General features: G+C 41.9%; 2 protein-coding genes and 1 pseudogene across 4 annotated transcripts; 1 reads left to right on the top strand and 2 right to left on the bottom strand.

The window, feature by feature from the left end:
• Positions 1-49178: 49178 nt before the first annotated feature.
• On the top strand, positions 49179-186734 carry adamts3 (ADAM metallopeptidase with thrombospondin type 1 motif, 3). 2 transcript variants are annotated; one of them, XM_084945450.1, is made up of 24 exons: positions 49179-49574; positions 49951-49972; positions 60002-60435; positions 81108-81264; positions 109332-109525; positions 121533-121616; positions 121982-122138; positions 128463-128568; positions 135558-135701; positions 137998-138130; positions 143505-143618; positions 144257-144402; positions 145843-146018; positions 147856-147989; positions 148751-148874; positions 151670-151726; positions 152637-152720; positions 153189-153269; positions 156630-156793; positions 169710-169866; positions 170993-171125; positions 177693-177900; positions 179820-179937; positions 182821-186734. In XM_084945450.1, the coding sequence occupies exons 1-24, from the start codon at positions 49521-49523 to the stop codon at positions 183288-183290; spliced, it is 3651 nt and encodes a 1216-aa protein (XP_084801576.1). In that variant the 5' UTR covers positions 49179-49520; the 3' UTR covers positions 183291-186734. The 2 variants fall into 2 exon arrangements, with proteins under 2 accessions (XP_084801576.1, XP_084801575.1); XM_084945449.1 differs by lacking the exons at positions 151670-151726; positions 152637-152720.
• Positions 186735-212002: 25268 nt separating this feature from the next.
• On the bottom strand, positions 212003-244388 carry npffr2a (neuropeptide FF receptor 2a). Of its 2 annotated transcripts, none has more exons than XM_084945950.1 (4): positions 244154-244388; positions 234352-234686; positions 227410-227509; positions 212003-222459 (listed from the first exon to the last, which is right to left on the bottom strand). In XM_084945950.1, the coding sequence occupies exons 2-4, from the start codon at positions 234677-234679 to the stop codon at positions 221607-221609; spliced, it is 1281 nt and encodes a 426-aa protein (XP_084802076.1). In that variant the 5' UTR covers positions 234680-234686; positions 244154-244388; the 3' UTR covers positions 212003-221606. The 2 variants fall into 2 exon arrangements, with proteins under 2 accessions (XP_084802076.1, XP_084802077.1); XM_084945951.1 differs by lacking the exon at positions 244154-244388 and adding an exon at positions 239538-239870.
• Positions 244389-248665: 4277 nt separating this feature from the next.
• LOC146376755 (uncharacterized) lies at positions 248666-250771 on the bottom strand (annotated as a pseudogene).
• Positions 250772-272046: the final 21275 nt, after the last annotated feature.

Raw genomic sequence — 272046 nt, 5'->3', positions numbered from 1 at the left:
ATTTTATAAATACGTTCAACTCCCACGTAGGGATGGGTACCGGTATCGTTCTGACATAAACGGTAGTAACCAGACCGAAAAGCAGCGCACATTTCGGTGCTTTATTTTTTCCTGAGCTGTGATACACTTTAGATTCTAGCCAATCATTTTACGTTTCCGAGGATAGTAGGCGGGTCCAGGTACGTCCGTTCTTTTAGAGCAGAGCTACAGATTAAAAACGCCCAAGGCGAAGCGGTCAAAGTCTGGCTGTACTTCACAGCAAAAGATGCAAACTCAGCAGCCTGCAACAAGTGCTTTAAGCTGATACTGTGATACTGTCAAAGGAGGTAACACATGGAATCTGATGAAACACCTGGCGACGCATAGTGTTTTTTTAAAAGCCGAGAAATGCGCTGTATTTGATAGCTTGCTGCGAGACCTCACATCGAGCACATCTACTGCGGGTGTGGTGCCTGTTATCGGTCCCGGAGTTAGCAACATCCCCCAAAAACCCGAAGAGGAGAGTCCTGGCCCCTAGCCCTGCCAGTGTAGCAGAAATGATGAGGATGATGATGCAGCAGCAGCCGTTCTTCTCTACGTGAGTAGCTTAATGTTGTTCGTGGTTAGCCTACGTTATTACATTAATGCATGTGAGGTGAACTAGCAAACACCGTCGTAGCTACATGCGGCTGTCTTCTTGTTTGATGGCAGATGCTCCCTTCACCCTGGCCAAAAAGGCTAAAATGACCAAAGAAAAAGTGGAAAACATCTGAACATGAGAGGTTTTTGGACCAATTTTGTGTTCTCCATTCTTTAAGCACCGGCACCGATAAAACCTAAACGATACCCATCCCTACTCCCACGTGATTAGGAATGTTTCAGAAGATTTTTATTTCAAAGCTTTAATGCTGACAGGACGTACTCTGCACAAATAAAAGAAAAACCTCAAAATGTTTGCTTGTTTTTCAAAATTGCTTCAATTTATGTCACTTTGAGCTCCCAGCCTGATGGAAGGCAGGGTCCAGCAGCTGCCCCACGTCCGTTTAGCCTGAGAGGTCAAAGGCATCAGCAGTAAATAGAAAAATACTTTAAAATACAACAGGAGTGTTTTTGGGCTGTGGCTGTGAGGGCTTAGCAGTAAACAGCTAATAGAAAACTGTATCTACAGTATTACATGAACGTCTCAGTGCGCGTTCCTTCAGAAAGCTCCTCCCTGTTTTTCTTTTTCTTTTTTGAGCTTTTGCTGCATTTTGTTATTTGTTGGTGTTTTCATAGGTTAGAATGCGTTTGACCTCTCAGGGCCACCGTAACCATACCGTACACAGATATGGAAACCTCATGTAGGAAAAATTAGGTTGACACCATCACAAAATTTGGATATGTTAACAAAATATTTATTAAAATCTGACCTTACTAAGCCACACCCCCTTTGGTGATGTCACATAAAGTTGTTACAGAAATGACTTTAAATGTTATTGTAGTGATGTAGTCAACAGGTGATCGCACAGGCCGCCTGGTTGGAGGATTGCTTTGACAGCCTGGTGAAGGTTTGCAGACAGATTACCTGTCTGAGTCCGCCTGCACCGATGAGCGCAACTCACCTGTGATGGACTTGGTTCATTCCTATATGGTTATATGCATGTGTCATTTTACAGTTAATCTATGATTTACTACCATAGGCAACTTTGTCACTGTTTGTGCAACAATCCCCATTTGCTTCTGTCTGTGCATGTGCTGTAGACGGCTGACTTGTTGCTAACTTTACTCCATCAGTAGCTTTGGGGACAGAAACTGACTGCGAGTGGTTGCAGGTGGTCCCGTCTCTGAAGCAATCACTTCAAAGCAACGAGAGTTCTGTGAAATCTTTGCACAAAGTTGCAATAAATTTGGCCGTGCCACATCTATCACAGTATTTTATATTCCTCGTACACATGTTAAGCTTATAAAAGCTGCTAATCCTGTCAGTTTGGTTGTAACAGGCTACAGATAAAAGCCGCTGGGTGCACTCTTTTACACTCATATACATTAGGAGACTTTTCCGGTCACAATATTAAATCTGCCTTGAAGGTGAAAATAGGAAAAAGTGCTGAACTCTGATTAAAATCATACTGAAGTGAACAAAACCAAAATCAGGTTCCAAAAACAGCCCCGTCTTGTATTGAGGATGTCCCTCGATCGGAGCCCCTGCAGCTGTCTGTCTGCTCTTCCCGGAGCTTCGTGCTGTATTTGATGGCAGCGCTGCTGTACTGTGCAGCTCAGACACTGGAGGGCAGACGATGAGCCGCCGTGCTACGCAGCTGGCTGGACGGCACATCAAAACAGCCCTGCTTTTTGTATCCCTGCCATTTTAAACAGAGCTTCACTAAGCCAATTCCCCCTGAAGAATGACCATCCATCGCCCTTTTTATCTGCCTCTTTGAAGTGCGGAGCTGTTGGGATAGTCTTGAGCCCAGGAAGAGAGGGGCAATTTGGATGTTAATCCTCGTCTGAGCACCAGAGATGTCAGCTGGAAAAAGTCAGGTGCTGGTGTAATTCCTGCTATTCCTCTGTAGCTTTTGTCTGAGGCTCCACCATCATCACATTCTCCAAGCAGCACATGCAGGTCCCTCCAAACCGAATCAAGGAATTTTCCTTCCTAATGACTCGTCCATAGCGATCTGAAAAGGCCAGGTGCTCTCTATTATCAGAGTCCAGCTTTTCTGGCGTTGCAGCACGTTTGCATTCAGGGCGGGAAACGGGACCGTCCATTCTAACGCTTGCACAACTTAAAAGGACGAGCGGGAAAGGGCTTTGTCTCCCTCCGGATTCCGAGGTTCACTATCAGTTTAACGCATGATCGAGGAAAAGGCTCGTTTTCCTTTGCAGTGCTGAAACCTTTTAATCTCAAAGGCTGTATCTCAGATGGGAGGACAACTAGGGCGGCATGCAAAGGTTAGAGGTACACACGGAAATCTTGGAGGCCAGGTCACGTTAACCGGTTTTTCTATTGATTTATTTGGAAATATCTATATCTGAAAGTGCATTTTCATTTTTTTAGTAGATGAAATGTGAGCGTAAAAGCTGGCGGCCGGCAGCAGATCCTCACAGTTGTTATACATCTGCTCACATTTAATCGTCTCGATTATGTGTGTCCGTGTCTTTTTGCCACGGCTCTGTGTGGCGATCTCACAAACATCAGCTGGTAACGAGCTTCTCTGCCAATCCCGAGACATCATCAGGAGTTCATAACTTCAGCAGGACCTCAGGGTCAACATGGCGTCTCTCTCAAATGTCTGCGTCAGACAGGGAAGCTTCTGATTTGAGCTTAAGAGCTTCACTTTAGCAAAGTGAAGTCGTGAAGATGAGCTGGAAACAGGAAGGAGTTTTATGAAAGGCAGGATCAGAGCGACCAAGCACACCTCGGTGAGATCAGTACATCAGGATTTATTCACTAGACATGGCAGCATTTCACTGCAGATGATGGAGAAATGGAGGATGTATGGAAGATTTATAGAGCTTCTTTCAAAAATATCTGAAAACTCAAGGACTGTGGTCACGTCAAAACTTCTGAAGCCTGCCTTTGTAAACCCGACGAAGCCTTTTGAGTCCAGCAAAGAGTCCTAGTCCTCATTTAGAAATTTCAGCCTGTTCTTTCTTTTATATTTCCAGCTCCGCTGATATACTGTTTAGAAACCACAAATGAATCCACTGGAGGAAAAATTGCCAGAGGAGCAAGTGAAGAGATGAGAGATGAAGTTTCAGTCTCCAGCTGCCAAAAAGTCTGACAGCTGCAACGAAGGTTTGATGAACTTCTCAGCCCACAGAAATCTTCACAAAATGAACTTTAGCTGAATATTTATTGGAACAAAGGAGATCCTTTTATTTTCAGATCACAATCCTCGGCTCTCAGATCTGGAGTCGACCCTTCGTTACTTTCTGACAGACTGCAGAAGAACTCCTCATTACGTCAAAGTTTAAATGAACTCCATCTGGTTGTCAGTTTGACTCTGACTGGAAATCCTTTCTCTCTCCTGAACTGAGATCACCCTCTCGTCAGCGGCTCCGTGTGCACTGAGCGCTCGACTGACCCGACAGGCTCTGCGTGTCTCAGATTTGATGAACGACTGATGACATTTGTGAAGCTGGAGGGTTCGTGAAGGTGTGCGGAGCAGCACATTTTAGAGATTTATTTCTAAACACTGGCTTCGTGTCAGAAACCAGACTGAATCATGCGGCTCCTTCCAGTGTGGAGGAAGAGCAGCTCTGCTCCGAGTCACTCCCGAACCTCCGAGGGAGAATCCAGACACCCCGGTGAGGACGCCTGTGTCTGCAGTGTTTTTCTGGCACTGCCAGCAGCTCGTGGCCACAGGTGAGGGGAAGAATGCAGATCGATCAATAAATCGAAGGCTTTGCTTTCTCGCACAACAGAAAAAGCTCCGAAAGTTGTCGATGTCAGACAGGAAGTGTGACTGACAAAGCTAAAGTGTTGGGTTCATGGCAGAGCTGTAACCTGGTATTTGGTCCTAACTGTCCCCGTAGAAAAGACCAACAGCTGATCAACCAGGTCTTTATATTTTTATACAGGCTAACCTACCATCCTGTTATATAAAAGTTCATCCATTATCTTCCCAAATCACCTCTTCATGAGTTAGAAGAACAGCTTGCAAACTTCAGAGGGGCAAAAGAATAAACTACAAGTTTACAGTAACTTAATTTCTAGCTACAGCAAGGAATTACTGTACAGTCATGACAAAGAACGTTTCTGTGAAAAACAAAGTCCACCCATAAGCAGCACCGAGGTACTGATAATCAGCAGGTGTTATAGAGGTGTGCGATGGTGCCTGAGTGCTACATCCTAGACTCCAAAGGCCTAATAATGAGTACGGCTTCTTCTCTCTAAGCCTGGCTTAGGCTGGCACAGTAGCATCTGAACAAACTACAAGTGTGTACAAACAAATCTGCCAGTCATCAATATTTCATAACTGGATTTGTTTGGTGTTGCATGTCCCACCGGGAGGAAGCAGACCCAGGACACACTGGAGAGATTATATCTCTCGGCTGGCCTGGGAACGCCTTGGTGTTCCCCCAGATAAGATGGAGGAGGTGGCTGGGGAGAGGGAGGTCTGGGCTTCTCTGCTTGGGCTGCTGCCCCCGCGACCCGGCCCCGGATAACCAGAAGAGGGATGGACGTATTTGTTTGTAGTTTAGAAGCAGCTCAGACTGAAAATGTAAAAACATGTCTTTAAACTGATTATTATTATTATCGTTGTCTGCCTTACTTTTTGAATACTGTTATTAAATTATTAATTATTGATTCAGTTTCTTCAGCCAGACCGTCTCTGTGCAGCAGGACGGCATCGCTGCTCTCTCCCCTTCAGACTGAGGTAAACTTGTGTCCTCGTGTAGAGAAACGAGGCCGTGAGGATAGTGCGCAGACAGCATGAGCCTGTGGACAGGAAATGAGTCTGATTCACTGACTGCACACAGTAAGAGTGGAACTGGTCCATGTGTTTGTTGTAATTATTGTAAGACCACGTCAGTGAATGAGGCCCAATGTGCTTTGCACAGATGAGACCAGAGATGAGACGTTTGGTTGTAATGAACAGTGACACCTTTGGATAAATCCCAGCACCACCCCGTCATACCAGCTGTAAAGCACGGCGGTGGAGCGGTGATGATTTAGACAGAGTGCTGTGGACAATAACAGGCTAATTCACTTCTCTGGGGAAGGAAACCTGAGAACATGGAGGAAACCCACCCAGCACAGAGCTAGAAACCCACTTATTTACTACAGCTTTAAGCTCGGTCTGATATGTAAAGGTATTGTGACGTTTGCCCCATAATGATGGAGATAAATGGGCTGTTTTAGTTCTGCACGGCTGCTCTGACTCACAACTGCACTGGCTTAAAATTCCCACTGTGCCAAAAGCCGATAAGCTGCGTGCTGCAAAGCTGAATTAGTTTCCTATTATCACTAATTGTTGTTAATGAATTGGTCTGTCATGTTGTCCAATGCAGTGCATTAGTCACAGAATTCAGCCATTCTGTTATTCTATGATTAAATCAGACAGCCAGTCAGTCAAAGTTAATTTTTATTGGTGGGGAAATTTACTGATGGTAAAGAGTCCTGCAGCACAGTTACAGCTGGAAACGATCCTTCCTTGAGGGAATTCTCACAACAACAGTTGGGAAAATGTTTCAAGTTTTTACCACCGAAGAAGAAAAATGTTTTTGTCATTTAAAAAAACCCCAAGTGCTATGGAACAGTCGTGGGTAATTAAAACTAAAGTCCACTAACGAGACGAAATAATTTGATCCAACTGATGATGAGATAATGACACGTCGAGTCATTTGATGCTCACGTTCTGTGCAGGAGTTCGCCTGGCCTCACCTCAGCTTGGCAGGAGAGGATAGTGGAAATCCAGCCGCACTCAATCAGGTTTCAGTGTGACGGCTGCTCCTTTATGTCAACGCTGAACTTTAAAGTCTGTTATTTTTCTACAGTTTCTTCTTTGTTGACTTTGTTAATCAGTATCTGCCTGTTTTGTGTACTGCATTTGAATTAAAAAGAGTCTTTATTGCTATTCATGGAGATAACAAAGCAGCTGTAGAATGATTGGGCGTTGATGCCACCCACCGGTTTGAAGGACATCAGCACTTTCACTGCCACAGTGTCAGTCTTGTGTGGGAAGAGTGGCCATACTGGAACAAGAGGGCGGAGTGCTGAGTTATGATTTACGGATTGTGAGGTGTGTCACCCATAACGATACATATTTGCTGGTCTGTAAGCAGCAGTGTAATAAAATACTGGAATTTCACTCATCAAAGCTGAAGCACAAACGTCTTGGACATGCCATATACTTTCATATAAATATATAAAAAATGTTCCAAAAACAGAACTATGATGGAGAAGCCCAGTTCAGTGACTCGAGTAGCAGAGGTGAGTCCTTACAGACAGAAACCAGCCTGGGACACCGTCATTATGGATGACGTATAAAAGAATTAAGCTGCTGTTCATACTCAAAAGGGCCAAACTCTGTAATGCTGTGAGTCTACGGGGCCAGCCTCAGGTGGTCACTGGAGGAACTGCAGTCTCCGCCTTCAGGTGTCAGCTCAGAGGTTCCTGCTTGTGTTTACCAAGTGCATCAGTGTGGAAACAGAAGAATAAACCGAGGACACAAAGAGAGGTTTGTGGATTTGATGTCATTTCCAGCACGTCACTCCAAGGAAACACGCCTGTCTGCCACTGATATCCTGACTAACACTACACTCCTCACACTGAGCAAAAGATCCAGAATCTGGATCCAATGGGGTGTTTTTTTTTTTGTTTGTTTGTTTTTTGTCTGTAACATCCCAGCCAGTGAAATTATTGTAGATGTGCGACATTTGAACAAAGACTCAGCCTGACAGCTCTTTTTCGGGGAGGCTTAGAAAGGTCAGATCTGGTAGTTTCTTAACTAAACAATCTCCCTAAAGCAAACCGAACCAGTGAGACGTTGGTCTTGGTGACCTTCAGAAGTGCCACAGCGATGATTCAAAGGAAAAAGCTCAATTCCAGCTGAATATATAATTTCAGTAACTCACACAGATCTGCATCCATCAGAGCAGCCGTCTGTGGACAGCTAATATCAGAAGTGCATAGCAGAATGTCTTTACATGTCATTTGTGATGAACTGTATGAAAAAGCTTTTCATTTACTCAAACATGCCTAAAACAAACTAAAGTTTTCTGTTGGACCCAACAAAGTTTTAAGAGAAGAAGGAACAGTGTCCACAGTGTTATGCCAAACAGACTGAGCTGCCCCTGGATACTAGGAAATACTTTTGATAACAAATTCAAAAGTTTAAACCAAAAATAAAGTCAGAGCTTCTTAAGCCTTAAAGTCATTAAAAAATCTGTTTTTTCTCTCCCTCCTGAGACAAGACTGTCACAGGGTTCTTTAGATGTCCTCTGTTCGGATTTTATTTTGTTAAACACAAGTTTGTATCTTTTCAAATCCAATCAAGACAGATATTTCAATGAAGACATCTACTGTCTCTGTTTTGTGCTTCAGTATCTCCTCTTTAGTGTGTTTAACCAGGAAGTCTCTCACTGCACAGCGAGAATCCTGCATACTAGCATTAGTTTGTTTTTTAAAGATAATCAGTGTTACCATCAAACGTTTTACTCTTTACCATCCATCCATCCACACACACACCCATCCATCCATCCATCCATCTATCCATCCAACCACGCACCCATCCATCCATACACGCACCCATCCATCCATCCATCCATCCATCCATACACGCACCCATCCATCCATCCATCCATCCATCCATACACGCACCCATCCATCCATCCATCTATCCATCCAACCACGCACCCATCCATCCATCCATACACGCACCCATCCATCCATCCATCCATCCATCCATACACGCACCCATCCATCCATACACGCACCCTTCCATCCATCCATCTAACCACGCATCCATCCATCCATCTAACCACGCATCCATCCATCCATCCATCCATCTAACCACGCATCCATCCATCCATCCATCTAACCACGCATCCATCCATCCATCTAACCACGCATCCATCCATCCATCCATCCATCCATCTAACCACGCATCCATCCATCCAACCACGCATCCATCCATCCATCCATCTAACCACGCATCCATCCATCCATCCATCTAACTACGCACACATCCATCCATCCATCCATCCATACATACACGCACCCATCCATCCATACACGCACCCTTCCATCCATCCATCTAACCACGCATCCATCCATCCATCCATCCATCCATTTAACCACGCATCCATCCATCCAACCACGCATCCATCCATCCATCCATCTAACCACGCATCCATCCATCCATCCATCCAACCACGCATCCATCCATCCATCCATCTAACCACGCATCCATCCATCCATCCATCTAACTACGCACGCATCCATCCATCCATCCATCCATACATACACGCACCCATCCATCCATACACGCACCCTTCCATCCATCCATCTAACCACGCATCCATCCATCATCCATCTAACCACGCATCCATCCATCCATCTAACCACGCATCCATCCATCATCCATCTAACCACGCATCCATCCATCCATCTAACCACGCATCCATCCATCCATCTAACCACGCATCCATCCATCCATGCATCCATCCATCCATCCATCTAACCACGCATCCATCCATCCATCCATCCATCTAACCACGCATCCATCCATCCAACCACGCATCCATCCATCCATCTAACCACGCATCCATCCATCCATCCATCCATCTAACCACGCACGCGTCCATCCATCCATCCATCCATCTAACCACGCATCCATCCATACACGCATCCATCCATACACGCATCCATCCATCCATCCATCCAAGCCACACATCCATTCATTCCAAACTTGGAAATGAAAAGGTTGTAAAAAGCACCTACATGCACTTGGACAGACTTACAACCAGGGCACTGAAAAGTGTTTCATATCAAGGAATAAACACAACATCATATAGAAATGTGATAATATGAAAGCCTGAACCAAAGTGTTGTCACTATAAATCTAATCGTAATAAATATACCCTAAATCTCAAATTATCTCCACCACACAAAGATGTCCTGATGTTTGAGTACAAGTTGTGTTTATTGTGAAAGATTATGTCTGCGTTTCTTTTATTTCCCGTCTTTCTTTCTTTCTTCTTTGCATTATTTAGTCGTCTGTATTTTCAGTCCCACCTTTCAGCCTCACCTGCTGAATCCAGAGTCTGTTTAGTTCTTTGTGACCTAAGAGTAAAAATTCTTTCAGCTGTAACATGTGAAAAAGTTTCAAATATCTGTAAACCAAGTGTCACCCCCCACAGCTGAAACTAATGAAGCCACCAGAGAAGCTGGAAAAAGAAAAGGAAAAGCTTCAGATCCTCAGGGTGTTCCCAGGAGAGTCTCTGCAGGCTCCATGTTCAACTTTTAGGACATATCGCTGCATGCTGAAAGAAAAACAAGCTGAGCAGGAAGTGAAACCACAAACTGAGACCCCATTCATGCAGGAGCCTAAACTCACCAAGGACCTCAAGCTGTTTGATCGGTGGGACAGCACGCTCTTCTTTTGGCAGTATTACAGAGCAAACAAACACCAAGGTTGTTTCTCTACTTCAGGTGCTTGTGTCTGTTCCTCTGCAGAGACAAAAACTCATAGAGATGATTGAAACTATGATATATCGATATGTAGTATCGATGCTCATAGCTGTTCGCAGAAAAAAATCAGAGTGAAGAAAAAGGAGATTTGAGCTTTAGATTGGAGCAGCTGTAAAACTGATTTTGTTGACTATCTCAGCTTCACAAACATGAGAGGTGCTCACGTAAAGGTCAGAAGAGAGTGAACCAGAATGGACAAAAGAGACTTTCTGGAGAGTTGGGCATCAATAAGCTTTTCATCCCTATCAGCTGCATAGAAACGGCTGCAGTCACCGGGGTGGTTTAAGCTGAAATGGCAGCGATGGCAGGTGTTGTTCTTCTGTGATTCAGGCCTCGGCTGCCTTCTGTTGTTACTGACAAGGACACAGATTTCATTTTATGAACGAGCATTCGAAAGCGCTGCTGTACCTTCCCCTCCTTCCAGCATCAACGCAGAAAAAGCTTCATACAGCGAAATGTGACAACCTTCAGCAGCCGTCAGCCCACATCCATCCCTCCAGCACGGTGGGACTCGGCGGGTTAAACAATTTTGTCTGAAGGCTGTGACATTTAGCCGGGATAAAGGAGCAGCACAATAATGTCTCAACCTGGGAAATAAGCAGTGCTGATATTGCTGTGCATCACAGTCCCACAGTTCTTCTCACAGGTATCGTTTCGGTGTTTAACGCTGGTGACGTCACTCCTCACGGATCAGAATGGGAGCACGCTTTCTTTCCTGCAGTAAAGTGACTGAAAGGACTGAACAACAGCGAAAAAAAGAAATGATGCAGTGCAAACAGACCATATGAGGCAGGAAACACTGATGCACCAGAGATAACGCCAGCTTTGAAAAATGTAATCCACTCGATAATCTTTACAGTTCACTCTCTTTGTGTTCCCACGAAGCTGTTTGCTCTGTACTTGATAGTGTCTTTAATTTTTGTATTTGCACTCCAGTTTTTTAAAAGCCCCATTTATACTGTAAGGCTGCTTGTCACCACAGAAGAAGACTTCGGAGGGCCAATCAGCTAATCACTTGTCTCATTATAGACATACAGATTTATTTCTCACAGGACTCTCTGCAGTTCTTTGAAACTTACTTAGTTACTTTTTAAAAACATGCACAACCTGAATACATAATAAAGCAACAGACCTTTCAGCCCAATTCTATTTTTCTGCATAATCCATCATATAAAATTAAACCAAATGAAAATTCAATTTCTAATTTTAATCGCTGAACTTTATGCACATTGTATCAAGCAAACATTTAATTATATGCAACAGTCTCTGACTTATATTTTCTGCATATTCCAGCAAATAAAATAAAATAATGTTTTGTGTTTACACTCTTTCAAATAGATGCGAGTAAAACACAGCAAAAATAAATAAAGTCAAAGCTTCAGCAGCTCTGAGTCCTGTCACTCTTATGTCGCAAACAGAATCATGGTTTAGTAACACAGTAACGCAGCGTGCCTACGGGAAAGTAACAGTAATCTAATTACTTTTTTGCAATAGTAATTCCTTACTTGTTACTTGAAAAAGTAATCAGATTACAGTAACTTGTACTGCCCATCTCTGCTTTGGTCTCGTCCGTCTGAAGGACCTGAGAACAAACCTGAGACGGTTTGTTCAGACGCAGCTGTGCAAACTTCAGAGACGCTGTGATGTTCTTTGCAAACAGAAGACGACCTTTCCGAACACGCCATACTTTTTCTGATTTTACTGGCGTGAACTTTGGCGTTCATCATGCTAGCTGAAGCCTGGAGAGACGGAGGCGTAGCGGTTTTTTCCCTCTGAGCACTGAACGATCGAAGGCTGTGAGATTGTGTCAACACAAAACCGCCAACGTTTCTTCTCTTACAGAGGCGTCTGCATGAGTCGCCATGTCTGCTTTTTGTGTAAGTTAACTGTGATGCTTTAATAAAACTTTGATTTTGACTCGTGTGTTTGAGTCTGTTTTTGGCACCACAGTGCTACGATTGTCGGACGAAAGGAGAACAATAACGTCTTCATCATTCTGGGGCAAAGAAACCTCGTTGACCGTGTTGTCAGACTGAACAAATATATTTAGATTAAAATGTAAATTTATATGTTTAGGAATGAGTAAACAAATGATGCTGTGCTGACGTTTGTCATTTAATTAGACAGACTCTTGGAAAGTTGTTCACTGCAAGCTGAAGAACTCAAATCAACTACCTGTAGACAGGAAACTGAAGTAGAGCCCATAATAACACTCAGAGCTGCTCCAATAAAACACAGAGCGCTCGATGCAATATTCAATTAGTAAAAGAGCTAAAATGAGGCTCAGCGTTCAGTATTTTAATTGCATTTTGTAGGAACATTTTGTCCATATTTTTGGCAGCTCGTCACAGAATGGCATGTAAAGGATAAAATAAACTCTCTGAACAGCTTTGTCCTTTGTTTTCATTCATATTTCATGCTTGCTTGTGTAATTTTACCCTGTAGTTTATTTTTCCCCACGTAATTTAAAAAGTAGGACAGCACTCTTTATTTATGAACTATTTATTCATGCACTGCACGGCTGTTTTGGACAGGCACCATCCTCCTCACACCTAAGCAGATAAAAGCCTGCAGTATTATCTCTGATAAATTAGCAGCTCTGCTTTATTTTGTCAAACTTTGTCTTTGGATGTTATCATACAGTTTCCAGAGTGTCCTACGGGAACGACCAGTGACGCTAAACTGGGTCATTTTAGATGAAAGTCACATGATCCTCAAAATGGAAATAGTTGCATAGTGAGAGCTGTGCATCGATGTCACGATGTTTGACCTGCCATAGCTGATCAGCTGGGACTGCATCGTTTGCTGCTCATTATATTGATCACCAGGCATCTGTCTGCAGGTGGTGCACGATTTTTAACCACTAACAACAGCCGCCTGCTGATACACTCATTAACATTTATAACCCCTTCAGTTACTTCTTCATCTTAAAATATTGTGCAGGGAAATAAAAATCTGAACATCTGCTGAGCAGAGTTACTAGAATTTTCTAGTTTTTGGTTTTAAAGTTCATGTTGAATTAGTTTGTTTCACTTTAGGTTTCAGTGGCTTCACTGTTAGTGTTTTTGATGATAATTTGAGTGAGATTTAAGAAGTTGAGAACAGATGTTTCTATGGAAACAGCTGCATCCCAGTCACATACATGTGAAAGTCTCAATACACACAAATGCATCGTGGCCTCCTCGTGCTGGTTGTATTTCACTAAAGCTACAAAGAATAAAACCGACAACTAAAACATTTTTACTTTCATCGACTATTTTTTCCCTTTAAACAGAAAACAGGAAGAACGGGAACGCTGCTCTGCAGCAAAGCGAGTGGACGGACTGATTGAGAATATCTGGTGGCTGATATCTCACCTTGAAGAGAGCAGCGAGTTCAAATAGAGCTGCCAGGACAAAGAGGAGCAGAAAAAGGCCTGGCATGTGGGCATCTCTTCATTCCATCATTTGACCCTGATGTGCTCCGGAGGAATTCAACGTCTGAAAGAGAAGCGGGATTAGAGACGGCGGCCAAAGCAGGTGGCCGGCTGGTAAAAAGAGAAGATAGCGGCCTGTTGTCTCAGCAGTTGCACCTTCTGATAACATTTTCCCTGCAGCTGCTCCGTCTGGGCTTTGATGTAACGAAGTTTTACAGTTTGTCAACAGAGCGGCCGCAAATTCATCATGTCAAAAACTTGGGCCTTATTTATCAGATCTGTTAATATAATTTAGTCGTATAATCAATACCAAATGGTGCGCTTATACTCCATTCATAGAGGACGCTGAGCACGTAAACACACTTTGCACCTGTGACCTATGAACTCAACCTTCCATAGATTTATCACCACATGAAGCCAGCACAGACCAAATATGTTGCTATATAAGAATAAAACTGTAACAACAGTTTAAGTTAAAATACACACACACGTCGACTGCACAGTCCTTTGTGATATTGCACAGGATGTTCTGAGTGGTATCAGTGCACACGATGAGAGAGGTCAGCACTTTGATTAGATTTGGAGAGCTTTTGTGTAGTGTGGAGGTCCGGGCCCAACATAAGCACCAGGAGGCGATGGGACATGAACACATTATTTCTAAACACAAACACAAACTTTGGGAGTGTGCTGCAGCTGCAGAGATGGTGGGAAAACACAAAGGTCACCATGGAGACGTCAAACAGTCTAGCAAAAGCCAGCAGGAAACCAGGTGGTGTTGAAAGTCTCAGAGATGAAAGCAGTTCTATTTCAAAGTTTCAGAAATAATTACCTGTCAAACAACAACATCATTTTGTGACAAAGACACTTCAGCACCAGCACTGTTTGATGCAGGAATCAGAATACAATGTGCATGTGATTGAATAGTGACGCCACATCATGGACGCCTCACAGCATCCCGATAGAAAAACGGGGGGGTTTGATTCTTTTTTGGGGACTTTTCTACAACAGTTCTCTCACTTTTGTGTTGACCACACGGAGCAGTCGCCCGCTGAGAGCTTTTTCTTCTGTGTGACAAATGAAAAATGATTTTAGGGGGAGCCGTGAAATACATCAAAGCTGTTTTGTACACATAGCTTTGGTTGACTCGTTTTACATCGTTTTCCTGGCCAGACGTCACGCGTGTAATGAAAGACAGCGTGTTGTCTGGACATCAGTCATGGAAACATGAGATTTTTAGACCAGCTTAATCTGACACTGTGAGCAGCATTAGAGACAAATATCTCAGTCTGTCTTCATCATTGTCTTCATCTGTCATCATTTGCCTTCTGCTGCAAACTTAGACACTGCATCTCTGACTGTCCAAAATGTGAACATTGGCATCCTCGAATCCTCTGCCAATGTTCACATTTTGGACAGAGAGGACAGATGGTTTGAAAGAGGAGCAAAAGAAGCCATTTATGTCCACTGTGAGCGACCACCTTATAACAGAGGCGGGGCTTGCGACACCAACTCTCTGCCATCTATAATCCAGTTTTGAGATCCTTCCCAGACGCTTTAACGCCCACTCACATTCTGGGCCATCTGACCTCAGGAAATCACATGATAAGGTGGGGCCAGGTTTCACAATGAGCTCACCCGAAACCCTGGCTGATTGGGACCCACACCCGCTTTCACACCTTGGCTCGTGTGATTAGGTAGAGGATCAATAGAGGGTCCATTGTCCCTCTCGGTGGGTCACTCCCACAGAGCTTAAATCTGGGACTCCCCACCATTTGACCCTAGAACTGAAGAAGCTTCTCGGATGAGAGGTGAAACGTCTTCAAGCTACTTAAAGAAGTCCAGACGATTTTCTTTCCAAGCTCCTTAGACTACGATGACCTGGATGACTGAGAACCTTCACAGACGATCTTTCGTAGTGTTTTGCTCGAGTCTCAGCAGTGACAGGTTTACAGTGCAGCCACAGACTGAACGTCAGATGAAGCAGTGGAGAGTCTGGGGGCTAAAGAGCCGCTTTGTGTCACAATTTTTGGATTCATGTTGTGGTATGTGTCCACGAGCAGCCTGTAATTTGGTGCAATACTTCAGACATCTGTTTTCTTGTGCATTCCTGTCAGTTTTACTTCCTGTTTGTTAGTATTGCTTGTGTACTCTCCACAGCTTTTGTTCTTCATGTATTCCTGCTGTTGTCCCAGTGTGTTTTTATTTTCCCTTGAGCGTGACCTTCTGCCTGCTGCAAACTTATGAACTGCATCTCTGACTGAGCACCTGTTTACAGCCTGTCTTGTTTAAGCATCTGTGTGTTTAAAGCTAAAGAAACTGAATATAAACCAGCCATCGTTTGCTTGTCTGTTTGAACGGCTAACAGCGCGCTGCTTTAATACAAATGTAGTTTGGATTAAATGTTTTATACTGTTGAGCCGAAGAGGACGGCCATCATCGTCTACAGAATCATGAGGAGTGTGAGGGAGCGTACTGAGTGTTGTTAGAGAGAGAACCCTTCAACACTTCTAAGCTGCTCGATTAATAAATCTGAAGAGATTAACAGCCTTTAGCGCAGCCTCCTGTACACAGAGTCAAAAGTAATTTATTGGCAGCTGTGAAACAGGAAGGCCTGAAGAAAAGCATATCGTAAAGCAGAACGGCCACAAGCAGCGAGGCAGGTCTGACAGATTGTCGTATCGATCGAACAGGAAAAGGGGAAAAGCTCATTTCTTCCAACGTGAAATATGGTGCTGCATTTAAAGTGAAACGTGTCGCCATGTGAGGTGTCGCTGTGAGTCGCAATGTGTGAAATGAATTAATGAACAATCAGTCAGAGGAGGAAGAGCAGAGCCGTGCACAGCGGACGAGGAAGTAAAAGATGTGCTTCTTTTGTGCTTCGAGACATTTCCAATTCAAAAAGGTAAATAAGGGAACAGTTTGTTTTTGTGTGAAGCTGCAGAGTGATAAATGGTCTTCATTAAATTAGAGTGGGCAGCTGGGAGTCTGCCTGCTGAATCAAACTGAATGGAGGCAGAGGTGAAGCTCTATGAGCTCCGTGAATTCACTTACAGTTGGATGAAAGCTAAAAGGTGGCACAAGATGAATTAAACAGGTGCACCAACAGAAACCGGCCATAGAGATATTTATTCAAATCTGTTTCCTGTAACGTGTCTAGACCAGCATTGTGTTCTTGCATTGGGTGACAGTCTGTTAAGACACTGATGTTTTCATGCTGAAAGTCCAAAGTTTCTTCTTTTATTAGCCAATGCGGTCGATGACGCTCAGCATTAGGGCTGCACACGCAGCCAAAGAGCAGCAGCGGCAAACAGAAGCACTCGTGCTGTCGTTCACATGGCTGATCTAAGGCCAGTAGCCACACTTATTTTAATGGTCGTTTTGTTGACGCTGCTGCTCACCAGCCCCTTAGGTCGGGGGGGGACTCCAGGCCCAAGGGCCTGCAGGTCTTAGATCTCACCCTGGGTCAACACACCTGAATCAGAGGATGAGTTCATTACCAGGCCTCTGGAGAACTTCAAAATATGTTGAGGAGGTCATTTAGGCATTTGAATCAGCTGTGTTGGATCAAGGACACATCTAAAAGCTGCAGGACACCGGCCCTCGAGGCCTGGAGTTGGACACCCCTGCCTTAGGTACATCTGTTAACACAAACATCTAGCCGGCTAACTCAATGGCAGCGATGCACTGGGTGGTGAAGATGACCTGCTGAGGTTCAAACCCAACATCAGAAAACCGATGGAGGTCACTTTAAATATGATGTTGTCATTCAGTACAACCTGAAACTACTGTCTGAGCCCACTGAGTCACCAGGACTCTAACAGACACACAGCAGTCGCCCCCTGCTGGCTAATAAAGTCCTTCAGGTTTAAGTTCCTTAAAAGGCAGCTTCACTACAGAACTGGAACTTGAGGATTTTCTGTGCTGTCTGTCGTGATGAGTCAGGCACAGGATCTCAGTTTGAGATAGGAGTGTTCGCCTGAAGCTGGCTGCAAAAGTGAGAAAATCGCCATCGACTGAAGATAAAATCTGAACTTCAAAACTGGCACTGGGCTGGCTACAGGGTCGTCAGCTGGGAGCTGCCCTTCACTCCCTCTGTCAGTCTTTTATTTACAGTCTATGACTGTAGGACGTGAAGATAGACAATGGCTGTATCCCAGTTCAGGGTCTGCAGCCTTAAAGGCCGCATTTTAAGGCCGATTACGTCACAGCGACGCGACAAGGGCTGTCCCAATTCAAAGGCTGCTCGAAATGCGGCCCTCAAATGCGTCCTTCATTTCCCTGAATTTTAAGGACGTGGCGGTGTAGACTTCGTGGCCCAACATATCCCAGAATGCATAGCGCGGCGGTGGGTGTGGATAATTTTGCCGAAAAAAAACGGCGGATGAGGGGCGGCCGAAGAGTGAACTTTAAGTAAGTACTGAATATTATGTCACTTATTTATGTGCAAATGTTTACTAACGAAGAACATTAAAACATTCCTGTTGGCCACATGTCGGCAAAGTCATGTGACATTAGTGACGTTTGTACTAACTTGGTTTTAAAGCCTTTACTTTAAAACATACGCCGTTCAATAGCTGAGCTTAATCTTACCGAGAATGATCAAAGCTCATGTAGAAACAAACAAACAAATGAACAAAAGATTTTCTCCTTCATTTCTGTCAAACAAAGCTGTATGACACGTTTCCAGCTGTTAGTATCATGGTTGCTAGGCAACCTGGGCAGCGCGACGGAGGCTAGACCGTCCCATTTCACAAGCCTCGCACTTCCGGCCTTAGCGGTCTTTGAGAACGCGGCCCTTGTGGACCGTTAAGGCTGCAGACCCTGAATTGGGATACAGCCTTTAAATAAATGTATAAATGGCTGCATCCAGTTTCTGTCCTGGCTGTCTGAGAGTCCATCTGCAATAATTTAGTAAAAATCAAACTGTTTGTTCTCATCCTTGGGTGCGTTCAGATCACAGTACAGCACCCATGTTCTGTTTTTTATATTAAGTGAAAAATTGTTCCTTTTTTTGTAAAGCTACAGAATTCAGTCACCTTTATCCTCACTGAGAATTGTACTCTGGAAATATGACAAATTATAGTGCAATTGTATTTTTAGATGGCCAAGAGACTGTCACCCAGAAAAGTCTGAGTGCAGCATCCAAGACAGAACAACATGTTTAATCCATTTTTATCGCAGTCACAAAGCGATAAGTGGCTCTTTTGTGTTTGATAGCGGAGGCTGTGACACAGCAACTAGAAGGTCTCATTTTGGGAAGTAAATGGAAGCAGGTAGAGAGGTGTGCGCAGGCGGGGACAAGGTCCGTGCCACGGTCATTACCCAAAGACTTCACGAAACACCTGTGAAAGCTGAGGGACGAGAAGACTTCAGGGATTATATTTTTAAAGTGTTTTCAAAGTATTTTCTTTATATTTCACCCTGATTAAAGGTTTTTTCCCCTCTGTGCTCAAGCAGATACCAGATCAGCGCACACCCAGAAAAAAGCTAAAAGGACTTTCTGAAGCGTTCACAACAGATGAGCTGCTCATGAAAAAGGAGACAGAGGTGCATTTTGCAGCCTGCCCACACAAACCAAATATTCACCCGGCATGCAGGCAGACCATGAGCATTCCTGCAGTCCTCTGGGGTCTGCAGAAAGGAGAGCTTCACGGACATCACATGAGGACTGTGAAAGACGACTTTCTCAAAGCAAATTCTGCGGGAAAGTCTCATAACCATCGAGTGGGTTTATTTTGAAAGACATACTAGCTATAAATAAATCCATTAGGCTTAGAGCCCAAAATGCTTAGCGTGCAGTTATGAGTTAAAGGGGAAAAATGTTGTGTTCTAGGAGAGGGCTGAACTCTAAGATGACAGCCAGGCTGGGATCTGCGGGATCAGAGCAGAGCACTCTGAAAAATAGCACCAGTCTCTTGCATGTCACATGTTTTGCTCTGAGCCGTCAGAAAACCAGAAGCTTCGAGCCCAGAGGCTTCAGTTTGAAACCTGAGAAACAGCAGCAAGAAAGAATTTCTCTGCATTTTAAACTGTCAGACTGATGAAAGTCTGAAGCTTTAGCATCAGTGTCATTAAAGGGCGTAAATCAAATGTTATGTTTAAACACTTGTGTGGTTTAATTGCTTCATTCCTGCAAGTAAGACCTGAAATCCAGATCCAGCAGCTCAGGGCAAGATGCTTCCTGTGTCTGTGTCACAGTCGGCCGTGCAGAGTGTTGCTTGATGTTCCGAATGAGGCAGACGGAGCTGAACATAAAGTGAGTGTTTATTGCTGAATCAACAGAAAGTTCACACTGGTCAAAAAACAGAAAACTCCAAGTGCTGTGACGAAACACCGAGAGGAGCACAGCTACAGAGACTGAGATCATTTATACAAAAGGTAAGGAGGGGCGTGCGAGCAGGTGGGACACACAGCTGCAGACACTTAACCAAACGAGACAAGAAGGCGAACCTCAACAACACACGGAGAGCAACGCTTACCAAAATAAAAGAGGAAGAGACGCAGCAGAACAGAGGGCCACGACTAATGTGACACAAATGGACAAAAAAGACAAACACAGACAGAATATAAAGCTGACGTGGACGCACAAACCGAGAACACGTCCTGCTATGAAACCTGGAAATATCCAGAAACAGACCAGGAAATATAAAACTCAAAATAAATGACCCACAGAGAAAATCCCACAGACTCCATGGTCCCTGAATAGGCCTCAGCCCTCGTGTGACCATGGATTGCATTAGCAGAAGAATATGACCATCACCCTTGAGTGCACATGAACACTTCTGCTAGGTGGATCATAACCATGGAAAACAGTTTTCACTGTGCTGTCTTTATTTATTTAATTTTATTTACTGCATTAACTTTAAACCAGGGGTGGGGAACTCCAGGCCTCGGGGGCCGGTGTCCTGCAGGTTTTAGATCTCACACCTGAATCAGATGATGAGTTCATTCCCAGGCCTCTGGAGAACTTCGGGACATGTTGAGGAGGTCGTTTAGCCGTTTAAATCAGCTGTGATGGATCAAGGACACATCTAAGACCTGCAGGACACCGGCCCTCGAGACATTGCTATGGCAGGAACGGTTTTGCTTCCCTATTGTCTTGTTTTGTCTGATTGTCCCCACCTGTGTCCCATCCTCTCCTGTCGGTGTATTTAAGTCCTCAGTCTTCCCCTGTCTGTTGGGTCCTCCACGCTGCTGTGTGTCGTTCGATGGTGTAGCATTGCAAGTATCTTAGTTCTAGTTCATGTTTGGTTTGTTTCTTTAGTATTCATGCATTTTGTTTTTTTTTCCAGCAACAAACTGCCACCTTTAGTTAAGCGTTGTGTCTCCGAGTCCTGCGTTTAGGTCCGAGCCCGCCATTCAGAGCGCAACATGTGGCAGTTTCCTTGTGGTTTCTTCTCATTTTTATTGTTGTTATAAAGGAGAAGACTCACAGATGTGGTGAAATAGGACATGCGGAGGGTTGGTGTGACAGAGGAGGATGTTAGGGACGGGGGGAGCTGGAGACAGATGGTCTGTTGTTGTGACCCTTAAAGAGATCGGCTGACAGAGGGAAAAGAGAATAAACATGTTTTTGGTACGATGGATCTCTCTGGAGACGGCGATGCTCCTACAGTTAAACATATTCATGAATATTTTTCTCTTTAGGTGCAGGAATCGGTTGCACGTGTATTTTTTTTTTTAATTGTGTCAAACTAAGTCAGTTTAATTCACGCTGGAGTGTTTGCAGTAATGGCGTTCACAGCGGTGTGTTGCAGATTCAATTTAATTTCCATCCATCAAGTTTTTCATTCAAATAAGATCTAAAACAGCTACACTAAGGCTTGCTTGGTGTCAGAGCTGCTGTCGCTCTTTCATTTTAGTGACTTGATTTGATGACATAAACTACTCTGAATAATGATGTCTCCTCTCCATCTGCAGCAGCAGCCAGGAAGAACAAACAAGGAACGCTAAGACTCATTATTCTTTAATCAAAGATCGGAGCCAGAAGGGTTGTGGTGGTTACTCACACAAAAACAATCAAAATGCAAAATAACGAGCTAAAAACAAAAAAGGGGGAAGAGCAGTTAATATTGTAAAGCAGATATAATTTGAGAGACTGCACATAAACCATAACTGGGTCAGGTGTGCACTGACAACCCTCTGCTCTGAGTGTGGCAGCAAGATGATTAAAATACAACTTCTCAGTAAGAGCACTCCTGTACCCTCATTGCACAGCTTCACATAAAGCATGCACAGCCTTGGCAGTACATTTGCTCTTGTGATTCAGCAAAACATGCAAACTAACCAGATGCCAGCTAGCGTATTCCCACAGTTCACTAATATAATTCCCAGAGGAACCCACCCGAGGGATTAATAAAGTTTTATCTTATCTTATAGACTCTGTTATGAAAGAAAGTGAGCTCCGAGTTAGTTTCTGATCTGTTTCTTTCCCTTCAGTCTGTCCATCTCTCCGTGCTCGTCTGACCAAAAAGGGAAAAGTTTGAAACCTGCTTATGAGTGAAAACACGGTTTGAATGATTAAAAGGCTGTATGTTATTATAGATAGATATTATATATATCCATCCATCAAACCCATTTCTGTCTGTGACCATGTAGCCTTGGTCTCTGTAGCTGGGGTGAAAACACACCTATACCTCTGTCAGGTGGCTTCAGATGACTGAATTCACATCTTTAGCTGATCTTAACACATGAACTCCCCCTCAGTACTTTCCCATTACCAGTCTTTAGCTGACCTCCCTCTAAAGTCCATTTAATAACAGCTAAGGCAAGCAAGTGGACTTCCCACGTCCCGACTCCTGCTCTGCACAGACAGCACTACTCATCAAACCAAATATGATATGTCACTCTGGGCTAATGCACTATATTGCCAAAAGTATTCACTCACTCATCCAAATCACTGAATTGAGGTGGTCCAATCACACCTGTGGCTACAGGTGTATAAAATCAAGCACCTAGGAGTTTGTGAAAAAATTGAGCTCACTGAATTCCAGCATGATACAGTGGCAGGATGTCACCTGTGCAACATGTCCGGACCTGAAGCTTCCTCACTACTAAATATTCAACAGACAAATGTTAGGGGTATCATTACAAAGTGGAAGCGATTGGGAAGGACAGCAAATCAGCCAGTTAAATCAGGCTGGCCACAGTCAGGGTTAGCCCACAGTGCTAGCACAGGAGCTAATAACAGCTGATTTTCATGCCATGCAGCATCAGCTAATGGCTCAGAATATCCCATCCATGCCCTAACCCAGTAAACATTTATACTTCACAAACAAATCTTATGCAACTTGCATATCTCATGCAACTCATTCGCATTCCTGAGGCTGCAGCACTACTTTCCACCAGAGATAAGAGCCCTGCTTTAAAGATGTGCAGAGTGTGCATTAGCAGGCTGGATGTGTACTGGTGGCATAAGCCAGCCTTATCAGGCGGGGGACTGTGGTTTGTATCCTGTCTGCACCTTTGTGTTGTGCTCTTTTTCCCCTCCTACTGCTGTTTTGTTTAATTTTCACCGCCTTTTACTTTCTTTCACTCTCTCGAGTGAGGCACTAGAAACTTTGTTAGGATCATGGTTTGGTATAAGAAAATAAGCCCCTTCATAACAGCAACACTGCATAGTTGTTAGTGAGCGAACCATCTCACTCTCACAACCACATCAGGTGTAGCTCTCCCACAGAGGGTCCCACATTTTGATTGGCTCCAGAGTACCAAAGCCAACAGGTGGCTTCCACAGGGGAGCATTATTTTGTATGAAAGAAACATAAAGGAGTTATTTTAATGAGTGAATCTTTGTATGAAGCATCACTCTAAAGACCCAAAGCTGTGAAAGTATTTGTACTGTTTGCAGGTGGAGGTGGTGAGGCTGAGACTATCTGACCTGCTTTAGCTGCCTGACGTCCGGCTCCTCTACTTCATGCTGACTTCTTCAGTGTCTGATGCCTTCTCTGTTCTGTGTGGAGTCTTTGCAGCCACATGTGGAAACGTCACGGTGTATATGGACATTTTCTTTGATTAAAATAGTCCTGATAAACCTGACTGAGCCTCATGCGACATGCAGTCAAACCTCAGTGGCCCTCGCATTAACTAACACAACCCCAAATCTGGCTGATTTCCATTTTCAGGACCACAACTGCTTTTATTCAGCACAGTATGGAAGCGTTGAAGAAGTGATGTTACAGCAGGGAGCCAGCTCTAAGCTGGGATTAGTCTGATAGGACAAGATGTGCCGCCGAGCTCCCCTGAGAAAAACACTCTGTGTTAAATTACATTTTCAGTGTGAAATAAAGCATGCATATCAAAAGGCATTTTATTTAGTTATGGGCAATTTCTCAAATGGATCTTTATTACTCTTTGACTCTGCTGACGGAGGTTGAACCCAGCTTCAGAGGAATCACACTCACTGTTATTTCACACCATATTTAAACGCACAGTGTGACCTTTAGCCCCGCAGTCATTACTGGTCCCAACAAACCTTAGCCAAACTGGCCTTTTGTTCAAGGGTTTAGTTTAAAATCTGCTGGGACATACAGGAATGATGGGGAAGGGGAAGACGGGAGCTTGGACGCACCAATGACGGCATCTGTGGCCTTGTGATATGCAGCCAAACAAAAGTACTTTTGTTGCCTAAACCAACCAACCGCACAAAGGACTCTGGATCCAAACCAGCGTCTGTGGTGTGTGAGTCAGGTGCTTTATATGGTCTCCATCCACCCCGACCTCCTGATCAGCTCTGACACCAAACAGCAAACTTTTCTTTCTCAAACTCTTTCAAAAATACTTTTTATATAGTTTTACTGAATGGTGGAAACAAACCTGGAGACATATGATGGCGACTTTGTCTTGTTTTGTTAGGGTTATTTGGTTACTTCCTGTTTTACTTTGAAGGTTTGTTTTCTCGTGTGTTTTTAATTGCAGTTTCACTTCCTGCTTTTGTTCTTTCCCCTCATTTGTGATTGTCTGCTCAACACTTATCAGTGTTTAAATGTTCCAACCTGTATCTCAGCATTGAACCTTTTCCCATTTCTTGTGGATTCTTCTTTCAGTTTCTGTTATTTGTTAGATTTTTTGTTTCCAGCCTTTTGGTTCAGCGAGTAAAGGCCCACGTTTTGTGGTCTCTTTTCCCCCTTTGGCTCCTTTCTCAAAATACTTGCTGTCATTAAAGCATCAACATAAATGTGTATTTGGGCATCTGTAAAGTAATACTTTGACTGTGGATGTTACCCAATTCTGTCATTTCTCCGTTGAATCCAGTCCAATAAAGGCAGAAACTGGCTCCTTTTTTTAGCGTTACACCGACAGTCTCATTTCTGTATTTCTCCTGTCTGGCGGTAAGACTACCCATCAGCCCATGCAGTGGAGTAGGAGTGAAAAGTTCAAATATTGGACTTTCCTGTGAAGGGATGACTGCCCTGTGCCAACATCAGCACAAAGGGATCAGCGCAGCGAGCGAGCTCTCTGCAGCCAGCCTCCGTCGATGCGTTCTTCAGATGTAGGAGCAGCATCGGTGTGACGCTGTGATCCTCTGTGTACGCTCACTCGTACAAATCCATAAATCCTTGTCAGTGTTCCTGTTGTTGCCGTGAGTGTTTTGTTTTTCCTCTGTTTTTGGCATCATGTCCGACTCTGGCTCCTCACAGGTTTGGCTTCTTAATCCTCATTTTCAAAAGCAGAAACTGCTCCCCTTTCTTATGCAAGCCTGGAACAACTTGACGAATAGAGAGTCTAATCCAAACTGCTGCTAGTCACTCAAAGTTGAATATTTACAGAGGTATAAACCTGGCGCAGAAAGTAAGGACATTTGTGCTTGGTTGAACTTTTCTTTGTTGCAACAATGCTTTATGGCACTAAATCTTACCCTGTTTGAAAGCCTGTTTATTTCTCCTTAAATGGAGCCTTAGTTTTAAGGAAAACACATTTGTTGGTTGCAGCTACAGAGCTGAGTATGTGGGTTATGCCCATGAAAACTCTCTCCTCTGCCAATCAACTTATTTTGCTATTAACTCTTGTTTGGTGTCGTTAATGGATGATTGAAGTCTGAAGAAATGAGACATATTAGAAATTTAACAACTCGTTACTTTAACCAACAGGAGTCTCGTTTGCATGTGGCGGAGCCGTACACAGCCACAACATCCTGTCTCCTGCTGCTGCTGATCACCAGCCTGGTCACGCACGTGTGGGATGGCATCCTATTCTTCTACCAGCATTTCTCACAAGTGAGTCGGTCTGGTTGTGTTGGTCACACTGGCACGAACGGCACACCCACGCTGAGCCCACAAGTGTTAGACGGTTGAGGTCAGGACTGCAGGCGGGATATTCCATCCTCTCCTCTCCCGAACTCTGGCTTCTGATAAACCCGGCTCTGTGGGGGCGAGGGTCGTCGGCCCTTGAGTCCCAATGGTTGCAGAATCTCATCTTGATCTCTGTCTGCACTGAGATCAAGATGTTGCAAAACTGACTTGACAGTGAAAAGCAGTAATGACAGGCCTCGTAGCAGCCCTGTGAGAGCAGAGACTGGCTGTGTGCAGTCTGGTCTGGATTGTTTGGGTAGAGAGCCGTCAGCTATGTCATTCTGCAAATCTGTAGAAGACTGCCTGTGGTTCTTAAGTTCTGACAGGGTGAGGAAATCGACTTCTTGTGGTCTCATCTTCTCAGGACGCCCACTTCCCAGCCTGTTTCTGACGTCTCCTGTTTATAAAACTTGGCCTTCAAGTTGGAGCTGGTATTACGGCTTTCTCCAAATAATCCTGCAACTTGTTTTGCAGAACACCAGCTTGAAGTTGCCCTATGGCACAGGTGCCAAACTGTTTTATCAGCAGCTCAAAACAAGAGTCAATAGCAGAATAAGCTGTTTGGCATTGGCAGAGAAGATCTTGGAAGTTTTAATGGGAGCAACCCAAATATTTAACTCTGCTGCCCAACCAACAAATGCATTTTCACCACAAATGTGGCACCATGCAAGGGGAAATAAAAAGGTTTTCAGTGGTACGAGAGGTATTTACTGCCAAGAAGCATTTGTTTGGCCAAACACAGATTTCCTGACTTTTTGTGCTAAGTTTAGCTTAAAATCACAGCATGTCATGCAGGCTTTGTGCACACAAAGTAAAGCGAGTGAGGGCATTTTCCTCATCAGTAAGAAGTTAGACAGGAACAATCATGGATTAATCGTTTATGTCAGTTATGTTGGTCCTTACACTACAGGACACGTAAAACAACACGCCTGATTACTGCAAAGGAGGAGAGAATCAGAAAGAGCCTGATAGTTAAAGGTCCTGCAATAACTGCAGATCCAGGTCTTTATAGTAGGTAGTGATAATTTAGAAATAACCAGCTCTGAAACTCTATTAGTCAATAATTTCCCACGTTGCTCATTACTCTCGACTTGTTCCTTTAATTGAGTGTCACTAAACTTTGTCATGTTCTTTGCTGGTTTCTCCAGTATTAATTAATCGTTTTCTGTTCAATCCTAATATGTAAACTCAATAGATTCTTGCGTCCTACTTCAGGGTCACTTCACCATTACCTACTGTTTATGTGTCCCTTAAATACGATGCTTCATTTTCCTTTATTTTACTTGAATCATTATGTCCCTTAGGTTGAAAGTATATTTGGAGATTTGTTTTCATTCATTTTTTCATCCTTCTGAGAAAACCATCTATGATTTTTTTGCTAGCAGGCAATCCATTTACACCCCGACTTACGACATTCATTCGTTCCCGACGGTCTTTCGTAAGTTGAAAATTTTCGTAAGTCGAAGCACCCATCGCGCCTTTTGAGTGAGCGATAGGCTATAGGCTAATTGCTAACTGCAACAACAATACGTTGTTCAAGTGGAACAGCGAAGCGCAAGTTGTCACATGATTCGGAAGGCATTGTGGGCATTGTAGGCCTTCTGGGCTCAGCCAATCAGAGCCAGCGGATTTCGTATACCGGGCATTTTGCCGTAACACGGGCAGAAATATTGCCGTTAAGTGCCTTCGTAACTTGACTTTTTCAGTAAATGGGGTTTTCGTAAGTCGGGGTTCCACTGTATTCTTATTTTGAAGCTTCAGTCACTACTAACCAGTGAAGATGCACAGGTGTGCAACATAACCAGACTTTCTTTGCATTGGCTAGCTCGACAAAACCTAAAAACCCAGTCAGAGATAACAGGCATCACAATGGTAGCAACTTTGCTAACTTAGCTTTCTGTTTCAGATAAAAGGAGCATTTGTTGCATCGTTTGCTTCTTCTGCTCGGAGCTGGAGCTGCTTCACTCCATCACTGTTTGGTACAAATGAACTCATTTGTACCAAACAGTCAGAGTATTAGTACATGATTCACTCTAGGACGTCCTTGAGTTTGCACAAGTTATTTATTAACAACTAACAGGATGTGCAGCAGTCTGAGGACTAACAGGAAATTATTGGAGGAAATAAGGGTACAGTGTGTCCTTTCTCCTTCATACTAAACTTTCTTTCTTAAATCATGAAATAAACTAACAAAAAACATTTTCTTTGCAAGAAAACAAAACAAAAAAACAAAACAAAAAAAACCCCAAAAAATTCAACAGGAGGACACAAATTCAGATTTTTTGTCTACGTGTAAAAATGAATGTGAATCTATTTAAGATATTTGGGTGAATCGAGCACTTGCTCCTCTTTTAGGAGCTACTGACTCAGCCAGAGTCATCAGATGAGTCACAGGAAACATCAGCTAATTAGTACTGAAGGAGGTGAGTAATACCAAGGCAAGAGTCTTCCAGGGAAAATGGTTTGACCTTTACCAGCAGCGAGCTTTTATAGACTCTAATTTGAGGTTTGATCAAAAGTCAGATCTATGAAAATCCAAAAGGACCAGATTAAAATTTGAGCATCTTCTGTCCAGTATCATCGTCTCAGTCATGTTGGGAGAGGTTCGAGCCCTGCTGCTAGTTTTCCAAACAAGACTCCCAGAAGTCCCTCTCTGAACCGCTTCAATTGTGCACTCTGGGATTTCATCAGGAGCTTCAAGCCATCATCATCTCCTTCAGACTAACCCAGATTTAGTGGAGGTGATGACAGCTGGGCCTCCAGCTGCAATCGAGGGTTTTCGGCCATTTACAGAGGAAGAGTTCACAGTTTCCAAGCCTGAAAGCAGCGACGAGCGAAACCAGGAGCTTTTTTTTTTTCATTTGGAGGAATTTATCCAAATAAGAAAAAGTGTTTTTGGTGGTGGTTGGCTGAACTTTCAGAGGGAACAATATGAACTGTGGTGCACGCCAGCTCTCCATCTCATGCCAGTCCACAAACACAATCTCCACACAGGCTGCTCCCCAAAATCCGCTCCCTGCAACTATTCCCACTTCCTGGCAATGAAAATGAAGTCAAAGGTTTGCTGCTTGAGATCCTGCCCCCAACTCACCTGGAGCCTGATGCACTTAAAGAAATGACACCATCACTGGATATATGAGTAAATATTCAAATATTAATAGTTAATTTCAAGTCTAATTGAATGCAGTGTTACATAAATGTAACATAAATTTATATGAACACAGAAAATGAAGCAGGGTCTAATTTCAGGTGTGGCTTCATTTGCAGAATCAGCGCCAGCACGCAGCACGCAGCATCATCGTCACTGATGGCGTCCTGATTTCTTTGGGGTTTTATGGAGAGATTTGCATCCTTGTGCTATTTTGTTTATGGTCTTATTATGTTTCCTGGTGTTTTTGAGTCATTTTGTTATTGGTGAGCTTTAGTACTTCAGAGGGTTAGAAGGTCGTTAGGTCTCTTTTGTGTTCCCTTTCTGTTCCTCGAGTCTCTGTGGCTGTTCTTCTGCCCTTTGCATCAGGTTTGGACGTTTGAGTTTTCATCTCGGTGTTAGTTATTTCCTGTTTTATTTCGGTGGACGTTTTTCATCTTGTGCTTTGAATTTTGTTCCCATGTCTCATTATCCCTGAGTGGTTGGATTACTTTGGTACTTTTTAATGCTGCTTATACAGAATAACAGACTCCTTTTATGTTCTACTCGTGTTACTCTGTCTGCATCTGGGTCCAAGCTGACAATCCCAGGAGGTTCATATAGGGGGAGCGACTGGTTGGGTATCAGCGGGGGCTTGCTCACTGACCCTGTAACAGGTTAATGTGGCCGTGTCGCTCGAAACAAGCCAGTAATGAACTGTAATCACTAACAATCCTACACAGTGAGGAAAAACTGAAAGCATGAGCTGCACCGAGGTCGTCGGTGTCTCTCTGCCCTTTCCCACATACTTCCTGTCGTGTGTGCGATTACATGCAGTGTTTATGTATTAAAGTTGTGGCCTTTACTGTTTTTAGGACTTCATGACAGACCTTGTTTTGCATTTGCAGTTTTCCATTTACAGAATGAATAATAGCCCTGTTTCTCAGACATTATTAACATATGCATAAACACCGGCCTACGGTGCCCTGAGCCGGTTATATGTAAAAATGTTCCTTACTTTTACTGAATGGGTTGTTTGGATGGTTGCTCAGGGTGGGTTTTTCACTAAAAGGTCAACAGTGAGCAAATTGTCCTCTCAGTCAGATCCGCGAAGGCTGTCGTAACGGGACCTCACGTTCATTTTTAGATACAAAACATTCTGCACACAAGAAATGCACTTCCTGTTGAGATGTGTTAGCTTCAGAGTTGTTCAGAAACCATCACAGCTCGTGTCTACGCGCACACACTGACTTTTTAAAGCTGCACCAACACATGACTGGGGTGCTCTGTACTGGCACATGTACACGAACTCTTCATTTGTTTCTTTGTGCCACAGCTGTTAGTGTTTTAGTTTTGGTCCTACCTCTAAAATCCTCCTGCCAAAGTGTCAGCCAAATTTGATAAAAATCTGCTCAATGGGCCCAAGGAACAAGTTGTACCTGTTTAATTAAGTAACAGGTACTCAGCCTTTTCTTAAATGCAGAAAATCCTTCAAATGTTGTAGCAGAATGATTAAAATCTTAAACATAAATTAAATTTTGCTTTTCAAAACACAGTAATTTAATCCCAACAGTCCAAAAGTCTTGGTTTCATCGAACGTGAAAGGGCAGGTTTTCATGATGGTAGTGAGACCTGCTGTGATGACAGGACGCTGAGCTGGAGGCAGCAAAGGTGAAGATGTCAAGAGTTTTACTGGGAGTGACCAGAATGGACAGGTTTGAGGTGAGCACGTCAGAGAGACGCTCAGGTTGAGTGTTTGAGAAACACAGTTAGGCAGGCAAGGCTGTAAAGGTTTGGACATGAACAGAGGAGAGATACTGGATAGAGATTCGTGGACGTAGTGAAGAAGGACGATCGGTGTGACAGTGGTGAGATACTACTGTAGGGAAACAGCGGAGGCAGGTGATCGACTGTGGCAACGACTAAAGCAGGGGTGTCGAACTCCAGGCCTCGAGGGCCGGTGTCCTGCAAGTTTTAGATATCACCCTGGGTCAACACACCTGAATCAAGTGATCAGTTCATTACCAGGCCTCTGGAGAACTTCAAGAGATGTTGAGGAGGTCATTTAGCCATTTAAATCAGGTGTGATGGATCAAGGACGCATCTAAAACCTGCAGGACACCGGCCCTCGAGGCCTGGAGTTCGACACCTGTGGACTAAAGGCTGGAGCTGGGAGAAGTACTAGTAGTCTTTATTCCAACCAGAGATACAATGACTACACTTAAAAAAACCAAAAACATCCATCCATCCTCGTCCACTTGTGGTCCTGGAGCCTCTTTGCTGTCACGGGTGAGAGGCCGGGTTAAATCTCTAAAGCTGTAAGCAGAAGCAGAAAATATGAAACAGACTTCCTCAAATATCAACATGAGTTTAGCCTCCTCGTCAGAATCATCTGTAGACATGTGTTATACAGCAGGAGAGAATGCACAGCTCAGCAGCTTAAGGAAACGACTTATGCTTGGGTGGTAGTCTTTTTCATCGTCTGCTCACAAGGTGACGTGTAAAACTATCAGACGAGGCAACCTGACCTACTTCAAACTCCGTATGGGGGCTACTAATTCACCTCCCTTACAATTTGGGCACAGTTCATGGCTCTTCCTGCTGAGCCGCTTCTGGTAAAATGAGTCTCATGAAAGCCAGCGATGACGGGGGTGGGAGAGCGCCGCTCCGCTCTCATTATTCATCATTGTTTCAGCAGTTTGTGCGACACAGCAAGGAAGGGAAGGAAAAGAAAGAGCACCTATTGACAGTGGGAGGCGTGACCGTGTGTGTGTCCAGTAATCAGAAATAATCAGGAAATTAAATCCAACGACAGCTCACACACTGATGGAACAGAACAACAACAACTACATGGTGTAAAACCTAGAATTAGAATGACATGTTTCACAACAAAAAGGACAAATTGTAGATGCACAACAAGTAGAACCATAATGACCATGTCCTAATGGTCCACAGTCATGCTGCCATTCAAGCTGCATTTCTTGTATTTTGTGCCAGCAGGGGGAAGAAGAACTCCACAACAGACCCGCTTTTTTTTAATGACCTTTTCACGGCTGTGCTCCAGTTGTGTGCTTGTTTACTCATTCGCCCATTATATAGTGTTCACTATATTGTGGAGTCACCAGGGAATGAGTTGGATGCACCGTGAAATCATACGCTGGCCGCCTAATACAGCAAAACATCTGCACCGCATTTAACACCAGAGACGCAACGATGCTGCTGTTTTTGTGTAAATGCAACACAAATCTGTGTAACTTCACTTGGAAACACAACTATATCCGCCTACACAAACATGATGCAGGTGGCAGCAGTAACAGGATTATTATATATTAATCTTCTCTCACTGCAAAACAATAAACATGGTCAAGGACGCTGAGGAAAGACCTGCTCGTGTACCCGAGTACGCAGGTGCACCGGCGGGAGGAGAAACGAGGAGCATTATTGGTGAATGATTCAAAAGATGCTGAAATGAGCGCTGGGCTCGAAAAAGACAGCTTAGAAAATCACGTTAGCTCCATGTCTGATTGCTGTTGTTCTCTTCCAACAGACAGGCGGCTGTAATGCATGTTTTTACTGATGGACACACTATGAGCTTTTGTTGTCTCCAGCTAAATGCTCCACTTTCTGCATCCACAGGCTGAAAGCCTCATCTGATTGGTACTGGGCAGCTAACAAGCAGATCGTAAGTGAGGTTAGCATAAAATAAATGTGACTTTTTATTAAACCAGTGTATTAACAGAGGCTACAAATAAGAAAAGATTAAACAATATTCAAACATAGTTTGTGTGAATAAGATGTGTTATTCTTTGTAAACATTGTAAACAACAACAAACTATAAACTTGTTCACTTTGCAACAGATCTAGTCTTTAAAAAAGGAACAAACTGTTTTTTTTTTAACTTCCAGATGGCATTTTAGTTTCTTTTATTTCTCCATTTAGTCAAATTACAGGAGCAAATACTGGCCAGTTTGTTTCTTATAGTCTCGGCCTCAGTTAAAGGAAATCAGTTTCATCCACCTGTGTTAGTCCTCATTAGTGAGAGCTCCAACATGAACATGGTTTGAGCCCGAGGCTGCTCCTGAAAACTGCAGACTCTGAAAAATCAAAGAAGCCGGGAGTGAAGTAAAAACAGCAAAACCTGAAAGTGAGAGAGGTGAACAGCAAACAGGCTTTCTGATCTTTATGAATGCACATTAGCTTCATACTGTGTACAGAAATGATTTGAGAAATCTCATTTTTAAACAGGAAATAGTGGATCAAGACAATTCAGTTATTCCGATAACGAATTAGACCGAGTCCTGGAGTAAGCTTTATGATTCCTAAGACAACGAGGAATATTTATGGATACTGGGCTAAGCCGTGTCTGACAGCTTCGAGAGGCTCTTTCTGTAATTAAACTCAAACCCTGTCAAATGGTCTTTTTTCCCTCCAAACTTAAACTGATTGCTTTAGTTAAAGTAAAAACATTCACTGGCTATTGTTATTATAGGGGGCATGCATACAGCTGCGTATAATTAGAAGTAATTATAAGTGTTTCTGAAGAGCTTCCACTTTTGTTTGTCTTCACACAGAAAATACAATGTTTGCTTCTATAACTTTCAAAGAAACTGTCTGTAAAATGTATTTTTCTGATGATATGGATGCTTATGTCGTCCCATTTCCTTTTAATGGTTACCTTACTGTCTTTAATGGCAGCAAACTACAGTACAACAGTTAATAATACAGTACATAATGAACAGCGTGGTTTATCAGCTCTTCTTTTTTCAACACTTCCCATTTCTTCCCATTAACTCTTCATGCATGGCTTCTAATTTCGGAATCAGAAGATAAGAAGTTACAGGTTCAGTCTCAGTAGGACTACCTGTATAAATTAAGGTTAAATAAGAATAAAAAATGCTTATTTTAAATGGTAATTGACTGATTTTATGGTGGAAATGTGCACAGCTTCGTTAGCCTACCACCTGTAAGCAGCTTTGAAACACTTTCATGTTTCGTGTTGTGGATAAAAACTGAAATCCTCAAAATAAAGTGTACAAAGAAATGTTTCAGCACACAGCAGCCAGTTAGCCAATCAGTCTTGAGGCAACCCATTCTCTGCACCAATCAGAAGACACAATTCCATCTCCACATCAGAAACACAGCGCCACTTCACCACACGGCATACACCCCTTTACTACACTCTATATCATCACGGATGTGTAACCCGGCTTCCTGTCCAATAAATGAGTGAACGACAGAGACATGAGTGGAAGTGGGTTCTTTGGCTAACCCGCCTGTTCTTATCGGACAGCCCTGTTGGGATTGCAGATGCATAGAGTCAGCACCTTATCATCCTGGCATTCATGTTTCCAGAGGTCGAGTTCGTCTCTCTTAAAGTGACGTCCTCCACTACATAAAGTAATGTCTCCTTTGTTCAGTACTACTTCTCCCGAACGGTCCAACACGGTGCCACAGCAGCAAACCAGGAAATAACTACAAAATATACTGACTCATGTTCACAGACTCATAAATTCAACTTTTCCTGTCGATGACACACGATGTTGAAAATCTAAGACGGGAGATGAGAGACATCACAGGACTTTCCCACATGAAACAGTTTCCTGTTTCTTTTCCCATTATTTCTACACTCACTGTTTACTTTTGTTTTCATTTGCTGTGTGATTATTTAGGACAATCTTTGACTTGGTTACGTTTAGGACAAGATTGTGGTTTGAGTTTAAAATAGCTCTTTTAGCTTTAGTACTTGTTTACCTTCCACCACTATCGTGTCTATTCTTGATGTCACATTTGGTAAACTGAGACGCGCTGATGTCACTCTGGCATTGATGTGACCAGAATGTTCTCATGGAAACCCATTCCCGTCTCACACAGCCCCTACCGAGCCCGACAAGCATCATCTTCCTTTACAGAGGCTGCTGCTGGGGTGGAATCGAATGCTTAGCTGCTGAGGGTTGTTGAAATTCACAGACTGTCATAGTCTCTGCTGGCTGAGTTTCCTTAGAAACAGCAGAGGAATTGTGGGATCAAGGAATGCAGGACATCAGTGGTTGCCTTCCCATGTGCTGAGAGGTCCATTCATTACTTCTTTTAAAGGGGAAACGGCGAGACTATGTCAAGAAACCAAAAAAGATCTTTGTTTACAACTACATCACGATTTTATTTTGAAGGAAATATAATCATAGGGTTACTTTGCATAAATACCTGATTTTGTGGAAAACTGTCCACGAGCAGCTTTATTATTAGTATTAGTGTTATTGAGCTGTTTATAGTAAAGTTAGCAAGTGGCAGCTCTTGTTTAAGGGTTAATTACAAGCATTTAAATACATTTAATCAGTCTCTCCCTAACCTTAACCAAACTGACCTTAAACAGGCAGGAGGATGAAGGACTTGGAGATCTGAAGTGAGGAACCTGCGCTCTGTGCGCCAACCATCTGCCCCAACCTCCTCTTCAAAAACAGACTTTATTTTCTAAAAATGACCTGCAGGAGCCACGAGGCAGTCCACCTGTGTTCTCACATGGACTCGATATGTACATCCAGGAGAGAATGTAATTGGTTTAGAAACTTGTAGGATGCAGAACACGTCTTTTCCAGTCACTCACTGTGGAACAACTGCCTGCTTACACTGGTATGGTTAGGGACTACACAGGATTTAGGGAGCTGAAAGGAGTTTAATGTCCAGTCTGATATTTGCTTACTCTTATACAGCTTAATTGGTTAAAATGTGCGTGTGAAAAAACGGCATTAAAGAAAATATTTTAACAAGTTGTTTTGTTTAAGATGGAGGGAAAAAACTGAGTGGGAATGAGCAAAACAGACAAAATTAATAATTTCCAAAAGATTTTGCATGAATAAAGTTTGTGTTTGCTTCCTGTGAATCATAAGTAGGAGGGTGCAGCCGGAGAGCGCATAGCAAAACATGCATAAAAAGAAAACAAGGCGAAAATGAAAAGCTAATGACGGAAAAATGAAAGTGAGTCCACCGAGCCGAGACAGCGATCGGCTGCAGTTCTGATTTTGGACTCGTTGGAGCTAATTGGCTAATGCCTGCATTTAGAGATTCTTCCAGCATACAGTTGTTAGGAAATGAGAGTGCAGATGAAAATTGAGCTATTAGGCCAACAGCACCCTTTTAGAGGGATCTATAAGGAGAGCAAGGGAAACAAAAACAAGCGCATCAGGATGTTTCGCATCTGAGGAAAATACATCTTTTTTAGTTTTAGCAGGTTTTTAGTATCCAAGCATCGCTTTTTGGTACACTAAAGATCAAATTTAACAATATGCATATAAATAGAAGGACGGTTTGTGCACTAAAATGACTTTGAAATCTTCAGTTTATCTTAAAAGCAGCACTCCTGAACAGACGAGTGCATATTTAACCTCTAATCACTGCTTCTCAATTCACATGCAGATTTTGAACATACTAAATTCACCCCTGTGCCCCCAGTTTAATTGTCTTCTTCCTGTTTCCAAACTAACCTATTTAGCAGAGCTCATGCTTACGTGGGAGCTACAGAAAACAAAACACTGGGGAGGAGAGAGTGGGGGGGGGGCTCCCATTCACAATATGACAACCACGTTTTAAATTATGTCAAATCAGAGCACGCTCCTCCCTCTGCTGGAATGTCTCTTTTAGCACAGGGTCATTTTATTGCTCTAGCATCCTTGTGTTGTGACACTGGGGGGTAAAAACCGGTCCTGACCCCATGGAGGCATCTGCCTGCCTCACCAGCTAGATGCACATTGTGACTCTGGCATAACTTTGCTGTTTGACGTCACAAGTCATTGTGTTGGGGTGTTTTTGTGTCTCGGGACAAAAAGAGCAAAGAAAACAATTGAGATGCTTTCAGTGAAATGCCCCAGCTTGGTGCCTTTATAATGCAAGTGGGGGTTAGCTTTGCACACAAAGGGTGATAGTTGTTCTTTTAGAGAAGCTGACTTTAAAGCACATACCTACATCTTGTAATTATGTTAGCCGTTCCCCTCGGACTGGCCTTCCTGATGCCCCGTCCTCACAAGACGATTATTTCGACTGAGCAAAATTACAGAGCGACACGTTCGTTCTCTTAAACTGAGCACTGGTTGGCCAAACCCAAGACACGCGAAGGCTGTAATTAAAGATTTCTGAAACAATAGACTTAAACCATAAATATAATAATATGTTGTTTTTGTAAATATCTGACAAAATCACTTGTTCTTGTGAAAAGAAAAGTTGCTGAAAAATAAAACATAAACCCCACTTTCTCAAGTATTTAATGTAAGTAATCAATGTCATAAAAACATTCCAGAGCTTCTCAGACAAAAGAGCGAATGTTGTGTCAGCAAAATTGTTCCAGGATGAAAAAAAGCTCCTGGTGACAGATAAATATGAACTATGACCTGCATCCGTGCTGCATTATGATTAAAAGATGTACATAACACAGAACCAGTGGGACAGTCTTCCACGTTACACAACAAATCAGCAGAATACAACAATCAAAGAGCAAACAACTACAGACTGGATCCAGCTGAACACATATCAAAGCCACCGTCATATCTGTGTTGCTCCTGGAAAGACTGGAAGGTGTCTTGAATGTTTTTGGAAATATGTCCTGATGCTCAATCATCCAGTAAATCTCCAAAAGGTTGATTCTGTTCATCTGGACGTTTTCAGGGGGAGAAACGTTTCGTCATCATCCAGGTGACTTCTTCAGCATCAGCTCACTGCAGGTTTGATTAATGGTTTTGACAATTTGCATATTAATGATCAAGAAACTGACGTCCCAGCCCACGGTTCCTGCAGTAGTGCTGGTTTCAGTTATTGTGCAAATGTCCTGTTTATAAGATTGGGGAAACCTGCAGTCAGCTGAGACTGAAGACGTCACCTGGATGAGTGACGAAACGTTTCTCCCACCGAAAACATCCAGATGAACAGAATCAACTTTTCGGGCAGTTGGAACTTTCTTTCTCATCGAAGGACGGACTTGAAGTTGTTTGGAAATGGCCTACCACACTACACTTCCCGCTTCTCTGAGTCTTATTTCCTTGACTCTGTGTTTCCACACATCTGAACCCTCCAGACCAGCAAACTGCAGAAATCTTTGCTTTTATAGAGTCGCTCACGTTTGCTGATGATAAGTTACAGGTACACTGATTGGCACACCTGGCTGCTACTTTTGTGCATCTGCATTTTGGCTTAGTTTCTGTTAAAGACATAATGACACAGTGTAATGGTACGTGCTGTTTATCTGTCTGTTTACCTCGTTTTAAGATCTGCAAAAGACTTGTGATGGTCCCTGTGTCTGCCCGGTCCGCCCAGCGAGGCTACAAGTGTTTCTGTTTTGCTCTCTCTCTCTCTCTCTCTCTTGCATCATTCTGCCTGGGCGGAGCTCACCGCGGGCTCCCGCCTCTCGTCCACGCACATCAAACTAATCACTCACCTGTGGCTCTGAACTTCTTGTCCCGGCTTCATAAGTTTCTTCGAGCATTTCTTGTTGTGATCATCTCGTCTCTTTGTTTCTAGATTCCCCGGACCCGTGCTGTAACCCCTGTAACCTTGGAAACCTGCGCATACCTGCACCTGGTGACTTTAAATAGTGTTTAAATGTAATTCTCAGTCTGAGCTTGAGTCTGACCTGCTGGTCTAGATTATTTATGTCCTAATACATCAAACTGCAGGCTTAAAAACAGAGGGTGTGCTTCCTTTTTCACAAATATAATATTTATTAACTTGTAGTTGTTTTTTTTTAACTTCCTACTCCTGTGTAAGCTGAAGACGTCTGTTCGTCCAGCTGATTTACCATAAAATCTTACATGGGAATGACACAATAAAATCGTTCTATGCAACCTCTTGGGTAAAAAGTTTTATCACACTATTTGTACTAAAATCCAGTTTTTGACGCACGGGGCTGGTTTCAATTTGCTTCAGTTGGTTCGCTGCCAGTTGTTAGAGAAACGTATTTGTCTGGCTGTGTGGGTGCAGCGAGGACCAGATGTCGAACTGTGGGGCCAGAAGAAGGAAGCTGGAGGATCTGTGTCTCTGCAGCGGGTCAAGGATCAACAGGATGTTGATAAACTAACAAACCAGGAAACCTCGACTCCTTAGACAATCATTCTTGCGCTTCTTCCAACTTCTCTCATCTCTTCGTGGTTTCATTTTATTCTCCCTCCACTTGTTAGTCTAGTCTCTACACAACCCCATCACCTCGTTTCTATCACCTTTCTCTTCCACAGCAGTGAAGCCATGCGGCGTGCAGGCGTGCCAGTTAATCAGGTTTCCTTATCTGCAGGCAGCTCACCCACCGGCCAACAGAGCCAGGTCTGCAAGCCGTCATAGCAGACTCAGACACAAACAGGAGCAAAGCAACAACAGGTCGGTCATTTCTGCACTTTCTTATCTGACAATCCTTCAGCAGAATGAAGGCAAGGGAGGAGAGAAACAGGAGAGACAGAGTAAGGGGGGAAAATGAGAAGACTGTCTTGACACAGGCCGCTAATGGCCCTTTTGCTGTGCCCAATAAAAGCAGTGATATATGATCATGTGTCTTCCATGTGTGATGCAGACTAAAGCAGCAACTCAGGGCTCCATCAGTCTGACACTTCATTCTGTCACTCAGACCAACTGACGGGAAACTCCAAACTTGGAAATGAAATTGGTGGATTGTCTTGTTTTGGTTGTATACAGTGCGTAGCTGAATCTGAGGCTTGACAGAGCATTAGAGAAAACGAATGTTTTATTCAGGTCTAGATGTTTGTCAGGTCTATGGCTGAGATGGTGTCCATTTATAGACATCTATGTGTGAGCTCGATGTATGAGCTTTGATATAACTGAGTCATACAGCTGCCCCACTGCTTACAAAAACACTACATTTGAATATTTGCCTTTTATGTCTTGTGTTTCTCCTACAGATCTAAGATTGGATGAAGTCAGAACTTGAGAATGTCAGTGGTTTATTGTCAAGCATGCACAAAATTCAGAAACGCAGAGAGTGGAGTCCAAGTCTTCAATTTTGTAGAAATAAAATTGCAATTTCGAGGCATGTTAGAGATGCTTTAACACCAGCTCCTGAATGTGTTAATGTGACCTTTGGAAAGCAGCATCAAATTACCTAAAGCACATTTGTAAAAGTCATTTTTAATGGTTTCTGTGCTTTTTTATGTAACTCTATTATCTATTTACAATTTGCTTATCACACACACATCAGTAGCAGCAAAGATGAGCAATTTGGAGTTAAATCCTCCTCTCATGCCAGAGAGGTGGGGCGGGATCTCAAACCACCAATTATTTGACTAATAGATGGCCAGTGTCTGTGTGGAGTTATATATCCACTGGAAGAGATTATCAGAGTCCGAGTCTCCTCAAAACTGTCATCCTGCAGTCTGAGACACATTATTATTTTATTAGATCCACCTCACACAAACTGACATAGCATGAACCTGCTGTCGTTGCGGGGGCCTAAAGTCAGACTTGAACTCTTGGGATTCCACATAAAGTATATAAAAGAATATCCTGAAGGTTTCTCATCCTTTTAATATTTCTGTACTATGTCAAGGCAGATCTGTTCCCACTTGAAATGTGTCATAGTCATCTTTTGATGACAGAATTAAATATGCTGGCCTGCTGTCTGTTTGCTGTAATTTCTCAGAAATCTCTTGGCTGTGTGCTTATCTTAAAACTTGTGCTCTGTACATGTCAGTGACCAACAGTCCTGCAACTGGTTGCTAAAAATATGTATAAAGTGTTGTAATTGTTTTAATTGTCATAGCCAACAGCTATGAAAACACAAGTTGTTAGCTTAACACATTAAATAGCTAATGTTTTTCAGCCTCTGGTTTAGGTGCTGCAGACTGCATATAAAGGTTGTCTGCATGTCACATGCAAGGGCAGTTTGATCTCGTTTTATGTTTTGTCTATGAACAGCATCTATACTGGTGCCCCAGAGCAGGCACAACCTTTGATCAAATCACCTCTTTGTTCAAAACTGCCGATGTCAGTGAATTACAACTTAATCTGTCTTTCAGTGTTAAGACATTGAACATGTTCTGTCTGAACATGTTTCAAGTTTATACCCCAACCACTGGTAAACAGGAAGGTCAAAATGATATCACAGAACCAATCCTTTGGAATATTTTTCTCATTATGTACTTGCTGTCCAGTCGTACTCCTTTAACTCTGCAGTGGAGCTCTGGGTCACTGGGATGCATGGGAGGTGAAACATTTAGCCCAAGGATACCTCAGTAGCCGTGACTGAACGTACATTGACTGAAAGCATTTTGAGCCCGTTAACCTTTTCTGTTCCCTTTGCTAACACGGACTGCATCTGTTATTGAAATGCAACCCACCTCCATTTATCGAGGTTGCTGAGCTTGGAACTCTCAGGGTCGATGCTAATGCTATTATGGTAAAAAGTTAGATCTCAGAAGAACTGCAGCATCAGCAGGCTCCTTAAGCATTATTGTTTTAGTGCTTCCAATTTTCTTTTGTAAGCACTAAAACTTAAAAAAAAAAACTTTCGGATCCTTGGTCAGAGCCCTTGTGCTGCCCCACAGTGGGGGTTTAGCCTCATATTCCAGTGTGTATGGCATTTTGATTTTGAATTCAGCAGGCTTCTAGTTATCTGGCACCGCAAACAAATGTGGGCGGCTGTTTTGTCCCTGTAGCAGCAAAGCCGAATACAAACGATGCAAATGAAGAAAATGTTTGTTGCATATGGAAGACATTTGTCTTATAATGTGTGGTTAGGATTGTAAAAGAAAGGTAGTTTACCCAAACCAATGTCCTCACCTAAATATAACCAACTATTTTTCATTGCCTACAGCACCCTCAGTAAGAGTCGTGTCAGCGGGGATGCAGAATACGAGAACATCTGGTGATTCATGTAGACTTCAGCTAGTTCCTGGAAAAAATGTGCTTAGCAGGCAACTGAAATATGTGACTGCAGAGAGACAGAAGTTTTCAATAATTATAAATCATTAAAAATCAATGCATAATAGAATAAAATACATGTATAACCCTTTGACGGATTTTTTATACCACAGTGGAGTTTAATCTTTGAATATTTTACTTTATGTATACAAGGATTTGTATTAACAGCAGGTGTTAATACGCGTTACCTGCCTACTTGACATATTTTATTGTTATATTATTATAGAGCATATGTTCTTATTTTGTTCTATTGCTTTTTTTAACATTGTATGCTAACCAACAGCAGTAACAGCTTAATCTTTATTGTTATATTTTGATGAAATAGAGTAAATATTTCAAATTTCCTTGCTTTCTACATACTTTGTTAATAATAATAATAGATTGCATTTATATAGCGCTTTTTGGGGCCCTCAAAGCGCTTTACAATGCCACTATTCATTCACTCTTACATTCAAACACTGGTGGAGGCAGCTACGGTTGTAGCCACAGCTGCTCTGGGGCAGACTGACAGAAGCGAGGCTGCCATATCGCGCCATCGGCCCCTCTGGCCAACACCAGTAGGCGGTAGGTGAAGTGTCTTGCCCAAGGACACAACGACCGAGACTGTCCGAGCCGGGGATCGAACCGGCAACCTTCCAATTGCAAGACGAACTGCCAACTCTTGAGCCACGATCGCCCTGTTGTTTATCCCATGATAACTGTATAAGCATTCTTACATTTTTATCACATTAGACTTACACACTGATCACTTAATAGCAGGCATGAAAAGTTAAAATTCAATGTCCACTGTTTGTTTGATAGAGAGAGAATTTTTTTCTGTGCTGCATGAGGACAAACCAGCTAGAACACATCAACACAGGGCAGGTTACTGTGCATCATGTGTTATCACACATATTTATATCTTTAACACTGTATTTTTCACATATTTCTTTATGTAAGTTTTGTGTTTTAGTAGTTAGTTACCACAATGAATTCATGATGTAAATCCATAGTAAACTAGGCAAAATGAATAGCGTGTGTCCTTCCCCCACTCTTATCCTTGTATACAGTTTCTACTGCAGACACTGCACTCACTCAGAGATAAGAGTACATGTACAGTTATCCCACTGAGACTGATGTATTTACACAGACCAGACAACTGCATGCCATTGAGTCACATTTAGCTAATATTCAGCCAGGGAAAAGGCAACCACTAAAGCCTTTTCTTTTTACCTTGGTCACATAATGTTGGATGAAATAACATTAAGATTGCAATTACAATTAATTTCTTGTTCATGGTTATTATTACATTTTGTAGCCTAATCTGACATTATTTAGCACATCCAGAGTCTCAGAATCCGTTGCTGGATCATCCACTAATAGGGTGATTTGTGTACTGATAACACACAGTCTTGTTTTTCAGTATTTTACCTTTCAAAAATGCATCTGAAACGTCTGTGCTGTTATAGCCGGTGCAGTTAGCGTATGTTGCTAACCTCCAGAAACAATCACTGTAATGACACGGTCTATTGGAGTGAATAGAGATCGACGAGCTCTAACAACCCGCCTCCCAATCTTTTTGTGTTCATTGATAGTCATCATTATCAGGCAAAATGGTACGCTGGAGCACTACTGTTCATGTTCGCACTTGATGCTAGAAGGAGTACCTGGTTCACTGAAATGTGACAAGGAGCTCTGAGCAAGTGTCAGCATGTGATGAGCTCAGAGAGAGAACGTGTTGACTTCACAGTCTCACTGCCTGGTGATGGGGACACGGAGACTAGAGGGGTACAAAAGGAAGCAGTTTGCTTGTTGCACATTGCTTTGTCGGTGATGGTTGCCGTCTAGTGAGCATTCCAGTCTCCGGTTGCCTAGGTAACCCTTTAATGTAGTTACCAGTCTGCTCTATGCCAGTCAGTGGTATACCCTCCTCTGACTCAGGACGCATCGACTTCACAGTTTTTCTGCATCTGTGGCCCCTGCGCTGCTAGTTCATTCCTTTGCTTCCACTTTTTATCTGTGTTTCAGAAATTGTTGTAAGCTCTTAACAAACTGTTAAATTTGAGTATTTTTTTTAGGAAATAAAAGCCTATATCACTTAGGAGGTTAATCATTTCAAGGCCCCTCAGATTCATCTGGTGAACTTCTAGAGGTGACGTGAACCTTGGGTTGGGAACCTCTGGATTTAACTGCAAGTTCAAACTACGTAAAACTCGAGCATCTTTACCACCTACATCAGTCTACCACCAATGAAGCATTTAGAAACAATTAGAACGTTCTAGAAAGTCTACAGTTACTTTTACTCAAGAACAGACTCTGGATACTTACAGTAACATTTGCTGCATAAAAACACATCTTCGAGCTCCACAGTGTTACATTGTTACATTTGGGTTGTAATTTGCAGAATGTTGGAGTTCTAATAGTACAGGCCATGCTGATGTTAAAGCTAATCAATATTTATATTTGTATAAATCTAACGGTTATCTTACAAATTTGGGCTTCCTATCAGTGCCTACTTGGTAAGTTGATATTCGACTGAGACATTTAGGCTAATGTGTTCCTCTTAAAGTGCAATCCACTCCAATCCATTATTACTGATAAGCTTTTTTTTTTTTTTTTTTTACCATCATTTGATTCTGAAATAGTTGTATAAAAATCCCAAACAAATTAAAGCAGAAGTACAGAAAACAATCATGTGGTACCAATAGGAGCAAAGTGACTGACAAAAAATTAGAATGAGAGACATAAGAAAAAACATACCTGCGTGTCCATGTGAACCCCAGTCAGTAGGATGAGGATTAAAGGCAGATTAAAGTTCATATTATTGCAGTTTTATTGGTGCACCCCCTACCCAGATAATGAATGCAGTGCTGTGTCTTTTATAGCAGAGCTTTTATAGGGGAACTGTGCTTTTCTCAGAAATACCTTTGTCATAATGCTGGGATATTTTAAGACTAACAGATGCAGCATCATAGCCACATGCACAAACTAGATAAAATAAAAACCTTTTATTTTCCCAAAAACACATTTTATTCATTAGTGTGGAAATTTCACAACAATTTTCTTCTCATGACTCCCAGCTTGCTCTCAGGAGCTGTCACAGTTCTTTCTTTCTGTTTCCCGTCTCTGTCATCATCACATTTAGCGTCAGTCTTCATGTCTGAGTTGATATTTAGTCTTTCAGTGTTTCTTTGTTTCACTTTGAAGGCTTTCTCGTTTCTCTTGTCGTGGCTTTACTTTGTAGCTGTGCCACATGTCATATCTAACAGACTCTTTAAATGAGACCCTGAGCCAGCGATGCCTTATTTAGTTAAATGCTGCTCCCTCAGCTCCTCATGTCTCTACCTCACCTCCTCTGCCCTCATCATTAGTGGTAGGGACTAAAATTGGAGGTGAGGAGCTGAGAGGAAGAGTTGAGGATGTGCAGTTTGAGAAATGAGGAAGAGCGTTGTTCTTTGGACTTTTTGGATTGGCCAATAAAACCTTGTTTGGTTTGTTAACTTTAATCTTCCTACATTTGGTTGGTCACTCCATCTCAATCAAAAACACAGACGTTCTAACAGTTGGTTACCTCTTCTGTGTCTTGATCTTTTGTCCAACCATGTGTTTAATGTTAGGAAAATAGGGGAGTATTATTCTTTCTGGTGGTACAATCAGTTTGAACACACTGTACCTGGGTGTGGGGGCCTCGTCTCAGGAGTTACAAGACTGGCTAAAGTTAGACATGATCTGTTATATTAATTAATGCTGACTTCTTATTTACTGCCAACAAAACTCACTTGAGTTGTGAATCATACAAAGAAGAAAGATTATAATCCTTCTTTGGTGAAATTTGCTCACAGCTCATGTCAGGTCAAATGGGGGAATTATGACACTATATGTGTGTATACTTATTGCAGTTTGCAACTACACAGAATGAAGCTTTAACCTATGCAGATGGGTTCTCCAATCACATGTAGGTCCACGCAGATGCTGAATGTTGATAGGTTAAACAATTACCCAGAACAGGAAAGGTGGTAAGGGACTAACAATGGAGTTCACCATGTAGAACAGGGGTGTCGAACTCCAGACCTCGGGGGCCGGTGTCCTGCAGGTTTTAGATCTCACCCTGGGTCAACACACCTGAATCAAATGATTAGTTCATTACCAGGCTTCTGGAGAACTTCAAGACATGTTGAGGAGGTATTTTAGCCATTTAAATCAGCTGTGTTGGATCAAGGACACATCCAAGTGGACACTTTTCACTCTAATGCTCTGTTTTGCTTCAGCTCTTTGTATGTTCAAACTTCAGTCTTCTCTGAAAGAACAGCACAAGCTGACCAGTTGTTTGTGAGACTGCCCCCTGGTGACAGTAAGCAGTTACAGCACTTGTCAGTGATGGTGTGGAAAATAAAGCATTTTGGACATTTCACACTAGAACAGTGGTTCTTAACCTTGTTGGAGGTACCGAACCCCACCAGTTTCATATGCGCATTCACTGAACCCCTCTTTAGTGAAAAATAAAATGTGATTTTTTTCAAATTCAAGACATAGATATGTTTTTTACTGGTGCACAAAATGAGCCATGCATGTGACGGCGGAGGCTCTGCTGAACCCCTAAAATCCGACTCAATGAACCCCTAGGGTTCGATCGAACCCAGGTTAAGAACCACTGCACTAGAACCATTTACATACTCATGTGATTTTGTGAAACTTTTTTAGTTTTTAGAAATTCTAACAGACTCCATTTTTTCATAAAAATGTGGAGTCTTCTTCACACACAAAGGAGAATTGCATGCTTCACCTAGGCAGTATCATTAGGAGGCATAACATACACTTTCACTGCTATGCAGATGACACCCACCTTTATCTATCCATGAAGCCAGATAACACACACCGATTAGTTAAACTGCAGGAATGTCTTAACCTCCTAGGACCTGGCGTCCACATATGTGGACAACACATTTTGGGATGTCTAGACCAAAATACTAAATTTTGCTCTACAAGTGCCTGATATCCACTTAAAAGGACATTTTACTGCTACTGTTCTATCGAAATTTAAAACGAATGTCCTCTTATGTGGATCTCATTTTTCTCAGAAACAAAAATGGTAAATGGCCTGTATTTGTATGGCGCTTTACTTAGTCCCGAAGGACCCCAAAGCACTTTACACTACATTCAGTCATTCGCCCATTCACACACACACTGGTGATGGCAGCTACATTGTAGCCACAGCTGCCCTGGGGCGCACTGACAGAGGCGAGGCTGCAGGACACTGATGCCACCGGGCCCTCTGACCACCACCAAATCAGGTTATAGACACTATAAATGCAGCTGTAGCTTCAACGAAAACTGAAAAGTGAAGCCAGCTAAAGTCCTTAAACCTGTGGACTCTGTTAATAACCACTAGGAGGCAATAACTATGGATGCAAAAAGATTTCCAGTCCTATGGCAGTGCACAGGAAAAATGGCCCTGAGCCCTGATGAGTTTATGGGCTCAGTCACTCATTCTGGGTCACATTAAATAAAACTTAATTTCATTTTGTGTCCATTTTGATTATTCTGCTTTTTAGAATGGAAAACCATTATTTTCAGAACAGTAAGATCATTTCAAGGCTCCATATCCAGACTTCACTAACCAGCAGGTGTGATCCCTCTGGCTGTATTTGTCCAAGGTCCAGTCTCTACTTGGCTGTCCACTGAGTTGTGTTACTCTGCATCCCTGTTCTGTGGAGCCCCACTCACCAATGTTAATCTCATACTGCCCAATATCTTTGCACATAAGAAATGTAGTTTTATTATACAGTACTTGCCACTTGCATATTAAACCTACAGAAACTGCTTCTCCATGCAAACCCATGCCATGAAGCTGCTGATGCAGAGTTTGTGTGCTGAGGTTTATGCCAGAGGATGTACTGTGTTTAGCAACAGCAAGAAGGTCGTTGGTTCAAATCCAGTCTGGAGCCTTTCTGTGTGGAGTGTGTATGTTCTCCCAGTATCTACGCGGGTTCTCTCTGGATAATCCAGCTTCCTCCTAAAACGTGCACGGTGTCAGGTTAATACGTGACTTCAAATTGAACATAGATGCGAATGGTTGTTTTTCCCCTTGTGTTGACTCTGATGCAGACGTGTCCAGGATGCCTCTACCCTGTCACAGCCAGGAGAAAATGGATGGAGGTTTGGAATTCTGCAGGTATCAAATCAGCAGAGCGACTGTCATGCGCTACGTCTCTCAGCAACCCTGCTCTGTAACTTTACACGATCTGCCACTTCATGTCTGAGTTGCTGTGGTTCTTAAACACTTCCACTGATATCACTTACAGCTGATGTGTAGGAGGGTGCGCTTTGTGTCATCCTCCTGTGGAAAAATGGACTGGAAACACTCAAATATTAAGAGGTTTGGCCCGACACCTTTGTCCATATAGTTCATTATTTAAAAATCCCACTTGCTACTCCATGAAATTTTGAATATGCTGTACTTTGTACAACATAATATTTATTCTAAAGCTCTAGTTGCTTTTTTGCTTTGCAGTTTTCTCTGCTAATCCAGTCCAGAGTCACGGTTGGCCTGGAGCCTATCCCAGCTGTCACAGGCAGGGCAGGGCACACCTGCCAGGACTAACACAGAGAGACGGACAACCACTGACATCCACACTCACACTGTGGGTGGGTGAATCAGCCCACTTAGATTCACCCATTAACCAAGCATGCATGTCAGTGGATTTAAACCCAGGACTGCAACAGTTTTAAAAAATCTAAATCTAGAAATATAATTCAGTATTAGACGTTTTCCACACATGAAAGTCATTAATTATAATCCAATAATATGAATAGTATCCTGCATAATGTGTAGTTTTAATTGAAGTTATAACTTAAGCAGCAGTTGATCTAAGTGAAGAGTATTTGTTTCCCCACTTTGGAGCCACTTTTCATCTAATAACATCCGTATTAGAACAATCAGGAGAATCTATTTATACAACTACTTTCTTCCACGTGTTTCCTTTGGTCCTCCGTGGGTTCTCGGTGACCCACGGTACGCGCCACTAAAGAACAAGAAATTGATTTTAAATAAATACCTGATCCTGCGCTGGCCTGTAATTCTTCTTCGCGGGATTTTTGCTGGCATCGTTGGAGTTCATAGGTTTCTTGTTGTTTGTTGAGTCGCTCACTTGTGTGTGGTGAGATGAGGGAGGGGAGGGGTATGGGGGTTGGGTTCTTCATCCTCCTCCTCCTGTCCCTCCATGTGTTCGGACTCACATAGTGACGTCACACAGGGCTGGTCTTGCGTTTATTAGCCAGCGGAGCCTGGTGCCAGGTTGCAAGAGCTACACACTGCTGCTCTGTCCGGTCACGGCAGAGAGGGGTGTCCTACTAACTTCACCAAAACTTTCACGAAACTCAGTCATCAGAAAAACACTGACTGAATGACAAAAGTGTCGCAACTCGCTTCACTCCTGCTTTAATGAAACTTTAACTACTTTATGTTGCTTCTTATTTTTTCTGATTTTTACCTAAGACCGAGGCACTGGCCGCACATCCAGTTTGATAAGTTTTGAATGAGCCGGGTCACGTTTGCGTAAAGATTTTTGTCTCTTTTTCCCCCTTATTTTAATTTCACGTTGGGATAACGTTTTTTTGTTTTTTGTACTTTGTCATTTAAGACTCGTGATGGCTGTCCTGTCACTAGCTTTACTACTTGTAGGACTGACTTCAGCTGCCAAGGTAAGTGTCTGCACCGCTTCGCTTTTGCCTCCTTTTACGCATATAAATAAATAAATGCGCGCAGTTTGACTGAATCCCGTCAATATTAAACGAATTCAGCTGTAAAGCGGAGAAAAAGTGGAACGACACAACTACAAGGCTCTAAACTTTCGGCTCTGTAAACTTGAACACTTCTGTGAAACACACGTTGACACTGCAGACGTCTGAGTTTTGCCCTTTGGATGTAAAACAGGTATTTTCGGACTTTTTACAAGCAGCACGGCTCACAGAAAACTCCAGAGCTGTTGTGTTGTTACCGCTGGACATCTCAGACTCTGATCTATCATTTCCTTCTGGCGTGTGCCGCATTTAACGAGCTCTTTTCTCTCTTTTACAGGCTGGTGAAGTAGATAGAGAGGGTAAGTCTGGCTTTATTTGTGTTCGTTTTGTTAATAATTAGATGTGTGTAGAAAAAAGGCAGAGGAGTTTCTCCCCAGGCAGAGAAGAAACTCATGAGGACAACTTGGTTCACTGAGATCAAAGTGGGAGGGGAGTTTGTGTGTGAGGAGCTCTGTAATATACCCCCTCGCCCTCCCCTAGCACCCTACACACAGAGTCCTCTATCACACACTTATATTGCATGAGCAAGCTGCTTCAAGGGCTTTGTTATACAGGAAAGAAAATTCCTCCTCGAGATCCTGAACATCTGTTATTCATTCTGAGGTTAAGGAACAAGTGAGCTGCAGCAGTGTCCACGTAGGATCCTTTTACACTGGCCCTTATCTTCTGAACACCTCCGGGGCCCTCACACAGCAAGATGACAGCTGACTGTGGGCTGAACATTTGTGGTTCCCCGTTGCTTGTAGTGAGCCACTGTTTGCTCCACGTGGTCATTATCGGCCTTGTAAAGCAGTTTCCTTGCTCATTTGGCGAGGCCTTTCTTAATTTGCCACTTCTGTAACTTTTACAAGCAGATTTCTTTGGCTTAGATTTCATTTTCTCTGGTCTCATATAACAGATGAAAAAGTAAATCTTGTGGATTTTCCTGTTGGTTCTGTTACTGTTTGTAAAACTGTGTGAGCTCAGGTTGAATTGTAAGGGATGGGAAGCAGAAGGTAAACATGGGGAGGACATCAAGCAAAAGGTCATTTCTGCTGAAATATAATGAAGCAAATACAATTCTTTCCTAGTGAAGGTCAGACCCTGATTGGTTTTATGGTTAACTCCTGACGATCATCCTCATTCCCAGGGCATCAAACGCTGCCTTTGGCCTCTTTTAAATGCATCCAGCAGTGACAGCTGTAACTTGTCACATATGGCTGCGTGGTCAGGATCCCTCAACATCACATTTAAATCCACTTGTGAGTGTAATTTCTCAAAAGGCAGGGTTAGATTTGTGAAAAGGAATATTTTATCCCAAAACTGAACTAAACCACGATTGAAAACAAACACTCCTTGCTCTTGGCAACCAGTATCACCAAGGCACGTGTCGGGGTGTAAAGCATAATTATATAACTATAACTGCAATGTAATCGCATTACAAATTCAGTAATTACATGACGGGTACAATTATGTTGTTACTCTTGTGACAAAGGTTCTTCAGTTATTTGGATAGAAAGAAAAACACCAAAAAAAGCAGAAAGTAAGGAGTAATTTAGTAATCCATTACTTTCCTTGGAATACCTCTACGATGTCACCTGCGTGTGAGTGCTAAATGGTTTCATATCGTATCGAAGTTCACATTCCCACCTCACCTCACTGGTCCAACATTTGTTGTGATTATGTCCATCATATGTTCGTCTCATCTGAGGGGCTAAAATGTCTCATTGCAGCCAGCGGGTGACCGAGGGGCGGGGCTTCAGTACAACACGAATAAGCTGCAAAGCTGTTCTAGCAAAATTTAAGAGTAAAAGTACAGAGGTGGAAATTTGCATTATGAGATAAATTGTTGCTTCCACCAAATTTCTTGCCGATGTCTTGATCAACATTTAATGAATCTTCTTTATGAGAAAGTCCACTTTTCTCCACAGTAAGAACAAAGTTTGATTTAAGCTTAAATTTTTGGCTTGAAAACATAAACAATGGAAGAGAATTGTCCCACTTGACTGTAGTTTTATGCAGCTCTCTGTGAGTTTAGCCTCAGCTTTCTGTCACCTGCTGTCTCCTGGTCCAGCTCCACTACACTCTCAGAAATAGGGGTACCAAAGTGTACCAAAAAGGGTACAAATGCTTGTCGCTGGGGGTGTTCCTTTTTGAAGGACATTTCTGTACCCTTTAGGCTTGGTACATTTTTGTACCTTATGAAGTTGTACCATCTGAAGTACAATCATGTACTTTCCTAAGACATAAATGTACCTTCAAACTATAGTACAGAAATGTTCCCTTGAAAAGGGTACAATAGGGTACCTATGAGGGTACCCCCCCAGCGACAACCTATTTCATACCTTAAAGTATACTTTAAAGCTGCTTTGACTGCCTTAAAGCTAAATCAGAGCTGTGCTTTGGTAAAGTCTTGTTACCTCCTTCTTCTTCGATGATAGTTCATCAGTGCTCTGATAACATGTTGTCACATTCTTCATGTATTTACTGGTAACATTTCAGTCAGCAAAAAGGATGGAAAAAGAGCCTGTTTGACAAATTCAGGGTTGCTGATTATGTGTGTGTCTGTCTCATCTCACTGCATTTCCCTGTGAACAGGCTCGATCCATCAGACTCAGTACAACAAATTATAGCAATTTTATGCTGTTTCCTGTTTGGTGACTCTAAAGAAAGTAAAAGGATCCAGAAAATTTGCACAAATGTGTATTTGATGACTCTAAGGTGAATAATGTTTTGGTTTTTATTTGTTATTTCCTTATTTCTTTGCTCTTGTCTGGCAGCTGGATGTGTCAGGGCTCAGCTGATGCTAAGGCGTGTTTTTAACCACAGAGCCTATCAGCGGGTGGCAACTGAAAAATCAGTCCAAAGTGTTTTAGTAAGGTGTCGACACTGCTGGGGGGAGGAATGGCACCTCTATGAAACACCCTGTGATGTGGTGTTACAGTGATGGTGCTAGAGAGCGTTTTAACTTTTTCCACAGTCTTTGGTAGAAATGTAGCTGGGACAGGCCACAGCACACGAGTCACACTCATTCATACCATTTAGTGAGGCCTCGGTACATTTTTACTTCTTTCTCTCATTTATTCACGATTTCTCTCTTTTGATTGGTCACTCGTCGTTATCTTGAAGCACCACTGTTTCATTCTGTGTAGAGAATTTGAAGGCAGTGCTGCCCAGTCCACAGCTTTCTAACCTTTGATTGGATTGTCCAACAATTCTTTGAGCAGCGGTTGGTGAGTTTGAGGTTGTGTGAAAGGCTGTTTTCCAGCGCATTTCTTCAGCCTATAATGCTTTTAACTCTGTCCCCCATAAAGGCGACATTTGACGACCTCCCGTGTACTCAGCTTGTGGCGATCGTGGCTCAAGAGTTGGGAGTTCGCCTTGTAATCGGAAGGTTGCCGGTTCAAGCCCCGGCTTGGACAGTCTCGGCCGTTGTGTCCTTGGGTAAGACACTTCACCCGTTGCCTACTGGTGGTGGTCAGAGGGCCCGGTGGCGCCAGTGTCCGGCAGCCTCGACTCTGTCAGTGCGCCCCAGGGTGGCTGTGGCTACAATGTAGCTGCCATCACCAGTGTGTGTCAATGGGTGGATGACTGGTTGTGTAAAGCGCTTTGGGGTCCTTAGGGACTAGAAAAGCGCTATACAAATACAGGCCATTTACTCTTATGAGTTTTAAAATTCAGTATATAATAAAGATGTGGTTTGATGACCATTAGAATAGTTTCTGGGGGTTTTTCAAGGCTGCGCAGGCAGAGCCCGGCCTCACTTTGTTCTAAATGCAGGCTGAAATATGACAGAAACCTCCCAGAGCCTCGAGGATTACTCCTAGCAGGCTTTCAAGAGGTAAAGGGTTAAAGATGGATTATCTAAAAATGTGTTCAGAAACCCTTGACTCCATCCATCCTTGTTGTGGTAACCTTGTTTCCTTGCTTTGCTTTCAAATATGGTCAGACTGCTCTTTGAACAGACTGGTTCATTTCCAGTTCACGTAAACTGTGATATTCAAGGTGCTGTTGAAGCACCCGGATCTTTCTTTGGTGTTCCATAGTTTAGGACAAAAGCTGCTTATTTCTACCACGGTGCCTTTATCTTTGAAGTGGCAATTGATTGAATTTTCTGTGTTCAGTTTCACAAACTGAGGTAATACATCAGCCAATGAGCAGAGCCAAGTCTCTGAGGTGTACAATACCTCATATATCGCTGACAAATTAAAGGAAAAATGGTACAAAGTGTTTTACAGTAGTAAAGTGTCGACACTGACAGATGGAGGAATGTCACCTTTATGAAACAAACTCTGTGATGTTGCGTTAGAGAGCTATTTAAAATTTTCCTTTAAAATGTGCACAGTCTTTGGTAGACATGTAGCTGGAGCGGGCATTTTTCACGATTTTTCTCTTTTGATTGGTCACTCGTCGTTACCTTGAAGCACCACTTGTATCATTCTGTGTAGAGAATTTGAAGGCAGCTTTCATTCCAACTTTCCTGATGGTTCCCACTAAGGTTTTATTTCTGTGTTTTGATTCATCAGCCTCTGCTGGAAGAGTCAGTCGATCAAATGCATGTCTCAGCTCAACTTTACGAAACTGCTGCCCATGTGCTTTGTATTTCTTTGTACATGTTTTGCTCTATATGGACAACTGCAGCAGAAGTTTGTGTGACATGTATATTTGTGGTGGTTGGATAAGATGAGCAGTGTCGGCGAACCTTTCAGTTAAATGCCATGATTTGATGTTCTCACACATCAAGAGCAAACCTGTGAAAAGGCAACATTTAGAAACAACATTCAGCAGCAATGCAAATGGAATAACTGAGAGCAGAGGGACCATCTTCCCTGATTAACTGGGAAGTCAGCTTGAAAGATCGCTCAGTGTCTGCACACAGGCCCTTAACCGCCAAGCCACAAACGTCGCTCTTTGCTTTTGTTACGCACATTTTCTTGTGGTCCGAAATTCCACATTCAACTCCAAATAGCAAACAAGACTAGAAGAGACAAAAAAAAAGAGAGAAATCAAAGATAAAGTCAACATAACTATATCCAGAAAACCAGAATTATGGAGCTTAATTAGGATTAACTGCTGAATTTGAAGAGCGATTGCTTTGGCTGATGTGTCAAAGTGCCACTGAGGTATAATATTTTTGATCAGGAGTGTATTCCAGTATTTCATTGCTGTTGCAGCTGGTCTGGCCCCTCATAGATGCTCTTTTGCATTCATTGTGCTCCTGTACTATCGTTGCCAGAACTTTTCACTCTGACAGAGAGAATATAAGTTAAATGGACACAGGACAGAAAAGAAATCAGAAAATGGATTTTAACTGACTCTTTTGTGACACTGAGGGATTTGTGTTTGAAGGTCTTTGGTGGGTAACCCTTGAGAATGGGGTGTGCAACGATACTCGTATTGATATTGAACCGTTCGATACAGTGCTTTCGGTTCGATACGGATATGTATCGAACAATACAAAATTTTTAATTTATTTTATCAACTTTCCTTCTGACGATGCTGTCTGTGTTGAGAGCTCAGAGGATCTGCGTTCGACTACTCCGCCTAGGCTGCACTGTCGAGCGCAGATCCACTGAGCGCAGCGCAAGCTAGCAAGACTGAAGCTAAGCTCGCTGCAACAGGGCAAATTGAACCTCTCCCACCCTCATTCAGATCTGGCGTTTGGAACTATCTTGGTCTTCATGTGAAGTATGACCCTGAAGGTAAGCGCGTCATGGACAAAAGTAAAACAGTATGTCGGATGTGCCACGCAATGCTCAATTACATGGGAACTAGTGCGTTAGCGCAGTTAGCTTGTTAACGTGTTGACGCTGTCCAGCCCCACGCACGGGGCGATCCGCGGTAGCTCGTTAACGGAGATTTGCCGCGTTATGGCGTCAACGAGATTAACGTTGACAGCACTAGTGGGAACACAACGAATATGACTGCACATTTACACCGACATCATCCTAATGCAAAGACAAGTGGAAGCAGACAAAAACAACAAGCACGCATGTTACAAACTTTACCGGAGTCATTTAGACAGCCGTTAGCACAGGATTCTCCTTATGGGGACCAGTGTTGCCAACTCCTCAGTAAGGAAAATCGCTATTGGTTGTCCTAAAAGTCGCTAGAAGTCGCTAAATGACGTCATCGCCTAATTTGCATAATTGGTCATGCTAATCTAATTGTAACCTATGTTGTTGGAGAGAGAAATAACATTGTGGAAGAGACATAAAGTGAGTAAAAAACGTCCTAAATGCATTTAGAGTTTATTTAGAACTACAAATTAAATTTCTTTTAGCAATTATTGTTTTTTTTTAATGTCACAATTCCAACCCTGCTCCTTTACCCGGGCTTGGACCGGCAAAAGTGACCCGAAATAGGCACTCTGGTGGAGTTACTTTGTGTGTGTGTGTTTATAAGTAGTTTTAAACCTTGTGATCCACAAAACAGCATAAGAGTAAAAGAGTAAAAGAAGAACTGACTGCGTTACAGCACCCGCTGCTTGTTGAGAGTAAAAGCGATATGCGCTTTCACGTCTTTTTTTAGCGACTTTTTTTTAGAAAAAAAGTCGCTAAGGGGTCTGAAAACTCGCTAAATAAAGCGACAAAGTAGCTAAGTTGGCAACACTGATGGGGACCTGATATGTTTAACATGCTGCTGAGAATATAGCCCAGAAGAAGCGTATAGTATAGCTTTTATTTTGGAAAGAGACATTTCTCTGTAATAAACTCTTTTCCAAAGATGAGTGATTCCTCCATCAGATAGATTTAGTATTTTATTACTTTGTTGTTTCAGCAACATTAAATTTAAAAACTGTACTTTTGAGTTAAAATATATATTTATAATTTTAATAAATGACAAATTAAAAAGGCATGAACATTTTTTTGTATCGAAAAAATATCGAACCGTGACACCAAAGTATCGAACCGAACCGTGAATTTTGTGTATCGTTGCACCCCTACTTGAGAGATATATTGTGAGTGCTGTGTGGTTGTATTCATTCAGTGTATTTCATCTTTTACTTGTATTGTTCGGACTCGTGCTTTTTGTAAGTAAAGCTACAGCCTTCCTGTTAGACGACCTTGTAAAACACCTGTATATGTTTTTGTTTCTTTTCTTTAAACTTCTCTCTTTTATGTATAAAATCTGTGATTCTAATCGTGCTTCTTGTAAAGTATGTTTGTCTTACTTTGTTTTCATTTAGAACAAGTTGTTTGGGTCTAACATGTGCAGCTCTGTTCACTTACCTCATCGTTCCAGAGTGAATCTGTACCCTGGTCCGACAAACTTAAATCCAAAGTAAATGTTCCCTTTAAGCAGAACATCTCGGTTTTCACACTCTCCACTGCAAATGGAGCTCTGTCAGATAATAATGGGAATACTGGGATACTCCAACAAAACACATCACACGGACAACAGCTGTGCTGTGATTACAGCTGTAATTATTTGTAAAATGATCACTTAGTGAGAACAATACATGCAACAGGATGTTTTTATTTTTTTCTGTCATGCAGCCTCTGCCTGTGTAAGCAGGCATAAATAAACTCTGTCAATCCAATGAGGATGCTAAGTTAGCGAAAGGTGAACCAAAGTCTGATCGCTGCTGTGAGAGTGATGCATTTTTTCCACATTAAAGGAAACAAAAAGAGTGTTTAATTAAAAACCGAATACCTGCCCAGCAGAAGATTATTTTAGCTGGTAAATGTCTGGATCCAGTACAATCCTCCAAAAAGCCTCTGTTCTCCTCCAGGTTTGGATCCGTTTGTGTTTTTACATGAGAAATGTGTTTTATTTTGCTTTATTTTTCTTTTAATTTCAATTTTATTTTAACTGTTAAAGAAAACCAGTCAGCTTGTGTATAGATATACAGTATTATACACCATCAAACACTCACAGCCAGAGACATTTTCCGTTTAATGTCTCAATTAAAAATAGCTGCAGTTGAAATCGGACTTTGTGCTACATATGGACCTGGTTGTTTTTGACACATCATCAAACCGCAGTAAAGTTGTTCTTTTTTCTGTTTGCGTTTACATTTTGTGGAGCACGCTAACCGCAGTCATATTTGCGCTAAAAGCCTTTTTGTGTATTTCCAGTTTAAGACGTTTCCCGCGACCCGGCAGCTGTGAGGTGTGACTTTGTAGTAGCACACATTAACAGTGATATCAGCGGGCGATGTGTAGTCTTAAGCGAACGATCTGAACCCAGAGCAGGAACGACGCACTACATCAAACATCAAAACGGGCGTGGTTACCTGAAAATATCACGACAAGTTTAATCGATAGAGACGTTGATTTATATCCAATCAGTGCTTAAAATCAAAATCTGCATGGCTTTAAAAAATAGTCCTGTAAGCGGGACAAATGACTCTTTATATTAGACCTCTTCCTCATGAGGATTAAGCAGTGAAAGCCTGCTCTTTAAACTCACACTAACAAGCTGAACACATTTCTGGCTTCCTTTTGATGCACTGTGTCTTTTCATTGCTTAAATGCACTCTGTGGAAAAATATGTAGTACTCGGTACAACTGATGTAATTTTTTCCAAATATTTCAGTATCAGGCAGCTAACTGTGCGCCATCCTTGCTTTGCAGATATAGTAATGTTAGGATGATGTAACAGGGAGGGGAAAAAGGATTTAGATGTTTGTTTTAAGTTCAAACCCATAGTTTTCAGGCTTTTTTCGCCTCATCTCTTGGACTCCATGCTTTCATGTGCTCCATCAGTACCATTATCATGCTTTGGCGTCATGAAACCTGCAGTCTTTGCTTTGAATGCTTCTAAAATAGGTCTTTTCTTGCCATCACATGCATCCACGTGCATGCTCACCGTGATTGTGTGAAGTCACGTCCTCAGATATGTAATTTTAGCTTCCCCATTGACACCTGTTTGATGTTTCCTGGTCAAAAGCAGCAAGATAATTACACGCTTTCAATATTCTTGTTAGATTTTTTCCAACCAAAGATTCTTGGAAAAGCAAACCAAGCTCGGATGGAATTTTCCTAAATCTGAAAGTGTTTGAGAAAGCCCACAGATTTTCTGGTACATTTGGGTTGACCACAAATGAGCCAATGAACAAGGAAGTGGGTGAAACAAAGCAATATGTTAAAACAATGGCACAGATGAAACTGGCTTGTGCTGGTGTTACATTTTTACATTACAGCTCAGCAGAAGAGCAACAACAGTGAGAAAATAAGTGTTTTCTGACAGAATCAGAATCATAATGACTACGAAGCAACACCGGCACCACCGGCACTCGTGAAATTCACAGTAAGCCCAGTAGTAACCGACACCTATGCTGCTCAAGGTCGTCTTTAAACCTGGCTCATCTATATTTCAGTGCAGTGTCATATGCAAGATCACACATAACATATTCTGGTGTTGATCCATGTGGCAGCAGGACAGCAGAATATGCGTCGTGGGAAGTCACACAGTCCTACTGCTGTGATACAGCTGCTACTTAGGCAGTAGTACAGTAGCAGAGTTTAGACGTGAGCTCAGCAGCGCCTGTAGTTCATTATCCACGGTGAATGTCTTTGTTTTCGTCTGGAAAATGATCATTTGAAATTGGTGTGACACATCGAAGCCAAAGAACACGGAGTGATACGATCGACGCAGACGGCGGTGTTTCAAAACGTCTGCCAATCCTGGAGGTTTCACAATCGGTGAGGTCAGCTGTGTTTCCCAGAGATATGAAATGTGGGAATAGTGAGGATTAACCACAGAATCAGGTGTGCTCATAGTTTCACTGTAGACACGACACCGGCACTGTAAGTTTGTCCCGTTGTTGTTGTTCTCAGAGTATTTTGTCGCTCTGCCCGTGACAGGGTGGCAGGGTCGGGGAACCTCGTCCAAGTGAAAGAAAATATAACCCCAACACTGACGCTTACTCCCATCCGGGTCTTAGATGCCTTTGAAACTATGCAACATAAATATGCAAGTGTCCTATTAGCATTTCTGTTGGCCTAATAATGTGTCTCAGAGAGTTTTAGCTCAGTCTAGTCGGTCTGGCTCTCAGCTGTGGTGTCCTAGTTCTCTCTCGTTGGACTAAGAAGGTAAACGTGGTGAATCAGTTAGTCCAATATTTTGTTTTTGAGTTGGCAGAGACAGAAAAATGAAGGTCAAAATGTTAGCTGACAGGAAATCAAGTCCAAGTGTTCTTAAAGGTTTGCCATGAATGCCAAAGCTTGTCCTGTCTTAGAGGAACATTAGTTGGCTAAAAGTGATAAAAGGATGATTAGAGCAGGCAGCATAATCAGGCCTTGGCTGACTGATGTGTTTAGAGGAAAAGACTAATTTGATATTGTTTTATTGCTGTTTGGAAAAACTAACTTTGCTGGGTTCTTGTGGGGTTTTTTTTGCAGACCAGTTGAAGAGCCGGCTGAAAGAATACGGCCTGGTCACCCCCTTCAGCACCGACTCCCACGGACACTACCTGTCACACCTGCTCTCCGCCACTCACAAGCAGCGCGTTAAGAGGGAGGTGCTTGAAAACGGTGAAACTGAACAGAGGCTTTTCTTCAACATCACTGCCTTCGGAAAGGAGTTTCACCTTCGTCTGCGGCCGAACAGCAGGCTGGTGGCGCCTGGCGCGATGGTGGAGTGGCATGACGAGGTCCCGGGATTCAGAAACGGCAGTGCTGGCAACGATTCTAGCGTGGGCGCCAACCAGACTGAATCCACCAATGGCACGGAGAGGATACTGCGCCGTGAGCTGCTCAAGACAGACTGCACCTTTACCGGTGACATCACAGACGTCCCCGGGGCCTCGGTTGCCATTAACAACTGCGATGGGTTGGTAAGTTTCCTCGGCCGTAAAACTCCTTCCTTTCCCACCCCATGAAAGTCCTTTTCATTTCAAAAGTGCCATGACCTTACCAACTGACACCAAAGGATTTTAGATGTCTGTAGCATTCCTTTACATCACTGCTCGGCATTTTTACAGCACATTGTTTTTGTGGACGTAATAGCTTTTTGTACTTTTTGTACAGAGGTTTGTTACGGGTGAGTAGTCTCCTATTGCATTCGTGAAGGGATTTTCCTCCTAACCTCTTCCCAACATAAAGCACAAGCTCCTTTTGTCCTTTCTAAAAGTCTGCAGTCCCATCCTCCCTATCACCCCTCATAAAACACTTGGACCGTCATTGGGTAACGACCAGAGCCAAAATCTCTTAGAGTTGGCCAGCGGAGCATCTCTGCATTTAAGGAAAGAATAGGCCAAACCCAGATTCCTTCAGCTGTAGCTGAAATACTGCAGAGATTTGAAAAGCAACACAAAGAATGTCCTCCAAAAATCACCTTCCTGATGGGGGAGTGATGGACAGCGCTCGTAGTGTCTTTTTAGTTTTTGAGCTGTTCAGTCGGGGAGACTGAAATAAAAATGAATTTCTACTGCTAATTCTCTAAGGTGAACATTTGTAGGGCTGTAGGGCTGACTCTCTGTTGGAAAGTTAATGTTTCAGATATTCATGACAAAGTTAAAGCAAAGCTCCTAACAGAAAGTAAAAAGGTCAAAATGCAAATACAAATCCGATGCACTGAGATTAAACTAGATTTGCTGTGCTTTATATCACATATTCTCACATCCTCATGCTTCATAATCCTCCACTAGCTGGCTCAACCGATCTCTGACGTATGATGGGACAAACTCTCTTTATTTAAGTTTCATTTTAAACATCTCATGAAACGTTAAACTCAAATTCAAACATTTTCACACTGTCTGCATGACAGATGGTGATAAATGTGTTGATCCCTCGACTTATCTTGGCTCAATATTTGGCCAAAATATTTGCCACAGCAAGATGGTGAACATAGCAACATTATGCCTGTATAGCAGCTAGCCTGAGCAACCAGCATGAGTAATTACAGTGTCACAGAGACAAGTCACTGTGTGCTAATTTTGGATGACAGTGGAGGTGTGTGGGATGAAGACACAAGCAAGCAAGGCTAAGCTAAGGAGCACAGACACTTGTTAGCAGGTGCCGGCTGTGGCGGTTACTAACTGTGCTGTTTATATCCTAAGGCTGCGTATCTGTGCCTCGGTGCGCTGCGGCACATCACACTCGAACATGATCACAGTAATTAGGAGCAATCGCAAAGACCTTATTGTTCTTTTTTGAAGGAGAAATGAAGCCCCCTGGTGAGCCTCAAAACCGGAATGTTTTAAATGTTTTTTAACATTCAGGCAGCCAACTCCAACCTATTTACATGTATTACTGCCAAATTATGGACCTTGGTGGAAGTATATAGATGCAGTTTCATTTCTGCCCCCTCAGATTGTAGGTTTGCCTTTGAAAAATGTGACATGGTTCAGTAAAAAACATGCAGGGTTATCACCAGCATTCAGTAAAATAATAAATGTCGCTCAGAGTAATGATTCTGTTGTTGGACATCAAACTAAATGTATCGTGGAGCATAATGAAGTAATGAGTTCACACTGTGTCACAGTGCAGCAGCAGGAAATGAGTCACTGTGACGCAGAAGCATTTCCATGTTAAAGCCAACCTGAAATCTGAATTCTCCCCACATAACAAACTGCAGCTGAAGCCCTTTCCCCTCTTTATCTGTGCCTAAAGAACATAAAGCTGTTTGTGGAGCTTTGTTCCTCTTTAAGCTTCTGTAACGTCAGCCCGTATAGCTTAAAGCCAAAGATACAAGTTAACCATTTAAATCCACAAATTTTATTCCATCCATTCGCTTATCCTTTCCTGGGCCGGGGGGGGCTGGAGCCCATCCCAGCTGTCTTAGGGTGAGAGGCTGGGTTCACCAGTCTGTCACAGACAGACAACCGTTCACTCACCCCTTCATACCAAGAGTTTCTAATTAACCTGTCCCCACTAACTGCATGTCTTTGGAGTGTGGGAGGAAGCCGGAGTACCCGGAGAGAACTCGGCCTGATGGTGGAACTGAACTCAGGACCTTCTTGCTGTGAGGCAACAGTGCTAACCGCCGTGCTGCCCACAAAGTTTATTATTATTATTGGTTTTTAGTAGTAGGATGAGTCAGTGTAGTATTAAATAAAGTTACATTTTGTCCGTCTGCATCTGCATTTTAAAGGAGCTGAATTCAGACGGTTTCTTTAGAGCTGAATGTGGCTTTAACACTGATCATTCACTTAGACTGTATATAAAAGATGGCTATCCCCATCTGTGACATCTGTTTGTCTGTAAACTGTTATTCTGAAGCCTTGAGCTGAGGACTGATGTCATCTTGTTTTTTGTTCATGTTAGATCTGATTGAAAACTGCAGACGCTGCTGGTCAGGCAGCCAAACTGGTTTCTACATTTGCTAAATAATATTCCCATTTAGAGTGAAGTTACTGTTTGACTGACATTCATGTATTATGTAACACTTGAAACTAGTGACTGAGTCCATTAATACATGCCGAAGTGAAACGTTCAGGTGAAAAGTTTCGTTTCTTTCGGTGCCTGAATCCTCTGATGGCAAACACTGAGTGAGATTGTTCATTACTGGCTTGACTGCGTTACCAGAAGAAACCCAAATTTAAACTAGAACAATGTTTGAATTTGATAGGGACAGGGCTGCTATATTTGCCTTTTGGCTGACAACACCAAGGAGCGGGGAAGGGAGAGAAGGAGAGAGATGTAGAAGTGAAGGATGTAGTTGGCAGAAAGCGAGTGACACGACGAGAATCATGAAGGTGGACAGGTAGCCAAGGCAACATTGTTAACACACCCTGGTAGCTTCTGCTTTGCCCTCATTCTTTGTTTTTTTATGTAAATAATTTCACATTGTGTATGTGTATTGTAGATTCCCTCCGGTTTCCCCGTAATATTTATTTGCTTTAAAAATATTCAGATTATTAGTTGTTTTCTAGTTGACGTGTGTGTGTGTGTGTGTGTGTGTAACTGTTAATGCAAACGGAGGAATAATGATGGACAGGAAGAGAGCAGGAGGCAGGTGGAAAAGTGGACAGACTGTCAGATGCTCGATGGTAAATTGTCAACAAATATGTGACTTTAAATATTTTAAGATATTATCGAGGTCAAAAATAAGGCCAAGCTTTGTTTTGTGGTTATAAATATGGTGATTGCAAACGACCAGTCCCTATGTTTAATTTTGCGATTAGAAAATAGTACATATGCAGTCAGGTTTTGTTTCCTCTTTCTGGTAGTTATCATTTTCACCAAATTAATTATGCATGCTTTAAAAGCTCCTGAACTCTCTGTGAAGTTCTAAACATAATCTCTAAAAATAAAGCGACTGCAGCGACAGGCACGTCCAAAGACAAAGATGATGCCAGTCTGACCTTTAAGTTCATCCTCCGAGCTGCAGGATTTGGCCGTTTCCTTTGATTGGAGCTGGAGGAAGCAGTTCATCACAGCAGAGTCTGTGTCTCTGAGTCTCCCCCCCGAGACATTTATAGTCCAGCCTTGCAGGAGAGTCAGGCCTGGAGGGGCCTCAGCCATCCCATGCTCAGAGATGTTCAAACCGACTCAGCCAGCCATTCTCAGTGTGGTTGAGCAGCAGCTCAGCTCTGAGCTCCTCCTGAATGACTCAGCTCCTCGTCCCATCTCTAAAGCTGAGCCCAGAAAGCTCATTTTCACCACTTCTGTCCATAATCTTATCCCTTCAATCTCTATCCTCCGTCTGTAGGCACGGATGAGGGTAGGAACTTTATCTTCAGCATCCTGTTATCCCCTTATAGTCCAGCTTTCCAGCATTTCAAGATAACATGCCCCGTTGCCACATCTGGGTTACAAATCTGTTGATTTTTCTTCTCTTACTTGATTTTCTTTTACCAGGATCTAAACTGTTGGAATAACAGAAAGATTTGACTCACTCTGAGCTGCAGCCATCAGCTCGGTTACAACAACAGAAGAAGTGCAGTGTTACACGATACTATAGAGATGAAGGCGGGAGAGACTTGGACATGTTTTCAGGTCAATCAGTAAAACAACAGAAGTGTTGCATGTTCCAACTGAAGCATTTCAGACGGCTCTTATTGAGACATACTTGCTCTTTTTGTTTCTACAGGCATCATTATTACACAATGACCTCATTTACTGTAACTTCTCATTCCCAGTGTTACATCACACCAGAGAGCAAAATAAACGGGAAACTGTAAAATCGCCACAATAAAAGTAAGAATGTGGGACGTTAAATTGAGAGAAAAAGAATCGAGTTTATTTAGTAAGTTTGCATTCGATTATCCACTCAGCTCCTGGTTCCTCGCAGCACTGATTCTTGTTCCTCCTCATGTTTGCAGCCTAAATCCAAAACACGCAGGACTACAGAACCCGACATCAAACGCTCTCCAAACCAGTGCTTCCTGATCTAAAAGCCTGTCGTTGAGGGCCGGCGGTCTTTGATCTCAAGTGGTAGCCCTGGCCCTCTCTAGGTGTGCGTTTTACTGTTTCTTAATTATAGCCAGGCTGCTGTCTGGAAGTGTTTACTGCAGCTAGCATGCTGGCAGGCAGCCTGGCAGCTAAATACTTATGAGGCAGATACTTCCTCTGCTTCAGCAGCAGTGGGCGAACCGAGGGCGATCTTTGCTGGCCTGCGTGGGGGATGGCCCTTGTGTTGCATGTCAGAAAAGCTTGGGAGAGCTGGTCCTTCATAAAACATGAAACATGTCACTGCTGACTTGTGTTTTCTTCTTCCTTCACTCATACTGAGGAGAAGTGATCCGGTAGAACCAGCAGCGTGTCATTCAAGCTCTATCTGCAGTCCAGTGTTGGCCTGGTTGTTTCTCACGTTTGCTCCAGAGATTCGTGGTGCGAGTTCTCTTACAAAACCTGCATCATTTGTAACTCGTTTCCATATTTGGGTATTTAAAATCTGTGGCTCTAATCTGACTCGCTGAGCTGCTGCGTGTAAGCCGAGGCCTGTAGTTACAAATGAAGTCATTAGAAAGTGACACAAAGTTGGCGTGCGGCACCTTCTCCATTAAATTTGCAGCACAAATAACATGAAATCATCTCCTCTTGTGATACTTGTGGCACTCTTAACTCCAGAGAAACTGCATAGCTGTGAGTCATGCACGAGAAGGAGGAGACCAAATTTATCTGCGTTTTGCGAGCAACGATTTTCAAAATCTGATGCTGGCAATGAACTACGTGCTGAATTAAACAGGCTCCAGCTCCAATTAAGCCTTATCCACCTAACAGTCCTTGGGTGGTCTTCCAGATTAAGGCTCGAGGACTGAAATGTCTGTGAGAGATTTTTATTTGATGCACTGATTGCACAGCTGGACTTGTTTGAGTTAAGGAGGATATAATAATTATAAGGATGCAGATGTGTGCTCTGCTGTGTGTTGCGCTTTGGGTTGCTTTCCAAATCCGAAGCCACTGGGATAAATGATCACGCTGTTTTTTCTCTGTTTGCTGTGTGCCTCCTCCTGACAGATGGACCCTGCTCTTTATCTGCTAAATATGCTGCTATTATGATACATTCATAAAATGAGGAGAGACTCACTGTAAGGTTCAAGAAAGCCGAAGCGATGAGGGTTTGGTTGATTCATGAATGGACTGGACCCGTGTAACACTTTTCTACACCATGTCTCATTCACACTCTGATGAATGCATCGGGAATAGCTCAGGGTTCAGTAGATTAGATGATCTGCTCAGCCTCCAGAGCTGCCAGCCAACAGGACCTGCTGTTCCCCGGCAGCCTCCCAAAGGCCTGCCAGGCCTGACTCTGCTGAGCCTCTGAGCTCAGGGAGATCAGGGTGGTACGGCTGTAAGTCGTACCCTCCTAAGCAACCCCCTTTTTTTGTTTTACGTTACTGTTTTCCCACTGTTACTATTAAAATATGGATTATATATAATATGAGACTTAAATCCATCAGCATAGATCACCCACATCCACACTAATGTAATTTATAAAAGTTCTGCTTAGTGCGCAGGCTAAGTTCTCTGGGTTCATCTGAAAAGCAACGACGGCCTTGAAATGATTATCTCTGATATTTGCATGGAAACGATGAATCCTGGAGCTTTTTGCTTGGTTGAATGAAAGGTCTTGAACTCAGTAAGTCTGCACACTGTTGGTGAAACTTTTTATACGACTTGGAAACCACTTTGTTTGCTTCAGAAACTCTCTTTGAGGCACTTTTGAGATTTTAAGTTAAATATGTGGAAGTTTATTAAACCTTCTAAATTTATACCCGTCATGTGAAACTTGTGGATAGAAAACTAAAGAGCTTTTCACCGTTTTGGGAAATCTGGGCTCCATGAGCACATTTGGGTCTGTTTATGGGAGAATAATGACGCGTTTGATCCTCAACACACCTGGTTTGTTGGAAGCTTTAGTAAAGGGAATGCAGTTTAACAGCTACAGTACGTCCATCGTAAATGGTTGGAAGGAGGGAAACTTCCTTTTTCTTGGTCACCTGATTGAAACTTGCACCACGTGCCTCTTTTAAAAAAGAATCGGAGTAAATGACGAAGGAATTCAGCTGACCCTTAGATGTCAGGCGGGGTGTATCATTCCCATCACCCCTCCTCCCACTGCGTGTCTCTCAGTTCATGTACACTCACATGAACACAGCTGATGGTTCACATACTGAAGATATTTGATTTGCTACCCTGAAAGGGAAAGAGGGGAAGCTTCTCATGTCTGATGTATTTTTGGACCTTTACTCTGGCTCTGTGTTTCATCCAGCAGAGAGAGGATTGAGACTGATTTGACATAGCATATGTTATGTTGTTGCCATTAATAATGCATTACGACCTCTTTCTGTGTCTCTCTGTCAACCATGTGGTAGTCTGCCACTTTGGTCCAGGCGAAAATATTTCAGCTATGAATTGGATTACAGTGAAATGTGATTTCCTCTTTAGAGCCACCAGGTTTGTAGTTTTGAGCGCACTGCCCGGATGGTTATTGGTTGGCCTGCCATGGCAACAGATACAGAAATCGGCATTTGTTAACTGCTAAGAAGCTAATTGCTAAATATTATAAAACTTCAATATGAGTTTGTATTTGGCTCAAAACCCTTAACACATAATATGCAACTGAAAACAATAATAAAAGGCATAATTTGATGATGCTGTGAAGTAGTTTGAGTTCATGGGCGTTGTCTCACATTTTCCTTTCCTCACAAAAATCTCACTGATGTGATTCAGACAGGAAGTCTTACTCGTGTTAGCGCATTACTTTTATTCATACTGTAGAATTTCATTCTTATGTTATATGAACTTCTAATTGACCATGAGATGAATCAGCTACAGCTGCTTTATAATTATGAAGAGGGTTTGTTTATAGGGTTAGCCCAGTGCTGCTGTCGCTTCTGGGTTTGAAAAGGAAACCTCATCTGGAAATGCTTCACATTCTTTCTGATGACCAGCAGGGGGCGCCTCCTTTGATTAAAGCAAGATGTCTGATCTATAACCTCAGGAAACATGCTTCCAGTGAGTTTATGATTATATTGGTATTGGAGTTTTAGGTTATGTTTAGTATAACATGAAGTCAATTCAGTTCAGTTTGTTTGAATTCAGTTTTATTTATATAGCATCAAATTATAGCCAACTGCTGCCTTGAGGCTTCTTATACTGTAAGGTAAAGAACTAGCAAATATAGAGAGCAAACTCCAACAAGCAGACGACTCCCTGTGAGCAAACACTTAGTGACAGTGGGAAGGAAAAACTCCCTTTTAACAGGAAGAAACCTCCGGCAGAACCAGGCTCAGGGAGGGGCGGGGCCATCTGCTGCGACCAGTAGAGAGCTAGAGGAGGAAGACGGGACAAAGACATGCTGTGGGTGAATGTTATTCTTGATTTATTTCTGACTTCTCATAGAAGTCTAGTGTACTCGCTCAGATTTGGGTATAAAAATGTGAGGTATCCCCCAGCGACACACCGTCAGTGCTGTGATGCCGTCATCACCACCAGCCGTCATCATCATATTTAGTTCCCTAATATTTAGCTTTGCTGCCATATTGACACAACAGAGTTCTGTTTAAACGTGCCTCAGTATTGGGACCAGTGCAGAGGTCCACCAGGAGATGACCTTCAGCTGGAGATTGGCGAAATGAATATGTGGTCTGGTTTGCTGCTTTTTGTTGGCGGGGTTATCAAACTTTCTCATGGCACGTCATCTTTCCTGCAAGTTTTTCTCATGTGTTATATTAAGAGGCAGAGGCTGTGCGGGAGTCATACATAATTGTCTTCACTGGCATGCATAAGCATAACTATACAGCGTGCCTTTATTTAAACATGCATTCTTCAGCTGACTAATGAGGCTAAACTCTGCAGTCACTGTCAGACACATCTTAAAGTAATAGACTCAGATGGAGAGTCACTGACTACAGGCTCACTCTGTGGCTGCATGACTGACAGATTCTAAGAGTTTAAATAGAAATCTGTTTGATTGAATCTACATCTGGCTTATGAGTGCATGCAGATTTCCTTGCTTTTGATTAGTGAAGATAAGTATGATGTGAGAGGAAAAGACAACTGCAGTGAGAGATGCATGTGTGGACCACAGCGTACCAGGATGACGAATAAAGTGTAACTTATGGAACTGCTTTAAAGCATCCATGAAATTCCTCTTTAGTCCCAGTCGTTTGTTAGATAGAGGACGGGCCAGCTGGAACAAATCCCTCCTCCTCTCTTTCTATATGAAGGGTTTTGTTTTTTGTGAGAATACCTGAGCAGACAGACGGTCTTGACCAATCAGCTGATAGATGCAGACAGTGTGGTAGCCTAACCTGAACAGCACCAACTGGAAATGTGACTTTTATTATTAACCTTTAAGTTTCCAGCAGCTGTGCAAAGCTTGGCCACCTTTAACGTGTGTCACGTTGCATAATCGGCTCTGAATGGTGAGGCGCTGCTGTGTCTGAGGTGTGTGTGTGAGACTTGCGAGTGTAAATACACTGCAGGTCTGATGGGTAAAACAGTATGCTGTCAGAGCAAACGCTCATTGTAACTCAGACGTTCTGCGATCATCCTCCTCAAATTCCTGCAGCTTCGGCAGCGTTTACAATGTTGAGATTCATCGAGAGTGACAAAATGAGCAAATAAAGCATGCTGATGTTTTGCTGAGAGCTACGTGTGCTCAGTGGCCTACACTCTTGGCCTCAGAGACTTAAAAGAGCATTCTGGACATGCACAGCTCCTGACATATCTGGAGCTACTGTGTAGGAGGGGCGGGGGCAAAAAGGCAAAAAAGAAGAAGAAAATATCCTATTTGATTAGGGAAAAAAAAGAAAAAGTAAGTGAGCCAGTTCCTCTTTGCGGTGAACTGTAGCTAGGCACAAGAGTTTTATTCACCGACAGTTCTTAATGTTCCCTGTTGACTTAGCCAAGGCTTGTTGCAGAGGCTTGACCCCAGAGCTGTTTGGGTATATGGTTTGAGGTGCAGGGGAGAGGCACACCAAGATATGCAAAAAGTTTTCTCCTCTGCAGTCGTGGGTTCGGCTCGGCGTGCAGTGCCGAGGTGCTTGCATTGATATTTATACGTTTAAACATTTTTAATCGTGACCTATATAAACCTAAGACGAGCCCACATTTTCTGTTGTCGTTTCAGACGGACATTGAGAGCCATTCACCGGCGCGAGGTTTTATTTTAAGTCAAGTGTGGAATCCCACCGCCTCCTCAAAGCCGTCTGTAAATGTTTGCTCTGTTTGGTGGAGCGGCACAAAACGACACAACCAAATGAATTCCTGCGTTGTTTCTCAGAGCAGAGGCTACCTGATATTTTTGCCAAAATGATAATTCTTTTGATTACTTCATTCTTCTCCAAGATTGATTTTTCCAAAAACTGTTTCCAGTGAAGCTGGGGGGAAGCTTCAAACACACACAGATATATTGAGGATAGTAGTGGCTCATTGCCATGTTTGACGTTTATTAAGTAGACATCTGAGATGTTTTTGCAGTTTCCTGTTTATCATTTTCAGAAATACTCTCTAGTTGTTTTTCAGATTATCAGCAGGCCTCTGCTGAAATTTGTGAAAAATAAACTTCTGCGAATTCCTTTAAAGAGTGGGGATGAAAATGTCAGGTAATGATGACGAAGGTTTGCTCACATTTTTCAAAGCAAACACACCTTTGGACAACATGGAGGGTGAAAGGTGGCAGTGTCCCGGCTGAATCCAGGCCTTTTTTTAACATTGCAGGTTTTTTTTTCAAATGAAAGCACGTTCGTACCGACCTCCTTAAGAAGTTTAGACTGAAAGAGACTGTTTTTGAAAAACTGGAGCCCTTCAGCTGAATCCCATGTGTTTTCTTTGGCAGAGGAGTGCTGTCTGCTTGGCAGGGGCTGATGTTGGGGATATTAAACTGATGGAACACAGGGTTCCTGATCCCTTTTTTGAGGTTTGTGTTTAGGTAGGACATTGTCTCCGCTGATATCGGATAATGCCGAATACTGGGTCACAGAAAATATGTCACAGTAAACTCTCAGCAAGGGCAATCGTGGAATTGGAAAGTGTGTTTTGACTTAGTGTCTTCACACTAATTATAGTATTGATTCCACATAATAATTCACTACAGATTTTATCATACAGGCTGCATCCCAGAGAAATGATTTTCAGCTACAGACGCATTTCCCCAATGTTTCTTTCTTATTCCAGTGTTTCCCAACCTTTTGGAGCCACGGTACATATTCTCATTAGAAAAATCACACGGCACATATTCTCATTAGAAAAATCACACGGCACATATTCTCATTAGAAAAATCCCACGGTACACCACCAAACAAAAACGTCGCAAAAAGTATATTGATCATTTTTCTAAATTGGCTGGGTTTGTCCCCAGTATACCTGTTTTGCTTTCTTCTGAACGCTACTCATGCTGGGGAATCGTAATTTCTCCAGGACCCAAGTCGGATTGACTACTTTTCCTTTTCAAATATGTATCTATTGCTATTATGTGCTGCGACTATTATGTAATTTCTCCTTTGTCTTCTTCTGTTTTACTGGCAGTAACCTAGCAGGTAGTTGTGCTGCCCTCTAGTGGAAGAGAATGTAGTTGTTCTCACGCCGATCGCTTAGAGTACTAATCAGGTGCAACCAGATAACCTTCCACAGCACACCTATGTCCCACGGCACAGTGGCTGGGAAACACAAAGATATTACCCAGGTAGTGGCTTGAATGTGGGCGACGTGAGATGCAGTAACTGGTCTGTTCATAAAAGCTTTACTGACTGTCTTCTTCATCTAATCTAGTTTTACTAATACGTTAATTAAAGGTATGCTGAGGGTGATTTTACACATGATATATGTGATCACCTTTTTTATTATAGTCTGATTATTCAGCTTGCATCCACTCATCTCTTGATAATAAATGCATAAAGTTACATCGGTGACTGCAGAGAATCAGCTGCAGGAAACAAAGCTCCCTGACCTGGAATGTAAACCAGAGGTCCCCACCCCCCGGGCCACGGAGCGGTACCAGTCTGTGAGTCGTTTGGTACCGGGCCGCAAGAGTTGAGGCTCAGGTGTCAAATGTGTGGTTTTCAGGGTTTTTATTGTTAACTTGGCTTCCCTGGGTCTTTTCCCGTGTGTTATGAATAAATCCTTTTCTTTGATACCGATACTGGTTTTATTTTGTTGTATTTATACGCAACACTTTAAAGGCCGGTCCGTGAAAGTATTGTCAGACATAAACTGGTCCGTGGCGCAAAACAGGTTGGGGACCTCTGCTGTAAACAGTCGTGTTCTTATGAATATGATCGTAATCATGAATAGGTGTGATTTATGGCCCTGGGATTATTCTGGGTGTTGTTTGTAGTCTGAGGAGGGATTGGCTGCCTGCAGGTGAGAAGTCTGCGTGAAGAGCAAAAGAGGGACTGAACTGGTTTCAACCATGAGCATCAAGATTTCAACTCAAATTTAGATTTTTATTTTCATAATCTGGCTCATCGTCGTAATGCCGCAGTGGAAAAACCCTAAAAAATAACAGGAATTCATGAAGTTAAACTGTTGTAGTCATATAAAAACCTGAGAGGACAGCTCATGTCTCGTTTTCATACCTCAGTGTTTATAGGATTCAGCAAACGTTACTTGGAGGACAGCTCTCAGACGGGAGTCAAGAAATGACCTGTGATCAATTTGAGCACCCGTCTGTGTAAAATGTAAATCGATAGAATGCGATTATGAAACCTTTCATCACACTGAACTAACTAAACTGGGCTATTGATTAAATGACTGAGACTCACCACAAAGAAAAGCAAGCAGCACTTATCATCGGGTCGGCCATCGCAGGAGACGACACGGAGCTGTTAAACTTTAATCATCAGAAAGCTACAGACTGAATTTGATCAGAAAGGTTTTCAGCTGCCTCTTCGTCGATAGCCTGTGTTGATTCAGCTCTCACGAAGATAGTTTGGTTCTAAATAAGCAATTTCAGTGACATTAAAAGTTAGGAGTGAAACGGTGTCAGCCTGTGCAGAAGTCTTTAGGTTTGTAGTGCTCGCTGTAAACTCTGGATGGACGACAGTTGGTCTGATGTTGTGCTGTCTCTGCTTAGAAATGTTGGCCTCTGTGGTCTGGCTCTGAATGGTGTCTTAGGTGTTTCTCTAACTGATCACTGTGCTTTAAAATCAAGAAGGTCTCAGAGGAAGAAGTACGTTAAAATGATCACACTCAGTAATATTTTGTCTCTCTGATTAATTGGTTTGAAAAGGCCACCTTACACCTTTGAGCTCTGCAGATCTGAGGTACGGTGAAAGGGCAGAAAGCTGCTTTTGCAGAACATTTAGTCACAGGGATTTCAAATAATGTTGCTATTTTATCGTAATAAAGATTTGTGCCAAATGTTGTTGAAATTAAGGCAAAAAATGTCTTTTGTAAGGTCACAATTCCTTTTAGCTTTGACCTCCAAATTCAAGAGACACTGAGACTCGGCTGTCCCGGTTAGGCTGAGCCAAAAACCAGAAAAAGAGTCTCAGATACTAATTCATGCTAAAATTACTATTGGATACTCATTTACAACCGTATAGATACCATCAGTGTTGTCTTTGCCTCATCCCGGTGAAACTACATCACACAGCACCTGCAGACAGGTACGCAGCCCCTCCCCTCACTATCAGCCGAGCACATGAACAGTAGCTGACATGTTAACCTAGCCGGCGTTAGCTTACACGTTAATGTTAGCTGCATACCCGATATCCACAAGCCCAGCCTCAAGGGTCACACGCTGAAATGAGAGAAACTCTGTGTGCACGAGTGAAACCACTGTGTTTACATTTTTAATGTATTACTTTAATTTAATTTATTACCTCTAAACTGTATTTGATCAGCAATTGAATCAGTGAACTGAGTGATCAGAAGCACGGCACTACCTAAGATCATTTTAAAATATTTGTCATATCTATATCTATATATATAGATGTAGATAGATATAGTTATACAAACAAAGTGGTGGTGGCTATAGGACACAGTGGTGGTAGACAAACAGAAGCAGACGGCCGTAGCGATAAATGTAGCAGTTCTGAATGACAGCGATATCAGGAAGAAGGAACACGAGAAGCCGGAGAAATACCAAGGGCTCAGAGAAGAGCTGGAGAAGATGTGGAGGGTGAAGGTGACGGTGGTCCCCGTGGTAATCGGAGCACTCGGTGCGGTGACTCCAAAGCTAGGCGAGTGGCTCCAGCAGATCCCGGGAACAACATCGGAGATCTCTGTCCAGAAGAGCGCAGTCCTGGGAACAGCTAAGATACTGCAGGACCCTCAAGCTCCCAGGCCTCTGGTAGAGGACCCGAGCTTGAAGGATTGACCGCCCGCAGGGCCGAGTGGGGAAATTTATGTGTGTATTTATGTATATATACATAAGCATTGGAATCAGGTAATCAAGGCACCGTGTTAAAGTTATTTTATCAAATTTTTTTTATGAGGCCGTTTCCAGCTGCAGTTTTGATGTTCTGATGTCTGACATTTGTCCACCTGAATCATCTGATCAAGAGCCTGTTAGCTGAGTTCAGTTCAGTCCAGGTAACGGTCCCTTACCTTACACGAGCCTTCAAAATGCATTAAAAATTCCTGACTAGTGATATAAGCTCATTAAATGTGGGACTCGTGACCAGGAGAAAGCTGCAGTTTGAAGCTTTTGGACCATCTGCAGACAGAAGTGTGAGGAAAACACCCGGCTGTACAAGCTCACTGCTGGCTATTATCATCAATTAGGCATGAAATAACAGGTGTAGACTAACAGAAACACCAAAAAGCTTTCCAAGGTAGGCATGCAAGCTTGAGAGTGCAACAATGCTAATTTCCTTTATTGGATTAGCTTCAGTTCCTCTGAATTCCTGCTGCCGGAGACATTTCATGATGTTTTATGCTAAATTCTGGCCTCAAGTTATCACACTTCAATTCTCCTAAAAGAGATAATTATGTTCTGTTTCTCCAGGTAAAAGCATCCAAATACATCCTAAAGTTAACCATCCTCTAAATATGAGAACCTCGGTGTGTGCTTTAGTTTTTAATTTATTACTATTTTGGGCTCTGACAGCAGCTGAAACACAGATAATGATGCTGAGTTATATCCTGACTCTGCTACGTTTGACCTGTGATTGAATAGAAATGAGCAAATATACACTAGAAACCAGATGAAGTGAATAACATCTCAGTACAGATGAGAATGTTCGGCTGGAAAACCTTCACCCATGGAAAGAAGTGTTACTTAAACACGGATCACCTAGTTTCACATTACTGAATACCTGAGACCCCCTCATTGGTCATGTTTCCCCCCTCGAGCAGGTACACGGGACCAGTAAGTGCGTATTGATTGGACATGACTTTCCTGACATGATAACTCAAATGATTGATTTCCAGCGTTGAGCTGAATTGAAATGATATTGTGGTTTATGCTGGAGCTGTGAGGTGTAGTCGAATCAGTCAGCAGCTCAAGGACATCTGAAGATGTCACAATGAGATTTTTCACTGTGAATGAGTGACGTCGTTTCTGAATAACGTAATAATATGTATGTTAATCTAGATTTCTAAGGTTTGATGTTGTATCCATAGGGATAGATACTGCTGCTCTGCTGTGCTGAAGACGGAGATGAGTGTGTAGGCTGAACCTACGGCCACGAGCGTGTGTATCGACCAAAAACAAGATTGTGAATATAAGTGGTGAAGATGAGCTTCCTCTGAAAGGTGCCTGGGCTCTCTGTGAGACGCAGGATGAAGAAGTGTTATGGAGAGGCTCAGTGTGGAGCCACTACTCCTCTGCACTGAGACGAGCCAGGCGTCTGACTCAGATGCCTTCTGGACGTGTTTCGGATGAGGTGTTTTATGCATGCGTCCAACTAGAGAGGGACCCTAGGGCCAGGTTTCAGCTGGCATAGGAACTCCACATTTCTGCTCTCAAATAAACATTCAAAATCCATGTTTACGAGCTTATTCAATCACTTTTGTTATCTGAATGCCGAAGCTCTCACTGGCATCCTCGTGTCTGAGACGATAAAATAAATGAAAAGACGCCGTAGTGCTCCTGCAGGTGAAAAGAAACACCGCGGCGTGTCTTTAATCCTTTCACGTACAGCCACCTGTGACTTTAAAAAACACACCCATACGTATGAGACACTGCACAACTCTGTGCCCTTTTGTTCAGAAAGGTTGGTGTGTGTCTCTTAAGGCCACGCTGAGCTTAAAGCGAATGCTGTGGTTCAATGACAACATCACAGAGACAAGCTGGCAGGTGGCACACAATATGTGCTTTTACCCCCCAGCTGTAAGAGGCTGATGGGGTACAGTTGTCACCCCGCCGGGCGGGCGGCGTGGAGCCTAAGTTTATGAATGTGATAACTCTGGAAATAGACGATCCAGGAGCTTCAGATTGATGCTGTAGGTGGAACTACTACAAATCTGATGAGTTTGAATCCCGATGACCTTGACCTTCAGATTATATTTTCATCATGTGAATGCGATAACCTGAGAACAAGGCGATGTAGGATTTCAAATTGATACCATAGGTGTGTCACTGGAAGCTTTTTTTTTTTAATGTGAGAAAACACACCCAGGGCTGGACTGGGACAAACATCAGCCCTGGTGTTTTTGGTCTAGACGTCCCACTGTGATCGCTCAGCGAAGGTAGGCAGAGGCACCGTCACGTTAAGACGTCTGACCCTTCAGGACGGCCCATCGGCCAAAAAGTGCGTCGGCCCACCGGGAAAATGCCCGGCATGCCAGATTAGCAGTCCAGCCCTGGGTAGTTATGCAAACCAGGCAGTAATGGACTCAAACTAGAATTTAATTTCCTTCTAATAATATTTGCCTCAACATGCATTTAATGCCCATAAGCCTAAAAACGCCCCGCTCCTCTGTCTTGTTCCCCTGTGACCTGTTTTTTTTTTTTATATAAGACTCATTAGACGGCTCGGCTGGCTGTGCAGCAGTGTTAGAGGAGATGGCATCACTGTAATGGAGTTTAGTTTAAAAGTATTTGTTACAGCAGCCCTACAAGGCTCTGCCTGCCCCCCCCCCCCCCCCCCCCCATCCACCCCCTCCCCGCTTCCAGCTACCTTGAATTGAATAAGCAGAAGAAATTGGAAGGACAGATTTGTTCGAGACACATTCAGCGTGCTATGATTTCTAATTTACCTTTCCTGAATGCATCACCGCTTCTCCGAGCTCATCCTTGCCAGAAAGAAGATAGAAATTTGCACAAAGCTTAAATTCATTTCAGAGCTGTTCTGTTTTCGGTGTTTGGATGAAAAAGCATGAAAAGAGGTGCGTTTTTCTGCAGTTTCTCTGCTTTTCAGGGATAGATGTCAATTTAATCTCAGGACAGCAGCATATATATATCCAACTGCTTATACTCCTCAATTCAAGCCAGAGAGCTCAGCACTTCCTGTGGTCGGCGTGGTGGAAACGACACACCTTACTCACTGTGTCGGGGCAGGATTGTAGCTTCAAGATGCAGTGAGCGTGTTTCTGGTAGATATTTGTTTCTGAGTGTTTACATTAAAGCGTGGTAGGATTCAACGAGCCGCTCTCTTCTCTCTGCTTCACTTCTGCCTGTTCTTAGATAAATAGGTTTAGAAGCGATGGAGACAACAGGACAGAGTTGAGATGGAAACTAGTTTATCAAAAAAAGCTGTTTTTAAGTAAAAGCTCAGACGGTCACTGTTGTTTTCTTTCAAGCTTTAGTTTCTTTGAGATCCTCCGAACGCTCCCCTGTGGAGTGTTGTTCTTAAACGCGGCTTTAATCAAAAATTTAAACGATTCAAATGTCAGCACCCGGTCTAATTACACACGCCCCTCTGTGATTTCGGTTTTTATTGTTTGCTCTGCGGTGTCTGAATAAGAAGGTGGCATTTTCAGCTGCTGAAATACTTCATAAGTGGTCAGACTTGAATGGCTTCCCTTGATAGCAAAACAGCTTTCATCCAATTATCTGTCAGTCAGTTTGTTAGCACGATCCTCCAGCTTCACCTTTAAAAGTCACCTCAATTTATTATGAGAGTGAGAACAGAGATTCAGATCTGGAGTCTGCCTCTGCTCGGCTGAGCTTAAATAGAGGAGCGTGATCTGTCGAAGACCCTTAAAGAACCTCACAGATGGAAAGAGCTCTCGGTATCCGAGCCCCATACATTCTGAGATGTTCAGCCATCTTTCATCCTCGGCTTTCACCTGCCGTTGGTAAATAAGAAAGAGCTACGGTGCATGAATCTCACTTCAGTTCAAGATATGCCTGCGGGCTCAGTTACTGTCAAGATTCCAGCCTCTTTGGCTTCGAGCTGAGGATTCAGAGTGGTGGATGAGCGCAGAGTAAATAAAGATGACGAGGTGGTTCTCGGTTCTGTCAGGAATAAATCATGGCGGAGATGAAGAGCAGGCAAACCGCACTCCGGCCTGATAATGCACGCTGACCTACAGAATATTTAGAATCTGTTTGCAAGCAGGCGCCTGCAGGTGCGCGATAAATATAAGCTGAGGAGAAAACGTGTTCAAGTGAGCAGAAAAATGTAAACTTTTCAAACACGGAGCACGTCTGTAACATTAGTCTGATGTAAGAGGTTTTACCTTACAGTCTCCACCATGTTACTTACTCTCTTTGATAAGGATGACGCGTCAGGAATCGCTGGATTTTTCTTCTTCTTTCCATTTGTTCCGATCAGCTGCAGCTGTCATCTAGAGTTCACTTGACTGTGAAGAGCGTTTATCTTCTGCGTGTGTTAGTTTTGCTTTGTTGGGATCACATAAACACTGATGCAGTTTTAAAAATCCTTTCTGTACGTCTGTGTCTGCTACTCAACGAGCTGTAATTTATCTTATGGTATTTGTTAGTGTCTGATTAGACAAGTGAAGTCAGAAATGGTGAAAACAGAGTTTCCTCGGTAACCCGCGCACACTGTCGTTTGTTTTTGGCTCGCTCTTTCTTCTTTTCTTGTTTGAGTGTTTATACATCTGTGCAAACTTCAGATTTGTCTTTGCAGAAATGTCCAGAGACCACATTTCTATGGGAGATGTCATAAAAACCCTCGTCATCTTATGCAAAACGGACCGTGTTTTCCGTATAAGCTGCAGCGTTTTAACACTGTGACGCCAAATGGCCCCGAATCAGGCAAAGAGTCGGTTTATACGGCACGATGAGTGAGTTTAAGCTCCACCTCGCCGTTTCTCTAAAGATAACTAAGGAGTTTTTTCCCTGCAGCGAACCACGTCTGAGCTCTGTCACGCAGTAAAACCAACACACTCGCATGTTTATCGTATTTCACTATTTTTGCTCTTATAATCACAGATGGCCAATTAAATGAGCCAGTTCATACGTGACACGTTTCTGCATCATAACCTGGTTTATTGTACTTAATCATATGAATCTTATTCTGTTGCCAGAAGTAAACTTGCATTAAACAGCGCTGAGCTTCTCCCCCAGACGTCATGTGGCTGCCAGACGTTTTCATTTCATTTCACTTGCAGCACTTCAGATACGAATATTCAGTTTATTGGTTTAGACTTTCAGCTGGGACGCTTACACAGTCACACAGTATCGATGCTGCATGTAAATTTAACTAAGAATTTAATTTGGGATCCATCCAGTCGTTTGTGTAAAGGAGGGGATGGAGTGCCAGCCGATTGGGGTCTCAGGAAGTGGGAAATGAGTTGAGAGTGAGGGTTGGTCACTAACAACATTAGCACACAGTCCACCAGACTGTTGGTGAAGAGGCCAGAGGGAGTTTAGTCCTGCCAGGAGTTTCAGAGCAGCAGGACCGATCGACTGAGCGCTAACACAATGTGTCTGCATACTGTGTGTACAGAGTGTGTGCGCTCACTTAAAATGTCACACACTCTCATATGGGTGACTGTAGTTTTGGAGCATAGCAAACCGAGCGTAGCATTAGTTAGCCTACTCACATTTGCCGCACCCCTGTAAGCCGGTTTGCAGCCCAGCTTCACCCCAGCTGCTCGCTTTGTACTCTTAATGAACTAATGTCATATTGTGTTGTTGCTGCTGCTCTCTCTGCTTTCTCCACTGCACATGTGTGCTTGGTAGGGAGGGCGCGTGCGACACATGGAAACATGGTGCCAAAGATACGTTACTGCTGCCTCTGAAAAAGTTCCTGCTTTGCATTTTAATTCAGAGACTAAAACTGTGATGTTTTCTATTCGTTACAGGTAACATGAAACATTTCAAGCCTTTCTTTTTTTATTTTTAAGGATTGTGAAGCCAGAATCTGGGACCTTATTTTTTTTAGCTTATAATCTAGATGAATAATTTTGCATTCCAGAAAGCATAATTTTAAGGAAACAGCTGTAAAGTGGTTTTAGGTTGTTTAGCATTGACCTTATTGTGTCAGCGTGTAACACCTTTTTCAGACCATCATTTGGTCTTGATGGGTTGCACATTCGGTCTGTTTGGGCATTATTGCGTTAGCCGGACAGCGTGACCCCTCATATCCGCCATAAACAACAGACATGACTGGCTTCTTATTGCAGGAAATCTGAGGTTGGCAGGTAGCCATCACAAAGCAATTTTGTGCTAATGTGTTACTAACGATGCAGCGCGCTGCAGGACCACCACCAGCCTTTGTTGGGTAACAAGGTGATAATTGCAAACAGAAAGCTGAAGAAAAAGAGTCACAACAATATGGCAAAGAAAAAGAGTCCTGCACATGCCAAGCAGTTAATGAGAGGCCCAGATTCTCTCTTGAATAAATTACTAAATATTACATTAGTGCGTCTGCCTTTGCTTTGTATTTATCCTGTATTTTATGCATTTTTCTAATTTTAATATTGTTCAGTAGGACATTCTGGTGTCATCTTTCTGTGTCTATACGTGGGAGAGGAAACAAATTGGGGGCATTTGACGTTCAGCAGATGTTCTAGTTGGATTTTAAAGACTGAGGCATTAATTTACATTTACATGAAAACACTGTCACAAAGTTTCTACATTATTAATACATGATGGGGGGATTTTGTGGGGCATGAAGATTTTACTTGTCTCTTAATAAAACGAATGCTATCAGAGCAATGAGGTTTCTGGGTCTATCCACGCTCGCTCGCAGTAATGAAACACGCTAATGCACAAGTTCTACACAGTCACTGACCTGCTAACCTGTTGCAGGCTGGGATGATTCGCACCGAATCGGATGAGTACTTCATCGAGCCGCTGGAGAAAGGCACTCAGGAGCTGGAGGACCAGGGCAGGGTCCACGTGGTTTACCGCAGGTCAGCTCTGCTGCAGACTCCCTTGGACATCTCTGTGGATTACCAGCTACAAGGTAGGAGGCACAACCACGGTTCCTGCTGTATTCTCTTACTTATCAACTAATGGTGTGACACTCCTGTGAGGTCACTGCGGAGGGTTTGCCGTGAAGCTTCTCCGTATAATTAAATCTTTTTGTTAACTGCTTGTGTCCAGCCCAAATTGTCTAAAAAGCAAACTCCTGAAAAATGAAACTGACCTTTACATCTGTGAAGAGTCCAGACTTCACCGTGTGGCTCACACAAATACAACAGTAGCAAGTTTTTAGAGATATGAAAATGACACACAAAACAAAACATTAAAAAAATGAATGTTGATATTGATGAAAAATGTAAATGTTGGCAACAGGAGTTTAGGTCACTTGTTAACATTTCAGCATTTATTCGTAGTTATCAGTGAAAGCAGTTAATTAGATTTCGTTCCCTGTGCTGCTGCTGCTGCTTTTACTGCTACTGTGACTTCTGCTGTTGCTCTGACTGTTGTTATTAATGCTCCAAACTGCAAATTTTACCCTCTATTTATACCAAATAAATGTCATTGTTGCCACTGTTGGAAAATGTAATGCAGGACTGTGAAGGAGAACCGTGCTCAGGAAGGGTGATGAAACCACTGACTCACCGTGTGTTTAGGAACAACAAAGTCTATATTAAAACATAGAATCGCTTCACCTGCAATTTTTAAAAAGGGCTTAAAAATATGAAGCAGGGTGACGACTGACTCGGGGGGAGCAGAGTCCTCTCCCTCTGGCTGTGGGTAAACAGAGGTGAGATACTGTGTTTAAGTCATGCGCACGCTGTGCTCGTGAGCCCGCGTCAGTTTGTGCTTACTTTATGATGAGATCTGAATTGTGACAGACGTGCTTAGTGTTGCATTTCTTTTGCCTTTTCTCCACACGTCGGTGTGCCAGTCGACGCATTTGTCCTGATTGCTGCTCTAAAACTCATTTTCTCTGCCTTCATGCCCCTGCATACTAAAAACTGATGATCAAAGCCATCCTGAAGAAAGAGCAGAGTATGTTGCAGGCAAATAGTTGCTCAATTTAAAGTTCCTCAACTACAATTTTGTTTCCATTTCCCCGCGCTCGCAAGCTGCCATGTGGGGATATTTATTCACCTGGAAGTTTGAGCAATCCCAAAAAGAAATTTGTCTTGGTGCGGGCAGAGGCCATAACCATTATTTCTGATGTAATTCAGTAAAGAGATTATAGAAATTAGAAAATGCACAAAAATAATAATGAGGTAAATAAATAACTTGATTCAATTATTTGTCCATGACTGTAAAATTAGGTGGAGTTTGAATGTTGTCGTTAGTGATTAACAGGCTGTGAGAGCTTGGATCATGGATGGACGGACGAGTGCGGATCTGAAACGGTGACACTTTACAACACAAAACCCCATTAATTCATTTAATATGTGTATATATAATAAACTCTGTTGCATAGACATCTGTGAGCTTGACTGTGAGATAATTCAATGGAGAGTTTTTGACTGTCACCTAATTTTCCGATGGTTATCACGTCGTGTGTAGTAACAGGGTAAATTACCAAGAAGCAGAGTAAATTTCATCCTCACCTCCCTCAGTAATGCTAATCCCATCCAAATGGGGCTCGAGTCAGTTTAGCATCAGCTGAGAGAGTTGGTACTGTGGGATAAAGCTCTGTCTTGGCTCTTTGCCTGCTTTGAAACAGACAACAGATGTTCTTTAAGAAAACACGAGAGACTGATTGTGCTGATAAGCACCAGCGCTCTCAGTAAGAAAGCTGAGAGACGTTATCAGAGGTCGGTTCATCAGGTGGTCTCATTCTTTAGTGGCAGAGGACAGAGGCATGATCCCATTATCTGATTTGTCTCATTTAAGGAATTAATTTCTAACAAATCAAAGAAAAGAAGGACAAAGGAAAACATCTGTGACAGCTGTGAGCTGTGCTGAGAGTACAGGTCCAGAAATATGATGACACAAACGTCCTGCAAAACTTTAACAGTGTTTTCAATGATTTAGTTACACAATGTAAATCCTGAAAAACTGACTTTATGTGAAGAAAGTGTGTTATTTCATCACCTCATGTAAAGACGGCAGTACTTAAACTGAGTGAAGTGAAAATTGGTGATCTAATTTTAAGTTAAAATGGGATAAATCAGCAGAAAGTGTAACTACGAAAAGCTGATCTTGTGCCTCGAACGCCGCAGACTGAGAGAATTTAATGAACATTTGAACCAGGAACGCCGGCCGATGATGGCGGCGAGCTCCTCCACACAAACACTACAAACCACATCACTGATCCACATTAATGCTAAACAAAGCATAACTGTGATCACAGCACTACTAAATCAACTATTTGAGGTGCTGAATTTTCTCTGGTCTCTGTGCAGTGTTAAAAATATTAAAAATATCCACATAATACAATAAAATAAATTCAAGCAGTACAAATTAAATTAATTTCACTAGTTTTATTTAAATACGTTGCTGCATTTATACCAATTTCCCCCATTTACATATTTCACATTACTTATTTATAATATTTATAAAATATTGAGTATGTGGGATACCAAAACTACTAAATATAAATGGATTAAATAAATATTCCAGATGCTCATTTAAATCTAAATTGAGAGCAGTGGGTGAAAGCTGTTTGTCAGACCAGTAGAGACAGCGGGAATTCAACTGGGAGGAAGACGTTTGGAAAACAGCGAGTGGACGCGAGCACAGGCTGATCAGCACAGGCTGAACTTACTGATCACTTCATGCGGTGGCTACATGTGAAAGAGATATCTGCTGCTGCTCGACAGTAAACATGCTTCTTTAGTACATTTATAGTAATTTAAAGGCCACAGTACCCCATCACTTAGCTGAGCCCTGGCACCATTATTTACAAGTGCTGCATCTTGTTTATTATGAAATGCTTCCTAACAGACAGGAAGGCACGAGGGAGGTGCCGTGGCGAGGCCTCATCTGGTCGCTTCATTGTAGAAACGCGCAGACATGATGAAAGATGGTGATTCTGATCCCGTCACAGCGTCCGAGTCCTGACCTCAAACTGGTGTGAAGCACAAAGTTGCCTATTGATCGTGCTGAGGATTTAATTATCTTAAATCCTCAGCACGATCAATCGGCAACTTTGTTACAAAAAACAAACAAAAAAATTCAACAGGTATGACATGTTTCACTTAAACAGCTGCTAAAGTCGTCATAAACTTTTGATGGGGACTGTATACAATATATATTTTGCATGGTTGGATCGTAACAAGGTTTCTAGTAGAGCTTCAACAGGCAACAAGAAGAAATGGGAGAGAAACGAAGCATTTTTTTGAGCATGCAGTTTATTAAAAACAACACTTAAACTGAATGGATAGTGTGAAACGTTTGATGGGGACTGTATAATAGCATGTCAGTAATATTAGACCATTCTATGGCAGTTTATGGCAGGAATACATCTCAACCTAACTGTTGGTGCTTTAACGCCTGCAAAAAAAATATTCAGCTGACAGTGAGCTACTAGATATACTTTATTTATCTCAGTCAATATGATTAACCAAACCAGCACTTTCTGTGAGGTAAGAGTTTGCCGGCTCCAGGAGCCGTTTAAGTGAAGCACTTGTGCGCTGCTTTGTCTCACACACCATCACAGAAATGAGAAATATCAGATGACAGTAAAGGGTTAACGCTGAGCCTCGGAGGTGCTGTAGGACAGCGGTCCCCAACCTTTTTTGCGCCACGGACCGGTTTATGCCCGACATTATTTTCACGGACCGGCCTTTAAGGTGTCGCGGATAAATACAACAAAATAAAACTAGTACCGGTACCGAAAAAAAGAAGATTTATTCATAACACACGTGAAAAGACCCAGGAAAACCGAGTTAACGATCAAAACGATAACAAAATAACGCTGAAAACCGATAAAAACCCTGAAAACTATACATTTCACACCTGAGCCTCAACTCTCGCGGCCCGGTACCAAACGACTCACGGACCGGTACCGGTCCGAGGCCCGGGGGTTGGGGAGCGCTGCTGTAGGAGATTATTTGCACTGTACGCAGAGCTGTGTTATTCTTGGCTGGGTTCCCATCATGGGATATTTTGGTGTTGATTGGATTTCTTACTTTGAAGCCATCTAGTCTGTGTCATGTCCTGTAACCCGAGGACTGTGGATGATGATGGCGGATGTGTAGGTTGTCCTTTTTCTTTCTGTTGCTGCTGTGACGCTGCTTTCCAAGGCACATCCTGCTCAGCGGGAGGTTAACTCGCAGCTTTCAGGCGTGTTATCTTGTAGGTTTTAATGTATTTGTCTTTAAAAGCACAGGATTCTCACTGGATCCATGCGCATCATCTTAGAAACGTTCACGTCTCAAAGGTTTAAATTTTGACTTTTGTTACTTTTTAGTTCTGATGTTGCAGAAGGCGAGGTAGCCGTCTGTTCGCCGTGCTGGATGCTGATGGCGTGCAGCCATTTATTTATTTATTTGTTAGCTTTGTATTTTACGTGATGTTGAAAAGTTCTTTTGTGTGAACTTGCACCAGGAGCCAAGGTGCTGGATTTCCTGCAGGCAACTTAAAATAAATCAGCGCCCACTGTGAATGGGCTGCACAGGTACAAAGAGTGAAAGGTGAAGGGTGAAGCTCATGGTTTGTGTTGGTCACAGTCCTCCTCACAGTGTGTGTGTGTGGTTAGGTGCTGGTTCTTTCAGCACCTTTATTTCCTGCTGAGGTGTGAGAGTCGGGCTGCAAAAACCAGTTTTTCTTTAATTCGCAGCACTTGTGTACAGAAAGTCAAAGCGAGCTCAGTGAGACTTGCTTTGTGATGATTAGTCAGTCTCTTTTTTCCTCTTTGTTTGTTTTTTTCTCTTTGTTTGTTTGTTTTTGTTTGTGGCTCCATGTCAGCCACTTCCTCCTGCACTGCTTTCCAGCTGCATCACCTCACTAACAGAAGCAATGGTGCGTTGAATACCGTTACACAAGTGTTGTGCCTGTATCAGGCACACTGCCTTTTTGACACGGTTCAGTTCATGTTTGCACTCCACTGCTGATGTGGTAACGCTGACACGGCCGCCAAACAACAGAGCACGTACCTGAAAGTGTGCTTTAAGGAAAACATGCCGTTCACCTTAAAACTGTGGCAGCAGTTCTGCTTTTCTCAGACTCCCTCCCTCACCCCTAAAATCACACGATTCCACGTCACATACCAGGAAAATATATATATATGTACAGAGAAAAGCCCAGCTCAGATGAGCTCCTATGAGCAGGAGCTTTGGTGACAGTGGGAAGGAAAAACTCCCTTTTAACAGGAAGAAACCTCCGGCAGAACCAGGCTCAGGGAGGGGCGGGGCCATCTGCTGTGATTGGTTGAGGGGAGGGAGACAGGACAAAAAATACATGCTGTGGTAGAGAGCTGAGATTAAGAATAACTAATGATTAAATGCAGAGAGGAGTATAAACACATCGTGAGTTAAAAAGGTGAGTGAAGAAGAAATATGCTGAGAGTGTGTTTTAGGCGTAGCCGCCTTAACACACCACATCGTCGCCATGCTTTGGTCCAAACCTTTGACAAAGGGATGCATATAAGACCAGCCCTTCGTGTCAGATTTAAAAACACTGGGTATTATTAAGCTTCAGTTAATGTTATGATTGGACATATTTCATCCCCCACACAATCTTTTCCAGCAAGTGAAAGTAAAATGCGAATAAAAGAAAAAGCCTCCTCCCAACTCAAACCGCAGTGACCTGCCTGAGAAACTCACGAGCTGCTCCACTACCAGCCCTCCTCCCTCCCAGTGCACAAACCGTGCTTCTAGGCACTGATGCAAAAGGACTCCTCAGATATCTCTGCAAGCTCGGCTGTGTCTGACAGAGCAGCAGCCTTTGATGCAGAGGGATGAAAACGCCGCCTTCACTCCTACAGCACATCTGGGTGGGAGAAACACAGCCTCCTCTTTATTGTTGTAAAGCAGGAAAGTTTCCTCAACTCTTGTGCATTTATTGATATAACACACTGAACATGCACATTTCATGTAGCTCTTCAGACACGAACAGCATATTTTTGCTCTCACCTAGAAATTATAAAGACGATGCATGAAATTATTGTTGCTGTAATTATTTTCTAGTGCAGTAAAAGCACGTTTATAGTTGGAAAAAGTCTTGCTACAAGGTCAGTTTTGATGTTCCACTGGAGCTTCCAGTCACATCACAGTGTGAACAGTTGTAATAGAAGTTCCACTTTGTCTGGACATTTTTAAATTGAGCGCATTTTTCAGGCATTTTTTGAGGCGCCAGCTCGCTAACGTTTGGGTGGGATCGAGGTCAGGCTCTTCCTCGCTAAGTGGAGCTGACTTTGATTTCATTTCAAGGCACAAACACAAACCAATGTTTAAACGTGTCCACATACTTTAGGCCATATCCTCATAAATCGATAAGGTCACCTCGACTGTGGGAATCGTGCCTGTTGCAGCTTTGCCTGCAGCGAAAGATTATCCTCCGTTTGTGGAGCAAGAATCTAAAAAAATAATTCTCAACATTTTTGCTAAATTTCTCCGTTTAACATCGCTGCTTGTGGAAACGGGATTCTGCAGACACTCCTTCAAGTAAAACAGCCACGAGAAATTCCTGTTTTCCTATCAAACAAATTCCTGTGATATGAGATGCCAAAGACAGCAAATATAAGCTGCAGGATTACGCTTGGAAAGGTGCTAATAAGCATCCACAACAGTGTTTCTTTACAGACCTCGAGTGGATCAACAGTGGGATCTGTGGAAGAGATTTGGATCTCAAAAGCATCCCACTGATCATGTTTACTTCTAGGAGATGTGTATTTTTTAAAAAAGCAGTACAATTTAAGCAAATGGTTCCTCTTTCATATTGTATAATCTGGACTGCAGCGGTACACAGGGACGACTTTAAGACAAGAGGCCAGGCTCACCCAGAAATCAGACTTCTGTTTTAACCACAGATGCAATCGAAATGAATGCTTTCCCTTCAGTTAAATGCCACGGGCTTTTAATTTGAAACAGAAACAGGAAGTGTTGATATGCACAACGGTGAGGAGGAATGAAAGGTGAAGAATAGTGGGCGATTGTGGCTCAAGAGTTGGGAGTTCGCCTTCTAATCGGAAGGTTGCCGGTTCGAGCCCCGGCTTGGACAGTCTCGGTCGTTGTGTCCTTGGGCAAGACACTTCACCCGTTGCCTACTGGTGGTGGTCAGAGGGCCCGGTGGCGTCAGTGTCTGGCAGCCTCGCCTCTGTCAGTGCGCCCCAGGGTGGCTGTGGCTACAATGTAGCTGCCATCACCAGTGTGTGAATGTGTGGATGACTGGGTGTGTAAAGCGCTATGCAAATACAGGCCATTTACCATTTACCATAACAGCATCCATGTGAACGCAGCAGCTGTTTTTTCCCCAATAAAATTCACGATTTTTCTACATCTATTAGTCACTTTTAATGTGGATTGTTTTCATTCTCGTTACTTTATTACTAAACTCTTTAAATACTCATCTTACAGCTTTTTACCTAATTTCATTGTGCATTGACAATAACAGTTCTAAGTTTGACCAATCAGCTTGTCTGGTTCTTATGAGTCTGTATCCTCGTGCTCCTTTCAGTTCAGGACAAAGTGGACACGTCTGCAGCTTATGGAGGATCTCAGAGTGAAATGTTAATTTTGATCTTACAAAAAAATAAAATAATAACCATCTTTTCTTGTTTCCACATGAACCATGTTACATGTAATCTAAAAGCAGTGTGAACGTTTGCCTGCATGTGTGCTGGAAACAGGATTTTTTTGCTGGGTAATGACAAACAAATGTATTACAAGGGAAAAACAAAACAGATGGTTGTCACTGAAATGGAAGGCACGCTGAATTAACTGTTGGCAGTGACTCTGTGCACTGTTACCACGGGTGGTAGCAGCGACTCTGTGCACTGTTACCACGGGTGGTAGCAGCGACTCTGTGCACTGTTACCACGGGTGGATTACTTTTAATGCTGGATAAAACTCAGAAATATGGTTGTGATGAAGCAGCGTTTGAAAGAACAATGTCTCGTTTCTGTGGTTTAATTGTTATTCACAGATAAGCAAACTTGAGTCACACTGAATCTGAAAATGTGTGAGTTTCACGTTGAGTTTTTTCAGCCAGCTGAAGTTTGCCTCCCTGTAGGAAATTTCTTTGTGAGTAGACGAGTCTTACAAACTGCAGTAAATGGGACTCATGGTGTTAATTGTAATTAATGTCTGCTACACCGTTACCACACTCCTCCTGTGATGTGAAGTCTCCTGTGTTCACACGTCAGGATAAAAGGCTTCTGTTGTATCCAGGTTTTCATATTCCTGCTTCTGTGCTGTGCTTTCTGGGACATTGAGTCATTTTCCAACCATGTGTGTTTGAAAAGGCCTGTTTTTAATCGACTGCATTATTTAAATGGCTGAGCCTGAAGTGCTCCTCTTGTCCATCCTCGACATCCAAGAAAGCTTTTGAGTTTAGACAGAAATTAGAAACACGTGTTTGTACACTCTTTTTAGAACATTTAGCAGATTTATTATAAACGGTTTGTGGCTTTCATAAATAATGACGGGACAACAAAGAGATGGCAAAGAGAACTGATTGGACCCCTGACTGCTTCAGTAAGGATGTGCAGAGGCTCATTTTGCTGCTGGTTTATCCCATTGGACACGAAACTGATGTGATCGTTTGCTAATGTCTTCAAACTTAATCCCAACACATTCAGAGACTTTGAACTGAAGTGTTAGTGCTCTCTGCACAATGATCAGAACACCAAATGTTTGGATTTCTTTTAATAATGATTTGTCCTCCAGCTCAGGTGCAGAGAATCAAAGTCGAGCTTCAGCTTCAGCTTCAACGTTTGTCATTTTAATGTTCTTCCAACCAAAGATGAGCCTGCCAGAAATGTAGGGAGACCATCTCAATGTGACCCAACGTCTACTGTGACAGCAACAGTGGAGACACAAAGGGAGTCGATGGAAGTAAAAAAGAGGATGGAGCATCAAAATGAATGATGGAGGAGTAACAGCTGTTCATCTTGGCCCTCATTCATTCATCATCGCACAGTTTACCTGCTTAAACTGTGCGATGATGGCTGTAATCTCAGGGTGCAGGACCTGAAGTGTGCAGGATACAGGAAGTAGGGAACTGGGAGTGACTATAATAAATAAAAATACATGAAAAAAGATGCAGATTTATTTCCCAATATAAAATCTTACAAGAGCAGACATCCACAGCTCCACGCACCTCCATCTCCTGTCTTTGTCCTGCTGATCCTGACGTGAAACCTCAGGATGGCTGTGCGAGTTTGATTCCAGGAGGAACAGGAGAGAGAAACAACAACACTGTTGTGTGTGTGATTTTCTCTTCTGTTCTTCACCCATAAAATCTAACACAAACACAGCACAGTTTGAGTATATAAACCACGGTAAGAAGAAGACATTCCTTTAGTTTCCAAAGGTCACAGAAGTCGAGATGATCGACTGCACAATCGGAATTCCTGAAGCAAGGCGATGTTTGTTGAATGGGACTCCTCTGCTCACCTCCTGCTCCCCGGGAGGAACTACGATGTGAGGCGAGGAAACGAGAAAAGGAATCTCACGCAGTGTGAAATAAGCGGAGGGGAGAAAGAACATGACACCTTCCAGCCGCTAACAGCCACTTCCTTGGCTTATAGTTTCATCTTCAGTTTATTATTACAGATTAGTAACTAGTGCCGTCATGAGAATGAGACCCTAAGACCTGAACTCTTTCATAACATGCATTTTTAATTTGATCTTTGCTATTTGGGCTGATTGGGACCCGATGAAGGAAAAAACAGAATTTTTTTTAACCTGATTTTTGTTTCTGAGAAGAATCAGATCCTCATATGAGGACATTGACTTTAAATTTGAATAGAACAGTGGCACCATAATGTTCTCGTTAGTGGATATCAGGCTCTTGTAGAGCAAAATTTAGTATTTTGCTCTAGACAACCCAAAATTTTATGTCCACATATGTGGACGCCAGGTCCTAGGAGGTTAAAAATGAAGTAGTGATATTGTGTCACCCTGTCCAGGATGTACACCCTCACTGGGTGCCATTGGCTCCACAACGCTGTATCTGAATTTAAAAGAACAAACAGGAATAGTTAGTAATGCTGCAAACAGCTGTAATTTTCTTTTGTATGCTTTTGTACAAATCATGACTAACGACGCTCTCACGTCCTCCCTGCGCTTTTGAGTTTCCCTGAAAAAACTAAACAAAGATATAATTTTATTTATGTAACCGCTGTAATTATAAAGTGAAAGTCTGACAGCCTAGCACAGCAGCAGTGGGCTTACTCTGATTCAACCCTTTAAAAAGAACAAAACACAAACAGCATCAGCTCTTTGTCCCGAGTTTGATACGTGAAGACGGATGGATGGTTAATAAATCAGTGTATTTATTACTCAACCAGTAGTTTCTGCTCAAATATCACATAGAGGTTTGACACAGTATTAACCGTGAGAATTAATCACAGTATCTCATCACATAACACGTGTGAGATGCTATATTTCCCTTTCTGACATACCCGCCCTCGCGCACAGCGCCAGTGTCATTGATGGATCGGCGTTCGGGGGAAAGTCAAAGTTACAGTGAGAGCAAATGGCAGGACTCCTGAGTGTGCTCCTGAGCTCTGATCTCCTGTTATCTGGCCTGACGCCCAGGCGAGGGATTCGCAGTTTGCAGTTTTTGAAAATGCGGCTTTATTTTCACACGTTAGTGACGACAGACTGAAAAAGTGTTGAAACGCCTCCTGTCTGAGGCTGCATATGTAATTTTCACTACCCCGCACGGGAGAACGAGGTGAGCAGTAGAGGAAGCTGATTTTTTTATTATAATCTCACAAATGTGTTAGGCAGAGTCGGGCTGAGTGTGGAGGAATTTGGTGAGGTAGCAGGAGTGAAATAAAGAGAGAAGGCAGCAGAGGCTTCTGCAGTGGATAATCCTGCTTAAATATGGCTGAAAATGGGATGTGGCCCGGTAGGAGGGAGAGTAAACTCCCAGCATAAACAGCAGAAGATGCTTTCACCACAGCCAAGCTGCTTACAGCTGTAATTATTACACTAATCAGAATAACAGACGCATGACAAATGCAACTGTGGCAAATCTAGTGTTGCTTAAAGCAGGGACTTCCTGTTTCTCCCAGTCAGACCTACACATAAAGTCCAGAGGCAGGTTAGAAAGTGTATGAGGAGCACACGTCCGTGTGAAAGATCATAGAAGCTGATTTTCAGATTGGGTCAGTTAATTACTTCACATTTTGTAAGTTGGGTTTCTCTTGAATAACGGATAATCTCGGTAGAGGGAAATGAATGACTTAAGCTGCTCATTGAATGTATGCAGTGCAAAGTAGGGCGCCATTAAGTGTGAGCGTGTGTGCTCAAAGCTCATCTGGATGAAAAACCTGTGCACGGTGCGTCCGCGCGTGCTCGGCTGTCTGTTCTTTTGCGTGCAGGTTGGCCCTACAACAGCCTTTTCTGCCTCTCACTTTGAATACCGATGCTGCGGCATGTTGTGAGAAGATGAACAAAGTAATTTATTCCCTTCAACCTCAGGAATACTTTGATATGTTGAAGGAGCAGCTGTACCAAAGAGGACCACATCAAACCAGTGAAGACAGTCAGGGATGCTGCTTGGCCCTGTAGTCAGAGGGGAAGCAGACAGAGGTGGTGGCGGATTTTCTGAGAAGAGTTTGTCTGTCTGGCAGCAGAAAAGATTCAGAATTTGAACACTTTGTCACTCGCTGGCTGTTGTAAGAGATGAGTATTGTGACCTCGAGTCACAGAATAGAGCGTGACTGTTTGGGTCAGCGGAGACGTTTTATCATGTACGTGCCCTGCAGAAAGCCGTGACAGCCGTACTGCATCGCACACACCTGCAGATTGAAAAATGGCAAACTTCATAACTATTTGGAAACTACAAAGTCACTCACTGTTGGTTCCCTGACACAGGGAAGTGCTGCTCCTCAGACATCGAACATCATCAGTCATACATCTAATTAGAACAAGAAGTCGGTGTTTGTAGGGATTTTATTTATCACTTCTAAGTTCAAAGGATCAAATTTAGAAGAAATGAACTTTCTTTACTTTGTCTCTACTATAAATAATCTGTAGACAGGTTTGGATTTCATTGCATCGTGTGTTGTGTTGCTGGTTATTGTGAACTGTGGACACTGACTCGTGTCAGATTCAGTCTTGTGTCAAAAAGACTGACTGCTTCCTCTGTTGGGTTCACAGTAGTCGGAGCCTCTGGCTCCTGCAGCCTGGCCTCTGTCGGTGACTGCTGCAGGGCAGCACAGTGTACAGCTAACGTCTCTTTTAGTGACAGATGCCCAAGTCCATCTCCTGCTGGTATATTTTCTGAAATGATGTTAAGTAGAACAAAGATCATTTCCAATGCTGCGTAAATTAGTGAGCTACTAACACTTAGATGATTAACAGGGATAAAATCCATCATTAATACATAGCTATTTGTTCATTTCAGGGCATCCTTCACCTGATTCTCTCAGGATGCTGGTTTTGTAAAGGTTACAACCCCAGAAAGTTCTCAGGGTGAGGAAAGTAACTTAAAACTGATGGAGGAACACAAGGTGGTTTGAGTCAGTTTGCAAAGCTTTGTTGGAAACATGCTAACAGAGGCCAGGATGACAAACAAAACAGTCTTAACCTAGCTAAAGAGAAAGATAACAAAGCTACATGTCAACTCCTTATCAACCGAGGACAAACAAAAACAGGCCAGCAGAATAAGACTAGCAGCAAACTCAAAAACACCTGATGTTCTGACAACCACAAAAATGACCAAAGGCCCTGAGGTGTAGCTCCAGTCAGCTTATATAGGCCTGGAGAGCATCCATTGGCTGGAGGACTCAGTCCTCGGCCAATAACATGGCCGGTTGTCTGACTTATTGAGACTGCATGGAAAATATTAGCATTCTTCCCAATCCTTGTCTCTTTTTAAAGCTTTGTGCATTTGCTTTGTGTAAGTCACGTCACCAGCTGCTGCTTTAACACTGTGATTGGCCAGTTGTGTGCCTGCGTGGTGTAATGTACTGTCGTTAATAACACAAACCTGTTAAGCATTGCTGCATGATTGCATATCATGAACAAAAGTAGGTTATAGTTCTTCTGTGACTAACTGCTCACACAGCCCAGCGTATCACCAACTCAGCACACTCCAATTATCATCAAGCAAATGTACGACTGAGGTCGGCCCACAGCTTCCTGATTACAGGTCAGTTTATAAGTTAACAACAGTCATGAATTAGCTGTGAACAGCAGGTATGATTGGACTCGAATGTCACAATAAAACAGGAAACAGTGAAACTAACACGAGCTTAGTTTCACATAAGGGAGGGACAGCGGAGGCATGAATGAACACGAGGAGGGACACAAGGACACAAGGACGCACATAAACACCGAACACACACAGAGGACAGAGGACAGAGACACAGGGGCAACCTAACAGACAAGAACTAAACAGGGAAACTCAGGACTAAGTGAACCTTAACATAAACCATAGCACAAAAATGACACCTAAATACAAGAAAACTCCAAACTTCATGTCAAACGACCCAGGACCAGCTGCACGTGAGCTCTTTGAAACCTCCTCACACCACAGGCTTGAGGGGGGGCGAGCGCCGGCCCATTATGTTTCATTTCAGCGCTGGACAGCCGGCTTTTTGTTGTTTGTTTGGCTTTCTTTTGATATGCTATCATAGCTCGCCAAACACTAGGTACAAAGCTGCAAACTAAACCATCGTGTGCCAACATCCAGACGGCCCACACGAAGCTGAACGCTGCAAGCACAAAACACTGAACGACAAAGCTCCGCTGCTTTGTTTAATGCAGAACTTGTGCTCTTGGGACATGTTCTGTTTACACTGTACGAGTCCTCAGAAGAAGCTAATGACTTTTCTGGTTCATGCTTAGTGTGAATCCAACACATCAGTCTGAAGTTCCACACGTGAGGAGCTCATAAAAAGTACATCAGCCTCTGATTTCTGCTGAGATGTGGGGCACGTGTTTTAAATTGTAATGCATGCGAGTGAGTATTGATAGGGAAAAGCAATTTACCTATGGTAATTTAAAAACGGTAAAGGTTATCTGGTATTTGGCTGCTGCTGTTAGCGAGGATGGTTTCTCTAATGTTCTGTAAACACGAGTAATTCCAGCAATGTCGGAGGGGAGCGGAAACACTCGGCGTCCATCCCCGACGGGTGTGTGTGTGCTTTTAACACACAACAACAAAAGTCATCCACAGCTTTGAAGTCGCTGCCGAGTCTTCACGCTGAACGCATCATAAATCTGTCTTTATAGCCTGAATACAACAACATAGCTCCTTCCTCCTGTAAGGAGACCGTTCTCCACCTGATACTCTTCCCTGTTTGTGTCCTGAACCGGCAGATTGGGAAGATATTTTCCACATTGCATTACGTCTTCAGAAGTACGATTCCCAAATGCGCCTGATGTGTTCTTTCCATGCTAAACCTGGTGATAATTAGCGACTCGGGTGCAGGCCAAGGATCTGGAAGGAGAATGGAAAAGACCTCGGGAGCATTGAGCAATATTTTGAGTCGAAAAGCGCTCGCCTGTGTTCTCTTCTGACTCGCTGTTAAATCATCCAGTTGCGTTCCAAAAGGCGGCAGCTGGAAGGAGCTGATGAGTATCTCTTTCTTCTTTCCATCCAGTCTGTCTGTGAGTGAGCCAAATACTTCAGATTCCTGTAGCTTGTCGTTATACTACATTCGCTGCGCCTTTTACAGAGAAGCCCTCGGAGACGGGACGGGCTTGTGGTCGTTTGTTAGTCAGAGTGTTGCAACGCTTTATTTTTCATTGCCTGAGAAAAATATCTTCGAAAATATCTTTGCATTGTGTAAGAATCTGACTCTGCCCTCATGACTGGAAATTACACCACGCAGTTCAAAGCACATTCCCCAGAAGTCAAAAGTGTTGCTGTAGGTGGCAGAAGTCAGTCTGAAATACCGTCTTCTTAGCTGCTGTTAGTTTTATCATTTGTGGTCTGTAGATTGTGTTTTCCTTCTTTAATAGGTTTTCTTATCTCAGTTTATACTTTAAGCTTTTTTCAACATGATAATGCTGTTAACCTCGACATCTAATCCAAACACCTTGTGTTAAAAGTGTTTTGACTGTTTTTTCAAACAACTTCCCACAAAAATTCATATTTCGTCAAATAATGACGAGCCCTGACTTTTGTATGCAAAGATGCATAAAGCCATAATTACCGAAGGACTATTAAGAGTTGAAAAATTACCTCTCCCCCCGAAATAAACACGTATGGGTGAATAATTCATTTGTCCTTGGTCACCCGAGAAAAAGACAAGCATCATAAAACACACGGGCATTGCCTGAAGTTACATCCATCCATCTTGATCCGCTTTATCCGAGGCCGGGTCGCGGGGGCAGCAGCCTAAGCAAAGAGGCCCAGACCTCCCTCTCCCCAGCCACCTCCTCCAGCTTATCCGGGGGAACACCAAGGCGTTCCCAGGCCAGCCGAGAGATATAATCTCTCCAGCGTGTCCTGGGTCTGCCCCGGGACCTCTGAAGTTACACATGGGTTAAAAATGAGGATAAGCTGCAAAGAAACGGGGTCCACAGGTGCAAAACCAAAAGACAGTTTGTTATTTTGGTGAATGAACTATAAAAAAATCTCAGGTTCATAGTGAGTCTAACAAAAAAGAAAAACAAATCCCCCTAATGATTAATAGGACAAGTGTGAGTGCAAAAGCTCGAAGCAGGACACCAGGTGCCTTTTGTTGTGCAGCCAAACTACTTATTTAAAAATCAGAGCAGTACACACATGACGTCAATACTAAATTGAAATATTTTAGCAGGTAGAGTCTGCTGACTGCAGGACTGAACTGAATGCCGTTAGAATCGCACGGATTATAGGCAGGAAGCGGAGCGGGCGACCCTGGAGTCAGAGGCCAAACAGCGATGAGAGACTGCCAAGAAAAATCTGCATATTAAAAGTAAACACTGACACAGATTAAGCACACAGGGCGGCGCTGGCCCGAACAATTCTGAAGCACACAAAACACGTCTGTTTAAATCCAAGGGATCATCCTTCATGAGGTCTTGAATGAGGATGACCGCACTCTCAGAAATAAGGGTACAGTAAACACCGGAGTCAACACATCGGTGTGTTTCTGTCTGCATTTTTACACGAGCCTAAAACGTAACATGCATATACGACATGTTCCCAAGCAGTAACACAAACGCTCTGCTTCTTTCAGATATTAGGGCTCAGTGTCTGTGTTTAGTCAAAAAAACACTTTTTTTCATATTTGGCATCAGAGTTCAGGTATGTGCAGCAACCAGCTGGTCGCTCAGAAGAAACCGGTCCAGGTAGCGTACAAAGCTCCGACGTTTCAAGATACAAACAGCAGGAGCTTACAGGGTACCACCCTGCATTTAGATAGAAGTGCTGTTGACCACTTAAAGCACTTTACATTCACCCATTCACACTTTTAACACTTACACTCATCAGAAGCAGTTTATGGGGTTCTGTATGTTACTCAAGGGAACGAGACATTCAGACAGAGAGATCAAACCCTGAATATCTCATTAGCAAACAACTTATTTTACTTTCTGAGCAAAAGCTGCCAGAAATGATAAAAGGTGAAAAGCTCCCTGATATATCTGCTTCTATCATGATGTAACTGCGTACAAATAAGAATCACATGGTAGATTTGTTTCAGAAATTCTCTGTTGTTGTGGGAGTTGCTTTACGAGTTGAACGGTCTTTGAGATAAAGATAAAAGATTGAATGGAAAGATTAAAAAATCTTTTTCAAAGGACTGTTTATCTGGAGCCTAAGTGTGAAAGAAGCATCGTCACACACATCGTCATCTCTAACTGGAAATTTAAAGCCGATTACATTTTTATCAGAGAAACAAAACAGACAGAAAACATCCGATCTGGAGGTAAAGACCTTCCACCAAAACCTTTGACAGTCACCTTTCAGTATTTGAGCTTCTTACATTTCAGTACTTTATCAGTAGTTTAGGGGAGGGAAGGACTGGAAACAGTTTGTCGCTTGACCTTTCAGCGATGACATTGGGTTGTTTGTTCTCTGTGAGAAAGAGTGGGGGGAAAAAACGGATGCAGATCACCAAAATATATTGAACCCCCTGAAAGGAAATACAGTGAGCATTTCTTCCAAAAAGGCAGTTCACACCCACCATGAATGAAGCCTAAGTTTTGCAGCATGTTGTAACTGACTGAGCCCAACAAGGCTTACCGTTGTCTGCTTCAGGACTCTCGCTCTGCTGCTCTTAAGTCACCACAAACACACTCCACACAAGTTTGATATTCTGGAGCTCAACAACAGATAAGCAACCCGGCAACAGAACGACCTTTAGACTGTTTATGAGTGCAAACAGTAAGCTAGTCCAGGTTTAAAGAATAGGTCCCCTTATTTGCTTTTTACCATGTTTGAATGCTAAATGCAGAACGGGGCTAGCGTAGCGTAGTTTGTCACGAAGACTGAAAGCCTGAAATCTGTCCAAATTTCAAAACTATATCATGTAACATCATATACAGCATATTTGTATTTGATGGTTGGCTACAGCAGTTTGTCACATTTTCTTTTTAATAATTCCCATATTGGCGGCGATGATAACCTGGGCCATCACAGGTGACCCGGTAATGTAATAAGCAGTAGTAACATTAGTAGTCCAAATGCACATTCATTCAGCTTTGAAGTGCCAGAGGAAAGAAAAGAGAGCTCATTAAAAATAAAGCTTGAATGGTTACAATGTACTGGTATTGGCTCCCAGTTTGTCACTTCCTTTCCTTCCCAGACCAGTCAGCACAGCGCACAGGCACAAATCGCTCGAGTAGCATTTTCTGCCAAAGCTGTAAATATAATGATGAAGCAAAGCAAACGTCCACATTATACAAATACAACGAATAACAGAAAACAAAAATCAGATAACCGGTTTGCTGCCAACACCAAGTCTGAGTGACACCTTAAGTACGGCTGATAAAAAACATCTTCTGCAGTAATTTATAGATCAGCCGTCTAATCCTGGCCACATGTTTGAAACCAGGCTTCTCTGTTGCGCAGGCTTGCTAACTGTTGCATGCACAGTTTCCAGATTTGTGTGTTTAGTGTCTGGATCTATCCGCTGTGATGTGACCCACTGGTGTTGATCTTTAAATTTTGGCTGATGCCTTGTTTTTGAAGCCTGAAATTACCTGGAGTTATATGGAGTTTCATGTTATCAGTTTTGCACACACACCCCCTGTGGAGATGTCTCTAATAAAATGTCCCATTTGTCCTGCCAAAGTGACCTGACTTCAAAGATTTTGGCTTTGGTGACAAACATTGACTTTGATCTTAAATCTTCTATCCTCTGTTTAAATTTCCTATTAGGATCTATTATATGGAGGTTATTGTGATGCAGGACTGCTCTGGAGGTAATCTGATGTGTTGTTGATTAAAAAAAATATAGTGCAGGAAATTTGATGGGAGTACCTTTCAGCTGCTGTGCCTCCAATCTGAGAGCATGCCTTTCACTTTTGATTAGATGCTGCTTCTTATCTTGTCTCTTTGCATCTGCACTCTCTGTGACAGTCTGAGTTTTCAGTAGCAGCAGATGTGGACCCGCGTACTCCTGAAGGTCCACGTGGCTGACAGGCCTTTTTTCTGTCAGGTTAGGCTTCACTTTATGGCTTAACGGGTGGCAGATTTCAGAGCTGTTACACAGTCCAAACCACAAATCAAGGAAATCACTCTTCCCTAATCCACTTGTTGTGTCATTCAACATTTGCCCTCCTGGCATGTCTCCCAGCTGGGCTGCATCACAGGCTGACAAGTTTTCAGCACAGCTCAGTTGAAGCATTAGCGGCTATTCTGGCTAGTTTAGACACTGGATGGGCTGAATACTTTCAGGTGATGTTGTTCGCATTATTTAAAGAAGTATTATTACCAAATATTTCTGGTTTTGTAGCATTCAGCTTCCTTTGAGCTGATAAGAGCGAAAAAAGAGTTTAATGCTCTGATATCTGAATAACACACCTGCCAAAACCATAAGCTGTAAGACACAAGAGTTTTGAGACTTTTTACACCTTTTACAGGAGTGTTATAAACAGAGGACGGTGTTTTAGGATGGCTACTGTCATTTTTAAAATCTTAGCACCACTTGTATTGGGCAGGGCTAACCCGTCCACTATGGGACTCTTTCATTGTCGCTCGGTTTGTGAAGTCTTGCCCTGAAACATTTATCAGTGGACAGTGGTTATTTATTAAACTATAACGCTCACTGTCTGCTAAAATTGTACTTTAGTCTACTTGTACGTAAAATATCAGCATGAAATTCGTCTCTATTTAAATACAAGTATAACCCGTACACGACAGCCAAGTCCTCTATGCATCGTCTAATCTAAGCATCAGGGTTTCTAACAACATTTTTCAGGGAATGTTGGTGCTTTGTTCTTGCAACGAAAGGCTCAAAGTGAGTTTCCTTAGGCAAAGCAACCAAGACCCAGAAATCATTAGTCTAGTTATTCCTTAATATACAGCCCAGCGGGAGCAGAAGTGTTTGCTTCAACGTTATGCCTGAAACTCCCCATGAGCCTGTTAATAATGATTCAAAAGCTTCAGGTGGGCCACAGAGAATGCACACGCCCCCATCACACATCGGCACAGAACCACAGAGCTGCGTGGCGTCTCCATCACGGGAAATGCTTCGGCCAGCATCTTTTCTCCTGTTGCGGTGCGCTGCTGGTAATTAGGCTGCTGTTGTTGCTGCTGTCACCGCTTATTTTCAGCTCTATTGTAGAAGAGAGAGGGCCAAAACAATATTGCCTCAGTCATAAACCCCGGTGTAATTATGCTAGCTTTTATGTACCCCGGGGAGCCAAAAATTCCCTGACATGACAAGAGGTAAATTGGCAGCAGTAAATTGGAGCAGAGCTGGGAGGGGTGACATGAAGTTGTCAGTCTTGAGGTAGCGTGTCAGTTTTCGGTCTTTTGTTCTCTCACCCTGAAAGGTTCACATTAGAATAGAAAAGAATAGAATAGAAGAGCCCTTTGTTGTCATTGTACATGCACAAAATTATGGGTGCTCCACACTGACTGTGCACGAGTAAAATATAAATAGTAAGACAGAAGGAATAAATAAAAAAGTATATACAGTCAAGAGGAATACAAAGTAGAGAAAGGTGCACATTTGAGAACAAAGGGCATGGAAGCAGTGCAAAGGACTCAGTCTGAGTCCGTGTGCGAGTGGCCTGAGCAGTGAGGGTCACTCAGACCATGGCTCAGATTGGTGTGGTGGGTGGGCAGGGGTGGAGTTTGGGGGCATGGTGTTTGTTAACAGCCCAAGGGGAGGAAGCTGTTGGTGAGTCTGGAGGTGTGGGACCTGATTGACTTGAGGTGCCGACCAGAGGGAAGCGTTTCAAACACGTGATGGGCGGGGTCCGAGGGGTCACCTGTGGTGGCCCAGGTTTTCCTGAAAAGGAATTGCAGGTGCTGCTGGGCCTTCTTTACCCAGTGCAGATGTGGGTGCTCAGAAACCTGAAGTTTAAGTCAGATTCCACCTGCTCTCTGTTAACAACCCCGCTCTCTGCCTCCTGAAGTCCAATAAGAGTTCTTTTCAGCTTTAAGTTCTATTCTGAGCAGCAGTGGGACAAGTTCTCTACACTGTCTCATTCCCATCAGAGATGAGCCCATGATGTTGGTTGGGTGGGTTGGTGTGCACTCACAGGTGTACAGGGCATACGGGGGGGGGGGGATGGCAGCCGAGTTGGACTAACTGAATCCTAAATTGTACAATAATGAATCACAAACAGTATTTATGAGCCCATAAAATGAGAAATGAAAAAAGGTTGATTAGACTTTTTCAGATATGAAACAGGACCTGCTATGTCAGTGTGACAGTGACGGCATTATCATTCAGGCATTCACACAACCCTGTAACACTGATGGAACTGCAGTCTTCTACTGCCAGTAGGTATTGTGCAGGAGATTTAACAACACTGACAGTACATACGGTGAATAATGCATGAGGTTATGTATTTATTTTTTTAACCTTGGCAGCTATTTTCTTGGGGCTGCATTGATATTTAGAGATGTGTCATCCTTTATGTTACAGGTACAAATCCATGCACAAAAAAGAACTAAATAAAAAATCAGGAAACAGATCAACTCTTATGAAATTTAAAATGAAAGCTCAGCTGTCAGATATGAACATGGAGCCGTTTGTTATTAGCCCTCAATGCTGCGTGGCCCCTTATCAGGGAGCATTTAATCTGTCTGTGAGGCGTCCTGATCGATCCAATCTCTCAAACTTTTCAAGATGTATCCGGTTCAGTTCAGTTTGTTTGTCATAATTCACCATATCTCAATGTTTTATAGACATGAAGTTTTAGAGGAAAGTGAGAGAAAATCCACATTTCACAGCATGAAAAATATTAAATTACTTTGAAGAGTCGTGTGTGTGTTTCTTTTGTGCTGCTCTCTGATATTTCTGCTGAACTAAAAAGCTTTCATTGTCAGACCTTGTGAAACATAACTGTTTATATATATATATAAATATATATAAGGAGCAGCTGTGATGCTTCTGTGAGATTAGTTTGGGCAGAGCGGGACCATGAGACTGTGACTGACATCAGACGCCTCATTTTCTTTTTGTGTTATTGCGGTTTTTCAAAACATTTATTTAAAAAAGTAAAGACACTTGATATGAGACACACGTGTCAGCGTGACCTCAGTTACTCGGGTGACACAGTAACTGTGACTGCGTCCTTGTGGTGAGAACAAACTCTCACTGCCTCCATACACTCGGTTTTTAATTTTTGCTCTTTTATTCATTCGACAAACACGACGCACAACAGACAAAGTTATAGATGAATTTGATCGTTTTGAATTATCGTCATTTTCTCCTTTTTCATTTGCCAGTGGCACTTGTTACATGTCACGTATCAAACAACTTGGTGTTTCATATAAGAGAGTTTGGTTTATGTGGTCAGTGACCAGAAAAACCCGAACACCAGATCACTGCCATGTCAGGCGATGCAGAGTGTGGCTGCTTATCACTGAAGTGATTGCCACAGGAGTCCGGTAGCTGACCGAGCATGTCATGATCCTGGAGGAAACGCAGCGTTGCCCATTCACGGATTAACTTTTCTTTGATGTTATAGTTTCTTTGTAACAAGACTTTTCCCCACATTTTGAATGTGTAAGCTGACCCAGTGTACGTCCGCCTCAGCCCATTGAGCCCTTTGGACATGGAGTTAATTCAAGTCTGCCTACTAAAAACTAAACTAAAAAGCAATTACCCACCGATTACATAGCTACATATTTTTTGCTATTAGCTTTTGTTTCCTTAATCCAAGGTTTTTAACTCTTAGCGGTAAACGGCCGTTGGGGGATTGTCGCCACCCTGCTGGGTGAGCAACTTAAGAATGAGGCAACATAGCCGCCAGGCTTTCTGATATCTTGTGAACACAATAAATGGAGAAAAACGTGACCGCGGATTTAGAAATAGATACCATGGGTGCATCTACTAACTAGCAGGTACTGAATCCAGGAAAATTGATGTCTGTTCCGACTACCGTGCTGAATTTGATGTTCATCCTAAATTTGAAACTATCAAATTCAAGCTCAGCCGGACAGAGAATGGACAGAACGTTGCTGCTAAGCCTTTTTGCAAATTTCAGAAAGAAAAGTGCAGCAGACAGCCATAAAAACAAAATCCACTCAGTCAGGCTTTTAGCAAACAGCCCACGCTGGCGCTGCCCTTCTCTTCTCTTAGTACTCCTGATGAGCTGAGTGGAGACTGCTGTGCTCCTGCACACACTTCACAAGGTGGAAGGACAATACCTGGAGGACAGGAGAGAGAGATGAGCACAGACCTTTGACTGTTTATAGACTGATCATATTCAGAGCTGAAATAAACGTCATCTCCCTTCTTTCTCAAAGTGACGTTTCTAATGTGGAGACTACAGTAAGATCAGAGAAACCTCAAACTAGCATCTTGTTGTGAGTGTTGCATGTAGCTCACACAGATTAAAGTATTTAAAGCACAAATATGCCATAAACCCTTATTTTCTATAACCGCCTCACAGTCTTACTCTGGTTGGGGCCAGAATCGCTCTTTTACTATTGAAGTTCACAACCGTAGGATATGAAATAAATTATTGTGATTGGTCGTTACGGTCTGACTCACATGTCCCTTTCCTGCTGTCTGGTGACATCTCCCATGTGGAGATGTGGTTTGGCCTCTTTGCTTTCCTTCTCTGTGATCTTGTGCTTTAGAACAGCAGCGGTCAGGGTGGCGCTCTCCTGTCACCTCTAATCCCAACTTTTTCACAGTGTGTGAAATCAGAGTTTAAGCTCTTATCTGTGCGAATGAGGGCACGGGGTATGGAAATGGAGCTCTAACTGTTTCTATTTCAGTTTATGCAAATGGATGCTTTCAGGCCATTTGCATAAAGGAAAGTGACAGAGATGGTGGTTAGTGGTTCTGACTCAGGAGTCTGACATCACTCTTGACTTTAACCTGGAATAACCTTTCTGACTTGAGTGCAAGCAAGGCTTCTTTTCCAATCACTGAAATTCCACTCATTCCCACTCAGAATCTAGTGACTTCATTTCCAGCTGCACTTCCAAAGAAAATGTAGAAAACCAAACTCCCGTACTTGTTCCTGATCTGTTTGTCCCGCCGTATTTTACGTCTCGCTAGTTTTGGCTCACGAGACAAATCACTTTGAACTGACGCAGACGGTTTTATGCAAATTCCTGCCCCCGATCTCGATAAGAGTTTCTGTACCGTTTTGCACACCTGGTGGAGTACATCCTGCCCAATCCCCCGTCTCTGCTGCAGAAACAGATAAAAGTATTACCAACCATATTTTAATTCACATTCCTGCCTATTGTTGCTGTAAAACCTCGGAGCTCGTGGATATTTTCCTCTAAATGAGGTCATTGCATACTTTTCCTGTAGTAACGTTTCCGTGGAGACGTGTATACATCTGCACTGAAAGGGGAAAAGCTTTTTGCGTGCGTATTTGAATGTATAAAAAAATGTCGCAAAGGATTTTCAGTACACAAAGTGTCATTATTGGCTGCGTATCTGTGTCCATCTTACTAATGGGTTTCGTGCGTGAGTGTCCTTGAACCGTACAACGTGGATATTAATTCTGTCACAGCAGACACAGTAGATTTCCACTTTCAGCTGATGGCGCGATGCCCGTCGCCTACGTCTGTGCCATTTTTAGCCTGCGGCGGCTCTGGCCGGCCTCATTGCCACCTTGCCGCACATTGCCATGTGTGGGCAGACGCTGACCCAGGGCCCCCGTCTCCTGGGCTGCTGCTGTTGCATGGTGGGGCTCCCACGGGACTGGGCTGTGGCCCGTGGTGGGGCGAGGCAGAGGAGGGCGGTGGGGTGCTCGCCACTGACTCAAGCACACTGGCAGTCTTAAGGAGCGCTACTGAGGGGAAGTCCTGTGCGTTTGAAGTAGGGACCTCAGAGAGCCTGTTTACTCAGGCAGGGGAGGGGGGGGCAGCTGGCCTGCTGCACAAGAATGCCTGTGTCATGACGGGAGCGGCGGAGAGGAGGAATGCGCTCCACAATCCCAACACTGTAGAAGCCGGGCCACGGCTGAGGTGGCAGCCATTTCTTCCTATTTATTTTAGCTCCCTCTCCACTCAATCACCGGCCCTGTCTGTGGCCCACAGCATCCCTGGAAAAATGAAAAATGTGCTTTTATTTATGGCGTCAGATTTACCCGTATTTGCCAGCAGAGTATCTTCACCCAGTGTGGATGAAATCTAAAACTGTGAACTACTTTACTTCAGTCATTCGTTTATTCAGGGAAAATTCAGAGAGCAGGCGTGCTCGGCCTTACTGTCCTTCAGACGCAGTTCAGCTTTTCACTCTTAATATGTTCTTGGTGGTTTGCAGGAGTTGCTCTTTATATTCCATGTCTTTGGCCAGGTGAGGGGTCCGCTCTGTCTGAAAATGTCTTCATCTTCTGTAACGCTGCTCTGCCATGCATCAGTACTGCACAGGATTGCTGTATATGTGTGACGAGGTTATTTCCAGTGCCATCAGTTTTAGCTGAAGTCACAGGTTTCTACAGCACGATTTGTTTTGACTCACCTCACTGCCAAACTTTCTAACACGGCCTGATGAGAGCTTACCGAAACGTCTTCAATATACGAGCTTCTTGTGAGTCTGTGGCACCTTTGTTTGCCTACTCTGGTTTGTTTGTAAATGGGCTGCATGAACCAACGTGAACCCAATTTTTAGCTCAAGGCCTGTGCTGTCTTGCTGACAGACATTTGTATTTATTGCTGAATGGACAATGACCTTTCTTGCTTTCAGTTTATTTTTTCGCTCTGAGGATTCATTGGCCTTGTACAAATTGCAGAAGGAGCCATGGCGTGCCTCACGCTCTCACTCAGTTTGGTTTGAAATAGTGTTCTCCTGTTGCACTGAGCTGTGAAATGAACCAAATATATCATCACATGCTGCACGGCGAGAAGCTTCGAACACACGGCCGGCTAAAGCCTTTCTGTGTGGAGCTTGCATGTTCTCCCCGTGTCTGTGGGTTCTCTCCAGGTCTTCAGCTTCCACCCAAAGACATGCATGCTGGGTTAACTGATAGAGGCGGGATCACCAAACACCCCACAATATGATATTACCACAATCTTTCACTGATGGTACCATATTATAGCAATTCTTTTACATTTTTCAGTATACTGCATATTGCATTAACATACACAGCGATTGATTGTCTTCTGTCAATTGCAAATATGGTCCTCAAAGTTCAACTTTGTCATTACATGCATACTGTTTATGATAATACAGCAATTAACTGTAATAAGTAGTTGAAAATTGTGTATTTGTTGTTGTCTGCATAGACAGAAATTTTACACATATTACATCTGCGCTCATAACCTTCCTGTTCTATGTGAATATAACCAGAATACAAGCAGCTGGGAGCCGGCTGAGTGGAGTCCCCACAGCTTTTCCTCACTGACACTCACTCAGACTGATGCCAACATGCTGGCAGTCGGTCTGCATTTATGAATCAGATAAATGATTGACTTTCTGTCTGAGAGTGGTTGTAGTCAGACTGCAGCTGTTTGCAGAAAGGTTGCCTCCTGATAGGAAATTAGGCAACGTGTGCAACACCCTGAAAGGTCTGGGCAAAATTTTAGTCTCCACAAGTTGGAATCGGTTGCAGAATGTGAAAAAGATTAAACATTTTTTCCCTTCTTTTGACATTTTTCTTTGATAATCTTTAAATGGCTTTGAAGCCTTTATAACTGTTGGAATACATACATCTGTCAGGCTCAACCTCAAAACCTCACATGTGAAGTGAATAACCATCAATAATCTCACTGCAGTGCTGAGAAACCTTTCCTCCAGGCTTTAACGTGGATGTAATTTAACACACACGGCCACTTCAACATTGTTTCAGAGCAGACACACCCCCCGGTTTGAAACTCTCACATGTCAGCAGCCTCCTCCAGCAGGTCAGCCTGCCCTCCAAGTTGCAACAAATGCCCTAGAAAGTTTTGAGGAGCCCCCCCACCTCCATCCGATTCTCCTCACGGAGGAGACACCTTGTATTAGTGGACCCAACTGTGCTTTGCCAGAAGCCAGAGAGCAGCCCCTAGACGAGCCACGTCCATGCCTCAGTGCGTCAGAGCTGTTTTGGTTGTACAAAGATCTACACAATATTTGCCAGGTTTTCAAGTTGCCGCCGATTGTTGCGTTGACACCACTGTATAAATGCACTTTAGAGTAGCCAGAGTCTACAAAGAAATCAGCGATGACTCTAAATACTTTTTGTAAATGGGAGTTTTCATTTTTTTACACTATTACAAAGAAAATCTCAAAACAAATTCCTCTTACTGAGAGAGTCACTGTTGGTTAGTTATCAAAAGCTGCAATGTTATCCATTTAAAATGAATACTGGATATTATATAACATGTTATAACAAATAGTGCAATTCAGCGAGAGGTGATGATGATAAAACACAGTTTTCTCTGCCTTGACAAAGAGGCGCACCTCGTTCATTCTTATTTTTGATTATATCTGAAACGAACTGCACACGTCAATACAGAGCTAACAGGATGTAGTCCACTGTGGTTAAACCAAATAAAACACTGGAAGCATAATCACCGCCTTACTGGTAACCACCAGCTCCACTAGAGAAAAACAGTCTCGCTCAGAGACATCCTGATGAGTCATTCAACCTGCAGCTCTGCCCCTCCGGCCATTATAACCAGTCAGTCTGCTCGAAAACAAAGACTTGTTCCTTTTATTATAAGATGATAATTAAAACAAAAGTAGTTTTCTATTTCTCTCTCCTTGTTTTTTCTTTTTGTTTTGCTAAATCATTCTCTTTAAAAGCAGGGAACAGGTAAATAAGGAGCACTGCTATGTTATCCCCATAGTATTGATTTGTTTGACCAAAAGTCCAAAGATGCTGAAATGAAAATGATCTGAAACAGAAGGTCACACAAATCCACTCATTTAAAGTTGGAACCAGAAAATGTACTTTTGCTCCAGTAAATGATTAAAACGGGAAATTATAAACATGTTATTTGCCTTTTCAGCACTTGAATTGAAGTGTTATGAAATCCAGCTGTGGCTGCGCACCCGGCTGGAAAATGTGTCTCCTCTTTTGAAAACATCTGCTTGGCTTTCTCCGTACGTCGCTGCGCCATCTCCTCATACTGCTCATTAGTTAATCATTAATCAGAAAAAACAACAAAGCTCCGACTGGATAAACCCTTTCCAACCATCAAATATGAAACATGTATAATTCAGGCCAGCAGGCTCTCGACTTCAGAACAAGCTTTGGCCTCTGCTGACACATTCATATGCAGACAGAACCTGCAGAGCTGCAGCTGCATGACTCGCTTATTAATGTTGATCGAATGCTCGTCTAACGCAATGTAATTGTTATGTAATAGCAGATCAGTGAGCGCCTTTACTCAGTTAGCATTTTAAAATGAACGCCCTGCAGCGGCTTTCACAGCTGGAAATGGAAAAATATTCAAAGTCGTATCTCTCCCGTCTTAATCTTACAGAACCGGAGCTCGATGTTCCCGGGACCCTCGACTCAGTAACCCGACAGGTGAATGAGACGGTCCGGCGCCGCAGACGGAGGGACGCTGGAGAGGACGACTACAACATCGAAATCCTGCTGGGAGTCGATGACTCAGTGGTCCGATTTCACGGCAAGGAGCATGTGCAGAATTACCTCCTCACACTGATGAACATAGTGAGTCACTGCAACTTCATTTTGTTCCTAGTTTGAAAACTGTTGTGTATTAAACCTGACTTGTGTTTTGAATGTAACAGAACAGGGATTTTATGTAAGCACAGCATGCATTCGGGATGCCACTGGGCAGCTCGGTGGGAACCCGGCTCGCTTCTTGCTCTGCTGGTCCAAACCTCTGCTGGGGCCTTCCTCTGGAGTTTACCTTACCTTTGTGGGTTTCCTGCAGGTGCTCCGGCTTCCTCCCACAATCCAAAGGGATTCTAGGTTAATTGGTGATTTTAGATTGGCACTGGATGTGCTTAAAGCACACAGAATAAAGGGTTGTATGAATGCACTGTGCTGACACGTAAATGTAAATCCCAATCCAGGAAGTCTGGTAGCGTGGCCTGGTGCCATTAAAATTCAGTATTCACTCACTTCTTATAGCTTCTTATGAGTTTTAACCACGTCCTCCTTCTCTTTTAAATGTTTGTGACACTGCTTGCACATTGGCTTCCTGTACGACTTTTAACAACTACTAAAGAAGTGTGTGTTTCAGTTTTGGTGAAAGAAATTGCCACATCTTCTTGCTCCAAAATCGAGACTTCAAAACAACGCTTGACAATAGAGTGATGTCTAGGGATGGGTATCGTTTAGGTTTTATCCGATACCGGTGCCAAACCGGTACTTTTGAAACGGTGCCGGTGCTTAAACGGTGCTCAAACCGGTGCTTAAAGAATGGAGAACACAAACTTTGTCCTAAAACCTCTCATGTTTAGCTGTTTTTTTGTAAAAAGATAACAATGTTAGCCTTTTCTGCAGCTATGGGGCATATATGGTATCACTCTTGGCTGGAAGCAGTGCTTAAACAATGGAAAAAACACAAACTTTGTCCAAAAACCTCTCATGTTTAGCTGTTTTCCACTTTTTCTTTGGTCATTTTAGCCTTTTTGGCCAGGGTGAAGGGAGCATCTGCCATCAAACAAGAAGACAGCCGCATGTAGCTATGATGATGTTTGCTAGTTCACCTTACATGCATTAATGTAATAACGTGGTTAGCCTACTCAACGTAAATTACACACGAACAACATTAAGCTACTCACGCAGAGAAGAACGGCTGCTGCTGCATCATCATCCTCATCATTTCTGCTACACTGGCAGGGCTAGGGGCCTGGACTCTCCTCTTCGGGTTTTTGGGGGATGTTGCTAACTCCGGGTCCGATAACAGGCACCACACCCGCAGTAGATGTGCTCGATGTGAGGTCTCGCAGCAAGCTATCAAATACGGCGCATTTCTCGGCTTTTAAAAAAACGCTATGCGTCGCCAGGTGTTTCATCAGATTTGAGGTGTTACCTCCTTCGCACAGTATCACACAAAAAGTTGGACTGTGTCAGCTGAGCTGGGCTTCAGCATCCTGGGACCCTAAAGCTGGATAGAGTCAGATTCCTTTTTTACTTTATTTTAGTGTTTTTTTTCTGTGATCTCTGTGATCATTGACTTCTTCCCTCCAGTCAGCTGTTTTTAAACTAGGAAGGAAGAAACCTCCAAATAATAAACACTCTTCATTCTCTTGTCTCTTTGTCTCCCAAAGCAGTCGTTAACTGTATCTTCATTTCAAAGTGTAAATGAGACTCATTCAAAGTGCATTTTTAGTTATCCACACTTTTCAGATTTGTTGTTTGAGAGCTGGTGTTGTCTCTCTGTTCCTCTGGGCTAAGGTTACAGTACCCTCTAATCTACATTTCCTATCACATATTGTATGGAACTGGTCTTGACATGAATAAGTGAGTCATTGGTGTCACAGCAGCCCACTCCTGTGGGTTCTCTGCTGTGGATCAGTGTTATATTGTCTGAATCAGAAAAAAATGGAGCCCGCAAGCAGCTGTTGGGATGCCAAGTGCATCTGTTTCCTCCGGTGTGAATTCACACTGTTGTCCACACACAGGATGCTAATCGTGCCTCCGTGGGAATTATTACTGCCATTCAAGTATGATCCCTAGCAGGGATTTCTCTGCCCTCCGTGTGCGTTAGGCAGTTAGCTCAGACTGTCGTTAGTCTCTGGAGGCAGATTAGATGCAGTGTTCGCTCATCACGTCCTCACAGATGTCACAGATACACCTCGCTTGCGTTGTGAGAGATTGGCACATGTGCCATTATTGCCTGGCAGAAAGGTGAAGTGTTCCTTTAATGAGAGGTTTCAATGCAGATGGAAGAGAAGGCGGAGCATTTTTGCCGCCGCGTTGTCACGCGCTCCGTGGAGTGTCGTCACTCAGGATTCTGCCGTCGCCGTTCCTCGGCAGCAAATCAGCAGCTGATCAAAGCTTTCTGAAGCGATGGGCCGCGGATGATCGCATACCAACAAATTCTGATAGACATCGGTTTTTGTGTCATCGCTGACATGTTGTGGGGCAGAACAATTTGACTTGAAACATGAAAGGATTTTAAAGAAATCAAAGCAACGAAAGCGTCTGAGCATCAGCAGGAGATATATGATCCAGTCCAGAAGTGCTGATGGCATAATGTTGTTTACACACATGTTGTTTCTCTGCTTGTGTTTTCATTTAGTCTGAGAGTTTGTAAAAAGGCAGGATTGCCTCTCGTTTCCTCACCGGCTTCATTATTTACAGCGCTGTATTAACATTATTTCATTATTTGTAGCGCTGTATTCAAATTACAAGCCTCTCAGATGCTGCTGATATTCCCCATAATGGACCCATACTGCGTTTGGACATGAAAGCAGTTTGTCTGCCAGCTTTATTTAAACGAGGTCCTTTCTGGTTCGAACGCTCCAGCCTGGACTGACTGGAAGGATTGCAGCAGTTTGTTTGTCAGTGACAGCCAATCAGGGCCCATCAGTCACTGGTACTGATGTTTCCTCTAGTCTGGATGTGGTTCACTCTGTCTGAGAAAATGCATGTTTTTAGTTCAGACTAAAGAAAAACAGATCAAAAATTGATCTCGTCCTATAATATTCATGAAAGTAGGTCAAATATTTAGTTTTCTAATGAGTGTCACATATGGTCTTATTGATATTTTATGTCATCATTTTTTAATTTAGCTTATTTTACTGTTGCTACATTTAATTTGTCACTTGTTGACATTCATATTTGCACATTTGCTGATATTCAGGTTTTTTTCATCATTAGCAGCACTGATCATTTTTGATTCCATATCTTCTAAATGAAAATCTCATAGTGCTCGTATATAAATCTTTGTGGTGAAGCACTTTTCAAAACATGCACTACAGTGGACAGAGGTAAAGAAAAATAGAAAGGAATAGAAAAGTCTATTCCTTGTATCCAGTCAAATAGCCTTCAGCACCACTTACAATAAGATTTAAGTGAGCGTGTGTGTGGAGCCATGACACTCATGCCCATGATGAGCAGAACTGTACATCTCATGATTGTAGTTATCAGTGCAGTTTACCATGTATAGATGTTTTTATTAAGCCTTTTCTGGCATGAATAGTAAAACTGCATTTACACTGGGTGTGCAGTGTCCTTGGATTTAAGGAGCAGAGCATAAACCTCAGTGTCCCTGATCCTGTCATGATATTCCCATCTCTACATTAAAGGCCTCCAAAATACCTAACCTCAGTTCCTTTTAACTTCCAAAGTAGTAAATGCTCTTCTCAGTCTGCCACACGCATCACTCTATCGCTCTGGATCTCTGCAGTGTCTGGCACTGAAGTTTTGAGGTTATTGATGGTGTTTTCCAGTAGAGGTCCCCGCTGGCTTTATCTGGAGTCTGCAGTCTCTGAACGCTGATTACTGTGATTGAGCTTCTCTCTCTTTCTATCTCTCTCTTTTTTGCTCTTGTCTCCTCGTTTCCCTTTTATATTCCTCTACTCTTCTTTCCCCTCCTACACCACCTCTTTTATTCTTCTTCTCCTCTCAGCTCTCTTCTTCCCTTTTCTCCTCACCACTGTCTCATCTGTGTTCATCATCTTCACTCCCTCTGTTCTCCTTTCTTCCTTCTTCTGTTTCAATACTCTTCTCCTGTCATCTCCCCTTTTTCCCAGTTTTCCTTCTCTTTGATATCTCTCGCTAATCAAGTCAGAGCCCCCTCTTCTTTGTGTTCACCATCCTCCAGAGAATTGGAACTGATTGGACCATTTAATGAGCATGTATGTATGCATTCTGTGGGCATCTTCACAAGCGATTCTTCGAGCAGTCCAATCAACAACAACTTAATATTCATGGAAAGTTCTGCATATAGACACACACACACACACACACACACACACACACACACACACACACACACACACACACACACACACACACACACCAGCATTTAATTATTTGGTTGTGTCCAAGCGATACGTTAGTCCTGAATCTGTTGCAGCAAATGAGAGAAGAATAAAGTCTGTTCTTTTATTGTTACATACTTCATCATTAATGAGACTCCATTAGTAAGTGCAGCAGGCTTACAGAGTCAGCCTCTCAGTTCTTTTTCCTTTTTATTTCTAGATTCTTGGTAGTTTCATTTTAAGTGAGAGAATTATAAATGGATTTGGATGTCTTGGAGTGAAATAAGAATTTAATCAACAAACAAAACCTGTCTGAGAACTCGGTGGATAAACTGTTGTTGTCAAGCACAGCATTGAGACGGTCATCAGGTTTGCGTAGATCTCAGGTGGGATTTTGGCCCAGTCCTCTTTACAGAAACTCCTTTAAGTTCTCCCCTGTTTGGTAACATGACTCTTCTGCTGCACAGTCTTTTTATGGCACCGAGGTGACCTCAACGTCCTTCTTTTCACTCCTTCGTCTCTTTGACAGTATGTTTTGCATAATTGTCATGCTGGAAAAGTCATTCTGGTTGAAGAAAGGAGGTTCTCAGCCAAGATTACCATACATGACTCCATGTATTGGTCCATCAATGTGGTGAAGTTGTGAATGTGAAGAAAAACAGCTCCAACACATAATGTTTCCACCTCCATGCTTTACTGTGGGGATGGTGTTGTTTCGGTTGTGTTTGGCTTCATCCGACCACAGCACCATCTTCTTATTCATTGCTATTGATCTTCTCCTCTTACCTCTTTCTCACTCGTTTCCTTTCACCTTCTTTCTTTTGTTTTCATGTCTCCGCTGCTCGTTTCCTCTCAGATTTCTCCCTTCAGTCTCCTCTACATTGCTCTCCTCCTCCTCTTTGCCTGCTGCCTAAAATCAGTATAATCAGCATAAAGCCCTGAGGCGATGGTCACCTACGCGATGTGTCGGTCGACTTACATATTCAATAGCATGTGGGTACTAATGTGAGATTTAAAAAAAAAGACAACCCAGGAACATTAATAAGCTGCTGTAAAAATCTAAATTCATCTTATTTTAGAAATCCAACCAGCTTCTGGCTGCAGTGAGATTCAGCACCTGTGTTGTGTGATAAGGCCCAGCTCACAGTAAGCAAACTGGTTTATCCAGAGTAGTTGGACAGGGATGAGGTCAGGACTCGGTGGGAACTGGTCAAGGTCTTCGACACCAAAATGGGAGAACTGTTTTTTATGGGACTGGTTTTGTACACAGATGCTCGACAGATGCAGTATCATCATCCATGTTGTTAAAAAAAGAGCTCCAAAATATTTTTCTTAACTGCAAATAACACAAATCAGCATTAGAACAAACACATGGACACTGTCTCTGTGCAGATGTAGAACAGGTGATGTCATTAGAGACAAAAAGCAAACTAAAGGTGCATCTATAGATAAAAAATGGGATATATAATTATATCTCTATATATAAATAGGTGGGAATGTCCTGCAGTTATGTCTGAAGCATGCGGTTGTCCTTACCTGGAATAGACGAGTAGCCTGACCTGTCAAGTGGGTCCTCCACCTTTCACCCACTCCCTGCTGACTTATGCAGGTGCTCTGTGCTGAGGTCTAGTTCAATACGGAGCACCTATAGCATGGCTGTGTAAAAGGAAGAGATGGACATCCTGGTTGTGATGGAAATTGAGTAAGTGAGTGTATGCCAAATGAAATTTGAGAGCAATAAGCAGGACTGTGTGATTATGGCCAGAATTTTATCGCTGTTGTTTTGATCAGTGTTGAGGGAATGATTATTCATAAGGTGTTGTTATAGCAGTGTCATGTAAACCAAGCGCTGCTTTCACATTTTCCCATTTCCCACCTTTGCATTGAGCTACATTCCTGTTAATTAACCCTTCTTAGCAGACAAATCAGGTGTTTATTCACTTCATCCAAGTTCATCTCCCAGAAGCAGAAACCTCATTCACTCCCTTCATTGTACCAGCGTGATGAGACTAAAGCTCTACAGCTGTGAGAGCCCTCTCTGTTTCCCCACCACTGGTTTTTCCACTTATAACACATCTTTTGTCTAATGTGTCGAACATTTTTTCTGAAGCCTTGTGTGTTTATTGGACATCTATCTTTAAGTGTGACTGTGTTGGTGAGTTCAGCCCATCTTTGTGATCTGGATGGATGCAGTGATACGCTGGATGTGTCACATTGCACTGTTTTTCTTGGCCTGCATGCATTAGTTGTGCTGCAGTTTGTGTTGTGTTTTCAGGCAGACGAACGTGTTCGTCATGTTGCTTTGTGGTGACACAACCCTACAGGATTCTTTGCATATGATTTCTTCAGCTCTTCAGCTTTTGCAGTGCTAGACTTTTGATTTTTGTTTTTAATGTAGTGTTGTGCATCCATGTGGTGTGGGCAACAGCCACATACACAAACAGAAACACCATCAGGTGGTGATTTAGGGCTTGATTCACTCTTGGTGAAGCAGGTTTTTTCAATATCACTCAATGTTCATAAAATGTGACTAATCGTGCAGCCCCAGTGACAGCATACGATGAGATGGAGTGAGTCCTGTTGCCTCTATGTGGAGGAAGCTGTTTGGAAGTCATAGCGCTGGGATGAGTCTTTGAGAGCGAGCAGCTCAGTGTGTTGGATCACATATGGTGTAATTTCAGCTCTCCCTGAAGGAGAGGCTCACAGTGCAGCTACTGCAAGCAAAGCAAAGCTGCTTTGCTAGTAGATACACATTCAGGATCAGCAGCATTTATCTGTCTTCACTTCGAAGCTCCCATCTGTGATGCAGCTCACATTCACCTAGACTGTTATTCATAAAGTCCCAAGTGGTCCTGCTCGTGCAGCGCTGCATCGCCTCAAAAAGTCGACAAAGCAAAAACGACGCTCTGGGGACAGTTTAACATGTGATGATACGCTGCCGGGAAATGTTTTTCTCCACCTCTTCTGTCCTGAGTGGAGAGCGCTGACTTATTGTGTAATGAGGCAGATGAGCTCAGTGAGAAATCACTGGCCCAAAGAAAATGAGGCCCACTGCCTGTGACTTTAGTCCTCATGCTCTGCTAATTGGCACTTCTCATGTAACATGTCAGAGAGAAAGATGGCAACATGTTGACCTGTTCACTGATTCGATTGGTGCTCACTGTGCAGTCAATCAGTTGGTGACAAAACAACAGCGGTGAAAGCTGCATGATGGGCACGTGCAGAGTTTGTTCAGTAACATGTATGTTCTTTTTTGCAGTTGTCATGTTACATTACATCAATATTTTAGAAAAATTTATTTTAATTGCATTTCTCTGGCATAATCCAAACACGTGCAGTTGCTGCAGATAGGTTAACTGGTAACTCTAAACTGCACATAGGGATAGGCTCCACCCCCCTGTGACGCACATAAGGATCACGGGAGGTGGTGAAAATAGATGGTAATTCCAGGAGGTGAAACTCTTTGGTCAGTTTGTATTTGGATAAAGTAGTGAGTGAAATTATTTGTCTGCACCTTGTGTTTGTACCCAAAAGCAGACACTCGAGGCAGGAACGGCCGTTTATTTAGGCTGCACGAAAAATACAAACAAAAGGCAGAAGAACAAGGACCAGAACCAGACTGAGAACTGAAATACTAAACACTACGGACGTAGAACCTTAAGCATCGAAAAACCTGAACATGACCCGAAATGAACAGACGACCTCCTTCTGGCGCCCCCCATGTGTGGCAGCATGTTACAGCAGCTCTGCTCATTTCTGAGCTTCTTACTTATTTCCCCTTTATTTTCTCGTAACCTTTAAATTAAGTCTTAGAAATGTCTCTCTTATGTGCAATATTGTGCAATACTGTCCGATGTAACATAGTATGTTATTCTGTTTTATCTCATTCTATTCTATTGCTTTTCTTAATTTTTGCTGCTTGTAACTTTTTTCGTGACCCAAAAAATTTCCCACAATAACACCTTACACTACACTACGCTACACTACACATGAGGGTCATTAGAAGAAGCGGAAACAGACAGGAACACAGCTGGGACGAATCAGACATAATGACACAGGGGGAGCAAAACTAGACACCCTGAACCTGGGACTGTCAAAATAAAACAGGAAACACACTAAGATGCAGGCTAAGACACGTGGGCTTGACCCAGGGACCGGGGGGAAGAAACTGAGGAAGGGAGACACACACAAAGGACGAGGAGACGGAGACACAGATAAGACTACAGACTCACACAAGCACCACAGGGGTGAGACAATGAGACACGAGAGGAATTTCACATACAGGAAACCATGAACTGGAAATATAAGCAAACTCATTAAGATCTCAAGAACACAATAAACTCAAAATGCTGACAGTTTCCCTGCCATCAAGTTTGTTAGCATCCACTGCAATGTAAGCAGTATTTAGCATTTTAGAGAACACACCTAGTGTATTGACACTGTAGATAGAAACTTTTAAGTGGTACCTTTTCCTCAGGGGGTCATCACACCAGACTGGTAAAAATGTTTGTCAGGTGTCCTGGTGCTGGGATTAGCACTAGAGTTCGCTGGCTTGTGATGAATTTGTCCTGTTTGTGAGTCTCCTTCACTTCTCATTTGGGTTTTGTCCCTCTGTTGTGCAGCCAAGCAGTGACAAATCTTTTCTCCTAATTGTGAATTGGGGACCTTTCTTGTGCCAGCAGAATCGAATATTCACGACAGTATGGAAACATGAGCTTAGTCACAACATGTTGATTTCATTCCTGCTGTGAACGCCTGCAGACGTGATTCACTCTCCTGTCCGCTTTTTGTTTTCGCTTGGATCCAGACGTGAGAGTCAGACCGGAACAATTTGACAGTTTTGTCTGTGTCAGAATATTTTTGTTGTTTGAAGTGAACTGCTTAAATATGCATGTGGCACCTGTTCAGATGGCTTTATTTTAAGTAACTGGACCCAGTGGCTTCCATTGCTCAGTGTGTTTCAGCACACAGCGATCGTTTATATATAGATATTTAGGAAAACTGTGCAAAACCTGCTTAATTTAAAAGAAACGCTTTAATTACTCTCCAAATATTGCACCTCCTCCTCGTTTTTCTCCTCTCTGCCTCGATGCCACAGGAGAGGAGGAGATGCTGTGTAGTCAGTACTATGATCATAACACGTTGGTGTTGGTGGTGATGCGGGGCTAATTATATTTACCACAAAACATTCAGTGGTTGTGGACTACGTCCTTAATTCCTCATGGCACAGATTCAACGAGGTGCTCAAAACATTCCTCAGAGAATCTGGACGATATTGACGTGCTAGCATCAGCCAGATGCTGCTCCAGATCTGCAGATCCCTCTATCCCATCCCAAAGGTGCCGAACGTCATCATGTTCAAGTTTGATGTTTAATTTGAGCTTTGTGACGTGGTGCATTACAACCATGTTAGATGGTAGATGCTTGTTAACAACATCATAAAGGGATGGACACAGTCAGTACTCCATACAGGCTGTGTCCTATAACAGTTCTCAGTTGGTACTAAGGGGTCCAAAATATGCTAAGAAAACATCCCTGACATTATATCTAAAGGCCTGAACCATCGATACGAGGCAGAGCGGCTGAATGCTTTCTTGTTGTTTACGCCAAAACTGTGAGCCTACATGTCACAGTAGAAATCAAGACTCATGAAATCGGGCACAATTTTCCAAACCTCTGCTGCCCAGTTTTGGTGAGCCAGCTGTTTCCTGGTCTTTGCTGACAGGTTTTGCCCCTGGTACAGTGCTGTGCTGCTGTAGCCTCTTGATGTGTTGTGCACTCAGAGATGAATGCACAACACATCAAACCACATGATTGTTAATAAGTGGTTTTTGAGTTGCTGTTTCCTTCCTATTAAGCCAAAAACAGCTGGCCCCTTTGGGCCTTGACATCTGGCACCAATAAAGCATTTTCACCCAGAGAGCTGCTGCTCGCTGGGTATCTTCCCTGTTTTGAACTGCTCCCTATAAACCCAGAGATGCTTTTGTTGGATCAGCAGATCAACAGTTTCTCAAATACTCAGACCAGCACCAATCATGCCATGTTCAAAGTCACTGAAATCACCTTTCTTCCTCATTCTGATGCTCAGTTTGACCTTCGTGTTGTTTCGATCATGTCTACATGCCCAAAGGCACTGAGTTGATGCCGTGAGATTGGCTAATTAGATATTTGGGTAAATAAGCAGTTGAGGACATGTGTAATGAAGTGGACAGTGAGTGTTTTAGGAGTAAAAGAAGACCCACTGTAGGAGGAGAAACGGGCACCTCTGAGTAATATTTACAGTAGATTTCTTGAATAGGGATTCGTTCACATTTTAGACAAATGGATGTATTGTAAATATTGGTGGTAAGTGTCCCTTAAATCTACCCCCATGATCCAATCTTCTTCATTTTCACACATTCATTCTGGTCACCATCACAACTACGTAAACGGATCTTTTTTGCCATCTACAAATATGTTTGTAGTATCTAGTATACAAGTTTGAAAATACAGAATGATTCTCATTAATATCAAAAGAATGATCACAGTAATTAAGTGCACCGAGTTGGCTTTGTTCAGCAGAGGAAATGTGCTTGCTTCAGCTGTTTCCATTCATAGGTGACCGTCACTGGCTCATTCATCTGCCGCTCAGTTTCCAGCCAAATAATAATGTCCAATTAAATGTTTTGCATGTGAACACTGGGGGCTTGACAATCTCACACTTCTCACTATTATGACCCAATCAAAGTGCACGGGCCATTTGTCACATAAAATGGTGGAATAGACGTCAGAACATCAAAATCCTCCTTCAAAGCACCAATACATGCATACGGCCCCCAAAGTCAATCGAAACTGGCAATTTGTGTCACGCGTGGCATCGTGTCATATATTCAGCATTAAATTAATTGCATAACATGTATGCATAAGTGGGACAGGACTATAATGACTTGTCCTGTGCTAACTGTAGCTCTGCAGCTATCAAGCAGTCCTGCAAAGTCTTCATGCATTAATATTATAAAACGTAACTGTTTTTGCTATTCACGCCTCATGAGGATAAGTGAACATGGATATAATTTAAACAGGAAATGTATTTGTGCATGTTTGATATCTCACACACCTGCAGATACGGAGGCGATGCGATGCCTTTGTCTGAACAAACATGCATGTCTGCAGATGATAATGGTGTTGACTGCTAAATTAGAAAGCTACAGATTGTGTGCACAAGTCTCACTTCACTGTTTCATTCAGATTCAAATCAATAGAAAACATTAGTCAGGCTGCCTGTGGAGAGTCCTTCACCAGCCTGGTTCACTGACTCATTCGCTTCTCTTTACATTACTTCCGAGGCTGCAGGAAACCAAGACGGGTTGAATACTAAACGACTTTGTCACGTGCTCAGTGCTTGGTTTCTCCGGAGCTCTTTACAGGAAATCATTCCCATGAAGAGTTGAGTTTTTGTCTGTCTAAATACAGACACAACATGCACAAGCACATTTCCATATCAAGTCATAATCTCTAATTTAATGACTAGTAGCGGCTGTGCAAGCTGAAGGCACCGTCATATCCAAAACTGGATGTTTTTGTTTCTTGCAAAGATCAAAACGAAGATAACAAGCTGCTCCCTCCTATTATATTTACCTGGTCTTGCAATGCACCGGCACAGTGCTCGCAGAGCTCTTTGATTACAGACGTTCATGGAGGGAGTCGTGAGGAATAACCTGTTTCACTCTAATGAGTCGGATTTAGAATTCAGATTTCCGATTCCTTAAAAGTGTTGTTTGTTCCCTGCACCTCAGGTGAATGAGATTTACCATGACGAGTCTCTGGGAGTCCACATCAACGTGGTCCTGGTCAGGATGATTATGCTGGGGTATGCCAAGGTGAGTCCCCGAGTCCTTTTCCGTTGCTTTTTTTTAATTCTTAAACTTCTTTTTGCAGGTGACATTCCCTTTTATGATAGAGGAGTGAAATAGAGATGAAAATGTGTGCAGACTGCAGAGGTCACCTAGTCTAACTCACTTTTACACACGGTGTCAAAACGCACATTTCCATTTGCTCGCTGTAATCAGCAGTGGCACTTAGGAGATTTATGTTCGCCACGACTCCTTCAGCTCGCTATCCTCTCGTTTTCAGCCCAAGGCTTCCACATACTATTCCTGCTTCACAGTCTGAGTAATTACAGGCTGCTGCCCAAGTACTAACATGTTCATTTGCATCTGCATTTCTCTCTCCTTTTCCCTCTCAGTCCATCAGCCTCATTGAGAGAGGCAACCCATCGCGGAGCCTGGAGAACGTGTGCCGCTGGGCCTTTGTGCAGCAGAAAGGCGATCCCGATCACGCCGAACACCACGACCACGCAATTTTCCTCACTCGCCAAGGCTTCGGCCCCACAGGGATGCAGGGTAAGGCCCCGGAGGGAGATTACCCGTCACGATACACACCAGTCAGCTTTCTGTGTTGCAAAATGTGCAACTTGTCAGTGAGAGCAGATTGTTAGATTTTAAATAAAGTCATTGCAGGTGTTGGGTTGATGTGTAGAGAAAAAAAATGAAGTTTTGAAGCGTTCGTTCTGCAAATTCAACATTTAGGAAACACGTCTTACGTGTGAATTCACTCCAGATTCTCTCTGATTACATTTTAAATGCAACTATAAAAATTGTTTGTGCCCCAGTTGCTTGAGTTAAATTGACTGAAATGATTCACAAAGAGGCACCAAGAAGAGAAAACAATGAAAAGCCTCGTTATTACTGCTCTGACGCACAGAAAGGGTGACCAGGCCTCCGCGGACTCTCCCTTTGTGCTACTTTTTTGGCACTTTTACTCTTGTTGCTGAGGCTGATTTGAAAGACCGGGGGGGGAAAGCAATTTCCAGTGTCTGCCAGATATCGACTTCTCCTCCCTCCTTTTATTTTCTCTATAGCAGCCAAACTTCAGCAGTGAAAGCAGCCAAATGCCCAAAGTCAGCACTATCAAAAGCCTCTTCCACTTGCTTTATTCTTTGTTTATTTGCTTCAACAGCTGCGGCAGACGTTTTATTTGGAAGTGAATGCACCGGCAGTGACATTTGGTCTGCGCTTGATTATGGAAATGTGTTATAGCTTTATATGTAAGGACGGCTCTCTTTAATGGTTTCACTGTTTCTGTCAGTCAGGTACTGATCACAGCACACTGCATGCTCAGGTTAGATGCTCTGTTTCGTCCTTCTGCATCCTGGTGTGCTCCCATCTTTACTGTCCGTGTATTTTGCTTTTCGTATTCATTTGTATGCTGTCATGTCAGGCTGCTGATTTAGCAGCTGTTTCTTGGTCAGGACATGCTCACAAAAGACATTTTAAATCTCAACACTTTCCTGGTCGAACAAAGTTAAATCTATTTGCACCTTTTATGGTGCTGGAAGAAAGGCTGGTGCCAATCCAGCTTTCCAGTTGTATGGAGAGACGGCGTTGTTAGGCGAGTGGAGGCGATCTTAGTGCTGTTATCGGTCCTCACATACACAGAAGAGATTCCCCAGGTCTTGGAGTAGGTCTTTGAGGATGAGCTGCAGGAGGCGTGTCACGGGAGGTCCATCGATACATCGATGTGGAGCCGATGGTAGGGAAGCTTTGCAGGTTAAAATTCCACATATCTAAGTAGAATAGAAATGAATTAAATATACACTTTGTACACTAGGCTACAAATCACACATGAAATTATTATTTTTCATCTTTTCTGACTATTTTTTCACTAGCTTTGCATTTGATTAGAGTCCGTGTCAGTACTGGTGCATGAGGCGATACCTGCACCCAGAGGCTGCACAGGTCGTCCAAAGGAAGCAAAGAGTGAAGACAGAGGAGATGATGCAACCGAAGCGTGCTGTTGCTCACTGGGAAACAGTTATTAATAAGCTGCGTTTTATGTTCAGAGCAGAGATTTATCCATTATATTGGAACAAGCATTAGACTAAATAAAAAACTCGCACTTAAACAACTTTGTCCCTGTATAGTATTTTTGTTATTGCTCTTTTTGTTGGTCCTGCAGTGTGTGGGGTATGCCCACAGTGTGACACAGGAAGCTGTCTCCCTCACAGGGATGAGAGCTCGTGCTGTTAACAGCAGGCGGTCTCTGTTGGTGCAGGCTGTCCGATCAGGCCTCCCCGACTCTACTTATTTTAGTTTGATTGTTGCTGTTTATTTGAATTCTTCTCTCTGTAGCAGGAACCCGTGAGATTCATCATCTGGGATCTAACAGGAATTTATGAGCAAAATAAGCGAATATATTCTCTGGTGGGGTTTGGCAGTTTCACCTTTGGTGCACAGTCTTTACTTTGCCCAGCTTAGCCCTGGGCCATGACAGTGCATGTGTTTGCATTTGACACCTCAAATGAGGGCAAGACTGGAGTGCAACATATCAGACACATTGTGAGTGAATATTTTCAATAGACATGGCACAACCACAGGACAAACCTGCCCTGTATAGTGTGGGACCTGTTAAGGTCTCCTGCACGGTCGGGTCCCTTTTAAAGCTTTATGTGCTGCTGCTCCCTGTCTGTAGCCCACTCTGTGGATAACGACCCTGTTAGTGGGTTTAAGTCCATGTTTCTCCATCCATCAAAGCTCAGATCTGATGTTTTCTTTCCCGTACTGAGGGCGCTGGTGTGGGTGGGTGAATAACTGCGACTATTGCTGGATAATTCCAGACCTGATGGTGTCCAATTACGCTCCGAGTCTCGTGAGCTCATCTGTTCACACAGGATGTGTTTGTTTTGTTCGCCATATTCTCTGTCAGTCTTCTTTGTGTGCAGCATTCTCCTCCTGGAATAGCATGAAGCTTAGATTCACTTACGGCTGTGATGATTAAAGTCTTTGGAGCTGGAGTTCAGCAGCAGTGCATCTTTTCTGGGCTTCTGTTTGGAAGCTGTTGAGAGGTATTAAAATCCAGTCCTCGTGCAAACTTTTGGCCATTTAGCTTGAATATTTCTGTCCAATTTTTCAGTGAAGACTTTGAAAACAGTTAATTTCCCTCATGGTCTTTTTCTTTGCATTGAGTTCTTCAGCACAAAAGACCAGCAGCCAAAAACGGATCACTTGCGATGTTCATGTTTGTGGTTATTGCACTGACTCCGAGCATCAGCACTGTCAGCTTTAAACCTTTCTCTGGCTGGTCTTTCTTTGCTGCTCTGAGTTATTTCAGTTATTCATGCTCCGTTAGTTCTTTAACATCAGATCAGATTGATGACTGAATGAACTGCTCCCTTCGAGTGGATCTGTAACTTTTTCACATTCATTTAATTAACATATTAGTCTCACTCACAAGACAGATTACTCAAAGGTTTTTAACTAAAGATCCTTCTAAACCTAAGCTTTACTGGCTCACCTCTGGGAGCCTGAACGTTACCGTACAAGCCTCAGCTTCAGCATTCAGAGCCCTGAAACCTTAACCCCGACTCTGATCTCTATCTCTCCCTGGGCTTCCTCTGAAAACAAGAAACACACAGTTATAATAAAGTCACTTGGAAAGATGGAAACAGCCAATCTGGACTCTCAGTGAAGGCTAAATAGTTTGTATAAATGTTATAAATTACTTCCCCCACTTTTGCAATAAGTCTCAGGTGAGATGTGGGTTAATGTTGTTCTCCCCAAATGGGTGACTGAATGAGGGTAACATTTAAAAAATTCTTGGGAGAAATGAAACAGAAGAAAAAGTATAGAAAAGTTAATTATGAAATATAGTTGCAAGTGAAATAAAACAAACCTCCCTCCCTGCAGCCTGAGTGCTGCACAGATGAAGCAGCACTTCAGGATTTACCAGTCCTCCCAGCATTTGGACTCCGGCAATTACCAGGTAGAAGTGGCTGCAAGCAGTCGTCTGCTGCTTTCACACAACAGCACACACACACACGCCTCTTTTTCTACGGCATAAAGTAGAGAGAGTGTCAAAATACAGAAAGTCAGTGTGATGTAGTCGAGCTAAAGGTGTGAGGACTCCACTTAGAGTGTGAAACAATCTCCATCCTGAGCTGGAAGTGGAATTTCAGTTTAATTGGATCTGAATTATCCTTCAGTCCATTACAGCCTAAAATCAGAGATGTGAGTCGAGCTACATGGACACAATCTGTGAGAGCCTCACTCATCTGAGCAGGAACCAAACAGCAGCATTATTGTGTGTGCTGCCACAGCTTCGACGATACTGGATTTGTTGTTGTGTAGAAGTTAACTCTAAGCCTCGTGGCTATACTTGCTATCAAGACAGGAGAACATTAACTGGTATGGTTGGTGACGTAAGCCCCGCCCTCTGTTCAAAGATGGTCGCTGACAGTGGATGTAGATGGCTTCTTTCACCCCGCTTTGAAACCATCTGTCCAAAATGTGAGCGTTGGCATTCACAGACATACGACCTCTCTTATAGTCCATGTCAGTACTTGTCATGGAGCTTAGCTTGGAGTCACCACTGTGATTATCACGAAGTTCACCCGGACGTATCAAATGCATGAACGCTCCTAATTTTGCCAATGTTGTGCAGATGAAAGAAGGCAGTTCCAAAGACGCGTCTTATGTACAGCATTACAGAACAAAAACATCCCAAAATGCACATTTCATTTTTCCTTACAGACCGATGTATTTGACAAACACTCAGAGATTCTTTCTTAATGGTCAACATGAGCAGAAACAATGAGCAGTCATAGGTTTAAGAACTTCAGGAGAAAAGTGTTTGTTTATTTCTGAGCCTTATTTCAGATTAAACGCTGATCCCTCTCTATCCTCTTCACCGTATTTGTAATCCAGAGATTTCAGTTCAGCACTCGGGGGACCTGCAGCCATGGAAATGTCCGCGATGTCTGATTAAATAAAAACAAAGTGAGAGGAGTAATCGACAAAGCTGCTCTGGGTCCTGATTTAATTTGATTTATATGCACAAAAAGAGGCCATTCTTAGAAAACAGCTTTGAGGGTCCACTTGACTTTAAGTGTTCATCAGGGGAAAACAACAACAGCAGTTATTATTATTATTATTGTTTGAGTGCTAGCGCACACCCTGCCTCGGTGACTCTGCTTGCATGCGTGCTCTCATTAAGTTTACCATGTTTGCTCACTCGCTCTTTCACAAGAACAAGTATGCTTCATGAGTTATTGCATTATTAATGCACCAACACTAATGAACAGCACATGATACAAACCCTAGCTGCTATCCTGTAGGACATGTTGCTAAGGAATGCTTGCTGTCCTTTAGTTTGTCGCTGTAATAAAGCAATAAGTGGATGATGATGATGAAGGTCTACGCAATATTATTGTTGCCAGCGTGTTGAGGTTACCTGTGGTTAATGGCCTTGAAATGGTCCCGGACTGCTGGGTGTTCATCGACTTTCTAACGCGCTCATCTAAACCGTGACAGCTGGACGAACGAGGAAGTGTTGGAACATTCACTCGGGCTATAAATCCTCTGCGGACTAAAGTGCACCCCTACAATTCCCAAGGTAATCCCACCCTTGGGAAGGCATAACAGATGAAGAGTCAACTGTGCTGATCTGAAGTGGCACAGAGTGTGTGTGTGTGTGTGTGTGTCTGCCTCTTGGTACCACTGTTAAGAGTTAAACAAACACCACGGGGAAATCCATCAGTCCGCAGGCAGGAATCAGGAATCTGATTTCGATTTGGAACCTAGTGTCGTAATGATCAGTGGGTACGTTTTAGCTTCCGGGCAGACCATCATAAGTGCCAGCTGCACATTTGGGCCAAAATCTATATTTCCTAATGTCATTTTTCTTCTTTGCGGTGCGAGGTTCACTTCCTGTAAATCAGTACTTGCAGTTTGGCTCCAAACAAAGTTCATGTCCTTCATGATGGGTGGATGTGTAGACATTAAAACAATAAAACGAAGTAGAATATTTATTCTATTTTTGGCCCTGCTGGTCCTTCTCACTGCTGCTGCCTGTGGCTCCAGTTATTACCAGTGACCATGTGATGTCAGTGAATCGTGCTTATAGCAGGAAGTCATGGCAAAGCAGCGATAATCGCCATTAATTATCCCCTAAGTCCCCTGCTGTCACTGTGCTGCTGTGTGTAATGTGTATTGTCTTTTGGCAGCAGTGCCAACACGTATCACTGACGTGCACACGTGACACATGTGACACGTTTAAACGTAGAGATGGGCCGAGATGCATACAGATCTGTCCTACATAAAGTATCCCTCCTCTGTATGTAAATGGCTGTACGTCTCACTCGAGCCCTCAGGTCAGCATCATTTGTTGTCTCATAATGTCCATCTTTGATATACAGTCTGTGCTTAATCACCACACAGCTCCTTGGTTTTTGGTCAGCAGTCGAGATCTTGGATGATGTCGTTGTAGCTAAAACAAACCAATGAAATCCCAAACCGCAGTTATAAAGTGAAAAGATTACAGATGAAAACATGTTTTGTTATTGTAGGAACTATGAAGATGACTCAGCATAAGAAATGTTCATTGATCATATTTTTATTGTTCTCTTCTGGCAGATAATGCACGGTTAACTTTTTAAAGATTATTTTTTGTTTTTGGTTATAAGATTAACATTTCATCCTCACACAAAATTAGTTTTATTTCATAGAATAAATTTGACTTTTTTCCATTTTTAACATGTTTAATTTTTTTTTTATACTTTTCCACAAAACATTTTCCCCTGACGCCTTTCATTGAGATGCGAGGAGACGTTTTGTTTTCAGCGTCCTCATCTTTGTATTTGTTGTGGTAACATTCATCGTTTCTCCCGGCAGGTTACGCTCCGGTCACAGGAATGTGCCACCCAGTCCGGAGCTGCACCCTGAACCACGAAGACGGCTTCTCCTCCGCCTTTGTTGTGGCTCATGAGACCGGACACGTGTGAGTTCCTCGTCTTACTTCCTCCCCGTATTCCCGTGTCTCTGTGCTTAGGCTGTGGTATTAAATGAAAGACATTTAGGCCCATTCATCTTTGGACAAAATGCCAGAGGCTGTTTACTAAGCATGTGTCCATGAACTCAGCCCTTGTTCATTATCTTCTCCTTTTCTCCACATTTCCTGCAACATATGAAATAAGGATAAACAAACTCACATCAGCTGGAAGCATTAAAAAGTTATCAAAACCTGCCGTTCTATGAAAGGCAGAATTAAGCACATATTGAGTAAATGCACAATAACAGACTGCACAGTGGATAGCTTCATGTTGCTGGGCAACGCTCTAAAGGCAAATCTTAAACTGGCTGAGTGTGGTTTGCTCATTAACGTGACACAGTGAGGGCAGTTTGGTTGGTGTGTCCAAATCACCTGGAATAGCTGCTTTGAAAAGTGGCGTTAATTTTATCGTAGCATCAATAAAGATTTTTTGTCTGTGTAAACAAACCGACCAATCAAATGAAGCTGTAGCGCTGTAATGAAATCTCTCTCGATCTCGGCACATTTCCAAATGTCCAAACTCTGAGTGTGGAGTTTAAAAACAAATATAAAAAAATAGAGAAAGAAACTTTTGCAATGAATACTAAAATTATATATATATTGTGTGTGTGTGTGTGTGTGTGAGGGAGTGCATGCACATGCATATGCGTGTGTTTGTGGCTTCCAGAACAGTTGGTGTCTTACATGTAAGGTGTTTATGGGAGATTTGTAAATTGCAGCTACAGAAAACAGCCAAGGTCGCACCATCCCTGATGGCCACTGTGCTGCTGAATGATAAATACTGATAAAAAGAAGTGGTGGGAAAAGATATTCTGGAAAAGGAAAAAAAGAAGGGCTGAAACAAAAGTCCTGTGGCGAATATCAAATTTGTCTTTATAATTTGTCATTTGTACACAAACCACAATCTTTTCTGAAACCCTAAACAAGTCACTTTTCTTTGTGATGCCTGAACCGAACCAAACAGAAGGTGAATATGAAGGTAAAAAGTCTGAGAAAGAGAGAAAACAGGCGTCTCAACCTCATATGTTACTGTTGAAAACTGCATGGCCCACCCACCTGTCAGCTAATGTAGAAATGCATTAGCCCATACTACCCTTCAGCAATGAGGAACGACCCCCCCTGAATGATAACTGACTATGTGCACGTTAGCATATGCTACTTCCGGTGCGGAAACTCCTGTGGGGAGCTTTGTTTCCGGTGTCCTATTCGCGCCCTGTTTACGGTCCAAAACAAGTTAAGCAAATGAATGAATCAAGCAGCGATTTACATTTCTATAGATGTCTTGGGCATTTACCCAATATATCTGTAAATGATGTTCATCGACTTGTCGATATTTTTCCCCCGCGCCTCAGAGCAAAAGAGAAAAGGGATTCAAATGTTATATTTCTCAGCTGTCCCTCATTTATCACGGGTGTTATGTTCTAAAAATAACCAGCGATAGGTGAAATCAAGTAGCCAATTTTATTTTTGACGGTGCAAAACGTTTGGTGGACATCGTGGACATACAGCACTGCACTTCAGAGTCACACTGCTAGCGATCGATGCAGCGATTCTGTACTGTACAGGAGAGACGGCACGGAGGAGATCGTCTGCAGCGATCAGGACGCAGGACACAATGTGATGTAAAAAAAGCATGCAAACTTGCACTAAAGCGAGGTGAAAGGTGAACCGTGTTATTAGCGAGGGACCACTGTCATTTTGAAGGTAAGTCACAACATACCCTTCGTAAATATTAATGTATAGAAACCGTTACCAGCAATCATTCATTTTTTGTGTGGCTTTTTTCACGGTTTGTTAACATGCTGTGTAGGCGTGTACTTGACTAGCTGATCTCGACATAACGGGGAAACATCCGGTTTTACTATTCTTCACCTGTAGTTTAAATGCTGAACATTTGCCTGTTTCAATCATAAGACCAGTCATTATACAGAGATGTGCTTCTGAATGTGGACGATGTGTCTTCTGCTGCAGTGATGCAGTTCTGCTTGTGTTGAGTGATGTAAACAACTGATCGATCTAAACTCTTTAAACGTCAAAGTTGATCATTAGATTTTTTATGACACAACAGTGGTGAGTGTTCCCACCTTCTCCTCTTTGTAACTTAACGCGATCTTTCCGTTTTCGAGTTTTGGACATGATTTTGGAGGATACCGCAAAGTAAAGCTACCGGAAATGTACAACCCCACATCCGGTCTCAAACCAGGAAGTTAGCATTTTCTCGTGCACAGGGTCAACTGTCTGCTACAGGCAGAGGAAACACTCAAACTCACCAACAACACCGACGCTGCACACACAGGAAACACTCCTCTGCAGCTTAAACACGCTTTCTTCTTGTAGTCTGCCGTTAAACAAGAGACATCTGAAAAACAATGTTGGTTTCAACCTCTTGGGATGAATGTGTGAAGCCTAAACCTTAGGGTTACTGTGCGCTGTAGTTTAATCCATGTGATATAGTCAGAGTTGAAGTCTTCACATGAGAAGTTGCAGTGCGGTGAAACTTGGACTAGAGTGTGAAAAAGAACACTGAGCAGGCTAATTTTCCACTTTCCTGCTCTTTCAAGCTGTTTCCACGTCTCCTGTGGAGCTTTTGTTGCGAGTTCTGAAATTTGAAATAAACGCAGCGGGAGAGACAACAAAGAGCAAATATTTGGAGCCATTAAGAGCCACAAGCAGGATATTTGTCTGCCAGCTGGGTACAGAAACTGGTTCTGGAGTGGACTGAGTCCAGTTGGACAGGATAGAAAAAAGACGGTAGATTTAAGAGATTATCAGAAACGCTCAGAGCGATATATCAGTATTGTTGAAAACCATCAGATGATTTTACAGATGAAGCAGTCATGAGACAGGAGTTTGAAATGATCAATAACAAAGGTACATGGTGCGGGTTTTGTTTGAACATATTAAGAATGAAAGGGAGACTGGATTATAGCGTGGATAACAGAGGTATTCAGCAGGAACAGAAGCTTTTTGAAAGAGAAACCCAGCGGAGATGGCGAGGGTCCTTCATAATGAGATGTCCCAGGGCACAGCATGAAATCCTCCGACTGTGCAGACGGAGCAGGCCTAGTGAGCAGGGATGTCCGGGGATCGATAGATGTTCTGAGAAAATAAAACAGATTAAAGCAGTGTGGAAACCAGCAGCTGTGCAGTACACACCGACAGCTTTCTGGTTCTGAGAGAAGAGCCTAGAGGGCAAATACTGAGGTATTTAATTTACCGTCAAAGATTAATTCCTATTGGAGGGAAAAAATCAATTTAAACATGCTGAAAGCATCTGGAGCTGAAGAGAAGGGAACAGCAGCACAGGCAGAGGCAGAGGCAGGATGATGGTGATTGCTGCTTTTTAAGCCCTACAGACTGTGCAAGGATCGGTTTAGTCCTGAGATATATCACAGATATGCACATATCAATTAGGGGAAGATTTTTAAAAGCTTTTATAGACGGAGAAATGGTTTCAGCAATCGAGAGCTCGTTCAATGTTGATGTGGGCAGGAGAGGAGTGTTGAATGACAACCTTAAACCTTTGCTCACAAACTGTGAATTTATAGAAGTAAAGTACTTAAGCTTGTGAATGAACAAGTTTACATGTTGGCAGTATTTTAAAGTTGGTGCCTTGCTGCAGAAACTTTTGTGGTTTGAATCCACCATCTGTCCGTCTTTTCTGTGCATCGTCTGCAGCTTCTTCCAGTGTCTGCGTGGCTTCTGTCCTGCACTCTGGCTAACAGCTAAACATGCAGTTAGACTCAGGTTAATTGGTGATTCTAAATTAGTTTTAGGTTTTGTGTCTCTCTGTGAGCGCTGTGACAGAAACAGGAACCTGTCCAGGTGCACCCCACCTCTCGCCTTATTGATCTGTGTGTGAGCATCGCTGCAGCAGTCCTTCCAATACACCTTCACATTTGGAGCCTGGCTGTAGCTCAGGAGGTGGAGCAGGTCATTTAGTAATTGGAAGGTTTGTGGTTTGGTCCCTGGCTTATCCAGGGACCAAACCACATAGATATAGATATCTATCTATCGATATAGATGTATGTAGGTATGTAGGTATGTATGTAGGTAGGTAGGTAGGTAGGTATTAACCCTTTAAAGAAAGTTCAGAAAAAACGAAACAGCTCATAAATAAGTGCCTGTGTCATATAAGTATTTCTTCTTGTATTTTATCCCAGACAGGGATTTAAATCCTTCTGATCTGCAGGTTTTTATCAGTTACCACATCCAAACTCTTTAAGGGAATAAATTATTAATGTAATCTAAAGGCATTTAATCTAAAGTGAGAGCAAACTCAGATTCCAAGTACTTTCACGAGGGAACACATGGTTAATAACGCTCTCAAACATGGATTTCATTCATTCATTTAGGAATTTTGCATTTAAATGTTGCCCATAGATGGAAGGGTTGACTCCTGAGAGTTTCCGATCTAACCTGCCTGAATCATTGCTGATTTGCTCTGATCTGTTTGCCTCTTTGGTTTGATTGGTCTGAGACAGTGTGAAAGCTTTTCACTCTGAGTCTGACGCAAACCAAACAGCAGAAAATGTGGTTATCAGTGTGGCTGCAGTCAGCTGTGTGAAGGCAAAGCAGACCATCACTGTCTGATGACCATCACTGTCTGATGATGGATGTTTAACTTTAGCTAGAAGTCATAAAATGAACATTTCCTTCAGCTGTAAATGAACCTATCATGTGTATGTTAGGATGCTCACACGGTACCTGGGTTTATTTCTATTCTCTCTTAAAAAGAATTTCCACGATCTCCAAGTGTAACACATACTGATTTCCATTCATGGATCTAATACGGGACAGCTGCCAAAATCCATGTGCAAAACAACAAATCCAACAAACCCCTGCTCCAAAAAAGAGCTCAAAGAAAAGTACTTTCATAAAAAGACTGCACCGAAGTACAAGACTGAACATCACCAGTGGGAGTCCTGTCTCCTCTGATTAAAGGGAGAAACTAAAACAGCAGGCCACGCCATCACTTGGCAAAGTTATCTGCTTCAGAACAGAGATCTGTGGTCACGGGATGAATGTAACAGACTCATCTAAACAGTAAGGACACATGATTCAGCAGGTTCATTAGCACCAAGCATTATTTGCTTTGTACATATTATTTATGGAGTATGCTGTTTCTAGCGTTTGTGTTAGGTGGAGGTCATGGTGGTGCTCACATTTCCAGATGATCATCACAGAATTCTGACACTGTCACAGTTTGTTTCCATCTTTGAAAAGACCGAATCAGCTGATCCTCTCTCACTGTGTGAGCTGGGACCATCATTCTGGAGCCATGACCAAAGGAAGTCACATGTAACATACAATCAGCTGAAACCCGTTAAAGACACCAGGCTCTGTGCTCTATGCAAAACTACACCTGTAAAAATAAGCAATGGCACGTGATCATGTGATTTTTTATTTATTTTTTTTAAAGCATTCATACTTACAAAAACATATCTCATCAGTTATGGTGGGCGTCACTGTGAACACTGAAGAAGCAGGTCTGTCTGATTAGAAACGTTTGAACTTGACTGGATTAAAGTACTAACACTCCTGCTATGTCAGATAAAAGTAAAAAGCTAAAAGCATGACTACGTTTGAAAGAATCATTGTTAATAGGATATTTTAAAGTCATGTGAGACGGTGGAGATGATAATAAAGATGTTGACACGTGCAGCATTGCTGTGAATGTAAATGCATCTGTAAGATGCCTCAGTTTCAGCAGATTTAAAGTACAATTCGCAAAAGCCGTGTGAATCTTTATTGTTTGGTTTGCTGTTAAAGGTTATTTTATAGCTCTGACTAGGGCTGCCACAAACGATTATTTTGATAGTCGACTAGTCACCGATTATTTTTGCGATTAGTCGACTAATCAGATCATGCGTCCACTGGACATAAAACGTACAGCTTATTGCACCAGCAGCATCTGCTCTTATATAACTATCATTAGCTTACAGCTTGAAGTGTTTAAGGTGCTAACTAAAAATAAAGACAAGATGATAGTTTATTAAATTTTAATGAAATTTGCAGATTGTTTTGGTGAAGTTTAATAAACTCCCTGCTATCTAAAATATAACAGGACACCGGAGTATATTCTCGAGCATCTCACACTTCTGATAATCAGCTGTCTGCTTGACGTTTATTCAGCTGTGTAAAAACTATAACTTTGATCTCAGCCAAACCGATTTACTCAGGAACAAATAAAATACTAAAAAAAAAAAAGCCAAACAATAACATTTTTAAGTTATCTAAGTGACTTATATATCATGTTTAACCTGAGTAGCGAAAGAAGGCGGTGGGTTTGAAAACGATTTGCCGGGAGTCCGGTGTTCTCACGGCTCTAGTGAGCCTTGCCCCCGGTGAGCTATCGAGCTAGTGGGTAACAGACGTCTCCGAAAACGTCGGAGCGCTTTTGAAAATATGTGGTGTCTTGATAAACTGAGCAGATATTTGAGGTTTACACAGCTACATTCTCGCCTGAAAATATGTTAAACGTTTATTTTGTGACCCAGAAAGAATAATAAGAGTAATATTAAAACTAACTAGCTGCCGCCATTGTTGGAAACTGAGCTGGGCTGCGCTATGAATTCTGGGACACAGCTTCTTCTTCTTCGGGGTTTAACGGCAGCTGGCATCCTTGTACATGCAGTGCTGCCATCTTCTGTTTCAGTCCGGTATTACACTCTTAAATCCTACTACTTATTCCTGCGTCTTTTGTGATCTTACAAAGCTTCAAACGACGCGTCGACTGTTAAATTAGTCGTCGACGATTTTGATAGTCGACGTAATCGTGACTAGTCGACTAATCGTGGCAGCCCTAGCTCTGACCTTTCCACTTGTTTTATGAATTGAAGTTGTAAAAAATAATGAAATCCTTGTCGTCGAGGTTTATCTTGTATTGCTGTTCTGCTGTTTTGTAATTTATGGTTTGTCTCTGCCTGTGAGAGCAGGTTGGGCATGGAGCACGATGGCCAAGGCAACCGCTGTGGGGACGAAACGGCGATGGGAAGCGTGATGGCCCCACTGGTGCAGGCGGCCTTCCATCGATACCACTGGTCAATGTGCAGCGGGCAGGAGCTGAAGCGATACATCCAGTGAGTTCATAAACCTGCACAGTACTCCGCATGCGTGCTGACAATCACGACTCCAGAGCTCCACCTGGGATGCGTAAATCTGAAAAAAAAAAAATCACAAAATATAAGAGTTAAGTTAAAATTGAGAAATGTTTTATCAAAAGCTTTATTAAACAACAACCTCCTCAGCTACATACATTTGCTCAGAGATTTTGGGGTGGATGAGTAAATAAATTCTCAATAAGACCCGACAGTCGGATGCTGGAGCAGTGGGGTCAGACGCAGTTGTGATGTCCTGCAGCACAGAGGGATGGATGGGAACGCCACCAAATTAGGAGAATGAGTTTGGCACATCTTAATGTTCCTCCATAATTTTGACTCTTGGAAACGTATAAAGGAGACAAGCAGGCTGTTTGTTGGCGGCGGAGTGTCAGAAACGTCAAATCAATCACAGCCCAGTGAGCAAATTGCATTTTACAGCTCAGTAGCCAAACTATAAAGAGCTACATGGTTGCTCTATCTGCCCCATATTTCATACTCTGTTTGTCCTCAGCATGCATTCATCTTATTTAGTGTTGTCTACACTCACAACAACAGTAACGTCAGTGTATGTTTTATCATAAGATAGAAAACCAGCAAGAAATATATGAAGAGGAAGCCAACGATCTGTGAGCAAGCACAACAAATCCTGTTTTAGAGTCAGAACAGGCAGCCTGAAGGTAATAACAGAATAATTAACCTAATTCATGCAGTGTGACAGAGGAGACCCCAGAAATTCCCCTAAAGCACTCCAATCTGTTGAGACACTTTATATTTAAAATATCTTATTATTTACAGCCAAGTGCCAACATGATGAAAATGTCTGGCTCCGCCCACCAGAATAAATTGTCTTCTTTATGCTTCGTGTGTGTCGTCTGGTGTCCTGCTAATAACCGTATAACGTGTTAACCCGAGGACGTCTGAGCTTTGACACAAGCATTGTTGGCCTGTGTTCAGTTCATAGACAATGATTTTTCTTCTTCTCTCTGTAACTGACGGGCAAAGCTTAGCGGAGCGTGGACACAAAATTATTGACAGAGCCTCAAAGAGGATGACCGTGGCAGTGAGCAATCAATCACCAAACAGTACCGCGATTTTTTTCCTGGCTTTTATTATGAAAGGTGCCTTTGTTGACAAAAATCAATGTATAGCAGGAAAAAGTTTCTGCGTTATCTCAATATGAAGACTTTGTGAGGCAGCTGAGAAGAAATTTAATGAGAAGTTTAAAAATCATTCCACATTTTCAAAAGGCACATATGCCTGCTCTGTCTCTGCGCTGGGTTTAGCTGTGCCCTTTGAAAAAACAAACAGCCAGGCTGGGATTTACTGCAGCTGAGCCGCTTCTCACCACCTGGCTCTGTCATTAAATTAGGAAGTATGTGCATAAATCTCAGTGAGAAAACAAGCAGTTTCTGGATTTCTCTGATAACTTTGTGCCGCATTCAGGTAAAATCAGAATGGTCAAAAGTTAAGAAATAACAGAGGGGCGTATTTAGCCTTTTAGCTTTCCTTTGGGTTCGTTTCTTAATCATTTGCTTAATAATTGGATTTTGCACTGACGTCGATGGAGGGATTAAATGTCTCAGTTGATAATAGATTCCAAGGTCAAAATATAATTATTCTTTAATGAAACTGAAAGTTTCTGTTCAAGTCCTTTCTTTAACTTTACTCTAATGTGTTACTTTGTAATAACAGACCACACGCAGCGTATAACAGACGGCTTTTATAGCATCTGCAAACAGCAGAGCAACAAGTCGTTTCTCTTGTTATATTGAGCAGGTTTAACTAGTGTTCATGCAACAGTTTGAGTTGCTGCAGGGCTTTTAAATTCAATCATCCATTAAGCAGTAACTCCCACAGTGAACAAACAGAATGAAGTCAAAACTATTAAACTAATTAACAAATGAAAACAATGCTTCCGGTTATGCTAAAATATCAACGTAACAGAGACTTGAGTTATATGGATCATTTGTTGGACTGATGGTTTTATCTGCAGAGGGCTGATGATCGGAGGGAAAAGCTGCAGTGAGGGGGTTTGATGCCTTTGCTCTGCTGGATGGTTTGGGTTCACTTAGAGTGAATTAATTCGTGACAGCAAATAAGTAAAAATTATGCGACGGCTTGTGGCCACATCTAGGAGAGGGTGTGGCCTCAGGCTTTCCAGGTACAGATCCCCTTTCAAATAAAGATCTCTAGTTTGTGTCAATAAACCTTTTTGGCCCTGTGAACTTTGTTTGGCTTGTTCAGAGTGAAAACATGAACCTTCATGTCCTCACAGCACGTATGATTGTCTCCTGGATGACCCCTTCAAACATGACTGGCCGGAGCTTCCTGAACTTCCTGGCATCAACTACTCGATGGATGAGCAGTGTCGATTTGACTTCGGGGTCGGCTACAAGATCTGCACTTCTGTGAGTAAAAAATAAAAAAATATGTAATCGATAGCAGAAACCAGCTAAAATATATCCTATGGTCTGTTGAAGAAGTTAGTTCTTTAGACTCTTGGGATGAGCGAGCAGGGACTTTCAGTGAGGTTTCTGCAGAAAGCTGTGCTGATCACAGCCTCCAGAGGAAACTGACTTTGAAATCTCAGACGATCAGAAACCGTCTGCAGATTATCGAGCACTTCAAACAGAAGCCTGCTCATTTAACCTCAATCACACCTGTGATTTCCCAGACCTCTGCAGATGGCAGGCTGATCACTGTCGTCCCTGTTTACTGTCATCTGTTTCCAGCAGGTCAGAGATGCTCAAATAACAGATAAAAATGAGCTTTTCCAGTTGTTAATTTTGTGAATACTGCGCTAATAAAAAATGCAGATATGCTCAGTATGAGCTGTTGAATCTTAAGCTTTGAGTGTTTGCAAGATTTTGTTTTATTTATTTTTTTATTTACCACAAAAGTGAGTTTTAAAAAGTCAGAAATGCAGCAGCCTGATGAGAGACAGATGTAATGTGTCGCAGAAAGTGTCACGCTGTACTCAAAAAAGCTTTAAACTTGCAGAGGGCGACTTATTATTTTGGGAGCTGTAGGAACAGAATGAGTCTGAGGATTGGACGTCTGGCTAAGATCGTCGATCGATGTCTGGGGTCCTGACTTTAAACTGAGGTTGGCATTTCTTTGAAAGCATTTCGAAAGTCAACAGACTCCCGGTGATGCAGTCCTATTATCGCTGAAGGCTGCATTGTTTGATTTCAGCTTAAAAAGGAGGCCCGGCTGCTCCGTCTGAGGTTTAATAGGTTGTAGCTGACAGTTTTCGATGCCCTTTGTTCTCTACAAAGATCAATTTTTGGTTTCTTATTTTCTGCTTTGTAATTATGTGTTCATTTCACGAGATGATACACTGCTAAGAGGAGACGCTGTATGTTGTTTTAAAATTTCCTTCCTCTTCGCCATCTTATTAAAAAATTTATCAGATGATCACTTCTGCTGTTTATGAAAGTCTGCAGCTACAGGCAGTGCTACAGAGCATTTCAGCAGTTTTCATCTCATTATTTCGAGTTTCCAGCCCGACCTGTGTGTGTGTGTGTGTGTGTGTGTGTGTGTGTGTGTGTGTGTGTGTGTGTGTGTGTGTGTGTGTCTAGAATACATGCCGAGATCTCTGATCACCAAACTGAACATTTCCTCTCCAGCATCAGATGGACATGGTTTGTGACTAGATGTGCACCTAATGCAGCATTTGGTGACTGTAGAGCAAAATATTCCCTGTAGATGTGAGACCACGGCCACAGCTAAGTGTTTAAATAGTGAACTTACTGAGTGTAACTTCCTGTTTGCTCTAAGTACAAAATGTAAACTGCTTGAGTCAGGTTTGCCATTAATGTCTGTGCTCTGCATCAAATCTAATAAAAGGCCTCTTAAAGTGCTTAGATGAAATGAATCTAAACCGACATTTACATCATGGAGGTTTAATTTATTACACTGCTCGAGGTTTTACAGACAGCAGGGATGTGCCCACCGAGAGCAGGTTGCTCATATACCGAGACTGCTTCCCTTGTAGTCATGCTAATCTAATCTAATGCTCAATGCTCAAATGATGAAAAACAGTTAAAAATGTATTTATAACACTTAAAAACATCACCGGCTATTTAAATTTGACACAACTCGTTTCACATTACCTAGGAGAGAGACCTCGCTCTGAGAGCACAGAGAGTCTTTGGCTCGTGTTCAGGTTGATATGACCTGTAGTCGCTTTTTTTGTGTAAAAGTAATAAATGAGAATGATTTTCTTCTCACAGAAGAAATAATAAAGACATGAGAAATAAATAAAAGAAATAATGGTTTTCTTCAAAGGCACCTATTTTGCTTTTCCATATTTTGTCATATACTTGCAGTTCAAATGATGTACACTCATATTAAAAATAGTGTCAAACAATGAGCTCAGCATATGTGCAAATAGCCACCATGAGACAAAAGGACTGTTTGCTCTAAATGCTTTTTTTCTTCTGTTGGATCTCTGTGACGTCATAGAGAAGCGATGGTCATCTCAGGAGGCAGCTTGAGCTTCTGTGAGCGCGTCACTTTCACCCAGTTACTGTTGCCCTGTTGTTTATGAGGGGCAGCCAATCAGAGGACTTTAAAGAAAGGCTCGTTTTCAGACAGAGGATGAAGCAAGGCCCAGTGTGGGATAAAGATCATTTTAAACTACAGATCATGCAAAGCTGCTCTAGTATTATCCAATAATAAAAAACACTGTGAGCCAAGTAGTAACTTTTTTTTACACCTCATGTTCCAGAATTATTTCCAGTGTGTTGTCAGCTTGGTGTAAAATCAAGCAAACATTTCTGCTTCATCTACACTGAGAAGTAAACTTTTTCCACTTTAAAGTTTACTGTGTTGTGTTTTGTCGTGCTTAGTGCCGACGTAGGATACTTTTCTAATTTAAGTACGACTTTGCAATGACAGCAAAGACTTAAGTTCAACCTAACAAAAGTTTACGCTGTTACCTACAAGATGTTTACAGCCTGCAGCTGTTAAAAAAGCAGAAGAAATCCAAAAGGGAAGAGATTCAAGACACGCTCTGTTGATCAGCCTCTTTAAAAACTCCGTTGGTTCAAGTTTGTTTGCTATGATGTTAACTCTTCCACAAAAGCTGGATGCTAGCACAGATGATTGTTTTAGCATCGCAAATGAGCAAATCACAAATTAGGCGTGTCATTGCCCAACTGAGCAGATTACAGCTGTTACTGCTTACTGGGCCATTCTGAAGTACTGTTTAGATCAAGTGGCCGGTTTAATTTCTGCATGCTTATCTACATCTATTAAGGCCACGTTAGCTTTACACCCACATTTCTGGGTCACAGGATTTGCCTGTAGGTGGACCTGACCTGCATTTTGCCCCATTTTTGCCTTTTTAACCGAACATCCACAGAGAGGGTCGGCCAGCGAAGGCGGGCTGCTCTGTTTGTTCTCAAAAACAATAATTTTTACAAAGAAGGGCTGAACTGGAGATTAAAAAAAAAAAAGAGTCATCAAGGTAATACGACATGCGCCCTGTATACATGTATACACCATGTTTTCTATGCCTTTGATGCTTCTCATCAAGCATCAGGAAAGCTGTAAAAGAAGAAAATGAGGTGGTAGTAGAGTTACCCTGAGTTTGCTTTAGCCTGAGGGTTTGATTTATAGATGTCTTACTTTAATCTTTATTAAAACCCCACACAGGGCCTGTGCTCGCAGTGCAGCCCGACACATAAATGTGTAACAGTGACAACAACACAGTCCTTTAGAAACAGCTGATTATCGACCTGTCAGACCAAAAACAGTCCTGTAGGTTATGGCTGTCGCGCTCACCGTTGCTGTAATTTCACTTCCACAAAGAATCGGACAGAAAGTTAGTGAAGCTGTTAGATGTTAGAATAATAGAATCCCAAATGAACTTTAAAATAAAAGACACAACTTCTTGTGTGTCTTCCTTACTCTGACCTCTTTTCTGGAACTGCCGAATCCTGAAAAACAATATTTTTTGGAACGCTTGAAGGAAACAAACAAAGCTACGCAGGAACAAAAGACATGTGATGAGCGACCTTACTAACAAAACCAAAAAGAATCCGGCCTGAAGAAGTCAATATATTGTCAAAATGTCATCCTGATGTGGAATGGAAGAAGGAATAAGAGCGAGATGGCAACATGGAGGTGTTATTTTTGCTCCTTTGTGCAGAATGATACCCGAGCGCTTTCAAAGAATTTATGATGTTTTTGTGTCTCCTGATGATTGCCTCACAAAAGTAGGAAAAGGCAGTTCAGTTGGAGGCCGATAATGTTACATAAGGTTGCAAGAAAAAGCTAAATGATTGCCTCGGTTTTGTTTAAAAATCCATCTCTGTCCAGGTTAAACTATTTGCCCACTAATTCTGCTGTTTCATAGAAATACTCCTCTGCATCAGGTCACGACTGCAGAGAATATCTGGCTTCCATTTACCTGCCCGGTCGTTGTCCTTGAATGCAGATTATTAAAAACAGAAAATCAGATAATTCAGAGATGGTTTTCTGAGACTCGTTAAACTGCTCACAAAGGAAACAGGCTGCAAATGGAAACCAAAAAAAGCATCCAAAATCTGTGTTTTTGCAAACAGATTCTGAATATTGATTAAATGCATAATGATTAGCAAGTGATCAAAATACATGAGCTGCTTGAACAGGATCCAAACACCCCGAGCATACAAATCATAAGCAGACTGTCTAAGCCCCACAGGGGCTGCTGCACTGCACGAGTTAAAAAGATTTTTGTTTGTTGTTTACAAAAAGAAGTCCCTCCAGGTAATTATGTTTATGCTGCTGCAAACAAAGCACCGGCCACCTGAGCAACAGAGATGTGGCCGCAGCAGACATGTTGAGAAAGTCTTATTAACCTCTGCAGATGTCCCAGTTTTATCAGCGGTGCTCTCAAGTACTGCTAACGAGGCGGACGGGGGAACTAGTTCCCAATCCAGGTGAACTTAATAAGAAGATAGCTTCACACAGTCATTAATGTCGTACCAGTAACCGCTTTGGATGAGGGCAAGACAGTGGAAACCAGTTTCTTTTAGAAGCAACAGATGATGACACAAACATGGTGAACAATAACGAGCGTGTTAATATTTGGGAGATACCTGTTAGCACGTAGCACACATTATAAACTGTGTATTGTCTGGAGATCGACAGCTGCTTCATTCGTTTCTCCTCAGAACCAAAAACTTCTTGCGTCACACATTTATCTGCAGACGTGAAGGAAGCTGTTTGACTGTCAGACACTCAGATGTACCAGTGACGTCTGCTCTTGAACTGTCGCACAGTCTCTTGTCATTGAGATGTTTTGGGCAGCTTAGCTGTCGCTTTTTAAGTTATCTCGAATTAATCTGATCGTCTGCTTAGATCCCTCAGAAATGTTTGACCACCTTACGTGACGAGGAACTTAACAAAAAGCCGTTATCAAAGAAGCCCACTCGGCCCTGTCTGCTAGATAAAGAGAAGTGAGAACGAGAAATACCTACATACAATTTTAGAGTGTCTCCCTCTTTTATCAGACAAATTTCATCGTTACTTTTGTGCTGTGGGTGATTATGTTCATTTCTTTTGCACCTTACTTTATCAAGGACTCTTGGATATTGGATATAACACAAATTCTTGTCTTATATGAAAAGAAAGTCTGTTAGATACTCATTCCTTTGCTATTTTTAAGTGACCATATTCTGCTCACTCAGTTAGGCAACACAATGAGCAGCTGAGTTATTCTGCAGTTATATTTTTATCTATAGTGTGCCATGTTTTCAGTTGCCTTGACGTTTTTTGCTGTCTGTGTTCCAGTTTCGCACATTTGACCCGTGTAAACAGCTGTGGTGCAGCCACCCAGACAACCCCTACTTCTGTAAAACCAAGAAAGGGCCACCTCTCGATGGGACCGAGTGTGCACCTGGAAAAGTGAGTTTGCCTATTAAAACCTACAAACAATAAATCATGACCAACACTATAAGGGCACTGCCAGGAAAAAAGCCGGTGGATGGTGGAGATGGTTCGTGCAGTGCTCAGATGTTGTTGTTGCAGCTTCAAGCTGCAAGGGAACGAGTGCGGTTTAAGCAGAGACTGTATAACATGGGCATTGTCTCCAGGTCTGAAAGGTGGAGCCAGTATAGAGGTGCCTTAAACATGCATGCTTTCTAATGACCAAATAGCAAAGTGCAAATAATCCAGACTGTATAGAAGTCTATGAAAAAATGACTCTACTTATCCTAAGGGCACAGAGCCTCCTGGGATTCTGAATAGCTCTGTGGTCTTGATGACTAGTTTCAGTACATGTACTAGTGCGTGATAATGGACTCCACATTATCACACACTATTTTTCAGTGTGCAAGGTAATCCAGTAGCATTAGGAGGATTACTTCAACATTTAAAATATCTCTGATGATGTCATCACTTCACAGGACGAGCAACTGTGGTAACCACGGAAATCTTGACATTCCTGCCCGCATCCTTCTGGCTAAAAGGTTTAGCATTTAGACAGGAGACCTTCTCTGCTGGCTTACTCTCCCCGTCTCTCTTTGCCTTCTCATCTCATGTAGTGGTGCTACAAAGGTCACTGCATGTGGAAAAACCCTAATCAGGTCAAGCAAGATGGTGCCTGGGGCTCCTGGAGCAAATATGGTTCCTGCTCACGCTCCTGTGGAACTGGAGTTCGATTCCGGACCCGTCAGTGCGCCAACCCTGCGTAAGTGGACAAGCATTGATTAGATTCAGGGCGGCATCAAGAATAATAGAAATAGTAAAGTATTTGAACAATGACGTGACTTTTGTCCTGGCTGCCTCCACCCCGAGCCACGTGCTGGAGGCTTCTTCCTGTTAAAAAGGAGTTTTTCCTTCCTACTGTCACCAAGTACTTACTCGGGGGGGGGGCATTTGATTGTTGGGGTTTTTCCTCTATACTACTGTAGGTTCTTTACCTTACATAACAAGCACCTTGAGGCGACTGCTGGTGTGATTTGGTGCTATATAAATAAAATTGAACTTTCATAATCTTCCCATTTAATTCACCGCTGTAGACAGTTAATTACTTTTTATTAAACGCCTGAATTAAAGGTAAAGTCTTCATTTCAGACATATCCTGATTCTTTGATTTAGAATCCACTGTGGTGGGGTACAGAGATGAAATTATCCACAGAAAAGTGTCATTGTTCAAATATGATGAATGATTATCATATTTGAATAAGCATGATTCTAACTGCAAAAGCTCATTTGGATTGATGTACACCTTTAATACTTATGAAACCTTAATGCATTAAAAGAGACAGTTTTACTTTGACCGTGGAATATTGTGCTTCATACTGTCTTAATGATCACTTTCCAATGAGACAAACTAACACTGATCACTTTTGTGACAGACCTCCAGTATTTGTGAATCGTGTCAGTCTTCTTTAAGTAGCTTCCTAAACCCAAAGGAATGCTCCTTGGAGAAAATCACCTGTTCTCTTTTTAGCTGTCTCAGCGGTAAATTAAAGTCTGTATAAGGATAGGAAACAGGGGATGCACCGGTTTAGTCCTGAGGCAACCAAAAATCTGCCTGCCAGCTGGTGTAAAGCTCATTAATTTATATGGAATATGCTGTTTTTCAGGGCATTTTAACTGCCAGATATGAAAGCAGCTTACAGCAGCGTTCTCCTGTCTCTTCGTAGGTTTTAGTCAAAGGAAGTCAAAGCATTGTGAAAATGACTTTATATAAAGTTTAACACTCGTGTAAGCGAGGATGTCCATTTGGGTCAGTTACCAGACTTTATGTTCAGCCTCATATTGCTTTGTAGAACTTCAAGTTTGGAAAACCTTTTGTATAAAATCATCAGTGTTATTCATACGGCTTCTTCTTAAATCCTTTTCAAAGGCAAGTATTTGTCATTTCAACAAAACTCAGGAGGCTTGATTTAAATAATCAACTCCCATTAAATGAATAACTGTAATGTAAATAGTATTAATGCACTGAAATGACGCTCCACTTGCAAACCAGCCGTAACAGCTCAGAATCATTTTTAGCCAAATGTGCGGGTGGATTTTACACAACAAAAGCCGTGGAGGAGGATTTGTTTCCACTTTTCAAAGTTTAGAAGAAGCCTTCGCTGTCTGATCGGCGCCTCTGATGTTCATCCATTTCGTTGCCCAGCCCATCGAACGGCGGCCAGGACTGCCCAGGAGTAAACTACGAGTACCAGTTGTGCAACACAGATGACTGCCCCAGGCACTTTGAAGATTTCAGAGCTCAGCAGTGCCAGCTCCGCAACTCCCACTTTGAATTCCAAAATGCCAAACACCACTGGCTGCCCTACGAGCATCCTGATGGTAAGCCAGAAAAATGTCAACAGATTGTTTTGCTCAGGCCTGAGGCTGCTTTGCTGCTTCTTTTATGCCCCAAAAAGACCAATGAAAGCAGACGAGGGCAGGAGATCTGAACTCAGACACAGCTGAAAAAAACATATAGTGAAGACAGGAACGCAGCCAGCATTCACCACGCTGGCTACACTCTTTTGTGCAAAGGGAATGTTTGCAGTTGTGTCCTCTGTCATATTTTTCTTTTGTATTCTCTCCGTTCTGCTTTTTCCCGTCCGTGTTTAGTCTTCCATCTCTCTGCTGGGATGAACAATTTAAACCCGTTCAACCTTCAAGCTTTCCCTCTTTGCAAAAGGAATGGATCACCTGTGCAATTACAAAACTCTGGGCAGGGGTTTGGAAAGTCAGTCATGTAGAAAATAAGTAGGAAGCACACTGAGAAACTGCAGGAAGGTGAGAAATTAAAATACGATCATGGCCTTCAGTGGAAGGCAGAGAGCTTTTTATGATGTCTGCAGTGCGATTTGACTGTTGGGTGCTGATGTTTTCATGCATGTTCTTATTGTTATTTATGTTCAGATTTTGTCTGAACAGGTTTTTATGGTGGTTTTTGTTCATTTTAAAAACACATTTTTAGAAAGAACATAAGGAAAAAAACAATATTGACTGATTTAAAAAAAATATAAATTAATAGTTTAAAAAAGATCAGTTGCAACATATTTTTGCAGATGTATATTCTTTTTTTGGAAGTGCGTTTGAGACAAGAACTAATCACCACACTGCAGATAACCAGTAAATTAAAGGACAGAAGTATTCAGATGTTTTCTGTCATTTTTTACATATGATCCAGTTTTTTCGGAGCCTTCGGGTTGTTTTGTTTTCCTTTTTGTTATTTTTCTCATAAAGAGACAGTGCTCATCATGTAAATGTGCCAGAATCAGTCACAAAGGCAAATTTGCTTTGGCAGTCAGAGGAAGTTGATGGTTCATCCAAACATTGAAAGAAAATCTTCACAAAAAAGCAGCTGAGCACAGCTAAAAGCCCCAAAATGCAGAGAAAGAAAGAAAACATGAACACGTACGAACGACTGCTAAAACGATGATTTTAAGACATAACTCAGCGGTATCATATTCCTCATGTCTGCATGCATATTAATACAGCTATTTATGCTCAGTAAGAAAAGACTCCCCAGATTTCCTAAAGCACGTTTTGTAACTTTTACTTTAAGTCCAGTTTAGAAAATGTTCATTTTGTTTAATGAAGTCGTTGAGCACAGAGAGCTGAATCTGTGAAATCTGGTTAAAATGTAACAGTGATGTTGTAAATGTAACTTTACCTGATATTTTCAAAGCCTGCTTGTAGACTTTTTATTATTGATTATAATGAGATTGTAATGAGGTAGACGGGGTGCTGATGAGTGTTAATATGTCCTAAAATTCAAGGCGGACATTGTAATCACTGCAACACAAACAATAATAATAAACTGGTAACAGTTTGCAAAGCAGGAAAATCAGAAATACACGTAGAATATGCATATTTTGCAATTTTGTTACCACACCAGCATTTTTTGGCTCATGCAGTCTATTAGCGTTATCAAAATTCAGCGATCCAAGCTTTTCCAACTCCACTGACTTTTCTTAACCGTTTAGCAGGGCTAGAGCCTATCCCAGACTTCACAGGAAGCAGGAAGCACGACGCACGCTGAGCATCCTTTGACCACTCAAAAAAAACAAAAAACCCACAGTAGATTGATGGGTGTTTTTTTTCTCTGTCTAAGGAACTTTTAGATAGTTTCAAAACCACTTGGCTTCAGTTTGTTATGCTAATCTAAGAATTCATCGTCTTGCAGCAAACAGGAGATGCCACTTGTATTGCCAGTCCAAGGAGACAGAAGATGTGGCGTACATGAAGGTGCTGGTGCATGATGGGACACGATGTTCTTACAAGGACGCCTACAGCATCTGCGTGCGTGGAGAGTGTGTGGTAAGGGTGTATTCAAACTACATCAAACTACATTTCTACGAGCTGTGTGTGCTCGTCAGCCACGTTAGCAGCTGCAGACTGCTGGACTTCTTAAGCTTGGCACAAATTCATTTAATTACACAGAGTTAATGGAAGTAAACCAGCATCAGGTTCACTGTGATTGAATCCACAGTATGTACTCACTGCTGTGAAGGAAGAAGGTGGCTTCATTATGATGTTTATATCCAGTACTGCTAATTTGTTCTGAGATGTTATTTAAAGAAGAGTCTGTTTTTCTGTTTGAAGGCATCTTTCACTCTGGTTTTCAGCTCAGTTGTGAGAGCAGCATGGCAAATTATAAGCAAACAGTTTCTTCTGTTTATTACTGAATATCCTGAAGATGATGAGATTTCTTGTGTCACATTTTGGTGCTTTAGGAACTCCATGGACATAAAGTTTTTTTTGGCTCACGGTCAAAACTTGACACCTTTTAGCAAAGAATAAAAATCTAACGAGGAATAGGAAGAGATTCCCTCGATGTGTCTAATCATCCAGGTGAGGTCATGATTTTAAATGCTGACCTGACTCGTCTTCCACCTCCAACAGCAGTCAGCTAATATCAGCTCGTGTCCAGTTGGCGCTGATAAACCAACAGCTAATGAATCCGTTACGTGACATTTGCCGGGTCCGCTTACCATCAGACACGCTGTGAAGGTAACGGTTCGCGCCCTCGGCCAAAAAACAGTCGGGTTCATCTGTGTTGTTGTTTTCTTGGTCTCCAGAAAGTTGGCTGTGACAGAGAAATTGGCTCTAGCAAGGTTGAGGACAGATGTGGGGTTTGTGGTGGAGACAATTCTCACTGCCGCACTGTCAAAGGAACCTTCACCCGCACGCCGAAGAAAGCTGGTAAGAGCTCGGAGCTAACACACATCATCTTAAACAGGATTATTGTTCGTTTGTTGTTGTGTTTTATTTACTGTCATCACATGAATGATTTATTTAACTGCGTTTTTCTTAACTGCCTGATCATTCATGCAGAGTCACTTTTATTTTAAACATTAAGTTATAAATGATAAACTCAAATCTTCATAAAGTCTCCACAAACATGCTGGGGACAAATATAGAATACAGATGGTCATTAACATCACAGTATTTCTGCTGTATTTTCATGGTCTTCTCACAAGCAGAGTAGAGACTTTCCCCCCATTATAGCACCGAGGTTTGAGAAGGCTGCTGTTTTCCGTATTGTCACATTCAACAGCAGAAACCCATTAGTTCATGCTTTAGTTCTTTCAGACTTTCCTCACCTGTCCTCATCCTGCATGTGGCGTTCAGCCCAATTACAACCCCCGTGTTTACTTTTTTCTACAATTTCTTTAAAAATCTATAAAAACTGTAGTTTTTATACAGAAACAGAAATAAGTTGGTGCACTTTAGCATGTTTAAAATCAGCTTCGAATGTTGAAATGTTGCATGTTGGTGCTATTCTCACATCTGTTAAAGCAGAAGAATTCAATCCTATTCAGTTACAGCGCCAAATCACAACAACAGTCACCTCAAGGCGCTTTAGATCGTAAGGTAGACCCTCCAATAATACATACAGAAAAACCCAACAATCATATGAGCAAGAACTTTGGCGACAGTGGGAAGGAAAAACTCCCTTTTAACAGGAAGAAACCTCCGGCAGAACCAGGCTCAGGCAGGGGCGGGGCCATCTGCTGCGACCAGCACAAGAAGGCTCAAGATTTTTGGGAGATTCTTGAGGGATGTTGTCACCTTAACATGACCTGCTAGCTTTACTAGCTTCTAATGTAAACAATCAGCAATCCATTTGTAAGTAAGTGAGTCATCACTAAGCTTTGTGCCATTACCTCTGCCCAGCAGGTCACATGACTTCATGGAATTCCAGTACATGACTGTCGTTCAAGAGCAATCTGAGCTGCTCGCTTCTAAGATGAGAAAAGTACTGTTTCACTTGACTTCCTGTGTAATGTGACACCTTCTGAAATCCTCACTTTATATTATATTCATGATAACTGAATATAAATAACTTCAGTCTGCATAAGTGTATACACTGTGGGTTAAATGTGAGCAGTAAATGCTGTATACCAGAGCGTACTGTCAGCATGAAATGTGGGCTTTGAAAGGTCTCAGCTTGAGTCTTCTCTGCCCTTGTAACTGTTATGAGAGCATGCACTCCTTTAACTACTGATTTAATAAGCAGAGTGGCAAACGCTTTAAAATAGATCTTGATTAGTCGACCGCATACAGCCCATTATCAGCATGCCACACTTGGTTATCCCATTTTAGTTTCTAGTGTCTAGAATATTGTTTAAAAAACACATTTAATATCTGAAGCCCGACCCAGTTAACCCAGAAACGTGCAGAGCACTTTGTGGCAAACGGATAAAGAGCCTGTCGCAGAGCGAGGAAACATTTCCGATATTCCACTTTTCAGACTTGTGTGGTAAGCCACTCAAATGCAGCCGGACTCAAATGAGGAATCTGACCACTTATAATTTCCTGTAGTCAGTAATCGATATGGGATAGTGCGAGAGCTGGTAGCTGACTCTGCTGTGCAGTCATACAGCTGAAAAATGCTGCAAATATTCCTCCTCAGCCAAAAATTGATTTGTTCTATTTGCAGGAGGTGGATGTAAACAGAAACCAGGGTGTTTGAAAGGGATTTTATCCAGATAACAATCACCTTACGCTGGCAGTAATGATAGTAACGAAGTGTTTCCACAAACACAAACACAACAAATTCTGATGTAAGCAGATTTTGATGTGGCAGTGAAATCTGAACTTGTCTGGGATCAAATATATCGATGCCAGTGCTTGTTATTTTTACTCAGTGTCATCAAAATCACTGGCTTTATCAATATTTGGATACATATTGATATAAACTATGATGTTGATGCTTTTTATTTGCTTAGTCATTGGACACAGCTACAAAGGTCATCTACGTAACAGCAAAGAGAAGAGGAGATGGGTAGAAACTATATTTGCATTTATGCAGTTTCAGTAAAAACAGCCCTGTTGGAACACGTGAAAAAAAACAGCATAAAGATGAGAGGTTTCCATAAATGCCAAAAGAAAATTCAAGTGTGGTTGAAAGAAATATGGAAAATTCCTTAATTTTGCTTTGTACTTTTAAGGATTTTATTCATTTATTTTCTACTGTGAATATAATGCAGATTTACATTAATGGTGTTATATTGGTGTAATGGTGTAATGGTGTTAGGAAATTATGACCACCTTCTGCTGTATCTTTGTCATTTTTCCTTGCAGCCAATAAAAGGCTCTAAAGGGCCGGAGTGACACGCAGCTGTGCAGCTGTGCAGCTGTGCAGCTGCTTCAGCTGCTTCAGCCGTCACTCTGAACAGTCCGGCTCTTATGAATTAAAAGAGAAATAATCATGTCCTTCTGCATGTTAATAATGTGCTTTCATTTTTTAATACATTTGTAAATTCACCGACAGCCATTTAACCAAACCACTTTTCATGATGTCTTCAAAAATCCACCCTTGTTTTCGGCTCCATCAGTCATGGATCATATATCATTGGATTTCACTGAAGTGCGAGCCTCGATGTGATGGCTTCATCAAATCGTTTAAGGATGAACTTTAATATAACTGTGATCATTCGTCTTTGTTTCCTCACATCTCTCTCTCCCAGTTAACCACTCACCTTTTTTAACAGGGAAACAGTTAAGCAAGAGAGCCCAAAAAGAAACCGCTGTGTCCGAAAACACTATATGCAAGTATCCAGTGTTACTGAATCCCTTCGCGCCTCCTTTGCTAGTATTTCCTGCCCAGCTTGTAGTACAGATGGATGCTTAACACTGTAGAGATCCAGAGACGTGAGTGACATAAGCTGCTGTTTCTTCTGTTCCCTGTTACTAAGTGTCTTTATAGAGCTGACTTAGCTTTTGTAGATGTCACAGGCTCGACATACATCTATAAAACTCTTTACAAAAAGTTACGCTTCATGATATTAGTGGTATTTTATTATTTAACAGCCTAACAAACTAACTTTAGCGTCCTAGCCCAGATAAAAAATGCCACATCAAACAAAGCTGCAGATCTTTGAAGGCAGTCTGAATACAGCTGGCCATTTCAAACCTGGTTCAGTCTAATGATCCGCTTCCAAAGGGTCATTTTAGATAACCAGCTTGTGTGCAGTGTACAGTCTGCACACGCTCTGTTATCAGATTGTAATTTCTGTTGAGCGTCTTGTGGCTGAGAAATTGGATTTGATTAGACGATGATCTCTTGGAAGCAAACGGTCTTTTCCAAAACTTGGAATGCAGACCATGTAAAAATGCCTCTCCGCTACCTGCTGTAACCCTGTGTTAGCTGCACCTCAGCGTACAGCTGCATTTATAATCAGCTCAGCCGCACCGATGTGTGCGTGCCAGGACACCCAGAGTGTTTGGCCTGTCTGTCAAATCTAAAAGCGAGTAATTACAGCTGCAGTTTTCTCCTGTGAGTGGCGGATGCCGCCCTGCCGGCAAACGTAGCTTGCTTTCTCATCCAGCGACAATTGCTCTGGTTCCTCCTATGCTCATTAAATACGTCTCCCCTGTAGGTGATGTTGTTGCTGTTAGACAGTGAAAAGGAGAGGAGGGGACGTGTGATACTGACTAATGATTTATTTCATTCCAAAGGGAAGACGAGAGGCGCCTTTTCTTTGCCCAAAGGAGCTCGAAATGTGTTTGTAAATGAAACAGAGGACTCTCGAAATGTACTTGGTGAGTCACGGTAGGTTTGTAGGAGGCAGACATCCCTGACAGACAACTTTGCTGGTCTGTAGTTTGAAAAGCTTTTTACCTCCTTCCTTATTGAAACACAGCCGAAGGCTCTCTTCATATACATCCTGTTTGCACAGAGCCAGTGTGAGCAGAAATAAAGGACGATGGGCTTCCTTTTAGAGACTTTCTCATTTGATAACCAAATAGACACGAGTAAACCTTCAGGGCCTGTTTCAATAGAACCTTTTTACATTGAGGAGGAAAGCCAACCAAGCATTTTCTTCCTTCTCTAACTTCTTCAAACTCCTTGTAGAGCAAAGTGAACAAAATGTCTGGAACATGCGGGATGTCAGCCTCAGCAAACCAAACAGATTATCCTTGTATCTGCTTAATGTACCGTTTCTGTCTTATCTTTCCTAACCCCCCCGTCCTGCTTCTGCCGCTGCTGATGCTGCAAACTTGGCAAAGGTTACCTTAAGATGTTTCTCATTCCTCCTGGAGCTAGACATGTGATCATCCAAGAACATGAGGCCTCCCCTCACATTCTTGGTAAGTGTGATTTTCAGAGATGAACACATGTATGAAATCTTAAAAAGCTCCTTGCCATCCTCCTCATGTCTCCTCAGAAGACCGATGGGAAGATTCTGTGAAATCATAGATTTTGCATAATTCATTTCTTGTCACCTCCCAGGTTGAGGAAAATGAATCTTCTCATTTGCATTCATTATTAATCGTCTGCTAGATGAGCGTGCTCCTTCTTTTCTGCGAAATAGGACTAGTTTTTCTTTATTTAGTTGAATTTCCAATAACAACCAAGGACATGTAGAATTAATCAGCCATATTCAGGAATGAATCATAAAGATGTGGCTTGTTATAGGATAGGTTGATTCATAAATGGCTAAAATAACCTCCACAGTATTGTCCAAAGAACATGCTAAACACAGATGGGATTGTGTAGTTATTCTTAGTGCAAGCTAAATAAAATTAATACATGAATTCAATTTAAAGGTCATGTCCTTGTGCACCTTTGGACTGCTTCCTGCGCGGCTCCTATTTTTAGAAGTTCTGTGTGTCTGCGATTTCATCCTGGAGCTCAAACCTGAGCAAAGACAAACATCAACCTCTGTCCCCCCAACTCTGATGTCAAGAACAACCCAACAACACAAAAGCAGAAGTAAGGTGAAGAGTCCGTCAGGAGTGCGACCAGCAGCAAACACAGAAACACGATCAGTGTAGTCGCTGGTTTGATTCCCTCCAACTTTGTCCTTTTAAGAAAATAACATTTAGAAAATTTCACAAAGAACAAAAAAAGGGAAATGTTTGTCCCACTGGAGGAGGCCCTTTGTGTATTCTAGACACACACATGTGAGTGATAAGAATCTGACAAGCTGGCAGTTTGCTAATAACAGCAACTTTAATGAAAACAGTGAAGAACTTTATGATTGCATGTCAAATTATAATCTTTAATCCTCGTGCAATACGCGTCTGTCAGTCGAATGATCACATAATGTGTCAACTTTTTCTGATGGAGTAGATGGATCGATCCTTGGTTTTTGTCTTTGTATTGAAAGGTCAATTTACTGTAAGTGAAGAAAAGCACGATTTCTGCCTTTAAAATGCCAGTTAGTCAAGTCTGATGTTGGGTCTGGTAGAACAGTTAGTGATAGTGACGACTAAACCAAAGGATCCTGTTTCTGAGTCAGAGTCAGACTGAGTTTATGTGCAGCTAGAAGACAGTAAATATGCCAAAAATGACAAGAAAACGACCTCAAAGTGGTTAAAAAGGCTCCAAATGTCAGTATTTGTGACTCACGTACAAGCAGACTGACAGTGGAGGAAGTGAACTGATCTCACACTAATATAAAAATATTAAGAGTTAAACTCTTAAAAAAATAAAGAAAAAAACTGAAAGTAGAGAATAAACATGAAAGTTCATAAAACACATTGTCTGTGAAGGTTCTCAGTCATCCAGGTCATCGTAAAAATAGAAACAATATTTTCCTCTTTTCAAAAGGAGCAAAAAGCTCAGTAAAAAGAGTGGGAGGAGGAGAGGATGATTTATTTAGTGTCTGCCAGGTGATACAGGTCAGCATCGCTCTCCTATTTTCTCAAAGAGCTCTTTGAGGTTAATGTTTACACTGACAATTATTTAACTGAATCCTGTGAAACCTGTAAAAGAAGACAAGGAAGATGAATGCAAGCACAAAAACACCAAAACAAACAGCAACAACACTTTTGTGTGGAATGAAAAGGTGATAGAAATTATAGAAATAATTTGTGCGTCTTTAAAAAGAGCCTGGCTGATATTTGTACAGCTTGTTTCCAAAAATATTAAAATGTACACAAAATTAGAACTGTTCTCAGGATTAGTCTGGACCTGAAATAGTGAGACTGAACAGGCTGACTAGAAGCAAACAAAAGCTCTTTGCTTAGCACAGAACGAAGCTGTTTGACACCGACACTACTAAAGGGCCCTAAATAGACATAGAAGATACGCTAAAACACTCAGTCTAAAAGCTAGTATAATATTACTGTTACCATCTAAGGAGGATTAAGTACTATGGTGTGCATGTTTAATTCAGTCTGTCCAACCTCATAAGTGCACGCTGCAAAATTGGCTGAAATTTCAGTGACTTTTGAAACGGCTCACTATTCATACGGCACCTCGATGCCCAAGGTTCAGCAGCGGGGTAGTAGTCCAGTCAAAACGCAGCCTGATTGCAAGCGTGTTTTATTCTACTGAATGGAACAAGTAAGAAAAATGAAATAACTGCATTAAAAATGGACTCTGTGTTATTAGAGTTATTGAACGGTGTCTCATAGAGCCTACAGTTGTCTTAGATGTGAGGGTCTGAGAAGTTTGTGCACCTCTCTACCAAACAAAAGAATCAGTGGTTTAAATTAAGGTTATGAAGCAAGACAGAGTACTTAAGGATGGAAGGAGAAGATGATAGATGAGTCTGAATATCCGGGGTCAACCATCCAAAGCAAAGGACAGTGCACAGGAGAGATGAAGAAGAGAGTGCAGGCAGGCTGGACCGGGTGAAGAGATGCTGCTGAGACCCACCATGACGGACGGTTTGGAGACGATGGCACTGAGAAAAAAACAGGTGGCTGAGCTGGAGATGCTCGGACAGAACAGGATTATAAATATCAGGGGGATGGTTCACATTGAAGACGATGCTGCAGAGCCAGAGGAAGACCACAGAAAGAGGTTCATGGATGCAGCGAAGGAGGCTGCAGGATGTTGGAGATGCAGCCGAAACAAGATGATATGATCCAAATTAGCGATTTCACATACTTACTTTAAAGTTCTGTGAACTTTTTTATTTGCCTGCTGGTATAAACCACTAATAGTAGTGTTTTTGAATTAATTATTGGATGTTTGACAATAATGGTCCACTTCAAACAAAATAGCACAGCTGAAACCAGCAAGGACTACTTTCCCTGTTTTAATAGGATGCAGAGCTGATGAGTGGTTGGTTAAAAACTGTTGTAAAGCAGACGGATGCTGCAGTGGATCATCTTAAATGCTTTTTAAAAGCATAAAGTAAAACTTGAGCAGCAGAAAGAAAGAAATGATCTGAAACATCATTTTAGCATCTTTTACTCATGTTGCATTTTCCCCACTCGATGCATTTAAATGCATTTATATGTATTTAAAGCATCTGATTAACATGCCAGTTTTTATTTTTGTCCTCACAAGTTTTATTAAACTATCCGTTTGGCAGTTTGTTTTGCACAGAATGAGGAATAGTTCAGACATGCTTTTGTTCAGGCACGGTCTTTTTCCGAGTGACTGCTCTGAGAGTGCATTTTCTTTCTCTGTGAATATTTCTGATCTTTGTCATCTAGAAAGTAAAGCTATTTCAAGTTTGATAGCAGCTTATAACAAGTGACTGATTACAGCAATCAAGAACCAGGCGACGGGGCATTACATCCTCAACGGCAAAGGAGAGGAGGTCAAGTCCAGAAGCTTCATCGACTTAGGCGTTGAATGGCATTACATCATCGAGGGCGACGTAGAGACGCTGCAGACCGATGGCCCTCTGCACGACCCCGTGGTGGTGCTGGTAATAACACTTCCTTATCTATCGCACTCATATATGAATTCATTCAGAAGGCTATTTACTTGATAATGAGCATTAAAACAGTTCATCCCTCCTGCCCAAGTCTCCCAAAATCCATTTTATCACTTATTTTCTATGGCTATCTGTTAGATTTTAATTATTGAAAATCATTAGTGTTATTTAAATGCACCATATGAGAATGTCTCCAAAGGAAGAGGCTTATCCCTAAGATAAAATACTACTTGAGATAAATTTGAACGAGTCAGTCCCTTCAGTTGTTTTAGACACATTTGCATTTTGGGAAGATGTTAAAATGTGTACAGTATTAAGCTGCTCCCTTCTTTTATCGCTGCGCCTCTCTGTGAGCACGAGGGAAAACAGACGCAGTGAAACTGAGATCAGAGCATAGAGACATCGGCATGACCGTGAAAAACAACAAGACCTAGCAGAGGCTGTCATGGTGCACCAAAACGAAACGAGTTAACGTTGTTTTCGTCCCCAGAGTTACATTTAAATGACTTTTTACAGTAACTTTGGACCTTCCAGTGTTACCGTAATGTTACCTGATCAGAAAAATAAGTTAACAGGAGTTTTGTGCGATCAAACACTCCACTCTGACTCCTACCAGTATGTGGAGGACACACACATACTGGTTGCATCACCTCCACCAGCCAGCTCATCTATTTATCCTAGACTGATAGCTTTAGCTGAACTCAGTGCTACTTTTCGCCATTTTGGGGCACCAGCAGATGCACTCGGTTTCACCAAACACAGTTTCAGTTCACTCTGCTGTCGAGCTGACACTAGCACAGAGCTATCTGCCAAGAAACACAAGAACAGAAAATAATTACACTTTTGTTTGCAAAGTAGTCTGAGTACTACTACTTTAGTAAAGTAGCAACTGTATTTTGTAGCTCCTAACCTCAACAGGTGCAATGACACTAAAGAGGGCTTTAAAAGAGGACCGTTATTATTCAGGTTTAGACAGTTTAGAAAATCGTGGGTACAGTATGAGTAGAGCTCTCATGTAAATCATTTAAAACCAGCGGCAAAATCTTCCAATCAAAACCAAAACTAACAGGCAGCTGATTCACAGCACATATTTGTGGTCATATGATCGTTTTCCTTGGAGCAGCTCTCTGGACTTGTGGATTTCTCCTGCTGAGCAGTGAGTGAGTTACTGTGAGGTGCATCAATCAAACCTGGTAGAGATCAAAGAAAACGTGAACTTGACTAAATCTGCCAGTGAAGGAAAGACCTGACCTCCATCATTTGGTTTACTCTCAGCCAAATACAACATGACTGAAACTTGGATATTAAACTTGAACGACTCCACAATGACAGGTTTGTAGTCTCATATTGGTTCGTCTGCTGCTCAGGCAAGCCATGATTATTATGTGGTTGAGAGGACAAATTATAAGGATCTGTCACATGAAATGATTCATTTGGAGACATTTTTAGAACATCAGGACTCAACGGAGAGAAACCAGTGACTGCAGAAAATGCAGACGATCTCACGCCCCCAAAAAGTGAAGCCAAACCATCTCTACCGCCCCCCAGTGTCTGACTGCAGTATAAGTCATAACCCTGCCCCCTCCCTGTTAGCGGATAGGACAGGGGTCAACCTGAAACAAAAAGTCTCCACAAATAAATTTTTCCCAAAGATTCTTTCTGCCATTATTAACAGTTCTCGTCACTCTGGGTTGGGTTTGAGGGGTCACCTTTGTCATAAGCTTGATTTTAATTGCTAACTCGATGCTTTAAAATTGTGGTGCAGCGTTATTATAACAGCTTTGGCAGCCACAGCCACTGAGAAGGAGGTTCAGCATTTAGTTTCCAAAACCATGACCGACTGAGGCATCCACACACTTTTGCTTTTATCCAATCATTGGTCCAAACACCATGCTTTCTAATATGTGTGTGTGTATGTATATATATATATATATATATATATATATATAAATCCCCACTCGCCCCTGTGGGTGGTCAATCCTTCAAGCTCCGGTCCTCTACCAGAGGCCTGGGACCTTGAGGGTCCTGCGCTGTATCTTAGCTGTTCCTAGGACTGCGCTCTTCTGGACAGAGATCTCCGATGTTGTTCCTGGGATCTGCTGGAGCCACTCGCCTAGCTTGGGAGTCACCGCACCTAGTGCTCCGATTACCACGGGGACCACCGTCACCTTCACCCTCCACATCTTCTCCAGCTCTTCTCTGAGCCCTTGGTATTTCTCGAGCTTCTCATGTTCCTTCTTCCTGATGTTGCTGTCATTCGGAACCGCTACATCGATCACTACGGCAGTCTTCTTCTGTTTGTCTACCACCACTATGTCCGGTTGGTTAGCCACCACCATTTTGTCCGTCTGTATCTGGAAGTCCCACAGGATCTTAGCTCGGTCATTCTCCACCACCTTTGGGGGCGTCTCCCATTTTGACCTCGGGACTTCCAGGTTATACTCGGCACAGATGTTCCTGTACACTATGCCGGCCACTTGGTTATGGCGTTCCATGTATGCCCTGCCTGCTAGCATCTTGCACCCTGCTGTTATGTGCTGGATTGTCTCAGGGGCATCTTTACGCAGCCTGCACCTGGGGTCTTGCCTGGTGTGATAGACCCCAGCCTCAATGGATCTTGTGCTCAGTGCTTGTTCCTGTGCTGCCATGATTAGTGCCTCTGTGCTGTTTTTCAGTCCAGCTTTGTCCAGCCACTGGTAGGATTTCTGGGTATCAGCCACCTCCTCTATCTGCCGGTGGTACATACCGTGCAGGGGCCTGTCCTTCCATGATGGTTCCTCGCCTTCCTCCTCTTTCTTGGGTTTCTGCTGCCCGAGGTATTCACTGAGCACGCTGTCAGTTGGGGCCATCTTTGTGATATATTTGTGGATGTTCGTTGTCTCATCCTGGACTGTGGTGCTGACACTCACCAGTCCCCGGCCCCCTTCCTTCCGCTTAGCGTACAGCCTCAGGATGCTGGACTTCCATGCAGGGTAAGGAGCTTTCTTGTCTTGATGTCAGTGGCTTCTATCTCCTCCTTTGGCCAGCCTTTTACCCCAGCAGGGTACCTGATCAAAGGCAGGGCGTAGGTGTTGATAGCCCGGATCTTGTTCTTAGCGTTCAGCTGACTCCTCAAGACTTGCCTGACCCTCTGCAGGTACTTGGTGGTTGCAGCTTTCCTAGTGGCCTCTTCATGGTTCCCATTCGCTTGCGGGATCCCCAGGTACTTGTAACTGTCCTCTATGTCTGCAATGTTGCCTTCTGGTAGTTCGATCCCCTCAGTTCTGACTACCTTCCCTCTCTTTGTTACCATCCGACTACACTTCTCCAGTCCGAACGACATTCCGATGTCATTGCTGTATATCCTGGTGGTGTGGATCAGTGAATCAATGTCTCGTTCACTCTTGGCATACAGCTTGATGTCATCCATGTACAGGAGGTGGCTGACAACTGCTCCGTTCCGTAGTTGGTATCCGTAGCCAGTCTTGTCAATGATCGCACTGAGGGGGTTCAGGCCTACGCAGAACAGCAGTGGGGACAGAGCATCTCCTTGGTAGATCCCGCACTTGATGGTAACTTGTGCTATGGGCTTGAGGTTGGCCTCCAGTGTTGTCCGCCACATCCTCATTGAGTTCCTGATGAAGGCTCTCAGGGTCCTGTTGATCTTATATAGTTCTAGGCATTCCAGGATCCAGGTGTGGGGCATTGAGTCATAGGCCTTCTTGTAATCAATCCAGGCAGTGCACAGGTTGGTCAGTCTGGTCCTGCAGTCTCGGCTGACTGCTCGGTCTACCAGTAGCTGGTGTTTTGCGCCTCTGGTATTCTTGCCCATCCCTTTCTTTGCCCTGCTCATGTATTGACCCATGGGCCTGTTCATCTTAGCCGCTATGATGCCTGACAGGAGCTTCCACGTGGTGCTGAGGCAGGCTATTGGTCGGTAGTTGGAGGGGACCGGCCCCTTCTGGGGGTCCTTGAGGATCAGGACTGTCCGGCCTTCGGTTAGCCATTCCGGGTGTCTCTCGTCAACTAGCAGCTGGTTCATTTGTGCTGCCAGACGCTCGTGGAGTGCAGTCAGCTTCTTCAGCCAGTAGGCGTGAACCATGTCAGGGCCTGGTGCTATCCAACTCTTCATACTGGAGATCTGCCACTGTGATGATTACTGGACCCTGTTCAGGGAGGTCGCTGTGGTCTGCCCTCAGATCCACTAGCCACTGAGCATTGCTGTTGTGGGTTGCGTCCTTCTCCCATATGCTCTTCCAGTATTGTTCTGTCTCCAGCCTTGGTGGTGCTGTTCTCATATTGTTCCCCTGCCACTGAGAGTACACCTTGGCTGGTTCCGTGGAGAACAGCTGGGTTATTCTCCTGCCTTCTATCTCTCTGGTGTACCTCCTCAAGCGGCTGGCCAAGGCTGTGAGTCGTTGCTTGGCAGTTTCCAAGGTCTCAGATATGGACAGCTTCCTGTACTTCTTAGGCACCTTCTTCATCGTGCCTTTCTGCAGCGCCGATAGTTGGCTAACCTCCCTCCGTGCTACCTTGATTTTAGCCTCTAGCCTCCTTCTCCATGGAGGGTACTGCCCCTTGTGGCTGTTCAACTTGTAGCCAAGCATCTCACTGATCACTGCTGCTGTATTGTACATCAGCTTGTTAGTCTCTGTAATCGTGGCTGTAGGTATCGTCCGTAGTACTGCATTAACATCATCTAGCAGACCTTCTGAGGGTACTTCACGTAATCTTTTAATCTCCTCCTCCTCCTCCTCCTCCTCCTGTCAGGATTTTAATTTAATCGTAATCTTTTTTTCTTTTCACAGCTTTATTTGGTTGAGAGGCTGGAGCTGTTCAATTGTCAGCTAAAACTAAAGCGAGATAGCGTTCTCTGATAGCGTGGAGGTTACACTCCTGAAAACATATAAATGCAGTCTTCAGTTTTAATATATTCAAACTGTATTAAAGCATAATAAACATACTGTTTATCTGTGGCAATAAAGGCCTGCAGTTCAATAATGCATTTCCTTGAATAAGCAGATGAAAATATATACAGGAAAATTAGATGGGTTCTCTAGAGTCTGGAGAGTGTAATATCCACAGTTTCATCAGGAAGTGGCTTTTTCACTGGGCAAATATTTAAAAGGTCTCTTGAAATGAGCCACGAATAGTGAAAAAAATAATTTGTAATGGTACAAATATTCATGTTAGACAAGGACTTACAGCATACGTTAGTACGCATCTAAGTGGTTCACATTGGTGGTGCACAGTCAGTCATTAATCAAGCTTCAAATACATGACAAATATTGTTATACACCATAGAGGTTGAAGAAAGTTCTTCCCAGTAAAGTTTTTGTGCATGCAGCTTGATGGAAATGCATCAACGTCTCACATTTCGATAAGAGACATATTTTACATAAAATTCATGAAAGCCATTCGGAAGCATTTCCATATTCAGTGCATTCAGTGCACCTTTCTTGACTCTATAACATCAGATTATTGCATTTATCTGATTATCACCCTGTTATGCTCACAAGCCAGTGAAATACAGCACAATGAGCAGTGTGAATGAGCTAGTTTTTACCACAATACAGCAGCTATAATCATCAGATGCGCCTTCTCCTTCCCCAGATGCTTTGCCTGTTTTTATGAAAATGCGGTGAATATCCAGCAGAATATTTTACATGCAGCTTGTGAGCAAGTAGGAATAATTAGTAACTCTGCTTCCACGATAGAATGGACTGACAATGAGCGTTAATACACTTTTACATGTCAGCACTCATGTTTACTGCACACATGTTGCTCCTGTTAGCGGTGCGCGAGCCGCAGCAGGACCACTGTGCTTCACAGACTTCATATGTGTTTTAGATCCTCAATGCTGCCCCTTGTTTTTATGTTTGTTTGTTTGTTTTCAAGCTTACTGGGTGTTTGCATCTCGTGGTGATTAATCTGAGGTTCATCATTCACAAAGGAATACATGCGTCTGTGACCCAGGGGCCATTGTTTACTCTCTGTTCATTTAGGGGTTTTTTCATCATCCTTAGGATTTGTGCCGCTCAGTCAACCAGATTTTCTTATGTATTTTTAAGTCTGATCGTAGAAATAGATACTTGTTCAGCCACCTCCAAATCAACTCCAAGCTGCACGTGATGGCTTTGGTGAAACTTTAAAATTCAAACACCATGGATACAGTCAGGGCCGTGAGAATTTGGACGTTATTTATTTATTATTTTTTCTCCATAATGGTCTACTAGGCCACAAGGGTCAAACTCCAGTCTTCGAGGGCTGGTGTCCTGAAACTTTTCCATGCATCTCTGCTGCAACACACCTGAATAACATTAGTAGGCCATTAGCAAGACTCTATAGCGCATGCTGAGGTGGCAGTTCAGCTGCTTGATTCATGTTACAGCAGCTCTAGAGTGAAATAACGTAGTGCAATAAAAGTACTTTTAGCAGTACACTTTTCCAAACACTTAGATGTGTCCTTGATCCAACACGGCTGATTTAAATGGTTAAATGACCTCCTCAATATGTCTTGAAGTTCTCCAGAGGTCTGGTGATGAACTCATCATTTGATTCAGGTGTGTTGACCCAAGGTGAGATCTGAAACCTGCAGGACACCAGCTGCAGAAAACTGGACTTTGATGCTTGTTTGTGTGTCTCACTCTTTTCAGTTTTGTTTTCAGTGACTGAGAGTCTGCTCTGCTGGGTTCAGATCAGGTGTTTTTAAAAATATTCCATGTCTTTACCTTTAGAATCTATTGAGCTGCTTTTGTATTTACGTCAGATTATTATCCATTAGCCTTGTGTAGCTCCGTCTGATGACTTTTGCAGTGCTTGGCTCAATCTGAGCAGAGAGCATACAGTATCTCTGTACCCTTCACACTTCATCCTGCTACTTCTATCAGCAGTCACATCATCAATAAACACCTGCTCCTACTGGCAGACATACGTGCCCGTGCTGTAACTTGGCCTCATTTACATCAGGCATCGACACATCTTTGGCCCTCGTACAGTTTTCAGTGAACAGCAAACAAACATAAATTTAATCAACTTCATATCTCATATCTGCTTAATATGAATAACAAGGGAGCAGCTCGTTAGGAAACTGGTTTTCAGTCAGCTGCTCAAATATTTTAAGCCTCTGGAACTGTGGAGGACTACGTATAAAAATAGCTGTAATTCTGAAACAGTTATTGCAATACTTTTGATAAACCTGCTAAATTAATGACTATGCCTTAACTGATTTATTTAAATCCACTGTGGTGATTCACAGTAGTGGAATCACAATTCTTTGAATGTGGGTGCTTAAAAGGGTTGTGTGTCATTTGAGTTGGTTTTTTTGTTCTTTTTTTGGGGGGGGGGGGCTATATATTTATGTGTAAATATAATAAATATATAAGTCGAGCTAACACTTGGCACTTTGAAATTGAATGCCTAAAGGACCTGGTGACCATGCGAACAACTATTTTCACAACTGTGTGTCTGAATGACATTAACGAAACAAACCCGTGCACACGGATCAATGGAGAAATGTTTTTTCCAGCATCAGAAAAGAGTAACGCTGACTCTCAGTCATCCCAAAAGACATGAAGAGAACTGAAGACTTTAACTGCCTATTAGGACAGTTTTACAGCCAGTCCCACTGCAGCAGGGGACCTGGACTCAAACCGTCTCATTCAAAATGCTCCCACAGGTCGAAAAACAGTCAGAGTTACTAATGAGACCATAGCCAGCAGCGAGGAGGAAAAAATGCAAAATTAATAGCTGCTTTACATTCATCACTTATAAACTGGACGTTTAGTAATGATTTTCACTGGACATTTCACATCCCCTTTATCACTAATGATGAGTTTTGACACCTCAGGAAGTATCAGTGAAGATGTGGTTAGAGTAATTTCCAGGTTTTTCCAGGGGCAGCTGCATATGCAGAGACCCCTCTAACATCTGATGTACATCCAGCCGGCTGAAATACGGGCTGCTGCTGGTAGACTTTCAAGGGGTAAAGAAGAGGAAGTGATCAAATGATGCAGTCATGGCTGACAGAGTAATTTATTTATTTTCCCCTTGTTTCTGTTTATTAGAATCTCATCTAGTCTCAAGTCTCACTTGTATGAGAAGCTTGTTAAAAAACAAAGAAACTACTTTCTATTTTTCTAATCATCGTTTTTCTCTCGTGGACATCAACTCTAATTTCTTGCATGTCACATCGGTCGACTTTTCTAAATTGCCATGTCTGGGATATTTGCTGTTCTTCTTTTATGACAGGAAAATAATTAGACAGGCATGTTTGTTCCAAACGTATCGAAGAGAACAGATGTGACAGAAACTCATGAGTTTTCCCAGGAACAGAACTTTGCCAGAAAAACACGAGAGACGTAGCAGGAACTTTCTCCTGCAACTTGAAAAAACATGGAGTTTAATCTCGCAGATTTTAAGGATGCGATGTGCAAATCGTTTAAATATTTCATGTTCTCTCTGAGCACAAGTAAAGGATAAAAACAAATCGGCAAATCTGTTTGTCTTTGATTAAGAGAGCGGCACACCGCAACTTAAAAAAGTGCTTACAAAGTCATTAAGAAAACATCTACATGAGCGTGAAAATGTAAATGCACAAAACCAAAAAATCCAAATGTGCTGCAGTTATGACAGATTATAATGGAAGTGACTGCAAACTGACAACAATAACTTACCCAGCTGTTAGTTTGTGACGGTGTGAACATCGAAACATCACCACCATCGTCTGTGACCCCAGAAATATGTTTCTGTATTCAGTTGTGTGTCTCTGCAACACATGTTGTCAACTCAATGAAGATAATATTTGCTGATAAGTCGTCTGGGCTCGGATGTGTGTTTTCTTGAACAGGATCAAATGTTTTACTTTTATAAGTCTGTTCCTAAAACATTTAATGAATCCGTCTCAGCGTGAGTGTTTGCAAAGCAACAATACACAAACAAGTGCAGAGATTGCAGTTCCTTAACTGGCTACTCGAGTCTGACTCCAAAAGCCAGTCAAACCCCACAGACTCAAAAATAAACATGTAGCCTGTTAGATTAAAAATTACATTTTGATATTTTCCTGTCATAATTATAAATACTTGAAACTCAACCTAAAGTATTTATAATGAAGGCCTGCTCTGAGTGGGAGGTGGGTGGATCCTTTAACCTGAACTCGTCTGTGGATGAATCTTCCAAACTTTAATCGTTAGCGGATGTCTTAGCACCGAAGTCAAAGGAGCTTGCAAAGAAAAGCGTCTGGACTTCTTTAAGTTACTTGAAGACGTTTCACCTCTCATCCGAGAAGCTTCTTCAGTTCTAAGGTCAAATGGTGGAGAGTCCCAGATATAAACCTAGTGGGAGTATCCCCCCACAGAGGGACAAAAGGACCCCCTGATGATCCTCTAATCGCCTGAGCCAAGGTGTGAAACTGGGTGTGGGTCCCAATCAGCCAGAGTTTCGGGTGTGTTCATTGTGAAACCTGGCCCCACCTTATCATGCGAATTCCTGAGGTCAGATGGCCCAGGATGTGAGTGGGCGTTAAGGCGTCTGGGAAGGGATCTCAAAACTGGATTATAGATGGCAGAGAGTTGGTGTCGTAAACCCCCGCCTCTGTTCAAAGAGACTGAAGAAGCTTCTCGGATGAGAGGTGAAACGTCTTCAAGTAACTTAAAGAAGTCCAGACGCTTTTCTTTGCAAGCTCCTTTGACTACGATGACCTGGATGACTGAGAACCTTCACAGACATCTTAGCACCGAACCCTCTCATCTACGATCACATCTGATTAACAAAGATGGTGAAATCCAAAATGAACCAGTGTGTAATTACATGTCATTGTACAAGATCCATTGGCTAACCTCCAGACAGGAGACTTGTATGAGCACAAGAGGAACAGACTCTGAACAACATGCATTAACTTTCTTTCCTAGGACTCCTGACATTACACTCAAATGTTGCCTTGCACCTGTAATAGTTCAGCAAACGATCATCCACTGAGGAAAACAAAGTTTAAAGGTTGCCAAGCAAATTAAATAGTCGTCTTTGGCACATAACAAAGCTTTAAATCTTAAATGCAAATGTCCCTCTGGTCTGTATAGATGCTCGAGTGGTTTCGGCTCCATTTGTGATTCCAGCACTTAAAATGTTACTCTGTGAATTGAAGTCACGGCTCATATCTGTTAATGCGGCAGCACATTAGCTTCCAAACCAAAGCAGAACACAGGGTACAGTTAGGAACAAAAGCTGCTGCTGCACTGCAAGCCCGGGCGCTTTTGTTAGGTTTCATTTCCTTTCTACACTAAGGTCTAACACGAGGAACGCCTTCTCTTTGCAGTGGCAGTGCAAGAGTCTTCAGGTGTTGCTTGGGCTGAATTGCTAATTGACCACACTTGGTGAGGTGTAAATGGTAAATGGCCTGTATTTGTGTAGCGCTTTACTAGTCCCTAAGGACCCCAAAGCACTTTACACATCCAGTCATCCACCCATCCACACACTGGTGATGGCAGCTACATTGTAGCCACAGCCACCCGGGGGCGCACTGACAGAGGCGAGGCTGCCGCACATTGGCGCCCTCTGACCACCACCAGTAGGCAACGGGTGAAGTGTCTTGCCCAAGGACACAACGACCGAGACTGTCGGAGCCGGGGCTCGAACCGGCAACCTTGTAACCTTCTGATTACAAGGCGAACTCCCAACTCTTGAGCCACGACACTAGTAGCTGCTGGGACTTCGAGTTCCAACCAGGACAGGCTTCTAGACTTGTATGACTGAAAGAAAGAAAACGGCTGTAGCTCATTTCCTCTTCAGATGTTTTTCAAACTGCTTTAATGTTAGCGAGTCTTGTAAACTTTCAGATTTTATGGGGTAAAAAAATAAACACCAAACATTTCATATTTCCATCTGGATGCTCTGCTTTGCAGTCAGCCTGACCTGAAGGGCACCTGAGTACAAAACAGAAAAGTCTCCTTTTTAAAGCAAGACTCTAAAGTATGTTCAAAAAGCTTAACACTGCATTCTCCTTTGAAAAGACTTCATTCAGCGAGACTTAAAAGCCAAAAGGTAGATGCTGAAATGCTAAGATTTTCTCCATGTTCCTCCCTTCTGTAGCACAATAATACGACACTCTGTGGTGAAGAGGTGACGATGTAATATTTGGATTTGAAGTCAACTGCTGAATTTTATTTCACTTCAAGGCTACTCTTCATAACTTATATTACTACTCATCTTATGTTTTTTGTATTACACGATGATGTAAAATTAATGGCACACACCATGAAAAGCTGTTGATTACACATTTACACAAAAGCCTTTCATAGATTTTAAAGAGTTGTTAATTCCACAAATGAAATATTCTTTTTTTGCTGCAAGCCTGTCAGGCGTCTTTCACCTTCAAACCTTAAATATCGTGTCTTTAATATAATTATAAAATCTTAAACTGATCCAGATGAAAATCTCTGAGACAGGGACACGAACAAAACTGATGCATCTCAACTTGCCCATGAATTCTCCTCTCCGCTGGGAGCACTGTGAGAATCATGTTCTTTGATTTCTCCAGTGCCTTCAACACTATTCTTCCCTCGGTTCTAAAGGACAAGCTGGTGAACTCTGGAGTGGACCATCACCTCACTACCTGGATTCTGGACTACCTCACCGACCGACCACAGTATGTGAGGACTCAGGGCTGTGTGTCGGACAGGGTCGTCTGCAGTACGGGGGCCCCACAGGGAACGGTTCTGGCTCCGTTCCTCTTCACCATCTACACTGCAGACTTCTCCCACAACTCCACCCAGTGCTTCCTGCAGAAGTTCTCTGATGACTCTGCAATAGTCGGCCTCATCACTGATGGGGACGACAAGGAGTACAGAGGACTGACCCAAGACTTTGTGGACTGGTGCCAGCTGAACTACCTCCAGATCAACGCCAGTAAAACCAAGGAGCTGGTGGTAGACTTCCGCAGGCACAAGCATCCTCCACTGCAACCACTGAACATCCAAGGTATGGACATTGAGGCTGTGGACAGCTACAGGTACCTTGGTGTTCATCTGAACAACAGACTGGACTGGACTCATAACTCAGACGCCCTCTACAGGAAAGGGCAGAGCAGGCTGTACCTGCTGCGGAGACTCAGGTCGTTTGGAGTGGAGGGCCCACTCCTGAAGACCTTCTATGACTCTGTGGTGGCTTCTGCTATCTTTTATGGTGTGGTCTGCTGGGGCGGCAGCATCTCTGCCGGGGACAGGAAGAGACTGAACAGGCTGATCCGAAGGGCCAGCTCTGTTCTAGGATGCCCTCTGGACCCAGTGGAGGTGGTGAGTGACAGGAGAATGGTGGCTAAGCTGTCATCACTGTTGGACAACATCTCCCACCCCATGCAGCAGACTGTGACAGCACTGAGCAGCTCCTTCAGTGGGAGACTGCGGCACCCACGGTGTGGGACGGAGAGATTTCGCAGGTCTTTCCTCCCCACTGCTGTCAGACTCCACAATAAAGACTTTAACTGATCAAACACACACATCCACACATGTGCAATAACACTAAGTGCAATAATCTTTTCTGTCATCGTTGTATTTTTACTCAGTTGTATATAGCATTTGTATTCTATTTTTATCTTATTGTATATTTATTTTATTTTATTCTACTGTATATAGTATTTTATTTTATTCTATTCTGTACAGTTGTGTACTGTATTTATTCTTATTGTATCCTAATTTTTGCCTCATAACTTTTGCACTGTCCACTTCCTGCTGTGACAAAACAAATTTCCCACGTGTGGGACTAATAAAGGTTATCTTATCTTATCTTATCTTATCTTATCTTATCTTATCTTATCTTATCTTATTATCTGCCACCCAATCAGGAGCCATGTTTGAGAGAGGGCAATCTTTCTGCGTGTTTTGATATTAGACACGGAGGGTGATGGTATAATGATATATCTTCCTTTGATTTCTAGATTATACCAAAGGACAATGAGACACGGTCGACTTTGATGTATAAGTACATCATCCATGAAGATTCGGTGCCCATCAACAATAACAATGTCATCCAGGAGGAGACCTATGAGTGGGCTCTGAAGAGCTGGTCTCCGTGTTCCAAGCCATGTGCTGGAGGTAAACTCAGAAACTACCTTCACTTTAAAAAAAAATAATGAAGACGAATAAATACTTTTCATCTAATTATCAAAATTGTATATTGAAGTTTCATATTCAGTCATTCAGTCTATAGGTGTTTGTGATGATCTGCTTTTATCCACATTCTCAAGCTGTGTCTTTGAAGTAAGAAATTATTGACTGAGTGAGCTAATTAAACCAAATATTGTGTCTTCAAACAAGATGATTGACATACATTTGTTATATGCACTTCTAACCACAAAGTCTTTTCATTTGCATGGATACACAGAATATCGAAAAGGTGTTATTGGCAGTACTTACTGTTTCTTAGTGTAGGAAAGATAAGGTTGGTACTTGATATAAGATTGATTTTTGCTACCCTAACCTTTTTTTTCTTTCCCCCCGATGGTCATGAGTCCTAAAAAAAACTTCATTTATCATTTTTCTGCTGTGTTTTTTGGTATTATTCATGTGTCAAATGTTATGGGTTTTTTTAAACATCCCTGTGCGAAGAACATCAGCATTTCAAATCTGCAGAACTGGCCAACAAAGATGTCATTGTGAGCTTAAAGTTCATGACTTCATAGCTGCAAATATTTCAAACAAAGAAACAAACTGATACAACATTAATGTTTGTCAAATTTTGCATCTTATTATATCTACTTGATATGTGACCTCTACTCTGACCTTTAATGTGGGAACACATTTGGAATGGAATGGTTCTTATGCAACACTTTTATACTTGAGTACTTAAAGCACTTTGCACACGAACTGTTACCTGCACTTCTTTCCCTTTTTGATGTCGACCCTGAAACTTCTCAAAAGTGTTGCATGTGCTTGTGTGTTTTATATATATATATATATTTATATTAGCCTGAATACACCTCTAAGATTTTATGCAGCAGGCTTAAGCTCAATAATTGTCCACAAGCTCGCTGGTATTTAACTTAAAAGTAGACAAAAGCTTTAAGACATATTTTAAACTTAAAGGAAATTAGATAGAAAAATGTGACTTGAGTAATTGCAAAGGAACTTTGAAGTTTGAAAGTCAAACCCCAGTAAAAGGATGTAAAATGTCTTTCTAATTAAACCATTGGGTTTTTGGGGGTGGGGGTTTTCTGGACAGGGTTTCAGTACACCAAGTATGGATGTCGGAAAAAGGGAGACACCAAGATGGTTCATCGAGGCTACTGCGACGCTGGCAAGAGGCCCAAACCCATCCGAAGAATGTGTAACCTTCAGGACTGCACACAGCCTCAGTGAGTACAGGCCTCCCCTCATCCTCCAGCTAAAGAAAGGTTTCTGTTAAACTTCTACTCAAGCTGGACCTCTAGGATGACGAACATGTTGCCAGCATTAAGTCTCAGTCATTCCCAGTGAGACTGACTCCACCAGAGTTGCCCTTTGCCACTCTTTCTGTTCATCAGTGGCAACTTATGAACAGAATTTCTAAGTGCAGCTGAGGAGCAGAGGGTATCACAGCCAGTGGTCTCGAGAGCTCGTCAGGGCTTTTTGTGGATGACGTGGCCCTCTTGGCTTCATCAAATGGCGACGTCCAGCTGACACTTGAGGAGTTTGCAGCTGAATTTGAAGTGGTTGGGTGGGGAATTAGCACTTCCAGGTCTGAGGCCATGGTTCTCAGATGGAAAAGAGTGGAGTGCAAAATCAGTGTAGGGAATGAATTTCGTCCTCAAGTGCCAGAGTTTAAGTATATCAGGGGCTTGTTGAAGAAATTGACAGTAGGATTGGTCCTGCATCTGCAGTGTTGCAGATGTTTTACTGGTCTGTTGTCAGTCTACATTCTTGCCCTCCATGGCCACGATCTGCAGGTAGCAACCCAACCTTATACAAGTACAGATCATTTAGCTGATATATATATAGATATATTTGCCATTCGATGACTAAACATATTTTTCTTCCATTTAATTTTTTTCATCAAATAATGAGAAAAATATTATATAGTATCCTATTGTACACACAGATGCACATCATATATGGACTCTAACCAGTTTACAAATGTGCAGAGTGAAAGTATGACTCAGTGAGCTCTGCTCTGTTCATCTCTGCAATTTTGCATAATTTGACATCTGCAAAGCCTCAAAATTCCCAAAATGAGCACCATCAAGTAATCATTATTCAGCCTGCATGTTTTATGATTCAGTTAAAATGACCTGTGACAGGTTAGAATTAGAAAGATCAGAATTAAAGCAGCAGAGCCCGAGAGGTCCCGACGACACAGCGTTCACAGAAAATCTGAAATTTATAACTTCGTATAATAAATCAGCTGTCTCGGGATATCAGAAAATTAGCTGTGACATTTACTTCACAACTAAGTCAGTTACATTTAGTTTCGGGTTTTTTTCCACTCCGTGTAAACCGACAAATATTACACTCAACACTTTTTCAATCATTTAATTTTATCTTTATTTAATTCCTGTGCTATCATAACCATCACCCCGCTGGTGGCATCATGATAAACGTGTGATGCGAGTTCTTCATTGTGTAGCCAGTTTGCTCAGTAGGATTAGAAATGCTCCCTAGTAACAGCGAAAGGCCTTGGTTTGAGTCGGAAGTGGATCCCTTTTCTTGTGTTCTTATTGTACGGTCACAAAAGAAAACATGAAACAATTCTCAAACACAGATTTGCTCTGGCTAGAAAGTCCAATGAGACGATCCAGTAAGTGCTCATGAAATATGTCCAGCCGTCAGCAACAGCTGAGTTATTCAGTGTTAAAGTATTTGCTGGGTTATGCCTGTAGTTACAGCTGTGGCAAGGGGAGCAACTACTAACAAGCAAAGCAGTGAGTGAAACAGTGACAGCTGTCTTTATGTCCACAGGTCTGTGACTTTTGAAGTGTGGTCAACGTGGCAGATGGCCCCGCCCCTCCCTGAGCCTGGTTCTGCTGGAGGTTTCTTCCTGTTAAAAGGGAGTTTTTCCTTCCCACTGTCGCTAAAGTGCTTACTCATAGGGGGTCATATGATTGTTGGGTTTTTCTCCGTATGTATTATTGTAGGGTCTACCTTACAATATAAAACACCTTGAGGTGACTGTTGTTATGATTTGGCGCTTTATAAATAACATTGAATTGAACTGAAAAGAGCGAGACTGTCACACTATTAATCGAACTGTGCTTATTTTATAAATCTTGATTTGACATCATGCTGTCATTAATTTGGTGTTCAGTGGTTCAGATACGTTTCCTGCTTCAGCTGGGAGTGCTCTTCATGTTACACTTCATTCAGTTCACAGGCCGGCTCAGATCTTCAGAGACCAACCAAAGTTGAAAAGGGTTTCTCAGTGTGCAGTGAGCTGTGGGCACGTTTACTCTTCAGTGTGACTTGTTAGTTGAGCAATGAGTTGTCAGAAAAATCACAGCAGTGTGTTGTAAAGACACATAATCATGTAAGGGAAAAACTGCCTCCGGAGTGATAACACAGCTCTGCTGCGTGTAGCTGTTACGCTGCTAAAGACGCGCGACTGTGAATGGAAAAGGAAAAGACGTAAGCTTAACGTCTGCTGACCTCTGAAAATGCAAATGAAATCATCCATCCAAATTTCACACTTCCTTTCACAGCTCATCAGCCTGCATAAGAACTCTGAGATGATGCAGCACAATTTGACTTTACACGGGAAGCTAATGCTACACGTAAGCTGTCCCGTTTAGCTTTAAACCAAAACTCCAGCGAAGAGATCATAAAGCTCCTGAGATCTAACGCTGGATGATTCACTCACTGCCGTTTTGGAAACGGATTGAGTGCGATTGACTTCCCTTTGGGGGGGGGGATTTGGCTGCAGCTCAGAGCAGAGCTCTGTTTGAACTAATAGAGCAAATGTCTCCTCGGCCCGACTTTTTCTGTTGTTATCATTTTCTTAGAAAGGAAACTTGCCTTGTGTATCTTAATGGAAGAACATTAGTGTTTTGATGTCACTGTTGTCTTTAAGAATTTGTTCCAGTGTAGCTGTCGGGATGAAAATAATTATCTGTGAATTTTTTTGCTTTCACTCATGGTCCTTAGTAGATGAATGAGTTTCTTGGCGTTTCCGGGGCCTTTCATGAAGCCAGAATTAATTTGACATTCATCTAATGGAGTATGGCACCATCTACATCATGTTGCTGATGTTCCCGATCTCCAAATAGAAACCTGCTTTTCATTTGGTGTCACCGTGACCTTGGATGTTACTGTATTTATGCCCCAGACTTGGCAATTATTAAATGGGGGATAAAAGTGGAGGAGACAGCAAATGGCCTTGGGAGGAGATCCAGGCCGCTGTAGCGAACCTCACGGCATAGATCGCCTGCACAACCTGTGAGTTAAACCGGTGCCCTGAGATAATGGCTGTCCTTCACTGAGTGATAAAGTTCTCATTGTGAGGATGGAAGTGCGGTGGGAGCCTCAGTCGCAAATTTCTTAGCTATGAGTCTGTGGTTCGCGCTCTCTTTGTACATGCACTTTGTGTAGCTTTCTTTTCATTTGCAGATGCGTTTCCTTTTCAGTCAGGTTTAGACTCTAACAGCTGTTTGATAAGGGGCTAGAAAAAGTCCGAGTTACAAATGAACCTTAATGCTGTACATTATTATTATTATTATTATTATTATTATTACTGTGTGAGAGGTCCTGGTTTCAAGCGCCCACGTATGTTACAACCCACTTAAGTGTTATCTGGGGTGGGGTGTAACAAAGTGGGGAAAAAAACGTAATAGTTAACGTCAGTGGAACATCCTTTAATTTACAATTAAGGCAAAATTAGAACAAAAATAAGACACGGGGAAACTCTAAGCGTCATTGTCTCAGTGGCTGAAATAACAAACTAAACACTCCTTTCTAGCTAAAAAAAAAACTAAAACCACTCCGTCTGTAAGAAAACAAAGTACAGAGGCGGAGCTCCCCGTCTAACCACAAAACAGGAGAGAAAGGCTGAAACAAAAATGGCAGAGAAACCCTTCCTGCTTCCACTGTGGATCACTACAATTCCCTTTGTAAAGATACACCTACAAACAAAACAAAGTCACACCAAGCTTCACTAGTTGTGCACAGCTACAGTCCACTACCCGAATCACTGCAGGTGAAAACAGGGAGAAGGGCGTGGCATTTGGACATGGCAGTCTTTATGCAGTGGCTGACGAGCTGCAGCACATCTCATCTGTGGTTAGACCTGAAACACAGGAGGAGGAGAAAGAGCCCTCTCACATGGGGAGAGCCCCTAGAGGTCAGCAACTGTAACAACAGCTACTGTATTTATAGTCTCACAGAGCTACTAACATGGCTTTGTAAAAGCAACACACACCAGAGAACCAACTGTACTAGTTCGATGCACTCTGGTGTGTGTGCTGTTTGTCACGAGTACGTTTGTTTTGGTCATTCGATTGAATTTTTTAAGTCTGACTGATCATTCAGCATTCAGCATAGGGTCTGTAATATAGCACACTCTCTATTATAGACAGACTCACGCAGCAGACGCTTGTGCAACTGGAGGCATCTGTGGCCATTTAGGGTTCAGTGTCCTGCCCAAGGACACATGACATGTAGACCAAAGGAGCCAGGCATCAAACCACCAGCCCCTGCTGGACTTCCTGACCCACAGCCACCTCACTCTCAGTATCGTCTCTTTTTCTGATCTCTGCACCCATCAGTTATTGTCTAATTACTTTGCATTTCAGTGTTTTGGGGCTCTCAGAATCACATTTTAAATCCTTCTCCACATGCAAGCTCGCGAATGAGTTATAACATAAAAGTCCAAATATTCTACCTCAGTAAGTGAATGATGAAGAAGATTGTAGCGTCTAAATGGGTCTTTGTAGTCTCTCAGGGCTTTCACTCTGTGCTTTTTGTTTATACTTGATGTGCATGGTCATGTTCAGGTACTTGGTCAGACCTTTGAAGAGGAAGGATTTTCTTTTCTTTTTCCCATCATTGTTCCACCTTGCTTCACAACGTGAGGCCAAGGTTTTTGTGAATCTTAAGGACGCTCTGATGAAAGAGATGAGAAAAGTCAAAGAGGATGTTTGCATCGCTGCACCTTAAAGCATAGAAATGCATCGACTCACGACTGATGTGGGATCACGAAGCTGGCGTATTTTCACATTTAGTTTAATCAACGCTTGTCTTACAATGCACAAGAACTTCAATACATACAGTTTTTAATTAAACTCATTCTTCATGTTCACCGAACGTTCGTGAGATTGTTTGGTGAACTCAAGCTGCTCTGCCACACAGTCAGTGTAACCCTCGGTATATAAAAGGGGTTTGATTACTGTGTAATCCACTGAAATCTTGTCACAGTAACTTGCCAGGTTTAGCCTACTGGGATAAACTCTGACATGATGCAGCATAATTTGACCTTAGATGGACATAAATGATACTTTTACTACAAAATTATTGGAAAACCTGCCGAAATCCTCTTTAATGGCACCGGAGAAAAGATATGTGCACAGAGCGTTGACTTCTTTTCAGTTTGGTTTCTTTTAGAAAAGTTACAGCACTCAAAATAAAAAGTAAAAAATGCAGACAGATTAGTTAGCACAGACATTAATGACTGAGATCAAATGAATCATTGAAATGTTGCAAAATCACTGAAAAATCATCTCTGACAGGATGAAATGCTCACAGTCACTTAACCCTTAAAAATGTGCAAAAAAACCTCATCTTTCTCTGTTAAATGACTCTTACTGCCTATTTAAACATTATTATGTAGCCTTTTCGTCCTACGTTGAACAATAATGTTTCTTGACGCATGCAAAAACAGAAATACCTGCTCATACAGTGCCTTCGTAGAGCTTGGGAAATCTTTGAGAAATGAAGTGCATTCAGAGACCTGCAAGTATATAGATTAGAGCTAATGGAAATCTAATGTAAGAGGATTCATGCCGAATTTTAAATGTCTTTATTGATTTATGTGGAGGCGTCAGCAGCTTTCTGTGCTGATGGCGTCTTTTGTCTGAGGTGTTTGTCTGTGCTCAGGCTGTCTGTTAACAAACATTTCACCTCTGCATACTAATTCTCGTCAGCGAACAGTGTATCCGAGCCTGCTCCTGGATTCCACGCTTTATTTTTTTATTTATTGCTTCCTTCCGTGAAAACTCGACATAAATCGTTTCCCATTTTTCCTGCCCCTTTTCCTCCGTTCAGAAATCCCTTCCTGTTGTGACAGGCCGCATCTAAAAGTATATTTTTACTCAATAATTTATTCACTGCCGATTGATGTATGTAGCAGATTTAACCATCAGTCTTTCTAATATCACTCAGGGGAATTTCCACCTTCCAAAAAGATGTGACGTTATTTTGGAAATCTGCAATAAATACTGCTCGCCTGATTTTTGACCTCAGAAAATCAATTGTTAGTTTTATTATGAAGCATGTTGGAAATTTTTAAATTATGGTCACAGTTGAAGGTATGATTTGATTGGATTTAAGGTAGAACAGCTGGACACTGGTACTGGTCTGTTGTGGTGAGCATAAAGGCACAGCTACTGGTTTAAATGGCTGACCTGCATTCCTACTTTGACATATGACAAATAGCTTCTCCAGAAGTCCAGAGATGGCTTGAGGGAGCCGATATTCAGAGGAAATGGTTTAAGCAACCAGTAGGAGAGCCTGAAGCAGACCTAGCATACTCTGGAGAGTTTGTGTCCGCTGGCTGGTTTGGGAGCATCTCTATCTCAGTGAAGTTTAGATATCATGGGCAAGAAATTCAGTTTTCTTTCTGTTAATTTTTTATACAGCATATTATTGGAACTGGTCTCTTTTAAAATGTGTACCCCTTGTGTTTACGTCCTCAGTGGCAGTTACCAGGTGACGTCAGTGATCCTGTGTTGTTTTCCCTGCAGATGGATCTCAGAAGAATGGGAGCACTGTACCAAAACCTGCAGCAGCCTAGGCTTTCAGATCCGAACCGTTCGCTGCATACAGTTCCTGCATGATGGCACGAACCGCTCCATCCACAGCAAATACTGCAGCGGCGAGAAGCCCGAGAGTCGAAGGCCCTGTAACAGAGTGCCGTGTCCTGCCCAGTGGAGGACCGGAGCCTGGTCAGAGGTAGCCACTGAATGTATTTGTTCTTCGGGGCGGGGGCCATATTTGTCATATTTTCATGTTTCAGATCTTTTATAAAAATATATTATTAAATAAAGGTAATGCAAAAACATACAATATGCAGTCTTTAAATATTCATTTTATTAATTAAAATAAAAACAACCTAACCTACCTGAACCTGTGTGAAAAGTAATTGCCTCCATTTTTGGAAAGTGGAGTCAAGTTCACTCCCCGCTGCCAGACCTGCAGTCTGACAAAGTGCAGCAGACTAAACAGCGCATCATTCCACGATATAAAGAAACAGCTGAGAAACCAACTCACTGACATCTGTCACTTTGGAAAAGGTTACAAAGACCACTGCTGACCAAAAAGAATACAAAAGCTCGAATCTCATCTGCCAAAAAACATCTGGATCATCGCCGAGACTTTTGGGAACTGACAAGACAAAAGCAGAACTGTCTGGAAGGTTTGAGTCCTGTTACATCTGTTACATCATTAACAGTATTTTATAAAAAACAAACAAACATCAGACGTGGTGGTGCGATGGTATGACCTTAAACAGGCCGTTCATGTTTGCAAACCCTCCAGGAAAGAGGTGTGGCCTAAATTCCCTCCACAGTGATATGAAACACTCCCATTTATTTGTTTGATTGCAAAGTGTGATTGTGCAAGTGTAGCACAACCGTTTATTGGGTTTAGAGGACTGCTACTTTGTCACTTTGGGGCAGGTAACTTTGGATGATCTGAAACATGTTAAATATGCAAAAAATGGAGAAATTACTAAGGTGGCAAATATTTTTCACGTTACTGGGTTTGAGCTTGAAAAAGCCATTTTCTTTTGAGTCGCAGATCAAAGAATCGCATCTGAAAGAGTCATTTATATTTGCTGTTTGTCTTTGATGTGAGGGTGAAGAATTTGGTCCCAGACTTTTGTGACTGATTTCATTCTTAATGTAACGTTGTTTTCTGTTCCCGAATGGCACCTAAGCTGACATAGCAGGGGTTTCTGTACAAAGAATCAGGCATCTGTAATATTTAATTTAGAGCCGTGTCGCATCTCATCTGGAAACATGCCAGTTTTACAGCCTGCACTTCCTCCAAATGAGACCTTTAAAAAACCACATCAAAGAATTCAATAAATCAGGCGTCCGGCTGAGTGTCGCGATGCAAAAAAGAGCTAATGAGATGTGTGTCTTTGTGTTAGTTGTTCACTTGTGTGGGTGAGGTTTTTGTAACATGATTGGGCTACAGCTTCTGATTAGCAATATATATATATACTTTTTAGTCGCAGTTTTCTGTTTTCATGCACGAGTTTCAATTATTTTGCTGACATTCACGTTCACAGGAGATCTCAGTCTAAAACATGAGACAAAGATCCACCAAATAATTAATGGTGTGTTTGCTGCTTCACCAGCTCTCACATTATTAATTGCAGTTTAATTTGAGGTTTTGATGTCGTCTTTCTAACCGATCACAACTGAAGGGAAGCGTTTATTTCTGGTCTCAGTGGCCAAACTTAAAGGTTGGGTAAAAAGCCATGTGTCACACACGGGGCCACAGGTGATGCCATTGATTGCTTCAATATTGCAGTCTTGCAGGTTTATCAATAAATTATTCAAAATGTTGTAACAGAAGAAAGAGGATCTCTCCACCTGGGCCTGTTGAGATTTCAGATGCTGTTTGGCTTCATTTGAGGGCTTTAAGTTTGTTAATTCACCAGACTCCCTGGGTACAAAATAAAGATGTCACTGAAGCGAAGGGCAAAGTGAGACTGAGACAAAATACTTTAGTTGTGTGATGTATTCCCAGGATAGTTTTCTGACATATAAAACTCTGAGGAAAGTAAGAAGTGTTGTTTCTTTTTGAACATTAAACCTGAAGCGAATTTGCAGCTCACTTTTCTTCTTTTCAAACTTGCTCAGTGTTCTGTGACGTGTGGAGAGGGGATAGAAAGGCGTTTGATCACCTGCCGGATTGGAGATCAGTGTAACGGAGAAAAGCCCGAAAACATGAGGCCGTGCAAACCTGGACCCTGCCACGGTAAGAATGTCTGATGGTGCAATCCCCGTAGCAAACATGCAGCGTCTTCTTTTAATTTACTCCATTAACATTTCAGCACATTGTGCTTCCCTCCACATAATCAATAATTCCAACATGCCCGTCTTTCAGTCCAGCAGGTCCTCTAGACAAAATACATAATGCATGTCATTTGCTCTTCATTTTAGCAGATTACGTCCTTGATAAAAAATTAAAAAATCTTGCATTTTCCCCTGACCTCGCAGCCAGCCGACGGTTTCCATTTATTTTTAAATGAAAAGGAAAATCGATCAGCAGCCCCTCGAAACGGGCTCGGTCCAATTCAAAATAGTGAACATCTAGCCTGCAATAATTCATTAGAAAGTACCAACATTGTTCACTGGTGAGTGCAGTTCACGACCAGTTCATGGAAGCATCTCTGCTGACATCTCAACAACAGTAAAACTTCATTTAAGCATTTCCCGTGATTGATTTAGACTTCGAGTTTTGTGCAGCTTCGAAAATTAAATCAGTCACTGCTTGAAGGAAGAAAAATGTATTCAGATGTTAACAGTGCGTCCTTTTACATGCTTTTATTGTCTGAAACATGCCGTTCTGTCACACTTTCATTTAAAGTCATTTCCTTTAGTGATTTAAAGCCCAGACAACGATATTTGTGAAGAAAAACACATTATTACTCTTACTTTGCTGCTAACGTCATTCTTCCAGTTGGAGCTGCTGTGATGACATTCAAAGTGTCCAGCGTCTGTATGAAATTGCTTCACCCCACAAAAACTCTGCTCAGTGGTAGCACGGGAAGGCGTCAGCGCCTGCACGAATGTTTGTTAGACTTTTGTTTGAAATGCATCAAGGCAAGTGAAGCCGAAGGAATCATCCCATTCTGCTTTGATCGAAATCTCATTTATAGATCTAATGTAATAACACTTTTGTGTCTTCATTAAGTAAACTGCATAATCGCTCACTTTCTATTCTGAGGGGAAACTTCGTGGAGCTTACGATGTCATGTGCATAAATGGCCGACATTGTTTTCAAGCAGTCATGCTTCTAAGTGCATTATGTGTTAATTAGCTTGTGCTTAATATACAAATAGAAACATACAAAGGTTAATGACAAAGTCTGCTGCTGTTGGTTGTTTTAAAACCTTTCTGTCACACAACCTTAGAAGAAACCTTTTAGAGATGCTCCAAAAGATTCTTTGTTCATTAATCTGCACTGAGACAAGATGTGAAGGAAGTTCGCCGACAGTCCTGCAAAGATCTGTAAAGAATCTGAGGTTAACATACAAAAACCTGCAGAAACCTCTACAATGAAATAAAAACCATGTTATATGTCCAGTGTAGAAAACAAACCTGTATTTTGGCAGATCTCAGTTTTTCAAAAGAACTGAATGTTCCACACAAGATTTCTAGGATAGCGTTTAGCGAACAGATGGGACAAGAGTGTAACTCTTAAGCTACAATGCACACCAAAGCATGCAGGGTCTGGGTGACTTGTATTCAATAAAAATTGCAAAAAAACAAACCAACTCAAGGCAGGAGGCTGGCTTAGCGTTTAGGAGACGAAACATCGTGTTAAAGTCAGGACGAGTGAGATGCTGTGACGTGATTTGAAGGGGCTGTCCAGTGATGTAAACAGTTTGGTATCTATGAGAAGCTAACATAGGTTGCTGCTGCTGAAGGACGTTTAACAGGTTACTAAAGTCAAGAGTTTACCTATTTGTACAGCCGTGACAGGACGCGATCACAAACATGAAATTTAAGATTGTGTGTCACTATTCTAGGACAACGTGCAGTGAAAAAAAAGAGACAAAACCCCCAAAAGCATTGTGTTTGTTTACAACAGTGATGAAAATCAGCAAAAGGAGTCCAAACAGAATCCTGCCAAATCCAAACCTTTTCATGGAACTTCTGATTTTAATAACCCGCGCCAAGCCCCTACGTGGCCTTTCTGAGACAGCACACAGATTTTTAAACGAGCGTATTTTATTGATCGTGTCAGTGGCAGTGCATGTCATTTGTAAATGTTGCTGCATGCTCTTTATGCGAAACATAAATGCCAAGTCAGTATTTAAGTTACAGAGATAAATCTCATAATAATAATAATGTAGCACACTCATAAGTCGGCGAGAGCACATTAAGCTCTCTGCAGGTAGCATCCCAGCTATTATATGTGCATGTGTTTATTTTATCTGTGCATGCTGTGAGTTCATGTAGAACATCGTCCCTCAAAAAGGAAAAGAAGAAGAAGTTTGAATGAACAAAACGTCTGTGGTTTGTTTGGCCGACGCTGCTGTGCGATTATTACCTCCACTTTAAATCTTTACCGTGCTGCCGTGCATATTTATTTATCATTTTAGCAGAGATAAAGGTACTTATTTTGCATTTTTGTGTTAAAGGGCAGCAATTGAATGCCAAAATATTAAACAAGGTAAAAGATCTTTCTTATTAGACCTGAGACATTTTCATGCATATGCTTAGAAGAGTCGTTGAGGTCTCTGGAAGTCGTTTTAGGACAGATGTGAGTCTTGTTAAGCAACACTCAGCAGTTATTATTTGTTAGAGAAACAAGAGCAGAGTGTGACTTGAATGAAGTTCTGGTGCCTGAAAGCGTGAGGGGGATGAACCGGAGCCAACACCAAACACGCTTGGAATTGGTTTGTACAGTAGTAAAAGAAACTGGGTCACATCTCCCATCCAGGCAGAACAGAATGAGCATCGATATGCTGAATGTACTGTTAGAATGTGCACAGACACTTTCTTTGCTGTCAGTCTCTAATTAAAAGCAAAGCGCATCCCTTCCTTTTTTTGATCTCTTTCCAAGGCCATTTAAACTTTTCAGAGTTTTGACACTGCGGCGAGCTTACACTGTATGCTCTTTGACTTACAGATGAGCCGTGTAATGGGGACAAATCCATCTTCTGCCAAATGGAGGTTTTAGCGAGATACTGCTCTATTCCAGGCTACAACAAGCTGTGCTGCGACTCCTGCAATAAGCGCACCGGAGCCCTGTCTATGTTCTCGGAGGCGGCTGAGACCGAGGAACACGTTCGCTTCGGATCAGCCTCGCAGCTCCTTGAGACATTAACGGCCGCAGTAGCGGCCAACGGCACTCGCGGTGGGAAACGAGGCACGGGCAAAGGCTCCGCCACATCGGGCGGTGCAGCAAAACACATCGCCACGCCTGCTCCAGTTAAGAAAACCCCATCAAAGATCACTACAGCACCAAGGCGGGTTCCACGACATGCGGACCTCACTGACAGGAAGCTGTCCACCCAGGCTGGTCCTACTCAGGGTCAAAGGTCAAGCAGTTTGGTGGACAGTCGGCAGCCTGTGGCGTATTCTGAAGTGGAGCGATGAAAGTCATAGCTTTTGCCTTTAGGACTCGTAATGTACAGTAGATAATCCAGCTTCATCCTGAGTCTTCTCACACCAGAAAACACAGAGAAAGAAAGAAAAGTGCTGGTTCACTTTGTAAGAATTCGACCCTGACACGGACTCTAAATATCTCTTTAACCACCTGCAGCTTCCAGATTACTGAGGCGGAAACAGCCGTGCTACTTTGCCCTCATACTTCTATATTAATATGAAACAAATATGAAATAATTTCAAGGTGTAGGGGCACGTGAGCCACAGGGAGTTTTCAACCGTGTCAAATGAAAAGCTAAATTACGTTCGTAGTGAATACTTTCAGGGATACAAAACAGCCAAAGGACAGTTCAGTATTCAAAAGATGTTTGTTGCTCTGACTCATATATTCCCGATGTCTGACATTTATTTCATTTTATCACCTTGTTCACTTGTTCAGGCAAATATTTCTCTAATGTCACCTGCACAGTGAAAACTGAGAGAGCAGGTGGAGGAAGGTGTCTGCATTCCCCCTCCGGACGAGCTGTCGTCTGGTCTCGTTACTGAATAAAGCAGACCCCTGCTGCCTGCAGAGCAGCTATGCTGCTGCAGATATCCAGAGAGAAAGTGTGAGCAGGTGCAGAGACCAGAGCTAATTCAGCTGTGTAGATTTAGTAGAACTCAGAGAGTATGGAAATAGATGCAAGAATTGGTTTAAATGCCTCTTGTAATTCAGTTCATTTAAAAAGTGACTCCACTAAAGGCCATGTTTGCCACATTGGTTCTTTTTGGATAAATCTCAGCTTTACGCTGCGTTTTAATTGATTGCATCCATATCCTGTCCCCACATTGTGACCTTTGAGGTAGATGTCAGAGTTCGGTGTCATTTTAAAGTTAACAATAGTCAAAGCCAGATCATCTGATACAGCTGAGAATTCCCACTACTTGAATGTTACGAACTGCCAGTTTTCTTGCCAGAAATCGAACTTTAAAGCTCGACTTACAGAAAGTTCAGCCGTCAAAGTATTCAGTGAAAAATGATTTACCGTACTTTAAGTGAACATGAAACACGAGCAGAGATGAATTTCCCCGACGCACTATTTATAAAGCTTCCTGTAAATGCTGTACATGAAAATATCAGTATTATTTTAAGAAAGTGGGATGCTTTCAAATACATTTTTAACCAGTTCTGACAGATGTTGGTGCCAGTGTTTACCCTTCCAGGGACGGTGCTGTTCACATGGGCAGAAAGGGATTATTGACGGATTATTGATATAGCTTTCCTTTCAGAATGCCATGAAGGTTTCTGTTCTCTCTGCACTTTGACTTTTCTTAGTCAAAGATGGGATGTTTGATACCCTCTGTATGATACAGTTAAGTTAGTTTTTCATAAACACTGAAAACATGGGAAAAAGCTAACCGGCTCTGTCCAAAGAAAACACCACCTATCAGCACCGAAGCATTCATCCTGTTTCTGTGTTCAGTACAGAAACAGCTTTGTTAGACAGAGCTCACTTGTTGCTAACAGTCGCTTTGCTGCACCAAGCTGGCTGCCTTTCATATTTAGCTTTGTTCCATGTTTTTTCTCTTCTTCTCAGAAATACTTAAGGGCAAAGAAGAGAACTAACTAAAGAGCATGCGCCTCTCAGCGTTGTATGTCATATAAAATAGACCATACAACACTCAGGTCAAAGGACCAAAATTATTCATAATACATGTAAAATGTGTTTTTACTTTAGCCTCAGTTTTACGGTGACTTTTTGTTAACCTGTGAAAAGAAATGCAATCCGATATCAGCACACCGCTATAAATCCTTGTCCTATGAAGCTTTCTGTTTGTGTTTGTTATTGAGGTCGTAGAGGGCAGTGATGTGAAGGAAGGGAGGCAGTCTATGTAGCCTACACATCCTCGCTGCCTGAAACCTCCATAATCAGGTAAAATCATAAGAACCTTTGAGGAATGTCAGCAAAGAGTGAAAATGATGAATTGTTAGCAGAACTGCTGTGTTAGATTGTATTTGCATTCACAGGTGAGCCTAATAACTAAAGCTGCATTAGTTGACTTTTGACCACTAGGGACCAGACAAACTCAAAACAACAAATACAGCAATGCAGACATTATCTTTAACTTTTAGACACATTAAATATTCTGCCCTGCAATGAAGTCCAACTTATTTTAGCTCAGGAGTCCCCGCCACCGCTCACTGTCTTCACCACCCAGCTGTTTGTTCCAGCTGTGCTTTTAGCTTTTTTACGAAGAGCTAAAACAATGTAATCTGTCAGTACTGAGCTTGGAAAATTGATCAACCCTTTCACAGTCTGCCAATACAGAGCCATGTCATTCAGTTTTAATATAAAAATTGCTTAATGGCCCTTGGAGCTCGTTAGATCCTTTCATGATTAGCCTGAACGAGGTTCTCTGGTACGTGTTATGTTTGCAGGAACAAAGCTTTGTTGTAAGTACAATAAGCTGGAATTAAAAAAGACTTACTGTATGTGGAACATCTTTCTTTCCAAAGTATTCTCTAAATGGCTTTTTTATTAAGGTGGAAAAAGGTTTTGGAGAGAGAAAGCTATTTATTTATAAGTGGATTTCCTTGCAACCACCATGCATCTGACTGCAATAGCAAAAGGCACAGATTTGTGTTTTCAGCAAAGAAATAGCTTGCAACTATCCACACTCAGTCCTGTGTGCCAATGTATAGAACATGTATATAGCATTGAGTGCATAAATATTTATTGAAAGTTAAAGGGTTCTGCTTTGTTGTCACAGCGTGTGCAGCAGCCGGCCGATAAGCTGCATTGGATAAACCATTGAAAACTGATCACCTCTTTCTCCGGTCATATTTTCACATTGGAAGCAGATTTGTGCTTGTTAACAAACACAGTAGAGTAGAAATGACATTGTTTTTGCAAACAATTAGATGTAAATATACATGCTCATTTTTGAGATGTTTTACTTGTCAGAAAGCTGTTTTTTCACAGCTGTTTTGTAGAAGTCTTTATCCGAGTCGTTGCAACACAGCAGCGTGAACTGACCAGACAGATGCTTTATTTTAACCGATAAAACATGAATAGCGTAGTACCAGTAAAGCTGTTTTATGCTGTTTGTAGTTGGCAGTATTTTCATTTTTCTCCCCAGTTCTTTTCACAGCATTTACTTGCTGCCTATAAACACTGCTGCTAATGCTATAGAGAGCTTGTAATGATAAATAGAGTAGCCATAGATGTTACTTTGACAATCCCTGAGCCTCAGACAGCTGTTATTGCATAGGATTTTCCATGTACTGTATCAATAGCCCTGTGCTGTCCATGCATTGAAGTATTGGATTGTCATGAACGCAAGTCACTCTCTGTTCTATTTGCTTTACTATGTATTTGTGTAGATTGAAGTGTACACTACTGATGCTGTTTGTTGTAATGGGGAGCACATAGCAATAAAAGAAATAATTATCTAGTCTGTGTTCTTGCCTTCGGCTCTTTCCACCATTGCTTTTTCTTCTGGGAAGTGAATTGATGCAGAAAAGAGATGTTCTTGGTATGTAGTAATAACAGTAATGTAAAATAAGCCCAGAGCTCCTGCAGTCTGTAAACATCCTGTCTATCTTTGGATATCTGTGGATTGTTCAGAACACGACATACACTCAAAAAACCACGAAAGCATATTCAGAGATTTTGATCATCATGCTTAATTTCTTTTATTAACTAAAAGACGAAGAATCACGTGTCAGCGATGGGTCCCTGCTTTTGGCTTTTTTAATGAAATCCAGACTAAAAACATAACATTATATCACTTTTCCTTTTCACATACAACGACACTGAAGCCATTTTCCTGCACTCCAAAGTCTTCGTCTCCTTCAAATTAAAAGCCAACCAATTACTCATTGATCACAGCTTCCTGCCTTTTCCTTGTATCACAATTAAGCGATTGTTTAATGTTTTGAGTTATTCACAGTTGCTGGCAGGAGATTGATAGATGTCTTCTTTCACATGTACAGTATGAGGTTTGGAGGCAGTTGTTGTAGGTTTTTGGTGCTGCTTTCTGTGTCCTTCCCCTAAACCATGATGGTGAACAATCTTTGTCTTCAGGTCATGTGAGAGTTGTTTTGAGACCCCCGGGTTGCTACTCAGAGAAAATTAAAAGAGGAGGGAAACTTACAGTTGACCCCCTTAAATACTCTTTCTCATTATTGGATTCACCTGTGTATGTAGGTCAGGGGTCACTGAGCTTAACAAGCCAATTTGAGTTTCAATAATTAGTTCTAAAGGTTTTGGAATCAATAAAATGACAACAGTGCCCAAATTTAAGCACCTGCCTGATTTTGTTTAAACAATTCTTGCACACTTTCTATAAATCCAATAAACTTCATTTCACTTCTCAAATATCACTGTGTGTGTCTCCTATATGATATATTTAACTGACATTTTTTATTGTAACAACCAACGATTTATACAGGAAAATAATGACTATTAACAAGGTTGCCCGATCTTTTGCATCCCACTGTAGATTTCATGTTCTCACCACTTTCCAAATCAAACCTACACCCTTGCTGATGAACGCCCTCCTTTGTAAACCAGCTATTGTGTGGTCTTCCATGTTGTATTACATAATGTGCAGCAAAACATTTTTCATCCTTACACTGAATTTCCCCCAAGATTTAACAAAAATGTCCTCAAAAAATAAAAATCAGTGCGTGCACCTTGTACCGTGTTGTCTTTAAATAGATTCTGTGCAGTAGGATTCTGGTCTTGCTTTTAATAAGTGTGACAGCAGCAACAATAGCTGCGTGTGGCTGTTTGCTTGACAGAAGCCAGTATCTCACTGGTATTAATGTCCTTTGACACTTCCTAAAATTGCTTTGCCCACACGTTGGTGTAGGAAAAACCTGATCTATTGTCCTGGTGATGAGAGAGTGGCGGAGTTCTGTTATGAGCACTCACCTTTAAGAAGAGGGCCTCTGAAAAATCACTGCAATCACTGTGCTGAGTGACCACAATCATCCTAAGATGAAAACTTCCTGTTGTGCTGGAAGTAGTCTCTTCCAGGATGTTAAAGGCCCCGTCCATAGGTCACGAGGGGTCAGCGAATGGTTTGATGAGCTGAAAATGATCGTTGGCACATCTCAATCCCAAAAACACCCTGGGAGGATTTTACACATGAACAACGGGCTTCAGAGTTCCAGAAAAGTAGAGAATCAGTGCCAAGATGAACTGAAGTTGTTCTGTTTACACCTTTCCTTTCCAAATACTAAAAAAATACAAATTCAGCTCTTTGCTCAGCACTGCATCGTCTCTGAGAGGCTGAAGCAAAAGGACTCAGATAAAAGAATTCAAGGTAAAGCAAAGTACTGCAGGTGGAGTCACCAGTGCATGTAAGCCTCTGAGCTCTACCCCACAAATACAAGAGCAGAAAGGATAGAAGGTGACACAGGGCTGCCACAGTTAGGACTTCCTGCCTCTGTCACAGTGCCGCGTGGCAAAATGAGAAAAAGATGGCAGCTGGGAAGTTGAGGGGGTTGAGAACACAAGAGCCACGCTGACTACAAGTTAATTACTCTGTCACGGCACACTGAATAGACGCGTACATTAAATTAATCACAGCTTTTTTTCATGACTTCTCTCATCTAATTGATACGTTTTGCGAGGAGCTCTCCACAAAAAGCAGCATAATTTCACAATTTTCATTGTGTCGCTTTTTTGTGCAAATAACAGCAACAGTAGCAACTGTGCACGAGTGATGACAGTGCACGTCCTCTTGACTGACGCACTCTGAACCGCTGTGGACTTGGGTGGCTGCTTTTGGCGGTGCTGCAGGAGCGTGACACGAGTCTGCTACAGAAAAGCCACCCGTGTCTGACTTCTTCTTTTCTGACATCTTGACATCACAAACTTTTTTCAGGCTTTATTCTCACCGGCTGCACCTTCGACTCGTCAGTGAGGAGTCTAGATTATACACTGCTGAAGAATCCTCCGTCACAATCATTGGAAAAGAAGGGACAAAAAAAGGAAGGAGCATCGGTCATGTGGGATTTTACCTGTAACGCTGCTGCTGTAGTTTCTTAAATTTGAATGTATTGTGCTTTCAAGGAAATGCTTTCAGTGTTTTCTGGGTTATAAAATTATATAATAAAACATAGGAAACAGATTATTTTAGCGTATTAGCCCAAATTTAGCATCTTAAAAACATCCTGAGGTCAACATCATGAAACCTTCAGTGCTTTTGTTTTTTCTCTCTTTGTTCTTTTTGTATTTGAATATATTTATTACTGGATGATTTGTGGTTTGTGACACTGCAGTGTCCTGTAGTTCCACGTGGGACTGAGACGATTTTTGGCACGATGATGAAATAACAATTAAGGCCCGAAACAACCCAACAGTCATTTTGAAATGAAATAACAGGTAAACACTGTGTTAGAACTGAAATGAGTGAATTTTCATTCACGTTGAGTAATGTGATTATTGACACCTGTGCGTATTTACTCTTCTTGTATCGACGCGGCTGCTGTGAAAATGGTTTGTGATCAGATTTTGTCACAGGCCCACTGGGTAACAAATCACTGGTCTGAAATCAGATGCGCAGAGAGGAGCCGCCTCACAAAGAGAAAGGCATTTTAACAGGGCTGTCTGTGCTGTAATTCCATAGATCCAGTCAGAGAACAGATAGATGGTTTTGTATTGACAGTTTTTGCAGCGTGCACTGCAACGGTCCATCCCAGGGGAAGGCCACCACGTGGGCACAGCCTGAGCACTGACAGAGTCTCTCATTGTGTGTGTTTGTCTAATTGAGGGACAAGCTTGCCAAAATCTTTTGTGACACAGCTCACTTTGGAAGCATGCAAGGAAGTCTGACAAAATCTTGGCACAATAATGATCATTTTTGTGCGGTAGAACATCTGTGATTTGACCGACGGCTGATTCTTCTTTGTTTGCTGAAAGAAAAGGCTGACAGCTCTTTCTTTTTTTTATTCTTTTCCCTTTTTTTGTGACATTCTCATACAAAGTAAAAGAGGGGGAAGTTTTCCTCAGGTAAAAATGGACTGATCGTGCTGGTGTGCCACCCTGATTTTTATATGGAAAGTCATTCTGTTCAGAAATTAAAAATGGGACAAAGAAAAGAGCTTCTGCATAATTTGCTGTCTTTATACAAATGCCTGCAAGGAAGTCAGTGAGAATAACATTTACACAAGTATTCAGACTAAATCTGTTATTGTTGTCTGTTCATGCTTGATAGACTTACCAGACTCAGCCAAGCCTACCTCTGTGCTCCAAGGAGAGGTTTTTTTGTTATCAGCATGTTTGGGACTCTACAGGCTACAGTCAGACCTGAACATTAAAAGAACATATTTCATAAAAAGTCAGATGCTTGTGACAGTACAGTACTGTGACAGTACAGTACCTGATCCAATTTTATAATTCAATATTTTATCAATTCTTAATATTAGACTAAGAAAACCTGAGAAAATACAAGATGGAATTTAAATTACGTTGGCAGCAATAACTATAATCAAGCATTTGTGATACGTGGCAATGAGAATAACGATGGTTAAAATTGCTTGTGAAAAGAAATGCATTTGATAAAAGACCCAGCACATTTACATCTTTGTAGTTCTACAAAGAAAAGCGTCTCTGAGCAGCTCTATAATAACAGATACGGGGAAACCTGATAATGTGTTGTTTCTCAGTTCATTCGGTTTTCTTTTTAAGACCAAGTTTGTCAGAAGAAAATAAGCTCAATTCAATTCTTCATCCGCTTTATCCGGGGCCGGGTCACGGTCCCTCTCCCCAGCCACCTCCTCCAGCTTATCCGGGGGAACACTAAGGCGTTCCCAGGCCAGCCGAGAGATATAATCTCTCCAGCGTGTCCTGGGTCTGCCCCGGGGCCTCCTCCCGGTGGGACATGCCCGGAACACCAACCCCAGGAGGCGCCCAGGAGGCATCCTTGTCCGAACCACCTCAGCTGGCTCCTTTCGATGTGGAGGAGCAGCGGCTCTCTGAGCCCCTCCCGGAAGAGGCCAGCCACCCTTCGGAGGAAGCTCATTTCTGCCGCTTGTATCCGCGATCTCGTTCTTTCGGTCACTACCCACAGCTCGTGGCCATAGGTGAGGGTAGGAACGTAGATCGACCGGTAAACTGAGAGCTTCGCTTTTACACTCAGCTCCCTCTTCACCACGACGGACCGGTGCAGCGTCCGCATCACTGCAGCCGCAGCCCCAATCCGTCTGTCGATCTCCCGCTCGCTTCTCCCATCACTCGCGAACAAGACCCCGAGATACTTGAACTTCTCCACTTGGGGCAGGAACTCATCCCCGACCCGGAGTGGGCACTCCACCCTTTTCCGGCTGAGAACCATGGCCTCAGATTTGGAGGTGCTGATCCTCATTCCCGCTGCTTCACACTCGGCTGCGAACCGTTCCAGTGCGAACTGGAGGCCCTCACCCGATGAAGCCAACAGAACCACATCATCCGCAAAAAGCAGAGATGAGATTCTGAGGCCACCTAAGTGAAAGCCCTCCGCCACTTGGCTGCGCCTAGAAATCCTGTCCATAAAATTATGAACAGAATCGGTGACAAAGGGCAGCGCTGGCGGAGCCCATCACCCACCGGGAACGAGTCCGACTTATTGCCGGCAATGCGAACCAAGCTCTTGCAACGGTTCAATTCTATTTTATTTATGTGGCACCAAATCTCAACAACAGTCAGAGTTATACTGTAACGTGAAGACCCTACAATAACACAGAGAAACCGCAACAATCAGACAACCCCCTATGAGCCAGGCTTGGTAACAGTGGGAAGGAAAAACTCCCTTTTAACAGGAAGAAACATCCAGCAGAACCAGGCTCAAGGAAGTGCGAGCTGTTGGGGTGAGGGGACAAAGACACCCAGTAGAAGAGAACCAGAGATTAATGATAACTAATGATTAAATGCAGAGAGAGTACAGCTTGTTTGTATCCCGATGACCCGATGACCACACTTTTTTAAATTTTAAATTCTAAAAAAGTATTGATTTTTCTGCAGGAGGATTTCATAAAATATTATCTGTACAGGATCCAATTCTTCAGAAATAATGCTAATAATAATGCAACGCGACCTCGTTTGTCAAAGTTAGAAAACTATATAATACTTCTCATGTTTTTAGATTCAAATTGCAACATATAAACATACATGATGCATGAATGATAAATATAACCATCAAAAACAGAATACCCCCCCCCCCAAAAAAAACCCTCCAGAAACTTAAAAATTATAATTATTAATTATAAATAATAATTATTAGAATGTATATGTTAAATATTAAACATATATGTTAAAAGTTTAAAATGCTCAGCTGTTTAGCCTGGCTGGATTGTAAATAAACAAATATATAGAGCTCGATTACACAACTAATTGTTTCTGTCATTTCTATTCTAAAAATAAGAGATTTTCATCGTGGCATCACTGACAGTACAACAGAGGCGGGATCATCTTCATCACTCGTTGAGGTGTGTTTGTTTTATTCATTCATTTTTCCGGCCATTGATGAAAATAACCGCATCTCATGTTTAGCCAAAATATTTAACAGTCTTATGCAAAATATAATAATAATTATTATTATTATTATTTGTGTCGAGGTGGGGCTATATTACTAATTGCGCATATTCGAGTGAGTGTCGTTGCACAATGGATGGAATTAAGAAATTTTAAGATAACGCTACTGTGCATGTCAGAGGACGACTCAAACGTTTGGCGTCTGACTGCGGACAAATGCTCGCTGTGAGTATTATTTATATTAATACGTTTAGTAGCTCGAGATTCAAACGTGTAAAAGGTGAAAAAAATAAAATATTGAAAAAAATTCTTGATTTTCTATTTAAAAAAACACAATTCTAATTTTGTTTCACTAACAATCTTTTCTCATTGCTGGCTAATGTATTCTAATGTATTCTGGTTTTAATCTCCCTTAAGCTCCATTTAGGAGGGCATATAAGGAGACTGTGCACCGTAAATTAATCAATTACTTCCACAGCTGGAAATGTTTAGTCAATGACATTTAAGATAGACATGTAATAAATGCTGCAGTCTGAGTTGATTATCTGCTTCCTTTCCTGCCTATGATTTAGGAAGGATGGAGACGGGTCATGTGTTGTTCCATGATTGGTAAATACTGTCTTTGACACATGCCTACAGGCTTGCCGTGGGCAAGCTTATTCTCCTGTACCTCTAAAATGCAGCGTACACTCCTGGTAAAATAGCCAACTCAGCTTAAGATGACAGAGAATTCAGTGCTTGCTCCAATAGTTTTAGACTTTTCCTTAAGGGGGAAATAGTTTCACTCCTCACAGGGTTATTCATGTGTGAAATTACACAAAATTACAAGAAACAGAGCAGAAGAATACTAGAAGAGTATTATACTATTATACAAGAGTGGAGTATCGAGGCAGAGAAAGCAGATGTGGTCACACGTGGTTGTCTGGTTAGCTGGGAGGGGAGTGTAAACAAGAACTAAAGTGGCATGTGAGAGCGCCAGCGGGTGTGCAGAGTGGATGTTACCCCACAGGCAAATGAAAAGCAAGTTGCTTGTCATGCGTCATTCTGTTGACTTGCTGGTGAACAGCACAGGCTGTAGTTGTGTGGGTAAACCTCTTGCTTGTTAGGCCAGGAGGACCCTTGCTCCTAATAGCAGTCGCTTCAATCATGCCCCATCAAGGTTGAGATGAATGTAGCTGGGCACCTGCCTACTCCTCTGTACCTGGGGTTCTGTCAGATTTCATTGGTTTTTCACAGCCTGATTGCTGCGTTGCGGTGTTTCTCTCCGCCTGTGTGCGCCCCTTAACTGTTCAGTATCTGCCTACTTTCTTTCACGGTTATATGATCAGTGCAGCACAATTTGTTGTTAATAAAAGTGACAACCCATCTGAGTCTTCCCTCGCCACTTTCAGTTTGTTCCGCTTTGCCCAAACTGCCTGAAAGCCTTGATGATAATGATGGGATCCAGAGTTAAACCTGCTGCCATGTCTGTGAATCATGACAGTATTACACTGAAGTCTCTTCAATTTCTCAGAAGGGCCGCAAGCTTCTCCACTGTCAATTTTTCTCACACTGTCCAGGACGGTGTGAGATAATACAGGAGATATACAGCTTATATCTCTGTCTATCTGGACCCGCCTGTTTTCCCTCGTGGCTTTGTTCCTCCCCTGAAGCTCTGCATGACATCCTGTAATTTCTTTGGGTCTGTTCTTGCTGTGGTTGTGAATGCAAGGATCAAAAGACCTTTCATTTTGAGTAGACAACAGCCTGTGTTTACCACCCGCAAAATGTCATATACAGTGGGAAGAATTTCAGTCTCTAGATGTGCAAAGCTGGTAGAGACAGACCCTAAAAGACTGGCAGCTGTAATTGCAGCAAAAGGTGCATCTACAAGGTATTGACTCAGGGGGCTGAATAATTACGCACACCCCACTTTGCAGTTATTTATTTGTAAAAAATGTTTGGAATCATGTCTGATTTTCGTTCCACTTCTCACGTGTGCACCACTTTGTGTTGGTCTTTCACGTGGAATTCCAATAACATTGATTCATGTTTGTGGCTGTAATGTGACAAAATGTGGGAAAGTTCAAGGGGGCCGAATACTTTTGCAAGACACTGTATGAGCTGGATAGACATCATCACCTCAGCTACAAACCCAAGTGCATGGAAGTAGTTGTCTTTGGCCTTTGGACAGCTTTGGTTGGAGGTAATGGTGCCTCTTTGGCCAAGATCTCCCTGTCGTCTTTCATCTGAAAAGCCAAACCACTGGCTCAAAACCCCGAACAATCTATTTGACCAGTTTCCAAGTAACTCAAAGCCACAACATAACTCACATTATGAGACCTCAGTAAAACCCGTCGTAGCTGGAACCCCACTCGGGTACTCAGTGTTTTCTGTATTTCAGCCTCCTTTTAAATGGTCTTAAAAAGCTATGATGTGGTTTTCTTGTGGTGGTGTTTTGCAGAGTGAGTGAGACACTGAACCTAACGTGGGAGCTGCTCAGAGCTGAGTTATGGCCAGAAGGTGCTCTATTGGATTTAAATCTGGTGAAGGACACGATGCTTTGGCTGAAAAGTATCGCGTTTCTTCCGAATTCTGATGTTCATTTTGAACTTCACCCTGAAGTCCCCTGCATGCCTGAGTGCACCGACTGCTCCTGCGATTCACTCATTAAATATTTGGAGCATTTGAGCAGATGTACCTAACAAAGTGGCTATTGAAAATCTTTTTAGTGATGAACAAACCTCTTTTCATCAGAGTTTGTACCTTCATATATTGTCCTCTGCTGATTATTGAAATCAAAGATAATTGAAATAATGGTTAAAAACAAGATGAGATGAGCTTTACAGTAAGAAGATGAAACAAAATGGGATGTAACTGGTTCACACCCTGTCTGGACACATCTGTTGGGACTGCTTGCTGCTGTGGTTATCATTGCAAAGAAAGACCTGCCTGTAACCACAATGTGATGCATGGGCTTCATAGACACAAACACCTGTGCTCAGTGGTGGTTCAAGTTGGGTGCCTGGCTGCAGGGCTTGCTTCTTATGACTTTGGCATGAATGTAAATGTATGAACTATAAATTCAAATGAACAAGAAAGTTAACAGAGACACTTTTGTTTGTTTAACGGCTGTGACATTGATCAACCTAATGATACATGTTAGCCAATATTAGCGTTTGCTACTCTACTTCAAACATGAAGAAGACGCTTGCCTTGTGTGTTTGACCACCACAGGGAACTCTGCAGCTTCCCGTTTACTTAAATATTAATAAATCTTCGAGAAATCTGCTTGTTTTTTTTCCTGATTTATTTAAATCAGGTGATATTAGCATCAAAATCGTCGTTAACTGCTATATCGGCCAGTCTCTAATAGAGATGGCACGATACCACTTTTTAATGTCCGATACCAATTCCGATATCATAAATTTGGATATCTGCCGATACCGATATGAATCCGATATAGTGTATTTTGTAATCAATAAAACTGTTTGTTTTTTTTAAAATAAATATCTTGCTGCATTTTGTATAAATTCATACTCAAGTTTTAAAAAACAAGAGACTGGGGCTATTCTGCTATACCTGTATGCATAAAATACACTCCACCCAAAACATTTTATAGTTCAGCAACACTGATCAATCTAATAAATTTAAACCTACACCATTCTCCCTATTCTGGTATTTTAAAGAGTACTTACCTACCTAACTAATAGGGTTGCCAACATTAGGGAACGACCCTCCACCCTTAATCGATGTAATCAACTTTAATTTAATGCAAGTATAAAACAAATGCACAGAAATCAATTATTTTTCTTCAATATTTAAATAGATTCAACATCTTTCTTTAACAGAATTGCAGACTGCACAGATGGTACCTTCCCAAAGGAAAAAGTACTATAGCTTACTAGGGTGTATATTAGACTTAATAGTTACTATATACAATAATGGATTTCTATACATTTAATCAGATGACCAGTTTTGTTGTAAGATTCAGATAATTATTTATTCAAAGTTTTTAGATGACATAACAAAGAAAGATATTTCTTTGTGCCCCCCTTTCCCTGTTAATGCCCAACCTGGCCCCCAACAAAACTTTGCTAGATCCGCCCCTGCACAGTTACCAGCTGTCAGCTACTTAGAAAAGGATCCTGGTGTTATTTGTCTCTCAGAAACAGTTCATAACTTCAACTCATTCCTGTCACCTAAAAGGTAAACCTGTTTCTCCATCACCTGCTCAGCTCTGATGATTCAGTAAGGACATCTCCTGGTTTCATCTGCATGTTTCCCTCTCACATATCCAGAGGTGGGTAGTAACAAGTTACATTTACTCCATTACATTTACTTGAGTAAGTTTTTGAAAAAAAATGTACTTTTGAAGTACCTTTTTTGCACGGTACTTTTTACTTTTACTTGAGCACATTTGTTTAGAAGAAACGGTACTTTTACTCTGCTACATTTTCAAAATTCGACTCCGTACTTTTTAAAAAAAATAATTAGTTTAACACATTAGATAACATGCCGCCAGTGGAGTTTCCGGTAACTTTTTTACCAATCAGATGTGGCCATGCAGTCACATGACCAGTTTGAAACTGTGGCGGGCAGAGCGGCCCAAGCGTTTCAAAGTAGACACACGGAAAGAAGAAACATGGAAACATAGCAGAGTCTACGCTAGAGCTGAAGAGGATGAACAGCATTTTCCTCACATACAAAGAATGTTTCGCTTAAAAGCAGCACAAAAGAACAGCTGTGTGTTCAGCGTCGGTGTCTTCAGCGAGAGCCAAAACAACAACTTTTCAGCGTGAAACAACTCAGCTCGTGTAACCTGAGGAAACGGTAAGTTTTCTCTGAATATCTTTTCAGCTGTGGTTACAGCACATGTTATGTTACAGCAGCTGTGTCGAGCTTTGGATACGTGACATATCCAAACCGACATCATGACCAGCAGCTTTACAGCCGTGGCTCCAGCAAACCTCAGCTGATACTAGAAAGTAATATTAAATACATTCTAACAACAGCTGATCACGCTTAAACGTGCTGCTGTTGTTTATCCGCTGGTCTTCTCTTTCTAGCGCAAAGTGGGCCATAAACAAACAAGAAAGACGGGACTTGCGGCAGAAAAGCCGATCAGCTGATCATTGATCAGTTTCATGTTTGAAGTAATAACATAAATCGCTTCCTTTTCACCTCAGTATGGAACTCCGATGGCCAGTCCAGCTGTGGCTCAATATATCAGTTGTTAAGCTTAGCGTGGAAAACCTATGCAAACATTCAGGGATGAACTTACGCGCTTGCTTTACTTCTCTGGGATAGTTTTCGCGGAGATGAAACGCTGCTGTTAGGAAGCATGTAGGAGGCTCCAACACAGACAGCCGCTCTGTCACCTGACACTTACTGCTCCGACCCGCCGAGCTGGGTTACACCAAGTAGCGCGTTTTGTGAGGTGACTTCGTGATACTTCGGATCGGATTAGATTTTTTATTTCTCTCCGATATCCGATCCAGTAATTTAGGTCAGTATCGGACCGATACCGTTAGTAATATCTGATCGGTCCATCTCTAGTCTCTATATGTTAAACCATGATATGAAGCATTATATAATGGTCTACATAAAAGAACCAATACATTTACTGTGCACCCTAAATGTTATTGCTGTCTCCAGCATAGAAAGGTTCTTCTTTGTATTTCCTGTCTTTTCTTTTTTTGTTGTTTTGTCTTGTTATGTTCTCCTGTCTGTTTTGTAGTGTATCTGTATTATTTATTACATGCTGTGTTGGTGTTGTTTGTCTTTTCTTTCTTTCAAAGTTTCAAAATGTGCTACATTTGTCTTAGAAAAGTTTTCAACTAAAAGAAACGAGCCTGTTAGCTGTTTCCTGTCAGCACATGAAATTCTAGCTTTGTTCAGAACCCAGACAAAGTTTTTTGACGTTCACACTAGATTGCTAATTCTATTGTAAAGTCAGTGTGTGACTTTCATGGGCATGTGCCTCGAGATGGACTAGAAAACTATTTCTGTAAATGACGGGCATCGCTAATGACACAAAGTGACAAGACAAAGAAAAGCATAAAAAAACCCTCCCTCATTTTGTGAATGTGCACTTCACCACATCAGTTTCAGTGCCTTAGCCTGACAGCTTGTTAGCCTGTTCAGTGCACTCTGCGGGCTCTACTCACTCGGTGAGTGTCAGGAAAATGATAATGAGGCTGTTACTGTTCTTACTGTTCGGTTTCATCTTCACAGACTCGAGCAGACATCCGGTCAAGATGCTCACGAGAGGCCGGAGAGGCTGTAGGAAGCAACTCAGAGGTATTATCATACTGTAAGTGCATAATTGGATATTCAAACCTGTATTACAGTGCACTTTAAAGTCACTCTACACCTGAAAGCATGTCAGTCTACACTGAAGCTTCCTTACAGGCCAGCACATACACAACTGTATTTTTTTGTGCTGCCACAGTGGAAATCTGCATTTCCTTTCTATTAATTAGTTAATTTACTAATTATTTGGCACCAACCTCATAGCAGGCCACATTTTAAAAGCCAAGCTAGTGTTGTACCCGAATGATTTGACTTACAATGCCCCTAATGTTCTCTAAAGTTATTTAGCATTTAAAGCTCCTTTGAATTTAGAAAAAATTCTTTCCCTCTTAATTACAATATTTATTCATGTTTTAAAATTCAGCTGTTCAGTTCAGTCAGCCAGTTTTCAGTGCTGCTGTGAGTGCTATTTCTGAAAGGGTGTCAGTGTCCATATCAGAAACGTGTCATGTGTTAATCATGTGAGTGTGAAACCAAGAGTGATTACATGTTGTGAAAGACGGAAAAGACCTTTTGTGTTGTTGTATTGTAGTAATCACATTTTTTGGTATCCTCTGCCTGCCGCTGAACCCGCTGTGCCACAGACGGCACCAATCCACATCTGGACAAACCTTTCAGCGTGCAAGCTGTCAATTCCATGACTTAGTTCCACGTATGCCATGTCATGTTTTCCAAAACTAATTTCAGATTTCGACCACAGAACAGTTTCCCATCTTGCCTCAGTCTATTTTAAACGAGCTTTGCCTACAGGGCAGACTGTAGCATAGCATTTCTGAATCATATAGTTATATACATATAGCTTCTCCTTTGCATGATAGAGTTTTATTCTTTACCTGGGTGGTTTGGGGAAATGTGTTCAGTGATTTCTGGAAGGGTTCCTGAGCCATTCAGTGATTTTCATGACAGAATCGTGCCTGTTTTTGATGTAGAGCCCCCTGAAGTCCTGAAGATTGCAGCATCCAGCGCTGATTTTCAGCCTTATTACTTGCACAGACATTTCTCCAGATTCTATAAACGTTGGGATATTTAAAACAGTTGTTCCACAGTTAGTAGACAGATTGGTGAACCTCTGCCCAGCTTGACATCTGAGAAACTCTGCCTCTCTAAGATGCTCTTTTTATACCCGATCCTGTTACTGACCTGCTGCCACTCGTGAGATCTGAAAATCCCCCCCGCTTTTGCTAAGAGTTAAAGTGTAACAGCAAGGCATAAGTTTGCATTCTTAACCCACTTTAACAGTAAAAGCTGAAGCTTTGTTTTTATTTCCTGTCCAAAACAACAACTCTTTCTGTTCATTTGGAGAGCTTTCCTGAATGACGAGCGGAAACCGTTCACAGTAAAGCAGCACCGTGTTCAAAGGACAAGGACAGTTAATTCATTTCCTGCTTGAGAATTCTGGTCAAGTTTGCTTTGTTGGCAAAAGTTGGTCAATTACAGCAAATATGAATTTCTTAGTGCATAATTCATAAACTCACATGGAGTATTGCAAATTCTAAAACAAAGCAAAACTAAAAAGCTTTGGCAACATTTTTTAGGAATAATGTTACACGGTGTCCTGGAGCATAGGGACTTCATCATATCTGTTTTAGGAAGACACAACCTCTTTTATACCTAGTTCATCGTTTGTTCTTCTACACCACAGAGCCGTAAGTTAGTCCTTAAATGGTGCAGCACTCACCAACACATTTCTTCCTCTCTTACAGTCGTTGCCAATTCATTACAAATTGGAACTCCGTTTTGGCGGACCACATGTTTACAAAAAAAGACTTTTCTATATAGAATCTCCAGTGTTTGAAGGTAAAAAACAGCAAATTCATCTGTTATTCTGTGTATCTGTAGGTTAACTGCTTTTGTGGAAGCTTTCCTCATTTAATGAATCATTGTTGTTTATCTCCTCATCGCTACCCAAGGAAAAAAGGTTAATGAGAGGAATTTAAAATTTGTTTAATGACGCAGTAAAATTTTAAATATTTTTCTTTCTTTTCATAAACAGAAAATTAAGTGTTCATGAGAAGTGTTTGTATTTAAGTGCTCAGTTAGGTGAAGATGAGGTGAAAAATCACCTGCACATGCATACTGTGAACATTTATTACAGCCTTTTTTTTTCTTTTTTTTTTTAAAGGCAAAGGGTTGAGACGCACACAAATGTACATCTTTTGTTAGGACAACAGTTACCAACTGTTATTTTGATTTGCTGCTTTATAAAACTGAATTAATAGAACTGAATTAATCATTTTCAGATATTTTTTCTGGGTTTCATTTCTAGAAAAAATGTGTGGAATGAACAAAACCTGTGTGTTTAAAGTAACCTGATTTTATAAATCACTTTGACTTCGTACAATAACATGAGAAAAAACATTCTGGTACATTTTTTTTTCTTTCTTAGGACTGAATGAACTTTCTGAGGACTGGCCCAAAAGAGAGGACAGCAGCAGCAGTATAAATAACTAGCCTTTATCTTAAATAAAAGCTTGCTCCTCTTTGATCTTGAAAGCATGATGGGGTCTGTAAGAGAGGATAATGGTGACTTTTTGAGCTGTCTGTATTCCTACTGAGGAGGTAATATCACCCCTGACTGAAGCCTAGTATGCACTATATGATGACACACCCTGCTAATGTGTGTCCCCTGAACGACTGAAAGGAAGCCAGAAATCTCAGGAAACTGAATTGTTGTGCTGCATAGGGAACAACAACTACAAAGGCTCAATCATTAGCTAGATTTACTTCCTCATTATGTGATTTAGCATGGGATAAATCTGCTTGCTCCAAGCATTATTTAATACAAATGAGGATGCAACCTTGAGTTTTTTGATACTTGTTCAAAAATAAGCTGCTTTCATACAAACATGCTGATGTGTATCGGAGGACGTACACTGGGAATGCCAGTTGTATTAGCATGACCAAGTTAAGTACTGAGTCCTTGTAAAAGAAATGATCCCGTCCTTACTAGAGATGGCACGATACCATTTTTTTAATGTCCGATACCATAAATTTGGATATCTGCCGATACTGATATGAATCAATATAGTCAATTATATAACGAATAAAACTGTTTTTTAATGTCTTGGTGCATTTTGTACAAGTTCAGACTAAAATTTAAAAAAACAAAACACTAAAGCTATTCTATTATACTTGTATGCAAAACATACACTGCACTCACAATATTTTTCACAGTTCAGCAATACTGATCTTTTAAACTTGTAGCAGAACTTTAAATCTAAGTATTTAAAGTAATACTCAAAGTTATTAATATGTAATTTTATGCAGATTTCAAAAACTCTTTGGTTCTGAAAAAAAGAAGTGAAATTTTAGCACAAAATAATGTTTATAACCAACAACAATTTGTAGAATGGACCCTTTTATACTTAAAGCTTACCATAAATAGACATCCGGAGTGGAAAGCAGTTCAAATAGATGCAAACACAGCTTCATTAGTCTCATCTTTTATCAAGATGGATGTCAGTGTAAACTGTTTCTATCACATTTGTGTCATTTCTATACAAAATGTAACAAAAGTATGAAAAAAGTGTTTTGGTCGCGTCGTGCTGGTACTTCTTATAACAATGAACTACTCCTGAAACTTTGGAGGTTTTAGCTCTTTATACAGTAAAGTTACAAGAGGATAAAAATAAATGTCCTTCGTTTGTTAAAATGATCTTGTCCGATACCACGTGAGAACAATAAATATATACTTTTTTGTTGTAATCCTCAAACTGAATGGTAATGTAATGACACCCACTTTTCACCTTTTCACAAAACTAAAACATCACTACTGCCACATCTAATTGTCTGTAATGGAGGCGGAGTAAACCAGATCCACACTCCGTGTTTTGTCGGGATGCCTACCTTGGCACAACACCTGGTTTGGAAGCATGTAGCGAGGCTCCGGATGCTTTCAGTGTGAAGTAGCTCCAGAGTGCCGATAGGTTTCGCGCACAACAGCCGCTCTATCATGTTACGCATACTGCTCAGACGTGCTCAGGTCACTACCGGGGTTACGCCATGTCACAAGGTTTGTGAGGTGCTTTTGTGATATTTAATGGATCGATTACATTTTTTGTTTCTCTCTGCTATCCGATCTAGTAATTTAGGTCAGGATCGGACTGATACTGTATATCGGATCGGTCCTTACCAGGTCCAAACATTAGATAAATATACAAACCCCGAAGGATAAAATTGAACATGTATTAAACTGTAAAAGCATTTATTTAACAGAAATCAAACCAAAATGCAGACTTGCTAACACTCCGTGATCCAGTAGCTTGTAGAACCCCTCCTAGCTGCAATAACCTGAAGTCGTGGTTTTCTTTATGAATTTATCAGTCGCACGTTGTGGAGGAATTGGGTTTGGGTTCTTTACACCACTGCTTCAGTTTAGGTTTGCAGCATTTCTTTATGCACGGCTCTCTTGAGGTCCAGATTTGGTCTGCATGTCAACGGGACCTTGCAGCACCTTGAACCTTGTTTTGTTTTTTTGGGATGATTGTCCTGTTGTCAGTTTGATCTGTCAGAGAGCCAACCTCACATTTGACTCTACGAATACTTTGATATACAGAGGATTTCATGCTCAGCTCTGTGACCGCGAGGTGCCACAACAGGCCGAAATCATCACCCCTCAACCATGGTGCTGACAGCCGGTGTGTGGTGTTTGTGCTGATGTGATGTGTCTGCTTTTCACTAAACATGGCACTGTGCATTACATCAGTACTTACTATATTACTATACTTTGGGCTTGTCAGTCCGAACAACATTGTTCCAGACGTCTCGAGTCCTGATCAGATCCAGCTTTGCTTAAACTCAACCCACGCTTGTTCTTTTCAGAGAAAGGAAAGTTTCTCCTCGCAGACCTTCTAAACAAGCCATACTTGTTCAGTGTTTTTCTAATTTTACTGTCATGAAGTTCAGCATTTAACATCCTAACTAACTGAGGCCTGTAGAGTCTTAGATGTAGCTCTGGTTTTTTTTTGCACTTTCTCAGAGTTTCTCTGACCTCAGGGTGAATTTGTTTGGATGCAGGAACATTTGCAGCTGTTTTTGACTTGTGAATAAGTGAATAATCTCTCTTACTATAGAGTCATTGACACTGAAGTCTTTGACATTGTGTTAACGCACAGCTGAATGCGCCAGACCAGCAAATTGACAAAACCTCTGCTTTTGTGGAGGTGCTAACACCCACCGTTGATCAATTATTCAAGTACATTTGATTAGCAGTACGTGGCTGCTACAGTACTTACCCTACCAATTCATATGGAAGCTGTGAGGTTGTTCCCCGTTTTCTGCAGACTGACTTTGAGTTTTTCTTAAATAAAACAGTGTAAATGTCATGTTTGCTGGTCATGCCAGTATTTTATTTGATGTCACTCTACATTTTTTATGTGCATATTTCATCGCCTTTTTTTTTTTATAAATAAGAGGTTGCCACTTGATGACCTAGACCTGATCAGGTAGTACATCTGCGTGTCTGTCATCATTTCCAAATTGCAATCTCAGACTTTTGTGGTGGCCTAAAGTCAAGGAGTGTGGGCGCTAGGAGAACATGTGTTATGTGAAAAGGTAGAGGATTTCTTTTTTGTTTTGTTTAGTTTGAATGAAAATGTAATATTGTAGACAGTTAAAACATTTTTTTTTAAAAAAATTTTGTTTGTGAGGGGGATCCAGAAAACGAATTAATGCATGATTCTAGCTGAAAATGGTCCCTTTTCTTGAGGCATCTCGTGTGGTTTCTGTTGGCTTGGCTGGACAATATTTGCACATACAGCCAAGTTTGCTGCTGCCTCTTCAGCTCCTCCATCTGTCCTGGCACTCTCGTCTCAGTGAAGCTGGTTAACAGCAGCTGTGCTTCCACCTCAGCAGGGCTGTTTGTTTCCTACTTCAATTAGGAATAGCTAACTGTGAACTGCAGCGTGGTTTAAGATGCCGAAAGCTGTGGTTTACTGCAGCAGGACGGGTCTGTATATTTTAAACCGGATGCTGTGTAGCTTGTTTGACAGAAATCTATACATTTAGATGTTATTTATGATTGCTTGAAGACCAGATGATGGAACATAAATTCAGTAAACTATGAAAAAACTAGATCTCCACTCATGAAATGATGTAAGATAAAAATAAGAGCATATTTAGCAACAAGTGCACTCACTCGGGTGAATTTAGTATTTGACATTAGCCACTGTAAAATCATATAGATTTTATATAGATATGCAGTCTAAAACTTCAGAATAAAGTATTTTACCTAAACTTTTTAGTTATGCAGTTTAAAGTAATCTATATTTATCCTCCACTGAGCCTTGAAGTCCCTCAGTTCATCCACTGTCTGAATATATTTTAGGTCTCGTCCTCATAAGGTTAAACAGCATGTGGGTCTGGAGTGTGGGGCCTCCCTGCTGCTGCGGAGTCGGGGCGGTCTGCTTCTCCCCACCGCAGGGAAAAGGGGAACACCACCTGGGCCTGGATGCAGTTTCCCCCTCCAGGGGCAAGGGTACCTAGACCCGGTTCTTAGAGTACGCTTGGGGAGTGTTATTGTGTGTACAGTGTCTCTCTGTGTCTGTCTCCACGTTGGGTGAGTGTTGAGTAATTGCATATGAGAGCATGAGGGTGGGAATGGATGTTTGTATCTGTGTGTGTCTGTTTGTCTGTGTCTATATGTCAGGTTGGGTATCAGACGCCACCTCTCTGGGGACATCTCAGGTCCTCCAAGGTATGGAGGCCTATCTCCCCCACCACTTCCCCTGCCAGTGGCAGACGCCCTCAGGGGTCAGTGCGTTGGTGGTTCTTTGTGTCCGGGGATGGGCGTCCAGGTACCCACCGGCTCACTCCTTGGTGGCTGCTTGTCGGGGCCTGGAGCCTGGGGCTCGCTCGGGCCACTTTGGGGGTGGGGTGCCCTCGGCCTCTCGGCCTGGGGCTCGGTCACTCTGGCACAGCTGGCTGCCGCCGGAGCTCACGGGCACGTCACTGCAACCCCCCCCCCCCCCTTCTGCTCCGCGGCTGCTGAGTGACCCCTCATCTGGGACAGTGGCGCGGCTGCCCCTCTGTTGGTCTTCCTTGGTCTCTTGTGTTCTGGGGGCCTCTGGATGTCTGGAGCCTGGATCTCCTCCATACCTGCTTCATGCCCTGGAGGATGGGGCTGTGGCCCCCCCACACCCTCTAGCAGATCATTACATGAAGGAACCTTTTAAAAACAAGCGCGTCCATGCTCACAGGTGTACACACGGGTGCTCACACACACAAACTACACCCTTTTTGGCTCCTACCTCAAAGCACACTGTGCGCTGTCGATATTACGTGCTGCACAATAATGTTTAATATTTAGTATTTACTGTTATATTCACATAGATCATCGCAATGATGTTGTTTACTCTATTGCTCTGTTTTTTGTTTTTTGCTTGTTTTCTCTTTTTTCTTTCTCAACAGGTGATCCAGGTGATCGATATTTGTATTTTTTGTCTGTTTGTTTTGTTGGTTTTTGTTTTTTGCCCTTTATCACCGTTCCTCTTCCCCGCTCTTTTTCTTTCCCTCTTTCTTTCTTCCTTTTCTTTCCCCCAGTCATGTCTGTCCCGTGTGGAGCAAGTGAAAATAAAATAAACAATAAAAGCAAAGGTGAATCAAATAGACCAAGGCTGGGATGGTCCATTTGGTAAAGTAAATCCGTTGGGCATCTTTCTTTGCCTTTAGACAATAATTCTGATGGCAAAAGAACCAAATGGGACAGGCGGGGGGAAAAAAAAAAGCATGCCGAGTTAAACTGGTTAGCGGCAGGTGAAAGGACTAGCTGCAGTATTTTTTTTTTTAATAGCATGCACTGTTTCCTTTTGTCACGAGAGCTGTCCTAGCAGGCGCGTGCGACACACCAGCCTCTCTTTGCTGCCCCGTGTGCTCTCTGATGAGTCTAGCAGCTCATCATCCCGGTCTCTTATCCTCTTTCTCCCTGTTGTGGGTGGCTGATTCTCTTCGTCATCGCTTTCATTTTGGTCACCCACTGCTGTGCTTGGCTCTGGAGTGTCCTCAGGGAGAGCGAAACTTAGGACAGGAGGTCTAATGGAAGGCCTCATCCTCATCCATGAGGGCAAACCAGGGCCAGGTAGCAGCAGTGGGCTTCCCACTGACTCCCTCTCCTGACCCTGGATACTTGCAATCCTAAAGGCAGAGGTATTCAAAAATGTCAGTAGACAAATAAAAGCAACAACTCTTAGTAATTGTACATTTATTAACTTGTGTTCTTAAGAATTATCTTGTTGATAACACACATACGTACTTTGTATTTTTTTTTAAGTTATCTCATTTCTTTCTGGCCTGCAAGGGGGTGTCTTTCCCCTGCAGGCCCATCTTCTCCAGGATTGTCCTGATCACACACAAAATATAAGAGACGAGAAAAAACCACGGCAACTATGATGATCCGTAAATCCAAAAGCTTTCACAGCAAAACACCAGAGGAATACCGTCTGGACATCACATTCAATAACACATGCAATAAAACAGCCTCTTTACGTTTATTCCTACGTTGACTGTTTTGCGTTAGGGTCCTACATCCTGCCTGCCACACAGCTGTACCTCGACAGTTTCTATACAGATGGGATGTGGGAATACAGGGAGAAATGATACATTTGTATCAAATATTGATTAAAATAATACAGTAAAGTGCTTCTTTGTACAAATGGGATATGGGAATACACTACAGCTTTATGATGCTCGGGGGAGAGGCTAATGTTGCGGGACAACCCAGAAAGAGTGGACGGTCTGATTTTCTTGTAAAATTCAGATGAAATACTGCTGTTTAAACAACTGGAAGAATCTGACACTCTGCTTGCAGAGCTCAGCTCTGAATGTCGTGACAGAAACAAACACCCAGAGCCTGTGCAGACAGAACATGATAACAACATATTGCTTTTACTGTATTCTCCTCCTGCTGTCAATGGCAGCTGTCAGGCACTGGTGGGTAAAGCCATCATCTGTCAGGGCTCTGTGTGCGGGCAGGCGGAGAGGAGGATCCAAACGCAGGACTCGAACACTGAATAGTAACTCAAAAAAACCTCAGCTTTATTTGCTGGCAGAAAACAAAACATAAACTGAGCAATGGTACTGAACACGAAAACACACAGGCATAATCCGAAGGTACGACGAGACAGGGAGCACAATAAAACACAGGGCTATATACACAGGGTGGTAATCAGGGAACGGGCAACAGGAGGGAGACACAGCTGGGGGTGTGTCTCCCAGCTGTGTCTCCCTGACTAACGAGACAGGGGGAGCAAAGCTGCACACGCTGACATAAGACATAGACCTTCACAATAAAACAGGAAACAAGAAAACACTAAACAAAGACGCAGACCCGACACAGACAGACAGAAAATGACACATGGAACTGAACTATACATGAAACAACAAATCCTTAATACGGATACACAGAAACATGAAACTAATAATAATCTATCATCATCATATCCATCACCACCACCACAAGAGACTGAGAAAACAATCCATAACACCAAGATAACTGAAACACAAAGCACCAGAAAAGCGTCTGGACTTCTTTAAGTTACTTGAAGACGTTTCACCTCTCATCCGAGAAGCTTCTTCAGTTCTAAGGTCAAATGGTGGAGAGTCCCAGATTTAAACCTAGTGGGAGTTTCCCCCCGCAGAGGGACAAAAGGACCCCCTGATGATCCTCTAATCGCCTGAGCCAAGGTGTGAAACTGGGTGTGGGTCCCAATCATTTGGCAAGACATTCTCTTTAAATGTCTTGCCAAATGGTGCTGGTGATCGTGGTCCTGTCCGAGATGCCCTCTCACACAGTGCAGCACCTTATTTGGTGTTTTCTTCATCCACTCTTTCATTCATTCAGTGATGGCTTCTCTCCTTATGCCGCCGCTTCTTTTCCCTTTCATTTTTCCCAATGTGACATCATATTACAATCCTCCTCTTCTCATAATTCATCCAAAGACTCCCTCTGATGTTTTTACATAATGATCTTTGGGTGTTTGCTCTTTTCTAAAACTCATTAGTCAGTCTGATGAACCACATTTCTGCTGCACTGATGGTTTTTACACTTTTTTTCTTCACTTCCATGCATGAGGACTGGTGTAATGTATGCACCTAGAACTCTGTCTTGTCTCAGAAGAAATTTGTTGGTTGATTAAAATCTTGTCAGTGAAAGCCAGCTTTGCTGCTGCAATCCGAATCTTAATTTCATGCAACGATCTTGTGTCACTGCTCACAGTCTTACCCAAAAAAACTGAACTTGTTGAGTTTTTGTAGTCTGATGTTACATGTTGGGTTGTCTTTTTAGACATGACCAGTGTCTCAGTTGTCTTCACATTCGGGAACAGTCGCACTTCTTCGCTCTTCTCGTTTACGATGTTTTCCGGTCACGTTTTCTTCAGATGTTGACGTTGTCTGCATACCTCAGATTATTAATGTGAAAAACAGAAACATTTAAAAATGCCACTTAATGCGAAGTTTGTATTTTATACTTCTGTAAAGAATCCAAGAAAGATGTTGCACATTTGTTTTGGGGTTTTTTGGGTTGTTGTTTTTTTTTTTATTTAGGGTCACATTGAAAAATAATTGAGATTAGACCAGTGGTGTGCTGTTAGACAGGCGATCCGTCTCTTATTAATGCTACGTGGAACTTCTCAAGCTGAGAGGCCAGCAAATTCAGCTAATTTGTTTTTGCATACACATTATGGATGAACTTGTGGTGGAGTGGAGACTGATGGGAGATTAGTATGCCACACGAGTTGCCTCTGGCTCTGCTTTCACTGCTCTGAGATCAGTTGCGAGTCGCGCTTTGTGTGAGAACACAACTATCGTTAGTATAAGATAAGCTTCTGTGATTTATCATCACAACAGATACGCTTTCTCTTACTGAGCACCTTGGCTATTTTGAGAGATTATTGGGTGCAGAGTGAAGAAACTTTGAATAACTCTGTTAGCAGATTAGCAAAGAACGCCTTGATGATTTAGAGGAGACGGCAGATCTAGGCAAGTTGAACGGGTGCAAGCTCAGCAGCTCTTTCACTGTCTCTGGTTGCCTCTCTGTAAAAGTCACTGCACTCCACTTCAGGATTAAAAACTTTTATTTGTTCTTGTTTAGATTTTTGTCTGTTGCACTTTCATGAGAGCAGAAGTCCTGAATGCTCTTTTTGTTTTTTGTTTTTTTTGTAATATATTCCTGGGTCTACTGAGGCAGCAAGATGGTGTGGATAAATTCAAGAACGGGAAGAAGGCGGGCAGTAATTTTCTGGGTGGAGAAAATGACCTTCTAGTGCACTCCCCTGTCTGCTAAGGAACAGCCAGTCATCCCTGCTGCAGTAGTACATCAGTATCCCAATGAACAGTAGTAGATGGACACCAGTGGTTCCCCATTAAAGGTGGTCTGTCTGATGATGCTCTGAGCATTTTTGATTACAAGAATGTGTTAGTGATCCAGAATAGGTTGTCAACTATTTGCACACTTAGAAACCTGCAGCACACAGTTCCTATAAAGATTTTCTTCCTACTACAGTCGATGGTGACTTCTTTGAGCTGTTCAGAGGTGGATGTGTTCTCTGAACAGCATCTCTTCATCTCTATATATTTCCCCCCACACGGTAAGCCTCACTGCTGTGAAGTCAACACACTGCCCCCGTGGGGGGCCAGCACTGAAGGACAGTCAACACTGTTGGATGCGCTTGATTTTCAGGCTGTTAACAAGGAGAGGTGATGCACCAAGCACTGTTTCAAGTAGACTGAAGAAAAACTTCCAAATGTTTTGAACAATGTAGCTCAATATAATGTTGGCAATTTTTAGGTTTGTTTGTTTGCACTATTAAAAATAGGTGGCTCATATTGTTGTTATGAACAAGACATGGCTGTGTTTTTTAAACTTTGAATTTTAAACTTGAACTTTTAAAAATCATCACCAATGGTGTTTCACAGAGTTTCAGTGAAAATAAAGTTTTGAATGAGTGGTCGACCTGCATCCGTCCATCTTTGAAGTTTCCTCACATGGCCGACATTGCAGCAGCTGCTTGTGATGATCTGCAAGATTAAATTAGGTGCAGTCTGGTGTATCCTCATTTATCTAAGAAATGTTAACTAAGCAGTGCATCATCTGTGAGTATGACATCAAAATATGCATCTGATTCACATTACCTCAAGAAAATGTGGCCAGTATTTTTTGTATTACATTTGTATTTTTATAGAATCTTTTGCACCTGTATAGTTTTATTGGTCATGTTAGATGTTTTTCATGGACACTGAAACCTAAGACAAAATGAAACCTTTAGAAGCCTTGGATACAGCACATGAAAAAAATATAAAGAGTAACTGAAGTTAAATTAAATTATGTGTATTGACAAATTCTTCTAAACTTTATTTTATTTACTAGGTGCATTTCAAAATATTGTCAATAGTGCTTAATGGTACTTGAGACAACAATTTTTTCTTCCCTGAATTAAGTTGAAGTAGTTGTAGCAACTAACCAGAGGTTGAGGATGTTGCACGCTTAACCTCTCGGTGACCACTTGGTTGCCAAAATTCCTACATTCAATTGCAAGGGAATTGCACGGGTCACCTAGTGGGAGGCAACCTCCAAGTCATTGTGCTCCAACTCAGACTGATTGCAATCACTCTCAACAGACATAATTGCCATCAAATATATAAAAACTCTTTATATTCAGTAGAGTCCATCTATGCTAAAGTCATCTGCAATGCATCTCTTTGTGGTTAGACTTCACTCAGCTGGTTGTATTCTGATAACGTTCCTGACACAGATGCAGGGCCGCCAAGCATCGTTTTCATATTTGAACTCATTCCTGCAGCAACGTTGTCACTATTTGTGAAGTCATTTCTTCCAGTCTGAGGTTCCGGCTGGACTCTGAATGATAATGGGAATTTCTGTATGTGCAGCTGGCAACAGATTTGCACGAGACGTTTGTACAATATTATCTTTATTCATGACCATTTGGATGTTTTGTTGCTCACAAAAACACAGATACACCCTCACACGGTCTGGGCATGTTGAAATATCTCTTGATTTAAAAAGGAAAAAAAGACAAAGAAAAAAGCAGGACAGAAAAAAAACTCAACAATTTTAAAAGCATACACACAACCACCACTTTTCCCCACTGATTCAACACTAACACAATTAAGGTCCTAAAGGGAATATACACTCAGTGATCAGAACAATGAAACTACTGGTCTGTGAAAGATGGTGTTTTCTGTCAATGTGGAATGAACGCTGGAGATGGAGGGCTTTCACTTGGCACAGCTTTGGTTCATCTAATCATGGAAATGATTAGCTTGAGTCATGCCCTGCAGAACTTTTGCAAAAAGCAGCAAACATCAGAGGCACATAATAAATTAAGAAAATGGGGCATTTGCTGAACATATAAAGCTGCCTTGGTTTCAACACATTAAGGAATTTAATGCTAAGTAGACACTCAAAAGCCACTTCATCCTGTCATTAGAAGAAGATAAACAAAGAATAGTTGTAGGAATGTTCAAGGAAATTAGTTTGCCATTAGACTCGGGAGCATATTAATTTTGAACTGTACTTCTGCTTTTGTGCATAGCCAGAATACTTATTGTCTCTGAACTCCCCTCGAGCTTGTGGTGGTTCAAGGTGGTACTAAGCAGAGACTCTATTGTTCTGGTCACTGAGCATATAAAACACAGAGATGGAAGGCAAGTATCAGCTTTTGAAAGTAGAACAAAAAGAAATCAGAAAAGTATTAAACAGAGATTCTGTCCAAAATCACTCACTATTCCAGACTAGCTTAAAAAGCAGGAATGAGCTTAGTTGGGAAATTGCTTTCCGATATTCACTGGACACCATTTACACATTATTCTAAGGCAGTCACATAAATGAATTCATTTTTAATCATTTAACTACAAGAAAAATTAGAAGTCGTGACCATCTATAGTTTTCAGGTCATGTTAATGAGTCATTTTAACATACTTGATAATTTTTGATCACTGTACATAGACATTAATTCTCACTAGACAGCTGGACGACATTAGAGGAAAAAAAAGGGAGAATAGAAATTTGTAGCCTAAAAGAGAAATAATGAACCATTTTGGACAAATATGCATCTTTTCTCAAAGACACTATCAAAAAATAGACCAGAGTAATCCTGTATTTGTTTTTAAAAATAAATAGTACTACAGCGTGTGCGTCGTACAATGGAGCAGCGTTCACAGACCTTGAAGACACATCTAGCTCCTTTCAGGATGGGATGAATTCAGAGCATATGCTTTGCACTCACGAATTCTCACCATCCTTCCCGTCAGCAACAACAACACAGACTGTTCGTCTCAGTCTACACAGCTAAGCATTAAGCTACAAGTACGTCATATCACAGGTAGCAAATCATATGAGAACACAAATAAAGTGGCTGCCATAAAGTCACTAGCAACCAGTTTGAGACCACGTTCAGACTGGTCTGCGTAAGAAGATGCTTCTCTTATTCATTCTCTCCAATAAGGCAGTGCATAAGTCATCATGGGTTAGATTGCCATGTGTGCCACACCAGGTCACAAATGTCCCCCGTCCCCCCCGCCCCTCCCTTTTTTTTCTTTTGTAAATGATGTCACTAGGCCACTTTATTAGATACACCTTGGAGTACTAGGCTGAACCTCATTTTGCCACAGGTAGGCACGAGGTGTTTAAACAAAGGTCAGCTGGTGATAATGGCCCCAAAGTGGACCAAGGAAATATCCTTTCCATCTTAATATTATGAATCCGAGTCGGACTCTTTCCCAGTGGGTGATGGACTCTGGCTCTTTGTCACCAATTCTGTTGTACTCAAGGTGTAGCCAAGTGTCAGAAGGCTTTCACTTGGGTGTTCTCAGAATCTCATCTCTGCTTTTCGCAGATGATGTGGTTCTGTTGGCTTCATCGGGTGATGGCTTCCAGCTCGCACTGGAACGGTTCACAGTCGAGTGTGAAGCGGTGGAAATGAGAATCAGCACCTCCAAATCTGAGGCCATGGTCCTCAGCTGGAAAAGGGTGGAGTGCCCACTCTGGGTCAGGGACGAGTTCAAGCCCCAAGTGGAGGACTTTAAGTATCTCGAGGTCTTGTTCACGAGTGACGGGAGAAGGGAGCGGGAGATTGACAGGCGATGCTGCAGCTGCAGTGATGCTGGCGTTGTACTGGTCCAGGGTGGTGTAGAGAGAGCTGAGTGTAAAAGCAAATCTCTCAATTTACCATTCGACCTACGTCCCTACCCTCAGCTATGGCCACGAGCTGTGGGTAGTGACCGAAAGAACGAGATCGCGGATACAAGTGGTGGAAATGAGCTTCCTCTGAAGGGTGGCTGGCCTCTCCCTTAGAGATAGTGTAAGGAGCTCAGACATCTGGTAGGGGCTCAGATTAGAGCCGCTGCTCCTCCACATCGAAAGGAGCCAATTGAGGTGGATCAGGTCTGATAAGGATGCCTCCTGGGCACCTCCTGGGTGAGGTGTTCTGGACATGTCCCACCTGGAGGAGTCCCTGGGGCAGACCCCCCAAGGCTGGCCTGGGAACGCCTTGGTGTTCCACCGGACAAGGTGGGCAGGGAGAGAGAGGTCTGGGGTTCTCTGCTTAGGCTGCTACCCCGGAGAAGCAGATGGATGGATCAGTCTTAATATTACTACAGAGAAATAGACCAGCCCATCTGGCACCAACAACCTTCAGGTGGTCACTCCGAACATGTCTGCACACCTGGATGCTTAGATATCTCTGTTAACAAGCTGAACAGGTGTACCCAATAAAGTGTCTAAGATTTGTCGCAGGTCTGTCTGTTTTAATGTCATCAGGCTTTTTCAGAGGCACATCTGTTTAAATCTGGTAATTAAACTTCTGGTCTCCCTAATATATAACAAACGTGTCAATAAATTGTTATTTTACCACTAGTGGCAGGAATTAGAGGCATTAAGACATTTCATTAGAAACTTGATTATAAACCTTGCCTAAATTTTGTGCTGACAATCACAGAGGTAATAGATAATCTGATGAATAGCCCTTCACAATTTAAAATAGGACACCGTTCGCTTCCTTGCTTTCAGTAAAAACCTACAATCTCCATTCTATTAAAAAAAGTCCACATTTGTGTCCCATTAAATAAACAATATTTAAGAACATGTAGGTGCAAACACAAAAGAACACACATGCTACTACACAAAATAGTCACATGCAAGCTACACAAAGGTACCAAGAGATCACAAAAAGTATTTCACAGTAATTCATCCCAACGTGATTCTTTTTTTTTTCACCACAGGCACCAAAAAGTACAAATTCATTACATTCAAAACTGGACCTTCACACTTGTTTGTGCTAAATGTGTTTGCTGGAGTGTTGTGTACCTCAGCAGTGTTGTGTTTAAGTTGTTGTTGATGACGTCTTTGGCAGTAAAATCAAAACGGCTCACTGCTTGAATGAGAGAAAAGTGTAACAGCTACATAACAAAATGAGAAACGCACCAAAATGTGGAACGAATATCTATTTTTGGCTTAACTAATGGTACAACTAGTACTTTGAAGCTGAAAAACAAAAATATGTGAGTATTGTCTGATGTCTTAGTATTAATTATCAAATGCACCATCTGGATCTTGATTTTGTTCATTTAATATTTACAGTTTTTATTTTTCTGCAGGTATTTATTTTTTCTTTTTAAGAAGTTAAACCAGGAATGATGCTATAAAATATGTTATTTGGACGCTGTAGCGAAACTTGTTCTTTATATTAGCATTAATATTTTAAAAAAACAACCTTGTTGTGGCTGTGATGTATCCATGCTGTGGCTTGCTTGGATAAGAGAGGCTGGATTTGCTACATGCACTTTGGATCCAAGTTTAGATCTCGTAAGTGCCCAGAGTTCCCAGTCTTAACTTAAATTTTAAGCGCTCTTGAGCCACTCTTCAGTTCTTTATTTTTGCTTCCAAGAAGCCAGATTTTCTTCTCATTCTTTTAAAGCAAACCTTCTCCAGGCTTTCTGAAGGTCTTTCAAAGTTTTTCTTTGGACATTGACTGCTTTTTCACTCATTTCAATCCTCTGATTATTTTTAGAGCAAGCTTTTGTTGTTTTGTTAAGCCACTTGAATGACTCATAGGTCAGTATTAAGTGTAAAAACTGCACTTTAATCGAGGGATGAAATATCTGCAGCAGCTGAACAGTATCTAAAAGTCAGGTTCTTAGAAAGAGATGCGTCTCTTCAGGACTTCAGATCCATCTGGCCCTCCATCCATATATTGTTCACTAGTGTCATCACAAATGGTCTCAGTGGACACGTTGGCTGCCAGGAAGCCATTTTTGAAGGGAAACAGTGGAAAAAGGCTGAGGTAAGAGAAATTACACACAAATCAGTGGCAACAGGTCTGATGGCGTGATGAACCTAAACCTAAACGGTATAACTGTGATGGCTTATAGCCATCAGGAGCGCTGTCATGGTTTGGGGCTGCATTTCAAGCAGTTGTGTTGGAGATCTTCTCAGAATTGATGAATTACGAGCACGGAAAATTGAACCACCATCTGAAAAGCACGTGGACTGGCAACTCCTACATTTTTCAGCATGACAGTGATCCCAAACACAGTGCCTATGCAGTAAAAGCATACCAGGATAGAAAAACGCACACTGGAACAATATATTAAAGCAGGCTGGGAACGTCTTGACGGAGACCGGAATAAAAGGCAGAAACATTCAGAGAAGAGCTTTGAATGTCCTTCCGGGAGCCTGGAGAACTATTCCTGAAGACTACTTAAAGAAATAACAAGAATAAACAAAGCTTGCCTTATACACTGTATTTCAGTTTATGCTGTCCACAAATCCCTGCACCGGTTTCCCCAGCAAAATATGAAGAAATGAGTGGTGGCTCAAGACTTTTGCACAGTACTGTAAATTTTATTATTATTTCACGAGAATTCATATTTGAAGTACTGATTTGATTAAAGGACCAGTGGCACCCAATGCTCTAACTTAAAAAACACTCAGCTATGCTGAGTATATGTTTCTTTGCCCACATTCACGCTGCATTTTTTTTCTCTCTACAGTGAATTATGAATTCTTTTGGCATGTATAATCAATATGGCACAAAGTTGAATTTGAGTAGCAGTATGAAGTGAAGAAGTGAGCAGGCTGTTTGGGGTCAAATCAGGGTTACAAAGGATCCTTGTTAATACATGTGTCAACTATCATACGGATATAGTCTAAAGGGAGACATGCACCCTCTTCACCAGACATGTCGAGGCCAGCGGTTATGTTGTTAGCAGTTACATTAAATGGCAGAATACGTTATGACCACAAAGACCAAGGGTGTGACTGCAGTGTAAAGGTTAGCGGGAGTTATAAAATGCCTGGAAACCATGTCTGGCACCATAATAAAACGGTGTAAAGATGGCAGTTTGTTTTTGATATTTCTAAACAAGACAGAGACTTGGTCTTCATCTAATCTTTGAAAACCTAATGTTTTGGGACAATGACTCTCATATAGCAATAATTGATGACATCGAGTCCAGTACATTGTGCCCAGTGCACACAAAAAAAGTGGCGAATGGATGTCACCTCTGAGCCTTGCATTCATTCATTCATCATGCTGAGACCGCGCACCGGTCAACTGCAGGGAAGCAGCCACTTTCAAACGAGGCTAAATGTGTTTGTCTCTTATAAGTTCAGTTAGTTTCTACGTGCACGTGGATATCCGTTAACTGAACTGGTTGATGTGGACAACTTGTCAAGCGTAATTTTGCCTGCCTGTGAGAAGTGTCCGAGTTTTTTAGCATTAGCGGATCCATTTATTTCCCTCTGGGACGGCAGTGATCACTGTGCACTTACTCACAGCAGGCAAAGAGCTACAACCTGCTGTGCTGAAAGGCTTCTGCTGATTTTGCAATAATTTGATGTTTTGTTTTTTTAAAACATGACATATTCACACTAAAGCTAAAGGTTGGAGCGATATGAAGAAATTTTAGGTTGTAGAGCTCAACTTTAAAACTGAATTGTATCACATTACATGGCATATTGTGTATATATCTGTGCTGTAAAGACTCAGCAATAGAAATCTGCATGAAATTAGCATCTAAAACGTGGAAATTATTGGACTGTGAACATGTTTTATCTGAGAGGTAAATAATGCCTACCTTAACTGACACCACATGCCTTATCCTGGATGTAGTGGTATTCTTTTCATTTCGGGATGTAGAATATAATTTTCTTGCAGTCTCAGCAAGCATACGTGATTCAGCTGCACTGAGCTATATTAGTGATTCGGCTTAGCAGGTTCATGACTTCTTGGGTGACTGCTTTGTCCCTAAAAGCAGCTGTCCTGCACATTTCACTGCAGACATTCATCGTTAGAGAACGCTGACAGTGTTTCCAAAATGGATCACTGACTGCAAGTCACTGTAAACTCCAACTGTACACAAACTCAATACAGCCTGATATGAAGTTGCTCTGATGCTATTTGCAGTAACTATTTGCCTTCCCACATTCTATTTTACCCCCGCGGTGGTTTTGCCAAAAGCAGCGACTAAAATCAGTCAAGTTTCTGGGTGATTTTATTTAGTGATGGCTGGCTTGGTTAGCCTTTGCTGCACTGTTCAGGCTTACTTGAGGGGTTTTGTAGCAGGAGAGAGATGCAAACACGAGACGTGTTGCTTACTGAAAGGGTAAACTACATAAAGCAATGTTAAATTTTAACCTTTGTATAAATCGACACATATAAAGATGTCAACAAGACCAAAGCATTTAAGTGTTGGCAACCTGAATGTGTTGTGTATTTACCGAGGTACCCCTTGAAGTTGTTCTAGTTTAGATCTCACAGCTGCCAGAGTATACAATGTAAATAATGTAAAATCATGATGTTTTTGTTGATTACAGCTTTACTTTTTCTGTGATTTATAATCTTTTCTATGAATATTTTCAAAATTGCTTGAAAAAAGACATTTAGTACAAAAAGCAACTGAAGTCATTCATTGGATCATATTTACAGTGTGACGACAGCACAACAGGGTTCAAAGAGAAATTTTAAAAAATCAAATAAAATGACAGGAAAAGATTTGATGTGGTGTTTACATGGCACATTCATAAAGGGCTCATTGAAGGTTTCTGTATAAATAATGTGCATAATTGCACGTTGGTGTGTGGATGTTTACAGAGCAGATTTTAGGGTAAAATCCTGAATGAAAAATTTGTAAATGGATAATCATAGCTTTCATGATTGAAATGTCTGGTTTTCAGGGTTTTTATCAGTTTTTAGCATTATTTTGTTATCTTTTTTATCATTAACTCGGTTTTCCTGGGTCTTTTCACGTGTGTTATGAATAAATTTTCTTTTTTCCGGTACCGGTACAAGTTTTATTTTGTTGTATTTATCCGCGACACCTTAAAAGCCGGTCCATGACAATATTGTTGGGTATAAACCGGTCCGTGGCACAAAAAGGGTTGGGGACCGCTGATCTACAGGGCTTTATGCCCAAATAAAAAAACAAGTAAATGTGTCACCTGCAGAATATCTGTTGGCAAGTATCATCTTTCCTGCTTAATGTCTTTCTGTCAATAAAAAGACACAAACTGTCTTCAGTTCAAAGCAACATCTTCACAAATAATGATTCTAATGTTTTAATGTCAACAGATCATTAGCACATTTATTATGTGACCTTATTTTAGTTATCATAAGCAAAGTACATGTTGGTCATTTTTAATTCAATCTCTATAGCAGGGCTCTCAAACCTAAGCCTCTTTGTCCATCTCCAGTGTCTCTGAGAATCTTGGTGAATCTTGGTGAATATCAGAACTCGCAGCAAACACTTCTACTACTGGTGTGTTTGCTCTGCTGCTGGACTTTAATCAAAATCAAGTTGAAACCTTCATTTTTTAAGTTTTACAACCTTTAAATATCACTTTTGCACAAACAGGGTTTTTTCTGTCTTTGTGGTTTTGGAGTTACTCTGTTTCAAAGAAGGCCATCCATTTTCTTAGCTGCTTATCCGACTGTCATGGAGGATATAGTCGGCTACCCTGGACAGGTTGATTGCAGGGCTGACACAGAAAGACAGACAACCATCCGTAGCTACGCCTAAAGACCGTTCGTGTCTCCATATGCATGTTAGATCAAAAACTGCTTAATTATGGCTACTTTCATAACAAAGGCTGATTGCTCCTGCTTTACAGTCTACTACTTTTTTTCCTTTGAGTTGATTCACACAAACTTGCCTTTCTTACTGTAAAGACGTCACCTTTCTGGACCATTTTTATAGGAGCAGCTACAAACTGGGTTACAAAACAGCTTGTTGTAAGCCTCTAAATTAATGGCATAAAAATCATAGAAAAAGATTTCATATTTACTGAAATGACTTGTTAGTTGATCTCTGAAGTGAGTGTGACATGCTGTGGCTGTGATAGCAGAGCATAAAAACATGCCTCGCTTTAAAAAAGAACTGTTCTCATGTATTAATGCGTCTGTGAATATAAAAGATCGTGATGACTAATACTTGCTAATAGTTGCTACATCAACCTCCACTTCTTTTCTCAACTCCTTTATTCCTCATTTGAGCCCTTTGACTTTTATAACTTGTTTATGTTGTTTGACTTAATAAAGCAGTTCAAACATTAGGCGACACAAACACACGTGGGATTTCTCCTCGTGATCTGAAAGTTGCTTAAGGTTTCAGCAGCAGCAGCAGCGAATAATACGAGACAGATGTTGGGAGAATTTTTGTTTGTGTCGTTTGCCACACTACAAAGACATGGGAGCAGAAATTTTATTTGTATACATGAATCTTGAAATCTTCTCTGCAAGTGTCATGCTGTCATGTTTGATGCATCTTTATACATTTATACATAGAAGTTTTATATGGTGCAGATTAAAGATTAAAGGAACACCAGAACACTTGAGCATTACTGTGAAGGGATCTGGGGGCTCTTTTATGCTTTCAGGGACATTTATCAGATTTTTACGTCTATTTTTGTCTCCTATAATGAAACGTTTCTGTCGTGATCAGGGCAGTTTCTTCAAGTTTGACAGGGGCTCCTTAAAAAGTTATGAATCATTAAAAGACTAGAAATGCATTTGGAAAGGATGGCGCTCATCCCTCCACCACAGTTTTGGACCTGAAATCTTACATGATGTTGTTGGCTGCTCTTTTTTTTCCCTTTAATTTGACACCATCTGTATGTCAAGTGTGCAGCAGCCTGTTATCAAACCAATATCGACAAGTCTAATTGACCCTTCTGCAACGAACAGCAGGAATATTAAGTCCTGTCCTTGATGGCTACAAACCAGCACGTGTGTCACATCGTGTGCATCTGAAGTGATAAGATTACAACCAAAGGCTGTGTTCCCCTCAACACTAGTCACTTAAAGATGTGAATTTATTATTTTTATTTATTTTCTTGCCTTGAAATCTTGTATTGTATTGAAATCTTGGAAATTTTCCATCTCACCATCCGCTTGTAAAATCTATTTAAGGGAGCCTCGTGGTTTTCTTAGGCACAGCACAGCATGATTTAAGATTCAAATATCTTTCCTCACCACCTACAACAAAGTGTGTGTGTGCGTCCTCAAATAGACACTGCAGTCACACCCCCACTACTGCAAGATGCCTTTTCCAGGTCCTCCATGACCAAATCCTGCTCGGTGACATGGTTGATTCGCCTGGACGTGTTCTTTTCCAAGCTGTTGAGAGAGATGGGTTCCAGGCAGGTCTGTGCATTATTCGCAGGGAGGACAGAGTTTCCCTGCAGCCTGTGCGAGTAGGTTTTCCTCCGCTGGCCGTCGGCTGTGCACAGGCTGAACTTGAACACGGCTTGAAAGCCTCTGCGGAAATTCTCATTGAAGAAACCGTAGATGATGGGGTTGACGCTGCTGTTGAAGAAGGCCAGCCAGTGGGCAAAGGGGTAGATGTAAATGTTGATGATCCTGTACTGCTGCTCAGTCAGCCTGGCGTAGTCGCTCAACATCATGAGAGTCCACAGAGGCAGCCAGGACAGGATGAAGAGCAAAGCAACTATGAGAAGCATTTTAATGACGCGTTGCTTTTTCTTGGACACCGTGTGGCGGTTCTCGTGGCCCGGCTTTCCTCCCGTTGGAACTGCTGTTTTGAAAAGCGTAATCCCAATCCGGGCGTACATGATCACAATGAGGGAAAGAGGGGCAAGATAGATGTTGGCAAACAGGACTGTGGTGTAAATCTTTCTCATGTCTTGGTTTGGCCAGTTCTCTCTGCACCAATAAAAAGGAATAGTTTTGTTATCATATCCCAGCCACACCCGGATGGTTTGCTCCTTGGTCACTTGTAGCATCACCCCAGAGGGACACATGATGGATACGGCCAGAACCCAGATGATAACTATTATCAGCGTGGCTGTGGAGATGGTCAGCTTTTGCTTGAATGGGTAGACGATGCATCTGAACCTGCAAGAGGGTACAAAAGGTGATGGTTAAGATGCATGTAGGCATTTAAAATACTTTTTCTGACTACATGAGCATGTGCGTCTGAAAAGCTACATGGCGTTCACATCATATTGCACTAAAGGTCACTGTGCACCTGGCATGCTGTTTGAATAAATGCTGCTGATTAGCTCATTAGGACATTAAGGTTTACGAGGACTATTTTTGTGTCATTTTCCTTTGTTTTCAAAGCCTTAAGAAGCACAAATGTGTTCTTTAAGGTTCAAGGTTCTTTATTTGTCACATGCATAGTTATACAAGTATAACACACAGTGAAATGTAACCTGACACGCTCCTCGACATGTGCAAAAATGGGGGGGTAGAGGAAGAATATATATATATATATATATATATATATATATATATGTGTACATTGGGTGAGTAGTAGCAGCAAGCAGGTGAATTCTGTACATTAATATGAATAGACATCTGACTATTTTACAGGATATACAATATAAACATATTTAAAATTAAAGGAATTTGAAATGTACATTGTGCCTGGGTTTAGAGTGTCTGGAAGAGAGTCCTGTCTCAGTCAATTATAGATGATGTGAGAGGGCGGGTGTGTGTGTGTTTAGGGCCCGGATGGCTTGGGGATAGAAGCTCCTCTTGAGTCTCTCTGTCCTTGCCCGGATGATGTGGAACCTTCTACCAGATTGCAGAAGTTGGAACAGTTTGTTGCCAGGATGGGACGGGTCCTTCAGTATCTGCGCTGCTCTAGTCCGGCATCTCCTGGTGTAGGTGTCCTGAAGCGGGGGGAGAGCAATCCTGCAGCAGCGTTCTGCTGTACGGATCACTCTCTGGAGAGCTTTTTGGTCCTTCACACAGCTGTTCCCAAACCACGATGTCATGTTCTGTGTGAGGATGCTCTCCACAGCGCCTGTATAGAAAATCCTGAGGATCTTTGGGGAGACCCTGAACTTCCTCAGTTGTCGTAGGTGATACAGGCGCTGCCTAGCCTTTTTGGTCTGGACCTGAATGTGGGCAGACCATGTCAGGTCTGAGGAGATGTGGACACCAAGATACTTGAAGGACTGCACCCTCTCCACTGGAGCTCCATTGATGATAATGGGCTTGTAGTCTCTGTGCTGACTCCTTCTGAAGTGAGCACTTGCCAGCTATAGTTATAGCGTACAATTCATCTAGAAATCAGCTTATATGGTCGTGTTCTCACCTCTCCATGCAAACATTACACCATCACTTTCCATTTGTTTGCAGTATCTCACAGTCATGTCAGCTGCATTGTGTCTAAGCATGCAAACTGTGTTTCAAAAGTTTCAGTTGGACTTATTTTGGTGTGGCTAATTTGCTTTGTGGATGTCATTGTGAAGTAAAGCCCTTTTTTTCTTGATGCCTGTCACTGTGCAGCGCTGGAAAAACGAGTGACTAAATAAGTTCCCCCGGGCCAGTCTGCTTTTTCGGTGTTTACAATGTCACTGCCGGGTACTTCAAAAATGCTAATGCTTCTTCTTCTGTGCCTTTTTCTCCAGCCATTGTCTGAGATGTCTTGCCCACTGACTTCACAGTAACACAACAACATATAATCAAAAGCTTCAATCCAACTGGAGATGCTGTGCAAACCTTCAACCTGCATGACTCTCGGAGTTTAAAATGAATTGCTCGTAGACTGAAAAGATATTTTGGTATTAAATTAGTCATGATGACACAGTGCAGTGTAATGTGACAGCAGTAAGGTAAAGGCACAGAAGATGAGACTGAGTGATTACTGGCTCACTGAACAATGACAACAAAGGTGACAACACACAGCTCTGTGTTTCCTTGTCCTTTCAAATTTAATTCTAAGTATGTAGCTGATGGATATTGAAGGTGACTTTCAATTCTGTATGTCAAAGCATTTCAAAATCTGTCCATCCCAGAGGCACAGACAGCCTCTAGTGATATCAAATAGTGATGGAGTGATATCGCTGCATGTCTAGTGTCTGAGGACAGAGAGATGATAATATACAGCGCTGTCATTTTACACCATGCAGAGCTTTTGTCACCCTCATATTTACACCTTCTAACTCCACTTAGGATGTGGGGCTTTTTGTGGGGCTCGAGTGCTGGCGACAGACTGGATTCTAAAGCCTCTTGCTTTGGTTTGTAAAGCGATTAAGCAGGATTAACATCCAACTGTTGACATCTTTGTGGACGGCAATGAAGCAATTCAAATGAAGACATGTGCCAGTTAAAGATAATAAAGCTGCACAAGCCTGTCCGGCTTATGTCTTTCTCAACAAGACATCACAAAACAGATTTCACTGACATTTGTTGAATTTGAAAAAAAGGGGCAGGATAGTTGTTTTGTTTTTTAATTTATTTATTTTTTGCCACTTGAGGGAAACAAGCAGATAAAATTTGAATATAAATGCTTCTTTACACAGCCGCCACTTATGGCTAAGTAAGACTGGCAGTGTTTTACAGACGTGTCTCTGTGATCTAAGCCTGCAGTCCAATATTCTCCAACTTCAAGCATTATGAAGAACCCTGCACTACAGGCAGTTTTAAGGATTGTTTTTGGTCTCTTTTTGCACCCAAGAGAAAATCTTTCCTCCTTTAGCTGACAGATGCTCCGTATCCAGTTCCACCTGATTAGTACTCTAAGCGATCGGTGTGAGTAACAACTACATTCTCTTCCACTAGAGGGCAGCACAACTACCTGCTCTTATTAAATGGGTTGCCAACCGCCAGTAAAACAGAAGACAAAGAAGAAATTATGTCATGCTGTGAGTGAGATAACGCAGCATGTAATAGCAATAGATACATATTTGAAAAGGAAAAGTGGTCAATCCGACCTGGGTCCTGGAGAAAATTCTCACCCAGATGAAGGCAGGAGTAGTGGTCAGAAGAAAGCAAAAAAAGGTACACTGGGGACAAACCGAGCCAATTCCACTGTGCCTGGTGAAAAATGATCAATATGCTTCTTGTGACACTTTTGTTTGGTGGTGTGCCGTGTGATTTTTCTAATGTGAAATATGTGCCGTGGCTCCAAAAGGTTGGGAAACACTGCCGCACTGCCAACAATCATATGACCCCCTATGAGCAGCACTTTGGCGACAGTGGGAAGGAAAAACTCCCGGCAGAACCAGGCTCAGGGGGGGGCGGGGCCATCTGCCCTGACTGGTGAGAGAAGGACGACCGGATGAAGACAAAGGTTCTCTGTTTGCTCAGTAGTTGTTCAGCCCATGCACTCTGTTACTGCAATGGTACAAATCTCCTGTAACACTCACCAAGAGGCTGGGACGTAACTAACTGTGATGGCTTAGGTGCATTTCTGCACACACGAGATAAGAGGAGACAGGATCTACTCTTTCCGTCACTGACATGCGTGTAATCCTCGATTAGAGGACACAAATAGATGTATGTCAGCTATCTGTGGTGTTTGGGGCCAGCAGGGTGCCCAACTCAGGCCAGATGGGCTGCAGAAAGTATAGAAACAAGGGGATTTTATGGGAATTTTGATAATCCCCATAAAATTATCTCAGAACTCAGAAGCTGCACTTTCCTGTTTCTTTGCATCAGAGCACTACCATTTACTTGCCTACTGTCATCAACGTCTTCTTGTTTGGGCTGCTGCTTTTAGCGTTTGCCACAGTCTCACTCTTTTCCTCCTGCCTGGCAGCTTCATATTCAAAATCTTTTGTCCAGTATCTCCAGCATCCCTAAACCGTCTTACCCGTGCCTCTCTACCTTTGTCTCCATACTTTTTAACCTGAGCTAGCCCCCTGTCCCTCTAATCCCGTCCTTCCTGGTCTCTCCAAATTAAGTTTTACTATCTTCAGCTCGACCTCTTGTCTTTTTATCAGTGCCATCACCACAGCAGGTCTTCCTACCATTTTATAAACCTTCCCTTTCACTCTTGTGATAGAAGGGTAGCAGCAAATCACCCCTGACACTCATCTCCACCTGCTCCACCCTGCCTGTGCACTCTTCTTCGCCTCTCTTGTGCACTGCCCATCGCTTTGGATGCTTGACCCCAGGTATTTAATTTCATCCACCTTCAATATCTTTACTCCTTACATGTTCACCTTTCCTTCTGCCTCCCTCTCATTCACACACGTATTCTGTTTTGCTTCTGCAGACCTTCCTTCCCCTTCTCTCCAGAGCATACCTCCCCGCTACAGATTCTCCTCCATCTGCTTCCAACTCTCACTGCAGATCTCAAAGTTGTCTGCAAACATCATAGTCCACAGAAACTCCTGCGTAACCTCACTTGTCAACCTGTCCATCACTACTGCAAACGATCCCACGCTCAACTTAAACCCATCTGTCACTCCTCACACCTTACCACTGTCTTTCCTATGCCCCCCTCACATACCTCTGACTTCCTCATGCAGTACCACAGTTCTTCTCTCGGCACCCCATTATTATTATTATTACCCATCTGAGCTTTGTCATAAGCTTAATGATATCATTCACTCTAAAAGACTGTTTTAAATAAAGCTGTGGGTGGAACTGCAGGAGAACTGAAGGCTTAAATACACAAGAGGGAATCTGGGGAAACACAGCTGAGCTAAATCAGGGGAAGCATGACAGAGTGAAACAAAGCTACACGCAAAGCACATGAGACAAGGGACTGGCAAATTAAACAGGAACTAAGTGAACAGGTGACAGACTGATATATATACAAACTTGACACGAAACAAGAAACATCGAATTGACATAGAAAAAGAAATCCAAACATGACATGACTGAGGAGACGGAGAGGGATGACAAAGGAGGACGAGAATATAAAAATAGTACAAACAGATTCCAAACGAGAGATGCTTACAACTAAAAGGAATCATGACAGGGCTTCAAAGTACTTAATTACACAAATTCATGGAAAGCACATACTGAACAAATTGCATAAAAGATGCTGCGACCTTTATATTTTTCAAAAGCAGCTTAAAAGATAAAATACATCTACGTTACCTGTCAACAGCAATAGCAACGAGCGTGAAGACAGAAGCTGACACAGAGATGCCTTGAACCATGCCGCTCATTTTGCAGACCAAGCTTCCGAAAGGCCATCCTGTTGACAAGAGAGATGCACTCAGCTGATTTACTACTGAGACGACAAACTGTGACAGTTGGCATGATGACTGTAGCCCCAGGCTGTGACTCTCATGTAATGGCATACTTCTGGGACACAGAGGAAACCATCAGTTCCTCTAAGAAATATTTAACCAGTGAGTTCTGAAAAAGCCAGAAGGCCATTTAGAAAACACTTTTCAAAACAACCTTTTAATAATCCAGACCATAGTGTTAAACACTGCCGGTTAATCTGGAAGGACTAATGTAATTATGTGACCCCCATGTATGCTAAGGCCTGAGAGGCACGACTGCTCTGCATGATAGTTTTCCAGTACCTATTATATAAATTCTGGAAAAGAATAAGAAACGAGAAAACAAAGACTACACCCACAAACTCACCAGTGTACGCTGAAGCTGAGGGGATTTGTCTTATGCCATAAGCAAGTGTTTTGATTGGGAACCATATGTAATCAGTGATGCTGGCAACAGTAACACCTACAGTGTTGATGTTTAATATGTGTAGCCTGCAGACAATCATCAGTATAGAGTGAACAGGAAGAAGAAACACGGTACTCAAGGAATCCTCAATCAGCTCTTTGTGCATGAATAGTTTAGTAAAATCTGCAGAAAATGCTTTTAACCATTCAGTGAAACGTGTGAATCGCTCTCCAGTTCATTCATATAGGAGCTTCAAAATAACTGCACAAACAAGCGCCCGAGAGGCCAGCAGGCTAGAAGGATGTTGATATGAACCATTTATCTGCACATGCAATTAATTGTTATACCAGATGAAGGTTGAATGAGACTAACAAACCTCATGGGGTTCCTGGCAGAGCGTGTTGTTCTTACTAGTGAAGTTTAAATCTGAGTTTTAAAATATTGGCATTTAACAGTGACGAGAAAAACATTTATAGGACGAGATTTTCAGGGAACTTTATAATAGTGTTTCTATCTCCACCCACCAGCAGTATTACTACATTTTGGGGGACCTGATGGGGGCTCTTTGACTTTGAATGAACCTGGTATTACATAAATTATCAAAGCACACCTGCAAGGAAAATGCCTTCTGCTACAGTAGACAGAAACCCAACTGTTCCCGGTTTCTAATAATAACATAAGGCATATCTCTGTTACTGGTTTAAGATATTAAAAATGTATATCTAGGAAACAGAATAAGGGATTTGAAAGAGGAGGGAATTTGGAAGTCACCTTTTCACAATTCTTGTTTTTGAACTATGTAAATTATTTGAGGATTAAGCCTCGCACAGCTGGGAGCACAACGATCTGGAAGTTTGCTCTCTTACATGGATGATGTCAGATAAATATAATGGTAGAAATAACTGGACTGAAAGCGTATTTTTATTTCACTGTGTATATGTTTACCTCCTTGTCTTCCTTTCTTTCATTTTTTTAAGGAATAAACAGATTAACAAGCTGTCTACATAATACGCTCAGCTTCTAAATCCCTTTCAGAACAGAACACTCTAAATAAGGCAGAGACAGACCCACTTTCATCAAATTTCTTCTTTGTAGGCAGACAATATGCTGATATCCTGAGCTGCCATCCATCCGCATACTGGATTTAGAACCAGCAGACACGGTCTAGTGTCATTTTTAATTACTGTTTCCATAATAAAACATATCCTCAAACACCAATTCCTTCTTGCTGGAGGTCTGCAGTTACAGTTTTTTACAATAATTTCTATTCACAAAATGATATTATACAGGGAGTGCAGAATTATTAGGCAAGTTGTATTTTTGAGGAATAATTTTATTATATAAAATTACACAGCATCTGCCAAATCTGCTCACAATCAAGTGCTGAGCAGACGAGCAGGCAGATTTTGGGCGTCTTTAATCTTCTTGCGATGCCTCTTTCATATAGTTTGAATTGCCAGTAAGCACTGATGCAGATGACAATACCATCAATCACGGTGAACTAGAGCATCATCACATGGGCTGTAGATGAAAGCTTTCTTAGAAACTGCGGCAGATTGCGAGTAGTCCAGTCTTTTCAGAGCACTCATGGGCTAAACAAGAGCCTCTTATCACTATAGCTGAAAGAAGATAACTGTAACCGTCATCGCACTGCTTTTCATTGGGGTTGGGAAGCTTCACAGTCTCAGTGTCAAATGGAGAGCTGTACATTTTATTTATTGCTTCACTTCATTGTGTTAAAGCCCTGACCCCTGACCTCCATTAACATTAAGTCCAGTCTCGTTTCCAAAAAAGCTGAAAAAATGTGAATTAAAAATGCAGAAACACATTTTAGTATGTTCATTTTTAAATTCATGCCAGCAACATGTCTCAGAAAGGTGAGATGAGGGGCAAGTTACCTCTGGTTGCATCACCTCTCCTTTTAACAGCATTTCTAGGTGTTTTCAGCCACTGTACCCTCCCGTTGTTGTGTACATTTCAGTGTTCTTTTCTGTAACGCTACCGATCTCCGACTTGTAACCCCATGTGATGTCTGTGTTATGTGTGTAAGGTCGGGGGGGGTCCCATTTCACTGCAGGGCAACCTGCTTGTGACAAATAAAGCTGATTCTGATTCTGATTCTGAGGGCTTAGCTGTAGTTTGGAAAGCTCACATAGATTTGAGCTGCTGAGCACCCAGGAGATATCAGCATTTCGAAAATGTGCTTTATGCATCTGTTTGTTTGCATTTTAGAGTTTTTACTTGTTTTCCTGATCGCAGAGAGAGTGCTCCTGAGAGGCTGAACCTCACATTTACTTGTTTATGTACCAAAAATTCTTCATAATAGTGAGATGTTTGCACACGCAGTCCTTCAGAGTGGTGAACCTCTTCTAGTCTCTATTAAATTTGCAACCTCTCAGGAAATGTCTGTTTCTTCCAAATAATGCTACTAATTAACATCTTAGTTATCAGATGTTCCACTGTGTGTTTTTTAAAATGTATTATTATTACTTTTCATGTTTTTGTGGCCCCTGTCCTAACTTTTAATTATTGCCTACAAAATTAAATTGTGCCTTTCTCCTTTTGTCCACAATCTCTCATCAACACATTTTATCACAGAAATATATCTTTTTGGTATTTGTGAAATTTTAAATATAAATCAAACACCCAGAGTTTTCATTGACAACTGAAACTAACATACAAAAAAGGATATGCATCACATCCCAGAGCCTTTACAGGTGTGAGCAGCGCACGAGCGCAGTATCAGCAGCGGCAGCGGCTCCGATGCCTGAATGCATCGTGCATTATCACAGTGTTCAGCTGTAGGTCGCCCATGTTTGGCTGCACTCGAAGCTCGGTACACGATCACTGTAAACACATAACTATTATGCTACAAGGAGAAAAAATTATGCATAAGGTCATGTTTTCATACATGCAGCCTGAGTAACATGTGCAGACAGACAGATTACAATGGCATCTAATCTGTTCTGACGCAATAATGGAAAGCAGAGCTGAATTGAGATGTCGGAGTGATTTATTGGCCAAATGCCACTGAATTTCTCTGTATCCTACTTCCTAACACTGAAATCACTGAAAGATGGAGTGCAGGCAGACTGGTGCTGAGCTCTGCCCATTTTATGATTGACACAGCCCTTTGCGTTCCAGCTGAGAGAGCTCAATTTTCATCTCTGTGACAAAAGCTCTTTGGCCTGCTGGCGTCTGAATGAATCTTTCATTTTGTCCTCATACAAACTGCAGCTTGACTCACCTTGAACCTTTTTTCACTTTGGGCTCCCTTCTTGCTCAAATGTTTGGATCTTCAGTGGCATGAAAAATCTGCTGGAGACGCCGACGGTAATCTTTCTTGCCCTCTTAACACGGCCTCTCCACTAGGTCATGCAACATAACACACTAAAGAAACTGCAGAGAATTTACTGGAGTATATTTTTCTAAAACATCTTGTGTTATCCTATCTTGTGTAACATGAAATGTGACAAGCTGACTCACTCATGAATTCTCAGAACAGACCCAAAAAATCAAAATGTTGCAACGGGCATCTAGTGGTCGGGGTCATCACTTGTTCCTCCCTTTATTGAACCAGGCCTTCATTTTGATGTCTCCTATCCCGCTTTATCATTTCATGATTGCATGAAATTGCATGGCCATGACACCTTAATGTTGACAGAATCTTCACATAATCACCTTCTGGAGCGATCAAAAACAGTTGGTGTCACATAATAAGATGGTATATCCACATTTCAGTTTTTCAATAATCTTGCTGATAAGAGAGTCAGGTAATGTAAAGCTCTCGGTTGGTACATCCTTTGCAAAGGCTAATGCATTCTGGAAAGCAATCAGGATCCCCACGTAATTATGAGCTATAAGCATGCACCTCCCACCCAAGTGTAATCCTTTTAAAATCCATATCTGATGAAGCCTAATCAAATATTTTAGATTTCTGTATGGAGACGTGCTCTGCAGATGACCTTAGTTTGGTCCATACTTGACCTCAACCAGAGACAGCCACATGGGCCAGCCCTGCCAATCACCCTTCCTACTGGCTGGGGGGTCCACTGGTGTCTGATGCAATATGAATGGGGAAGCTGTCAGGGGGGGAGGTCTGGGCAGTCAGATCCAAACTGGTTCTTGGCACTTCGAACAGCAGCAGCTGGAGCTATTGCACGAGGCTGAGAGATGCCAGTTGTATAGTCATGCTTTCTTCAACGCACAGCTCAGGTTTTGAAGCCTATGTCCTAAAGACGGTCTGTAAAGTCGTCCTCAGTGAGAGGTGGCGAGCAGGGGTCGGTATACTTGTATCTCCTGGGTTCAGTGTTTACACATTAGGCTTCTTCTGTGCAAGAAGTTTGTTCCCCTGCAGATGTGGATATATCCAAGTTGCACAAGTGCAAAAATCTTGCTATTATTAGCCAAAGGTAATCATCATTCTCTCCAATAAGCTACATCACAAAATAATTTTTACTGATGTTTTTCTATTATTACTATTATCCTGTTATTTCTATTATTTTGTGCTCGGCAGGTGTTGATTCCAGAGCTCAATTTCTACTCCGTTGATATGTCTCTCCTCTAGGTTTCTTTTATTAATGCATGACACTGGGATTGCATACACGCTTTATTTTATTAAATGTTTTTATTATTTTTAGCTGTTGCAGTGCCATTCATAGTGCAGCAAATGCTTACCCACTGGTGTATTCTTGAACTGTTGAGGTTAGAGGTTCGCACTGAAAGAGATTTTTCTAAAACTCTTTTTTTTTTTTTAATGCGATAATCTACTGGAAAGCTAATCTGGAATCTGTTTCCTGCTGGTAGGTGCAAGCCGTCCCTTACATTTCTGGATTAAATTCATTGTTATGTCATCGCAGCAGGAATTTAATCACACAAAGAATTCCAGCCAGCTGGATGTTCACATGTCTGGTTTGGCTCTTGATTCAGACAATAATGGGTTTTTTTCATACCAAATATCTGCTCTTACAAAGAGGAAAGATGTGGATAATTGGTCTGTAACTGTAATCGCTAATTGCAGATTCCGCTCTCGTTATACATCCAAAATTGTTGCTCTAAATGAGTAAAGCAATTTCGTTGTCACTCAGTTGACATTCTTATTGTTAGCAAAAGACACAAGCTTGTGGGCTTTAGTTTGAAACTGTCATTTCATTATCAGAATCAAAGGAATTTGAAAACACTTTCCAAGAGTAAATTATCATAAAATCATTGTCTGATTTTAGTCATTTAATTTCAATGTGTAACTGTAGACAGTATCTGAACCCCCAGGTACTATCACTTGCCTTAAAAATTGCTCATGTGTGATTTGAGTCATCAGCAACCAACTGTCAAACGGAATTGGAGCACAATGTGGAAAAAGCCCCGGTTTCTCCATCTCAGCTCATAATTTCAACTCTGCTGAGCCTCTTCTGTTTTTCACCACCACAGGCGATAAGAAAACGGTGGGTCATGTCTCAGTGCTCACAAGGTTCATTTAGCAAGGGATGGCTCTACAGAAAACTTGGGTAGTCCACATTACTACAACTCAAAGCCAACATACAAAGGCAGCTTTGCGGTCAGTGGAAAAACTGTGGATTTGATTTCAAGGTTAATCAAAGGATTAATGAGGCTAGCAGCTCTGTCGCTGTGATTTCACAGTAGAAAGCTAAATGGCTGGTTGAACTCTGGAAAAGATGGTGAGAACACTTTTTTTCATACAGCATTTTCTTTGTGATCACTGAAATGTGAGGCAAGTCTTGGTAAAACAGGGCAAAAGTGAAGACGACAGAAAAACCCTAACCCTTCTGCTCGGTGGCCGTTTCAGGATATCAGGAATCAGATCTGGTTCCACTACGGTGACTCAGCTGTTGCTGGTCAGGCTGGATTTTACCATACTCCGGCTGCCTTGACATTCATTTGTAATTTAGGTTTATGTGTGCAGTGGGTATACCAAATCTTTCTAAGATGTTCTATCGCTACCAAAAAGTGGTCATTTTCTGCTTCAGAACCTGTTAAGTAGCTGGTTATGATTATGTTCATTAGTATTTGCTGAGTTCTGCAGATAATCTTCAAAACTTTCATCAAGGAAATTAGACTTTAACTTTCATGTTGGGAACCTTTTATTTTGTTGTCCATTATTGCTGTTCGGTCTACACACTGAAGCTTAAATACGCCTTTTGGGATGTTAATCACAATAGAAGCTTGTCCTCTATCTGGGTTATCAGGAAGCAAGAAGCAATAAATCATCTAATTTATAAGAATCCACATGCAGAGATTCCTCTCTGTGCTAAAAGGTAATAGTTACTTCCCTACTCCATGCTCAACCTCTCAACCGAATTTGATGCAATTTCACTAGGTAGTTTTTGGGTAGTGTTGCCACTGATAGCACAAAAGAGCAACACACCTCTATTACTGTCTGCTCACCTGTAATTATGTTGTCAAGAAGCGTTGTTGGCATGCAGAAAATCCCCACCAGCAGGTCACTCACGGCAAGGTTTAGGATGAACAAGTTGGTAACAGTCCGCATATTTTTGCTCCTCAGCACGATGAAGCACACCACTCCATTTCCCACCATGCACACGAGGAAAATCAGCAGGTAGGACACGATGAAGATGGCTGCCGTGGATGGCTGGTGCAGGTAAAATCCAACATAAGTGATGTTGCTCCTGGGTATGACAGACTCCAGGGAGGAGTTGTAAAACGTCCAGTTGTCATTCAGTTGAGTCAAGTTGTTTTCAAGTCCTTCGTTCATTTTAACCCTGTAATATGAAAAGTCGTTAGAAAAGTGCAATGAGAAGGTACTGGAGTATTTATTTATTTTTTTAAGATTAGTTTTGTATTAAGTAAAATCCTGCAATCGTAGGTTTGTTAAAGGATTTTTGGTGAAAACATGTTTGTTGACCACGGCTGAATCCCTCTCTAATGTTGTAAATCATTTCAGTTTTATTCACATGGCACCAAATCACAGTCGCAGTCACCTGAATGTGCATCATACTGTATGAGCCTACAATATTGGAAAGAAAACCCCAACAATTAGATGAACCTATGAGGAAGCACTTGGTGACAGTGGGAAGGAAAAACAAGAAGAAACCTCCAGCAGAACCAGGCTCAGAGAGGGACAGCCATCTGCCTCAACTGCTTGGGGGTTAGGGAGGAAGAAAGGAAAAAGACGCACTGTGGAAGAGAGCCAGAGATTATTAGTAACTAATGATTAAACGCAGAGAGCTGCATTTAAAAAAACAAACAAACAAAAAAGATGTGAGTGAAGAAGAATCCCCCAGCAGACTAGACCTACTGCAGCATCACTAAGGGAGGATTCAGGTCACCTGATCCAGCCTTAACTATAAGCTTTATCAAAAAGTTTTAATCCCAATCTTTTAAAAAAGCGCCCATTAAGAAGTACAAAAATACCTTAAAAGCATACCATCCTGTCAGATTATAGTAACATTACACAAGAAAAGGAAGAAATCAAAATGAAGAAAGATAATGCTCCTCTAAAATAAAAGAAATACCCTCACCTCTTCCAAGAGAAGTTTTCTGCCTTTGTAGCTGAATGGTAAAGTTCAGAGAAATCTGTGATGAAACCTTGTTCCTTTCACTCTCACATCAGTGCAGCTTGTTGGGTTTTTATTGTGTTACAACAATGCTGCGAGTTTTGCATGATACCAGACACCAGTAGGCAACGGGTGAAGTGTCTTCCCCAAGGACACAACGACCGAGACTGTCGGAGCCGGGGCTCGAACCGGCAACCTTCCGATTACAAGACGAACTGCCAACTCTTGTCCAACTTTTATCTACTGTTGTGCGTTTATTGGCCATTATTCAAACGTAGTTTAGTATAGTCGGCATTCAGTACATCAGTACATTATGAAGTACAAAATGAAAATATTAAAGTGTCCAATAAGACTTGCAAACTTGCAACTCAAACTCGTTATTGGAAAAGCTGATGGATTAAGCTTTCCTAGTCGTCCTCTTAACAGCTGGACTTGGTTTTACAACCACTTGTTTCACTTTACAGACCCCAAGCTGCGTCCATCTTTTCAGTCTCTGGTATAAATGAGATTATCAAACCTTTCCTCAACATTTTGTTTAAGCCTTTTTAAAAAAATAAATAAAAATCAGCATCTCTTTCAATACATGTCAAACCGGCCCCGTGCCAGCGGCAGCGCACTACTTCACTGTCCTATTTTCCATCTGTGTTGCTACTTGAAAAGAGCACTTCTTCCCCCTTCATTTTTTCAGCCCGAGCATTGCCACACTGGAGCAGCTCTTGTTGTGGGATCCTGCTGTCGCTGTCTGATTGTGTTTTATAAAACGAGATGAGATTGGTTGTTGAGGGAAAAAGAAAATGCCAAAGAAAAAAATTACCCACCAAGTCAACAAACTCTCAATTGTGAATTTATGTTCGTATGCTGTCGAAAACATTTTAAAGGTGAACGTGTTGTAAGTACAGGCTAATCATTTCTACTCTGACATCCTTCGGCATTCAGTTTTTTCTTCAGTAACTGAAAACCTGCTCTGCTGGGTTGAAGCCATTTCTTTGCTGCGAGAAACTCTTGGGTTGCTTTTGCAGTCTACTTTGGATCATTATCCATTTGTGCTGTGAGCACTATCTGATGCACTCTTCTGCAGCACTTGTCTAAGTCTGTCTAAGAATATAGTCCTGTACACTTCACACTTCATCCTGTTACCTTTATCAGCAGTTAAAACATCCGTTCTTAGTTCCACTGGCAACCATACATACTTATGCCATAACACCTCCACCATATTTGACAGGTATGCTGTGGATCACGATCCAGTTCAACTCCTCCGCCATGATTTTCTCCATCCTGGTTTCATCTGTCCAGAGAATATTGTTGACAGTGACACGCTTACCCCCTCAAAAAGGGTCTTGCCTTGGTTAGATGTCATCCACTCTAGTTGGCCTCTATTTAACTCAGTTTTATTTACTCACAACAACAGTCTCCTCGAGGTGCTTTCTGCAGTCTTTCAGCTTTTTTTGATTTTCTTTTTCTCTCTCTGACAGGCTTATTCAGTCTCTTAAACCTTTTGACAGCCTCCCTCCCTTGTACTGGTATCTCATATCATGTTTGATGTTAGAATGAAAAGCTATGAATTTAACACTTTCAATCCACTTTCATTTTTTACTGTCTGCTCGTGCAGAACTTAATCTATTTTTCTAAGAGTAGGTCCACGTGAATTTGACACACGTGAAGAAAAATAAAATAACTACTGTTTATATGTGAACAACAAAATGGGCCAATGAAAAAGTCAGTCTCCTCTCAGCTGTCTGAGTGTCACACTCGTGTGCCTTCAAGCAGACAGCAAATTAACAGCTGTGATAGCGTCTACTCAAGAAATTATATAGAAGAGATTTGGATCAGATTAGGGTAGCTGCTGAGAATCCTGCTCATTAAGTCTGATTTGAACTGTCTGGTCATGATTGGATGTTACGTACATGGAGTAATATGAAAGTCTAGATGGAAGAAAACACAATATTACTTTGGAGCTGATTTCCTGTGCTTTGCTGATGTCTTAAATTGATTCCTTCAATCACCGTCATTCTCCCATCACATTTTCTGAGTCTCCTTTATGATGCATCACAGTTTTTACAATTGCATCATTGAACCCAAGATCAACAATTCCCCTTCAGTTAAGTGTATCACATTTGGTGTTGTTGACAGATGGTTTCTGTAACACCTTTTTGATAGAAGTATCGAGCTCTTCTTCATCCGTCTCTGCATTTCTGTGATTTGTGCAAAGATATTATTTTCAAAAAAGTGTAGGATTTAATAGCCTGCAAATAAATTATAATTCTAATGCAATAGTCATTAATCTGCCAGTGTAGCCATATCCTGATTTCTGTTTCTCACAGTTCCAACTCTGTCGATTCTAACCCTTTTTTTATGTTAAGTCTTATTCAACATTTAATCAGTCCAACAGCAGGTGGATCACCTCAGTGTTAGTTGCCATTGTTTGAAATGCACAAAAAAGCCCAGCTCCGCATAGAAAGCCCAGTGCAAACTAAACTGCAACATAGTTACAGACTCATGCAAGCTGGCTACACTTTCAGTTAGATCAATCAACAAAAGTTAACCTGAAAAGTCCAGTAACCTGAGGTTTTTCTGAGGTTTGATTCCAGGTTCTAATAGCTGCTGCAGATTGTTATAAAAATTCTTAGGTATGCTGTGAATCAGAGGCGGAGCCAGACATTTGAAACACCCGGGGCTTAGCCCTAAAGGGCAGTATGCATGTGGGTTTTTTTTTGTTTGTTTTTTTTGGGGGGGTAGAAATGACTGAAAGATTAATTGGCTCTGTTTTGAGTTTTGTTCAAAAAAGAATGACTTCATATAGGGAAAAATATATATCACATATGCAGGACACCTTAAACTAGATTTTTAATTAAGCAGCAAGGCAGAACAAAGTCGGGGCTGCATCAAGACACGAGGACTAAACCCCAATTCAACCAGACCCAGAACTGATCCAGAATTACAACAGGACTACAACAGTTCAAAATCAGGACTACTTAGGATTTAACCAAGACAGAACCAGAATCAGAACTAGATGATAGTAGCACTAAAAATCATCATAGACCTGCACTACACTTGTTTTTTTAATTCTACCAAAGTCCACTATTTAGATTCAGAAACGTTTATATAATTATTTAACCTTGTTGTGCAAACAAGCCTGCAAAACTTAATAAATGTAGAATTTGAAAAATAACAAACCTAAAAAGAAACACTAGGTACGAGATACATGAGGACCTATGATACGGTGATACTTTTGGTAAACAACCATTTGACTAACATGTGTGTCTCACCTGCTCTTGTTCCATCTCTGTTCTGTCCTCATTCTCCATCTCCCTCTCTGTTCCTCTCTCTCCCTCTTTGTGCTGACAATCATCAAATATACAGGTGAAACCAGATATTTACACTCTTCAGATAAAAACAAACACTTTTTTAATTGTAACATCAAATCAGACTAAATGTTTTTTTTTTTTAGATTAATAAATATAAAAAACACATTTGTTAACTTTAAGAGTAAAGAGAGAAACTATCTGTATTTCTTAATTGTAAATGGCACCAAATTGTATTCAAAATTGAGCCACACTTATGGAGCTCCACAGTTCTTTTCCAGGTGTTTTGGTTGACATCTCTTGATTTTCCCATTTCAAAGAAACAGCCTCTGTGTTTTGCCTTATATGCATCCACAGCTGTGCCACCAATTTACTCACATGGACTCTACGAACCTATCAGAAGCTTCTTCAGCTCAGAATGGAATCGTCTGTAGTTTTCTTATTAATTAACAATAAACTTAGTGTATATGTGCTCCTAAATTTGATGAAAGTGATAAAAAATAGAAGCTCTGTCTCTCTTTATTCTGACATTTAACTAATTCAAAAGATATTTCAACATTTATTTATCCAAAACAAAACAAGTTTACTCTAAATTGATGTTGTACAGTAAAAAAATGTTCTTGTGTTTTCCATAAAGTGTATTTAAATATCTGGTTTCAACTGTGAATATACTGCTGTGTATTGAAATTCCTCTTGTTTTGCATAGAAATATACTGAACAACATACAAAGCATAATATATAAAATAACATCTACCTGAGTTTTTTCTTTGAAAGAAGCTCCTTATGTCCATTCTTGTATATCAGTGCATTACTGAATCCGATTTATTTAGCTGTGGAGGGAAACAACTGAAAATATGAAATAAACACACATGTAAGCTAAGACTCTCTAAAGAAACAGCATTGTTGTTGTTCGGCTTTTCATTTCGCCGTTTGTTGATTCACTTGAAGAGTGAGTAACGTAATATGGGTCAAGTGATCAGTTTGATATCTTTCGTGATACACCGTCATATTTACATTATTTGTACAGTACCAATGATTTGCTTTGGTACCTGGTCAAACTTCAGTTCTCCTCTCTGCCTGGCTGCGTTTCTCCAACAGCGCACTCGCAGGCAGCAGCTGACCCGCCCCGCTTACTGCCTGAGCTCGGATCATACCAATATTAGGGGGGATTTACGCACAGTCGTAAATTCCCACAGTGTGCACTATGTGCTTCGAATATTGTGTGTAGTTTTTGTTTTATACAGTGTCAGCCAGGCATCTAACTATGAAAAAATTACACTCCAAAAGACCCCGGGCTTCTGACAAAACAACCCGGGCTTAAGCCCAGTAAGCCACCCCCCCCGCTCCGCCACTGCTGTGAATTATAGTTCTCAGAAAATCAAAAACCTCAAAAAATTGTAATAAGCAGATGTAACTTTTAAAAAGCAAAATGTAATCAGCCACGAAAGTTAAAAAAGGGGCCATCTCTTACTTCCTCTCACAAATATAACAAAATCAGATTTACAAAGCACAATTAAAATTGAGCTTTTGAATTGCTGTGCAAAGAATACAGTTGCATTAAATGTAATTACATTAAAAAATACATACAAATACAGTGGAACCCCGACTAATACCTAATACCCTGTTAAACAAAAAATTCAAGTTACGAAGGCACTGAACGGCAATACTTCTGCCCGTGTTACGGCAAAATGCCCGTGTTACGAAATCCGCTGGCTCTGATTGGCCGAGCCCGGAATGCCCAGAATGCCTTCCGAATCATGTGACAACCCCTTGGCTTTCGTAATTGCGCTTCGCTGTTCCACTTGAACAACGTTTTGTTGTTCTAGTTAGCAATTAGCCTATAGCCTATCGTTCAACTCAAAAGGCGCGACGGGTGCTTTGACTTACGAAAATTTTCAACTTACGAAAGACCTTCGGGAACAAATTAATTTCGTAAGTCGGGGTTCCACTGTACAATGTAAAGTAAACAGTGGATATGCAAAATACAGAATTAAGTGGCCTTCAGTAGCAGATGCATAACTACTACAACAACCAGAAGACAGCAGGGTTACAGATATAACAACAAATGAGAGGTTAGTGGGTTGGAAAGGCCAGAGAGTAAAGGTGGGTTTTGAGCCTAGACTCTCCTTTTATCTCAAGCATTAAGTGATTCCATAGCTGTGGAGCAGTGACTGCAAAGATTGTTGGCTTGTTACTCCAAATGTGATATTGGAAATGTAAGAAATCAGCAATAAAATCTAGCTGCTGAACTCTGTTAACGTGTTTAAAAGACACAGGTGACACCAAGGTACGGGAATCTCCAAAAAAGCAGACATAAAGTAATAAAGGAATGGATGAATTTCCAGATCATGAAAAGCCAAAAAAGATTTGAGTTTAAAGATGATTTTTAACAAGAGAACAAATGGGTTTAAAAAATTGCATCGAGGTCTTTTGCATTGGGCTTTAAATATGAGGTGAAATGACTTAAATAGCCTGCAAAAGCACTTCTAGATTTGGCTGAACTGAAGATGATGATCTCAGTTATAACTTTAAGTTATTAATCATCCAGGCTTTAATATCTTCGTAATAATTCATAAGAAGCTGTAGGGAATCCTGAGGTTCTAGTAGAAGATAAAACTGGAGGTCATCAGCATAGAAAAGAAAGGAGATGCTGTGCCTCCTAATAATATTACCAAATGGAAACAGATACAAACCTGGACGAGAGCAGAGGATGAGAAAATCTGACAAACAGAGAACGTTCTATCCTTAAGATGGAAACTGAACCGAGAAGAACTCGCTGCTTAGGGCTAACCCAGTGTTTCAGGCAAGAATGTTATGATCCACGGTATCAACAGCAGCACTAAGCTCCAGCGTAATCAGGGCTGCTCTATCACCTGTAAACCCTTAGAAAAGGTAGTACCTTTGGTTGCCTTGTGCATGTTACACACTGTGGACTTGTGCACTGGTCTGCACAAATCTCCTAAATCTCTCACATACTGGCTCCAAGCACCACAGTTACCCCAGGACTGATATTAAAAGGACATCACTTGCTCTAAGGAACCTTTGAGAAGAAAGTTGCCGAAAAGGGCAAAAGAGCTTTTCCCCACTCAGCAAGCTAGTGTTTGTGACCAGGAGGCAACAATGCTTGTTACAGGCTCCAAGCTATGGTAGACTTGGATGCTAATTTCCATATGAGAAGCAAAATATGACACAGAAGCACTCAAGGACTTCAGTGTCACTGTCCTAATGTGCTAACCCACAGCAGCTGAGCCTTCAGTATAATTGGTGGGGACATACTAATGCACACTACACTTTAAAGCTTCATTGTGCAGCTATGAAGCCATATTTTCACACTATGTTCACATTGTCAACCACCACATTACCTATAACGATGAGAAAAGTGCGAAAACGACTGAATTCTGCGGGACTCCAAGCAGCCCACCCTCCAACAAAATCAAGTACATTTTGGAGATCAGTTTCTAATTAGAGTGTCTGAATCTGTTAGTATATGAGTGTTTTTCTCTGTTTGAGGCAGCTGGTACACTGTGTGACACTTCACTAGGGAACTGTAAAATAAAGTGCAACTGAAGTGTCTTCCTCTTTCAGTGAATTACTTCCACAGCAGATATACTGCAGGTAAAAGAAAGCACCACTATATGAAATTTCAGTCAGAAACATTGTTGGATTTCAAAGGAAATCATTTGTAAGCTGGAAATATCTAAACATGGTTTTAGATGCTTTCACTGTTATGTTGGGAATAAAGATCTCAGGAATCACATAATAACTTCTCAGTTTGTGTTCTGGTTTGTGCTAAAAGCTTTTGAACTTCAACATAAAAGTGTATCAATCCTTCTATCTGGGTAATTCTCTGTATTTCAACAGCACAAGTATGAAAGGGGAAGAGATGACCACCAAAACGAGCCTCATCTCAGTCATCTGACTAAGATCTGCGTTAAAATAAGGCTTTGCTGTAGTCACTGATCCTGAAAGGTTTTTTACTAATTACATTACCGTACTGGGGAGGTACTGTGTTAAGTGGTCCACAGTAGCCCAACAATACATGTTATCATGTTAAAACATTTACATTTTGTGAAAAAACAAATTTACATCTTAATGTTAAAAAACCCTCTAAAATTCAATCAACTAATCATGACCTCTTAATTAAACACTAATCTCACTAACCAACCATAACTGCTTCTCCTTTAGCAGGCAGAAGACCACTTTCAGAGCAGCTTCCTCCTCTGACTCATGTTCACTAAACAATAAAGTTATTACAATAAACAGTGGAGGTTCTCCTGCTGTCATTAAACATGCTCTTCACCTGATACTGCATGTCACATTATCACAGCCTTCAGTCTCTCTAATATGAGCTGGGAGCCACAAGGGAATTCCAGACTGTGTTCATGTCCCTAATATGCCACTGATCATTTTTTGGTGAACTTGCGATCACAGTGCATTTATCCAGGGTGTAACTGAAAATGTAGCTCAAAAACGAATAAGATCCTTTTGCCTTCTCCAATGTTTGTCAAACACGCAGCTTAAAATAAACTTAAATGTCAGATCCAGTCCTTCATCATCTTTCACCAACCCCAGATTGTGCATTTCTCATCATTCTTTAAGCATGTATTAAAAGCAGCCATTGTAATGGCATTAATAGAGCTGCATTGCGCACGTTTGTATTCAGATTTTAATGCTCCATCTTCGTCTGCATGAGACAAGAGGAGCTCATTACGTGTTTAGAAGTTAATTAATTAGAGTCAAACGCAGTTAAATTTTATATTTTAATGAAAAAGGTGAAAAGAAGTTACGTTTTTTTATTAACTAATCAAACAATTCAAATGTAATTCTAATGGAGCTCCAAAAGTCCCCAGTGATGACTGTGCATGATCCTCAGTCCCACCTGCAGCACTAATGATAACACGTACACAGGAGCTCGTTAAGTTCGCGTCCATCCAGCAGCATTCTGCCTGATGCATCGAGGCGAGCAGAGACAGCTCCATGAACACACTGTGCAACCATTATGCGCACATCACTTAATGAAACATTAAAGTTAATCGGGACACAATGTCGCTCCTTCAGATTCCCAGTAAATCTCACACGAGAGGGACTTGGATGCAGACTTCAGGAGCTGAATGACTGACCGCTCCTGGACAAAGAGGGTCCTGTCAGGCAGTGGACAAAAACGCGGTGATAATGGTTCGGACGGAGAGCCAGATGGATGCGCACTTGTTCCCTGCCTCTACACGCCCCAACGAGCTTTAAACGCTGTCCAATTTTAACGATTCAGTTTGAAGATAAGTAAAAGTTACTGAAAATTAATTCTACAGATTCACGTCGCCCTGCCAAACACTGAAAAAGTTCACCATTGCGTTATTTATGATGTTGTCCTACCTTGTTTGCTTTCACCTCAACGGGCAGCGTTCATTTAAAGAAAATGTCAAAATTTCTACTTTTCTCCGAATGAGACATATTTGTATGAAACCGAAGAAAAAGCAGAAAGAAGCCAGTCTCTCTCTCTCACTCAGCTCCGTACCAATCCACGTTCAAGCGCGTCGCCTGAAAGCGCGCTTCTTGTGGCACATGGTGCGCTCTGCCGGCCGCTCAGAGCGCAAGTGTGGGATTTGTGCAGATCCAGCCGTGTTTGATGCTGTGACGTCGAGGGCGCAGGGGTGGGATTAGAGGATGAGGATGAACGGGCTAATGGTTGAGTGATATCGCCCAGATCTCGCCCAGCTGCTGACTCTTAAATGTCATTGTCTGTGATGGTGGAAGTGTGGGGGGCAGAACACAGATGGTCTGTGCAGTAAAACATAGCCTCAGGAACCGTCACACAACACCCCATAGTCATGTGGATGTTTTCTAAAAATGTTCAAAGCCACGGTCAACAAATTTATGGAAGCCCTGAGATGCCAGAATTTATTAAGTCTGCACTCCCCTGGCAACCATTGGTCGCTAGGAAAATTGGCTATTCCCCAACCAGTTGGAGAGCGGTTGCTGTCTGTTGCTGAATGGTGCTAACTAAAATCAGTCCCCAAGAGGGTGCTGCACAACAAAACCTTGCAATTGCTTTGGGTGCCAGCAGTTTGCTTGGTTGCCCATAGTTTGCACTGAAGACAGAAACTTGCCCCCACCAACTAATCAACGAGCAATAGTGAAACTAGAAAAAGTGTGACGCACACTTGTTTCAAAGTAAAAGTGCCTTAATGCTGCAGCCAACATGTTTTGAAAGGTGAAACTTGCCACCCAATTTTTTGTTGTCATCTAATCTTTAGACCTGTGTGACTGAGGCTGAACTTCCCTGCAGAGAAATTAATAATAACCTCAGATTTTATCAATAAAATGCCTTTCCAGTCCTGTGGAAGTGGAGTGGAAATCCATGTACATACAGTATTTCATTTGTTTTGGATTATTAAGAACTAACAAATTATGATTTTTATGTGTTGTTATGCTTTTTTTAAAGGTCTATTTGTGAACCATATAATTGAATGCAAATGTAATGAGAGAAGATTAAGTGTGTAACGATGAAAAGTAGCATTTATTGCTTTTGTATATCTATAGATGGATTTATTTGGCTCACTTGAGATCAAATTGGACCAAATGCGGTCTGCTTGATAGCCCAACATTAAAAACCTGTATTTCTGCTTTGGTAGCTGCTGTGCTGCATTAAAACCACCACAGCAGGTTTAAAATGGGAGAATATGAGAGTGGAAATGGGATTTGGACAGGAGCTGTGAATTAAAAATTGCCTGCTTGCACTGCTTCAGCTCCAACAGCTTGACTGTTGCCTCATCAAGGGATTGTTCTACTAAGTCTAACAGGGTCACTTCTCTTATCTAAGTTTCTTTGTGGTTTGTGGGTTTAATGTGTTGGTCAAATAATTTAACTATGAAGTTACTGGTTTGAATCTTGCTGTGGACCTCTCCTGCATGTGTTCCTTTCATTGTGCTAATATGTTAAGAAAGTATTAATCTGTCTCTAAATCAACTTCTATTAATGCAAATTCCCACTTTGTATTTTATTTCTTTTTTGTTCTTTGGACTCTGGTGATGAAACGTGTGTGCAGCACACAGTATGCTCCCCTGTAGATGGCAGAAGAGAGTGCTGTTTTGCTGCGTACGCACCGAGAAAGCGTTGCAGTTAAAAGCCCAAACTTTCTTCCCCAGGCATGTTTGATTCGGCTCGAGTCTGAATCATTGAGAAAAAGTTATTGAGCAACAAGATCTAACCTGCAGAAGCATCGTTAATGGCGGCCTTCCTGGCTGCCTTACCCTTAGATTCTTTATCTTTGAAGCCTAAAGCGACCAATTAAGTGAGATAAACGTTATCATGATTTTTGTGACTATTGTCGTGGTCAAACAGTCACAGTTATTGCTGCGTCTTTTATTGATATGTGAGGATTCATCATGAAACACGTTTGTTTTTAAACCATATCTCCTGTGTTTCCCTCCCTGTTGTCTGTGCGAGCTTTGTGTCACTCGTTGTTCTTGTTTACTATTTATTTTGTTTGCTACGTGCTCGTGTGTCTCAGTTGGTTCTGCTTCCTGTAAACTTTGTACTCGCCTGTGACTTGTTAGCCAATCATAGTTCTGCACCTCCCTGTCGGTCTCCTCGTGTCTGTTTTGCCCCTTGTGATTTTTCTTCCTGCTGCTTTGCTACAACTTTGCTGTACTTTCTTAAACTTTTGCTTTTATTGGATGCTGCTTGTATTTTCTGGACTCTTTCCTTTTCCTGTTTTGTCTTGATCTCAAATCTACTTGTCAGCTGTTTATTAGCAGATGTTGCCTCATCTTAATATCATAGTATTTCTTTTAAAATTGATTTAGGCTTGTGCGGCGTTTGTGGAGGACTGTGATTGCCATCTTGTGGTGTTTTCATTTTTCCACGTTACCTGCTGAGCAACAAAAAAAACCTTTTGATTTGACAGTCACGCTTTTCTGTTTCTACAAGAAATGTCTTTTCTTTTTTGTCTTTAAATAAAATTTAGTTAGCAACCCTGAATCTAAAAGTGTGCCGACATCTCTCTCTTGTGACAGTTTCTCTGCTTGTAGTGATTACAGCCTGAAGTCTTAGTTTAGCAGTCGGTCTGCTGGATTATTTGGCTTCAGGTTCTCAGGCTGGTGTGTATTAACGGGATAACCTGCTAAACATCTTCTCTATTTCTCAGAATAAATGTGAGACCTCGGCAAGTTTAAAACTGTAGAAAAAAACAGAAAAGCAGAAGATATTTTTAAAAATCTTAACCTGTAATGTAAATAAAACTCTTCATCTTTTTATTTCTGTGCAGACGAGTGCCTGATATTCTGACCTTGCGTCTGAGCACATTGCACAAAAGTTGTGAGATTTTAGATTCACCTCAGCTGCACATGAAGAATGTTTTTTCTCATTCTCAAATGTGAACAACTGGTGGTGAACAGTGCAGCCAAGTGCACTTACATACACAAATCACAGGAACATAGACTCTGAGTTCAGTTCTCAGCACGCCAGGAGCAAATTGTGTCATTGCAGACGGGACTCAGAAGAAAGCATCATGAATAGACTTGCTGTATTTCTTTCCTGTGTGAGCTGGAAAGAAGTGCAGTGGTTCTCAATGGGGGAAAGGCTGACTCCTGGGGTGCTGTGAGCTGCTACGTGTGAGTGCTTTAGAGGACTGCAAGGCTGGAAAACCTGTGTGGGCTGAGAGACGTGGTTATGCTTTACACTTGTGCTGCAGGAGCTACCAGCAGTGAAAGTGTATGTTAGTGTTGCAGAAGGCTTGAGGCATTATGCAGATGTTTATATGGATTTCTTGCTCTCTTATCCCCTTCAGTTATTAACTGAATTCCTCCCATTATATATTTTGTTATATATATTTGCTCATTGCTGCCTTCAGTTTGTGTTATTTTGAAAACATCTCACTTTTTCTTTTTGTTTGCGCAGATATGCAATAAAAACTATTTTGGAGAAAAGCACTTACATATTTGGTTAACACCAATTTGGTTTACCCACCCAATGATTTAATTGTAGTAACATGATCCACATTTAGGTTTTTTAGAACTAGGGATGAAGCGATGCAGATCTTGCTGGCAGACATGTTTAAAGTAGCCTTTTAAACCTTCTCCACCTATTGAAGGGCGTGCATGTGCATGTATTTGCTTCCCTGCTCCTTTTGTCTCCCAGTATTAAGATGGGTCATTCCCACAAAGAGCTGATTTAGGTATGACTGGCGTTCCCACTTTCACAGTTTCTTCTTAATTCATTTATTCACTGTGATGTTTTATTTTCATTCTTAAATTTTGCCACATTTGCTCTTCATTTTAAATCTTTTTCTTTTTTTTTACAGACTTTTAGGACCGAGCTTTGATTTGATGGTCCAACTTCATACCAAGTAATGAATATGTCACTGAACCATGTTAATCTATAATTAAACTTAAATTGTGGGTGACCGGTGGAGCGAGTGGCACAGGGTCAAACATATCAGATTAATGGGTGCTTCAAATAGGCTGCCCTTCTATTAAAGAAGCAGTGTTGTGCATTGTACTTCAGTTTTTTTGTGGTAAGAAATGGTGCAGTAGTAACTGCACCCCCCTGTGGGAGCTGCAGTATGGCAACACAGCTGTTTTAGCAACGGGGTTTTGTCATTTGAAATAAAGTGATGCCAAACACTTTTTGCACTAATAAAAACCAAAAATCAGAATCAGAATCAGAATCAGAATACTTTATTGATCCCTGGGGGAAATTATTATTTCTTTGTTACAGTGCTCCATTATAAACCAACATAAACCAACATTAAGACAAGACAGACAATACGCTAACTAAGAATAGTACAATATATACATATATACATATATATACATACATAAGTCACTCATTAATAAATAGCTGGAAAGAAACGTGTATTTGTAGCAGTAACCAGTGTGCTAAGTGGATGCGTTGTACAGGGAGCCACAGGCAGGAAAGATTTCCTGTGTCGTTCAGTGGTGCATCATGGGTAATCTCAGTCTCTCACTGAACGAGCTCCTGTGACTGACCAGCATGTCATGGAGTGGGTGGGAGGTGTTATCCAACATTGTCTTTATCTTGGACAGCATCCGCCTCTCCGACACCACCTTGAGGGAGTCCAGCTCCATCCCCACAACATTACTGGCCTTACGGATTAGTTTATTAAGTCTGTTGGCATCTGCGACCCTCAGCCTGCTCCCCCAGCATGCAACAGTGTAGAGGATCGCACTGGCCACAACAGACTCGTAGAAAATCCTGAGCATTTTCTGGCAGATGTTGAAGGACCTCAGTCGCCTCAAAAAATAGAGACGACTCTGGCCCTTCCTGTAAAGTGCTGTGGTGTTTTTAGCCCAGTCCAGTTTATTGTCAATGTGAACTCCAAGGTATTTATAGTCCTCCACAATGTCAACACTGACCCCCTGGATTGAAACAGGGGTCAAGTGTTTCCTGGTCTTCCTGAAGTCCACGATCAGTTCCTTGGTCTTTGCCACGTTGAGCTGCAGATGATTCTGCTCACACCACGTGACAAAGGAGTCGACCACAGCCCGGTACTCTGTCTCATCATCCCTGCTGATGCATCCAACCACCGCAGAGTCATCAGAAAACTTCTGAAGATGGAGGTCTCTGTGCAGTGGCTGAAGTCTGTGGTGTAGAGGGTGAAGAGGAAGGGGGAGAGGACGGTCCCCTGTGGTGCCCCTGTGTTGCTGATCACCTTGTCAGACACACACTGTGGGAGACGTACATATTGTGGTCTTCCTGTCAGGTAATCAACAATCCAGGACACCAGAGAAGCATCCACCTGCATCGCTGCTAACTTATCACCCAGGAGGGTCGGCCTGATGGTATTGAAAGCACTAGAAAAGTCAAAAAACATGACCCTCACAGTGCTCGCCGGCTGGTCCAGATGGGTGTAGACACGATTGAGCAGGTAGATGATGGCGTCCTCAGTTCCGAGACGAGGCTGATAAGCGAACTGAAGGGGATCCAGGTGTGGTCTTACTATGGGTCGCAGCTGGTCCAGGATGAGCCTTTCCAGGGTCTTCATGATGTGGGAGGTCAGTGCCACCGGCCTGTAATCCTGGGGGCCACTGGGACGTGGCGTCTTTGGTACAGGGACGAGGCATGATGTCTTCCACATCACTGGGACCCTCTGCAGACTCAGACTCAGCATAAACAGTTTATGAAAGACTCCACACAGCTGGGGGGCACAGGTCTTGAGGACGAGGGGACTCACTCCGTCTGGTCCAGCAGACTTGCCTGAGTGAAGTCTCCTCATTTGCATCTCAACCTGGTATTGAGTGAAGGTGATGGGTGGGGGAGGGGTGTCAGGACTCTCACAGGAGGCAACAGCGCCATGTGAAGAGAGAGGCTGGCACAGTGGTGTGGCTCTGGATTCCAGGCTGACTACAGGTGAGGTTGTGGGGGTGGGAGCAGACACTGTGGTGTCGAATCTATTGAAAAACAGATTCAACTCGTTAGCTCTATTCTCACCTCCCTCAGCTCCCCTGCTGTTGGTTGGCCTGAATCCAGTGATGGTCTTCATGCCCCTCCACACCTCTCTCATGCTGTTCTGCTGGAGTTTCCACTCCAGCTTCCTCCTGTAATTGTCCTTAGCCTCTCTGATCTTGTCCTTTAGTAACACCTGGACCTTCCTCACCTCCTCTTTATTGCCCCCTCTGAAAGCCTTCTTCTTGTCGTTGAGGAGGGCTTTGATGTCCTTAGTCACCCACGGCTTGTTATTTGGGTAACAATGAACAGTCTGAGCTGGAACAATGGAGTCGGTGCAGAAAGTTATGTAGTCTGTGATACACTCAGTAAGCTCATTGATGTCCTCGGCGTGAGGCTCACAGAGTGTTTCCCAGTTGGTCACCTCGAAACAGCCCTGTAGTTCCGCTATGGCCTCCTCTGACCACCTCCTAACCGTCCTCGTGGTCACAGGTTCCCTCCTCACAATTGGCACATAGCGGGGGGTGAGGTGAATCAGGTTATGATCTGACCTACCAAGTGGGGGGAAGGAGGAGCTGTATGCATCCTTGACGTTAGCATACAGTAGGTCTAGAATTTTGTGTGTGTGTGTGTGTGTGTGTGTGTGTGTGTGTGTGTGTGTGTGTGTGTGTGTGTGTGTGTGTGTGTGTGTGTGTGTGTGTGTGTGAAGTGCTGATGAAAGTCACCATGGTAACAAGAAGGCAGTTTGTGGACGACAGACATCCTGCAGTATATGCAGGTAGAGCCTTGAGAATAACATTGTTTTATATACACAGCAGCTGTAGAGAGTGCAGAGAGCTGGTCTCATGTGGAAGGATAGATAGGATTGTATTATTTTTTTCAAACTTTACAAACACTGCAGCTCCATGACCCTGTGCTTTGTTTACTGAACTTACCTGCAGTGGAGTGTTTATTTTACGGGCTGGTTGAGTTATGTGTGATTAGGTCTTTTCAGTTTCCTCATCATTATCAGAACTTTACACAGAGACCTAAAATCCAAATCATCAATCCAATGTTTGTCAAATGTCTGTCCAAATCTGTTTGGCTCTTTACTAAAGCCGAGCTCGACATAATAATTTAAATTTAACAAAACAGAAAGTAAGATTGCGCCGTATATTAAAACTGAGGCAAATTTACAGTTTTACACATGCCTCTGTCTAAACCACAATGTTTTCAGCTTTGTTAGAGCTATATAGCTACACATCTGGCAGAGTATTTGAATGTTATGTTACTCCATGTACATTTGTGCATTATCTTTAGACAAAGGACAAGACATCTGGTAGCAAAATGCTTTCTGGGGTTTTTTCCTGGTTAAACCAGCTTTGGCTTCATGCGGTTGGACAGTGCATTTGGTGAAGTTCAGTCTCAGAACCACTTTAATAAAACCTGGCAAACAGAACAGGAAGTCTACATGGCAAACATGGAAAGCTTGCCTTTAGCAAGGTTAACTCCAGGAACACAGCACGACGTTTGGAGCTGATCACAGCCACTCCAGTCGGCCTAGACTGGGTTACTTAATGCTAAAGATTGTATAACATTTAACATTTTTAATCGTCAGTATGTATATATTGTATATTGGTACACATATAAAATTACATCATCAGTTCATTCTGCTTTACAATATGAAAACCTGTACTTGGATATCTACAAAAATAAACTGCCGCTGGAAGAAAGGCTGCATAGATGGCTTAGTGCCTGGTCTTTGAAATGATTTATATTGTTTCCATGGTAATTTGAAACATTTTCATAAAGGCTTTGATAAAGAAATGTTACTGCAGCTCTGTCATTGTATATTACACACATATGGGCTTACTTGCAGCAAAGCTGTTTGATCAGTTGCAAATAAGTGCATACATCATTTTCCAGCTGCTTAGCCAAACTGTAGGGCTCTTCTTTGTTTTCTGTCTCGGTATGTTCGCCCATTTTACTACTGAAAATAAAATAAAAGATTATTATTTGGATTCTCAATTTGCTAAATAAATATGAGATTCATACATTTGTTCACCCTGATCTACACAGACGGCAAATAAAAAAGGATAAGGAGCAGGCACCACCTACCTGCAGCTCCAAGCCATAACCAAACCCCGCAGGAATGAATGTGCATGCTGGATCTAAGAGTCACTGGACATTTGGCTTTACTGCAAGACCAGATCTTTATTCAGTTTGTTTTATTCGGCTTATGATCGATGCATAATTTGGCTAAGACAAGTGTGAATAAAGAAGAACAGCAGGAACTACTTTATGTAACTGGCCTTTCTACGGAGAACTGAGGTGATTTCTTCTTGGTCAGACTGAAAGAAGTATCAGCTTCAGAAAATAATCTTTTCATGCTGTTTTTCTTTCAGATGATAAAAAAAGGGGAAAAGAAATGTCAAATTACCTATCTCAAGTTTCTAAGCAGTGCATTTGAAGATAAAAATCCGACTTTTCAGCAGTGTTGGGACTAACGCGTTATTAAGTAACGCGTTACAGTAACTACGTTATTATTGTGGTAACGAGCACGGTAACTAGTTATTATGCCAAAACCAGGAACGCGTTACTCGTTACTGGGATTTAAATAGGCTCGTTATTCGTTACTTCGTGTGGTGGCTATCGCGGAGCTTCCACAGATTCAATAACATTAGCAAGTGGTGGAGGCCAGCAGGTGGATGAGGGAAAAGGGAGGCAAGAAGAGAGACCCGAAGCGGCCGCCGGTCCGAGTATCAGGTGAACTGAACTTCAGGTAAGAAGTTATAACCTGCAGTGTATCTGAGTCACATATAAATCAAGTTTAGTTGGAGTTTATTTTCATTATGCTGACTTTTTCGTACTGCGTACTAGCTAGCATGACGGAGTTTCTATATAGCTGGGTGGGTGCTATGTTACTGATGTTGAACTTTGTTCATACGGTTAATTATTAGAGTTGCCAACCGTCCCGTAAAAAACAGAATCGTCTCGTATTCAGAGAAAATATTACGGGTTTCGTATTGAGGTGAAAAGGAACAGTTTGTCCCGGACTTCAGCTACAATGAAAAAGACACAAAGCTGGAGTTATTCTGTGTTTACGCTGCACAGCTACCTCTTCTCCTCTCATCCTCTCCCCTCCCTCTCCTGTTTCTACTTCAATCATGAAACTGATCAGTGATCAGCTGATCGGCTTTTCTCTTGTGTTTGTTTATCGCCCACTTTGCGCCAGAAAGAGGAAACCAGCGGATGTCGCGCTAAACAACAGCAGCACGTTTAAGCTTGATCAGCTGTTGTTAGAATTTATTTAATATTACTTTCTAGTATCAGCTGATGTTTGCTGGAGCCACAGCTGTAAAGCTGCTGGTCATGATGTCGGTTTGGATATGTGGTGAGAGGGAAACATGAAGATGAAACCAGGAGATGTCCTTACTGAATCATCAGAGCTGTGATGGAGAAACAGGTTTACCTTTTAGGTGACATGAATGAGTTGAAGTTATGAACTGTTTCTGAGAGACAAATAACACCAGGATCCTTTTTTACGTAGCTGACAGCTGGTAACTGTGCAGGGGCGGGTCTAGCAAAGTGTTGCCAGGGGGGCAGGTAGGGCATTAACAGGGAAAGGGGGGCACAAAGAAATACTTTCTTATTCTCATTTAAAATGTCTCGCTTTTAAAAAAAATAATTATCTGAGTCTTACAACAAACGATTGATAGATTAATGCATATATACCATCAGAACAGTGTACATCACTGTCACAACAGCGTTTGTTTTCATTCAAAGGCTTTATGATTTTTCCTATAATGGTGGGCCGGTCTCTAGTCAAAATGCCCGGGACGATTTTTTTTTTGTCCCAGTCCAGCCCTGTAAGCAGCTCATCTGCAGTCTGGTGTTACCTGCATCTTCCTATTCAGAAGGCAGAATTTCCGAGTTCTGAGTACAATCGAAAGCACCACGACTGCAGTTTTTGTGTTGGATGTAAAAAGCAGGCTAGAATCATGCGGCGGTCAACGACGGTCCAGGCGTGGGATTTCTCTCGTGGAAGTGTGCACATTATTTTTTTCCTTTCTATTGGTAGGTGGCACAGTGCACTGTGGCAAGTAAGCAAGCTAGAAGACTGGCAGGGTATCCAGTTACGGAAGCAACACATTAACAAGAGAATTCTGAGTAAAACCAAAGTTACTTTCCATAGTAACTAGTTACTCTGAAAGTAACGAGTAACTTGAAGTAACTGAGTTACTTTTGATAGAAGTAACTAGTAATGTAACTAAGTTACTAATTTAAAGTAACTTACCCAACACTGCTTTTCAGTGAGTCATGACATGTAATGTCTGTGTCTTACGTGACTATAATGCTGTGATTTAAAGGTGCGTCTGGCAGGAAGTGTCTCATCTCACCTTGTACTCACCTGCATCATCAATAAATGACATCTAGTGTCAGGCAGGTGCTTTCAGACTGAACAAGGAGCTGATTTTTATCTTACTTTTTATCTTACTTTTTATCTTACTTTAATGACTCAGAAAGTTGTTGCCTGGAGACTTTTCCTACATTCTGATTTTAAAACATGTTTAATATGCAGGACTTTGCTTCAAACTTTTCATAATTTTCCTCATGTGTTCCAGATGAATATTTTACTACACGAGAATATCTTTTAAATGAGGTTCTGTTTGCTCAGATGCTGTTTTCAGAGTAAGGCTAATAGAACATCTGAAATGATTTAAAGCTGGCAGATTTTGTCAGCTCTTGCTGAATAGCACATTTTGTGTTTAAACCTTAACAGTAGGCTAATTAAAAGTGTGAACTCACTTATTTTTTGTAACTTATGTCCAAAAGAATATCTTAGCCCTATTTTCCCTCGCGACACATAGGCCTTTGATATTTGCCCAGCGGCACTGGCTGTCCTGTGGTGCTTCCTGTCTCCACTGCATCAGTAGCTGACTGACTAGTATGACTTGGTGCTTAAAGAAATGCAGCTTGGTTTGTTGGCTGATCTCCTTGGAGCTTCGGAGCTTATCCGAACAAAGGTGCTGGACTTTTCTGGTCTTCACATCACCATTTGTCCCACCTTCTTATCCATCGTGCTGCTAAGGCACATGAAAGCTGCGCAGCATCAAGCCAAACAGGTTCTTTGTTGCTGGTGTTGAGTAGGTATAATTACAGGAGCTCAAGGTCAACCACAAAGTGTCCACTGGATCCCTCTTACTGCTGGCAGTAGACTTCATGATCCAGTCATTAACCAGAACAATCTAAATGGATTGTCTCACTCCTCTTTCTCACGTGCACTGTGAATCACTCTGCACGGCATCCCTTTGTGGTGGATGAGGCAGACAGGCTTCTGGGGACGCCTGAGCAGCTTCAGTCAGTCCAAACTGTCAAATGCCTTCTCGTAGTTTACAAAATGAATGTAGAGCAATGTGTTCCAGAGAACATCGTAAAGCTTTAGAAATATCAGACAGCATGAACTCTGTAGATGTCAGAAGATCTTTCCATCCAGTCTTCTGTCAAACCCACATCTTTAATGACAAATATTAAAGGCCTGAAAATGCAGAAGCAAACACGGCTGTGTTGAAGGTGTTTCAAACTTGGGAGGACTGGATGTTAATGAGGTTTTTTTCCATTGACGTTTGGTCCCAAATATAATTTAATATGCTATTAAAAAGGTCACAAAGTTACAGACTTAATGTGTGTATACCTGCAGACAACAAGTCCACAGTAGACTAAGTAGACTGAGGCTAAAGCTATGAATAAAATGATGCATGCATCTGTGGATCCCTGTAGAAGAGAAAAATGAAACATTCTCTTTGCATGTTTAGAGCTAAGCAGACTGAAGTATCCAGAGGAATGTGAAAACGGGATGCATTTTCCTTTTTATATAAATCTATGTGAACGTTCACAGTTCATATTTTCACATTCGCTTTATTGCTACAGTTTTTACCCAACAAGTGAAAAGAAGGTGAAGTCATGTGTTAACTCTCTGAAGTCTGATATGTTTAAAATGCAGAACACGTGTTATTCTTTGTTTAAATTCTGTCTTATCTCACAGCAACAATGAGGGAATTCAGGGAAACATCTCTCTTTTCCCTCTGGAGCCGTTTTTTCTTCTGAAGTATTGTACATGCAGCAGGCTGTTTGTCTCCAGTGACGGTGAAGGCAGGATGCTAATCAGAGCGACTGCTTTACCTCTGGGCCCACTTCAGACATTTATACAGGGTTTTTTTGGCACTGGTTGGGGAGTGAATGAAAAATATGTTACTGTCAGAAGTCCTCTGAGCTAATGGATTCCCCAAACACCGAGGAACAAAAGTACACACAGAGGAAAGAGGAAGAACTCCAGGTCCAACATGGATTTAACTGCTGTGTGTGTGTGTGTGTGTGTGTGTGTGTGTGTGTGTGTGTGTGTGTGTTGTTTTATTTTTTTGTTTTTTGCATTTTAGCTTAAATGATCAGGTTACCGTTATAAACTGTTACGAATATGTTTAAAGACACAGATCCCAACAGTCAAGTCTTTCCTGCTGCCCAGTTATCACCACATTCCTGAACCGCTTATTTTGTCATCTTTGATGTTGTATCAGTCTGACTTTCCTTTATACCCTTTTTGCAGCATAAAATCATTTGCAACTTTTCTTGTTCATTCACTTTTTTCCTTTTGCTTATTTTACATCCTTAAGCAAACCTATCAGCCCGTCTACGATCAACCAGCAGCCGCACTGTGTTCAAACATTTTTCAGCTGCCACCACTATTCATAAAGGCTAAAAGCAGATAAACCGGGGAGATTTCTCCATACTCTTTCTGTTACAAATTATATTTTCTGACATGTATACAGAAAATACAAAGTAATTCTGGCATATTTAAAAACATTAACATTATAAATGAGTTATTTAATTAGTTAATTAAGGATTGGTCATGCTCTCTTTCATCATTAATATGATCAGTCACCATGGTAATAGCCCTTTAAAGAACTGAAAAACTATCAGAGTCAAGATTAGATACAAGTCCTGGTTACGACTTTAATATATAGTTTCCTAAAATTCGCTTGGTTGTTAAAGACACTAGTAGCTGCTAAGTCTTTGAGGATGTTAATCAAATTACGTCTTGTCCTGCACTTATATGTCTTGCGCATGTGTGTTACGGTCCTTCCTCTTTCAAATTCCCTGCATCCACCCACAGTTGGTTTGACTAAACTGTGGTGTCAGGTGACGTGACTCTGGGGGAAAAGAGTGCTAAGACAGAAAAGTGTAGAGCAGCTGAGGGTGAGATGCACTGCAGGGTTATAAAAGTGCACCCCAGGAACGACCCTTAGATCCTGATTATTACAGACAGGAGGGTTGATACAGCTGGAACATCTACCTCTGAACACCTGACAGGCCGTTCGCTCAGGGCAACAGGTTCATCAGCATCACAAATTTTCTTTCTATCGGCTCATGAATTTGAAACATGCAGACTAGCTCCAACCACAGCCTGTAATATACATCTTGAATGTAGCTCAGTGCCCTTTCAGTTTTCACTAAATAAGGAAGTTGGTGATCGTAGCATTCCTAAAAAAAAATGGTTGCAAAAAAAACAATAATTTGTTCTTGGGGGGGGAACAATGTGTCAATTTTCAGCACTTTGACGTCCCTCCACAGACATCCATCACTCGCGAGGCTACAAAACAGAAAGAGCGCAGTCACATCATTTCTATCTGCTTTTCACCACACATTTGGTTGTATTCATCATGTCATAAGAACATTAATTAGGGTTATTTAATTACAAGTAAAACAGAGTATAAATATACAATACTGAATACTGAATATTAATATACTGTGCAGCAGTCTTAAGCCACCCAGTTTTTATATTTTGCTCCCAGTCTTTTTAAAGTCATCTCGTAATATTTCTCTATCTGAAAGCTTTCTCAGCAGATGAAGCAGTGTTGTGTCTACACATAACAGACAAGTTAACAAAGCACTTTGTTACTAGCAGCTTGTGACAAAACATAATTTGTTCCCATTGTTTTCTTTAGTTGAATCTAATAAAAATGTTAAAGGTAACAGTTTCACAGACATGAAATAAGATTTTAGCATCAACAAGGCGATCACCAAAGAGCTGTTAGCTGAAAATGTGGCACATCTCTGCATGCTGTGCAGCGTTCCCTTAAAAATCTGAGGAAGTGGAGGGCAAACAAAGAAACGGCAGGCATAAAAACTATCTACAGCAGATGAACAGCATGTGAAAGTCACGTGCTTAACAAATACGAAAAGAAAATCCAGCAAAGACCTGATACGGAGCCTGAGAGATGCATCAGAGCCTTCAGTTCATCCTTCAACCGAGCGGCTGTCAGGAAGACAGGATCAGGGAGGATCAGGGAGAAAAGACTGAGGTATACCAAATTACACAGAACTGGACTGACAGTCAATGGCAGGGAGTGATGAATCCAAATGAGAAATTTCAGTTTTTTTGAAGCAGTTTTTGATAACTTTAACAAAGATCGGAACGAAAGATATTTCCACAGTACTGTCCTTTTTTTCTTTTAACAAGCTTGGAAATCATTGGGGGATTTTTTTACCTTAAAAAAAGATGTGAAGCTTTGAGAGACACAATCACTGGAGAGTCTGTCCTCTCAGACACGCTGCCATCTGCCAGAAGGGGTTTTCCTGCGAGGCAGAGCTTGTTCTTTTTTAAACACACACCCACACACCAAGAGAGAATTACACTTTCTGCATACTGTATGTATTAACTCATACATACATATCTCAGGGTTGGAGCCTATATCAGACCCGTCATAATGTAAGAGGCGCTGTGGCTTTATGAATAGCACATAGTAGAGAGTGCTTTATATGTCTATATTTTTAACAAAGTGCAGAAAGATCAAAGCAGTGCCGTCTACAGATTGAACATATTTCTAACTTGATGTTTTTGTTGATATATTTATAGCAGAAATCTGTTTGGAAGCTGAAGTACTGTGATGTTTACAGATTGTTAGGAACTAAGAAACAAGAAAGGGATTTTTGGCTTGACAGAGACATTGACAGACATTGAGCTGGAAAGGAGAGCGATGAGTGAGATGAAAAGATGGAAGGAGTACTTTTAGGACTTCATGAATGAGGAAAATGAGAGAAGAGGACAGATGGAGGAAAGTGGATTAGTAAAAAGGAAGTGAGGGAAGCTTTGAAGAGGATGAAGAAAGGTAGCTGGTCCAGCTGAATCTCTGTACTTCCACAGGTGTGAGGACGTCTAGGAGAGTGGTTGTTTAACACAATATTGAAGAATGACAGGATTTCTGAGGAATGGAGAAGAAGTGTTTTATACTGAGTTTCAAGAATAAGAGAGCTGTGGTAACTGCACAAAGCTGATGAGCCACACCGTGAAGATCCAGAAAAGAGTCATGGAAGAAAACAAGTACTGAGAAGGTCAGACGGCACTTCACTCTGTCTTTGTGAAAAAAGGACATAACAGGGAGCCAAGAGAAGAACGGAGGTAGTCACGAGTGGCAGAGAAGTATGTGAGTGTGGTGGACATGGATGAGGACAGGAAGACAGTGGTGAGGTGTACAGTAGGAGTGACAGATGGAGGTTGGATCACATCAGAGATCAGCTCTGAGCTCATTCTTTGTTTGCAGCAGTGATGGACAGGCTCACCGGCAGGAGTGTCTGCAGACGATGACATTGTGACCTGTAGTGAGAGTAGGGAGCAGGTGGTAGAGACGCATTAGAGGTGGAGGTATGAAAAGAAAGCACACCTCCAATACATGAGTTTGAATAAGAGAGAAAGTTTAAATACCTGGGCACAGGAGAGGTGAAGAAGAGAGCAGGCAGACAAAGTTAGAGAGGTGAGGTTTAGATGTTTTGGACATGTGCAGAGGGCAGATAGTGAATATACTGGACAAAATAAGTGAAATAGTGAGCTGCCAGGCATCTTTGAACATAATAAGAAACATCCGGCTCACTCGTGATGGTGATATTTGGATCTCACAGCTGCCCAGCTTCCTGCCCAGGTGATATTACAGCTTATGTGGCAGGAATCCACTGCAGGGTATCGTTTGAAATGGAAATATCAATAAACATCCAAGAGACTAATTAATAATTTCACAAGAGGCAACTCAGTCTCGCAGGAAGCCAATTGCCTCCCCCGGGATTAGACAAGCTCATGTGCAGAACATAACAAGACAGGCGTATTTTTGCTAATACAAACCCTGTTTATAAAATAAGAACGCTGTCAGTCAGAATAAAGCTGGTTACATAATAACAGGCAAAAACAGAATGATGCAGCATCGTGTCAATTTTGAAAACAAAAGTCAGAAATACATTTAATGACTTAAGGTGGTGCCACTTAAAACACACATTTCAAGTAGGATGAAAAGCAGTCGTGTTTTGATCTCCGGTCTAGACTTTCGGGACAGCCGTCCTTGCCTGAGGATTTAAGAGTCTCTGTTTGCTTGTTATGCATGTTCTTGGGCAGTAAGCAGTTACCTCAGGATGTGTGCATTTAGATGAGACAAATCCAGGGACAAGAAGTTGCAAAAAGGCAGACTGTGATGCGGAGCGCAGCGGTTCAGTGTCGACCAAAACTACCAAAAGAAAAGGACAAAAGGATAAAAGCTGTAACATGGAAAACACTTTAAGCTGTTCTAGAGTCATCATTTCAACCTTTACAGACTCAAATTAAATTTCATCCCAGCTTTTTAATTTGATCACCTTACTACAACAAAGTAGCTTAGGGCTTTTTTTCCTACAGACGCATTCATCTTAGCCTTTCAGATAAAGCTGGCAGAAAATACACTGACTGTTTGGAAAAGGAGTAGAAGAAGAAGTAAAATTAGTATGCAGTCTGTGTTCCTGCCTTTGTTGTTCTCCTGGGCCTTGTTGTGTGTGTGATGGCAACATTTCTTCCAAAAATACTGATTTTAGTTAATAAACTTTAACAGCTGTGACAATGAGAAAAAACACATAATGAACATCTGAGGATGCTGAAGCTTTGCTGAAAACAAACAACTGATTAGACCTGCAAGGAATCGAATTGATTACTTCTTCCAAGGCAGTTACGTTTTTTTGTGTGCATGCGTGCATGTCGTTCGCTCTGTAAACACGATAGCTCGAAACGTTTTCAGCAAATTCTGATGAAACTTTGTGGTGGTGTAGCAGGAGGACGTGTTAACGGGCCATTAAAATTTGGTTTACAAATACCAAGTTTGTAAAGGTCAACTTCACAATTTGTTGGTTGAAAACAGACAAAAACTATGATTCTTATAAGTGTGGTGTATGTTAGCAACATTTGGAAAGTATTGTATAACTAATTAAAATATGTCCCATTTGACCTCTGACCTCTCAGTAGATTGATCTGAATCTGATCTGGTCAAAATGATAATAATCCTATGAAGCTATTTAAAACTATATTTCTTACTGTCATTGTCTGCACTGGCAACAGAGGCATACAGGGAATGATATATGGAGATTCAAAATATCACATGACCTTGAACCTCTGACCTCTTTTTCAAGGTCAAATAAGATCAAATTTTCTTAAAATGTGTTTGATCTTTAAAACTTAAAGATTCCTTTGGTTGTATCGCTGACAGTTAGGAAATGATACTGCTACAAGAGGATTCTAAGTATCACATTATACTTTGTATCCAAATATCATTCCACATTTGACCTCTGACCCCTGATCTGCCTTTTATATTTCACACCTGTCAGTTATGTCAAGTATAATAAAATGGATACTCCAGCTTCCTGCCACAGTTCAAAGACACTCGGTTAGTGGAGTTGAGTTAACTGGCGATTATAAATTTCCCAGAGGTGTAGCTGTGTGTCTCTCTGTGTCAGGCCTGTGTCAGATTGGAAACCTGTCCAGGGTGCATCCTGCTTCTCGCCCTATGGTAGCTGTTCTATAGTTGTGTCTACTGAAAATCTCAGATGAGTTCAAATCCCAGTGACTTTGGCCTGAAGGTCAGATCACTGATTTGTAGCACTAGTGGCACATTTCACATTAGCCTCCACTAGAAGCAGCACCATGAACGCTCCTATAAAAGGGCTACAAGAATCACAAAGGTCATAAACTGTTAATTTACTTCCTCTTGCTTCCTTTCGCCGTGAGCTTTGTCTCCTTGTCGTTCAGCGGCTCCAGCAATCTACAGTAAAAATTACCCCACGTCGTATAGTCGCTTTCACGCCGCGGAAAGCTGCTCGCTATTGATAGACGATAAAGACCGAGCCGTCCTTCCTGCTCCTTGATTCTCTCCCCTCCGTCTCACCCTGAGTAATATTCCAGCTGCAGAGTGAGAAGTGCTGACTCTTAATGGGTTATTATAGTTTAATTAAAACACAGCTGTTAAATCTGCCTCCTGGCCAGACTGTCAATGAACGACCTCAATAACAGCATCAATCTTCGATCTCAATCGAAGAAGTCACCGTGTCTGCAGAGCTGCTGGTTGTGTGAAACCTTTTGTAAGACCAAACACTACTGATTAAAGGATTGCACTGAAAGTGAAGTTTCAGTTTTCAGTGCTACTGCACTAACATTGTTTTTACCTATTTCACAGTTTGGGAAAGTGTAGGAGTTGAATTTGATGAACAGTCCTGCTTCTGTTTATGCTTTCAGTAAAATGCTTTAAAGACCGATCGATTCTTTGGTCTTGATAATCTTTTTTGTATTAATGAGCTGCTTTCAGAAGTCAGGAGGGATTTTGTTACATTACATTTCTGAAGCAAGTTTGCATGACTGATACAAGTGAAGCTAATGAGCAGATTGCAGGACATTCCTGTTGTAGAGAACTACATTCTTATCCACTGTGATGTGTGTGTCAGGGTGTGTGTCATGTGGTGTACAGTTTTAATGGGAGCCAGCAGAGCTGTTTTTGTTTAAGAAAGCATCACCCACCCAGTCTAATCTCATTATAGCCTAATAAAGTGGTTTGTAGCTGCAATGGCTGATGACTGATGTAGTCATTTTAAGCTAAGTGATGATGTACACAATGCTGGCAGAGGACTGATAATCAACTTGTCCAAAGCTGATGATGCACTGGCTCCTGACAAATTGGCTCTTGCATTGTTTTTTTTATTTAAATGTCTTTCTGACATTAAAAACAAGCAGAGACATAGTTCAAGGTGAACATTCACAAGAACAGCAGGAGGCAACCATTCACTGTATGAATGTTTTTTAGACATATTTAGAGCTCTGATTTGTAGTACTTGTGTCTTGTTTTTGTTTTTAAGGTGCATTTCCATTATCTGCTGTTCTGCAAATATCAGAGGTTGGTGCATAGCACTCACTCCAGTCAGTTGCATTACAATTTATCACTGAATGCATGTTGGCTGCATTTAAAGGTTTTCAAATCCAGTTTGGACGCACCTTCTCATTTAATGTTTTTTCTTTATTTTTACTACTTTCTACACTGTAGATACAAACTGAAGACATCAGATATATGAAGCAAGATAAATGGAGCAAAGAAACAATCGATAAATAACTCTAAATGTGTCTCATAGTTTATATTCCCCAAAGTAGCCACGCTTTGCTTTGTTGACAGCGCTACAAACCCTCGGCCTTCTCTCAATGAGCTTCATGACGTATTCACCTGGAATGGTTTCACGTCACAGCTGTGCCTGTCAGGCTTCATTTGTGGAGCTTCTTGCCTTCTTAATGGGGTTGGGACCATCAGTTGTGTTGTGCAGCAGTCAGGTTGGTGCACAGCTGACAGCCCTACTTGAGAACTGTTAGAATTCATATTATTGCAAGAGCCAATCTGCGAAGTAAAGAGAAACAAAACTATAAGAACTGAGGGTCACTTCTTAAAGTAATCATGGACTAAAACGTTGCTAAAAATGTTGAACGTGTCCACAAGTGCAGCTGCAAAAACCATCAAGCACTGCGACGAAGTTGACTGCCAAAATTTGAGATCCTTGGTTCCACTCGCCGTGTCTTTGTGTGACACAGAAAAGGTGAACAGATGGTCTCTACATGCATGGTTCCCACTGTGGAGCATGGAGGAGGAGGTGTGGTGGTGTGGGGGGGCTTTGCTGGTGACACTGTTGGGGATTTATTCAAAGTTGAAGGTGCACTGAACCAGCATGGCTACCACAGCATCCTGCAGCGACACGCCATCCCATCAGGTTTGTGTTTATTTGGACCATCATTTATTTTTCAACAGGACAATGACCCCAAACACACCTCCAGGCTGTGTGAGGCAAAAGTGCAACAAGTGCTCAGCACCTCTGTGAACTCCTCCAAGACTGCTGCAAAACCCTTTCAGGTGACGACCTCATGAAGCTCATTGAGGGAATGCCAAGAGTGTGAAAGCAGTAATCAAAGCAAAGGGTGGCTGTTTGAAAAAATCTAAAAAAATAAAACGTGTTTTGAGACATTTCACTTTTTTTTTTGTTTACATAATTCATATGTGTTCATTCATAGTTTTGATGCCTTCAGTGAGAATCTACAATGTAAACAGGCTTTAAAAACATAGAAAACCCATTAAATGAGGTGTGTCCAAACTTCTATCTTTCATTTAATGAAATAAATTTCTTGATCTCTTTTTTATTCATTATTGAATGAGGACGTCCTGAAAACAGGAGAGCGGTAAGTGACACACAAACAAGCTGACACAGGCAAATCAAGCTGAATGTATTTTACTTTTCAACAAGAGAAGCATGCTCAGGCTGTTATTGTCACATAACACATTACGGTTAAATGAATAGGAGCACGTCTGCATCTGATTTGCCGACTGATTTTTCTCTGTGAACAATTAAGTCACAACTCATAAGGTTTGGTTATGAGTAAAGCCAAAGGGTTGTGTTCTCTTCAGTGTTTCATGTGACAGATCAAAGGATGAGTTCATGTTCAAGATATTCAGTCAAGTGCCTGAGGTCTGAGTTTGTGTCAGTGAAACATCAAGGTTGCTGTGCTGAGGCCTCTAGAGCTGATGTTTGGTTGCACAGTTGGGGGTCCTTTCCTTTGAAGCTCCTGCATGGATCTGTTGATTGTAAATCCTCCACCTAATGTCATTGTGCTTCACTGTATGAGTTCTTTTCCATCATACCTGTGATGTAGCCGTGATGAGCTCTCATGGTGAAGCAAGGATGTGACAAAAATGACAGCGCGGCACCGTTTCCGGCCTGGAGACTCAGCGCAGGCACTTCTGCAGATGCAAGCTTGTTGAGGTCACTGGTCTTTTTAATTTGCACTTGTCTTGAGTTTGTCATATTAATAGAAATGTGTGCCGTCAGGCTCTCTCTCCATCCAGCTTCTCTAATTTATTCATCTGTTCTACTGTGCATATTCTTTCGTTCACTCTGGCTTCGTGTCTGTCATTATGTCCTGTGTCTGAGGGAAAATACCAGCTTATTCTGAAGAAAATGAACTGTCTAAGTGGAAACAGTTTTCTGAATGAAAATGAAAATGAAACTTATACTTCATCACACTTTATGTCAATCAGTGTCTTAAGATGAGTGCAAGATTTTTGCTCCATATCACAGAGCTCAAGTGTTGTTATCTCTGCTGTCTTCCTAGAAGGCTTTCTCTGAATGTGACACGTCATTAAATCTGGACTGGAGCAGCACATTAACTGCTGCTGCACGTTGTAGAATAGCACAAAAGTTTGCAAGTTAACACAAATTTTATTTGCAAAAGTATTCCAGAAACAAATCTACCCCTGTGCCCACTCTGGGGCTTTGCTTTGAAGCCAAGCAGTCATGTTTCTTTTTCTTTTTTTAGAACAGGACGACGTGTCCAAGCAGCAACGGTTTCAATATCTCTCCCTGGAAAAGATGATGAAACCATGGAATGGACTGATGCTTGCCTTAAACAAAAGACTTTACCCTAAATTTGACACAATTGATGAAAATGGTAGTAATGCATGTCAGGAGGGGGTTTTGCTGGTAAATAGCACCCAGAAATAAAAGCTTAATTCTAGCAGAATTGGAGGAGCCGGAGTTCGGAGCGTATTTCATCTCATATTTGAGTGAAGACAGATTTTTACAAAGCCAATATGTTATTGTCTGGCGAGCGTCCTCCAAATGGCACATTCAACACTTGAAGCATCGTTGAAAGCCTTTTTTGAGGAGGAATATTGGCTTTTATCAGAAGACAACTTTTTGCATTCAGAGCAGAGGTGTCAGACTCATTTTAGTTAATACGCCACATGCTGCCCATATCGATCTAAAACGAGCCAGAGCAGTGAAAGAGCTGCATGAAAACACCACTCCAAAGTTTTCACAGTGTTCACTGTAAAGAAATACATTTTTGAAATGTTCTCCTGGGCCAAGATTGTAAAAAAATATAGGCTATATATATTTGAAAAGCTTTTGGATCACTGCCTGGTCTTAATTTCATCGTGTGATTTGTTTTCATTTTGGGATGCTCGTACGGGAGAAAAGATCGTCTACGATCGTCCCGCGGTGCCGGCCATGGACCGGTCTGTGAGAGTTGAAGCTCGGGTGTGAAATTTATGGTTTTTGGGGTTCTTATCATTAACTCGGTTTCCCTGGGCCTTTACCGTGTTGTAGTTGTGTGTCTTATTTTGAAAGAAATATTTACCTGTTACCATAGCGACCAAATAGCATTAAGGGGAGGAGGACGCTGCTAAAGTTACACAATTAAACTGAATTCGCGATTGTTATTATATTTACAAAATACCACAGTTTTTGTCTTGGTCGTGTCATTTTATTTTGTTGTATTTATCCGGGACACATTAAAGGCCGGTCCGTGAAAATATTGTTGGACATTAAAGCGGTCGGTTGTGGACCGCTGATAAACCACCTGGGTTTTGGAGTTTCAGTTAGTATGAAGTGAAGCTGCAGTGCTGCCGCTGTCTCTGAGAAACCTTTGGTAACAAGCTTAATGTGGGGGTGTTATTTTAGTAATTCTAGGTTTTGGGTGGAAGCATGAATAAGTGCAACCCAGCATGGATCCACATGTTTGTGTTTTGCTTTTCTTTCCTTCAGTGTAAGCAGAACCGTCTCAGCACAGCAGAGAGGCATTTAAACTAAAGTTAAAAAATGTCCTTCAAGTTATTTATTATTTTTCGGATACAAACTACAGAGAAGCAAAAATGGTTTATGCAATAAATCGAGTGCTTCTCTACAGTGACCCAGAGAGGTCAACACACTTAATGAAAGACCAGAAATTAGAAAAATGCTGCAAAAGCTCAAAACATGACAGATGTGTTTTTATAAGGTGATGGAAGTGACGAGTTAACAGTAACCAGCAAATGGCAAACTTTTATCGACAGTAGTGATTTGTAAAGTGTGGGCCACCTGGTGGGCAGTGACGGTACTGCAGGTGGGCTTCAGAACAGAAATACAGCTTAAAGGTATGTACAGTTACATATTTCTATAAATGATTTTATTTATATAAAAAGTGAATTAAAACGTGTAATAGCAGGTGGTTAGTCTGTGATATTACTCATTAGTCTGACATAAATTTACTGTTGATTTTAAAGTTTATGTCCCAGTAGCAGCTGGGTCACACATTGGACTGAAACCTTTGCATATGACTGGGTAGAAATTCCTAGTTTCTAGCCAACAAGTGGTAACAGCTCTCTTTACTTTAGGAATGGCTGATTGTAAATAATGCAGTCAAAATACACATTACCTTGCATCTTTTTCTCCCTGTCCTGGGTCTACCCCGAGCCCTGCTCCCAGTAGGACGTGTCTAGAACAACTCACTTAGGAGGTGCTCAGGAGACGTCGTATTCAGATCCTCAAGCCACCTCAACTGGCTCCTATCATTGTGGAGCATTCTTCTAATTGCTGGTGTTTTCTTGAGTTGCAGTGCATTTGACCTCTTGGGGCCACCGTACAGAAGCTAGAAGCGAAAGCAGTCTGTGGCTGTTCTAATGTGAAATAGGGAAAGATTAGAAAATCTATAAATACTGGTAACCACATGTTCATCTAAATTTGAGAGCACTGAAAACCTGAGCAGGATAACTGGCGGGGAAAAACCAGCCATGCTGTGCTTCTGTTTTTCTGTATTACCACCAGCCAGTTCTGCAGGGTGTGCGCACACGGGTGCTCTCAAGATTAAAATTAAGATGATAATATACAGTGTGATGTTTTAACCACAAGTACTAAAGTTTCTGTCCCATTAAAACAGTGTAATTATAAAAACACTAACACACGCTAATGATGTACTTTCAGAACTTCAGAGAAATCTCTGCTGCCCCAAGGCAATAATCCATCATTTTAGCTGAATAAATGTAACATCTGCGCAGCCTGATTCAATTATTTTTCAAGAGCAAACTGTCCGACGGCACTAATGTGACATCAAGGTCTGCCCTCAATGTCATTTCCTCTTTAAAAACGTGTCCTTACCTGTGGTGACTGTAATCCATCCTTTTAAAGCACTTTTTCAGTTTCTTTGGAGCATCAGAAACTTTTCTTGGATGCTTTGAGGTTTCAATTATTTTACAGCTGTGTTAACTACTAAAATGTCTTCAACTTCTTCTTCTCTGGTGCCTTTTCTGTTAATCAGTGTAATAAAGTTGACACACTTGATAATGAAGTATGCTGTTTTACACAAGTCACCAGAGATCAAATCTCCTGCCAACAAATTACCGTCCCATATCCCAAAAGTCTGAACCCATGTAAAATGTACATTAAAGACAATGATTTGCAAATCTCATAAACCCGGATTTTATTCAAGATAGAACAAAGAAAAAGTATAAAATGTGTAAACATTTCACTGTTTCCTGAAGAATATTTGCTCCTTTTGATATTTGGGAAAACGGTAATAAAAAGAAACAGTTTTAGGAACATTTTGCACCTAATCAGGTTAAATGGCATCAAGTCAGAAACCCTACTGAGAATAAAAAAAGAACATAGAGAGCATCACCTATCTGCAAAAAGGACTGCATCTATAAACTGTGGAACAATTTCAAAATGATGTTAAATAATGTTAAAATTGCAAAGACTGAATATCTCATCATCAGCAGTGTGAGAGTTGATCAGAAAGTCAGTCCTGGATGCCCGTGAATCATGGACATCAGCTCATCATGGGCTCAGGAAATGTTTGCAAATGCAGGTTAAAGCTGAGTCATACAAAGAAGCAGCCATGTGTGAACATGATGCAGAAACACCGCTGTCTTCTCTGGGGCAAAGCTCATTTCAAATTCATAAATGACCTGGACCAACGGGGAGTAGAAGAAGAATAGATGTGAAGAGAAGGGGTCCAAACACAGAACCTTGTGGCACACCATGGTTTACTGGGGCAGGAGTGGATCAGGAGCCTCCCACTGGTGACAAGAGAGATGGAACTGAAACTAGGAGAATACAGTACCAGTGAAGCCAAGACAGTTGGACAGATGTGACAGAAGGATGGTGAGAGAAAGGTTGATAAAGGCTCCAAAGGTCCAGGATAGGGATGCTGATGTGGTCAGAGTCAGCAGGAATGAGAAGCTTTTAGTTATTTTGGTAAAGTCTGAGCACTGCAGTGTGTATGGAAGCCATACTGGAAGGGTTCAGAGAGCCCTTATTGGTAACAGAAAGACAGACGGGAGAGATGGAAACTGAGGATGCTGTGAAGCCCAAAATGCCCAAACTAATTTCATCTGAATTTAACCTGTCAATAAACTAATTGTTGACTGTTGCCTGCAGTTAGGTTATAAATGAGCCTTCATATTGTGAGTGACAGAGCAGAGCAAATGAAGAGCTGAGGAGGAAGATTAAGGAAGCTAAGCAGACAACAAAACAACAGCTGAATCATAATGAAGGAAACTTCCTGTAAACGTTTCCTCTCCAGTAGGTGTGTGTGGCAAAAACAGCATAAAGGACTGAAAAAAACCCTGAAAATGTGAAGATCAGTGTAATAAAAAAACTTAAAAAAAAGGATTTTCAGTCTTAAAAGTGTCTCCTACCATGAATTTGTCACCCTATGACTAGTCCTACAACCTTTCGTTGTTTTTATGTTTGGAGGAAGTGGCCCACTGTGTGGTGAGAGTAATGTAAAGTTGTGTGCGTCATTTACAGCCCATTAATTTTTGTTCTTTCTATCACGGTTGGCTTTGATTTTATTGTAATTTTGCACTTGTAATCACTACATTGTAATTTCCTTAATTAATTAATTAATATAAATATAGTAGAAAGACATCCTGCTGCAGCAGGCTTGATTTTCAGTGCTTTTGTACAAAATACTTTAAAAGTTCAGTTCAGTCCTTTTATTGAAACAGCTCGGTTGTTTCAGGGTCAAAGACATCAATATAACAATTCCACATACAGACAAAGGGCGAACCTGCACTATTGTCAGAAGGTAGTTCCTTTGTGCTTCAAGCCACTGTATAAAAACTGCACACTTAATTATGTCACTACTGTAAATGGAGAATCAAACCGAGGCTCAAATGCACATTTCTAAAAGAAACGTGCAAACTGAAGGTCGTCCTGCAAATCATTCAGGTCCTAAACCTTGCACTCTGTTGTTGTTTGTCCTTTGTAGTTACAGAACATTGAACCTTGAAATAGCTGTGTTGTAAGAACAACCATGAATTTATTGTTAAATCGGTCACAAAATGTTCCTCTTCTTGAATGCTTCCCTGTCAGTGTTGTGTTCATACAACAGTGAAATATCCTGACGTCAGCAGGCAAACACATACTGATTAAGATGTGACCGATCACTCGTACACTGCGATTAATCACCAGGTTTCCTCCGGTGAAGGGACACAATGTCCTAATAATACAGTTTATTTTTATAGAGCTTATACTCATCCTCTCTGCGGGTATACCTTGTTTTTGTTACTCCCAACCTGCCACACAATGAGCTTCCAATTTTAACACATTAAAGAGAATGAGCTGGTTTTTTCTTTGTTTGTTTTTGTTTTTTATGAGGCTGTGTCAGTTCTCATCATGAAAGAAAAAATGATGAGCGTCAACACTCGACAACAAAGCTTCAGCGTCTGGAAAGTTCAATCAGTGCAAAAATGCTTTAAACCTGCATTCTTTCTCATGGCCAGCAGGAGGCAGCGACTCTGGTTGCAGGAATAAGTCAGATTGTTTAGAAGTCTATAGGAAAAAAAATCTGTGGCTCCTTTAAAGTGTGCCCTCGATCATCACGTTTTTCATGTGTTCATGGTCTCTGATCACTAGCTTTAAAGGCCTTTCACACACAGGATCTGTGTGAATATGTTGAGTGTTAAAAATTCAGTTGATCCGCAGACGTTCGGATGAATTTGCAGCATTTATTTTTTCTGACCAAGGTTGATGTTTTTTTGTTTTGTTTTGTCGAATGCAAATAAGCAAATCTGACCAATCAGACCGCTGCATTTGTCCACAAATGTGCTTGTAGTTCAAAATGCACACCAGTACTGAATGTACAAACCCAGACACACAGCTAGAAGGACTGTGTTATTCGTGTGGGTGGATCCTGCTCTCGCTCCCCAACTCAAGTGTCACCTCTCTTCTCCTGTGGAGCCTGTGCTCATGTTCAGCCACTGAAATCTGCCCGGTTACAACCTGTACTCTGTGCTAAAAGACACCCATCACATCAGTAACACTGCTAAAGGTCCACATGCCACTCCAGGATTAAAATGAGCCTTTTACAATTTAGTTTTTTTTAGTTAGTTAGTTAGTAGGTTAGTTACTTTGTTATTTAGGGTTTTTTTTAACTGAGGAACACTACATGATCATTTAGCAACATCTAAATCACGAGGTGACTAACGGGCGCCATAACTTACTGAATGAGATCCATGTTGTATTCAACATGACTTGAAAGTAGTGACTGACACCATTTGCCATGAAGAAGATGTTTAGTGAGGTCATAGAGCTGAGAGCCATCATTTGCACAAACGTCTGCATAACTGGACTTCTTTTTGCAGCCAGAGGAGTCGCCCCCTGCTGGCCATAAAGAAGAATGCAAGGTTCATGCCCTTGCCTTCACTGTCAGGACATGGCAGCTGCCTCCTCCTTTTTTGTTGTATACATCCTATGCA

Source organism: Perissodus microlepis, chromosome 12, assembly GCF_051167445.1.
Source record: "Perissodus microlepis isolate ML-2025 ecotype Zambia chromosome 12, ASM5116744v1, whole genome shotgun sequence".
Taxonomy (NCBI): Eukaryota; Metazoa; Chordata; class Actinopteri; order Cichliformes; family Cichlidae; genus Perissodus; species Perissodus microlepis.
This window is presented reverse-complemented; position numbering and strand designations above follow the sequence as displayed.

Coding starts and splice junctions, on each gene's coding strand:
- npffr2a (XM_084945950.1), bottom strand. CDS start 234,679: ATGAACGAAGGACTTGAAAACAACTTGACTCAACTGAATGACAACTGG. Junction 227,510..234,351: donor TCTTGACAACATAATTACAG/GTGAGCAGACAG, acceptor TCTTGTCAACAG/GATGGCCTTTCGGAAGCTTG. Junction 222,460..227,409: donor GTTGCTATTGCTGTTGACAG/GTAACGTAGATG, acceptor ACCCTCTTGCAG/GTTCAGATGCATCGTCTACC.
- adamts3 (XM_084945450.1), top strand. CDS start 49,521: ATGGCTGTCCTGTCACTAGCTTTACTACTTGTAGGACTGACTTCAGCT. Junction 49,973..60,001: donor TGGTGAAGTAGATAGAGAGG/GTAAGTCTGGCT, acceptor TTTTTTTTGCAG/ACCAGTTGAAGAGCCGGCTG. Junction 153,270..156,629: donor GGCCTCCCCTCACATTCTTG/GTAAGTGTGATT, acceptor GACTGATTACAG/CAATCAAGAACCAGGCGACG.